Source organism: Carassius carassius, chromosome 36 (genome assembly GCF_963082965.1).
Source record: "Carassius carassius chromosome 36, fCarCar2.1, whole genome shotgun sequence".
Taxonomy (NCBI): Eukaryota; Metazoa; Chordata; class Actinopteri; order Cypriniformes; family Cyprinidae; genus Carassius; species Carassius carassius.
The window spans coordinates 27,401,897-27,690,254 of NC_081790.1; the positions used below are offsets into that span (position 1 = coordinate 27,401,897).

Consider the following 288,358-nt stretch of genomic DNA (forward strand, 5'->3'; position numbering starts at 1 on the left):
TATTTGTCTGTTTCTCTCTTGTTCCGAGGTCACCGTAGCCACCAGATCCAGTCTGTGTCCAGATCAGAGTGTCACTGCAGTCACCCGGATCCAGTACGTATCCAGACCAGATGGTGGATCAGCACCTAGAAAGGACCTCTACTGCCCTGAAAGACAGCGGAGACCAGGACAACTAGAGCCCCAGATACAGATCCCCTGTAAAGACCTTGTCTCAGAGGAGCACCAGGACAAGACCACAGGAAACAGATGATTCTTCTGCACAATCTGGCTTTGCTGCAGCCTGGAATTGAACTACTGGTTGCATCTGGTCAGAGGAGAACTGGCCCCCCAACTGAGCCTGGTTTCTCCCAAGGTTTTTTTCTCCATTCTGTCACCGATGGAGTTTCGGTTCCTTGCCACTGTCGCCTCTGGCTTGCTTAGTTGGGGACACTTCATCTACAGCGATATCGTTGACTTGATTGCAAATAAATGCACAGACACTATTTAACTGAACAGAGATGACATAACTGAATCCAATGATGAACTGCCTTTAACTATCATTTTGCATTATTGACACACTGTTTTCCTAATGAATGTTGTTCAGTTGCTTTGACGCAATATATTTAGTTTAAAGCGCTATATAAATAAAGGTGACTTTGACTTATTGCAAATACAACATTTAAAAACTGTATAAATCACAAATTTGTCCAACACTTTCCAACAGCGATCCCAGTGGTTAATGTTACAGTGGGAGGCAGCATCTCTGTTGCCACCCAAGCCATTTGGTTATCAACAGGCCCCTATGTGCAATGACCTAGGATACTCTCTAGAAATGGCAGCACTTCATTGTCTTCATTGTCAGTTAGGAATCTGAGTGTGCTCTTTGATAGCAAACTTTCATTTGATAGCCACATCGCTAGCATTTGTAAATATTACTAAATTACAAAATGGTGTCAGTGTGAGATGCAGAAAAGTTAATTGCTGCGTTCATGACCTCAAGGCTAGATTGTTGTAATGGTTTATTGGGTAGTTGCCTTGCGTTTTATAAACAAACTCCAGCTGGTCCAAATGCAGCAGCTAGAGATCTCCAGGTCTCCAACATCTGTACGTTTTTTCCAGGTCTACATGAGTACCCTGTTTTGACATAACATGACCTAGAAACTTAATGCATTTCTTGAGGAGAGAGCGTGTCTATCGTCAAATGTCCAATGTCCAGCTCCATTAGGGAATGAAAGGTTGCAGAGGCATTGCATAATTCATATGGCCTGCAGGTCCACTCAAATAACCCAAAGAGATTAGTCACTGCTGACTTTACTTGATCATGGCATTTCCTAGGGCATCAAATGATTACTCCAATTATGTGAGAGCATACTTAATTTTTACAGGTTACATGATTCAGCCTTCTGCAATCACAGAAAATCCTTCTCAACAACAATTGTAGGGAAAACCCATGGACTGCAACACTACTTGTGGATGCTCTGATGAACAAGGTCCTGTGCATGTTTATTTCTTGAAAGACTAGTGGTGGGATATGACTGTGGTGTCATTTTAAGGGCTGGGCATCACCAGTAGAGATACAATGAGTAAAGGTAATGGTTTGGCCAATAGTCCCTCTTTGGCTTAAAAACACTTTGCCCTCAATTTAAACTCATGTTCGGCCAGCAAAATTTCCAGATTGACCTCTATTGGGATTTGTAAATGGTCAGATAATCCATCATGAAAATGGACACAGGCATCCTTTCCAGACACTCTATGGTGGTTAAGCTTGGTCAACTCTCCCACCTGTGGCATTTCATCATGCCTGTAATGTCTGATAAAGCAGCATTTGTGAGCACAGCACTGCTTTGTGTAAAGCATTACCAGGAAACTGCTATTTTACTGCTCCAAAAGCGGTACCTAGTGGCCAAGAATGTATTTGCATTTCCAATCAGAACAACACGAAAATAGCAACAAGTTGGCAGGCAATATGCTAATGTCTCATGTTGAAGTCAACATGAAATGTCTTGGGGTTCGTTTTAAAAATGACTTGTTTTAATGATTCAGACTTGACTCTTTCTTTTCAGACACAATAACTTTATACAAGGTGCACATTCAGATTTAAAATTTTGCAGGATGTTTTCATTCACTTTTCATTCAGAGATGTGTTACACACTGCATGAAAGGTCATTTCAAAAGTCCATAATAGGAGAGTTTAAAAATGTGTTTAGTTGTCTGGGATCTGACCTACTAGAGGTAAATTCCTAACTTAATTTCTGGCATTTTGGCAAATGAGTTTTTAGTCATCTCCTAAAGAACAACAACGTGGATATTTGTTTTGAACTGTAGACTTATCACAAATATACGGTGGCCGAGAGAGATCAACACCCTGCAACTTAAGAAAACACATGCAAATTGAAAAAAACACCAGCAAATGAAGAAAACATCTTCATCAGTTTGACAACACAAGTGTTGCATCACATGCATATAACGAAACGCGCTGCAAATCATCACAACACATGCATATAAGGAAACGCGCTGCAAATCATCACAACACATGCATATAACGAAACGCGCTGCAAATCATCACAACACGTGAATATAACGAAACGCGCTGCAAATCATCACAACACATGAATATAACGAAACGCACTGCAAATCATCACAACACATGCATATAACGAAACGCGCTGCAAATCATCACAACACGCATATAACGAAACGCTGCAAATCATCACAACACATGAATATAACGAAACGCGCTGCAAATCATCACAACACGCATATAACGAAACGCACTGCAAATCATCACAACACATGCATATAACGAAACGCGCTGTAAATCATCACAACACGCATATAACGAAACGCGCTGCAAATCATCACAACACATGCATATAACGAAACGCGCTGCAAATCATCACAACACATGAATATAACGAAACGCGCTGCAAATCATCACAACACGCATATAACGAAACGCGCTGCAAATCATCACAACACATGCATATAACGAAACGCGCTGCAAATCCTTCACAACACATGCATATAAGGAAACGCGCTGCAAATCCTCACAACACGCATATAACGAAACGCGCTGCAAATCATCACAACACATGCATATAACGAAACTCGCTGCAAATCATCACAACACGCATATAACGAAACGCGCTGCAAATCATCACAACACATGCATATAACGAAACGCGCTGCAAATCATCACAACACGCATATAACGAAACGCGCTGCAAATCATCACAACACATGTATATAACGAAACGCGCTGCAAATCATCACAACACATGCATATAACGAAACGCGCTGCAAATCATCACAACACATGAATATAACAAAACGCGCTGCAAATCATCACAACACGCATATAACGAAACGCGCTGCAAATCATCACAACACATGCATATAACGAAACGCGCTGCAAATCCTTCACAACACATGCATATAAGGAAACGCGCTGCAAATCCTCACAACACATGAATATAACGAAACGCGCTGCAAATCATCACAACACGCATATAACGAAACGCGCTGCAAATCATCACAACACATCAATATAACGAAACGCGCTGCAAATCATCACAACACGCATATAACGAAACGCGCTGCAAATCATCACAACACATGAATATAACGAAACGCGCTGCAAATCATCACAACACGCATATAACGAAACGCGCTGCAAATCATCACAACACGCATATAACGAAACGCGCTGCAAATCATCACAACACATGAATATAACGAAACGGGCTGCAAATCATCACAACACATGCATATAACGAAACGCGCTGCAAATCATCACAACACGCATATAACGAAACGCTCTGCAAATCATCACAACACGCATATAACGAAACGCGCTGCAAATCATCACAACACATGCATATAACGAAACGCGCTGCAAATCATCACAACACGCATATAACGAAACGCGCTGCAAATCATCACAACACGCATATAACGAAACGCGCTGCAAATCATCAAAACACATGAATATAACGAAACGCGCTGCAAATCATCACAACAACACATATAACGAAACGCGCTGCAAATCATCACAACACGCATATAACGAAACGCGCTGCAAATCATCACAACACATGAATATAATGAAACGGGCTGCAAATCATCACAACACACATATAACGAACCGCGCTGCAAATCATCACAACACATGCATATAACGAAACGCGCTGCAAATCATCACAACACGCATATAACGAAACGCGCTGCAAATCATCACAACACATGAATATAACGAAACGCGCTGCAAATCATCACAACACATGAATATAACGAAACGCACTGCAAATCATCACAACACATGAATATAACGAAACGCGCTGCAAATCATCACAACACATGAATATAACGAAACGCGCTGCAAATCATCACAACACATGAATATAACGAAACGCGCTGCAAATCATCACAACACGCATATAACGAAACGCGCTGCAAATCATCACAACACATGCATATAACGAAACGCGCTGCAAATCATCACAACACGCATATAACGAAACGCGCTGCAAATCATCACAACACATGCATATAACGAAACGCGCTGCAAATCATCACAACACATGCATATAAGGAAACGCGCTGCAAATCATCACAACACATGCATATAACGAAACGCGCTGCAAATCATCACAACACATGAATATAACGAAACGCGCTGCAAATCATCACAACACATGAATATAACGAAACGCACTGCAAATCATCACAACACATGCATATAACGAAACGCGCTGCAAATCATCACAACACGCATATAACGAAACGCTGCAAATCATCACAACACATGAATATAACGAAACGCGCTGCAAATCATCACAACACGCATATAACGAAACGCGCTGCAAATCATCACAACACATGCATATAACGAAACGCGCTGTAAATCATCACAACACGCATATAACGAAACGCGCTGCAAATCATCACAACACATGCATATAACGAAACGCGCTGCAAATCATCACAACACATGAATATAACGAAACGCGCTGCAAATCATCACAACACGCATATAACGAAACGCGCTGCAAATCATCACAACACATGCATATAACGAAACGCGCTGCAAATCCTTCACAACACATGCATATAAGGAAACGCGCTGCAAATCCTCACAACACGCATATAACGAAACGCGCTGCAAATCATCACAACACATGCATATAACGAAACGCGCTGCAAATCATCACAACACGCATATAACGAAACGCGCTGCAAATCATCACAACACATGCATATAACGAAACGCGCTGCAAATCATCACAACACGCATATAACGAAACGCGCTGCAAATCATCACAACACATGAATATAACGAAACGCGCTGCAAATCATCACAACACATGCATATAACGAAACGCGCTGCGAATCATCACAACACATGAATATAACAAAACGCGCTGCAAATCATCACAACACGCATATAACGAAACGCGCTGCAAATCATCACAACACATGCATATAACGAAACGCGCTGCAAATCCTTCACAACACATGCATATAAGGAAACGCGCTGCAAATCCTCACAACACATGCATATAACGAGACGCACTGCAAATCATCACAACACATGCATATAAGGAAACGCGCTGCAATTCATTACAACACCTGCACATTAAGAAACAATTAATGTAGCATTGCAAATTTATTTTCATTAACCTTTAAATTATATTAATAGCTGAGGATATTATTTAGACATCTTAAGTAACATTTTACATTTAATCGTAATTATTCAGCTTATTTGGGCTAACAATATCCAAAAGATAAAGGAATCATGCAATCAGGGTGTTTAAAAAAACTCACCTTTCAGTTCACCAACAACTCCACTGACCAGTAGCCACTGCATGAAACATCTCAACAATCTCCTTGAAACATTTTCATGCTTTTTGCAGCGCTTTTGTTAATTTGCATGTGTTGTGAGGATTTGCAGCGTTTCTTAATTTGCATGTGTTGTGAAGGATCTGCAGCGTGTTTCGCTATATGCATGTGTTGTGAAGGATTTGTAGCACGTTTCGCTATATGCATGTGTTGTGATGATTTGCAGTGCGTTTCGCTATATGCATGTGTTGTGAGGATTTGCAGTGCGTTTCTCTATATGCATGTGTTGTGAGGATTTGCAGTGCGTTTCTCTATATGCATGTGTTGTGAGGATTTGCAGTGCGTTTCTCTATATGCATGTGTTGTGATGATTTGCAGTGCGTTTCGCTATATGCATGTGTTGTGATGATTTGCAGTGCGTTTTGCTATATGCATGTGTTGTGATGATTTGCAGTGCGTTTTGCTATATGCATGTGTTGTGATGATTTGCAGTGCGTTTCGCTATATGCATGTGTTGTGAGGATTTGCAGCGCGTTTCGTTATATTCATGTGTTGTGATGATTTGCAGTGCATTTCGTTATATGCGTGTTGTGATGATTTGCAGAGCGTTTCGTTATATGCATGTGTTGTGATAATTTGCAGCGCGTTTCGTTATATGCGTTTTGTGATGATTTGCAGCGCGTTTCGCTATATGCATGTGTTGTGAGGATTTGCAACACTTGTGTTGTCAAACTAATGAAGATGTTTTTTTTATTTGCTGGTGTTTTTTCAATTTGCATGTGTTTTCTTAAATTGCAGCGCTTTGAGCTCTCTAGGCCACCATACAAATACCCCCTTAATTGGCAAGGTAATAGAGAAGGTTGCTTTTGATCCATCTGTATTTGATACTGTTGAGAACGTACTCCTCAACAGGCTGGAAAAAGTGGATAGGGCTGTAAAGATTATATTTAATCAAGGCGGAGACTACTTTGTGAGCATAGGGAATTATGAATTTACCTGGACTGCCACAAAACATGGAGCTTCACCAGGCTCAATCCTTGCGCCTCTACTGTTTAATTTGTATATGCTCCCACTAGGCTACATAATTCGAAACAACATTGCTTATCACAGCTATGCAGCTGACACTCAAATCTACCTTTCTCTATCACCAAATGACTTCAGTCCCATTGACTGCCTGTGCCAGTGCCTAAATGAAATAAACAGCTAGATGTGCCGAAACTTTCTTCAGTTAAATAAAGACAAAACAGCACACCAGCACACTTTTTGACAGCACACCAAATATTCTCTGAATATTGATCTACAATAGGAGATTTTATTTTAACATACATTATGCACAGCAGCTTTAAAAAAAGGAGCAAAAGGTCCTCATATGTCTAGACCACAAGATCCAAACCACCAGCCTTTTTTTGGTGGGCTGGTGAAACAGTATGAGCTCTGTCCTGCCTATTTTGGAGGTGTTAATTAAACACAGTCAGCCTCTGGGACGTCATTGTTCACTACCTCATTGGCCCTTCTGCCATAAATATATCCAGGGGCCAAGGTCCCTTAGGCATCTCATCAAACACAATGCCCTCCAAACACACTCATAAACTCAGTTCCTACACACACACACTGACAGAACCCCTTTCCCCAGCCACCATTTCAGATTTATAGAGGCTTCAGGTTCACAGTCAACTTGGTTTCACACTAAATAAATGACAGTGTTCTGCCAGGAGTGATAACCAGTATGTTGATGCACAAGGAGGGAGAGACGTCTTTGCTCCCTCCATCAGTCTCAGAGCACATTTTTAATATTATCTGCTTGCTTCCAATCCCAGGATAAGTGCTTTCACACACAAACACACACACACACAAGCCATTCTATTTTAGTGGAGTGTTAGACCTCTCCTTGATACAAAATTGTATTACTTTAAGGTCCACTGTATGTAGCAATATTGGATAAAATAAAGGATATTTGCTCTATATGAGAATTTGCACTTCCATATGTTGGACAATATCTAGAGACCTGGTTCAGTGCATGAGATTCCATTTCTCGAGGACAGAAGTGCTGTAAAAAATGTTGTCGGAGTATGTGAGCTGACACTGCATTGGGCCATTTCCATAAACCACTGTCACCACAAGAGCAATGTGAGATCACTTTAGTCTGATCCCATCAAAACACAGCTCGCTTTCCAACAATAAATATCATGACACTCAACTGCACTCATTTTGGTAAATGATGTAGTGCAGATTTGAGTGACTTACTGCTTTTATACAACAAATATTAAAGATCATTATTCATTATGTATAATTATATGTTATATACCTCTAGGTAAGCGTATTCAGTCTGCTCTGCTTACCCAGTTTCACATCTAGAGATTAAGGACTGTCTGTTCAATAAAACTGTCTGGAGCTCAACAAGGACACCTGCGCCACCTAGTGACAACAAATAAAACAACATGTGACTACTGGCTTTTCAGTTGGATTCATATTTTTTTGCAACACATAGTGATGCTATGCAATTAGTTTTACATTAATACAGTAAGGCAAGATTAGTCAGCACCAGTGTGGCTTAACTTGTATAAAATCTTCTAAATACAGTTGAGTATTGGAAATGACTACAGTTAAAACAACCCTCAACCCAGTTTCAGTACTTCCAAACTACCAACTAAAATATTCATATTTGTATTTAATCTGGAAAAGCTCATCAGGGAGCTACCTGACATTCACAGAAACAAGTCTAGAGTGAAAATCTGCAATTATGCAACGTGTTACCGGGTTTAAGATGTTAGAGCTTTGATTTCTAAACACATTCCAAACTGAATTTAGTTAAGGAGAGAAAAGTGAGAAAAGAAACGTTCTGTAATCATTACGTGACTTTTTATTTCACACTGTCATATTAAATTGGCATGTATGTACATGCAGAGATTTACAGCTTATTAAAAAAATAGCACCAGTAAAATGTCTGTCAGTCACATTTACAGAACCATCAAAGTCATATCCATAAGAGAAAACAACAACAACAACCTTTTTAAGAATATGCAGTGAGTATACATATTACTACTACAAAGATACCAACTTGTAATACACATATATATATATATATATATATATAAGCACTAAGACAAAGCATTACAAATGTGCTCATGTTTCAAAATGTAAAATTACAGACATCCTCTTTTTGCCCTTCCAGTAATTCCTGATCAAAATGTGTCAGTAGGGCAGAAAAAACTGGGCTTTCAGTGCAAAATCTAAGAAATCCAAAAAATGATTCTCCTTATAATGAAGCCAGTTCTTGTGTCAGTAGCTCTTTCTCCTTCTGGAGTTTGATGATACTTTGTTTGTTCTGTTCCAGTCGGTCTTCCAGCCACTGCAGCAGCGGGCCGCTAATGGCCGACATCTGACTGCACAGGTTTTTAGTGAACACTGAGAAGCACACATAAATGCAAATTACAAAAGAACAACTGTAAAAATTGTTCTGTTACACACTTCACATTTGTGAAATGGACTAGGGAAGTCCCATACTATACACAAAAAAATATAAATAACTGATGAATTATTTATTTGAAAACAAATCTTTTTGCATTATTAATTTAATAATTGATCTTCTATGCATTTTCACATGGAATGTGATTGAATGATCTTATTTATAGAGCCCGGCCGATATATAGATTTGGCGATATTATCGGCCGATATGAGTCTGTCGCAGATATATCGGTATCTGCGAATATGCTGAAGATATGAAACTTTTTTTTTACATGATTTCTAATGCAGATAAAATGCTTGAAATAGTGTAATTATTTAGTTTGTCCAGCAGAGCACGCTCCATTGTTTTCTACTGGCGTCTTAGATGAAACGCTTTAAAGTCTATGGAAAACCATTGAAATTTGAACGGCAATATTTCCATAACGGCACGATGAATCCACACCAACTTCGGTCTTGTCGGTCAAAATTTTTAAAAGTCTTTCCCTTCAGTAAGGAGGTCTCTTGTTCAGACTGCAGCGTTCAAGCGTTGTCTTATTCAACCGTAAGTGCTCTGCGAAGTGGACTTTAAATGAAATTCCACCAAGGTACGTCACATTCAAAGGGCTTTAAAGTGCGCTTGATTCAAATTTATTTTGTATTTATTTACAGAAGTATATTATACCACACTTCACACTTGTGAAGACAAACGAGTGCAGATCAGTGAATTAATGTTACGAAGTGAAATAAACTTCAATGGAATAAAGTTTAAAAATAACTGAATTGAATTAAAGATGAATAAACTTCAACTTTACTGTTCAGAGCACGGATGTTAGACTCATTCTGGGTAATAAAGTTTATTGTTAAATGTCATGCCTCCATTGCACATCTGTCACGTTATTATAAGTTTTAGATCACCACATTTGAGTGATCATTGCAAAACAAAACAAAAAATTTTGTGTTTATGTATATATTTTCTGTATATGTATATACTGTATTCTATATATAGTACCGGTCAAATGTTTGAACACACGAATGGGAAAGTGTCCAAACCTTTGACTGGTATTGAACTATTATATAGGCTACTAGTGGTAAAACAGATCGTAGTTGATCCATATCTATATTTGATTTATACAGTAAACACGATGCAGTGTTATTTACCCTAATTATTACATTTCTGTATTTGCATTCTACCACCTTATTTTATTTGTAACATATTGTGTTGTATTTATCTATGCTTGTAATTTGTGTATTTGTTCTTATTTTTACTGGCAGTTCTCTTGTCTCTTTAATCATGTTTAAACTTTCTTAGTTAATCTAGTTGTATTTGCTGTGGTATCAAAGAAGTAGTTCACTTTAACAGTAATACAGTAATCACAGTAATAAATGGAAAGCAAGTAAAATTGCAATATTTTTCTTTTCTTGCTCATCTGAAAAATTATTTGATCCGTGGGTCAAAAACTGTAATGTGATTCGAACCATGAGATTTGTGATCTGTTGAACAAGTATAATATACACAAATAATATATATATATGCCTTTTTACACCATAATGTTGGTATCAGCCCCAAAAACCCCATATCAGTCAGGCTCTACTTATTTATTCAATCTACAGCTGCTTCACACTGAAAAGATGCTGTAAAACATTCAAAATAAAATCAGCTGATTTTATTCACCCACTAGTTCCTTCAGGAAATACAAAGTAGATTTAATAATTACCTGATCCATTATGTATCTTTGTGATTGGATCCAGATGAGATAAACTAAAATATTGGTGCAAAAAAATGTTGCATGAGGTCCTGATTAACCATTGACAAAGTTAAACAATCTGAAACATAATCCACAAGGAATACCTGTGAATCCTTCTGTATGTATCCTGTTCTTCTTGACAGAGGATTCTGGGTAGCTCCACAGCAGACTCCAGACACACTTTCCCGATGGCTTCATGTGGGATTACATGGATGGGGATCTCAATCCGCTCATACCTTGTCATAAGAGAGGAATGCAATTTCCATATTTATGAGCAAAAACACTACATAAAATCCTTTTTTATCATCAAATACTGAGAGATCAGATAAACAGAACATACGATACCAGTCAGGTGTGGACACACATCAATTTATCTTTTTGTTTATGGGACTATAATCTAATGTTTTAGATTATGTGCGATGCATGGATCTGAGTTGCAAATCTAAAAATGTAAAGCAGATTATTTACTCTGAGCCTTTTTGGGCTTGTACTGACTGGAAACAGGTGTACAGGACTCTACCAGTCTGCAAGAGAAATAAAAGAAAAGTAATTGTAAAAACGTGACAATCAAATAAGTCGACATCAAGACGATGATCTTAATATACCTTTGTGTTTTTATCTTCTATAAAGCATGAGAAGATGAGTCCAACAAAACCCTGATCCATCATCTGATACATTGCTTGAGTCCTAACATCTGTATAATGCAAGAAGAATTGGAATTTCATTCAAATAAAGGGAAGATAAAAATGCATAATTCCATGCATTCATTAAAAAAAGAACTAACCAACATGTGATGGCCACACAGTGATGTGTGGATGAGAGTGGTACCAGCCCACAACCCTCATGGGACGTCCTGTCATCTCAGCCAACCTGTGCCTCGTATTAAGAAAACTAGCTAAATAATATCAGGATTTCACTGAATGATACATTTCATTAAGAATCATTTTAAACATTATGTTAAGGCTTTATGAATCAGAAAATGATGTCCACTGATATATAAACATAAATGGGTCCAAATGTCTGAAACAAGTAGTGCATTTTTCCCTTTACATCATTATTTCATTATGAGCATTTTGAATTGAGTGAAAGGTTTCATTGAAACATGTATTTTGGAAGGTATTAGAATGCATTTAGTATGTCCTCCACTTAATTCAATTCATGTTTACATGTGGTTTAGCACATGTAAAAATAATATGACATTTTGCTTTAATAACAGTGGCACCCAAGTTTATCCAAAACTTCATGGTCTTCACTCACCAACTTAATTGCATTTTGCAAATATAAACAAATTTAGATTTAAATGTCTGCGAAAATGTTGGTACAGAAGCATGATTTTTAAGTATTAAATGTTTGGTATTTAAAGCTATCATAGAAACAGTTACCCAAAGCATTATACATTTCAAAACAAATCAGTGGGAGTGTTTGATGCATGCCATGGTGTTGAAAGATCACTGTAGTTACATGGTTTTTCTTCAACTTAAGAAATACCGTGGTATTACCTTGGTGCTTGTCCTGCTAGAGAACCAGGTTTTTAAGACGAGGTTTGTGTGGCAGAATGAAGAAAAACAAGATAATAAAAAAACGGGCCCATAAATGACCACTAAAAAGGTTATATAAATAAGAATGCACATATTAAATGTAAGAGAGCGTATGTGAGAGGATATCTCTGCCTCGGTGGACGCTGCTGACAGCTGCTCTGGGGAAATCTCCACTCGGTCTTTCCTCTTGTCTGATCGACGCAGAATTATGACAGAATGGATGTGCACGATGCGGTTTGTGTCCACCTGTTGGTCATTAACAGAGCTGTTGTCGTTCACGCGCATCTATACAGAACAACACAAACACAAACAAACACAAGAACTTCAAACCTCGCCGATGCAGAGCCCCATTACTTCCTCCTTCTCCGTGCTCAGAGCGTGATTCATACAGACTAGAAATGCGTCTGACTCTAAATGTACAGCGCTCACTGCCATTATGTGAAGTATAATCTAACAGTATACGTTTTCTCTGATTTGTTTGTTTGTTTATCACTGTACCGCACTTCCACTTCAGCAAAGCGCATGCGCTACATTGAATTCCTTCCGACAGGAAACAGAAGAGGGACTTTTTTTACGGTGACCGGGAAGGAATATGTTTTGTTGTACATGGCAAGCCGATTTGAAAAAATGATAATTCTGGATTTCAGGAATGAAATCTTTACTTGTTAAATAATGGTAATTCTTGATATCAAAAATGGAATCACTCACGGATAGGTCTGTGAAGCTTTGGGAAGGCAGCGATTCGATTTGATTCACGATTCATAGGTTTTCGATTCGATTCAAAAACGATTTTTGCAGATTTAGAACGATTCAGTTCGATCCGATTCACAATTAAATTCGATTCGATTATTACGATTCGATTCTGCATTCTTTAAGTGCATTCACAGGATTATTTAAATGCTTAGTCAGGAGGCAAATTACACAGCAGCCTTTATGGTTAGAGAACCATAGGTTAGAAAAAAATAAACAAAATTGTCCATTGTTAGATGCTATTATATAAATATATAAACTGCTGGACAACATTTGTAATCTATATTTTTTTTCCTAATGGCAATTTTATGATTGTTTTATATATATGTACAATAAACAATTATTTAAATTTTCTGCACAGAATAAGGTAGAAAATATACTTTATAGATTCTGTACTGTAATAAATAATATGTAAATTAGCACTACATCATTCATAAATTGTATTTTGTTTTGTTTTTTAGCATTTCATCAGTTCATTCTGCTTTTATTCAGTTTAGCTGCAGATAAAGCCTGGCACGTCTATGAGAGCGAGATCGCTTCTCTTTCAGTGTGAAAACTTCTTTATCTCATTTTCATAAAATAACATTTTATGCGTCAGATTATCAGATAAACCTCGCGCTCTTATTTCAAGGTTGTTGGTAATGCAGTGGTTATTTTAACAGTTTCCTTCGTACATTCAGTTCATCAGCATTGTTAAAACACATTTATCATTCAATGTGCGTGTGATTTAGACCCTTAAATTTCTGCTCTGTCCATGTAATATGCAGCTTTTGACTACTCAGTTAACGCTGTCGGGACTCGGTAAGATGCAGAGAGCAATTAAACTTCACTTCACTTTAGTATTACTGGCCATGAGTCCTGAGGAGAGATCACACATCCCTGTGTCAGAGACGAACGGAGCGCGAGCACAATCCTGTGACAGTATTAGTGGAGTGCGTGCATGAAGAAGAGAAGCGAGGCGAACACTGATCAAGGTCTCCATTAGTTCGTGCTTGTAGTAATTTAATGTGTATATATTTTGAAAGCATTGAATCGCTATAGAAAGATTCATTTGATTCTTAGCGTTTTAAATCGATTACTGTCCAAGATCGGCGATTCACGATTCAAAAATCAAGTTTTAAGATCAATGCATATGCAACGTCAGAGTTTGTAATCGATGCATGGAGAAAACGAGAGAATCGTTACACCCCACAAATTTTTTATTTTGGCTAGTAAAAAGTGCAAGTCTTAATTCACTATTAAAATATCACAATAGCTTGAAATTCAGATGCAATTACAGATAAATAGCTATTCCATTCTGACATACCAAGAAGGTCCTGTCACTTTTATTTGTATAGAATACAGTTTTGTTAGATATAAGACCCTTCTTCCTCGGCTGAGCCCTTTGAAGTTGCACTGAAACTGTATTTTGGAAGTTCAAACTCGCGGGCACCATAGAAGTCCACTATAAGGAGAAAATTCCTGAAATGTTTTCCTCAAAACAACATAATTTCTTTACGACTGAAGAAAGAAAGACATGAATATCTTGGATTGGTCAAGGGGGTGAGAACATTATCTGTAATGTTTTGTTCTGGAGGTGAACTGCTCCTTTAACACTGTTGTGTGTTCATGATGCTGTGGTGTATCTCCTGAAGTTGTGATATGTTGTTCTGAGCCATATAAAGAGACTCTCTACGGCTCTGATATTGTTCTGTTTTTTTATGACAATAAAGCATAATAGCTTAAAAAGCCACAAAAAGCAATGTCGTTCCCTCAACGTAAATCGAGATCACTGTTTGACATCATGTTTCGGAGATTGTCTTATTACTGGGAAATAGCAACTTTTGCATCTCTAATCCTGAATCCTTTCTTTCGCAAAACTGTCCCTGACTTCTCTTATGAAACCATTGTTGTTGTTTTTTGTTGTTTTGAACCCTAAAAACATATAAATCTAAAAAGATTGGCTAATGTCAGGCATGTTGAAGTCTTTAAAATCAATTCTCGAAAATAAGGACTATGAAACAACAAAGACTGTTATAAGTTTTTTCTCCACACAGGTCTTTATTTGAGGTTGTAATATATGAGATAGAGTTCTTCAGATGAACTTAGGAGGGCAGCAATACGCCATTGAAGCGTCTAAGCTGCCGCAAATCACAAAAGAAGAAGATATGTTGAAGATTAGGGTGTTTTCTAACCGGAACAAATTTGGAGTTGCACAGTCAGGTCCACTACAAAGAATGACAAATTTTTCCTCGAAGCTGCAGCTTGGCTGTACATATCTTAAAATAAGATGCCACAGAAAGAGCCTTGTCAAAAACAGGCATGTGCCATACAGAGATGTTTACAAGGTTTATGATCTCAGTGTTAGTTTAACCTTGCTTTGCATAAAGACTACAGACTGTTTATTAGAAGCAGTTTAACCATTTTGTGACTTTTTAACAGCCAACAAATACACTGAAAGCCTTTGTGAGGATGTGATTCAAACCATGAGGAAGTGCTGTGAAAACCCTCGTATATTGCTCTGGATTTATCAAGGAACACAAATCTACAGACACAAAGACAATCCTTTAACAGAAAGCCAAGCAGTACACATGTATTATTTACTGCAAGAGACTTCCATGGACATATGAAATAGATATTCTTTAAAGATTATATAACAGTGTGGACTGATCGCAGTCATCCTCCACTTACAATCAAACTTTCATTAAATCATCAAACTCTCTCTGGCTCTCACTCTTTATTCAACCTAGTAATACAGTTCAGTGAGATTATTATGAATTTGACATCTGGAATACTAACTGGACTTAATATTGTGTGTATTATTTTAACATTATAAATATTATGTGCTGAGCATTAGCTGAAATTTAGGAAAAAAGATCAAACATATTTATGAATATCAAAAAACAACAACTAAAAAAAGACAAACCAGAATTGTTTAAAACCTGACTGTCTATTTACTTTAAACATTTCTGTCATTATTAATTAAAATTACAACTTTTATTGACTCCCCTGTCTTTGAAGTAATGTCCAGATTCACAAAACATTTAAACAATAAAATGCATTTAGTTTAGTCACAGTGTTTTTAAAGGGCCAATTTCAAATGTTTTAACTATTTACATGTTTAAGCAAGCTGACTTATCAAGTCTGGTGTCAAAAATTGTTTGTACCAAAATAATACAGCAAAATGTTCAAATAAACCAAATTTAACCGGGGCTTTAAGTACAAACTAAAGCAATGCACAATCAAAAAAACTGAAAGCATGAAAACTGAAAGCATACATTCTTAATGTTTCCTTATGAACACATCCTAACAATCTAATGTTGCTCTACGTTAAATACAAGCTGCAATAATCTGATGTTTGATGACATCCTCAGCGTGTAAGACAATGATAAGAGATCCTATGAAGCCAGACCCAGCAGGAATCCCCCAGCGAAACCTCCCGTGAGAACAATGTTGTTCTTGACAAATACTTGCACCTACGTGGAGAGAAAACATTTCAATGAATGGTCCCTGCTTAAAATCAATGACACACTTTTCATTCCAGTGATAGTGCTTTACAATGAGTTTGTGAATATTACATAAAGGCAAATACAAATCCCAACAGCATTTCCTTACCTCATTCAATTTCGTTCTCACTTCTTTAGGAGGCTTGTCTGAATTCAACTTCAGCTGCTTCTTTGCCTTGTTCACGTCTTGCTCGACTCTTTTCCAGTCTATCTGAATGTATCCTGTGTGATGAGCGATCTGAAAGTGAATTGGAGATTGCTTATATCTTGAAACAATCATAAAGCATATACACTCTCAACATGACGGTTACGATAAGCACTTGGTCTTTACACTTTACCTGGAGCAAAAAGAAACCGCCGCCGACAGCCGACGCTGCCAGCTTCCCAACTTTCTGAAACAAGTACCCTGCACACCTGAGAGAAACACAAGAGCAAGCGGTTCACATCTACTCTTCTCACTGTGTTACTACGCAGGCATCAATGTTCATAATGACCCACCATCCGCTCACTCCTCCAATGGCCAGCTGTTTTGCAACAGCGTACTTCTCAGCAGCGGGTCCGGAGTTATTTTTACCAAACATCTTGTTCCACCACCCTTGTTTCTTAAGATGCTCTGCCAGTTCTATCACATCTAAGGTTTCAGTGTCTGTTGGAAGAAACACAGTAATATTCTTTTTTTAATAATATATTTCAATGAATCCAGACTTACTTACAAACCACAAGTTAAAATATTCATGCTACAGAAAAGAAAAGCTACATTTCTTCTTGCCTCTCTTTGATTTTGAGCACAAATATTTTTTAAATAAATAACATTCATTGTATTTTTTTTTTTTTTTTTTTTTTAGAAATTATATTATTTATTCATTCAAATAAAAAAATGCTACTTCTTTGTACTTTATGCCTAAATAAAAATATACAAATTTTAAAAACAGAAATTAAAAACAAATTCAAGTTTTCATATTGCATGCGTGTCGCTGTTTCTGGTATGTTGAGTCATACCTGAAGGCATAGAAGTGTGTTTAAAGTAAGCATTAAGTCTACTTGGATATACTGTTGTGGGTAGAAACGCTGGCTGATACAGTACAAGGTCAAGGATAAAAACAGTCTGATAATAAATGAGAAGATGAAAGTGAAAGTGACGTGACATTCAGCCAAGTATGGTGACCCACACTTGCTCTGCATTTACTTGCTCAGCAATTAACCGATCCAAAGTGCACACACACACACACAGCAGTGAACACACACACACACACACACACACTGTGAACACACACCGAGCAGTGGGCAGCCATTTATGCCATTTATCACCGAAGTCGTGGTATTGTTAGCCCGAGATTCGAACCCACAACCCTAGGGTTAGGAGTCAAACTCTCTAACCACTAGGCCACTACTTCCCACTAGATTAATTGCAAAGCCACTGTTCTCCATCCAGGTGGGATACAGGAGCACCCGGAGAGAACGATCACTGTCTGAGAGCTCTCAGCATCTTTACATGATAACCCTGTCCCTGACTAATGACGAAAGCTTGCTGGATTCCAGACATAAGCCAGACACAGAAATAGAAATAGCCCACTGCTGCAGCCAACAGACAGCACAGTATCACTTTCTTTCACACGCATCTGAAGTAAAGAGAGATGAGACTGACATGCCAATGCCAGGAGTATGACTTGGCACACTCACACAGTGTCTAACTCTTCTTCTTAGGGTGAATCTTAATAATGGTTTTGTAGATTTTCTTTGCATGCCGAGTGAACTGATGTTTCTCTGTCCTTGATAGGATAACTCCAACAGCTGGGTATTTCAGCCGTTCTAGTAAACACACCCAAGGTTTCTCACATGTGAAGGACGAGGGGTGTGTGGGTAACTTGACTCAAGCCACACACATTCATTGGTTTTGCATGAGACTTTGTGCTTTTCTAGTGTGTGAATATGCGTGTCACAACGTTTTAAATGCTGTATAATTAAAATAATCTCTCTCCGTCGTTTGAAATGCTTCCATACGCGGTTGAAATTAGTATTTTAATGTGAATTGCACTACGTATCTTACTGAAGGACGTGTGTTTACACGTGTGTAATCGTAAATCAGCAACTCTCAAGGTCCTTTGGTGACGAGGAGGCTTGTTATAACGTCAAACAGAGAAATGTGGTAATATGCAGTCTTATTTAAATGTGTATTAAGTGATAGAGATAGAAAAGTGTGGCGCTTACCCTTCTCGGACATTTCCCTGCGTGATTTCTATCCGGTGTTACAATATATTCAGTTCCTGAAATATTTGGTCCCACTGGGTGGCGCTTACATGAATATTCATCAGCATACGCCATCGTGGGCGGGGCCTACAGGCACATGCGCGTGACCGCGTTTTCTCTTATGGATTATTTCAAGCAGGTAATAAAGTTGAACGAGGTTTCTTAAACTACTCATGTGACTGTTCACATTTTGGGTAACACTTTAGAAAACTGTTTCTTACATACTGCATAACTAATAAGGAATTATTGAAGAACTAAAACAGGTGATTATTCATTAACACTTTAACTCACTACTGTTCACTGCTAAGGAAGATGTGTTAATTAATCAGTATGTAATAATATAATTTTATGATTGTGTTAAGTAGCGGCTAGCTAATCTATAACTAATGTATTCTGTCATACCTCCTGAAGAACTACTGTTAATTATCTACTAGTTAAGGTTCAAGGAAAATAACTATGAAGGAACTACTAATGAACAGTTTTACACAATTACATTGAATTGTGACCCTTTCATATAAATGTTATTAGCAGTAGTAGTAGTAGTATGAAAATGCTATATAAATAAATGCAATACATTTTATAGAGGTTTTGCCTGTGTTGTGTTGTGAGTGTGTTTGTAAGAAATCAGCTTCCGATAGGAACCCCACCACCACTCAAGTGCCTTGTGATAACTTACCTTAGTTTTTATATTTTATATACAGTACTATGTGTGCCTCCTCATCATATACCACATTACCATTAGTTCAATTTCTGTATGTAAGGCAAAGCCTGAGGAAAAGTGAAAATATAGGTATCCAATTAGTAATTAATAAAGAATTATCAAATAATTCTGCAGGTGAAAATTCTATTCTAAAGTGAAAATATTGGGAACCCATTAATAATTAATAAAGAATTATTAGATAATTCCTCAAGAATTACTTAGAATCTTAAACAGTATTCTAAAGTGAAAATATTGGGAACCCATTAGTACTTATTAATTAATTATAAAATAATTCTGCATGACTTATTTTGAACCTGATACACAGGGCCGTAGCTGGGGTCAGCGGGGCCCCAGTGAAGGTTGTACCAATGGGCCCTGTTTGAAATGGTTTAATTTGTATGTTCGTTCGTTTTTATTTATTTTTACTATTTACACAATGTTTAAGTTTTTTTCAAGTTTGTAGGTGTCAGGGTACAAAAACTGAATAATTAAATGTAAAATAGCACTGGATAGTCTTCAATGTAAAAATGAAATATACAATCAAACCTACATTTATTCAGACACCTTCAACATTTCTCACATTATTACAGTTTATTTGCTATCGCTTGTAAAATGGTTATAAAATATGACAAGAACTTAGAGTTAAACCGTATCAGGACAAATTCATCTTGATAATGTCATAACTTTGAAAGAAATGTATACAATCAACCAAAACTACAGACAACTGTCATGACAATATATACACAACTATCAATATTTTGTTGACCAATTAAGACAATTTTTTAATTTGTAGCCTATTAATGTCTGACCTCTAAACAAATTACAGCTCATCCATTAACATTGTCCTTTTCATAAATGAACACACAAATGCATTGGTGTCAACTAAAGCAAGGTTAACCTTAGTTTAAGTAATGTTATGATTAGTCCAATAAGTCGTTTTAATACTAGTTATTATTTGTTATTTATTAGTTATTGTTTTTTGCTGTAATAGCCTATTTTCTTTTTTTGACTTTATTTGTTTACATCTCATTGTTGTGCCGAAATGTTTATGGTTAGGATTCGCTGTAATTTCAAACAGAGCTGTTCATATATACTTGTGAAAATGCTTTCCAGAAGTCTGTGAGAGATGTTCCTTCATGGCATAATCTGTGCATTGAACAAAAATCAGAATTACCAGTTTATTGGATGTTAAATGCTTCACAAATTGAATGTTTCACATACAATGAACCAATTATTTATTAGCCACAGCAAATGCACATTGCCAGGTGTGGTGGGTCAAGAACATTAATAAAAATAGTGTCATTTAAAAAGAAGTATATAAAGCCATGGAAATAATATAATGTGATATACCCTAGTTATCTAACTATCATAAATACTATTTAGACTGTTTAAATTTGATAAACAAAATCATCTCTCTCCATAAATTTCTGTGTAGAATGTATTGAGGTTCATCAATGCATTCATTAAGTGGAAATGTATTTTATAGTAAGAAAAGGGTTTTAAAAATAAACGTTTTATTCATATTTATAGGTAAAAACCAGAATGTTGGTCAAGAAAAATCATTGGATCAATGGCCAAATTACTACAGCATGTCTAATGAAATATTTATTCAAATATGTATCTATACATTTCCTTCATTTTTGTGAGCTATACCTTTTCCTGTACATTGTAGACCAGTGTCTTGATGAAGATGTTTATTGCAGCCTAGCAGTGACACGTTACACCTTGGGTTCAACAGTCAGAATGAACCCAGAACATCCTAAACTGAAACTGAATGATACATTCTTACTAAAACTGATAAGAGGTAGCAGGCCTGTTTTGTAGATTAATGGTTAGTATCACTTAATTTGACCAACATTTTAATGCACTGAATACAACAGCTAATGCAACGGAAGCTTAACATTTATGATAATCTTTGATAAAGAAAGTATGAGGGTTGTGTATCAAAATGATGTTCAGTTGAGTGTAGAGCAACATTCAAGCACACAAGGATGCAATTCCAAGTTCTTGTGTGGATTTGAGCTATCAGCTTATAATTTAAAGGCTATTTTTATAATACAGACAACACAGGTAGATACAGAATAAAACCACAAGAATATATTAGTAAATATGTATTTAAACAGGAAATCATACACATACACTGTCATGGAATGTCAACATGTAACATCTAAGAGAAATTAAAGGATCAGTTCTGTAACAGTTCAAGGATAAGCAGAGTACTGAGAAACACATGTAACAGAAACGAAAATGTGAACATTCATAAGAGTAGGCTAGTTTAAGCTTAACTTCGTTCAACTTTATTACTGATCTGAGGCGCTCATGCTAATCATTTCTGTTCCACGCGCCTGTGCTCGAAGGCCCCGCCCACGATGGGGTATGCTGATGAATATTCACGTGAGCGCCACCCAGTGGAACCAAATATTTCAGGAACTGAAAATATTGTAACATCGGACGATCAATCAAAGAGTATAGAAGTAACAAGAGGCGAAACTCCGTTGCAGTTTTGATAACAATCGCTAGATGGCGCTGCTATCGCGCTGCCGCCATTTTGGACTGAACCAACGGCTTTACCGTTGGCAGAACTACAGTATACACTGCAGCATTATGTCTGTAAGGCAAGGCAAGGCAAGTGGTAATTCAAAGTGCTTTACATAAAAGAAAGTAAAATAATAATGAAGAAAAATAATAACAAAAATAAAACAAGCAATTTTAAAACTTTTAAAATGATTAAAACATTTTAAAAACAGTTAAAAAATGATTTTACATAAAAAAATAAAATAAAATAAAAAAACAGTGAAATATAGTGCAATCAATTCGGACATTGCACAGTGCTCATTCAATAAAAGCACAGCTAAACAGATGGGTTTTGAGTCTAGATTTAAATGTGACTAGTGTTTTAGCACATCTGATGTGATATGCTCAGATCTGGTCTAGTCAGAATCCTGGCAGCAGTGTTCTGGATGAGCTGCAGCTGTCTAATGGTCTTTTTGTGAAGGCCGGTGAGGAGCCCATTACAATAGTCCACCCTGTAAATTGGAAACAAAGAAAACAGTGTTCTGCCATCAACTGTAATAACTATCAGTGTACAACTAAGCAACTAGCATTTCATAGGCTAGATTCCCCAAAGATTCAGAGAGGTAAAATAGAAAATTGTTTTATCAACGTTAAAGTGAGCTAACGTCAACCATAACAGGTGCTGTAACGTTAATGTAAGCTATCCCATGACCGCAGTAACAGTTTGCTAACGTTATGTATTTGGTCAAAATTGGGTCAAGACTCGATATGGGCTTTTCAAATCGCATATTTTCAGAGATATATGAACACCTGACCTGGCAAATGACCGCTTTATTAATGGTTGTAATTCAAGAATGCTTTGGAATATAGACTTACTGTATGGTTGGTCTTGTTTTAGAAGACATTTGCTAGGTTATTGTTGAAGTTAAATAAATTATGAAAGTGAAACAGAAAAAAAGTTATATAAGTTTGAGTTTATTAAAATGTACAAATTAAAAAATATAATTATTTATATTCTATATAAAAAATACATATATATATATATATATATATTACAAAATATATTTTACTCTATAACTGCAAGAAAATGAAAGCAAAAAATCTGAACAAGTTGTGTTTCACATTTTAGAGACATGGGATGTCTGCTATAGCGATATTAAAAACTAGAAACTACTATTTAATTCCCTCAACCGCTTTTGAATTGGAACCGGTATCATTCAATTCTATGACAGCTGTGTTGCATTCAGTCCAAGATGGCGGAGCTGCAGCTCTGCGCATGGGTGAGTTTGTTGCTATGGAACGTTCTATTGAGTTTCGCCTCTTGTTACTTCTATACTCTTTGGATCAATGTCGTGCGCATTCTCTCCGTCACGTGACAGAAGGCGTGTTCTGCTTGAAGCGGCGATCGGAGTGACATCAAAATACCGCGAGAGCGAGATTGATTCGAAAGCATAAGCCGCATGCTCTCGCGGTACTTTGATGTCATACACCGATCGGTCTGCGCTGTTAAAAGTAATGTTTTATAGTGGGCTATACTATATTGAAAACAGATGCAACAGAAAATATTCAATTTAGGGCATTACTTCATTCATTTTCTATGGTATTCCCAAGTAGACTGTCTTGAAACATTAGAAAGTTATATATTATTTAATTCATTCATTCATTCATTCATTCATTTGTTTTATCTCATTGGAATAGCAGGATCAAGTTTTTCCCAGGTTTTGAGTCAAAGCACAAATGCTACCAACAAAAAAGGCTAATAATAATAAAACATAAAAAAAAAACTTTCCAAACTACATGTTCTTTTTCATAATTGTCATGTGGGCAAATTGTCATGTGTATTAAATGTTATATGCATAAAATGTATTATTTACAATGATTTGTTGGTAGAAATGTAAAAATATGATCAGATGTGTCTGTTATATATTATGTATACATTTATTTATTTATTGGTGCAGTTTTCACAGGCAAGATGTAAGTTTGCTGCAACTGACTTCAGTTGTTGCTTCTTTGTGTGGCCTTTAGTTTTGTCTAATGCATGCTCCGTATGGTTAAAATCAGGAGACTGACTTGGCCATTGCAGAATAAATCACTTTTTTACTTTCAAAAACTCTTGGGTTGCTTTTGCTGCATGTTTTGGGTCATCGTCCATTGGTACTATAAAGCACCACCCAATCAACCCTTACGAAAGGAAAATATATTTACCAATATATTTCTTCAAATATATTGTGATATATTGTAATATATTAATATCCCTTTTTATTTTCTAAAATATTATATATTTGAATACATTTAATAATATATTGATGATACATATATTACATAATATATTGCAAAATATACAAATGATTGCCACTTTCAATATATTGCAATATATTGGAAAAAATAAATATATATAAGAATATATGCCTAATATATTACATGATATTTTCCAATATACTGCAATATATTTTTGTTTCATAAGGGAAGTTTGCTCCATTTGACTGAATCTGGGCAGATAGTATATCTCATACACTTCAGAATTCATCTGACTGCTTCTGTCCTCTGTCAGTCATCACTAAACTCCAGTAACCCGGTGGCACTGGAAGCCATGCATGCTCACGCCATCACACTGCTCCATGTTTCACAGATGATGTTGTGTGCTTTGGATCATGAACTGTTTCAAGCCTTCTCCAGACTTTTTTCTTCCAGTCATTCTGGTACAGGTTGAGCTTAATTTCAGCTGTCCAAAGAATGCTTTCCAAAAAGTGCTCTAGCTTTTTTAGATGTTTTTTATTTGGCCTTGTTTGCACCCTCTTTCACAAGGTTCTGAAAGAGTGACTAGCACAGAAAAAAAAAATGATTTCATTAACCTAACTTCATTTAATTGAAGATTTACACACCGTTTAATTTAGTTCATTCAGAATAAATCTGTTTAGCTGGGTCAACATGATTTAGTTGGTTTAGGCCAAACATGTTGAGAAATCACTTAATAGGTAACACTTTATTTTAAGGTGTCCTTGTTTCACATGTACTTACTATAATAACAATAAATTATGCATAATTATGCAAGTTCCTTAAACCAAACCCTAACCATAAATTTCTAAGTACTTAAATGTATAATTAACAAGGACACCTTTAAATAAAGTGTAAACATCGGAGGGCTTACTTCTTCATGATGTGGGACTCCTTCTTTGATCACCAGCGTCATGTTGCTTCAGCCAAATGTATTTTAACGTTTAAAGAAATAGTGTCCATTTAATGAAAGACTATTGTTATACTCTGAAAGTGCAAAGCCATTGAGCACAGCACAATCAAGTTTAAATGGTCCATAACATAAATTCACCAAAAGTATAATAGCTTTGCATTTTAAGAGATTTAAGAGTAATGTTATTTAAGGAATATATTTTGTCTTGATTGTATGTGTTATTTATTTATTTATCTATTTATTTGTTTGTTTTTTATTGATATATTTGTCGCAATCTCTCGAACCCCTATTATGAACCTGTTGGGGTTGTGGGAATTCCCTGTTCTACATTCATGTCCACAATTTCCCTAATTTTACATCATGACACTGTTACAACTGGTTAACAGAATGTACATTCACCATGTCTATAATAATGTCACCATATTCTCTGGGTTCAAAGATTTAATCACAAAGTCAAACCCCAAACACCAAAAGGAGGTTTCAAGCATCGAAGCAATAAAGGTTTAGTACAGCTTTAAACAATTACAATGTGTCTTGTTTCATTTTATCTTTCCTGTGCAAAAATCTATCACACATTTTTACCATCATTTACAAAAGACAAAGACTATGGCAAAAACTCATGAATCAGAATACATCAAAAGTTTATTTCAGGATCACAGTTCAGCCCCTAAAAACGAATTCATTGTCAGTCTTTACAACTGTCTAGGTTTTACCCATCAGAAAGTGGATTTTAATCATTTAAAATACAATAACATTTAGTACGATCACTTGTTGTATATATTTTAGTAAGTGCAGGTCAGAATGAGTATGTTGTTTAATATTTACACAAATATATCAGTTACACTGACGATGGAACATTAGCCATTTCTCCCATATTTTGACATATTATTTTCACTAAAGTTACTTGAAACATTAAAGTAGACAGACACGGTACTGGAATTTAATATGCATTCTGTGGATATAAAAAATGGGGCACTTCATCTTTGATCCCTCATGATCGTTTTTTGTTTTTTGTTTTTTTAGAGAGGCCATATCTGTCACACGATGAGAGAATGAAACACTTGCTGTTATAATTTTTTTTTTTCATCTGCAATTAACAGAGCAGTTTAAAATTGTCTTAAGATCATCTGGCTTGTCAATTTTAATCAATATCTTTTATCAGCTATTACTTTAACAAAACAATATAGAACAATTTTCTTGTATTCTCAATGCTTGGTTTGATTTAACTAAGTTTACTTTTTTCTTTCATAAACTGAAAATGTGTTGTTAAATGTAGCTTACAAAAGAGAAATGAGTATGCCTCTAAAACCATTCTAAAAAATGTCTGTTTAATTTAAATTAGAATCTACATTTGAGTCTATAGAAATGACTGTATAAAACTCATTTTGGCAGAATACAAAAGCAGTCCTGGTCACTTTATTCATGTTGAAATATGTTTAGAAAGAAAGAAAGAAAGAAAGAAAGAAAGAAAGAAAGAAAGAAAGAAAGAAAGAAAGAAAGAGAAATTCATAAATGCAAAGTATAGTTACTAGTTTTCTTGAAGAACTCTTGATTGAAGCGTGTGAAATCTTTACTGACCCAGTAATCAGATGTAGCTGCATTTCGATATCAGACAGACTCTACACTGAGTACTGAGTAAGCAAATGACATCAGTGCGGTCCTTGATCACATCCAGCTCATATTCACTGCTCCATTAGATAATAGTAGCTGTAGTCCACGAAACACCCTTTAATCATGCAACAAATGCATTCGCAAATAATGAACAGGTCCGCTAATGATAGTAATCCACCTCCACAGCATATTCTTCTGTGGCTGTTCTGTTTTCTTTTCTTTTCTCTTTTTGAAAGAGCTGTTCAGAAAAAGTGAAACTGATGGTGTCTGTAAGGGGGAATACCATGTCCTTATTATGCATGCATATTAGGTTATTTCCCAAAAGCATCCATGCTTACTTAATACAAACTGAACAGAAAAAGTATTCTTCAATATTTGTGCGATGGAGAGTTTCTGCAGAGGAAGCATTGCTTATATGATTCTTCTTGGGGAAAACTCTTTTCTTTGTTCATGAACGAACCGTGTGTGTTTTCAGAAATGGTTGTGTAGGAAGTTAACAAAGACATAGTTACAATTGCAGGTAGTTTGTGCAGCTATAATCAACAGAGCTCTCAAAAAGGCAAAACAGCAATTTGATGACTAGCCCCTAAATTTGATTTAATTTCTAAATTGCATTTAGTAGTTAATTTCCAGGTCTTTTAAGTCCATCTAGAAATGACTTACTTCATCTCAGTGAGCCCATCCAGTGCTGCGACGTCTTGTTCCTCTAGCGCTTCACATGTCTGAGCTCTGACTGCTTGTTCAAGTGCTAACAAAGACATTTGTTGGCTCAGAACCATACCTTTTTACCAGCATACTGATTTCCACTGAACTCCTCACTTGACGTCTCACGCAAACTGTCTATTGCTCCACATCCTTCCTCTGCTGTAGTCTACTCCGAATTCTCAGAATACGGAAAAAGCGACTTCCTTGGTTGAAGAAGAGCTTGACAGTGTGTGGTGTGTGCACATGGCAGAGCCGTGTGCTTGTCTGTTCGTCTTATGAGAGTGTGTCGTGTGTGCGGGTGGCCAGAGTTTATCTGCCCTCTATAAATTTCCCCTGGGTCTCTCCCTTCACCTGGCTGGGAATCGCGTGTGTTAGTCACCTTACAAGGGACAGTCCCTTTTGATAGCAACACTTTCAATAAGCATCGCAGACAATACCTTGGACAGGGACTCTTGCAAACGTCTGAGATGAATGGACCGAGAGGTACCTCTGGCAAGAGTTCAACAAAAGTGTCACAGAGTTTTAGCAAAACATTGCTATTCTAAAAAGAATTCCACCTATTTTTTTGGAGGTCGAAGAACGAAGAGTATTTATTTTGTTTTTATATGCATGTATGTATTTGCTTATATATTAATTTGGATGAAGAAACAAACTCATTCAAATGAAAGACATTCCCTTTTTAAATACAATCAACTTTTTTCATATGATAGTTTACCGAAAGAAGACAAGCATTGTATCATATTTAATAAAATGGAAATGTGCAAAAAATTATTATGAATAAACAAACGAAGTGAAATGAAGGATATTCTCATTTTAAATACAATAAACTATTTTCATGTCATTATTTTAACGAAAGAAGACAAGAATTGTATGATATTAAATAAATAAAAATGAATGTACAAAAATAATTCAACATAAATAAATGAATTAAAATGAAAGACATTCTCTTTTTAAATACAATGAACTACTGTATTTTCATATATGATAATTTTATCGAATGCAGACAAGAATTGTATCATATCAAATAAATAAAAATAAATGAACAAAAATAGGAGAATTATGAATAAACAAACAAACTGAAATAAAATAGTCTCTTTATAAATACAATAAACTATTTTCATATGATAATTTCCTCAAAAGAAGACAAGAACTGTATCACATTAAATAAATGAAAAAAAACATACAAAACTGTTGGTATGAAAGTAATGAATATTTCATTGTTTCTTTTACTTATTTTTTATTTTCTTCTTATTGTTAATTGAGACAACAGAACAAAAAAAGAACCCATTCTTAAAACAATTTTGTTATGTAATGCATTGATGAAAAACACTTTCGATATTGTCTCATACCCAAGGTAATGAAAAGCATGAGAAACAATTATATCTACTCTCAACTGTACATGTCTTGTGTGAGATTACATCATTCTGTATCTCATCATTCTGTACTTATTTGACCTTCTGTGGGTGCTGCACTGATGTCATCATTCTGCTTAAAAAATTTAAACTTAGCTGTCCCCAAAAAGGCTTCTATTTGCATAAACATTTTGGTGAATCATAAAGTTCCTTGCCATCTAAAAGAGGGAGTGTGGCATACAGGAAGTCAGAGCAAAGTTTGTGAGTATGATGTACAGGAAATCAACGTAATGTTCATCACCACCCGTCATCATAACTTGCAGGCGGGGCCGTTTTTTGTTGTTGTTTGTTTATTTCTTTGATGATGCCTGGACAGATTTCAACTCAGATTTATTTAGATAATGCAATTCACAATAAACATAGTTTTAAAGCAGATTTACAGATTGGATTTCTATAGTGTAATACTATATGCATAATTACCATAATCTTATGACCAGCTTTCTGTCAAAAAAGTGACATTGCAGTAATTATCCCATTGACTTCAACACTCTGTAGATTGGGATAATATGTACTCTGATGAGAGTTGATTTAATTTTGTTGTGTATTCTGTTAGAAAAAATAAGCCAAGAAGTAATACTTCGGTATACTGACTTCAGTGTGTTTAAATACTATTAGGAAATAACATCGTATACAAGCTGTTTCATAAAAAAGTCTCCGAATTTTTATATTTTTATGTCATTAGAAAAGAATGACTGACTATAGTAAAGCTGAAAGTGATTCGGAATAAGATTTAATAATAAAATCTTTATCTGGTCAAATCTGGTCAAGATCCTTGACAGAATTTTTAGATTAAGCATATATGTCTTTTCTTTAGCGTATGTACATCAGTGGTCTTCATTGACAGTATAGGCTAAAACCAACCTAATCAAGAAGGTTCAGCAGTGCAGTGGGCAACACTCTCCCCCCAGACTTTCCCAGCTCAAAAATAGGGGCAGGTTTGTGGTTTCAATGAATCTACAAGAAGATAATAACACAGTATTCTCCCCACCCAAGAGGAGCCAATGCCAGTAAACTCAATGCTAGTCATATTTACTGTTGAAGAAACTGAACTCCCACAATTTACAATGTACTCGCTTGCTGTTTAATTAATGGATTTTTAAAAGTACTGGACTGTTCTCATTAGCCTACATATTGCATATATATATATATATATATATATATATAAGATTTTATGTGGATTGAAATATACATAACTTTAATGAAAGCATAATAGTTTTGAAGATTGAATAGCAGTGTGATCAGTTCAGGTTTTTTGTTGCAAATAGCTTTGAAAATATAGCTACACCTTTCATGGTAAAGTTGCACCAAATTGAAGTTAGTAAGTAAGTAACAAATAAAAAAAACATTAAATTCTGCTTTTGACATTTATTACAAACACATTAAAGACCTACAAGAAATTAGAGAGAGCTTTGGTGATAACTAAATTAATATTTATTTACTTCAATACTAAATTGTTGCTAGAAATGAGCTTGATTTCACCAAGGAAAACATGTTCCTGGAACAACATTCCAATCAACCAATCAGAAATGAGATATAACTTTTCAGGAAATATCTGTTTTACGCTTACAATCAGAGTTAGGTGCTTCTACGCTCTTGTTAATCAGCTAACATTTCCCACTGATATTAGGAATAAATTATGGGTAATGTTAAGTTTAGGGGTAGGGATTGGAAGTCTATATTTTTAGACAATAATGTTGACCCAGGATTATCAAAAGATGTTGATCCAAGAACATGTCTTGGCAAAATCACAGTGACCTACTTGGGGGATGGTTGGTCAAAAACCCACATTTACGCACAAACTGACCACCAACCCCAAAATGCCATTTTTTTAAATGCTTTTTTGTCACGAAATTGAGGGAATGCACAAGATTGTAGGAAATCATAGGCAGTGAGGAATACATCTATGCTGCCTTCATTAAAAATGTATCTTTTTATTCCATTAATGCAAGCAGAAACTGAATCAGTTTGAGTAGATAGGGCAGATCTACAGGGAGTACAAATCTAAATGTTATTTGCATAACAGTGGTATTTGAAACAGCGGCAATGGGTTAGTATATAGATAAAAATATTAACGGCCTGAGAACAGATCCCTGAGGAACACCTTGCTTCAGAGAGACAGTACGCAACTAAAAAGTATGCACTGAGATGTAGAACTCTCTTTCAGCGAGACAGGTGGAAAACAAAGAAAGAGCAACATCTGTGACATCTACAGCTGAGAAGCGGGAGAGAAGTAAATAATGACAAATGGCTTCAAAGCCAAACTGAGGTCCAGTAATATAAGAATATCAATCTTGAAAACCCCATTTTATCAAAAATAAAATTACAATGAAAAAAAAAACTCATTAGACAAAATATTGGACTGAAGTGTCGTTACTACATTTACCACAAGGGGTCACTTTTGAATCAATGTATCATGAATCTTTTAGGATCGAACTTTGTTTAACGCCCCAAACACGTAAATGGTCTTCTCTAATAACAGTCAGCGTTTATGCAAATAGACTACTTAAGGACCAATGTGTGATGCGTGTTTTAATTCATGATTCAATATGTTAAATACCAAAGCTTATCATCAATAATGATGATGAATAAGAAATGAATAAGATAGCTGGTTTAAACAGGTTTTAGCTAGTTTAGAAAGGATGTCACAGTCTGGTCAAATCCCTTCTATAACAAGGCTGGCATGACAAGGCAGGGAGACCATCTTTTAGTATCAGTCTAGTTTAGGCTAGTTTAAGATGTTCTTGGCCAGAATGTTAACATGTACGTGCACAACTTTCTTTAAATGTTTGTTTCTCTTTGGGTCTTTTTTTATTTCAATTAATTTTTTCATGTATTGATTTAATTTAAGGGTTGCACATATTTCAGAATGGAATTAAAAATGTCTTTTGAATTCCAGCCTAGTTCCAGTTCTAGTTCCGTTCAAGTAAATTTAAATTTGATGCTCAGTTTAATTTTAGATGTAAAATATATTATGTTGTGCTTTACAAATGAATGTAAGTCATCTGGGTTTCTGAAAACATTAGGATGAGTGAAAGATGACAGGTTTACAGGCAGTGCAAATTTGAATGTTATCTGCATAACAGTGGTAGCTGAAACAGGTTGATGTATAAACTGATCTAGGGCTTGTGTATAGGTAAAAACTGTAATGGTCCAAGAACAGATCCTTGAGGAACACCTTGCTTAGAGACAGTAGGCAGCTGAAAAGTATGCATTGAGATGTAGACAATCTTTTAGAGAGACAGGTGGAAAACCAAGAAAGAGAAACACCTGTGACACCAACATCTGAGTAGCCTGAGATAAGTTAACAATGACAAATGGTTTCGAAGGTGAATAGAGGTCTAGTAATATGAGATTATTACATAATAAAATTATATTATATATTCATATTTATGGATTAACTATCCCCGCAAGAAGGATAGAAATTATTCCATCAAGTGGAGAGAAACGTGTATGTAGTTAGTCAGTTAGGCTCCTCCGGCAGTCTAATTTATTAGCCTATAAAGTAAGGTTTTACTAATCTAAATCTCTTTTCTAGACTGGGCGGTGGGCTTTTATTCTGGACTAAATACTTTATTTCTTTTTATTACTCTCTTGTCAGATAGTTTACCTTCCACTCTTTTTTATTCGTGAGGTATCCTTTACGAAAACGTAACCATCACGTGTACAGCTACACATGCAGTGAGGGAGTTAACAAGTACATACTTGAGCAGAGAAGGCGGGGCCTCGCGCTCTGGTTCTTTTCCGGGAAATGAACTCCATGGAAATGAACGGGCAGAATAACAATCCTGCTGATGGTTTTCGCGAGAAGTTGAACGCGCAGGCGTGTTGCGGTGTGGGTGGATTTGGGTGCCCGCTTGAACAGGGCGGCGTTTCTATGGTGAGGAGGTCTTTAATACGCCACATGGACCCGGACACATCGCACCATCTGCGTCTGCTTTAATCGCATTTTTTCGGATGATACATTGTAACAGCCATCTACATCACTCGCTTATCGGTCGTAGTTGTGTTTTTAGTTGTGTTTATAAATGTAAGGCCTCTCAGGCGCTTATCAAGGGTCTCTCTGAAGCATTCATGTTATTATCCTCTCTAGCAAGGAATATTCTGGACTCTTTTTAGCTGAGAATCGGTTTCCAATCAAAACGTTACGTTTGGAAATGCGTCGTCTTCCCTGAATAGCCACAACTTGACCATCTGTGAATAATACATTGTATATGGTCTCTAGATCTTTCCCACAGGTGTCTTTCACATAAAGGATGTGGATCTGATTAAACAGCCGAGGCTGCTCACCTCCTCGTTCATTTCATCATATTCGTTCACCGAAGACAGATTTGACGTTAATGTTTCGCCAGGAGGTCGGTGTCCTGTCTTTTATTCCGTCTTGTTCGTACCTTTTCCAATACGAGCAGAGGAACATGTCTCGGTATAACCTCTACAGTCTGCTGGACTGGATGTATGGAGGGGTGGACCCCATGTTTGAGGGCAATGGAGGCCCTGAGTGCGCAGCCTTCCTCTCTCCACGTCAGAGATTATTTGAGACTCTGATCATTGTGTTATTTTCTATCCTGGAAGTGGTGGTGGCTATCAAAAAGCTAAATGTTCCTAAAGAGGTCAGAGATGTGGGGAAAGATGGCAGGAGGAGTAAGGAAGACACTTGGGGCAAGAACCTATTGCTTGTGGCTCTGTGCATGAGTTTTGGAGTTGAGGTTGGGTTTAAATTTGCCACGAAGACTGTCATCTACCTCCTCAATCCATGTCATGTTGTCACAATGGTGCAAGTAAGTATATTATGTCTGGTAAAATCCTTAAAAATATTGTGCAGATGTGGTCCTGACAAGATAAGGGCTATATAGTTTCAAAATCCCTTGAACAAAGCATTCAATTTCAGATTACTTCATTGAGCATCTGGATTTAGTGAGTAGTAAATTGCTTTTATTGTTTATTTTCCAAGCACTGAATGTCAATGTATGCCTTGCTAATTTAAGAAACATGTTCCTGCACAGCACATACCTAGGTGCAAATCTGAACTTGTTATCATTTGTGGTTCCTCTCTACAGTTAGCTGGCTCTCAAACATCGGAAGGAAATGTGAGCTGTCACCGCATTTAAAAAATAGATCAGTTCTGAAAAGGAGGAAGTATTGAAAATTGTCTTTTCCCCTTTTGCAGCTTTTTAAACCGATGTATAGTTTTGATGCACCAGGTGAATTAAGAGTAAACCATTTCACATTCATTCATATAGTGTTGACTTGAAAACTTATTCAGTTGAATCTTCCAAAACATGCCTAGGTCATATTACATCCCCAAAATCAAAGAAAGAAATATACTGGTGTGCTTCACCCAAAAAGGAAAATCCTGTAATCACTTACCCACAGTATGAACATCTGCACATTATGAAGCGTTATGTAAACGCGCTGTGAATGTGTTTTGTATTTGTGCATCACTTCTAACGGGCATCTGGAATGGAGGGTGAGTAAAATGAATTTTAATTTTTGGGTGGAGTATCACTTTCAATATATTTAAAGCATGCATAAAATTGGGAGCTTTGGAAATTAAGGTCTTAAAGAAAGATGTAAATTAAATATTTAAGAGTCAGCAACCAAACATCGGATCTGATGTGAGCCATACATTTGAAAGAGGCTCATTTAAAAGCCAGTTGTGATTGACAATGATTTATTTCACTTGCTTTAACTTGCTATATTTTCATTTATTTTTATGATTGAAGTTGAAGGGTACAGTGAGTGTAGTACAAAGGGAGAAGATAAAAAGCATTTACTTGTTAATAGATTTAACAGTTACAAATGCAAATAAAAACACACATTCTTTGAACGCTTTCTGCATCAGGTAAGGCCATCGTGAGGAATATTTACAAATTGTACACGAAGGCCAGAAAGGGCTGCAGTCAAAATATTGTATTGTGCAGGAACTGGGAGCCTATAAATATAACTTAAGATGGAAAATTGTCTTGGTATATTTGTCCATTGTCCCCTCAGGGCATTTGCACAAGAAAATCCAAATATATATATATATTTTTTTTTTTTGTCAAAATTAATTACAGAGGTTGTTTGGGTATTTGACAAATAACATGAACATTAACTTTTATTTCACCATAAAGATTTTAGATTTAAAAAAATCTAAGTAAATTGTATTATTTCAGTAAGAAGGAACGAGAGGCAGTGTTGTATGATGAATGTAGTCACAGTGAAAGCCATGCTTAAGCACAGTGTGCAGCTGAGTGACATATATTTAGGTCTTCAGTACTTCATTGATTTTTAAATGTGGTTATTACATGGTAAAATGTTGAAGACAATTTTTCATTAAAGCTTACTTCAAGCAAATGCATTAAAGGGACACTTCACCCAAAAATGAGAATTCTATCATTTACTCATCCTCAAGTTGATCCAAACCCAAATGATTTGAACACAAAAGAAGATACTTTGAAGAATGTTGGTAACTAAATTGTTGATGGTTATATGGTTACTATGGAAGCCAGTGCCTACAGTGTGGTAACCAATATTCTGCTAAATATCTGTAACTGCATTTGTGAAGACTGAAGTATGAATATCCTTTCCATTAGCAGTAGAGTCTTTGCACTTTGTGTTTGGATGTCTCATCACAGCACTGTCAAGGATTTTCATAAGAATTAAAAGTAATATCACAGTTCAAATCTAGGTGTATGCCTGCGATTTAACTTAATTACATAATATTATTATATATAATAATACATATCTGAAAATTGCAGCTTGTAAACCTTTGGAACATCTCTCTGTCTTGATGTTATCATACTCGATACTCGAACGTGCAGTTCATGGCCATTCATAAGCCAGCGGTTCGTTACTAGTTAAATGATCTTCATGTTTCAACCTATTGTTGTTTTAGAGCTGGCTTGACCGCAGAATTTAGATTTGTCACATATTTGATAAAGTTTGCATCATTGCTTCTTTTGCTTCCCTGTTTACTGTACACACTGCTTGGAAACAATCTCTATTGTATAAAGCACTGTACAAATAAGGTAAAGAGAAGCACAGATATTGAATCTAGCAGGGGTTAGGAAAGTTAATGGTCAAATAAGAAGCAGCATGAAATCGTCGGTGTTGCTTAATTTTATATCACCTTCTAAATCAGGTGTTAATCTTTGATATATTGCCCAACTCAAGCGTAAGCATTTTTTATTTTTCATTTTAACATGCCCGGTTTCTAATAATGTTCCTGTTCTCAAGGTGAGCCTTTCCCATATTAAGCAACTAGATAGATCCTTGCTTCATTTGAGTCCAGCCCGAGATTGCCCGTCTTTTATGGCACACTATGATGTCACTCTACCAGTCTTCAGATATGCAAACTCAGCATGTGTTCTCAAGTGTAGTAACTCTGTGGTTCCTCTTATGTCAATGAACTTATTTGTACAAGTCTTACAGTATTTGAACAAGGTCACAGGCTTATCAGTTGGTCAATATTAAAGCCGGAATAGTTGGGAATTGTAAATGGCCTTTCAAACAGTGCAAAACCAATTATAATAGTTATACACAGGGAGATGTGTGGAAGGTAACATGCTTTTGCTTTATAAATCCTTCAGTGCATACAGAATATAATGAAATGGAAATAACTAGGTAGCATGTTTTTAATGAATGTACATCTTTCCTGCAAACCTTATTGTTGCAATATGTTCTCCTCTGCCTTGTGAAAAACAACTTTATTTGACAGGACACATTAGGCCGAATTACTTTAGCCTCAATAAATGCCAGTAGGAAGAAGACACTGATGTGCAGCAGGAGATACAAGGACTCAGTAATAAAGATAATTGCTATGTGTTGTTTTGTAGGATGAGATCAATATAATGCTCAGCAGAGATCATCCAGCTGTTCAGTAAAACGAATAAATAAATAAAACGAATATAAAACTGGTTGGATGCCCAGATGTTTTGAAATGTGTTTTGAATGTCAATGCCATGATCAGTTAGGAGACATGAGATGGCACACCAAAGATGTTTGCGTTTATTAGATTATGTGCGAATAGGGTTTGATGAAGGAGAAGATTAAAAGCTAAAACAAATCTCTTCGTTGTATAAAGCAGACATAGCATAGACAAACACAACTCACATATTCTTCATAAAAAATGTCCAAATCTAGTTGAGACTGTCATTGAATTAAATAAGCACTTAAATTCATGGCATTACATGGAATTCATCACTCAATGGTTCGTATTTAAATTGCTGTAACCGTATTATCTTAATTGTTAGCTCTGCCTCGGAGTGAATGTGTTCTCATCCTCTTACACAATGTCAGATTCTTCTCTAGTTTGACTCACCTAGGCTGGGATGTGGATATCTGCTGACAAGGTTCAGCTTCCTTCCTTCTTTCTTTCCTGCTCCCAGACTGCTCTTTCTATCCAAAGAGGGAAATCCTGGCTACCCTCCCAACAGATACTAAATTATGTGATCTCATTAACTGGTTGCCTTTCTCCATTCTCACTAGTGATCGAAACACAAACTTGTTTTATCATAAGCAAACATCTCTGTAATTGGAAGTTGTTTGCAATAATTATATGCAACACAAAGATTATTACAGCAAATGCTCAGTTTTGATGATTTAGTTGATTTCTAATGAGTCCGTTGATTTTGGGAGTAGTTCTCATTACAGCACTGAACTGGTTCAAATATGGATATCTTGTTATCTCCAGGTCTCCATTTTTCAGTTTGATTGATACTGGGACACTGAAAATGTGATAAACTTGTTCTGATAAGATATGCATGGCTTGGTGCTTGCTCAAAAGATTGCATTTATATACCACCATTACCTAAGGTACACAGTACGTGACAAAGAACAGAGCCCTCATTTACAGCAGTCACAATGGCTTGAATGAGCAGCCCTCTCTTTGCAGCAATGGTTGTTCTGTTCTAGTTTAAGAGTCGTATTTCAGCATTTATTTGGAATCGCTGTGCTCTTGTTGACTTAGTCAAATTTCTGTTATCATTTACTCCCTCTCATGTCTAGTAGTTTGCATTACTAGTTTCACTGCTTGTTGTAATGTCTGCGTTGTCCAAAGAAGTCATTGTTATTGAGCTTTATCACTTTATCTTTTGCAGATCTTCCTGCTTGCATGTCCCCCTTGTAAAACTGCTATGGTTATCTTTAGGTAAGTACTCAGTAAGAGGTTGCACTGCAGCTAGCTCTTCACTCTTGGTCATGTGCAATTTAAGTCTAGTGACAGTTATTACTGTAGTGTATGGCCTCTTCAGCATATGAGGAATGCAAACCTGTGCATATCACCAGTCTCTTCCTAAAATAGCCTTTCAACACCCTTTTCTGTGAATGCTTAGGGTACTCCTGACTGAGCAGTGTTGGGGGAAATGCATTGCAAGTAACATAATCAGATGACTAGCACATTAACACATTACTTTTTGATTTACAGGGAAACATCCAAGTTACTTTTTCAAATAAGTAATGCCTGTTACATGTTTTCCCCATTTCTGTCTCCATGTTGAGAGAAGTCGGGAGTGAGTGCAGAGGCGTCTGGTTCGCTGAGTAAATATAAGGGTTACTGTAGATCTATGCGTTTAGTCATCTCTTCTGCACAAAAACACATACAGTATTTTTTAAATTGAAATAAAAGGTGTTTGAAATGCAACCTCAGAATTTGATGCAAACCTGCAATAATTAGGCCTGATGCTTATTCTTTTTCACTTTTGGTTTGAAAGGGTTTTTTACATTTGCCAAAAACTCTACGTTTTTATATTAAAAACAAATAACCAAGCCCAGACCATATGAGGAAAAGGTAAAGCAAAAATAACATAATATATTACTTTCCATAATAATTAACTAAGTAACAATTAGTTTCTTATATACATATAAGAAACAGATGTTACCTGGATTGTGTGTGTGTGTGTGTGTGTGTGTGTGTGTGTGTGTGTGTGTGTGTGTGTGTGTGTGTATGTATGTATGTATGTGTATATATATATACACACACACATTAAAAGTTTGGGATGAGAACAATTAAATAAAAAATACAGGAAAAAAATATAATATTGTGAAATTATTATGATGTAAAATAGCATTTTTCTATTTTATACACATTAAAATGTAATTTATTCCTGTTATGCAAAGCTGAATTTTCAGCATCATTACTCTTCAGTGTCTCATGATCCTTCAGAAATCCTTGTAACTGATTTATTATCATTGTTGGAAACCGTTGTGCTGTTTCATATTTTTGTGGGAACCTGTGATACTTTTTTAAGGATTCTTTGATGAATAAAAAGTTAAAAAGAAGAGCATTTATTTAAAATAGAGATATTTTCTAACAATATACAGTACTGTTCAAAAGTTTGGGGTCAGCAAATCTTTATTCTTTCTTTTTTTTTAAATAAATTCAAACTTTTATTCAGTAAAGATGTGTTAAATTGATAAGAATTGATTGTTTTATATTGTTAGAAAATATTTATATTTTGAATAGATGCTGTTCTATTAAACTTTTTATTAATCAAAGAATCCTGAAAAAAGTATTGCAGTTCCCCCAACATTGATAATTCTAATAATAAATCTGCATATTCAAATGATTTCTGAAGTATCATGTGACACTTTATGCTGGACTAATGGCTGATGGAAATTCAGCTTTGCATCACAGAAATAAATAATATTTGAAAGAATATTAAAATAGAAACCATTATTTTATATTCCAATAACATTTTGCAAGATTACTGGGGTTTTTTCTTCTTCTGTATTTTTGATCAAGTAAATGCAGCCTTGATGAGCAGAAGAGACTTCTTTAAGAAACAGTACAAGTCTTGCATTACATGATCCCCAACTTTTGACCAGTAGTGTATGTTTGTATGCATGTATATAGTTGAAGTATATAGTAAGTAGTTGTTAGCTGACCAATCTGAAGGATTTGTGACATATCATTAACTCATAGAGCCTATTACTCTATAATCAACACAAGGAAGACACAAGTGTAATAAAAGGGATCTCACTAACAAAAGGATAGACGAGAGTAACTAACAACTACTAGATGGGGTAACCATCTAGGTGTTGAGTTTAGGTTTGGAGTAGGATTTGGGATTTACAATAAGGTCATGTAGAATAAGGCATTAATATGTGTTTAATTAGTACTAATATATGGCAAATAATATGCATGCTAATATAAGCAACTAGTTAAGAGACCCTAAAACAAAATTTACCCTAGATGGATATCATATGAATGGATAAAGTGCAGAAGATTAAAAATACAGGTGACTGAGTTGGATGACATTATAGCAGTTACATATTTTCTTATTGATAAGATAAAGTGTAGTTTCTCTGGAAGTAATAAACCTTATTCTGGATTAATGTTTCATCTGAAAGCAAGAGGCATCTGTTTGTTTTTCACAAATGCCTGATCGCATAAAAATGAAACGTAATGAAACAATTCTTGAGAGACAGGAATCATTTTGACACGACTAACTGGGCGCTAGATCTACATTATTAAAGTGTACGTGTGAGATCTAAATGTTGCTCGTCATTGGGATTTTAGCACATGCATTAGGACATCTAATTATAACCATCAGTATTGGATAAAGCGATATATAAATTAACATGACTTCACTTGATAATTAACATTATACCACATAAGTAGTGAATAATTGCTCTGATGCATGCTCACTAATATGAAATCCTAAACATAAGCCCTTTTGTAAACCCTTTGTAATTTTAACAGAGCTGTGCTAATGTCCCTATTTTGACGAAGTGACGGGGTGAGGCTAAATTCCTCACCGGAGCTGTTCATGTGCAGAATGTGAGACATGCTGTCACCAGATGGCAATAAATTATAAACAACCCCAGAGATGACCTGGATTTGATGTTCATCTCATTATAAATTGATTTCTTTCAAAATGAGTCACGTGAGCTTTGGTTCCTTGCTTCTACATTTTAATGTAAAAAGCTACTACGAAATGTTAGGTTTTTTTTACTTGCTACTTTAGTGTCTGCTTTTCAGAACAGATTGTGACTCAACTCTTAGATGAGTGTTGTGTAACTCACCATCCACTCATCAAAACACCATCCTATAGATCACAGATTAACATGTTACGGTGTAAACTAGTGGCCGTGACATCAGATGCCTGTTTCCAATGAGTGCTGAAGAGCACAGTCTCTCATTGATGGCAGTTAGCAGATTCACCATGTTTTATAACATTAATCACCGCTTAAAATGAGGGAAGTTATCAGCATAACTGATATTCAGAATGGTTAGCGCTGCTGCTTTGTTTATGTTTTGTATATTTTGGTCATATCTTGTATATCTCGTATATCCTTGTTTCGGTTTTTCCTTTTGAATGTCCGCCATAATGAAAGCTCAGTGGTTTAATGTTTGAATGCAAAGACTTTAAGACAGTCATTCATGTTAGTATTGTAAGTTTACTGTTGTTCTGTAAAATTATAATACTAATAATATAGCTGCAAGCTGTAATCATCAGGGTCCAAATTTCTTTATATTTGCAGAAACTTTCCATGGCAAGTTAAACTGGGGAAATTTTGAAATATTCCACGTTTTGGAATTTGCTGGAATTAAAGTGAATTAATTGGATTGGTGGGGTAAATTGTATCAAACACAAACGTATATATAAAAAGGTCCCATTTAAAAATGTTGGCACATTTGGCTGTCAAATAAGATTAGGAAAAAAGCTGGTAAGAACACTTATGCAATGCCGTGCACAGATATATGAATAGCTAAACAATTGGAAGATTCTGAAATGGTACAAATATTTTACAAATAAGCCAGAGTTCTTTCTCAATGCATCAACATTGCACAGGCCGCCTGGACATGCACTGACAGAAGACAATGCATTTTATTTGGCCTGGCAATCACCTGGTTGCAATATATACATCTTAACTGTGTCTAATATTAACACGGTGAACCAAACAACCCAAAGGTATGAATCTAGCCACATTTAGCAGCCAAGACCTAAATCAGAATGAGTGTCTACCTACATACACCGTTGCCTTTAAAAGCAGCATCTTAACTGTAACAGAATCTGATCAGTTATCGGATGCTCTACATGGGCAGCAGCAAGTCATACAAATAGCACTCCTCATGCAATCTCCATGGACATTTCTATTCACTTTATTTTTAACCAGAGCGAGCATGAGCATTTTTAAAATTAGTGTGCAAGATTTCCAGTGTCAGCCACTTCCACATATTTTAGCTGTGGAGAAAGAGTTAACTGGTCCAGATTGCAACCTCAAGCAGCAGAGCAGTTTAACCGGTATCTGTTATCAGGCCCGGAGTGGCCATCGGGAGAATCAGGGAGTTCCCAGCGGGCCACTCATGAATTTGAGCCAGTGTGTAGAAGCTGTTGAACTCGTTGAAGCCGCTAAACAATTTTTCTAATCAGTAACCTGACCATGCTCGGGAATGAAGAGAGTCGTTATGTGGCAGGCAGTTATTTTTCCAGCATTTTCAGTGCTGACTAATCTAAACGCCTCTGATTAGCCATTGCATTCATAAGCTCAACAGAAATGTTGATGTTAGTGATTATAATGCGCAACGGTACATACATAATGCATAAAAAGCAATCTGATGCAACAGGCAGATCTCCATGTGACATCATTGTTTCTGCCCATTTGTGCCACTTTTTTTTTCATTTTGGTGACATTTTTTGCTACAAGCCACCATTAATTTCTGACCCTGCTCTGCATCATCGGCTATCATGACCAAACAGTCAAGTCACCTTTAAGCACTTTATATGAAACCGCTTGTGTCAAAGCAGCTTTACAGTGATGAACAGGAAAACAGTGTGTCGATAATACAAGACAATAGCACACAGAATCAGTTCCCCTTCCAAATAATGACTTTAATGTATTTTTCAGCTGTGCCTATTCAAAAGTTAGATTGCAGAATGTTTGCTTGAGAAGTTTACTATGTCGTTTGTTATTTATGTGTATATTCTTTAAAAAAAAAAGAGGTTATTAAACTCTTGGATTGAAAATGAGCCCCACTCCGGCCCTGTTTGTTTATCATATTATGTTAATTCATTATTGTAATGATAAACACGCGTAGTTCATAGTGCATGCCATTACAGCACTTATCAATGTGAAGTCTATCAGTAAAACCATTTATCTATCTATACAGGTTTGTTTTTGATAGAAGTATCTTTTACAGTTAGCCTATAATAGCTTCATGTTTTGAGTGATATCTCAGTTTAATGTCAGTTTAATAGACAATGTCACTGTTTTCTCTTGTTCAGTTGATATTTAGATCCTGTACTGATGTTTTAGATATATTGTTTCTGTGAGCTTTCTGTCTTCTTTCTTTCGAAGGCTTCAGGTCCACATGCTGAACGGAGCCCTTCTAGCTCTTCTCTTCCCAGTAGTCAACACTCGACTGGCGAGTATATTCTCATCTCTAGTATTTATACTTCAGCTAAGCGCTCTGACTCCAAATAAGGCTGGAACATGTATGTTTTGTCTTCTAAACAAATATTTCTCCCATCCCAGCTTCCATTTGAGAAGGAGATCTATTATATTCAGCACTCCATGTTGTATCTTGTGCCAGTCTACCTCTTCAGAAAAGGAGGTGAGTTTCTGAAGTTTGGGCAAACAGTCATAGTGCCGGAGCTTTTACCACACATCATCAAATCTGCCTCCATCCACGTGCACAATATCATTTCAGCTTCCATGTTGACACGTTTCAGTTGAAAAGCCAGCAATAGTAGTGTTGAAATCATTGGAGTTATTTATAGAGCTCAGTTGTGAAATAACAGTTATGACACTTCTCATGCCCCGAGAAAAGTATATGTCAAAACAGCAATGATGCTTAGAGAGAAAAGATGAGCCCATAGTGTCATCTAATGTTCAGAAAGGATTACTACAGCTCCTCATTTGCCTAAATACACTTGATGAGAACAATTTATAGCATGTCTAGTAATTATAAGAATGTGCCCTTAAGTAAAGTACAAGGAAAAACAAAATGTGTTTCAACACAGGGACAAGGTTTGTGTATTACAGCGAAAAAATAAATAAATATTGATTTTCATATTTAAAATTTTCGCCTTGTTTTCCTGGACAAATATCTAAGCATTCTTGAATCTAGATATATATATTTACTTGGGAAGCAAAATTATTTAAAATATTAAGCAGTGTTTCCTGAAAAATGTATCCAGATTTTGTTCGTTTTTGTTTAAACCATGATAAATGTCTGCCAGTGGGGTAAGAAAAATAATTTTGACTCAGAAAGGAAAAACAAGATTATTTTTTACACCCCATTGGCAGACTCAAGAATGTTAAGATATTTATACGGGGGGGGGGGGGGGGGACAAGGCAAAAATACTGAATATTTTAATTTATTTTTTTCTAGTGAAACTAATGTCTAGTCAACCTTTTCAGCTAATTCTAGCCAAGGACTGACCAAAACTGGGCTGAAATGATTTATGTAATGGTATAAAGCAGATTATCCGCAAAAATAATACAGGCATTCATTATGCTCGACACCCTTAAATTTAAAGGGTTTAATGCTTGCAAGTAAAGAAATGAACAGAAGCGTTGTAATTTGGTCTTTTGTCATGTTATAAAATTTGTAATATTATTGAATATTTATTTTAATGTTACAGTGCAGTTGTATCACTATGGAATTGTTTTACTATAGAAGTCCCCTTGAAGTGTGCATTCACTGCTGAATTGTATCTTTTTATATATAGTTTATCATATGCCAAATAATGATTCGTCATTTAAATTATTATTAATTAAAATAAATAGAAACATTTGCAAATTTATTTATGGCTTTTTTTTTTTAAATCACAAAAAGGTGTAAACTGTCAGTTGGTTTTTTGGTAAATATGAATGTAAATCATTCATTTGTAAATATAAAAAGGTATTATTAATAAAATATTACATAAAATATTTAGCTGAATAGTAGAATCAGTCCGGAAAATACAGGCCTATATTTTATTTGAAAGGATATCAGATTGAACAATTCTCCTCTGTCTTCAACAGGTTATGATTAATAATGTATACGTTTAAGATGCACATATAATTTGTGGGAATAATATATCATTTCCTGATTTTTAATCTTTACTCTTATCCCATCTTACCCTATAATGCTCAAGTCTTGTGGTGATTATTTCTGAAACACTAATGTTTATCCAGGTGCATTGTCTCACCCCCATTGTAAGTGCTTTCCTGTAATAACCTTTTAGTTTGTTTGTTTGAAGGGCGAGCTGAAATTCTGTGTGGTAACGGATGCAGCTTTACCTCTGCTGAACCCAGCGTATTCCTTTAAAACAAATGCTCAAGCATCCAGATAAACATACTTCCCTGACTCCACATGCATCTTTAAAGACTGTGTCATGTGTCTTGTTTGTTAGGTGTGTATAAGCCAGAGCCGCTCGGAGACATGTGGTGGGCGCTTCTGTCCACGGGCGTCCTCTTCCTCTACCACTTTGTGTTCCTCCAGGGCCTTGGAATGGTATGAAAATCAAACACTATTGTGAAAATCTGAGTAGCATACTAGTATTCTGCGTTGTATTTCTGCCATGCAAATATGGGAGAAATAGAAAGAGTTGGTAGCTTGTGACTGTGTTAGAAATGAAATGCTTGCTTACTATTTACTGAATAGGATACACTGCATGCTTCTCTTTGTTTTTAAGTGAAACGGTAGACATCGTTCTACAACATTCCACTGCTTTGTCACATGACCTCATAGCATTGTGTTACATTAAGTTGTACAGTAAGCAGTACATTACGCAGCGCAAATTCGGTGGCATTTTTTCTAGAGCTTTCATAGGAGTTAAGTTTATATATTGAAGCCCATTCCTGTCACTGAATAAATAAAAAATTTTTTAAAAGTCATTGCAACTTTCTCTCATCATTCAGACTTTTTATTCTCACAATTGAAAAAAATGTAAACTCTCAATTGCGAGAAAAAAAAATCAGAATAGCGAGATGTAAACTCGCAATTGCGAGAGAAAAAAAAATCAGAATAGCGAGATGTAAACTCTCAATTGCGAGAAAAAAAAAGAATAGCGAGATGTAAACTCGCAATTGCGAGAAAAAAAAAACCAGAATAGCGAGATGTAAACTCTCAATTGCGAGAAAAAAAAATCAGAATAGCGAGATGTAAACTCTCAATTGCGAGGAAAAAAAAACCCAGAATAGCGAGATGTAAACTCGCAATTGCGAGAAAAAAAAAAACAGAATAGCGAGATGTAAACTCGCAATTGCGAGAAAAAAAAAAACAGAATAGCGAGATGTAAACTCTCAATTGCAAGAAAAAAAAATCTGAATAGCGAGATGTAAACTCTCAATTGCGAGAAAAAAAACCCAGAATAGCAAGATGTAAACTCGCAATTGTGAAAAAAAAACAGAATAACGAGATGTAAACTCGCAATTGCAAGAAAAAAAAACAGAATAGCGAGATGTAAACTCGCAATTGCAAGAAAAAAAAAGTCAGAGTAGCGAGATAAAAAAAGTGAGAATTGAGATATAAATTCGAAATAGTGAGTTACAAAGTCAAAACTGCATGATATAAATGCAGTTCGGAGAAACAAAGTCAGAATTAGATAAACTGTATAAACTAAAATTTTTTGTCCTCAGAATTGAAATTTTGTAATGGTGAGGAAAAAAAAATCTGAATTGCGAGAACATTTTCAAGAACGAAACCGTGAACTCTGAAAGTATAAACTCTTGCAATTGTATATAATCTTGCAATTCTGACTATTTCTCACAATTCTGAGTTTTCGAAAAAAGTCTGAGAAAAGACTTGTTAGTTATTTTTTATCATTAAAAACATACAATTTCCAAATAATTCAATAGAATGTATGGTAATGCTAGAGAATAGCAATATGACTATAGAGAAAGAGGGAGAGAGCGACATACAGTATTATTAAATGTGTAGAGTTTTACCTGAATAATATTCTTGTTACTAAAATTGCATCTTTTTATTGAATTTTTCTGTCTTTTATTTCATACGTCAGGCATTTCAGGGTTATGGGTGTGTTTATTGAGGGTTTTTTAGACTCCTGTTCCTCTGTGACAGTATTACAACCTCAAGATAAAACACAGTAAAAGTTGACAGCTTTGCTAAAAGACCTTTATCACATCAGATTCCTTTCAATAGTGTAATCAAATTAATCAATGCATAGTCGCCAGTTTTAACAAGAAAATTCAACTTGTTGGAACTTAATGTCTATATTTCAAATGGTTTGGTTACCCTACAGTGTGTAGTTTTTAATTTAATTTATGTTATCAAAGACGTTTACGGCATGTTTGTTCTGACTAATCTTCAGTTTTTGGCTGCAATATACAATCATCGTCATTAAAACCAATGGAAGGTCAACACTGATTGACTTTAAGAAAGGCCAAATAGTGATGACTGGGTCGGAGCGTCTGCAGATTGGCAGGTCTTGTGGGGTGTATTCTGCAGTCACAAACTGATGGTGATCATGATGACCCCGTCCATCGATGAAAACATCTATAGGGCCAGATTTACTAAACAGGGCATTTTATGCATATGCATGTTTTGCTTTAGTTATTGTGAACCTATGCTAACTCAGTCTCGTATTTGGCTTCTCACCAGCTGACGGAAGTGAATCTGAATAACATGCTGTGTCCTGCTGTCTCGGACCCCTTCTATGGACCATGGTACCGAGTTTGGGCGACTGGTCACCAGACTGCCCTCACGTTATTGCACGGCAAGGCTCTGACCATCCTCTCGCAGCACACCGCTCCTATGTGCCGCTATTTACTGGATATAGCATGTCTACGCAACAAAAAGTTGGACTAGTGTTTTTATCAGTGGTCTTACATGGACAAAACCTCAACTGGAACTTGTCCAGCATCCCTAGACAAAAGTATAGTACATAGAGATAAACTTTTTTTTTCTTCTGTTAGATGGTTTGTCCAAACTTGGTTTCTTAAAGTTGGATAAAAAGACTGTTTTTAACACCATAGGAGCAGGACTCGAGTGACATTAACCTTGCCTTGTTTTTTTTTTTTTAGCTTTAGTGTTTGGCAAAATGAACACTCACTGAACTCAGAACACACGTAACCTTTCTTCTCAAGTTGCCTTCTTTAGTTACACTCAACGGGGCCAACCCAGTTCCTTTTACTCGTTAGCTGAATAGCTGATGTGTGGTTATAAATGCTGCATTTCCTTGCTCTAGACTCACAAAATTACATTTTGTTAATATCATAGACCTGTTGTGGAAAGTGTAAACGTAGTGGTACTGTATGTCTAGGAGATTCTCCAGTGTTTCCAGCCCATGGCAGTCTCTTTCTTTCGTCTGTAAATAGAACTAAAGTTTTAGCTGAAGGTATAAGCTGTGGTCACATCTGCAAAATATTTTGTTGGCTTAAAGTGTCCGTTTGATTCCATTTGCTATTTGATCGAGTACACACACACACACACACTCCACTGATGAAGAATGACCATTTTAAAGGTTATTTTTTTGTTTTTTGTTCAACTGAGATACTCTTTAGATGTTTTTTATTGGGGGAAGTTAAAAATGTTATTTTCTCTTTTTTTTTTCTTTTACAATCTTAATACTAAGCTGAACACAATTATCTAGAAATGGGTGAATAACCACACACACAAACAATTCCAATATGTAGTCAAATGAAGGAAAAATAAACTGTTACCAGCTACACAAGGGCTGCATCTCTTGTTCAGACCCAGAAACTGCTCAGTTTCTTCTAGTGTAGTGTTCGCATGTCAAGCCCAGAAACTAAGATTTGCTGAATCCTTTTGTGGCTGTTACAGTCATGTAAGAAATACCAATTTAAGCATTCTAGTGAATTATGGGATCACTCTCATTTCAATGTAACTTGACTGAACGGGAAACCTGTCTGTCTTGGTGTCATTTTTGTACATGTTTTATGGTCTATATTAAAGGTCTTCTCCAACATGTGACATTGATGATGATTGTCTTTATACAAAAAAAATAATAAAAGTTCATTGGTGAAGCATAAAAAGACACCAAATGCTTCTTTCAGAATTTATTTTTATTGGATAAATGATTTAAAAGGTAATAACAATAATGTTTTAAAACTACATTATCATTGCCACAGCCATAGCTCACATACCCACATATAACCCATCTGTTTGCCAACCCACCCACCCCCACCCAACACATTTTTTTGTGTACATTTTGTCTTTTTTTGTTTTTTTGGAGCCATACTACCATATTCATAATAAATGCCCATTTCAAGTCTCATCACACTAACAGCAATTCAGTGGGGTACAGGATCTAGTTCTACATGGGAGTTGTTTTTCTTTTTTTTTTTTTTCTTTTTTTTTTGCCAGGTCGTTACTTTAAAGTTCTGAAAGAATCAAAACTGAAAAACAAACAAAAAGTGGTGGGTATTACGGGGCTACACCAGGTGACCCCGACGCCCGCAATGACAACACCGCAAGCTGTCAGTCATCGAAGGGCGCATTTTCTCAAAGTTCCAGAACATTGAAAACCACTAAAATAATTTAGAAACTAGGTCCAAAATATTTTTTTGAAAAGAATTAACTCGATATACAAAAACAGTCATTGTGTTTACTTTTTTTTACATTTTTTTTTTTTTTACAAAAAGAGTTTTCAAACAAATTTATTGTAGTTCTTACATTTTTTTTTTATCATCATCATCATCATCATTATTATTAGTTATACTTTTTCCCCATATCTATCAGTGTGATTGTATGCCAGTGTAGCTACTGGGTCCAGAATAAAGAAACGAGGCATTATTATAATTTCTTTTCTTTTCTTTAAATGGCATTTAAAAATAAGAATGAACTCATCTTTTGTATAAAGTATAACTGCTGGTCTTTGGAAAAAAACATTACGAAACCCATAAATCTAAGAGGCACGCTATGGGGTTTTCTTCCTTTACAAAAAATATAATAATAACAACAACGATGATGAAAACAAAATAAAATAAAAAAGTGCAACCTAGTATTACGTTCATTGACACCGTGCAAGGTCTCAAAGACAGCTACAATGACAATTCAGTGAACTTAGGTAGCTAAAATCCTAAAACAACATTAGAAATTGTACAAAAGAAAATAAAAAAAAAACAACAGAAACAAAGACATTTCTCTTGCAGGGAAGGTTTTTGGAAGGACAGGAAGGCAGGTCTGTAGAGCAGCATTTGGACATGGCTGGAGGCATCTTTGGTTCGGTTGAACACACAAAGGTAACATGAGCCAAACGACGATGGGTTCGACAGCGAGCGCGAAGCTCGTCTGCAAGTGTTACAACCCAACATTTATGCCTAAATGAACATTTGCTATACATACCAAACACTAATCCCAGTTGTGGTGTTAGAAATGACTCCAAGACGAGATGACATAGCGTGAAACTGGTTTTTGAACTCATCTTTAAGCAATGTAAATGCAGGTCAGGTACTGAGAGTTTCAACAGTGTTCAAATGTGCCTGGGATTGCAAATGTCTTCAAAGTGCATGTTCAAACCACTCTATGAATCATGAAAAAACTTCAATCCATTTGCAATCTTTAAAAAAAAAAAACGACTTTGCAAAATGTAAAGTGTACAGACGTTTCTGATAGAACCAAAAAAAAAACAACAACGTGTCTTTCAGCACAACGTGTCGCTCGCAGTCGAATGAACCGATGACATTTGAACGAATGTTGTTAGCAAAGTAAACTCAGCACATCATTATCGCTGTAGTTTTGGCCATATTTAGGCGACGGCGTTCAGCTAGTTAAGCCAGCCATCGTTCAAAATGGCTATGTAGATGAACATCCACAGCATTTAACGATGGAAACAAAGTGTGAGACTCCAGGTTATTGCGTAAATGTGCACATCTAGAACAGATGAGATGTTAAGCATATGCCCGAATCCCCCAGGCCATGAGGGAAAGATGGGGTTAGACTTGTCACTACTTGTCCTTTCAAACCTGCAGGAGAGTTTGTTACACTGGTAGGAAAAAAAACACCTGTAAAACAGATCTGCATATATTGAGGATAATAATAAAGTCTGATATGATCAATGAGTCCGCATGACCAGTCACATTTACTGCGACCACCCCCGACATGAGGTCCGATAGCACCATTTTATATAGTCTTTTTTTTCTTCTCATATCTATATAGCAGTGAAACAAGCATGCATGCCATGTTTAATAGGAGGCCTCCTATTCATGCAAAAAATGTATTGCAAATGTCAATACATCCGATTTCAAATGCAGAGAGTTGGTTTTGCAGCAGAAAAAAATTTAAGTTTGTGCTGTTTTAATGAACCAACAAACGACGCCCTGAACGTCCAACTAAAACAAAAAAAAAACAGGCTTAAAACTGAGGTTAACAAAAAAAGATATTTAAACGGTTGTTTAGGACCAAGAGACAACAAATGTGTCACTTTTCATAACTGTGACCTGCTTCCTGGTAGGTGGGGTTTAGAATATAGATTAAACAGACTGAAAACGGCTGGGATGTAATAAACACTTGACTTAACAGGCGAAAAAATAATAATTCACTCAAAACCTTCACATTGTGAAATGATCAGTCTTTAGGTAGTTGAGCACTCAGAGCGATGTTTGCTGGTCTACATAACCATTTTAAGGCAAACAACTGAAATCAGGTTATTTTTTTTAGGTTTTAGTGAACTGGATAACGACTGTGGATGGAACCCCAAAAGCCCTTAACATTTTGCATATGAAAATAAAAGACAGAAATCGTTTTTCCTTTCAGAAGTGGTCAAAAGCGAGCCCACTGCTTCTACAGACAATATGACACGTGATATTCCATCTACATCCTGGTCTTTGAAAAAAATAACACTGACACCTTTCAGAGCAAGAGTTTAAAATGGGCTTAATTAATTGTCTGTGAGTAAACTATGAAAACACCTACAACCGTAGTTTAAAAACTCCCTGGTGTGACAAGCTTCACTGCGAGTTATGGAGGGGTTCAGATGCCACCAGAGCAGCTTGACTCGAGGATCCAGAAGTTATCTTCTCAATTACAGCCACTGTAAAGTTCACGCGTTTCTATGGAGGTGTAAACACTGCTGCCATGCAAGACAGAACTGAATATATTCATCCATAAGACCAGATCATTAAAAACAAGAGTGAAGATTCCTGTGCCAAGTAAACAGACCAGGAGAGAAATTAATTAAAAACAGCCATTTAGAGCAACCACCCTGCCACAGCATGCATTAAAAAGAATATGGCTTTTTTTTAGCTTGTCCCTGTCATTTGACCTTGGTCTCTCACAAAGGTTTTCCTCTCTGTGTGACAAAATAGGAGCGAGACGAATTTCAGTTGTGAGCAAAAACAGACTAGAAAAGCCTTCATCCAATTACACCCTTAGTAAAGACCTATAGTTTCAACCTCACACACGACACTAGCACAACACATCAAGAAAAGAAGAGACGTGGATTAATACACGTGTAGAAACACTACACAAAAAAAGGGCCCAACTGTTCATCTAAGTAAATTCAGTTCAAATCAACTCTGGTAATGCTAGTAGCAACAGGCTTTTGCATTAAGGGAAAAATATTCTGTGGTACCCAAAAACTAATTTAAGATAGTGGTTTCAATAATCTGAGAACTAGAGGAAAACAAAAACAACACTTGACTATGCCACACTGCACATCCCTACAACCCACAACAATGCTCACGATAAAACGAGAAAGGAAAGCAAAAATCACCACTCACAAATGAAAATGATTGCACAGAGAGGAAAGAGAATCCCTTAAACCCTGTGGTTGCCTATATGATAAAGTCAAACTAAAATGAAACAAAAGAAAAATTGCCACAAAAGTAACTAAAGCTGAGCGTACATAAGAAGCATCTTCAAAACTTGCCCATCATTTAATATGACTTATTTCCATCCACAGACTGAGAAACCTGATTTTAGGAAATTTGTTATAACAACAACAAAAAAAACTTGTTTATTTGCTTAAAAAGGAAAGGGGTTGGTATATTTATTTATATATATATATATATATATATGCTGCAAAAACTAAATTAATATAAAGAATAAAAATGACAAAATAAATGAATTGTATTTTTTCGCTTTATAATCACCTAATGCTTATTTGCCACCCGCTGCCATGCCTCCAACGGACTGAGGACATGGCAACGGAAACTATCATCATAAAATGGTACAGTAGTACAGATAGCTAGACCATGAGGGGGCGGGCTCTCCCGGAAAGATGTCCGCCGAGAGGTCCAGTGGCTGGTCATGCGGCTCGCTGTCAGGAATAATGGTTGTACGGAGGGAGAGGGTGCCCGATGCCATTCTGGTAGTGATGATGCTGGCGGTGGGCGATGTATTCTGCGTAGCTCATGGTCATCTTTTCACTACGGTACCTAAATCAACGGTGAAAAAAGGGGGTAAGCATCAGAACAGACTCCATGTAAAGATTCAAAACTGATGCACTGACAAAGACGTGTAATCGATTGCATCGTTCCAATTTCAATATGCTGCAATAAATTTTATATGAAAGTAGTTAAATGTAAATGTGTCTTCAAAAACTAAATGTGTCATTAATTAATCATTTGCATGTCATGAGTGATCGAATATGCTGAAGGGCTATGACAGAGTGGATGGATTATCAGTCAACAGCAACTTAAATATGGAGAAGCCTCGCACAAAGTCTTCAGAAGATTTACATTATTATTAGGGGTGTAACGGTACACTTATTTGCATCAAAAATGTTTGGTACAGATCTACAGGTTCATGTGCCAAACAAATCAAACATTTTTCAGGAAATTCAGACAATAAATGCTGTTTTGGGTGCCTGTGATGTGGTGAGAGATTGCTGAACAGAAGTCTCAGCTCTAATGGCAGCACTGAGTGCAATCATCCATTCATCTTTACTACTAGTTTTAATGCAAAATAAACATGAATGAACATCTCATGTAATCACTCAATGTTTTAATTGCGGAAAGACATCATTAAATCAGCTTGTAAACATATTATATTTTGCCTGTTAATGATGTCTTAATTATTTAATGCATGTTTAAAGCTGTAGTCTGTAGGTTTTGCCTCTTTGTCGGCATCTATGTTTGGAAAAACCTGGAATTGCAGTTCCTTGCGGAATTATATTCCATGCGTGGGTTGTGATCCAGTGCGGATGAATCTGTTTTGAGGTGAATGTGTAGCAGTCAGTCTCTGCACCGGTGTAGATATTCACTGTACTTAGTAATCACAGATTCTAGCCCACGTCTTGGAAAATATACCCAAATAAGAATTTCACCATATATTGTAATCTGAACAAATAAGTTACAAGTCTGCCATGCTTTGTTCTGACCAACAGAGGAAAAAAGCATTAAAATAAATTGCGGTACCAATGGTGATTTAATCTAATGATCGATTAGCTAATATCACATCAGACCCTGCAAATTATTATTGTTAACCCTTTTGCGTAGTTGGGGACGTTTTCGTCCACTAGGGGGTAAAGTTGAGTCTTATTTTGGCCACAACTTTCTCTGTGTTTGAGCTAATGGAATGATTTTTGGTGACGAATCTTATTTTGACCCATATTTTGGGAAAATGCTTTGAAATTTTTCAAAAACTCAATGGTACACTCTGGAAAAATTCACTACCCTTTCGTTATGTTCGTGGATGAAAACATCCACTAAATTAAACTGCTGTAAAAATGTATCTGATAAATATTTTTTGCATAAATCTATTAATCAACCTCAGTCCTGATCAAAACTACCAAATGTTTAAAAAAAATCCAAGATTGTAACTCTTTAATTACCAAGTTCATAAATGATGTCACTGATTTGGGAAAAAAAAACACACAAAATGACATATTTTCAATATAAAAAGTGATTGTGGACTGGATTTTTTTTCCCTTTTATCACAGTCTTGGGCATGTCAAAGATAACAAAATTGGCTTTGATGCATTGTTAGTTTTTGTGCAGCATTAGATTTGAATTTTTTCTCCCTCATTTGTTGTTGGTGGCTGTTTTTGCCCCATTGACTACCATTATAACGACATTTTTTGATTGCAAAGTCATGACACCATATAATCATGCATTCTTGATTGTTTGTGGTTTTACCTTTTGGGAAGAGGTAAAATTTGTTATTTTTACAGTTGATCACTAGGTGGGCCATTAACCCTTTAGATAGGCATGTGCAATAAAAGGCTTAGTTTCTGGCTTGTATATGGAGTTATATGGAGTATAACAGCAAATTATAGTGTGTGTGTGTGTGTGTGTGTGTGTGTGTGTGTGTGTGTGTGTGAGTGTGAGAGAGAGAGAGAGAGAGAGAGAGAGAGAGAGAGGGTTTGAGAGAGACCTTTGTGCACTTACCTTGATGTATCTGAAAAAATCCAAATATGCACATCATGCTCTCAGAACTACATAGAGTAAACAATAAAAAAAAGAAGTGTTTATGCACCTGCTGCCTTTTGATGGTGAAAAGTATGGACGGTCTATCTGTGAAATGCTCGTCTTTTCTTGATGGTACAGCCAGTTTAAAACCTTAAAATCCTGTAAAAAAATCTACTTTGCATCAAATTTATGAACAATGTTTTATGAACCAAAATGCAATACCAACTTCAAATAAGCTGCAGCTCGCTGGAGGGGTCAAGCTACATAATCATTTCTAAAACTAGTCAGTACAAGTCAAGCCCTTTCTCGTGTTGCTTGCTGCTCTTCTCACCATTAGATGACCAGCACGATGGCATGCAAGTGTTTAAATCCACGTACTTTGCTTTTGTTTAGTCTATACTTATCACCACCATCAAAAGGCAGCAGGTGCATAAATACACTTTTGTTTACTCCATGTAGTTCTGAGCTCTGACACCTAGTGATCAACTGTAAAAATAACAAATTTTACCTCTTCCCAAAAGGGAAAACCACAATCAATCAAGAATGCATGATTATATGGTGTCATGGCTTTGCAATCAAAAAATGTCGTTATAATGGAAGTCAATGGGGCAAAAACAGCCACCAACAACAAATTAGGGAGAACATTTTTTAAATCTAATGCTGCACAAAAACTAAAAATGCATCAAAGCCAATGTTGCTACTAATCTTTGACATGCCCAAGACTGTTATAAAAAGTAAAAAAAAAATCCAGCCACAATTACTTTATATTGAAAATAAGTCATTTTGTGTGTTTTTCCCCCAAATCAGTGACATCATTTATGAACTTGGCAATTAAAGAGTTAAAATCTTGGATTTTTAAAAAACATTTGGTAGTTTTGATCAGGACTGACGTTGATTAACAGATTTATGCAAAAAAAATTGAGAAAAAATATGAATCTGACACATTTTTACAGCAGTTTAATTGAGTGGATGTTTTCATCCCGAACATAATGAAAGGGTAGTGAATTTGAACAATGCACAAGGGTTAAACTTTATTCTCAAATTATTAATATGTTACCAACATCAGCATTGTGTGACTGAGTATAGTGCATATTAGCATGTAGATTAAAATTTCTGTAGTCTAATCTCTAATTGTCAAATCATTTGAATTTTTATATTCAATTATTTTAATCCATTAAGCTAACTATGCTCTCTTCTTACTGGTTGTCTTTAAAATAGACGTCTTGTGTAAATCCAGGCTATCTGTAATCAAAAGCACATTTAAAACTGGAATATCATTTAACTTAATTCACATTCGTTTCATATAATCTTTCTTGATTACAACTCGCCATTTAATTATTCCAGCTGCAGTGGGAATAGGCTATAATTAAACGATCCACCACCTGCAGGATCCTCACATGCAATAGCCTAGTAGCCGGGACAACTTCTTAATGTTTACAGACGTGATGTAAAGAATGCCATGCTCGACGCGAAAACCTACCCATATCACACAAATTAGAAAACATGATTATAAATTAACCGCTGTGAAAAGGGCTAAGGTAATGCGATAGTTTCGAACACTGGCTGGTTTTGTACTTGCTCAAATATTGATTTTGGATCATTTTTACCCAAAAAAGTTATGGACTGCAGCTTTAAATAAATCTTTAATGAAACAAGTTATGACATAGCCTGGGAAAACCCAGACTACTTCCGGCGAATTTCAATTCTCTCTACAGAATAGTCTGGCAAAGAGGACTATCTAGCTCGTTTACACGATGACGACAGCGCAGCGACGGTAAAGCAGATTTTGTACATTACAAAGATGGATGCTGCAGAGGAACATTCGTTCGAAACTGCTATCGCGTCTATTTTAAGTGATTTAAACTTTAACTTTGCGTTAAAACCCGAGCAAAGAACAACACTTGAAGCCTTCATATCTAAAAAAGATGTTATCGCTGTCTTACCGACTGGATTGGCTCTGCATACGTCATCTCCTTCATCGCTCTGATTGGTTTTAGGTCTATCCAATTGCGCCCAGAGGCATTTGAACGAGGTCCGTCGGTGACGCCCCTTTAGAAACGAGACGTCTAATAGGCTTTGCCAGACCCTAACTCAGTTTCAACTGAAAAGGGTCTGGTTTTAACCAGGCTAGTTATGACAGCCACTGTGTAAATTATTTTATTTTTCAACAACAAAAAGAAATTGTATAATTTAGAAGTTAATTTTGCAAATAAATTTGAATGTTGATTTTTGTAGTTGAATTTAAGTTTGGGCCCTGCTGTCACTTGTAGCCTTATAGCAATGTAAAAGGGCTCCCTATAGTTTAGGTAACTCATTAAATCAATAGAACCGGCCATCCCCTTCAGAGCGGAGGAACCGAGTTGGAAAGAGAATAACACTTTTCTCAGGAAGCCCAAAGCAAAATCAGCACCAGGACCAAATGGCATTCTGTACAAGGTGCATAAATATTGCGAAAGGCTCATAACTAGACTTTGGAAGCTACTGAGGAGTGGCATGGAAGAAGGACTTCCTCGCAGATAGTTGGCTGGTCACTGAGGGATGCTTCATCCTTAAGGAGGAAAATTTTACAAGGATCAAGCAATTCCATACCATCTCACTCCTCAGCATCGAGGGGCAAGATTTTTCTTGGGATTTTGGAGGTACATGGATACGCCCGTCTAAAAGGGGGGAGTTCCAGGGGTAGTGGGCTGTCTTGAGCACACCAGCATAATCACGAAAACCATCGAAGATGCAAAGAATAACCATGGTGACCTGGCAGTTCTGTGAATAGATTTAACAAATGCGTATGGGACAATACCCCATAAATTGGATTTGACGTTGAAAACCTACCATGTCCCAGAGGGTTTCCAGAAGTTCTTGCAGTGCTACTATGACAACTTCTACATACGCTTCAGCTGTGGAGATTTCACCACTGAATGGAAGAGGCTAGAGGTGGGCATTGTCACTAATTCAGCAGAGAAGTTGCGACGGGGTGCAGTGTTGGCCAATAGCATCCAGCAGTTACCTATAAAAGCATTTATGGATGACCTCAGACTTATGGCAAAATCAGTCCCTGAAGGGAGATGGATTTTGGAGGATCTGGTGGAACTCATCCTATTGGCGAAAGGGCACATTCAGGACCAGTTTCGCTTCACGATAAAAGACAAAAATCCCAGCGGTCCTAGAAAGACCAATGAAGAGCACTGGGAACTGGTATAGGGCAGACCTTAATGATAAGCAGAGTGTGAGGGAGATGATTATCCAAGAAGACACCTGGATAATATCCTTAGAGAAGAGTGGCCTACCTGGCAAATACAAGGCCTGGGGTTACCAACATAGGGTACTTCCAAGACTACTCTGGCTTCTGCTTATTTCTGAGGTACCTGTATCTACCATTGAGGGATTGGAGAGGAAGATTAGCAGCTATTTAAGGAGGTGGCTGGGTGTCCCAAAAAGCTTCTGCTCCATTGGCCTGTTAAGTGCAGGCAGCAAGCTGTAGCTGCCAGTGACATCAGTGCTCGAGGAGTATAAAGCAACCAAGACACACCAGGCTATGATGCTCTTAGACAGCAAGGAAAAAAAAAAGAGTACGCAAGTCAGGCATTGTGGTCAGGATAGGTCATAAGAGGTCAGCCAGCAGAACATGGAGGCTGAGGATCGGCTGCAGCATGCCGACATCATTGGGACAGTAGCTCAGGGCAGGCTTGGACTGAACATGATGGAACATGCTGGAAAATGCTCTATTTCTATTTCTGACTGAACATGCTGGAACACCAGAACATGCTGGAATAAAGCTGACCCAAAGGAATGCCACAGCATGATAAAATAACTTAAGGCAGAGTAGGAAACTCAGCATATCAAGGCTGTTCCCATGAAAAAACAGGGCAGCTGGACAAGATGGGAGGGCATATAAAAAAGGGCCCTGACATGGCAGAATATTTGGACCATGGAAGGACGCCGGATAAAGTTCTTGATGTGTTCAATCTACGATGTTCTGTCTACTTCATCAAACCTCCATATTTGGGGGATGGCAAAGAGCCACAGCGGTACATTATGTGGAAAGCAAGCCAACCTTGAAAATTTCCTATCAGCATGCCAGTCAAGTTTGACAGATGGGAAATTCCGGTGACTTCATTATAAGATCCTGTCTCAATTGGCAGATGGTGTGGAACAGGCAAGGAAGAAGATTAAACAACTTCCTGACAGGCACCATTTTATGTAGTTCGTCAGGACAGGAGAGAACACTGCAGCAGGACAGAGGAGTAGAGGGGTCCTGGCCTCAGCAAATGATTGGGAGATGAGGGCAGATCTGAAGAAGCAGCTCAAATTTCCAGAGCAGATCGCACACACTAGCCTCTGACCGGATATTGTCCTGTGGTCTAGAGGCACCAAGCTGGTGAGTGAACAGTACCCTGGGAAGAAAGGATAGAGGCGGCCCATGAGCGCAAGCTCAAGATATATCAAGGTCTTATCCCTCAGGAGCCAGCAAAATGGATGGAAGGCCGGGAATTTTACAACAGAGATCAGATTCCTGGGCAGTCACTCTGAAGAACCATTGGGCAGGCAAGGTCACCGAACAGGCAGAAACAGAATCACATTGGATTTGGATACATCGGGAGGTACGGTGGCAGCGCCAACCTGTTGAAGGACAGAGTTAGGTGGTGGTCAGCAGGTGTAGATCCAGGACACTGGATCTGCTGTCAAGCCCTCCCAAGGTGTCACAGGCTTAAATCAGTGAAACACCAAGGAAGGGGGGTGCCCATCTGATGACCAGCTGTAACCACAAACAATTGTACAGTTGAGAGATGTAGCCAATCCTTGACCTGGTGCTTGAAAGGAGGGGAGAAGGTGAGGAAAAACGATGCCACTGGCTCACAGTTGGTGCAAGGCCTTGTACCTGTAAAGGGAAAGGACGTGACGTGTGGCCAAGTATGGTGTCTCATACTTGGAATTTGTGCTCTGCATTTAACCCATCCAAGTGCACACACAGCAGTGAGTAGTGAACAAACACACACACACACACACACACACCGTAAACACACACCTGCGACCTTTGGATTACAAGTCCGACTATCTATCCATTAGGTTATGAATGCCCCTAAAGGTGGGCCAGTTGCGAGGGTCCCATCATATTTTGCTTGTAAGTGTAATTTTATCCCAAAGTAAATTTGAAATTGAAATTAAATTTAATTTAAAAACAATATTAAAAACAAGCGAGCACAGACCAGATGAGAAAAAGCAATGCAAAGGTATCATAGTGTATTACTTTCCATAAGAAGTAACTAAGTAAAGCATTTAGTTATTTTCTAAGGAAGTAACACAATATTGTAATGCATTCATTAAAAAATAAAATAAAAAAAATTCCCCAACATTGTCTTGTGGCACTGGACCCAAGTACTAAAATAGTTATCTACATATAAATAGCCTGAGAATTAAAAAATAAGTTTAGAAAAGGCAATTGTCTCACCTGGTCAATTTAATAGTCTTCCTGAAGTCATTTGTGATGGGAGCTTTGTAACCTCCCTTTCGAAGTAAGGAATCTATAGTCTGAATGTGGTCCCATCCTATATAGACAGAAATTCAATTATGTTCTTTCATACTGATTGTTACTTTTTGGTCTGCATCTTATTTCTGCTTTTACAGTGTAACTGAAGACATCACGGACAGAAATTAGGCAAGTGTATTTTATTCTCACCTTGCTCCTTCGCAACCTCTGGCAGGTAGGTGGCGGTGCGCTTTGATCCTTTTTCATTAAAAAATTCTATCCTAATGCCATGAACACCCACCTAGAAAACAAAGACATTTTGAATAATCATATTTATTCCTTTCCATACCTGACCTACATGTAATTGACAAACTGTTACATTGGTGCTAATAATGACATTAAAATTGTGAGAATGGCTTGTTGAGAGAGGGAAGATTTAATGTTTACTGCGATAAGTTCCGCTCACGCTCTCTTTCAGAGGCACATGGAAGACACAGACATTGAAAAATGAAATATGAAACCAAATAAACAATTATAATGATCTAATATTTTTCTTCAAGCAAGCTTAGGTATTTTTATAGTGATGTGTATTTACTGTGTTATGTAGAGATGCACCGATCGACCGGCCAGGGACCGGATTAGCAGATTTTCCAGTCTGTTTTGACATCACACCTATGCTCACATCCGCATGTAAACACATCGTTGAGATGGAAGTTCTTCACTGTGAGTGAAGAAGAAACAAAATTCGCAATTTGTAATACGTGTAGGGCCAAAGTATACCACGGGGAACCAAAGGGCTCTGTTAACGCCAAGTAGACTTTTTTTTAAAGGGGCAAGTGAGAGAGAATTTTTCTTGCCCGACTAGACAAGAAACCTTATGAAAATGCCAATAACAATAATAACTAAGGAAGCACTGAAATTTGGTAACCAATAATTTTTGCGCAAGAATGATTCTGATTCTATTACATTCAGTATAAACAGAGACTGATAATAGTATTTATGTTGTGCCATGAGGCTCGCGCAGCCTGAGAGAGAGAGAGATTTGGGGAGAAATAAAACAAAAAAAATTAGTGTAATAGTACACACAAAGTTATAGATGCATACTGCGGTAGAAAAAAAAATCTATTTATAATGTTTGATTTACACAACCAAGATGTTTCCCCAAATATCAAAAAGATTGCAATTTGACACTGATTTTATACAATCATAAGTCAATATTTAAAAAAAAAAAGTTACAATTAAGTGACATCATTTGTGACCAGTGAGCAATATTGTCAGTTTTCGCTTAATTTCACTGAGGAAACAAGCAAATTTCACTGTCTCCAAGCAACATACAGCAGTTTTGTTTCTGAATGAATCGAGTGAGTCATTGATTTATAAAGACAGTCAGATGCCTCGATTCTGAATGAATCAGCCATTTGAACAATTAGGTTGAAGGAATGACTAAATGACTGACTTATTAAAACCACTTACTGGTGGTTTGATTTCATATACAATTGTGGCCAAAATGATTAAATAATTAATATTTTTACCAGCTAAAACATGGTTGCTGTAGTGTGTCAGAGGGAAATATCAGTTTACATTTCCAAACATTAATTTTGCCATTAATTGTAATAATCCAGTGATATTTTTGTCTGAAAACAGCCAGTGCTCCACAGAGAGATCTGATCATCATCCAGTCTGTCTGGAGTGACATGAAGAAAACAAACTGATACAGACTCAATCCAGAAGAACTGTGGCAATGTCTCAAAGACGCTTCAAGAAACCGTCCTGCAAAGCTAGAGTACTGTTTAAAGTTTTAGACTCTTGTGTAAAAATGCTGTAAAATGAGGATGCTGTCAAAAATAATGCTTTTTGGAGCATTGGCTGTTGTCAGACTTCTTGAAAAATGGCTAAATGAATGTTTGGAAATATAAACTGATATTTTCTACTGACACACTACAGCAAATTACAGAAATAAATAACTGACTTGAAATAATTTTTAGCTGATGAATATACTAGTGTTCTGATCAATCTGGCCACCACTGTATAAAAGTATTGTATTTTTTCAACCTTATATGTATTTTCTTTTTTAAATATAATAACATTGATCTTGTAAAATTATTTATGCATTTGCAATTTTGCAGTTTAAATGCATTTATGGTACCTCAGCTTATTCAAAGAGTCGGTGTAAATTACATAGATGCAGCTTCTGCGTTTCCTGCAGTGGAAAGATGGGAGTTTTTTTTAAGCTGATTTCATCTTAATGGTACCAGTTTCTTATTTTAACTGAATTAATTGAAACGATGTAAGATTTGGTGTGAAAGATGACATTTGATAAGGTTAGGGAGGAAAATGATCATTTATAAACAAAGTAGGAAATAACACCTGTTTTGTCATATACAACAGTTGTTCAATTGAGAGATCATCTGTAATTTTGTCCAAATTGGGGGAATTGTAATATTTAATAATTAAATTTTGCATTGAAAAAATAAAAAATCGGTATCCCCAGGTCACACTTACAAAAAAGATTAAAATCTGATTCGGCCAAGAAAATTGCAATCGGTGCATCTCTAGTATGGCAATGGTTAGCATACATAACATTTAGCACTGCATAAATATCTCCCAAGCTGATCAGAATGCAAGTCATTTCAAACACTCATTGTCTGTTTTTAGCAGAAAATGGTTTTAAATATATTAAATGTTGATATTAGCTAGTAATTGTATACGAAAAAATGAGAAATGAGCAGCAGCACCAACCCTCTCCTTCGTAATCTTTCCCTCGGGCCATGATCTCACCTTAAGCTCTACTCTGGACAGACTTTAAAAGCCCAGAGGAGGCACAATCAGGAACCAGGAATCAAAGCAGAATGACCCATTTGCATATAGATTGTGTTAAAAAAAAAAAAAAGTTTAGAAAAGACAGCTCTCACCTGGACAATTTATTAGTCTTTAATAGTTATTTGTGATGGAAGCTTTGTACCCTTACTTTTGATGTATGGCAGAGGTACTCAATTAAAAGATCCAAGAGGTACGATCTCTATATGTAGCTATGGGTTGTGTCCTGCTTCAGGCTTCAAACTGGCATTCTGAAACCACAAGCTTCATGCTTTCTAACCTTATCTCCACTTTTTCTTTTCTTCTTGCAATTATTCTGCCTATTTTACATAGAAAACACAAGTAGTTTATATCAATAGTCCCATATTTATAGGTGTGCCAACACAGTCTGTTTACAGTGTCTACCATTGTAACAGATGTTTACATCTACCAGAGTCTTCATTCAGTATATACGTCCAAATTATTATACATGCATACAGACACTAGTGTTGTCTTATGCACTGGCCGCAAAACCATTTGGTTCTGAAATTATAAATCCCACTAAGATTTAAGCACTGTTGAGCAGATTCTTAAACCGCGCTGATTGGTCACTGTGTTTCACATGCTCAAAAGAACACCTGTGATTGGTTTCAATGATCAATGCTTCAGTTATCTTAGCAGGAAATGGATGTTTTTACATTTTCAGTACCAAATGGTACCGCAGTTGGTACCTTTGACAACACTAATAGACGTGTGTGTATGTATATATAACATTGTCCTAAAAATATAAAGCTGCTGTCTTATTCCGATCGAAACTGGAATATTGGATTAATCTGGATATGTGAATCAGGTAAATGCTTTTACATGATGACATAATCAGATCAATGAAAAGTTAAAATAATTCTATTGTGCAAGAATAAGCAGACAGGCATTTCGATTTAATTTTTCGTCTGTTTCATCACTTAAAGAAATCAGACTGTTTAAATCCCTAACCCTAGGTATGAGCAATAGTGATGCTTGCAGTGACGAACCACTAGATAAAGGTTCCTAAAGCAGAGATACACTTCCGGTTTACTGTGTAAACACAGTCTAACTCTGAACTGGGTCACTGCTGACAAAAGGGATGAATACACATAGAATATCAGCAGAACTACATAATGTGAAGACCTGCTATCTGATCTCCATGATCTGAAGATGACTGGTTGGTTGTGTGAACAGACAGGAAAAGAATGCAGAATAGATGTGGCAAGAGGATTAGTGACTGCTATCTGAATGACACGCATCCTATCAAACTATTTTAAGGAGGAAGACGCAGCGTAAGCCAGATTAGTTTTACTGAACTCAAGTGTGACCCTAAGGTGGGACTGTCTATTATCTGGATGTGGCTGTTAAATGCCTGCAGGCCAAGTACAGCACAGCACTCAGCATAAGAGTCTCAGTCAGCTAACAGGAAGGAAAAACACTGCAAACACTACAAAAAAAAAAAAAAAGACACACACACACACAATACATCATCGTCACTCCTCACCCCGGGCTCATTTCTGTCTGCACTGTTGTAGGTCACCAAGGACAGTATGTGCCTATGTGTATGTTTGCACGGCCTGAATCATCAAGCTTTCACAGTATAAAGCCAGACCAAGTCTGTGAGCTGGTGCTTCATTTGAAAGAGAGTATGCCATTTTTCGACTTGTAGGCTGAGGGCTGTGCTTGTGTGCAGATCTTGATAGAGTCAGAATAAACTAAAACTGTCACTTCAGAGAGTCTCACCTCTGAAGTTCTTTTGAGCTCCAGACTGAGCTGCATTACACTCTGTGCTGAACACTTGCTTTCCTGATTTGCTTATGTTTAAACATATGTTTATACATTTCTTTTCATTTCCTATTGGGGTTATGTTAGATTGATGAGAATACAGGTATGGCTTTTTAAGATCAATTAGCCTTTTCCCAAGTGTGACTAAAATCATGAAGCATCATGCAGTCGGATTATTAGAAAAATGTACACAAAATGACACTGCTCAAAAAAATTAAAAGAACACTTTGAAAACACATCAGATCTCATTGGGAAAAAAACATCATGCTGTATATCTATACTGATAGGGACTGGTTAATGTGTTAGGAATGAAAGGACTCCGCATCGTTTGATGGAAATTAAAATGGTCAACCTACAAAGAGGCTGAGTTCAAAGACACCCCGAAAATCAAAATGAAATAATTATGCAGCAGGCTAGTCATTTCACTGCAGCAACTCAAAATGGTACTCAGTAGTTTGGCCCCCACATGCTTATATGCATGCCTGACTGACAACATCTCTACATTTACATTTATGCATTTAGCAGACACTTTTATCCAAAGTGACTTACAATGCATTCAGGCTACACATTTTTTTTTATCAGTAGGTGTGCTCCCTGGGAATTGAACCCACGGCCTTTTGCACTGCTAACGCAATGCTCTACCACTGAGCCACAGGAACGTCTCTATTGAGACAACAGATGGTGTCCTGGGGTATTTCCTCCCAGATCTGGACCAGGGCATCACTGAGCTCCTGGATAGTCTGAGGTGCAACATTACGGACTGAAACAATGTCCCAGAAGTGTTTTATTGTATTTAGGTCAGGTGAGCGTGGAGGCCATTCAATGGTATCAATTCCTTCATCCTCCAGGAACTGCGTGCATGCTCTCCCCACATGAGGCGGGCATCGTCATGCACCAGGAGGAACCCACTGCACCAGAGTAGGGTCAGAAAATGGGTCCAAGGATTTCATCCCAATACCTAATGGCAGTCACGGTGCCATTGTCTAGCCTGTAGAGGTCCGTGCATCCCTTCATGTATATGCCTCATCAATGTCGGTGGCCTCCTTCTGTAAAACCATTCCTGTTTTGGGGGCCGTCTAACTGTTGCCCATCTAGTGCACCTGTTGCTAATTTACTCTGATTAAAAAGTGTTCCTTTAATTTTTTTGAGCATTGTATGTTTTTTCATCACCAACAACCAAAGACTACCAGAGGGTTAAATGCATGTGCCCACTGTGCATTGTTTTCCTAAATCCATGCCTGTGCCCATCATTGCTGCTTGCAGTTATATTTTCATTTATGACTCATTAAATCAGCATAACATTTGTAAGTGTCAATTGTTCAACTAAGCAGCCTTTGTTTAATTAAATAGTACTTTTTATTGATTAAAAAAATTAAATAAAAACTATCCGTTATTGGTATAAGGCCTGAAACTCTTGGGCTGGGTGATATGGCAAAAAAGCAATCATCTCCATTTATTTACTTTTCAGAACATTTGAAAGATTCTTGATTTCAATTTGGGTTTTTTTATTTGTTTTTTTTTTACATTTATCTAGTCAACTTAATGCAATTACAATATTATTTAAATAGACTATTATTAAATGTTTTATATAAAAGTAACAGCAGCCCGTTACCATCATGCAAACATGAAATATCAGACATACAGTTGTAGTTATTGTTTTATTATTATTATTATTCCACTGTGCTGCTTTCCATAGTTTTTCTTGTTTTTCCATGTAAAACTGTGCCTGATGGAAGCGTTTGACCTCTCGTGCACCATCATGAGTTTGGATCATTCTTTCCCTATTGACTGTTATCATTAACGTGTCTAATTCTACTGTTTGGTAATAGTTCTTTTCAAAAACACGATTCCTTGCTTTACAAAAAATAAAATAATAACAAAACATTAAATTCAAATGAATCGATAATATTGAAAAAATCACCCAGCCCTGTGAAATTCCATGTTAGGGTTAACACTAAATATTTTTTCTAGTGGCCTGGTCAGATTAGTGGTTCAGACTTCTCATGTTTAAACTGACAACGCCTAAAAACTCATGCAAATAATTCAGTGAACAGACACTTATTTACCTCTTCAGGGAACAGTGATTTAGTGTTAAGTGGCTTTTATAACTAAAATGTGTACAGCAAAAAAAAAAAAACTTAAGTGTACAGAGAGTTTGTTTAATCTTGTGGATATAAGGTGGTAACATCTTCTGCGCTCTTACCTCCCAGTCTAGATAATCACCAACATCCTCGAAGTTTGTGAGCAGAGACACTGAGCAGAAGAGGCGCGGCAGCTCGTCCCTCGTCATGGGGGGAAAGCGACTGTCTTTAAGGGCACTGTGAAGACGACATGAAGGCACAAGGTTTGGGACACAGCCATACCATGGGTACAATGTGAAACCATTATCAACATTCAATGAAAAAAAAAAAAAAAAAAACAAGGAATAAATCTAACAGCCTGATACAATAAAAAGACAAATTGCAATGAACAAGTATTTATGATTATGGTAAGAATGACTAGTTGTCCAACAACCTAGTGAAGCTGACTAGTGAGTTGATCTAGATTCGCAGACACAAAAGACGAGGTGATGACGTCTCAAAAAGAGAAAACCCATCACCAAAGAAGGATCAACAGTGAGAGAAGGAAGGAGGAAGTAGGGTTTGTAAGTCAGGTAGCCTGCATGCATCTCTGAGTCGGCTGCCAAGCACGTTCTATAAATAGCCTGAATTAGCGCTGACCGATAAACAATGTCATATCAAGATCAAGATAAAAAATGTGGATAATGATAATAAGCTCTGGACATTTTTACTCAATAACTGTATGGATTAATCTAACATCCTATCACACACGACCGAAGCCAGTCAGAGCTTGCAGGTAATAAGTTCACATGTTCTGTGTGTGTATGAATGGTGCAGTTCCGACTGACACACACGTGACACTTCATCTCCAGAGCTGCTCGGAGTCATTTTACCAGCTTTACACCATTTTATTTTAGAAACAATACCTTCAAAAACACGCTAAAATGTAAAGTAAAACTGAAAGACTATTACTACAATCAAGTTTTTGTTTATTATTATTATTATTATTATTAATGTATACGGTTCTGTTCTGTTTTCAATCGTATTTCCTTTATACGATTGATAATTCATTTCATTAGACACCATTAGTCATGTTTACCTTCATAAGTTCTAACCAACATGTGGAAAGCATTAATGATGAATTCATATTTTAAATATCAATATTGTATGATATGGGAAAAATTGTGACAGCATATTTTATAAATTTTTCTGGAATATATTCCTGGATTGACTGTTGAAGAAATTCAATTTAAAACTAAAAAATGAAATACTTGTGAGTAATCATTAATTTATTATTATTAATATTACTACTATTCCTATTATACACATTACATTTATTATAATTATTCTTACTACAAATATATTTATTAACATTTAAATTTACAACAATAACTATTGCGATATAAAATATTATCATAAATTATTCATATCGCAATACAAGATTCAGCTTTTTGGTTGCCAGATCTGATGTGATCTTTCATGTCTGTGGTTGATTGTCAATATTGGAATGGCCCTCCATAAATGACTGAAGGTTAATATCATTAATAATGACAAGTCTGATTCAACACTTCGATTTTTCAAGATTAGTGACCGATTTTGGGAACAAAACGCATTTGTATATAAGCACCCGCAGGGCATTCTTTAAGCATCCATGGGATCAGTACCTATGGTAAGACAATGGGTAATGAAGGCAAATTCCCAAATACACAGTGAAGATCTGTGACAAAACACACCTACTTTCAAATCAAATGCTCCGTACTCCATGAAGCTTTCCTGATGCTGACAGATCCCATGAGAACATTTCCCAGATGTCAACTGTTGCTCGTGTTTTGTATACCACTACTTCATTGCCCACGAGAAGCAATTAAGCTGATTAAAGCTTCACTATTCCTCCATCAGTGTGTGCACAGAACATGAAATAAAGGTATAAATGTAAAACGATCCCCAGCAGAGTTCTTCTGTATTTGGAGACTGTTTGGTAAGCACTTGGCACATTTCGGCAGATTCAGGAAACTGGCATGCAGGATATAAAAACAAAACATTCCCTTCATGAATGACTGACAAAAAAAATATTCAACAGGGCTTGGAGAAATATGGGAAAACAATTCTAAGAATTTGAAAACTGAACATGGAATTGCACTTATTGGCCTCATTCGTAACTGTAATTTTCATGCATTTTTGTGATAAGATCCAATAAGACCACATTAAAGTCATCCTAAATAGAAATATCTAAATATCATCTGGATGTTAATTCTAGGTGACAAAAACATGCATGAGTTTGTGCAGGATTTGTTACATTACTATACTCATTACTTTACTCATAACCACCTCTGACACCAGACTGATTCACAGACCGAATGTGGAAGCCTGGAGGTTAACTACATTGATTTTGGTTATATAAGCTGGTTCAAAGTTAACCAGAGAATGGAGAAGTGGGAATTCGGCAGCGAAGCATCTGTCCTGGTGTCTCCGTTCCTGCTGAGGGAAGAATGTGGCTGTTCTAGAGATGGATGACTAGATTGGAAGCAAGGTCAAGCAACTGCTTGAGAAAGAGAAGTCTAAGATGTTCTTTACAAGCAATGCATGTACAAGTGTTAAAGTGCACAGGCAACTTCAAGAAGGGCTGACTTCTTCCTGAAAAGTGAAAACTGGTGGCAGTCCAGTACAGACTGCAATTTAGCTGAAAATACAAAAAGCAAAAAAAAAAACAAAAAAAAAATAAAATGGCATTCTGGATGCGAGACTCAATAGTTTTAAATAGATTTTACGATCAAAACATTGTCAAGATTAAGATCTTGACTTAAAAACTTTAAAGACTCAAACCTCTTTTTAACCTCTGGCTCAGTCCACAATAAAAAACTAATTCATTGTTGTTAATATTACTCCTGTCAGTAGAGAGGGACTGCGATTAATGTTGAGCACAGAAAGAAAAAACATTTTTTTGTATATCTTGCAATTCCATTTGGTGTAAAACAAAAAATTACTTTTAAAGATTTTTTCAAGAAAAGTGAAATCAAGATATCATATTTTGGTAATAAATATCAAAAATAATATCACATTAGAAGACACAGAGAGAGAAAAGCAGAATTTCAAAGAGGGATGTGGCTTACCTGGTAAGCGTGTACTCCCTGAGTCCTGAGTGCAGGTTCATGGCAGAAAATGTACCTATACAACCCCTTAACCGCTTGTCCCGGCCGATTTTCCAAGTGACAAACAGTGGGCTGTTGGGAAAGCAAAGAACATCTATCAGAAAGCAGTTAGAATGCACACGTTATTCAAGTTATGAAAGCAAAAATATCACTATTTTTTAAGGTTTCGCAGGGCTCCAGACTAACTATTTTTACTAGGAGCACTGTAGCCCGACTAAAAATTTAATTGTATACTGACCAATGTTTTTTGATTATTTTCATTTCAGAGAGATACCACAAATATATATGATAAAATTACTACTGTTTTGCATATTAACAAGTAAGTGCAGATACTACTACTACTAATAATAATAATACGTTCATTTCTTGTTTATTTCTAGTTTATACACATTTGAGAGTAAAGCACTAAGATTGAGCTGGGAAGATTACAAAATTATGTATTTTATTTACAACAGTAACGTGCAAAATCTTTTTTATGTAGAAAATATATTGTACTTTTATTAAATGTACCATTATTTATTTATAGTCTCATATGAAACGGACCAAGAACTTCAGTGATTGTGTTTGATTTCGTGGCAAATTTAAGTAAAAAGTTTGTTTTCCAATGCACACAGTTTTTAACTTCATAAAACAAAAAAAAAACATCTAAACTGAAAAAATCTGATTTCTTGATTTGATATTTTATAATAGTGACTTTATTACTGTTATTTTGTATTTTTAAAATATAAAGGGAAAAGTATGAATGAATGATTAATGAGCCAATAACTTCTCTGCTTCCATCTACAGGTTATAGTGGTAAATGATGTATTTTTTTCTTATTTTACATAATTGTTTGTTCACAACAGTATATTTTGGTCATCCCATTTAAAATAACATTCTAACTGGATCATTTAAGAGCTTTGAAGTCCTGCTAAGAGTTGTGTGAAATGCTTAAGTAATTGAAAACTGCTTCAATTTCTCTCTTAAAATGGTGTACAAACCCTGAAATAACCCAGTTAACGTTACCGCTTCTGGTTTTCCATTTCAACGCTGTTTAATCTGTTTATAACAGAACTCTGTGCAGAATTGGAAAACATCTCACTAGAATTCCCAGCAGCCTTTATTCACTCTGCGACTAATTTAACCGTTTCTCACTGGATCTCACAACACTGTTGCATCTGTGCAGTAACAGTGGTTTTCGAGAAAAGCTGTCCTGACTAGTTTGTTTGCGTCATGGTCCGAGTTCAAGCTGATAAACAGTCTGCGCTGCACAGCTCAAATGAGTAGAGGGATGGCTGTGCGGGTTGAACAACGTGGTGGTCGCGCCAGAGCGCTTGAGCACAAAATTAACTTGCACTGACAGAAAAAATTATCCTAAAATGCAACCATTTGGTCACAGTCTGGAGCCATTTTTATATTTATTAGATAAAATTAAGAAGTCACGTAGTCACACAAACAAGAGTGAAGTTTTCCCAAGTATAAGCATGTGAGGGCATTCACAAATGTGACATTGATTTTATACAACAGTTTACCAAACATGTAGTTAATATTGATTGAGTTAGCCTACAGTTAAGGCACACTATTGTGTGTGTTTTGATTTCGCCAACGGAAATTGTTTCAAACAAAACGAAGCAGAGCATTCGTGCATCTCAGGGAAACACTTTGCCATTCTGTTTCTAAAAGAAAATGTTTTTGGACTAATTGAGGCAATGATTCAGTGATCCATTCATAAAGACAGGGGTTGCATCCAAAAACAAATAATTGTTTCATCCATTTCTAATCCTATTTAGAAATACACCATATTTGATCATGATTTAAATAAAATTAGGGAACAAATTCTTAATCCGTGGCCACTTTACCTTTTTTTTAATGCTGGACAGTATTTATAGTAGGGATGGGACGATAAGCGGTTTTTATCGATAACCGTGATAAAATGTGCTGAAGGTTAGTAATATCGTTTAAAAATGAATTATCATTAAAACCGTGTTTGATTATCGCGGTTTTAATAACTCGCTATTAAATCATGTCCAGCCAGCAACAGTCTGACGCAAGCGCAGCGCACAATGTTTTTTTGTTTTTTTTTAGAGAAGGAATGGCGAGTCAGTGACTTTTCTATGCTTTTCTATGCTTCTACACTTTTCATTGTAAGGAAGGAAATGCCACAGAATTTAATCTTTCTATAAATTAAGTGCATAGAGTTGCTTGTTTTATTAGTTGTTTGTTGATTATTAAATATAAAACTTGCTGAAATTTTTTCAGTGTGAACATGCATTCATCTCGTTTCAACAAAACCGTGATAATATTGATAATCGTGATAATTTTAGTCACTATAATCGTGATATTAAATTTTCATACCATCCTATCCCTAATTTATAGTGAGTTTTTCAAATCGTAATCTAAAATAGTTTTAATGATAATTGATAAATTGATAAATGATAAAACTAACCGTGGGGAATTTTATCATGATTTATCATCAACCCAGTAATCGTTACATCCCTAGATGATCATGTTGTATCGCAGGCTATCTGTGGTCGCAACAGCAGTCTCTGAACCTCTCTCACCGAACGACTCAAGAGCATCGATTAGGAGCCACGATCACAGAAAACACGATTATTTCACGATGCCAATATTTTGTCTGAGACTGGAGAAAATCGCGCAGTGTTTCAGACTTAAGCACAAACTATGAATGTCTCAAGAGATACAATCTTAAACCAATGAGAAGATATTTCTATAAAAATTCCTGTGCACAGAGTGAACAACAAAGCCTGAATAGTCTGAAAGTTAGTTTGGCTAAAAAAAATAAAAAAAACAGTTTGGCTAATGTAGTTTATGGCTTAATTTAAATGTATATGCTCACATACCACATGGCAAATATCGGTCGCTGTCAATATTTAACTACTCCCATGACAGAAAATTTAGGCCACTGTTAAAAACTTGATCATGTTTGACAGAAACAAACTGGCAAAAGTCTTTAAATGTGCTGGAAAAATCAGATTAAAGACTTAACTCAGTGAGCACATTTACATGCACAGAAATACGCAAACTACTACTAAAATTAGTTTTTATCTATTTAGCATATAAAAAAGAAACCACTAGCAGCATGAATCCCTAAAATGATTCCCTTGGAAAGAGTAGTTATGTTGCATAAACACAATCCCACCTAACCATCTGCCATCCACACTTGGATTTTCAGTCACATTTGCCAGCATCAGGCATTTTCTCCTGACCTTTAAATCCAGTTGTGACGAGTGGGGCGGGGCCGAGAGATGTGGGAACACGAGCGAGGCCGGTGGAGTGATTGGGAAATCAGCGACACCTGCGACCCACCACCGGCATCGAGTCCCACGGAGGAGATGGAAGGATATAAAACTGGAGCGACGACAGTGAAGGACGAGAGAGGACCAGGCCTGGGCTTTATTTTTAATGTTTTGGTTTTATTTTGTGCGCATCAGTCGTCCGTGAGGGACTGGTGCGCTGTTTTGTGTTTATTTTGGAATTATTAAAGTTTCAGTTGATTGTCCGCCGGTTCCCGCCTCCTCCTTCCCGAAGATTATGGAGGTTTTGTTATTACAGTGGTGCCGAAACCCGGAAGGAGGAGGCGGGAACCGGCGGACAATCAAAATGACATTTTAATAATTCCAAAATAAACACAAAACAGCGCACCAGTCCCTCACGGACGACTGATGCGCACAAAATAAAACCAAAACATAAAATAAAGCCCAGGCCTGGTCCTCTCTCGTCCTTCACTGTCATCGCTCCAGTTTTATATCCTTCCATCTCCTCTGTGGGACTCAAGACCGGTGGTGGGTCGCAGGTGTCGCTGATTTCCCAATCACTCCACCGGCCTCGCTCGTGTTCCCACATCCCTCGGCCCCGCCCCACTCGTCACACCAGGGACAGTTACACATCACACGGATAAAAAGATATGGTTGTATCAAAGCGTCTCTGAGCAACACTTTTTCCTGGACATCCAAATCATCTATTCTGAATCAGTAGACATAACTGAGGAAATTGTGCTATGCAAACAAGAATAAAATCAAGATTAATTTTTGTTTAAAGACTAAGATTTAATTTTTTTTAAGTTTGCCATCTATAAGTGTGTTTTATCACAGATATAAAGGGTTATATTTGTACAAGTGGGAAATGACAATAAAAAAGTCCAGTGCTTTCTACAAATGTAATTGCAGAATTGGTGCTTGTGCACTCACTGTACAAAATGCTGCTGCAATTTGTTACAACAACTTAAAATTATACACAAATTATAACTTAACTAAGAAAACTAATAATTAAGTCAAGCATGAACACCAAGTTAAAATCACATTTACAGGTGCATCTCAATAAGTGTTGTCACAGTACCAAAATTTAAGTATTCTGTACTAATACCAGTGAAAATCCATGGTTCTCTGTACCAATTTCGGTACCAAAGCACAAAAACCTGACTTAAAAACCTGAATTAAAAATTCTGACAACACTTTCATTAATCCAAACGGTGTACATATTTAATTTTTTTAAAGGTTGAAACAACAACTGCAATATTATTGCAGGATTCGCAGAACACATCGCACACCACTATAGTTTTTTTTTTTTTTTTTTATAATGTCGTCTTATTGATCCACCAGTTCACATTTCAAGCTTTGCGTGTTTGCAGGGTAAAAACATGGGTTGATTTTCGCATTGTCTGAACTCTTAACAAAACAACAGTTTTATTGAAAATGCTAAATTCTGCCAGCAGGTGGAGCGTTTGGTAGAATATAACCGTTTCCATGGTAACACTAGAACACAAAGCAGCACAGCACTGGACTTCGAACGTGGCGTGCATGTTTATTGAATTAAATCGTAATGTTGGCCTTTTGAAGTTTAATAGTCACATTCAGCCATATAGCAATTCTGGTCTTTCCGTCCCCAAATTCATGAAATCACAATTAAGACTTTCTTGTATAATTTAAGACTTTAAGGCTTTAAATTTGATACTACTAAATATAAGACTTTTTTTAAGACCCGTGGAAACCCTGAAACACAATCATGGGGAAGACTGCTGATCTGACAGTTGTCCACAAGACAATCATTGACACCCTTCACAAGGAGGGTAAGACACAAACATTCATTGCCAAAGAAGCTGGCTGTTCACGGAGTGCTGTATCGAAGAATGTTACCAGAAAGTTGAGTGGAAGAAAAATAAATGGACTCTTTTCAGTTCAGAGTTTTGTATTTCATTTGGAAACCAAGATCCTAGAGTCTGGAGGAAGGGTGGGGAAGCTCATAGCCCAAGTTGCTTGAAGTCCAGTGTTAAGTTTCCACAGTCTGTGATGATTTGGGGTGCAATGTCATCTGCTGGTGTTGGTCCATTGTGTTTTTTGGAAACCAAAGTCACTGCACCAGTTTACCAAAAAATGTTTGAGCACTTCATGCTTCCTTATGCTGACCAGCTTTTTGAAGATGCTGATTTCATTTTCCAGCAGGATTTGGGACCTGCCCACACTGCCAAAAGCACCAAAAGTTGGTTAAATGACCATAGTGTTGGTGTGCTTGACTGGTCAGCAAACTCACCAGACCTGAACCCCAGAGAGAATCTATGGGCTATTGTCAAGAGGAAAATGAGAAACAAGAGACCAAACAATCCAGATAAGCTGAAGACCACTGTCAAAGAAACCTGGGCTTCCAGACCGTCTCAGCAGTGCCACAAACTGATCACCTCCATGCCACGCCGAATTGAGGCAGTAATTAAAGCAAAAGGAGCCTGTACCAAGTATTGAGTACAGGTAAATGAACATACTTTCCAGAAGGCCAACAATTCACTAAAAATGTTTTTATTGGTCTTATGAAGTATTCTAATTTGTTGAGATAGTGATTTTTTTTTTTAATGTTAGCCAAAATCATCACAACTAAAAGAACCAAAGACTTAAACTACTTCAGTCTGTGTGCACTCACTGAATTTATTTAATACACAAGTTTCACAATTTGAGTTGAATTACTGAAATAAATTAACTTTCCCATGACATTGTAATTTATTGAGATGCACCTGTATATTGCAAACTTTTCTCTGACTGTTTAGTGTAACATACTACCATAATTTGTGCAAAGTACCACGGAGCATAGAGACAAAAGGTTGATAGCAGTTGAATTGCTATAGTAAACATTTCCAAAGCTCTCACCCTGACCATTGCAGAGTGTCAAATAACACTGTCTGACCTTTGACCACAAGTAAGGGGCCAAGTACTGAAGATGCGAATTAGAGCTGCAACTAACGATTATTTCTGTCGACTAATCTAACGATTATTTTTTCGATTAGTCGACTACTCTAACAATTATTTTTATTACAATAAATAATTAATCTAATGTTCTTTTTTTGATTAGCTAATGAATCCTTTGGATAACTTTACAAAAAAATATAAGTACAACTTCTAATATAAGATTTCAACCTTTATTCATTTTCAACCAATGTGGTTGAAGTTTTTACAGTATACAAAAATAAAGAGGCAAAGAAAATTATTTTACTATGGTAAATATGAGTTTACGATAGCGCTTATTAAACCACAGTAACCACAAATTTACAGTTGTCTGAGACGTCATGAAATGTTCTTTAGCATCACAAACCATAAAATGTAGTCAGGGTTCTGCTATGGTTTAGCATGGTTTCCAGAGATCTGGAGCTGATTCGGGGTAGCTCGGTGGTTTTTGTGTCTTTTAAGGGGCCGTTCACATCGCGTCTTTTGCGCGCTCAAGTTCGTTATTTCCAATGTAGGCACGTGGTATGCACGCTCATAATGGAAGCGACGCACACGTGAAAAAAGAATATCAGAATCATTCAATGAGCAAGTCTGCATTTATTAGACACTTAATAATATCACATCAGTTTGTGCTTTTAGAATCGCCGAATCTGCTGCGGTCGTTCCATCACATCTGCAGCAGAGACCTGAAGCAGGAAGTTGGTCGCCAGATCACACAGTAACCAGTTAAACCGTAACACCGGAGAGCACCAGGATGTTTTCCTCTGAGGTGCTCGTGCATCGCAGTTGTGCTGCCATGGTACACCATATCGGTTTTTCAAAGGGAACAAATGGCCATTTTATTTGGCCTCTGTTTGAAGTATTCCCATACTTTTGATAACAGTGGTCTTTGTTTTTGTGATAGAATGCAACTTTCTCCATTCACAGTATGCCATTACGCTAGATGTAAACAGTGTGACGCTTCGACGCATTTCACGCACGTCGACGTATTTTTGTAGTCGACGTAATCGATGACGTCTACGCATCGGGCATCGTTGCAGCACTAATGCAAAGCAAAGACTACAGAAATACAAAGACGGTTCACTCCTATACTTGCAGTAATACACATACTTAAGCATGTGGTGTTTTCAGCATCAGCCGTCTCATCGTCCCATCAGATCTTCATCTTCAGAGCTGATCTGAGAGCATTTTAACATTTCATTTAAAATAATCTGAAAAAGAAACTCTGACATGGTCAATCTAACTCTAGTCTCGTGTAGCCGGACCTTCAGGCTGAAGGTCTGGAATTCATGGCAGCTTTCATTGGCCAAGACCCGCCCATGAGGCCGTTTGACCGACATGTTTAACAACCAATCACGGTTTGTTTCGTTCATAGTCACGTTTCAAGAGGTGGAAATGTCGCCACAATAATAGGGCTGCAACTAACGACTATTTTAATAGAATTAAATCAGAATTAAAGCAATCTCATGCTAAATTTTAGAATTTTTTTTATAATTATTCGATTAGTCGACTAGTCGTTTCAATAGTCGGTGACTAGTCGACTAATCGAATAATTATAAAAAAAATTCTAAAATTTAGCATGAGATTGCTTTAATTCTGTGGAAAATTATAGTAAACACAAGAAGGGGGTACTTCAATGAAAAATGCATATTTTATTGAACTTTGCTGCTGATAGGCCGATTCATACTAAAAGTAAATAAAAATGCCCTGTCTAAAACCAATTAGGCACAGCGCTCGGTCAGTATAGACATAAATGCATAAATAAAGAAACTATCATTTTTATAAAGGACAGGCACATTTGTTTTATAAGAAAAAATAAATTAAAATCAAGTAAACATTTTTTTCCTGTAAACCAGGGGCAGGCACATTAGCAGCAATAAAACAGTAAACAAAAATATTAAGTGCATTTTGTGAGATACATTCAGTGGTCATTCTGTTGCAAAAGAACTTTACAACTCGTCTCAACATTATGAAATCTAACGGTTTTAATATAAGCTTTCAGAGTCGTCTGAATTTAAGTTGTAAACATGGACTGTGTGATACTACCTGGACCTGGACCTGGATACTATTAAGGAAAGTCAGCATATCCACATGGTCTCGTGTGAGACTTGCTCTCTTCTGGGAGCAGATATTTCCTGCTGCTGAAAAGATTCGCTCTGCAGGGGTGGATGTTGCAGGAATGCACAGAAGAGATCTTGCTAGGTTTGACAGTGTGGGAAAACGCTTATAAAATGTGACCCTGGATCACAAAACCAGTCTTATGTTGCACGGGTATATTTGTGGCAATAGCCAACAAAACATTGTATGGGTCAAAATTATAGATTTTTCTTTTGTCAAAAATCATTAGGATAATGATATCAAGTAAAGATCATGTTCCATGAAGATATTTTGTAAATTTCCCACCTTAAATATATAAAACATTTATTTGTGTGAATGGATGCAGCACTATCGTCAATAGAAATTGACAACTTTGAAGGCTATTTTCTCAATATTTTCGATTTTTTTGCACCCTACGATTCCAGATTTTCAAATAGTTGTATCTCGGCCAAATATTATCCTATCATAACAAACAATATATCAATGGAAAGATTATGTATTCAGCTTTCAGATGATGTATAAATCTCAATTTTAAAAAAATTACACATAAGACTGGTTTTGTGATCCAGGGTCACAAATGTACAAATGTACATCCAAAACAAAACGTATTGGCTTCCATGTTATTTAAATCTTACCGAGGCGAGTCAAACTCATTCAACTGTCCGACGTGCTTTCTCTTTAAATGTTCATGCATCACCGAGGTGCTGCCGTGAGACGCAAGGACTGCTTTGCAAACCATGCAGGTAATCTTTTTATTCGCCGTATCCAGGCTAAAATGCTCCCAAACTTTAGATGTTTTGGTACACGCAGCTGCTGCGTTGGACGCCGCCATTTCTGTATGTTATCGCTCAGCAGAGAAGCTAATGCGCATGTGCGACTCTCGGCAGAGATTGTAATGAAGAGAGATGCCTCACTCGGTCGGAAAAAACATGTCTGGCGACAACTTCGACAATGAAATTCATTGTCGACTATTTCCATTATCGATTTTTGTTGACAACGTCGACGAATCGTTGCAGCCCTACACAATAACAAACCGGTGTGTAAAACTCTTGGACGTATTTTAAAGATTCTATTCTAAATCTTTTTTTTTTTTCCATATCGCTCTCTCTCACCTCTCTCTATATATATATATATATATATATATATATATATATATATATATATATATATACACATACACACATTTTTAAAAATATCAGAATGTGAGTTTTTTTTTCCATTATCTTGCAGCCCTATTGGACACTAAAACGTGTGAACTAAGAGTGAGAGTTTATAATTTAAACTTTATAATCCCTTGAATCTAGCTTGCGCTCGCGGTTGACGTATGAAGTCAGCGCTGCGCATGTGCCACGAGATCAAAACAAAACAACTGTCACTAGTAAGAAGTGAAAAGCGACATTTGAAGAATGTCGGAGGATTTCGATAAGCCAAGAGGACACTTTGCTTCCTTTGCTCCTGTTAACTAACGTTGGTTTTCACGAGACTCACCGGCGCATGCGCAGCACCGACCTCAAACATCATCCACCCCAGAACAGCTTCAGTGTGCAACAGTGAGCGCAAGCTACATTAAAGTGATCACTAAGTTGTTTTTTAATGGATCCACTTTTTATTAAACTGCTTGTGGACTGATGCAGTGCAACACCCGCTGAGTGGCATCAAACAGCTTGAAAGATCAAAGAATTTTTTAAATACCTCTGACTGGATTCATCTGAAAGAAGAAAGTCATGCACACCTAGGATGACTTAAGGGTGAGTAATTTATGGCCTAATTTTCATTTTTGGGTGAACTAACCCTTTAAGAATGCATTTTGAGAAAATAGGTTTACTTTAATCATTAACAGGTTATATATTCATTCATATTTAAGATAAACTAACAACCATTTCAACTAAAAGATGGAGGCTGACCTCAATATAAGACAAATAAAGTTTTGATCTGCAAATTCTAACAAATTTTAAATTCTGATTTAAAATTTTCCTATGACAAAATGTATTTAAATTTAGTCCATATATAATTATCTTACCTGTATGTGGGACTTTTTGAGGGATTTTAGGGCTTCAGAACAACTTATTTAAACATCATTAACAAAAATCATATAATGCATAACAGATCATTAATTAGTATGTATTCAATTAGCTACAAATAATTTACCGAGCATAACAATGATTAATAGATGATATGTTGAATTCAAATGCATACAAATGTTAAGTTTTCAACTGATTTATGATCATACACTTTATGAAGAATATTTTAAGTGATGTTTTAACTGATTAACAGCTTACTAAAGTACATTTAAATGCATCACAAATTGCATTAAACTGGTTGTTTAAATGGATTAAAATGATTTATAGCCTATATTACGTAATGTGCTTTTTTATTATTATTGTTATATGCATACAAGTATTTTCTTTCTCTTTTTTTATATTGCTGTATGATGAAAAGAATATCCTCTGTTTACAGTATACTGAAAGTGTTGAGGCAATAAAGCGACATTGGCACCCAAATTATCATTGTGCGCTTGGTGTCATTTTAACAAGACTATAAACAATCATCCTTTACCTAAACTTAGTTTACAGTAACTAAAAGTCTTATTATTTAGGTTTACAAACTATTTCATATTTATATTGTATATTATTAACTAGTGATCAGTAAGCCATTATATAATGTTAATGAAAACTATAGGTGTTAATTGTGTAATGTTCAATAAGCATATTATCTCATACTTGTAGCAATCTGAATATATATGTATGTATATGTATATATACACATATTTACACACACATATATATATATATATAAAACTATAAAATATAAAACTAAATTTCTGTTAAACATTATTTTTTATGAATTACAAATAAAGTGATTATAAAGAGCAACTTTCTTATATGCAGTACCTCTCTTTTAATTGAGAGTGATATTGTTTGCAAATCGGAAAGCATACCTTTGGCTCTTATGACAATTTTTAACAAATATGACTTTTTATATGATTTAGAAAACATGCTGAATAAAAGTGTGCTAAATTAAAAGATCAGAAACTATTAATGTTTTTGGCATTTGTGAAAAACAAAAAAGGCATATTACAGAACATGGCGTGATCCATAAATGGACTGTGTTAACAAATCAACTTCATATTTATGTGTTCATATTTTATTCTTCATATTCATATTTATGTCACACACATATGTATGTGTGTACAGTCCAAACAGGGGAAGTGTTACTATAAGCAGAGATAGAAACTCCAGTTTAGACATTCATTCAGATTAAAGATCCCTTTAACGCTCTTATAACCCAGCACTCAAACTGTGGCCCGAGTAAACCGCTTTGTTTGTCCGTACAAATACATAATCATTCACAACACACCAGCTGTCATTGAGAAGGCTTACCTGAAATATGTCCTAAATAACAAAGATTCGGTGTTAAGCGAGCGACAAAAAAGCAGAATATAAAACCGTTGTAATTTTAACACTTAACATGAAACTATTCTTGTGTGTCCCGATATCACCTTCACATGAGCTTGTGGCTGCAAATCAAATGAACAATTCTGTAAGAGTTTTCGGATAAAATGAAGTAACGTTAACGTAAACAACTCTTGGGCTTTGTTAGCTTACTAGCTCACTTCAGCTAACCATTGAAAGCGGCTTCAAATTCAATAAAAAATAAAAATCACTCGGGTGTTTTGGGAAAAATCTAACGTTAATTAAATGGGAAAAGAAAGAGAACTGGGAGCTAAATCGAAAAGAGGCAAATATTCGGCGAATGAGAATCGTGTTTGTTGGCTAGCGTTGGTTAGCATGTTAGCTTGCAGAGAAGCTTGAATAAAGAAGAGCAGGCTAACACCCATTTAATCTCTTTCAGAGAAAAAAAACAAAGCACCGCAGCTTTAACTTAACCAATTAACGAGCGCATTAATGATGGATTAATTGCACTCTCAAGTCTTCGAAATTTTACATTTAAAAAACTTTTAAGCCTACATGATATATATATTTTTTTTTTATCAAATATGTAACGTTATACCGAATCGATACACGATTATATTTGAGAGTAACGTTATGTATTGATTAACAACATTTACTTAGAACACATTACAAATATTGAGTTTGGAAACATGACATTAGCTCATATATATATATATGTGTGTGTGTGTGTGTGTGTGTGTGTGTGTGTTTATATATATATATATATATATTTTTTTTTTTTATTTTTTTTTTATCGCGATGGCTTGGATTAGCTAGGTTAGGAGTCAACTATTAATAACTGCATTCGGTACGAACACAAAAACAAAGTCATTATCACACAGTCACGAGGACCAAACTTCACGGTTCGAGCACAGCGAGTAGGAAACACACCGTCTGTTGTTGTAGCAAAGCGGGTCAAAATAGCCATATTGCTACTTACTAGGGGTCGTTTGTAAACCTGGGTGTTCGAGGAGGCTGGTATCCGTAGAGATGGCAATAAAGCACGTCGAAGCAAAAGCAACACATCTCCGCCGAAACGACCATTTTCCTGGCTCCGGAGCCGGGGCTGAGGGTCGGGGAGAGGCCGGTGGAGGTGTATCCTCCTGGAGTTGGGGATAGAGCATTGGTGCTGCTGCTGCTCCCCGGACCCCCCAGGCCGTTCATCCGAGTCACGTTCCCGGCCACAACACTCGACGACGATCCGATCCCCAATTCCGATCCACAATGTCCGGTCCCGGCTACTCCGCTCCCCGCACCGGGGGATCCCGACAACTTCTGCTTCTTCACCCCGCAGCACCCTGCCGCCATCTTCGAACAATCTGCACCGACACACCGCTTCCGACCCATCACCGTCACCGCGGGAAGGGCGGGCCGAAACGCAGACCACGCGTAGAAATCCCACTGCGTCAGCACGTACGACGGACAGTGCTCCACCTTCCCTTGTTAATAACCGAGCGAGGCTTACGTTATATCTCTCCGAGGGGAGAGACTGCAATGTCATCCGATATTTTTTCTCCTTCGAAAAGACGTAGCGTACGCTGCAAGCCCTACGTAATGTTCTTAGGGACTCAAATTAAAGGCTTCGACGGAGCCAATGTGTGTTTGTTAGAGTAACAGCCCCTCCTTGGGATGCGCTGTGCCGACTGCAACGATGCACGCAGGATACTGTCAAAACATGCACGCGTCCATCCATACATGAAACGACAGTCGTAGGCAAATATATGGCCTGTAGAGTCAGGTCTCCCTCTGCGGGAGCGGGGACCTCGAGTACACAGAACCCATACACACCTCGCCCGAGAAGCGACGCAGTCTGAGCGGCGTTCAGTCGATGCGGTTCGGCTGCGTGCGTGATAGCACCATGGCCTCACGACCTGCTTTAATGCAAGCCCGCCGCGTAAACCGAGCCCAAAAGTTTTCCTTCGACGGATCCGAGCGCTGTCATCCGATTATTTAGGTGCATTTTCGCACGGCATAATAGCATGGCCTCCGTCAGATGCCGAGTGTTCCGCTCGCAGCTGCTAACATTAGCTCGGTTGCGGTAGAGAAGATATCCTATGCGATCATCTGAAGCGCTCAGAATAGTATTCTCTACTTTCACGCCGGAATACAGAGCCCAGGACGTAGTTTACGACAGATTCCTGCGTGTCAAACGCATTTCTCCCTATTCACGAACTACGCTATCACGGCGACGCAGACATCCCTCATTTGTTATGGACTCTTCCTCTTTGGTTCAAGTCTTCGACCTGATGGAGAAAGAATGGAGCTGTTAGAGAGCACCGTGACCCAGCATCCCGTCTGTGACCGAACAGCGTTCGGCGCTCACCAGACAATAGGAATGTGCTCACCCTTGTTAAACACGTACACACCACACACACAGCAATGGAATCCCTAGAAATATTAAGGGATTTTAAAATGAGGGAGGGCTATTTTTTCCAGAAAAATTGGAATTTAATAGCACTTCAAAATGTCTTTATAGTTTCTACAACATTTTGTGACACTGAATCACAAGACCAGTCATAAGTGTTCTTTTTTTTTTTTTTTAAAGCATATCACTAATCAGAAGTTAAGTTTTGGTGTGTTTATGCTTGGAAATGTACAAAATATCTTCATGGAACATGATCTTTACTTATCCTAATGATTATTGGCATAAAAAAAATTGATAATTTTGACCCATACAATGCATTGTTGGCTATTGCACAAACTGTGCTACATGAAATGGTTTTGTGCTCCAGGGTCACATTTGTTTTTAGTGTGTGGCCATCAGAGACCTGGCAGAAAATATAATAAAGAAAATCAGAATAAACACAAAAAGGTTTTCTGCACCTTCTGTGCTTGGACACCTATAGATAGCCATATTAAAATCATTTGGCACACTGCTATTTAATAGTTTTTTTATGCCAAAAATGTATCACTGTTTATTACATTGATTATATTATGATAGTGACATTGAAAAAGGGAGGATGTGGTGTTTCTTGGTGATCACAAGGGTCTATAGACCACTTCTGGATAAATGCATAATTACTGCTACAAAAAGAAAAAAAGGTAAGATGGAAAAAAAAAAGTATTTAAGGTTATGTAGGCCATTCAATGATTTTTGTTGTATAAAAGCATCAACAAACATGGCTACTAACGAAACTGAACTATGAATTTTTTTTTAAATGCTGACAAGGTTACAAAAGTTACATTTAAAGCACTAAGAAAGCCTTATACAGATGTCCTGTCATCGTAGGAGTCATTTCTTGATGAGAGCGTTGTTTTGTCAAGCTGAGTTGCACAAACTGTAAAATCAGAGAACACAGACAGCAATAAAAGATCCAGAAACCCGTGATCTTGTTTTCTTAAATAAACAATAATAATACAAATAAAGAAATAAAATAAGCCAATACTTGATATGAAAAAAGTTTATTTTCTCACAAAATATGGTATTATTCAAATAATTCTAATACTTAGCTATTACTAAAGTGTGAAAAATAAAGAAAGCATTGGATAATATATATTTCTTATGTAAATTACAGTTTATAACTTAGTAACACATTATGCGTTATATTAAAGTTCATAAACATCCAAAAGGAATAGCCATGAAATTATGAATACTGAAATCTTGAACTATTTTAACGTATAAAACTAATAATAAAGTATTATAGTGTATATTTAGAAATCATGTAAATTGTTGGTGGATAAATATAACTAGAAACAACAATCTTACAATAATTAAATTTTTTATTAAAAAAATTTAATATGTAACTACAACAATTATGTTATTTATTATTACTCATATTTAATCAAATAAGTAACAAGCAGTTGCCTTTTAATGAAATACATAAACAGTTTTGACAGTAGCATACATAGATTGTGTTGCTAAGGGAGTTGTACAGTGATAAACAGATGTGTTCAGTGAAGCTTTTATAATTGTATTTAAAATTATTAAAATATATTTCAAAATCTTTTAATGCATAATGTATTAATGCAAAACATGCTAAATTTACAACGCAAGAGGCAGAATTTGTGCCATCTGGTGGGGAAAAATTATAAGTCAAACGTAATGTCATTGTTTAACCACTAGAAGGCTCTAGGTCCCTTATAGATACAGGTGCATCTCAATCAATCAGAATGTCATGGAAAAGTTCATTTATTTCAGTAATTCAACTCAAATTGTGAAACTCGTGTATTAAATAAATTCAATGCACACAGACTGAAGTGGTTTAAGTCTTTGGTTCTTTTAATTGTGATGATTTTGGTTCAAATTTAACAAAAACCCACCAATTCACGATCTCAACAAATTAAAATACTTTATAAAACCAATAAATAAATTTAAAAAAACATTTAGTGAACTGTTGGCCTTCTGGAAAGTATGTTCATTTACTGTACATGTACTCAATACTTGGTAGTGTCTCCTTTTGCTTTAATTACTGCCTCAATCCGGCGGGGCATGGAGGTGATCAGTTTGTGGCACTGCTGAGACGGTCTGGAAGCCCAGGTTTCTTTGACAGTGGTCTTCAGCTTATCTGCATTGTTTGGTCTCTTGTTTCTCATTTTCCTTTTGACAATAGCCCATAGATTCTCTCTGGGGTTCAGGTCTGGTGAGTTTGCTGACCAGTCAAGCACACCAACACTATGGTCATTTAGCCAACTTTTGGTGATTTTGGCAGTGTGGTCAGGTGCCAAATCCTGCTGGAAAATGAAATCAGCATCTTCAAAAAGCTGGTCAGCAGAAGGAAGCATGAAGTGCTCCAAAATTTCTTGGTAAACGGGTTAAGTGACTTTGGTTTTCAAAAAACACAATGGACCAACACCAGCAGATGACATTGCATCCCAAATCATCACAGACTGTGAAAACTTAACACTGGACTTCAAGCAACTTGGGCCATGAGCTTCTCCAGCCTTCCTCCAGACTCTAGGACGTTGGTTTCCAAATTCCAAATGGTTTGCAAATTCCTTGACACGTCTGTGTGTGGTGTCTCTTGATGCCTTGACACCAGCCTCGGTCCATTCCTTCTGAAGTTCTATCACTTCTTGACAATCCTCATAAGGCTGTGGTTCTATCGGTTGGTTGTGCATCTTTATCTTCCACACTTTTTCCTTCCACTCAACTTTCTGTTAACATGCTTGGATACAGCACTCTGTGAACAGACAGCTTCTTTGGCAGTGAATGTTTGTGGCTTACCCTACTTGTGAAGGGTGTCAATGATTGTCTTCTGGACAACTGTCAGATCAGTCTTCCCCATGACTGTGTAGCCTAGTGAACCAAACTGAGAGACCAGGCTCAGGAAACCTTTGCAGGTGTTATAAGTTGATTGGCTGATTGGCATGTCACCATATTCTAATTTGTTGAGATCGTAAATTAGTGGGTTTTTGTTAAATGTGAGCCAAAATTATCACAATTAAAATTTAAAACAGACTTAAAACTACTTCAGTCTTTGTGCATTTATTTAATACACGAGTTTCACAATTTGAGTTGAATTACTGAGATAACTGAACTTCTCCGTGACATTCTAATTAATTGAGAAGCAACTGTGCACAAATATATATAAATGTAATATATACAGTGTGTGTGTGTGTGTGTAGTTATAAAAAAAAATGAATGCATTTTCCGGTGAAAGCAGTAGGCTAAGCACACGTGACTCGTCATTCCCGCATGCTTATCAAAAGCATGCTTGCGGCTGACTGATGACACAGTCTATGGATGGACAACACAACACATCCGGGAAAACACGTCAGAAGTTGGACGCAGAGAAATGAAAAGAAAAAAAGCCCAAGATGAAGCCCCTGCATCACTTTCAGTTTCAGGTACGTTCATAATCCTGTGAAACCGTTTTGGTTGTTGACGTTAATAACGTGTTTAATGTCGGTAATAATTTCACCACCACCAACACGTCTAATATTCTCTCGGGAGTTTTTTTTTTACTACGAATAAAATGCAAAAACCATAGTTCTTGTAGCCATGGTGAGCAAAAATTAACAAAGGTTTTGTTATTTCAAATAATAATTTACAAAGACGTATTCAGGTAACGTTAACATTTTTTGTGGTAATAAAAACAGACCCAAGCGAACAACAGCTTTTAAAACGACTTAAAAATTCACACAAAAAAAAACAATGAGGCAACGACGATTTGTTAATTAATGATAATCATATGGTTTTATTTAATGACACTGTTAAAAATACATAATGTAATCCAAAACAAACAAATTATGTACATTACATATTACTACTAACGCCTGCAAAGGGCGCCAAAGGCCTGTCAAAATCCAAACATTCAATTCAAACATCAACTTCAACTAATTTCATTTTTGGCCACTTTTTTCGCGATAGAAATTCTACAGCCTCTCATTTCAAAAATGAACCATGGTTTTACCATAGTAAAAACTGCATTATTTTCTCTGAATGCTTGAGACTATAAAATCAATCAGACAACTGTATTAATAAAATCATAGTTTTTTTTTTAACTAACAATAACGGTTTATTTAAAAGTGCACTCAGTAATTCTTCAGTGACTAATATATTCTGCTTCATTTAATGCAGGGTCAATGCTGAAATTATTTACAAAAGAGGATGAAGCGGTACCCTCAAGCACTGGGGGGGGCACTACAATATAATTCTGCATTGGGCACCCATTTGGCCAGCAGCGGCCCTGTTATGTTACCACAGAGCGCAGCTGAATGGTTTAGGTGTGGTGAGATGTTGGTGAGCGCGGTATAGACGTGAAATTCCATGAAACATTTTGTGGGTTTGCAGTAACATTATTGGTCTAAAACTAGAGTTGTTAACGGTTTTCAGAGTTATTTCTCGAATTATTCCAGTGGATGATGGCGAGGTGTACAATCAATCACCATCATAGTATACCCCCAACATCCAGCACCGACACGGCGGAGCAACATCTTCATTCCCAAGATGAACCTCCTGTTAGTGTGGGATACGACCAGAGGAGTGTGGAGGAGGAAAAAGAGCTTCTGGAGGCTGCCCTCTTTCTTTAGAGCTGCCAGAAAACACTTCAAGATGATCCGCCCTGGTCAGACTGAGGTGCAGCTCATTGAGTCACTCCTGGACATCAAGGCACCCAGAATGCCAGGGGTTATAAAGCTGCTGGACTGGCAGGACTCTGGACAACTGTCATGGTCCCCGAGTGTCCGTCAACCTGCGAGAACTTAGTTCATTTCTTGGAGGGCCACGGAAGCAGACTCAATAAAGGTTTAGTTCGGCACATCATGTGGCAGGCAATGCACGTGTTGTCTCTGTGGCATTTTCCATAGTGACATAAAGTTGGGAAACTTCATCATTAGTAAGGACACACTGCGGGTCAGATTGATTGACTTAGGGTGTGGAGATTTCCTGAGAAAGTCTGCCTACACAACACTGTATGGTATGTATTATTCCTCAAAGCTGACAGAAAAAAATTGTTTGGTAATGCAAACTTGCATTCGAGATGAAATCTCTTTTCAAGGGCAAGGGCAAGTACCATGCAAAAGTCTGCAGTGACGTGGTCTCTTGGGGCCATCTTGTTCACAATGCCGTGTGGCCGTTTTCCAACTGGTGAGGATCTACACAAGACCAAACTAAAGGTGAGCTCTTCATCACAAAAAAACTAAATCTGAATCATATCATACAAATGATCTTCCAGATCAGATCTAGCAACTGAATAGTGCAGATAGAAAGGCTTTAGGTCATAATCAAATAATGCTTCTGTTTTTCTGCAGCCGTTTGATCTATAGCCTCCTGCAGCATAAACCTAAGCAGCGGCTCGGCCTGGTTTCACCCAGTGTTGTAGTCGAGACCAGCTCATTCGAGTCCGAGTCCAGAGAGGGTTGAGACCGAGTTAAGTCCGAGTCAAGACCGAGTTCAGAAAGGGTCGAGTCCGTGTCAAGACCGACACCAGAGAGATTGGGTCTGAGACAAGACCTAAAGAAATCTTCAAGAGTATGTAAAATGTTTGGTGGAAATAAGGGTAAAATGGCCACATAGTATGTGGTGTAAAGGTAATTTTATTAGAATTATGAATTGTTACTTGTCAGTATTAAGTGCTCGTTTTGTGACCATTTTGTCCTACTTTGTAAAAAATAACACAGTTGAGAGAAATAATGTAGCAATGTGGCTTTCTGGAAAGCGGGATCACTACAGGCGGATGGCAGGAGGGTAACTTAGCGTAAAATAGAAGCGAGCGGGCAGGTCAAGGTGTGGGAGAGAAACTGGCGGGAGCCGGACTAAAAAGTAGACTTCTGCGCTGCGGCCGAACTAAGCATTAGCTGATGTGTAAAATGTATGCATATACAAGAAATTATGAGTTCTTAATCTTAATCTTTCGCTCCACATGTCGATGAAAATTGGAAGTTGTTCCCTTTGCTTCTGTGATTGATGTACCACAGAATTTACATATCCCAGAATGTTTCTTTTTTAAAGTCTTACTGCATACGAACTCTTTGTGGTTCTTATATGCAAACTGAATAATGCTTGGTGTAACAGACATTTAAAAAAAAAATCCAGCTGCCTCTGCACTAACATTACGCTAACGTCTCACGCTGTTTTTATACAGTCTATGGTCTCACGTCACAAGAAAATCACCAGTCATTGGATGTGTCAATCATACATCAATTTAAAGAAACATTAACATACAGTAATAATCATGAAATATTTTAATTGGGACTCGAGTGCACTCGGGCATAAGTCAGATTCCTAATATGTTCGAGTCAATACAGAGTCAAAATGCACACGAGTCCATGACAAGACCGAGACCATTAAAATACGGTCTCGAGACCGAGTCCGAGTACTCAACACTGGTTTCAGCCACATTTGCTTTTGTAATGTAATGTTTTTAGGCTAATGTTTTGTTTGGTGTGTTGTCTCAGGTCTCCATAAATGTTGTGAAGAAAAGGAGCTCCAACCCCAGACATTTCCCAAACGGAAATGAAAAAATTCACCATGAATGGTTTCGGCTGCCGAGCCTAAGATCAGCACGTTTTTTTTTTCATCTGACAGTACTGCTCGCTTGAGGACGTGTATGTCACTGTCCCATTACTGCCTCCACAACATGATGTCATCACTCCAAGAGGTCCCTGTCTCATCTCATCTCAAGAGCCCAGATAGCTCAGTAGGTAGAGCATCAGACTTTTAATCTGAGGGTCCAGAGTTCAAGGTTTTGAGGGTCCAGAGTTCAAGGTTTTGAGTCTCGGCCCAGCAATACCACGACTGAGGAGCCCTTGAGCAAGGCACTGAACCCCCAACTGCTCCCCGGATGCTGCAGCATAAATGATGCCCACTGCTCGGTGTGTGTGTGTCCACTGCTGTTTGGTGCATTTGGATGGGTTAAATGCAGAGCACGAATTCTGAGTATGGGTCACCATACTTGGCTGTATGTCACGTCACTTTCATTTTTTTTAACTTTCACATCTGCACTGCTCACAAGAGGTTTCTGTTATGGCTGCATCTCATGGCTGTCCCAAACTCAGTGCTCTATGTGATGTTTTCTGAGTATCAGTAGTGCCTGAAAAGACCACCCAGTACTCTCGGCTGCACCAATACAAGAGGTCCCAAAAAGTTCCTGCCGTGAACAACCCAAAACGCCTGCCCAGAGTTTGAGCTCCTAGTGATGTGTTGTCATGCCTGTCCCAGTGCTCTCTGTGCCAGAGCTCCTTGTGTTGGCTGCCTTATTACCAGAAATCCCTTTTGTGTTCCAATCATGAAAGGGATGCAAATAAAAAAAAATGTTAAAACATTATGAAAATTATCTGACTATGTTCTGACTAAAAAGTTTCCTTTTTTTTTTGCATTGTTTTTTTTTTGTGTGTGTTGTTTATTTTTGATAGAATTTACAGTATTTACTTTTTCTTCCTGCAGGTCACCACATAAGATGTTGTTCCAGTGCTCCTGTATCAGCTGCCCTGGGACCAGAGCACCCTGTCCTGTCCCTGGAAGTGCTTCTTTCTTACTCACCCTAAAGAACAGGAGGGAACATCATTACAGGTAACAAAGTTACTTTTCATTCAACTCTATCCATTACATGAAACCTTTCATATATATATATATATATATATATGTCAAGACATTTTTTTTATATATTATTAAAATTGTATCATACTTTATGATAATTAGGTAAACGTGTTTGGGTTATTTATTTATCTATTTATTCACTTATTTTTATACTACTGTTACTGTTATACAATATCAGTTAATCTCTGTTAAATACTTGTCTCATGTCAAAAAGGAAGAAAAACTGCTTGCATTTTAAACTGGGGAAAGATTAAAAGATGAGTATTTTTATTATGACCGCATCTGTGTCCCTGTTTTACAGACTGGAAATGTTCATGTGATCCAGAAGGTGGCTAAAGAGAAAGATCTCTGTGCATCTCCACCAGACCTGTAAAAAACTTTTATTAGCCTTTATCAAAACATTAATGACAGGCACGGGATATAAGCTTAAAATACCATCTCCATCATTTCTTTCAGATGTTTTCTTCTTATCCTCACATTTGATCCTAATAGAGATTATATGACTAAATCTTTCTTTCATCAAGACTGGGCAGATTAGAAGATTCCCTTTATATTTATTTTGTTATTCTTCTGTAGCTTTTTCCGTTTGTATATTTTATATTTTCACATAATAAATTGCAACTGTATTGCATTTTACTGTGTTGTTATCCTGCAGTAATGTCCTGTTGCAAATTAATTAACCCTTTACTGCAGCATTTCTGTCTCTCTTGTTTTTTCATAATCTGTACGTTCTATAAAGGTACTCTGAGATGGGTCATTCATTTTTGGTTTTAAAGTTTCTGCAGCAAAAAAACAATGCATGTATTTACTAAATCCAACAAAACAAAAATGTAGAGAGAAAGCTTCAGTGCAAAACAATACAATATCAATTCAATCTAGAAAATGCTTGTCTTCTCTAATAGTTGTTTTATATTTTGGTTTCAATCATCAAAGTCGTTGAAATTATAATAACATTTGTGATCCAAACATAAGTTCCTCAATATCTTAACTGCCAGGAATGTTATTTAAATGAACTTATTGGGCGCCAATTGCCAAAAGAAAAGGATCTTTATTCTGTGTAAGAATAAAAAAAGATAAGGAAGTGTATGGTTTTTGATACTCTCAATAAAGACATTTAAATACAGAAAAGAGTCAAAAATGTCTGGAGATTGCTTGGAGATTTCTACTGTAGAGCCATCACTGCCAGGTGATTTATTGCACTTGAGATGTTTTATAGCCTGAACTAACCAATAGGCCTACTTTTTGACATTTGTAGGGCTTGAACAAGGTTTTTAACGTTACCTGAACTTCATATGTAAAAGTACACCCTTTATGTAAAAAAGAAACAACTAAACAATTATTCAACCATCCTGCAGTAACATTTTCAGAAGGCACATAATTGCTCAAAATAATGAGCCTAATTAGGAATAGTAAAGATCCATCTCCAAAGACAATCATAAAATTGCATTTAAAAATATGCTGGAAACAGTATTCTCAGTTTGTGAAAATAAACATATTGAATATAATTAGGACTAATAAATACAGGTTTACTTTTCATATATTCTCCTATTTATTTTATTTGTGTAATGTAGTTTTAGTTCTATTTGTAATAAAATAATAATTTGATCTGTTTTCTATTTGCAGTGGTTACGATTTTTTATTGTGTGACTTTTGGTGAACTGCACTGAATCAATTAGCTCTTTAATAAAGGCATCATAATAATTACCAAATACAATAATGGTATAATAATTAATAATAAATGTATAGTCCCTGTTTGGCGTATAAATATGAACATACATGAACATGATAAAGTTGCATAGAATTACAGCCTTGTTTTCAAGTCCTAGAAACACCCCTGGTTACAGATCAAGCTAATGCACAATTACAATTTCTGACATCATCTGACAAAGTTTATACAACTAATTTTATAATTTGATCAGGTCAGGTGATCTCAGTAATAATGCATTCAGATCAGTCCTTTAACTCACTTATCTCAGTCTTTTTACAGGGTTGCAAGATATTGTGAAGATATATGAAAGATATTGACTCTCTTACCTGTTAGTTTACAGCAAACAATTGAAATCAATGCTTCCCACATACTGATGTAGAGCAGGAAACACGCTAAACACGCTCATCATACTCGCATAAACACAAGCTCTCCGTTGACAGCATTTCCTGTTTGGAGAGCCATGAAAGATACACATGTTTAACCATCTCAATGAAGGAGCCAGCTGAAGAAAAACAGCATTTCTGGAACTGAATCAACTTTTTTTTGTTCTTTAGATGAACTATTTTTATTATGTATAAAAAGACAGAAATATCAGGTTTAACTAGAGGAGAACAAAAACAGAACTACTTTTGATCATTTCCAACAGATGATTTTAATCTCATTAATTTATACTGAACAAATAGAACGGATTGTTTTTATTTCAAACACAAATTCAATCAGATCAACACATTTTTCAAAATCCCATATAGAATGCCACTTGAAAGTTTGTTATCCACTTGCAGAATCTGTGAAAATGTGAGTGATTTTAACAAAATAAGAGAGATCATAAAAAATGTGTTATTTTTTTAATAGAGTAAGATATTCTTCATAAAATATGTTTACATTTAGTCCACAAGACAAAAAAAAATAGCAAGAATTATAAAAATAACAAAATATAAAAGTTTGTGAACCCTTGGTTGTTAATACTGTGTGCTGTTACCTGATGATCCACGACTGTCTTTCAGTTTTGGGATAGTTGTTCATGAGTCCCTTGTTTGTTCTGAACAGTTAAACTGAGAACTGTTCTTCAGAAAAATCTTTCAGGTCCTGCAGATTCTTCAGTTTTACAGCATCTTTGCATATTTGAACCCTTTCCAGCAGTGACTGTATGATTTTGAGACCCATTTGTTTTTACACTGAGGACAATTGAAGCACTCAAACACAACTATTAAAAAAGGTTCAAACGTTTACTGATGCTTCAGAAGGAAACATGATGCATTAAGAGCTGGGGGGGGGTTCTGAATTTGAAGATCAAGGTAAATTTTAATTAATTTGTTTTCCAGGAAACATGTAGGTATCTTCTGTTGCTTCTGAAGGGCAGAACTAAATGGAAAATATAAATATATTTCTACAAAAGAAAAAATTCTTCATCCAGTTCAAAAGTTTTCACCCCCTGGTTCTTAATGCATCATGTTTCCTTCTGGAGCATCAGTTCAAACAAATAGTTGTGTTTGAGTTCCTCAGTTGTCTTCAGTGTGAAAAGATGGATCTCAAAATCATACAGTCACTGCTGGAAAGGGTTCAAATATGCAAAGATGCTGGAAAACTGAAGAATCTGCAGGACCTGAAAGATTTTTCTGAAGAACAGTTCTCAGTTTAACTGTTCAGAACAAACAAGGGACTCATGAACAACTATCCCTAAACAGAAAAAAAAAAAAACAGTTATCGATCATCCAGGTAACCACACACAGTATTAAAGACCAAGGGTTCACAAATTTTTTAATAGGTTCATTTTAATAATTTCGGCTATATTTTGTCTTGTGGACTAAATTTAAACATATTTTATGTAAAATATCTTACACAGGACAGAACTAAATAAAAAATAACATGCATTTTGTACGATCTCACTTATTTTGTTAAAATTACTCACATTTTCACAGATTCTGCAAGAGTTTCCCAAACTTTCAAGTGGCATTGTTTACTAAACAAGAATATATAGACATACATATACTATATTATAATGGAGATAAAGAACATAAACACTCACATGCTATATTATAATTGAGAGAAAGAATATATTCCACATATATACTATATTGTGAATATACTACATGAGACCATCTTCTCAATGGCTGTCCTCTAGTTCATCCTCATCTGCTTCCTTTCTACGGTAAAAAGAAGGTCCCTAAACACAAAAAAATGACTAGTTTTCTGGATGATTTCTTCATAGTACTATTGCATTTGTGTAGAGTAACAGTATTAAATCAAATGCAAGTGTCCCTAAAATAGAAATACTGAACCATTGTGACCATTTTGGTTAATTTTATCTGCTAAACTCAATTTTTAACCAACACACTCTGCATGCTCAATATTGAACTTAAATATTTTTTATAATAACTTTCAATAAAGGTGTTGCATGTTCTTATAACTATCCCAAAAGACACGTGTTTTCAAACATATAATTGCTTGTAAAAATTTCATAAAAAGCTGAGACTGACCATTTCAGTGCTGTCAACCAGCCTGTAAAGGTAATTGGTTTGTTTCCGAAACAACTGCTGATTCTTCTCCAGAGCTTCCAGGATCCTCAAACAGTGTTCCATCCGAATGTTCTTCCTATAAACAACATCCCAATAAGTATAATAACTTCAATATGATGCTTTTGCTGCACTTGAATAATGCAATAAAACATGCTCTTTGTAGTCATTTATTTTTTAAGTTAATTTATTTAGTAGACACTAACATTCATAAGGCAAGCCGGAATATCGAATAGCTGCATACGACAAGGTGATGCTTGACTGCAATAAATTATCCGTGTGAACTGATGTTCATTTAAGAAAAATCCATGATAGGGTCTCTTTAAGTTGTAAGCGATGCTGAAATCACTCAAATCAGTGCTGGGTTGCCTGACCATATTGGAACTGGATATCTATGTTAATGTCCACTGAATAAAGAGGAACCTGTAGCAACATGTACTTCCATTTCTTACCCTTCAATAAAATAGTTTTCTGAGAAAGCAACCTTGGTTGTCTGGTCGTCAGTCGGCTCACTCTTGATTTGCTCTAAAAAAAATAATGACTAACATTACAAATGGAACATAATATATAGATAGATACAATACATAAACTCCCAACAACAGTGCTTTAGACAAAACCCCTTAGTCCAAAGTTACTGCATGATTCATTAGTGACAGAAGAAGCAAAGTTTTTGTGACTTTCAGTCAACTAAACCAATTGCTTTGTGAAATTATTCACTTTTTGGAAGCACTGGAAACACCACATGCTGGTCAGAATGGAGTAACTACAATGAAAACTCTCTCAAATGTGCATAGAAACCTTTTTTACAGTCTATGATAGAAATACCTTTTTATCAGAATCGGAAAGAGCTTTATTTCAAACACAAGGAATTTATCTTTATACTACTTCAAACCATTGAAATTTGGAAACAGTGTCAATGTAAATAAGCCTTGTTTACTTAAATCTCATGAACATGGCAGTTTAATACGTAATAACTGGTTCAAAACAAGGTTTTCAATCTTCACGTGGCAGTGTTTTTAAAGCGCCCCTCACTACTAGGCATGGACTTATTCTACATACATTGATATTTATGCATTTAGCAAATGCTTATATCCAAGCAATTCACAATACATTCAAGATACAGAATCTCTTTGATCAAATCACGCATGTGAAGTTATCCAGTGAAAGACAAAGCTCTCACCTGTCGTCTGGATCGGCGATGGCTGTTCCTCAACCATGTTCTGAATGTGAACATGTTCAGTAAGTGTGAACGGTGTCAATGAAAACCTTCATGTAGGATTAGAACTGTGTTTGATAATTGTTTTTATTGATGCTCTCTGACCTTTCTGTTGCTGAGGATGGTGTCCACCGTCACTGCATAGATCAGACTTACACCAATGGTTTGTTTTTATAGAGAAAATGGATAATGCAATTTGTGAGCACATTGTCTTACAAAATACTAATGATGCATAAAAACTGTGGATGTTCTGGAACCAGAGGGTTTCAGGACACTTAAAGGGACTGTCACTCACCCAATCTGCCATATGTTGAAAATTATTCAAAGATTATATCAAATGTATATCATTATTAGCTTTATTTTTTTATTAGTCATTTAATTTATTGTTGCGAGGCCAATTAAAATGTTAGCATGGTAATTTTCATTTCCGACCCACTGGCCCACGCCACAGATAAACCCTTACTACTGATGGTTGAAGGGAATGTGTGACTGCTTTTCTTGACTTACCTTAAAAGGATGTAGTATTCAGTCAAGATGTACAAGACGATGAAGATGATAACATCAGGTGCACCTGTTAACATACATAAGAAGATTAATGAGAAAAATAAGAAAATTTATAAGAAAAATTAATGAGTCTTTAACTAGAAGAGTAAACTTTGAGATTGGCTGACAAAGCCTAGCCTGAAAGTTTGAAGCAGCTGTAAAAGCTTGAAGTTTGGAAAGGTGAAAGTTTAGATAGATAGATACTAGCAAGATTTAACATGTTCATGTTGCTAATATGTTAGCATTTTTAACATGTTGTTGACATGCTGCTAACATGTTTCTAGCAAGATTACCGTATTTTACATTTTTCTAGCATGATTACCATGTTTTAGCATGTACATAGCATGTATCCAGCATGACAGCACATTGTTAATGCTTTTAACTTGATTAACATGATTTAACATGTTTTAGCATGTTTTAACATGTTGCTGCTAGCATGTTAACATGTTTCTAGGATGAGTAGCACATTGCTAGCATGAATTAGTATGTTGCTAGCATGCTTTAACATTTTGTCCTAGGATATTCATTCAACTTTGCTAGTGATAGACAGCTTACTGTACAAAAACTTTGATCCCCTCAATAAAAGTCTATGGGACATTTCATAGTTTTTATTTATCCGTTTAAAGAAAATCATAAGTCCAATCAGATAGAGAAGATATAGCAACCCGAGTCAGGTGTGACCTGAGTGTGGTGTTTGTAGCTTTAAAACTGGAGGTTAGGAAGTTAGTCTTGGAGGTCTTGGAATTTAGTCTTAGAATAAGAAGAGGACAAAGAAGAAGAAGAAGAAGAAGAAGAAGCAGCAGCTTAAATAGTAGACCAGTAGGCTGGCTTTCTCTTATGAAAAAATAAAGAGTGTGAATGTGTTTCTGTAGCAAACCATTGTCTCGACTGGTGTAATAGACGTTAATCCAGTCATCAAGTGTCAACAGCTGGAGGAGTGTAGACATGGTATTGAGCATGGAACCAAATCGCTTTGGGTCGGACTTGCTTAAGTTTTGTCGGAAAAGAATGGAAAACATGACAAAGATGCAAAACATGAGCACGAAGATGATTCCATTCATCTTCAAAGACTTTCCTATTACTTTCATGATGACCTTGGGACCACTGAAAAACCTGAGATGAAGACACTGTTCTTAGATCCTGTTTCCTTTTGGACAACTCTTCCACCTTAGGATTGTTCAAACTTCAACTTGTGCATTTGGTGTTAAAGACTCAAACACTCACCGCAGTGTGCGTAAGATCCTGAATGCTCGACACACTTTGAACATTTTAAGGAGGTGGAAAAAAGTGGTGAAACGCTCACTATCATACTGTTTGCTGTCCAGAAAAAGGTCTAGCAACCCTACCAAAGTGACCGAGAAATCTGGAGAAATAAACAATAAAACATCACGTTATGTTAGTTCCTATACACTGCAAAAAAATCATTTGCATCATCATATATTTTACTAGAAAAAGAGGACAAAACACTATTTAAATAAAACAAACCATCAAATATTAAGACTTGTTCTCAAAAAGGTATCTTGAGTTATGTATTTTCTTACCCCAGTTATATATAGTTTTCGCTTGCATCAACCATGATATTAAATTCACGAGAATTTTGCTTTAAATAAGAATAGGAAATGAAAAACAACAGATTTGCCAGCTCACCCAGAATATTCCACATGCTTTTGAAGTATTTTAAGCCAAAACTTATGAGCTTTAACACGCACTCCATCGTATAAAAAGCCAAGAAGACTGCCTCCAGTGCTTCATAAACACAAGCTAAGAAACAAACAGGAAATACAATATGTTAGTACTGATGAGAACAACTCGACATTTGTGAAAATATTGTACAAAGGAGCTGTTACTTCTAATGGAAAGTTAATGAATGCAGTGGAGATATTAAACATGCACATAGTCATTTTTACGTATATTGTGTTTAGGTTGTCGCCTAACGGCATGAATTCTGCATTAAAAAAAAAAATTAAATAAAAATAACCACAACTTTTTATCTCAAAATTAAGACCTTTTTTTTGTTTATTTCTCAACATTTTGAGAAAACAAAACTAGCAAATAAAAAGTCTTGTTTTCTTTTGTGTGTGTGTGTGTGACATAAACAAGCTTTCATTGTAGAAATGCTCGTTTCACCATCAGCCAATTTATTAAAAAATAAAAACCACTATTTCACTGATTTAAATCAATGTAATTGTACATGCTTTTAAACACGAAACGGTTTGAATGATTGCAACTTTGCGTGTTTTCTATTCTCGTGGGCTGCTGCTGTGATCTTTACCTGGTGCGAGACCTTGAAATGTCATTGCCACTTGTGTTGTAGTGTTCATCAAGAGCACAAACAGCATGATTTGATCATAGAGCTTAGTGAAGTGATGGAGGTCCTGCTGCAGACGGACAGCCCTGTCCAGCAATGCTTTCCACATCTTCTCAAAGGAAAACACAACTTACATTATGAGTTCATTATGGGTTCTGCGTTTCCCAAAAGCATGGTAAGCCCAAGTTTGATCGTAGCTCTATTGGTTTACAATGTACTTTTCAAAGACCAGATTCAAAGATTGCTTTTCAAGTCCATTAAGTACATTTTCCCCAACTTTACTGCTGTGTGTGATATTATATAGCGTTATATACGTTACATTTCTGACATAATGGCGAGACAAGTATTTTTAGTAAGGATATTTTGTACATATTTTCTACAAATTTTATGTAGAATATAATTCATCCTTCGTCCATGTTCTTAACAGTGTTTGTTTACAGTCTAACTTACGCGAGGCAGCCGCGGGAAAATGCCTCGTTCAATTTTACGATGTAAAATTAGTTTTATCGCGTCGTGTCGATTGTTTCATTTCTGTTGCTGTTACTTGCGGTTTAAGCAAATAAAAAATAATAGTAAAATGTACGATACCTTAACAAATAGTTGTCTAGCAGATCTCAGAGAAACATTCGCGTCGGTGTGTCTTCCGGTGGAGTTCATTCAACAGTGGTTAACGGTTATTTCGGTTACCATAGTTACCAAACCAACTGTTAAATATATCGAAAATATTAAAGATACAAAATAAAAGTTAATAAACCGAATACATGAACGAGCGTGTATATACAATTTAAAAAATCTATTTCTCCACGTTTTATAAATCCAGTCACTGATTTGTTTGCTATTGTTTGCTATTAACAGCAAACAACTGTAAATCAGTGTTCTATTTACAGCGTACACATAAATGCAAGGTAAGACAAGGTAGACTACACTAAAGAAACGCAAGTCGGAAAGAAATTTATTTTTTTACCTAAAAGAATAAATTAAAAAAATAAACATATGGCTGTAAATTTGTCTTTTTAACGCGTGGAAGCATTTAGACTACGTCATTTGTTTACTGTAAACAGTAAACAAATGACGTAGTCTAAATGCTTTCATGCTTGTAAACTGGCTAGTCAAGGTGCAGATTTGGCACCTTGTTTTGATATTGAGCGATTGTACGTTCGGATGTGTTCGCAATATTGGAATGCATTAGCAAATAGGTGCATCCCAAATCGCATACTTATGCACTATCCTATGACACTTTGTAGTATAAACAGTGTGAGTAGTGCGTTAACACCGAGCAGCAACCCCCCGCTCTCTCTCGTGAAGCCAACAAGGAAGTGACTAAATCTGTAATTCATCGACTGGCCGCTTGAGGCTGGCTGCAAAAGGGAGTCAATCCCATACTCCCCATGTTAAAATGCCCAATTTTACAGCAGAAAAAAACATGTTTACAGCCTGGTGCAAATAGTGATTTTGGTTTATATAGCTAATTGATTCTAATTGAACTAGTTCTTTTGTTGATTGATTCTGAACTGATTCTGTGCTAATGTTATGAGCGCGGGTAAACCGAAGGCTGAATCAAGGGCAATCATGACGTCATCACGTCGAGCGCAAAAGAACCGGTGAACCATTTTCTTCAACCGATTTATTGAATCTTACTTTCCAAAAGAACCAGTGCGTGGAAAAGAACTGAACTTCCCATCACTACTGGTGATCTGAAAACCGATGCAACCGGTTCTTGACTCGAGGACGAGTCAATCGTTCGTTCGTTATCTAGCTCGGCTCAGTGTTCATCTTCAGTTCCCTTTCATAGGTCACTTCGATGCTGCGGTGACGTCACCACGTATGGGAACACCTTCGGTGTGACGAATGTCTGAAGCCCTATACCATCCCGCCAATCCTATTGGCCAAATAGCGCGTGGCACCGCCCAGTCATGCGTAGGCATATATATACCTGGTGCCGCGCGCCATTTACCTCAGATTTCATTCCTTCAGTACGAAGCGAATCTTCTGTGCCCTATTGTCTCGCGTTCTCAGCGAATCATCACGAGCAGTATACTCCTCTCCGCGGACGCGATGAGTTTTAAGAAGTGCAAGGACCCGTGTACCAGGTACATCGTTCAGGGGGACACTCATGACAGGTGCGTAGTCTGCCTAGGCTTACACCACGCACAGGAGGCGCTTAGCGGCCTTTCTTCATGCCCCCATTGCGATGGCCTGCGACTCAGGGTCCTTCGCTCGAGGGTAGATGTATTCTCCGATGTCGCCGTGTCTAACCCCCGCCACACCACTTCTGCGACTGCCGAGGCACCGCACGAGGTGATAGCTTGGGGTGACACGTGTGACATGGAGCTCGAGGACAGTTCAGCGATGGAAAATTACTCTCCACATCGCTCGCTCTCCCCTACCCTAATACACAGGAAAACTTTTGAACCTGTCGTTTTCTCCTGTGAGGATTTACGGCCCACACCGGGGGCATGTAGTGCCATCTCCTTCGGTTGTGACCGTCATGATGACGACGTTCTTTCCACTGCGGCCTCGGGGTCTGAGGACTTCGCGGCCGACACGAGCCCTCTCCCTCCTAGTGGACAGGAGAGGCGTGTTTCCCCCTCCTACAGTGAGCTGTTGGATGTGGTTTCCCGTGCAGTGGTTACATTGGGGCTGGAATGGGAGGTTGAGAAGGCCGAGGCCCAACCTTCTTCGAAGCTGGACGACCGTTTTCTAACTAGTCGGACACCTGCGCAGCCCCGGAGGCCTTTACCCTTTTTCCCGGACCTCCACCAGGAGGTTTCGAGGTCCTGGAAACAGCCGTTTGCGGCGCGCATCACGAACGCTGCAGCCGCGGATTTCGCCACCATTTCGAGCATGGCGAGTCACGGCTATACAGCGATACCGCCGATAGAAGAGACTCTCGCCGAACATCTTGCGCCTAATTCGGCCGCGGCGTGGAAGTCCCGCCCCCTCCTCCCCTCGAAGGCGTGTCGAGTCACGTCTAGCTTAGTGGGAAAATCCTATATGGCCGCTGGTCAAGCGGCTGCTTCGCTTCATTCCATGGCGATCCTTCAGGCCTACCAAGCGGAGCTGTTAAAAGGATTGGACGAGGGGGACGGCATTACACCTGAGGCGGTCAAGGAACTACGGCGAGCTACTGATTTGGCGCTTCGTGCTACCAAACATACTGCTCGAGCAGTGGGCCGTTCCATGGCTGGATTAATTACGGTTGAGCGCCACCTCTGGCTTAATCTCACCGATATAAAGGAAAAAGATAAATCTTTCCTCATGGATGCCCCTGTGTCTAAGGACGGTTTATTTGGAGAGGCGGTCACTTCAGTGGTGGAGAAGTTCACAGCAGCGAAACAACAATCAGCCGCTTTCCGCCAGCTGATTCCCCGCAGACCCAGAGAGGTTGAACGCCGTCAGGCGCCCGCGCGTTCTCGCTCAACCTCCTCTCACCGCCAGCAAGTGCCCTCTCGGGAAGAGCCTTCACCTATGGCGCCCCCTCGCAAGGACTGGGGCCCTAGGGTTGTTCCACCGGCTCAACAACGCCAGCGAAAAAGATTGAACCTGAGTTCGACGGCCAAGGCCTCTCGCCCTCGGGCACATAACAGCAGCTCCTGATTTTTTCGCTGCCTGCCAGGGACTGTGCCCTCCGCTAGAGAGCGCTGTTGGACCGCTTTCGCGCATCCAACACTCTCATTGCAGTCCCCACGCTCAAACCCTGACTGTTTCGCCGCAAACAGCGCCTCGAACAGCATTGGAGCCAACTGTAACACCAATCGCTTCCTCAGACACTATGCACGATCCAGTTTTCAGAGCTCGAGGAGCGCTTCAAAGGGTCTTCATCGAACGGCCCGTCATGACGGCTCGCTCAGCCGCCGCTGTTTCGCTAGCGGCAGAGCCCGATGCTCAATCTGTTGGCCTAATTCCTGCCGTGGACATGTTTCAGGATTACGTACAACGAGATACAACGCCTGCTCTGCATATACTTCCCCTGTGCACGAACACCATGAGTCTTTCGTGCCCGGACATTTCTATGTGTGCAACAGCGCTGCAGGAAACGAACATGTTGAAACCGCTAATATTGTTTCGGGCCGCGTGGGAACGCTTGCCCGGCATTTCTCAATGGGTGTTACGCACAATTTGTCACGGATACACCATTCAGTTTCGGAAAGGCCCGCCCCCTTTCCGCGGAATTCTCTCCACGGTGATAAAACCGATGGACATGGCGGTGCTGAGACAGGAAATGTTAGCTCTACTGAGCAAAGGGGCTATAGAAGAAGTACACCCCTCTCAGATGGAGTCAGGGTTTTACAGCCGTTATTTTGTGGTACCAAAAAAGGACGGCGGATTACGACCCATTCTGGATTTACGCCGTCTAAATCTTACACTCAGGTCGAGCAAATTCAAGATGTTGACGGTAAAATCTATTTTGTCTCAGATTCAACCAAACGACTGGTTTGTCACGATCGATCTGAAGGATGCTTACTTTCATATTCAGATCATCGAGAGACACCGGAAGTTCCTCAGATTCGCTTTGGAGGGCAAAGCGTATCAGTACCGCGTTCTTCCCTTTGGCTTAGCGCTAGCTCCCCGTACATTCTCAAAATGCATGGACGCAGCTCTGGCCCCGTTGCGGCTCCGGGGCGTCCGTGTGTTAAACTATCTGGACGACTGGCTGGTGTTAGCGCACTCTCAGACTCAAGCACACTCTCATCGAGATATTGTGCTAAATCATTTACACAGCCTGGGTTTACGCGCAAACTTCCAGAAGAGTGTATTAATCCCCTCTCAACGGATTACCTTTCTGGGAGTAGATTTGGACTCTCGCGCGATGACAGCGAAGCTTTCTGCCCCGCGCGCTCAGTCGATTATGTCATGCGTTCAGCACTTCAGGGCGGGTCACACAGTGACAGTGAGACTGTGCCTCAGACTACTAGGTCTAATGGCGGCGGCGCTTCCCGTGATTCACCTGGGTTTGCTTTACATGCGCCCGTTTCAGTGGTGGACGAAACGACAGAATATTTCACCCCGTTGTTCTCCGCATCGAACGATCTCGGTGACGCGGAGGTGTGTGATGTCGTTAAAGCAATGGACATCAGCCGAATTTCTCCTCACCGGGGTTCGGCTGGGAATTTGTGCTTCCCGAGAGACTGTCACGACAGACGCGTCTTTGACCGGGTGGGGAGCTGTTTGTCAGGGGCGCCCAGCCCACGGAGTGTGGACAGCGGCACAACGCAGCTGGCACATAAACAAATTGGAATTACTGGCGGTTTTTCTGGCTCTCCAGTATTTTTCGAGTCTACTGACCGACCGTCATGTGCTTCTCAGAACGGACAACACTGCGGTCGTGGCTTATCTGAACCATCAGGGAGGATTACGTTCTCGCCCTCTGTGCAGACTGGCGAGGCGGATTCTTCTTTGGTCTCACGACAAATTTCTGTCGATCCGGGCTGTTCACATCCCCGGACGACTGAACTTCGGAGCGGATTTATTATCCAGGCAGACTCTGGAACAAGGGGAATGGAGATTACACCCCCAAACGGTGAATCACCTATGGCATATTTTCGGGGAAGCGGAAGTGGATTTATTCGCGTCGAGCACGACTACGCATTGCCCGCTATGGTTCTCCCTGAGCCCTCCATCACCCCTGGGTCTGGATGCGCTAGCTCACAGCTGGCCCAGGACCAGCTTGTATGCGTTTCCTCCGATTCGGCTAGTCCCAGCGGTATTATGCAGAATACGGCGGGACAGAGTGGGACAGCTGTTGCTGGTGGCTCCGCGATGGCACACACAGCCATGGTTTGCGGATCTCATCAATCTGTTAGCGGGCTCTCCGGTGGAGATTCCCCTCAGACGGGATTTATTATCGCAAGCACAGGGACGGATCTGGCATCCCAGACCAGATCTGTGGAACCTGTGGGCGTGGCCTCTGAGCGGAGTGAGTTGATATGTCCCGGTCTTTCTGCTGAAACTACCGAGACTATATTGAACTCTAGAGCAGTTTCTACGAGACGCTTATATGCTTTCAAGTGGAAACTGTTTATGACATGGTGTGAAACTCATGATGTGGATCCAGTTTACTGCCCTGTGGCTTCAGTACTGGAATTTCTTCAAGACCGTTTTTCGGAGGGATTGACACCAGCCACCTTGAAGGTTTATGTGGCAGCTATCTCAGCTCACCATGAGCATATAGGTGGTGTTTCAGTGGGTCGTCACCCACTGGTTTCTCGCTTTATACAGGGTGCGCGACGGTTGAGGCCTTTCCGCCCTGTGCGAGTTCCTTCATGGGATTTATCCATTGTGTTACTGGGTTTGTCAGGGCATCCGTTTGAGCCCCTGGAAACTGTATCGGATAAGCTCCTGTCTCTTAAGACACTTCTTCTCATGGCTTTATCCTCCCTTAAAAGAGTTGGGGATTTACAGGCTCTCTCTGTCTCACCCTCGTGCATGGAGTTTGCACCAGGCTCTGTGAAAGTGTTGTTGCGACCTAGGCCTAATTATGTTCCTAAGGTCGCGTCTAATCCTTTTCATTTTCAGCAGGTGGTCCTGGAGGCCTTTTCTCCTGCTGCGACAGAGTCTGGAGATCTAAGTCTTTGCCCTGTGAGGGCGTTGAAGACTTATGTGGATCGCACTGCCCCATGGCGTGAGTCTGACCAGCTGTTTGTCTGTTTTGGACATAAGAATAAGGGCCATGCAGTTACGAAACAGCGCATGTCCCATTGGCTGGTGGAGGCTATTTCCTTGGCCTATGAGGCGCGCGGGCTCGCTTCGCCCTTAGGAGTAAAAGGTCATTCCACAAGAGCAGTGGCTTCTTCTCAAGCCTTTCTCAGTGGATCTTCTATGGATGATATCTGTGCTGCGGCAGGTTGGTCCTCACCGAGCACTTTTATCAGGTCTTACAGTCTGGATGTGAGGATGGCCCCTGGCTCCCGGGTTCTCTCCGCTTGAGCAGATGCTTCCTTGGATCCAAGCTATCAGGTACGTCAGGCGTGATGGTATAGCGTTCCCATACGTGGTGACGTCACCGCAGCATCGAAGTGACCTATGAAAGGGAACATCTCGGTTACGTATGTAACCTTGGTTCCCTGAATAGGGAACGAGATGCTGCGGTTCTGGCCGTGCCGTACCTTGATAGTTTTCTTCCCTTCTCGTCATGAAATCTGAGGTAAATGGCGCGCGGCACCAGGTATATATATGCCTACGCATGACTGGGCGGTGCCACGCGCTATTTGGCCAATAGGATTGGCGGGATGGTATAGGGCTTCAGACATTCGTCACACCGAAGGTGTTCCCATACGTGGTGACGTCACCGCAGCATCTCGTTCCCTATTCAGGGAACCAAGGTTACATACGTAACCGAGATGTTCTCTCTTCACAGCAGTTCAGTCAGTGTACTGTTTGAGTAAATGAATTACTCCTGGATATTGGTTTATTTTAACTCAGAGGGAGTGTCAGCCACGTTAAAAAAGTTAACAGCTTAAGTAATTTGTGGATTAATGCGTATTAGAGACGCGAACCGTTTAAAACGATTCAGTTCGATTTGGTGAACTGGTTCAAGAAGAACCGGTTAAATCGAATGATTCGTTCGCGAACCGGATATCACTACACTGCAGTGAACGCGATCACAACAGACACGGAAGAGAAGACAATGCTGAATAAAGTCGTAGTTTTTGCTATTTTTGGACCAAAATGGATTTTCGTTGCTTCAAAAAATTCTAACTGACCCTCTGATGTCACATGGACTACTTTGAAGATGTTTTATTACCTTTCTGCACATGGACAGTATACCATTCACACAGCTTCAATGGAGGGACAGAAAGCTCTCAGACTAAATGTAAAATATCTTAAACTATGCTCCAAAGATGAACGGAGGTCTCACGGGTTTGGAACGACATGAGGGTGAGTCATTAATGACATAATTTTCATTTTTGGGTGAACTAACTCTTTAATCTTTAAAAGCGCACTTTAGGAGTCTACAGGTGACATCACGGATACTACGTCCATGTTCACAGTCTATGGTTCACACTGAAAATTCCAAAAAGAAAAAGTGCACTTTAAACACTCGGATGATGCACTTAAATAACTGAAAAAGTGTGGAGTGTTGGACACTTCATGCACTCAACTGTGCAGTTTTAATTATGTAATAAAGGGGAAGGGGCTATCAGAATCAGATTATGAATGACAAAATAACCTTATATAATTCACACACTACATGATTGAGTACATATGAGTGCATAGTGTACAGTGCATCATTTGGGACGCAGCTAGTAACTTTCCTCAACACTGGCGACTATTGATTAGATGAGCTTGTTTAGTGTGGTGTCCCATTTAGCTACTTTTTATTAACTGCCTTTTTCAAGACTATTTAAAGATCATTTTCTGAAAGAGAGTAACTAATACCATCCAGTCAGTAGGTGGCGGTAATGTAGATGAAACCTGTTTGCAGGCGACGGGTAAACATCAACAGAAGAAGAACACTTCCGTTCGTGAAGGTGACAGTGATGGCGGCGGCTGTGGTTCGCGGAATCGGCTCAAATCTGTCCAAAAATCTGCGTGAGGTCCGTCTGCACTTGTGCCAGATATCAGCTGCCAGTCAGGGAACCAGGTGCAGTACTGGCGCTGTTTACTGTGGGACAGGACGAGAGTAACTGTTCTCTTCAGAGGTTGTGTCTGTCACTCGCAGTAATGTTTATGTAACGTTACGTTTTAATAATAACGTTACCGCTGTCTTTCATTTCTCCATAATTTTATTTCTTTATCGTTACTGCTCGTAGGTTAATTCAGAGTAATCTTTAATAAATAAATGTTTTTGTTTAGTTGTTGTTGCCTTGTAATATATATTTTTGTTTTAAAGGGATCTTATGCTTTCCAAGACTGCATTTATTTCGTCAAATATCGAGTAAAACCATTAATGTCGTGAAATATTACAATTTAAAATAAATTTATTTGAATATATTTTTTTTCCTTCAGAAATAACTTTAATATACTGCTCTGTTATTATTTATTAATGGTTCTTGTTATTATTAAAACCTTTTTACTTTAATTATATATTCATTTTTTTTCGTGGACACCGTGATACTTTTTTTTAGCATTCTGTGATGAATAGAAGGATTAATGCATTTATTTGATATAGGAATGTTTTGTAGCATTGTAAATGCCTTTGCTCTCTCTTTTAATCCGTTTAAGGCATTGCTAGAAAAAGTATTAATTTATTTTATGTTAAACAACGGCTTATAATTGTAACGTGTCACTATTTCCCCAAAAATATTTTCAACATTGATAATAATAAATGTTTTTGAGCACCAAATCAGCATATTAGAAATTATTAAAATTGATAAATGGGTTGTGTGGCCTGACGAATATTGTAATTTTTATTTTTTAGTTCAGAGTGGAACTAGATCCCAGTCTTAAGGTCTGAAAGTCTGAAATTCTCTTCCGAAATATTTGCATGTAAAAAAAATAAATAAATACGACCTGACATTGTGTCAGTCACTTTTACACACTGCCTCCGAAACTTTTGTCCATCATAAAAAATAAAATAAAATCAAAAATCAGTTCAAGGTTTAATTTGATGCATTTTCGCATCTGTAGCAAGCATTTTGCGAATTTGAGAAAGAAATAAAAACAAGGAGCTTTATTCTTATGTCTCACTATTTCTTATTTGTTGTTCTTATTTTAGGGATTTTATTGAGCAACATTATGTGACATTAAAGAAGGCAAACCCGGAGTTCCCCATCCTGATCCGAGAGTGCTCTGGAGTTCAGCCCGTGCTGTGGGCACAATATGGTGGGAACTTACTCCAGAAAACTAAAGCATATTCATACAAATGACCACATAAGCATAACGATGCATCTCTCTGTCTCAGGTTTTGGCAAAGAACACAACGTTTCACTGGACAACATGAACGCTGACCAAGTGGCTAAAGCACTTGAATCAGTAGTAAATGCAAAGCCCTGAGTAAACACCCTGATGTAAAATAATGTAAATGTTATTTGTGTCCAAAATTAAAAATAAATGTCTATTCTAAAGATCTTGATTTTTTTTTTGTATGCATTTCTATCAGGAATGAGTGTTCGTTGTTCATTGCTTATGCTAGCCTGGCATCAGGCGTACTTCATCACCACAAAATGCATATTTAGGGTCCCAGACACAACTTAATAGAACCAAATCGCAAAAACATTCATAACCTGTACTGTAAAAGGCTTAATGTGACTCCGTTCCCAAATACAAAGTACCTATTTTAACCTGTCATACACAGCATGAATTTTCATTAATATATTTGTATATATGTGTTCCTTTAGCTCAAGTGGTAGAGCATTGCATTATCAATCGCAAGGTTGGGGGTTCGATTCCCCGAGAACACATGATAGGTAAAACTTGATAGCCTGAATGCACTGTAAGTCGATTTGGATAAAAGCATAAATATTTCAGTCTAATGTAGTATTTACTGCACCTGTATCTACTGTTATTTTTCCAGAATCAGTTTTGTTTACCTTTATCTGTAAAATTTGTAAATTTTCAGGATAACTGTTTCCAGAAGTGTTAAGGCTGTTCACACAAGGACGATGACTGTAACATTAGCAATAAAGATATAGTTTTAAGTTGGAATCGCTTTCAGAGCAATGTTTTCAGCAGATGAATGATAAAAACATTGACAGCCGTTCAGAATCCAGCCTGCTTTGACAAGGTGAAGCATTTCATAGAATAGAATATTAGCATGCATAATACGCTAATATTGTAATATTTATCTTTCCAGTGCCCGTCCTTGGTGTGAACAGAAGGTTTCTGAAAATCTAATGACAGGACATTATACAACTCAGGTGAAAAGAAAGGTTTTGGAAGAAAAACATGCTCACCAAAGACTATTTTCAACAGTCCTTCAAAATACACAACCTCAATGCAATAAAGGCCGAAAAAAATAAATTATATACTTTTAACTACAAATTGGTCAAGTTCGGTTTAGTTCATTACCTCGTCTCCAGATGTCTTTATTTACACAAGACACAGCTCAAAAGAAGGATTTACTTTAAAGCTGACATCTATAATTTAAGTAATCTAACAAGTCTAAAAATACAACTATCTCTCAATTTATGTGAGCTCATTAAACCTGCTTGCATAAGAATAATACTACAGTTGTACTGACTAAGGTTACTGCTTTTCTAATTGTACAGTTTTAAAAGGTCAAGTTAATACACTGTTGCAGCATTTGGTGAAATTAACTACATGTCATACCAAGTTACACAACAAAAAATTATAACCAAATGCATTTGTTTGTTAGTCAACACATAAAAACAAGTGTACTTGAAGCACAATAAATGATGATTACGATATAATGATTTAGAGTACATGTTTTTTTTATGTGATTACAAAGTGCACTGTTAGTACACTACAAGTGCACATTCAGTACTACTAAATGCACTTTGATTAAGATTAAGATTACTTTGTTTCTTCATCGGAACAGATTTTGAAAAATGTAGCAGGAGTTTCTTAAAGGGACAGCGCGCCAAAAAAAAAAAAGAATATGTTTTGAAGAATGTCAGTGTCCAAACAATTTCATGGTTCCTATTGACTTCCGCATTATTTCCATAACATCATGTGGAAGTCAATGGCAGAAGCTGTTTGTGACAACATTCATCCATGTAAGTGTTTGTGTGTGTGTGTAAATGAGTGCAAATAGGGATATATTATGTACCCAAACACAAACTAAATAAAAATCAGTGAAGTTTGATTTATTTTGGTAAAATTTATTCATCTTTAATTTATTTTGCCGCTAAATTATTATTTATAACAATACATGTAATAAGTATTTATTAAATTATTTGATGCATTTATTATGTGCTGTTATGAACTACAAAATGGACTTCAGTTGATAAATGCAGACTGCATCAGGATGAGGTTCAGGTGTGATTTCGCGGTTGTCCTGCAGGTGACTGTCTGTCTGGCACTAAATCTGAAAAGACTTTCAACCACTACCGTCTTTTTTGAAACAATCCATGAATCTAAAATTATTCATTATGATCGTTTCTATAGTACGACTTAAGCCAACGATATTATACAAACACATCCTTGCTTAGTATTGTTTAGCCGAAAATAAAATACAATTGCAACCATCTCCTTAATACATTAGCACATTTAAATTAAATTAAATTACTACATATATTTTAAATATAATTTCACGACATGCAACATTTGTTTGGTTATAAAAACAAGTTACTGCAATTATTATCTGCTACTGTATTTGTATCATGCTTATTTTAAACAAGTGCTTCCACAGCTGTAAATATAGCTACATGTTACAGTGTATACATTTTTTTATTCAGCATTTTAATCAACATTAAAATACATTGGGGCTATTTATTAATAGATTTTTATTTATATTAATAAAAATTTGGTTTGTATATTAACAATCACCTCAGAGTTGATGAAGATCTCTCTCTCTCTCTCTCTCTCTCTCTCTCTCTTTCCCGAAAGCTCTTCCCATTTCAATCACAAGGAAGTCGCACTTTGATGTGAAATGTGACCCCACACATCTAAATCCTCTCAGATCGCTTTGAAACCCTTTTCTCCTTCTGAACTGACCGAGATCGTTTGCATTATTTTGTTTCCTCGAAGTCTTTTACATTGGATCGGAGAAACCTGTTTATTTATTGGTGTGTCTAATGGACTTTAAAGTGTTTGCACGTTTTCAGATGGCGACATTAACCTGTAACATATATCTCATTGAGGGTAATATTTCAAGTGAAGAGGAAAAGCATGAGTCAAACTATAAACTAATATATGTCCTCAATGAGAGAAACGACTGAATCCTTAATTAGACCAGTAAAGGTTGAATACAATTAAAATAAGATGTAAACCAATTAAAATGTAAGAAAGTATATTCCACGTCGTTATCTTATCAATAGGCAACCGTTTTCTAGCCGAACAGTGAAATAAAAGCTACTACGGTTATAAATGTATTAGCCCACAAACACACTTGTTAGTCTTTACAACATGAACACAATCATTGAGCAGCAACACATAAAGTCTGAATTAGCCCGAGACGCATCATGATTTCAGTTTTTCTCACATGATTCACATCGCTTTTGTCAAATGGTTTCATTCTAGACCACCTTTTCTTTTCCTTTTTTCTTATTTTTTTTTCTTGTTTTTATATCATAAACGCTGATAGGAGACATCCTGAAATGATTTGGTAAGCTTTGCTAAATTCGTTTTATCTCCGTCTAATTTCTTCTTGAAAAATAAATTAAATGCTTTGAAAGTCCAGGTGAAATTGTGGTCCTGGTCTTCGGGACCAGGGATAGGCTACTTGAAATGAAGCAAAGGTCGTAATTTACGTAATTTAACAACACATTTTTATTTTTATTTTTATTTACGTAATTTAACAACACATCTTTTATTTTTATTTTTTTAATAACATTATATATTTTTTAATTTGATTGTGTGTGTGTGTATGTGGCCTATAGCCTATATATACATACATACATATATACATACATATAGTGTTTAATGCATTATAATTTTATTATTTAATGTCCTACTATAAAATAATCATGTCTAATCTAATGCCTATAGATTGCGATAATATATTTTTGTTAAATTTATTCTAAAAACTGGTAGTTTTGTCTGCCATCATATCATAGAAATACAGTGACACAGAATTACGGCACGTTATTTCACTGTATATTTTACAGTTCATGTCATTAAATCATAAATAGGCTATACAAAAGCTGTTGGACTATTATTTCAAATGTAAAAGGAAATTAAAACTTGGTAAAATGGAAGGTCGCATAATAATTAAAGTTCATGATAATTAGCTCCTGATATGTTTCCAATAAAAAAAATAATAAAGACAAATGCAAAAATAGCACTAAACAACATGAATGTAATTAACAACACCAATCTTAGGAAAACGAAAATAAGAATAACTTGAACTTGAATTGAATCAAACACGATGGTGCGCACAAGGAATTCCCGGAGAAATCCCGTTTCCTGCTGGCATTTGTATCTCTGAAGAAAATAATAATAATTATAATAATATATAGTAACACAATTTACCTTTAAAATAGCTATTTTGTTAAATAAAACAGGCTAATTTGTATTTCATCCGCAAGTAATGATATAAATCATATTTTACTGTCTTTACAGCATTTCTTACAACAGTAAATGTATGTGTTGTCTTTTGAAATTGCATGGCATTTTTACACTTTCCTAGTAACGTATTTATAGGCCTATACTCATAGGTTTACATTCATTCGTGGGGAACTGGAACATCACCCAGATTCGATTCCGTGGCGTGGGAGGGTGAGCATCATGATCATAAACGTGACGTCAGCATCGCACCCATTAGCAGCCACCGAGGCTGAGGGTTCAGAGAACCTGGCCAGGTAGAGGAACCGTCAGGTTGGTTATAGGGAAACCTGGGTCTAAGGAGCCAAGATCAATTGTTTGGGTGCATATTATGCACTGGAGTCATCAGGCGGAAACATGTACGTGAGTTATCTCTTGGAGAAGGACACCAGTATGTACCCGAATTCCGTAAGACACCCAACCCTAAACCTGAACCCTCAGAATTTTGTCCCCACACCTCCTCAGTATCCAGACTTCACAGGATACCATCACGTCCCTGGAATTAGCAGCGACCCTCACCACAGCCAGACAGGAGCCTGGAATCCCGCGTATCCTCCTCCGCGAGAGGAATGGACACCTTACGGGCCGGGAACCGGACCTTCGACCTCGAGCACAGGTCAGCTGGGCTTCAGTCCTCCAGAGTTTTCGTCTGTTCAAGCGCCTGGCCTTCTACCATCCTCCATAAACACATCAGTCGGTCAGCTGTCGCCCAACTCTCAGAGACGGAACCCCTACGACTGGATGCGTCGGAGCGCGCCGCCGCCAAACTCAGGTGCGCTTCTGAAACCTACACATTAAATTATTGTATTTTGAAAAATACAATTTAATAATTATTATAGAGAATATTAACTATCGTGATCGCAAAAGATTATATATAAAAAGGTAATACATTAATAAATTCAATTAAATTAAAAAAAGACCTGCTATGAAAACTAACGGGAAAACTAGTGCTAAACTCAATCCGCAAGGGTTCAGAAGCAAGCTCTTCTGTATTCACTTGTTTGTCATGCTAATATAGTGATTTGTGTGAATTTCTCTGCTTTGAAGTCACTCTTTGTTCTTTTTTGCCCGGATGCCGTGAAGCTGTTGAATACACGGATGCGCGTGTGTAGCCTAATTAACATTTAATAGCTACTGAAATAGCAGAAAGAATGAATAAACTGGAAAAAGTTTAAAAATTAAAATTAAAAGATTGATTATTCATAATGGTATGCCTTTTTAGAAAACAACATAATATGCAACAGAAAATAAAATCAATAAGGCAATTCACAGGACTGGAGGAAATGTCACCAAAAGCCTGCTCTTAAAGCTTAAATACTGTGGATCCTACTGACTGACCTACTGAAAACTTGAGAAAAATATGAAAAGAACATGTATTGTTAATATACAGTTGGAGCTAATTTTTCCGCCCAATTTTAAACGATGAGATTTGGAATAGCCTACTACTGCAAGTTCTATTTAATACTTAATAAATAAACTTCATATATTTCACAAGGTATTTGTCTGAGCACGTTTACATGCACACCAATGAGCTGAGAACTCACAAATATCAGCTTATTAAAATAACCAGGTTTCGCCGTTTACGCAGTATCCTGACAAAGCAAGTAAGCTGCGTTTACAACACTTTATTAATAAAGCAGGTTATTTCCCTTTAGTGACGTCAAAATATAGCTAATCATTTTCATATCTGACTCCACGTATTCCATATGTTTGTCAGCTGTGATGTTTTTACTAGTTGCGCTTAAACCTGCACTAACGATGCGTTCCTGTCACGTATCACACACGCGCACAAGCCGCGCGAAATCAGGGTAAGAGGCAAGAAAAACCTTCCTGTGTCGACCGGTTTCTGCTTACGCCATTTATGACCTTACTCCTACATGACCACGTGCGTTTTCGGTTTGTTAAGAATAATCTTGCATGTAAACGCGCTCTCTTCTGTCAGTTCAGGGTCCTGTCTCTTATGAATATACGCAAACAGGGAGCAACAATAGGCTAACTCTCAATTCCTCCTCAAATGTATGCCATACCTGACATCACAGGCAAGCTGAAGAAAAATCATATATTCAGTGTGACCTGCTTCTGAGCAAACACGTTTAGTTTAGTTTTTATAGGCCTAATGCATGTGAAAAATTAATATGCCATAAATCTTGAGGCAATTGCTCAAAACAGTAGTTTTGTACAGTAGTGCCACACATACAACTCAGTAGCAAGATAGTCTTTTTAAGACGTCTGGAGCCAGGCCCAAATTATGTGTTTCATTTAACACAATTAAATACCTAGATTTTTTTTTTTAACGGGGGATTGTGAGAGTTGCTTGGCTGGGTTAATGATACCAAGAGATTATGGCCTTTAGAGAGATTCTCGGTGAAGATGCTATGGTTGAGAAGCCTGATTATCTCTGTGGCTGTTGCTCTAGACAGGCGCTGTCCTTCCCTGTGCGCTCATGTTTTAATATTTAACCAGCTAGCCACTTAAGTCCCCTCTTGCCACTGACAGGGTAAACTAAGCTTGAAATATAGAGACACGATTCCAAAGACCTTTATAACATGGACATCTTGGTGTTTTATATATGTGTGCTCTTAACGATTGGCTTGATTAAGGGAGCAAACACTGTGTTCTCATAGTTACTTTTTAATAGAAATGATAAACACAATGACATTAACTAAATAATTACTCTTTATTTCTATCACATTATAATTAATTACAGTCTGTGCGTTTAGTGAGTAAAAAACTACTTAAAATACAAATGCAGAAATGCCTTGGGTTTACATCAAATACATTCACATTTATGCCAAACAATCTGTTACTAAATAAATAAAGTAAACTAAAATGAGTTTTCTATCGTGTGATAAAATACTCTTCAGAAAAGGACAGAGTCATGTAGAAAATATTTCTCAAAAGGACTGATTCACAATTATTTGTTTAAAACTGACTAATGCCGTTTGTCGTTTAGGAGGGAAGACCAGAACGAAAGACAAATACCGGGTGGTGTACACGGATCATCAGCGTCTGGAGCTGGAGAAAGAGTTTCATTACAGCCGTTACATCACAATAAGAAGAAAGGCAGAGCTGGCGACAGCCCTCGGTCTGTCAGAGAGACAGGTCAGCTGCTCATACAGTCTTCACATACACCCCCAAAAATACATATTCCAACAGGAGCCACAGATAAATCACTTTTGGTTCCCTAAAGAGCATTTCAATCAGCAGTTCTTAAAATGACCTTTTTTTCTCTCTCTTAGTGTAAGAACATTTACACTTTATAGAATATAGAATCCTAGAATTATAGAATCCTATGTTGAATTGAAAGGTAATTCCATGGATGTTAAAGGTTCTTCATGCACTGTTAAAAATAAAGGTTTGTTGTTCCATGAAGAATCTTTAAAATCCATGGAGCCTTTTTAATGTACAAACATTTCTTCATCTTTGGTTCCATGAAGAACCTGTAATATCAATGGTATAATTTTAAAAATAACGATTCAAAAAAGGGGTTTTGGGTTCCCTGAAGGACCTTTCAAAGAACAATTCTTAGAAGAAGCATTTCATTCTTGAATGTGGGGAACATTTAAATAAACTTTTATTAAAAAGAACCTTGTGTTGAATGGAAAGGTTCCATGGATGTTAAAGGTTCTTCATGTACTCTTAACAATAAAGGTTCTTTTTTGGAATTTATTGTACCTTTAACATCCATGGAAACTTTTTAATGTACAAATGGTCCTTTATACTGTAAAAAAGTTCTTTATGGCATCTCTGGTTCCCTGTGCCTTTAATATCCATGGTACACTTTTAAAAATAAAGGTTTCAAAAGGCTTTAAAACCCCAAAATGTTCTCTAAAGTAACTTTCAGTGAAGCATTTACTTCTTAAATGTCAAGAACATTTTAATCATCTTAAGTGGAAATTTTTGTGGAATGGAAAGGTGCCATGGATGTTAAAGGTTCTTGACAGAAGCATAGATGCCAATAAAGTGTCTTTCTGTACATTTGTATTCCACAAAAGTTTATTTTAAGTAACTGAAAGTTTCTTCTGAGAACCAAAAATGTTTCTTCCACCATGGCATCGCTGTGAAACCCTCCCATTGGGAACCTTTATTCTTAAGCGTGTAGAAGCTGATTGGGGTGTAATGCAGCATAGATGAAACATAAAATGTAGCTTTTACCAGGAACAATGTTTTTTCAGTACGACTTCTGGCGTGTTGTTGACAGGTGAAGATCTGGTTCCAGAACCGGCGTGCAAAAGAGAGGAAAGTCAATAAAAAGAAGATGCAACAGCCTCAGCCGGCATCCACGACCACACCGACCCCCCCTGGTTCAGCGCTGCCTGGCAGTGTCCCCATGGTGTCCAGCAGCAGCAGTGGCCTGGTGTCACCATCTATACCAATGACTATCAAAGAAGAGTACTGAAGACGGGCAGACTATGACTGTTAGCTGTTTTTATAGAGAGCCCTTTCACACTTTTACACACAGAGTACTTTCAAATCAACCCATCAATGAAAACACAACACGAATGTGACAACCGTGACAAAGACTGTGAAAAAATAGGAATAAAAAGTAGTCAAGAAGCATTGAAAAGTAATGCAGCAACATTTGAAGTACACATGAATCTGAAAGGTTGCATGTGTAATATAACTCCGGTCATGTCGGTTTCTTTATTCCTGCTGTTGTTTCGCTCATCGCTGTAAACTTTAATACGTTTTGAGATTGTAAAAGTGAATTCAAATAACTGTATATTTCTAAAGTAGTTTGCATTAATAAAATATATGTTTTATTGTGGCAAAGTGATTCATTTCAGACTTCAGCTGAGGACAGCCATCCATTTTCATATCTGTCAACTCGTGTCTTCCCACAGATATCAGAAACCGAGCTGTTCGTGTCCAGAACTGATTTGTCAGTTTTCATATTCACTTGAGGGAGACTTTGAGGGAAATGTCAGATGTGTTTTATCAGCACTTCATCGAGATCGGAGAAGAGCGGCTAGCGTGCGAGTGAATAGACGGCACTCGAGCAGGAGCTGGTGCTGTTTGCACAGTGTAACGGCATCGCTGGATAAGAGACGAGTGCACACTGAGGAACTGTGAGCTATTTCATTATCAAGCACACTCTGGACTCTCTTATCATCGGTGTGACAGAGAAGCTCAGCTTGACGGGCAGTACATATCTCCTCTATGGCGTCGCCGCAACAGGACCTGTTTTATGACCACGTTAACAAAGCCAGGGTGTGGCGTCCAAAGGCCGAGGCGAAGGACTGTTGAGCAAACAATATGCATCTGTCTGCATACATGTCCATTCACAGAGAGTGTCCATATGTCCATACTGAACCTTCATCTTCATCTCTGCGAACGGTGTATTTAGTTCAGAGGCCACACCACATGTTCATGCTGCAGAAATAGAAATCATATTCTGATTGAATTGCTATATCTTGGCACATTTTAGCTATTTAATTAATGTGTTGATGCTTATAACTCGGTTTTGTAGTGAATATCATGTATGTACACGACAAATTTTATTACATTTTTAATATCAAAAATTCAATAATGTCATAACACCCATTCATGAACTTGAACTTTTGTTGTCTAATCCTAAATTATATTGACATATTGATGAGTTTAAATGGTTCAAGATACAAAACCGGTATACTATGAGTTCTCATAAGTGAAAATGTAATCTCCTGATTATGAATAGCCCTATGAGACAAACATAGTGGCATGCCATGTTTCTACAAAAAGCATTTTAATAATTCAACTAATAAAGAGGCGTTAATGATTCTTAAGCTCTGTCTTGTTACATTGTATTGTTCCATGTTTCTTTATCATTGCTCTATTTCTGGTAGGAGGAGAATTGTATAAACAAGCTTGCTGATAGCTGCCTCCGAGGCCATAAAGTTTATTGGGGGGGCATGTTGTAAAAATATTCTCATCACAGTAACAAGAACATGTTGGTAATGCTCTTCATATGTAACTCTATATGAAGTACAATGAGAACTTTATATTAGGAAGCCCAAATAATAATGATGATTTCTTGATGCATTTAAAGCTGTTTGTGTCTAAATTATTCAGATTCCGAAGAAGAACCCTCTGGTAAATTAAGAAAATTGGTTAACAAAGTATTACTGATTACTAGTGATTTTCTTGAAATTTATGTTTGAAGATAAATATATTTTCCACCCAATCTTAAAAATACTTTTTTTTTGAGTCTGCTATTAAAAATAAATAAATAAATAAATAAATAATCAATAGAATTTTAATTAGGGTAAATAGTGTAAAACAAGGTATATCCAATTGTCCATCTTCATTTAAATCACTAAGCAAACTCATCATCCGTCTAGTCTATATATTACTTATACAGCTGCTTGTTTACGAGGCTATTGTATCATAAACTTTCAATTACAATAGTTATACCCACTAATAATCTCTATAATGGCGAGAATAATTCTACATAAACACTGGAGCTGTAAAGCAATGATTCTAGTTACTCTCTATAAATAGCAGATATGGTTAAGTGCCCATGACACCTTTTCATTGAACCCAGAGGAATTTACTCACGTACTCAATGAAATACCTGTGCTGGCCATGATTTTACCAATTCTTATTATTATCAAACAAAAACATATACAAACGTGTGTAACAGAGTTCATTTTATTGGTAACATTTATGCTTTTTTTTAAATAATGTAATATCATATTTTAAGATGAACAACAATTTGTTGGAAAAACTCTTTGAGAAATTTTTTTTTTTTGAACAAATGGAAATGCAATAGATCGGGTCATTGTTCTTGCACAATAGCTGGCAGCAGTGATGAGCGGCTCAGAGGGAGCATGAAATACATTATTAAATTGCATCATTGTTGCATATGCTGATATCAAATACCAGACGCTTGATAGCGTGAGTTCATTTTCTTGGTTCTCTTTGAAGGCCTCATCCTTCACCCTCATAATCCACCTTTGCCTTTGTTGATAATTTAGAGCATTTCAACATGGCAGTGTATTGATGTCAATACAAGTTCATGTTTGGCAATCCAAGATAGACGTGCAAGAAACAAACCTCAGTTCCTGAGATGTGAAGTGTGAATGATTAACCCACACTGAATGCTCAGTAAACTTTAGCATCCATATAATAGCAGTATGATTTCAACTGTCATTCTGAGCATCATTTTCACAGGACTACTGTAAAAAAAATGTATTAAAGGTACAATCTTTAAATCACTTCTTTTTTTTTTTATGTAGCAACTGCAATACCACAAACTCAAATTAGAAATTTAGTTAAAGGGTTGCAGGTAGTGCAATGTATCCTAAGAAAAGACAATAACTGCTCTATATTCATCTTCAGGTGCCGTATGTTAAATTGACTAATGTTTCCTGTGTCAAAGTTGAAATGTCAACATGCTGAACATCCAAAACCTGGGCCCCATTCTTCATTATGGCATTATCTAGATTTAATTTGATTTAGACTGGATCCTTCCTCCTTCAAAACTAATCTCAGAGCTGTTGTAACAACAGTCCAGGTCTGTACAGAATGAGATCAGACTACAGCCTTTTAAAGCAGATTTCTGGAAGTCAGCTGCTGGGATAATAATAATAATTATTATTATTTAAATTATTTTATTAGCATTATTTTAATAAAGTTACATCGTGTATGAATTATATATATAATATATATATATATATAAATTAATATTGTCAATCTATTGGCAACTTGGATTGCCATATATATATATATATATATATATACATATATATATATATATATATATATATATATACATATATATATATATATATATATATATATATATATATACATATATATATATACATATATATATATATATATATATATATATATATATATATATATATATATATATATATATATATATATATATATAAATTATCTTTTGGATTCTAATATATTAAAAATAAATAAAACACAGATGATACAAACAATAACCATATTCACCCAACGACTGAACACACACAAACGCACAAAGTAGGCTACTTATTAGAGTAGCTGTCCATTTAGTCATTCATTTGCTTTATAGCTACATCACATGAGACAGAAAGAACAAAGTAAAGAGTGCTGTGATGCGCCGTTAGAAAAGTGTTCCTGATCCTGACTAAATTGAATTGATGTTCGCTGTTTCCAAGCGATAGAAGCGCGTGTCCTATGACCTCACGACGCAGGTAAATCTGAACAATTTACTCGTTACGTTTCAATCTCTTGTCGATAAAATACAAATCTAAAGACTGTAAAAAAAAAAAAAAAAAAACTAGGCCTACATGTTTATAAGGCTATGTCTTCTTATCCTTATGTATTAGAGATGAATTATGACGATCAGATGATGTCATCAGATGGACTAAGTAATAAAAAGAACATGGAACAGCTGCACCAATGAATAGCCTACAATTATAAATACATTTCTTAAAAAAAAAAAAAACAGATATAATATTATGATTGTCGTTCGCTCGCGAAGTGGGATGCCCCGTTGTTCTCATGTAGCCTGTGTTTATTAATGCACTAATACCTAATTACAATCCTAATTAGGATGTAAGAATGATCAAAAAACACACGCAGCACTAAAGCGGAATGGTTTCAGTCATTGTGCACGCAAAAACCAAAGTGTGATCGCAGATTTCCGTTTAAACACATCAAGATATAAAGCTTGTTGAACTGAACTCTGACCTGCACAATGCTAAATGTCATGTGACCGAAAAAGACTACAGTGTCACATAATTAACGCACATTTCAAAGATAGCGCAGGTAGATGGGAACTATGTAGTCACATTTTAATTAAAATATAAGTGGGTTCGCGCTAAAGGGTCTCTGTTATTGATATTTGAGGCAGAGACCTTTTGGTTTAGTGCATATAGACACCTTTTTTCTTAGCTTTTTTTTTCGGAAATCTGAATTGGAGTCAATAGCAAGTGTTTCATGTAGCGAATCGACAAATTTGTATTATCACAAGATTTTTTTGTCATCATCACCATCGTTTGCCGAGGTAGGCTACCTGAGCATTTCTGATCTGCAGAATGCATCATAGCGACATTATTCACGAGGAAAGTTTGGGAACGGCGCCCCCTGGTGGTCAAACATTACAACCCAATGCGAATCGACATTGCCTTTATTACAGTAAAGAATACATCATCTGCCTCGTTCTGAGTCACACACCGCACATCAGCTCACAAAATGAAGTTACTCCAAGCACTCGAACGATGTTGTGGAGTAAAACCATGTTATTCAATATCCTCTATTTCTGTATAATGTTATCAGTTATAGGAGTAGGAGGAAGAAAAAAAAGTTCAGTGGCTAACAGCAACTGTTTGGTTATCAACATTCTTCAAAATATCTTCTGAACTCAACATCACAAGGATGAACAATTTCCTTTTGTAATAAGCGTGCAATTTTGTAAGCGTCATTAAACTTTAACTGGGGAGTAAAACATATATGTAAAATAAAGACAACTATATGTCACCTATTGCTGTTGGTGCTCCTTGTGTTTGGACCCTGATAATTGACACTTGTTGCTATATTTATTTATTATTGTATATTTGATCATTATCATCCAGATCACAGAGGTCCCAAAATTGGAGGCAAGGCTATAATCAAAAATGCTAGCTGTAATATTAATGTAATTCACTAGAGGGAGCCACAGGATACCAAGAGACAAAGTTGAAATTTAACACAAGCACCCACAGCATGGATTCTTTCAAATTTTGTCTAATTGGTCATGCTTATGTTTCCATACAGTATAGCCTATTAAAATGTTATCTCTGCTTGTTATTTGTATATTTATTACTGAGTCTGAAGAGTGCATTACAAGGCAGCACAGTGATGTGAGAAATCAGGTATAAATGAATCAGATAAATGGCATTCATTCATGCAAAAAAACAATTATATATATATATATATATATATATATATATATATATATATATATATATATATGTATATTTAATTGCCTAACGTGTATGATAATAAAGAAAATGGACACTTAATAAACTGTTCAAAAGTTTATAATAAGATGTTCAAAAGTATAAACTAAGTTATCAGGCCAACCAGGTCTGTATGCTATGCTTGAACATAAGCTAACTAAAACAGACATTTATTGTTGTTATTTATAATATAGTGCAAACTACATATTTCCTACAGTGATTGCGAGGAAGTAATCAGGCGCTAAAGATCACTTGGGGTCCTAATGGAAACCAATTTTGAAGGACAAGAATCCTTGTTGAGAATTTTTGTGTCAGTGAAGAGGATTTCTATCTATGCTCTATATCCTGCAAAAGCTAGGCAAGCTCGGCACATAAATGTGGTATGAATCGTCTGTGTCTGGGGTTGCACAAGGTTGACTTTCATGGATGGACATGCAGCTGAATGTGTCTCTGTGATTGTGTGTGCTCACTGTAGTGCAGCGAAATTTCTATACAGATCCTATTACAGAAACTTTGATATGAATCAAGCTTCGTGTATGCATGCACATGAAATTATCTGGGTTTTCTTGTAAATGCTCTCTGATGATGTCTAGTCAGAAATTATGATCATCCTACATATGCACACAACATTATAAATGTGCATTATAAATGCACCAAAAATACATGCAATGTCTCCACACATGCTTAATTAACAAATCTATGCACCAGATGAATGCATGATTTTGCTCACAACAGTACAGTAATCCATTACATTACACATTTGAAGTAAGTAATCAGACTACTTTAGATTACATTTGTCCTTTTTTCAGTTTTGGAATATATACCGCTAGATTTGTAAACTGTTTTATCACACACTTTCATTTGGTGACCAGTTCTCACTATTAACTAACCATTAACTTTGACTTTTGCCTCAGTGAACTCTTAATTTGTGGCTAATTAACAGTTAGTGAGGTATAAATTAAGTTTAGGTATGGGATAGAGATCTAAAGTATGTAGAATAAGCCATAAATATGAGCTTTATAAGTATTAATAAACAGTTCTACAAGTACTAATAAACTGCAACTAGTTAATAGTGAGAATTAACTAAAGAGTTACCATGTTTTAATAGATTTGTTGCTCTGTTTCTAAATGTAAAAGATCTCTGTCCACTGATTAATTTACAATAGTGTTAATCATTTGCTAAAATATTCTAAAAGGAGTCATTCATTATATCTATAATATTATATGCGATTACTAAAACTTCTTCTTGATAAAATGTGGATTTAATCAATCTTTAACCCATTGTGCATCAAAGAAAGTATGAGGTTTAGCAACTGTTGTGCAAACAAAAAATACTTTAGTGACGGCTTCAATAACATATTTAAACAATACAGTTCATATACAGATCTTTATCTGAAGTGGATGGCTAATGTAATCCCCAAAGAATACACAGAGATAAAGTACAAATGCAGAAGAACTACACAAAATAAAACATTAATCATAAAATGAATGCAACCTGGCAACTTAGAATTTCAGTGCAGTGACCGTTTTTGTGTAAAGGGATTTTTAGAGTAGCTCTAGAGATGAAGTTCATATGTTCATGTCTCATAAATTGAGACGCAGATCCTGGAATCACTTTGCGGGTCACGTGTGTTTGAGTTTATGCATTAGACATAACTATACCATTCATTTACACAGAGAAACGCAGAACATGCAGAGTTATCAGAGACATGCACTGACTGGCTGTTATTGCATTTATGTCTGCTGTCAGATTAATCCATAGAGTAAAAATGTCCATAGCTGATAATCATTATCAACATAAATGTTATCTGATCTCAATAGATCATCTATCACCAGCCCTATTCTCAGATCAGTGGACCCCTGGTCCCTAACCTGTCCCTAATGAGCCACTTTGGGCAAATTGTGCATTGATTCTTTTCTATTATTTCCTCTACAGATGGAGAAAAAGACAGACATCATTAAATCCACATGCAAGGGAATTTCTACTAATAGCAATAGGGAATAGCAGATCATCCAAATGTGTAAAAATCTATGATGCAATGCTTGCGTTTGAATGAAAGGACTTTGACTGAATGCGAATATAAAAAAGTACTGTATGCTTCGCTTTATCCGAGAGCATTTAAAATAGCACCTCTTCATACAGTGTATGCAGACCGCAGTGTGATGCACACTGAAGGTGTGTGGGTGTGTTTTACTGTCTGCATGGTTCATGTGTGTGAGCATGTGAGGAGAGGAGGAGGATGCGGCTGCCATGGTAACGAGGGCTGTGTATGGAGGACAGCAGCCAGTCGCAGACAACCACATTTTTTCTTCATTCCACTTCCACTTTTCCGATATAGAAAACGATCTGTAGACCAGACGTTTGATCTGTTCCTCCTGCCTGACGCTCCAAACGCTTCACCTCACAACACTCTCATCAGACGCGGGAAACGCACACATCGCCAGGATGGCAACCATCACCTGCACGCGCTTCACAGAGGAATACCAGCTGTTTGAGGAACTGGGGAAGTAAGTCCTAATCGCTGCATTTCTTTAAACTGATGTGAAGGTATGCTTGAGCTGCACAATGACCCGAGATGTTCTTTTCATTCCAATGCAATGCTTTTGTACCATATCAGCGTACGTTAAGAGCATTAGAACTGTCAGACAGCTTATGTATTAAAGAATAAGGACAACGTAGCTGGAAAATATCCCAGATAGATAGAATTGCAAATCCACTTTGAGTTTCATCTGAAAGTGGTTGTGAGGCAAATCTGGTAGGGTTTGGTTTGAATGAAGCATACTATGAAATCACTGGAATCAGATGGTGTAGAAATGATCAGTATGTACTAACTTGAGAAGGCACATAGTGCAACTTGCATTACATAACAAGCAGACACTGGGTGGAGGAGATCCACAGAGGAAATCACTTCAAAGTTCAGCGGCGACATCTGAAGAGTGTTTCCAACATTATGCCATTAACGGTGCATTAAAACAATCTCATGCTTTCAGAGAGAGAAAGAGAGCAAGAGTAATCACAATGTGTAGTATTAGCACAATCATACAGTTTATTTAAATATAGTCATAGTCGCAGTAACAACCCAAATCTGTAAGAAGATACATTATGCATGTATGTACAGTACACACACACACACACACACACACACACACACACACGTAGTGTGTATATCTCAAGACACCTTACAGTACGTTACAATGAAATGAGCCAGCTTATAATTATGAATAATTAAATTCATAAATGTTACATACTAAAATTCAGATACCTGTACGTTGATGCATATAGGGCCAGTAACAATGCTGTGAAATATTGAGGTGGAAGTACAAGAAAATCAGTTTGATTCCCTCTTTCCATCCACCCACTCTGTACTACAGCATTTTTTTTATCCTGAGCGAGTGCACTGTATACTTGTTTTCTTGATTTGAGAGCATGTAACACCTCTACAGAGATGGGTCTTCAACTCCATCTGGCCTTGTGCCCACTGCTCCACTCCCACACACACCCTCATACTGAACACACACACGTCTTTTCCTGTGGGCAGTCGAACCGCTTACATAATTGCTTTTGTGGGTGGCAATTCAGTTCAGACATTGAAATATTGCATAATTCAATATATTACTGCTTGCCTAGCAGGTAAACCTGCGTCTTCTTTTTGAAGTTTACAATAAAAGTGCACTAAATGTTCAACATACAGACCTTGCTTCCATGTTCTTCTGGTTTTTAGGGGGGCCTTTTCTGTGGTGCGGAGATGTGTGAAAGTTCTCTCAGGCCAAGAGTATGCTGCAAAGATCATCAACACGAAGAAGCTGTCTACTCGGGGTAGGTGCACAGATCAGTCCAACAAACTGTCCAAATGATTTAATAACGTCATCAAGGTTGGGAATTATAAGCAATTAGGTACTACAGAACATCAGCAGTGGAGTCAATCTATAGTTGATTTATTGCCGGTCTATCTTCCTAAGCCCTTATTTACAAAACCGGTTACTTTTATTTGTTTGTAGGCTCATAGCTATGCATTTTATGTGAGACGTGAATTACATCATTAATTAGTCATTAATAAGTCTGTAAAGAACAAAAATGTTACTTTTTAGGACCAAGTCACACATCACTTTACCTTTTAATGATCACTCTTTTTCATTTGTGACAAATACGTGGGCACTTTTAGAAATAACTTTCACTAATGGTGACTAGTGAATGCTAGGTTAAAAGCAAATTAAGTGTAAAAAAAACCCCCCAAGTGTCCAAATACAGCGTTTGTGTCGTTATAAACATCTAATAGATTATATAAGTAGAAATAGATTTTTTTTATCTGCTTAGTCATAATGAATGTTAAAAATTGGTTGTTTTGCAATGTTGGTCTAAATGCTGTTTCATTTCTCATTGTGATTGGAAAATAAGCTGAAAATGACTGAATTGGAGGGTTCGTATGACAAAAAAAACAAAAAAACATTTGTGCTATTTATGCATTTGCCTTTAAGAAATTTCCTTACAAATGGTGATTGTTGTATGATTGTCATAGCTGAGAAAGGAAGGTTTTTGTTCCCTGGAAGCTGATATTGTAAAAGCTGAAAGTCAAGTAGAGCAGTAGGAGGCAGTGATATACCCTGAAGGCAGCCGCACACCTCCCACACCGTGTTGCCAGGCACACATCATGTTATATGCTTCAAATAGTAGCTACTGTACTTGCATTGTTGTTTTAATGGGCTTTTAAACAATGCAGTGTGTAAGCGATCCATCATCACAGCTAACAGTTTTTCTGTCAGTCTGTTAACAGCTGACCAATTCAATCACATTATGTGTTTCTATAACTTCATAATAGTGATGCGTATTCTGAGAATAGACACTTCTATTCTATTCTATTCTATTCAAATCGATTCTATTATATTATATTCTATTTTAATAGACTAGTTGTATGTGAAAAAATATGTGTTTGGTGAGAAAATAATGTGAGATTTCCAGAAGAAATTACAAACCATTCTTTCAGGTTTTTCTGTTCATTACACAGCCAAACATGCTGGCATCATTGTACAATTTCTTCCAAAAAACTGTTGAAATTAAAACATTTGTTATCCGTATATGTAAGTGTGCAGCTGAAAAAAAAGTGTGCAGTTGAACAAAAGAAACCAAAAAAAAAAAGAGCAAATTCCACAGAAAATCATAAAGTAGCCGGGTCAATATTACTGACATCTTCTAGAGGTAGTTAAAAATAATTAGATTCCTTTTTTTTACTTTGCAACTGAACTTTCCTGTGGCAAGATGAAAGTGTGTTCTGTATAATAATCATGTATTTAACCAGTCTGAATAGAGAAAATGAGTCATTCTTCTGTTTGTGTTACTGTGTACCGCAATGAGCATGAACAAAAGAAAGAAAACCAGAGAACTATCTAAGGTCATGCACAAGATTATAGCCAACCACAGACAAGCTCAGCTCCAGAGATCTCGATATTCCTCTTTTTCCACCATACTTCATGTTAGCAAGATGTTTAGGGCTCATGGCATTGTAGCCAACAGCACAGACGTGATAGAAGATCGCAGTGAGGGACTATTCGAATGGTGAAGGAAGCACTTCTGTCAGCTTCCAACAGATTGAAGATGACCCAGTTTCTTGCATCAGCGCAGTCACCCAGCAACTTGCATCATCTGTCCAAAACTCAAAGAAAGGGAGTTATTTGGAAAAAGAAATCCACCAGGACCCCACCGACTGATATAAGAAAGCCCGACTGCAATTTGCCAGAACATACTTATGAAAGAATGTCCTGAGGGCAGATGGGTAAACCATCCCATCTCTATATTTATAGAAAACAAAATGAATCCTTCTAACAAAAGAACACCTTCCCTGTGGTCAAACATGGAGGTGGTTCACTGATGTTTTGTGGATGCTTTGTTGCCTTTGCCACTACGTGCCTTTAATGTGTGCAGGGCTAGAATTTCTGTGCGGGATTTTTGCAGGAATATCTACACATCCCTGCAGGTTCTGCACTCATATCACGGGAAATTCCCACAAGCCTTTTAGCTTGAAAGACTATCTGTCTTTTTTTTGTTTTGTTAAAATCAATTCACTTCAGAGTTTCTAATCAAAGTTTCTCATGCTGTCTGTTAAGATATTGTCAGAAAGGGTGTCAGAAAGTTAGATCTCTATCAAAAGTTGCAAATCTTCCAGTATTTTTTAGTTGATCCTAAATGCACGTCAAAAAGCACTCAGTCAGAAAAAATTCTGGACTGTTTTGCAGTGGCCAACAATAAATCAAATGAATCCAAATCACGTTGAAAGCTTGTGGAGAGGCCCAAAAACTGCAATTAAGGGAAGGCATCAGTTTAATACGGAAGAACTTGATTTGCACAAGAAGAGTGGGCCAAACCTACAGCACAGAGGTGCAGAAAGCTCGTTGATGGTTTTAGGAAGGGCTTGATTATATGTATATTGCTGTTCTATCAAATATTATGTCTAAGGTGTCAAGAATTTTCAATGCCAACTTCTTCTGAATCAAAAACAAATGACCTGTAATACTGACAGTGAAATAAAAAGCTTGAAAGCAAATATTTTGTCAAATTTGTTTTTAATTATTATTTTTGGATAAAAATGTGGGTTATTGGGGAAAAGTGTAAGGGTGCCAATATTTTTGGACACAACAGGATGAGTAAAATTTTAAATCTGACAGCATGTTATAATATTGTGCAAGGAATTATGCAAAAATGATTCTTTCTTAAAGGGGTCATGAACTGAGAAATCCAAATTCCCTTTAACTTTTGACATTTAGGAGGTCATTATACTATATAAAAAAAAACATCCTGGGGCGGGTTTCCCGATAACAATTGATCTTAGAGCTTACGGTCGTTCGTTATTGTTTCACATGCGTTTCCCAACAATGCATGCATGTAAAGCAATAGCACGTAGCTGTGCTTTAAGTGCTACTTAGGAGTCGCTGTCCATTTGCCAAGTGCTGAAATTTCGCCTTATAGAATGGCTCTTAATTGTAGTAAAAAATCATTTATTGATATTAACCTAATGCTGCGTTCCAGACGGACAACTTGGATATAATAACTATAATACAATACAATATTATATTATATTAGTGTACAATATAATACTTTACATAACATTTTTTCATATACTTTATATACTTATGTATTATGTTAAGTAAAAAATGTTAGCCTGGATGCACTGTAAGTCACTTTGGATAAACGCGTCTGCTAAATGCATACATTTATTTAAATTTATTTATTTATATACAGCATAGAAAGAGAGAGAGAGAGAGAGAGAGACGTTATTTCTAGGTCCAATACATAGCTGGTTTTCGTGCACTTAAGTAAGTCATTGACATTTTTTTTCCCCCGTCTTTGAAGCATTTCCTACATTACGCTACTTCTTTTATTCGCTTTATTCAGTCATTTCATTTAAATGTGTATTTCTATTTTTTCTGCCCTTTTTAATTATTTCATTAAAAAATTAATTAAAAAAAAGAAAAGAAAACGAGTCATAAAGTGTACAATAAAGCAAGTTAAAGGTGTAATCTGCCGATTGTCCTTCAGGTGGCCGCATAAATCTGTTTTCTTACGATGCACTTAGGGCTTTACGATTATTCCAGAGCATCTACAATGATTTTCAAGTGCTACTTGAGTTACGATGCTTTTGGGAAACAGACCGTAATATTAAGATCAGTTGTACGATCGTTTTTACGAACATCTTAGGCTTACGAAGCTTTTGGGAAACCTGGCCCTGTATGTTTCAGAACTTAAAACTTTTTTGTTAGTCTAAAAACAGTTTATATTGAAGCCAGTTTAAAAAAAATGGAATGTGCCCCTCTATGATGTAATAGTGTGGATAAGCACCGCCTTCTACATCACTGCCGGTTTAACCCCGCCCACTGATTGGTGCATGTAGTGTTTACAAGAGAGGCAAACGCGCAGGTCTATGCAGAAACCAAACGATGAAGATGCTCTGAATACAAGACGCTGTGGGAAAAACAGTCTTTGCATTGCCTTCTTTCTGATCCCAACATTAGGAAAGAGTGGATTAACTTTATTTTTAATGAAGAACCAGGCCACGTCAGTAAGAACCTGGTCCTTCGTTCACATAAAGTTGATTCGTTTACAAACACGGCACAATTTGATTCTGGATTTTCAAAAAGATTGAAACTAAAACACAATGCTGTGCCGACAGTAATGTTGCAACACAAGTGTGAGTAACTCTTTTCATTTCGCTGTCACTCTTGCGTTGTCTCTTCTTATAGATCGCTTGTTATGTATTGAGTTATTTATGTTTTTCACCTAAATCACAGCAGCATGTGTCTATGAAGAATGGTGATAACATAATAAGTGGACCCCAGAGAACAGTACAAAATAAAAAACAAAGGCAGTTCATGACCTCTTTAATCGAAACTCTGGGCGAGTAAACCTTACTTAAAAGCTGTCTGACTTTTACTGTCTCAAGTGTTCATTCCAACTGGAAACTGCTGCGATTTCAAACATATAGGTACGTTTTTTTGCCATTAAAGCCATTAAAATTTGATTTATCTAATATAGATCCCAATCCTCAAATAGAAATCTACAGAGAGTATGTATGTAATCAAATAAGATTAGGCTCAATGATTTATAGACATTGGACACAGTCTCTAATATATTGCCGGGGACCCTGCATCGTGGTCTTGAGTTGTTCTTCTACTTTTGTGAGGTATTCGGTTGGAAGGAATGCTAAGGATCTTGTTCCTCTTACAGTAGATATTAACCAGCTTTGGGCATGTCCAAGGAGAACAACATCGTGCATTGCCACAAGCTCTGTGTCTGACAGTTGCCAGCGATGTTCACATTTCTCAATGAACATCAATTGTCTCCCTAGCAGAGCCAAAACTATGAAATTCTAGGTTAATGGGGGTCCAATATTGGAAGCAACTGGCATATTTGACAGTGTCCCTTCATTCTCTGAAGAGGTTGCTACAAATGGAAAATGGATCACTGGGGTGCTGGTTTTCCTGAGATGAGCCACTTCCTATTTCCAATGTTTTTACAACTCCTTGCTCTAATTTGGCCAGTGATCTGTGCTTAAACGTTTTATATCTTTTTAAACTGCTGACTTTGCCCATTGGGGTTCGAATCCCAGCTGAGACAGGAAGCCCCCGGGTAGGTGTGAGTGTGTTTGTTATCCCTGTGATGGACTGATCATCCATTCAGGGTGTTTTTACATTTGGCACAAGATAGCAACATCCCCACAACCCTGCAAGCAGCTCAGAAAATGGACGGATTTAAGACAGCCTATTGTAATGGTATGATGAGACTGTACAATATTTGGCAAACAAGTCTTAGGAGTAACACTTTATTTTGGTAACATTGCCACTCCATGTCAACTAGCTGTCATTAGAATATCAGTAGAGTGATGTCTAAAATTGACTTGAAGTTGGGTGTAACTATTTTTTGTACTCGTAGGTTATTCTGTCATTTGTTTACATACTGTATGTTAACTCCCTGTCTGACCAAGGAACATTGAAAATGTAAATGTTGCATTTATCTGATCACATAATGTTGAGAGGTTATATATAAATTGCTGCTTTATTTTCAGATGACTGAGAACTATTTAAAAAGTGGCAACTCTATTATAGGCAACAGAATGGAGTTGAGTCAAAAGTATATGCTGGCATGGATTCTAACTATTATAATGCTCTGTCTACTGTCACATCATGTCAAAATCAAATAGAGCCCATTGTTATCAATAGACACCGTCTGCACTGAATATATATCGCATCAAGTTGTTGACAGTAAACGGATACCCTCATTATATTTACGACATATACTACACACTTATTCTACTTTCAACAACAGGACAGAAAAGGTGATATTTTTGTCCAGTGAAAGGGGGCATTTTTACTTGCTCCAGTCACTTTACACTTAACTGTGCATTTAAGACAAGACATTATCTAAAAAGTCTTTCTTATATTCTTTTAGTCAAGTTTCTTTAATGTGTGCATGCCTTTAAGAAAACATAGATATGCTCATAACGCTCCATAATGGCGAGAGTTTGCAGTTTCTGTAAATACAAAAGTTACTTTGTTGCTCTCTTTTAATCAAGTGTTATTCGTTGAAAACCATTACATTGTGTCAGAGGCGCTTGACGAACACACCGCCTCAAAAGGATAGCTAAATTGAATCCTTCAGAGAGTTTTTCATTTGTGCATCATCCAAATGAGTGGGCCGACTGAAAGCTGGGATTTCATCGCTCTCAGAGTGCATCATATTGAGAGGAAATGACCTTAACTAGCCCACCCAAATCAAAGATTTCAGAATAGTCTTCTAAAAAGTTGGTATTATTAAATCGAAGATGAAACTAAACACTCATAAACTGACATGTTTGAAAGGTACTTAAAACCACATTCAGCAAATTCAAACATTTGATCAACTTCGAATAAAAGTAAAATAACTGTAACAAACATGAATGCACACGTCAAACATATACATTTTTATGTTTTCTGTCTTTTTTGTATTTCAAATTAAAAGAACAAGTGGACATCTATTGTATTATAGTATATCATACTGCCTGCGTATTAACTTCTTGTTTCCCCAGTCTTATTAACTCCTTATTAACTTACACTTATTTCCCTGCCAGCATTTTTGAACATTTGTGCAAATCTTTCACAGACCCCAGAATATTTTATCATAAAAATATCTAAACACATGATAACAGAGCCTCTGCTTTTAAACAAAACAAACCCTTTTAGCTTTATGCATTCTTTTTTTAAATCAAAATTTTAAAGTGGGTAAGTTTTGTTTAAAAAAATAAAAATAAAATCAATGTTCACATATTTTTTTTTTTCAATGACCACATCAGATTCAGGATGATGATCAAAACATATACAGAGTAGATCGATTCCATCAACGCTCCCAAAGCTTCACAATACTATACTACTTCCTGGATCAATGTTTTATTCGATAATGTTAGGCCGTTTTGATTTATGTTATTTAATGTTTGATTTTCACGGTAGCTGACATATGCACAATCAGTGCTTTTATTAATGTTTTTGGATCCAGAGATTCTTTACTATTTCAGAAGATGTGTGATAGTGCCCCCTACAGTATAACAGTGGAAACACGGCTTGTCGGAAAATTCTGTCAGTGCCAGGGAAGTTCACCTGGTCCAGGGTTAATATCCCATCTCATATTCACCCAGACTATTCAGGGATGTGTTTCCCAAAAGTGTTAGCCAAATATGTTTTGTTATTAGCAACATACAATGATTCAGTGCTTTCTGAAACCATCATTCCAACGAGCCTTCACAAATAGTCTGCCAATGGGAGAGAAAGTGTCGATAAACAATGGACTGTAGAATTTTATATTGATGTCATTTAGATTGCTTGGCCAAATTAAAGTGAACACAACATACAAAGGACGTTTGTACACTTTCCCAGTTTATGTAATCTGGTGTACAAAGTGGGAACAACTTATTAAGCTGAGACACAGCATTCACAATGGAGCTTGTTAAATGCAATTTGGTAGGCACAGAGCTCTTAAAACAGAGCCAGTTAAAGGAGAACACACAGCCATATGTGCAGCACAGACTCCCTACAGGCTGGCACACACCAGTGATACCACAGCCAAAACCCTGCAGATTTCAAGTTAAATAAAATATTACAGTAAGTCCTTCCCACCACAGAGAAAAGAAAAGAAAAGCACTGTTCTGATGCTGCCTCTGGCATTTGGCACATTCCTGTACTAGCACTATATTAATGACAGTGTTGGGGAACGTTACTTTAAAAGTAATGCATTGCAATACTGTGTTACCATTTGGCTTTTGTAAGTACATAGCTGTTTGCTTAGAGGTCATACATTAATTTTGGGATTCTGGGATTCTAAGAATAGGCTGATATTAGTAGTGATTCAGATGCCAAGGAAGGAAAGATATGACATGACGAGTACTATAGTAAGTTTTGTCCTTCAACTGCACTTTTGTGAATCATTACATGGACAGATTAGATAGGCAAATGTCATGCAATTGCACAAATCGCTGTGAAAATTGACAGTGAAAACTATTTTAAAAAAGAAACATGGAAAAAATCTGTATTCATAAATATAATAACTTATCATTAATTGGTGAGCTTTCATTTGTTTAAATAAATATCTGTTTTTGTACCTGCCCCTTAAATACCTTCAATACCTACAGCCCCAAACCAGATATGATAGATAGATAGATAGATAGATAGATAGATAGATAGATAGATAGATAGATAGATAGATAGATAGATAGATAGATAGATAGATAGATAGAAAGATGATAGATAGATAGATAGATAGATAGATAGATAGATAGATAGATAGATAGATAGATAGATAGATAGATAGATAGATAGATAGATAGATAGATAGAAAGATGATAGATAGATAGAAAGATGATAGATAGATAGATATATAGATAGATAGATAGATTTGTAATAAAGCAACATTACCTCCTAAGCACATACTTTCAAGAAAAAATGCATAAATTTAGACAGGTTATGTAACCTGCCTCCAAGCTGTAAACAAGCAAGCACATAAATCATAATGAGAAACATATGTTTTTTGAAAGGTTAAGTTTATAGCCTAAAAAGATTCTCATTATTCTTACAACTTCAGACAGAAGATGATGGATCAGGGAAATAGTATAAAAGGCATGAAGAAACATTGTACTCCATGTGCATACTGTTTATTCCCTTAAATAGACTTTGACATTCTGAGTACAGAAGCTCTATGGCTACAGTGAATAGCAAAGGGACTCCGGGACATCATCCATGTGACGCCCCGGACCAAAGGAAATACTTTGAACATGTTTTATTTGTGGCTGCAGATGTGGGAAAATATAGTGGGCATGTCCAGTGATTAAAATTTGGGCCAAATCAAAATAAAATTTTATTAAATATTGTGATTTTTTTTATAATATTTTTTTTTTACATTAAATTGAGAAATTTAGGTTTTAGGAGCTACAATCTAGTTCATCTTTGCCTGGCTTTAGGAAAACTGTAATGAGGGCATCTGTGAGGCTTGATTGTAATTCTGATCGTTCATAAAAATAATTAAAAATGCTAATAAGCAGTGAGGTCAATTGTGAGAAGAACGTTTTGTAGAACTTGACATAGAAACCATCTGACCCTGGGGCCTTATTATACTGCATATAGCTTTAATTGATTCCACCCTTTCTGGAGATTGGGGAGGTTTTTCTAGGTTCCTCCTTTTGTCTTGCTTAATGCTGATCATATTAACCTTTAGCCAGTGTTGGGGAGTAACTAGTTACATGTAACGGCGTTACGTAATTTAATTACAAAATAAATGTAACAGTAATCAGTTACAGTTACTAAGAAAAAATGAGTAATTAAATTACAGTTACTTATGAAAATTGTAACGATTACAAAGAGGATTACATTTGAATATTTACACACATCCACATACAGCTTATTTCTTTCCCAAATTGCACTAAGACATATGGCCCATAATCTCCGCGACGCGGAAAACACATTCGTAGAATCCAGAATGGACTGATGTCTGTGAATATTAAGCCGCAAAAAGACTGAAAATGAATCCTGCACGTTCTGCGTGTCTGTGGAAATCAGGCGCTGACTGGATATACAATACAATACAATACAATTTTATTTGTTAAGCACATTTAAAACATAAATGGATATCGGGAGAACCGGGACTATTCCCGGTGGCCTGGCAGACGATTTGGCCTTCTACTTTAATATTGTTATTGTATAATTGCAGGCCGAATATACTAAAGCGATTATTTCCGAATCCGCCATTCGATAATTAAATTTCTAATAAATCATGAATCGGTTAGTCGTGACTGGCAATGGTTGGGCTCGCGCGCTCTCCGCGCCTCCGCCGAACGGTTTGGATCAGACTCCGAGTAATCAATGCGAGAGAGAGAGACCGGAGTGAACTGTGTACGCGCACAGCTGGAGCAGAGAAGCGACACTTCTGTTCAGGGTTTCAGGTGCAGGTCAGTTTCATCTGTAAAGATGCTAATGTAGTTTTGTCTTTGTTTACTTAGTCAAGCAGCAGCAGCACATTGCTCGCAATCACTCAAAATACTGTATAAACGACGTCATTATTATCTTTTGTAATGTTACAGTAGTAAGTTAGCAGACAAATCATCATATTTTATCATAGGTTTAGGGGGAGCTAGTGGATACAAAAACACAACCCTTAGGAAAATTAATGTAGCCTATGGTATGGCACTAACCGTGGTTTAATTATGGAATTTGTAGTAAAAATAAATACAAGTGGTAATTAATTTGCCAAAAAAACAAAATTGCACTTACAAAACATGGTAAAAGTCAAATAAAAATCTTCAGTATTAAAGTCATGAGGGAGATGGATGGATAATGGAAGTGAAGGTGCAGTTCAGGAGAGAACTCTTAATTACGTTGCAAGTCCCCCAACCTAAGGATTCAAATCTTTTTCATGTCAGGTCCAAAAAAAAATAGGGTTGTCCATGTTTCAGAATGGGTTGTGGGTGTATGAGTGTGAGATTTCCCAGTCCACCCCTCATGGAAATTAATCTCTAGAACAGTCACTTCATGAGCATTTTTTACTTATTTTGAGAAACTATCATCATATCATATACAAAGAGACAGCAGTGTTTCAAAAAGACACCAATGTTTCAGGAGTTTAGTACACAAAATAGGACACATGCTTATTAGATAACCGTATTTGAGTTGATGTATATGCTTTTATTTTTTTATTAACTGTTTTTCCCCAAACCATTGTTAGATGCAGTTAGATGCCTGTAGTTATGCAAAGATTTGGTTTCAAAAACAGTATCTATAAACTATTTCTTTTGATTTTAAATCTGCTTTGAACTTCAGATCAATCTCTAAGTCTAAAGTCTGATTGTGTGGTGGATGTGTTCAAATGTGATCATCTTAATTCAGGTGATGAAGGATGGTGAAAGTCTGACAGTATTGAGCACTACTGTAAGGTTAAACCTGCATGGTGTAAAATGGTTGAAGATGATTTACAGTTGCAAATTAACATTCATTAGAAATTTATAAAAGTAATCAAAATGTACTCAAAAGTAATTAGTTACATTACTTTATTAAAGTAATTAAAAAAGTTACACTACTATTACATTTTAAATAGGGTAACTTGTAATCTGTAACCTATTACATTTCCAAAGTAATCTTCCCAACACTGCCTTTAGGATACATTTCTGCACAGGTAAAACATCTTGAAGGAATTACAATGTGTATCAATCTGAGCAGTATTTGTGAAAAGCACAGTTAATTTCACGGGAATCCACTGTTATCTCTCGGGGTGGTTTCCAAATATTGGGTTTATGCTGAGAAGCTGCTGTTGGCCTATTTTACAAATATTTAAAATCTGTTGGTGAAAGTTACTATTAAAAGTAACAAATTACAATATTGCTTTACCCCATAAAAAAGTAACCAATTGTGTTACTTAGTTACTTTTTATGGAAAGTAATCCATTACGTTATTTTTTTTCCATTACTTTTTCTCACCTGTGCTGGGCTTTATTATTTATTTTTTAATAACAATATATAAATTATTTTATTATTTATTTAAAAATAAAATAAGATGAGCTGTCAGTCAATAAATGGGAAAACAAAGTGAAATACTTATTTGAAAAAAAAAAAAAATCCCAGAAATTTTCCTGTAAATGTATAATTTATGTGTTGCTTTACTAGTTACTTGGGGAAAAAGTTTGATGTGTTACATCTGATGATATAACACGTTACTTGTAATGCGTTACCTCCACTTTTACACTTAGTTGATCTTAAGTTTATCGTACGAAGTACTAAAAATCATTTTTAGTACACGCTCAGAAAATAAAGTACATAATTGTACCTTTAGGGGTACAATGGCTTGTCACTGGGGCTGTACCCTCAAGGGTACAGCTTTTGTACCCTTGGCATTGCTTGGGAACATTCATGTACCTTGAGGTCCAATAATATGTTAGTGTAGATTGTACCTTGGGGGACAGAAATGGCTCCTACTTTACCCCTATTTCTGAAAGCGTATATTAAGTACAAAATTAGTTCGCGAAAATAGAGCACTTTAAGTATATTATGAAAGTGCACTTTTTTCCGACCTGTGTTATGGTACACAATAATACCATTCAAGGAAATGTTGCCACTAATGTAGAAACCTGTGCTGCATTTAAGATGTTAAGATGTTGTTCATTGGTGTTGGAATAGCAAACGTCTTATATACTGTGGAATGGATTTTAAAGCTTTTAATGCAAGTGGCTTTGAATTTTAGCTTTTGAAGTAGCCTATGTTGAAGTGATGTCACCCAGTGAAATTATTAAAATAAATACTGCACTTGGTGATTTTGGACAATAATTTCTGATCATTTAATCTGAGATCATTACAAAATGGACATTTCAACTGTCATCTGTTAAATCATCGAGCCTTTTTTATCTTTTGACATTGGTAATGGCCATAGCCGGGGGGTCAGTGCATCGAAAAATGTAACTTTTCAACTTTCAAAAATGTTAAAAACATTCAAAAACATATGTGAAAAATCTGTTATTATATATTTTAGATCACCAGAAGCTGGACAGGGAGGCTAGGATCTGCAGACTGCTGAAGCATTCCAATATTGGTAAGTTCACCACACACACACACACACACACACACACACACACACACACACACACACACACACACACACACACACACACACACACACACACACACACACACACACACACACACACACACATACACACACACACACACACACAAATGTTTACTTAGCTATCTAAATGAGGTGAACTTGTTTTTTATATAAAGCTAATTATAAATACACACTCTAAAAATGCTGGGTTGTTTTATCCCAACTTTTTGTAAAAAAATGTAATTAAAAACCATTGGGTTAGTCCATATTTGACCCAAAGTTGGGTTAAAACAACGCAGCATTTTTTAGAGTGAAGCTGCAATTGTGATTAGCCTTATTATTTTAGACCTAACTTTTAGCCATTTTTCTGGTTTCATTTCACTAGCCCCAAATGTACCCTCCCAGCATGACCAAGTTTTAATATACCAAAGTCTTCCCAAAATATAGCTTCATGTAGGCCTACTGTTTAGTGTGCTCATTATCTGGTTATTGAGGTGATACACACACATCAGCGATATGTTTGAATGTAACTCGCTAATGATAGATGCATCGCTGAAGAAACTAACCAACTAGTCACCGCTGTTTTAGTCTGACGCTTGTTAATGACCTCACAGGCAGATGTAGTAACAACTTCTAAACTGTGAGAGAATAATAACAAGATAAATTGCTTGTAATGCTTGCTGTTACAGTAGCCTACTTTCTTCCACAATGTCACATTTGTATGAGTCTCAGGCAAAATTGCTTTACGTTAAACGAAACCAGCCCCATGTCTCTTTGATGTTCAGTTGCAGAGATAAGACTGGGTCATGTTGTTATGCGGTTGCTAGTCTGCTCTGAATGGTTGCTAGAGCGTAGCTATGCAGTTGCCATGGTAATAATGGCTACTTGCTGACTTGAGTGAAATCGATTCCCTATGATCTGAACAGTGTTATCTGAAGAAATCACTCTGATCCATTTACAGTGTATGTCTGTAGGGAAATGGTTGCAATGGATGTAGCAGCCATGCTGGATGTGGGGAACCCCTCCGATGTTCCTCAGACTCTTAAAAAACATACACTATTTTCATCCCATATCTACTGAAGCCCATTTCCCCAACATGAAAAAAAATTATAATAATAAAGGTACTTGTGACTTGTTTATATCTTACCATTCAGACGTCTTTTTTCACAATTGTGAGGTTATTTATTGCAATTCTGGCTTTTTTTCTCAGAATTGCATGATATAACCATGATATTGCATGAGAAAAGAAATCAGAATAGTGAGATATAAACTCAGAATTGTGAATCGCATGAAATAAAATTACAATTACAAATTATAGTCAGAATAAAAGTCTGATAAAAAAAAAGAAAATCAGGTTTTCCCTTTTTTAACAATTGCAGGTTTATATCTCACAGTTGCAAATAAAAAGTCAGAATTGCAAAATGAAAAAAAAATTGCTAGATAAAGATAAAAGATGAAAGATAAAAAGTTGGATTTAACTTTTTTTTTCATTTAGCTGTGGAAATGGGCTTCCATACATATTAAATTAGATTAAATTAATACATTTTCTTTTGCTAAATTTGTGCCAGAAGCCTGCTGAGAATCAGCCAAATGACTTCAAGCTTCAAGCTCTGTTCTCATTGATCTATTTTGAAATGTCTGTAGCAAATCTGTTGGCACACACATTTCCAGAAATATTTAAAGTCTAAAGACTTGCAAGGCAGTGCATGGTATATGTAAAAAAAAAAAACAGTAATGATACAAAAATGACTTCGTAATCATGTTATCTCTCTTTTTTTATTCTCCATCCTAACCACAACCGGCAATCCTTCATCAGTGCGGCTGCATGACAGCATCTCAGAGGAAGGTCACCATTACCTCATCTTTGACTTGTAAGTTTCTCTGACCAACCATCCCAGATAAAAGGATTTTATACTATAATATAGTACAAAACATAAACTCAAATGCTGCTGTAGGTTAACAAAGGCCCAAGAGAGTGAAAAACATGATTTGTTTTCAGAAATGGAGAAATACGTTTCCTCTGCTAATGTCAGGTTTTGTGGGGGAAATGGTAATAAAGGCTCATTTTTTGCTATAGCGCAGGGGGAATACAATAGATATCTTTCTTCATATTGAAATAATTATAGTACCTACTGTACTGTATGACACCAAACCATTGTCTTCTTAAAATTGCTTGAGGTTAAAAAGAAGTATAAGGGTGTTTCTTCAACTTAAAGCATTTCAGTCTCTCAGGGAGTTTATTCAGAAGTAACAGATTTCAGCTTTTATTTTATTTTATTTTATTTTAATGCATCCTTGTTACGGTTTAATTGCATATAAGTACTGAGTAATATAAATATTAATTAACAAGGAAACAGTCAAATAAAATCTTAATCACAATCACATTAAAACCGCTTTGAAAGTTACTGTGGTTAGGGCATCATTGAACTCTATTTACTTTCATTGTATGGGTTTAAAAAATACAATAAGACATTAATGCATTAAGAAATGTAAAAAATTTAGTGAAAATGTCACTTATTAGTCAAAAGTAGCAATAATTATTGTATGTAATTTTGGACCAATAATATTTAAGATCTGTAATGTTGTTGTTGTTGTTTTTTTTGTGAAGTCTCTTAATCTCATCAAGAGTGCATTATTTGACCAAAAATACAGAAGAAAAAAACAGTAATATTGTGAAATAGTATTACAATTTAAAATAACATTTTTCTATTTGAATACATTTTAAAATATACTTTATTTCTGTGATACAAAACTAAATCTTCGTCAGCCATTACTCCAGTGAAATCTTTCCTAGCATTATAAGCATTTACTATCACTTTTCTATCAATCTGACCTTTAACTCAAACAGCTGTGTATATCATTAGAAAATAATTATATTTTGAATAAATGCAAACTTTTTATTCATTAATAGATCCTGAAAAAAACCTGAATCACAGGTTCCAAAAAATAAGCAGCACAACAGTTTCCGACGTTGATAATAAATCAGCATACAGTGATTTTTGAAGGACATGCACACTGAAGACTGGGGCAATGAAGCTGAAAATTCAGCTTTGCATCACAAGAATAAATTACATTTTAAAGTATACTAAAATAGAAAACCATTATTTTTAAATTGTAATAATATTTCACAATAGACAAATTGCACAATTATTTTTATCAAAGAAAAGCAGCCTTTATTACTATTAAAATTATATACTATATGTAAAAATTATGCAATCTCATTTTATCCTCTGGTGTGCTTGGTCCAATAATTGCTACATTTTATGATTTATTTATTACTGTACTGTGCAGTTGTTTCTCTTCCAAAGTTTTGGAAAGGCACTGCCTCCTCACAGAAAACATCCCTGGTATACACTGCTGGAAATTGTTAGGAGACAAATTAAGCCAACTTTTCAAAAGGGAAAAAGGGAAAAGTTCACAGAGCCAGAAGTACCTACATTTGAATAAACACCCATAAAACAACTGTCTGAAGTCAAATGATACTTTAACTAGAGCCATTACTTGCTCATTCTTGCTCATTCGTGTGGTTCAGAGTAACGGGTGGTGAGCTGTTTGAAGACATTGTTGCCAGGGAATATTACAGCGAAGCAGATGCCAGGTGGGTGAGCTATCAGCACAACACAAATGGACTATATGTATAAAAGCATTAAATGAGTAATGGACAATAAAAGTTAAGTCTCCTTGCCTTGACAAGAGCCAGGTATCTCACAAAACTAGCCAAAACTGTCATTTTATTTTAATCAGACTACATAACATTAATTTAGTGATGCAGAATATAGCTTTTTATTATTCCACAACAAGCAAAATAAATTAAATTGACTGTGTACAATTGACATATCACAATATATATACATCACATAGTCATGTATTGTGTGTCCAGTATATTCCAATGTACTGCTTTTGATTAAAACCTCTCTATCTCTCTCTCTCTCTCTCTCTCTCTCTCTCTCTCTCTCTGAAGCCATTGCATCCAGCAGATTTTGGAGGCGGTACTTCATTGCCATCAGATGGGTGTTGTGCACAGAGACTTAAAGGTATTTCATTATAATTCATGTTAAACCTCTGTCATTAGCACTGTCATCTCTTTGTGGCACCCAGACAGAACACTTGCTTCAAAACAATCTCAAACTCTCAGTTATAATTACAGCATAAACTTATCATGAAAAAAATATTATGCAAGTGATATATTATGCAGTGGTTAAAAAGAAAAACTGTTACTTATATTTAATACAATGCAGTACAATATGATTGAAGTGTTCAGTCTCTGAACATTGACATTCAAAAAATTAACAAATTTGCAGAATCTTGTAAAGAGCAAATGGATTCTCGATTGTTCGTACAGTATGTAAATCACCTGCATGTTCTCTAGTCAAATTAACCTTTATTTAAGTGTTTTCAAAAACACACGAGGTTATCTGTATCTGTAAGTGTAAAAAAGGTCAGCACAGGTGATTTTGTGGTATTTGTTAACAGCCTCACAGAAACATTTCTCATATGCTGCTCAATTACAGAGCATTTCAGTAGTTCAGATAGGATGACATGAAAGCATCCAAATCATTAACAGCGACGACAGATTTCAGTTTTGGGACATTTGAAAATGAAAAAAAAATTAGAAACCCAAATCAAAAATGGCATCCATATTTTTAGCATTGGAGTGCTTATTACCACTGCAGAGACTCAAAACAGACGAAAGTTATTAGCTAACCAACATTTAGCATCAGTAAAAATGAAGGGATCTCAGTGCTTGCTAGAAGGCTGACCACCTACATGATGCAGAACAATTTCATCAGTACTTCCATTCAGAAAGGTGGTATCCCAGGCTTTTCAGACTGTCTGGGAAACACATCAATGATCAACCAGTTGATCCGAGAGTCCAAACAGAAGAAAGGCAATTTAACAGTGGTCTGGTTGGATTTAGTGAACACATATCGATTCTGCATGACCTCATCAAACTCAGACTTGACCATTATCACATTATCACAGCTGCTATTCAAGAACTGATCATTAGCTATCTTGGGGGGATTAAACTGAGGTTTACGTCAGCCCAGTGAACAACCAACTGGCAGGAACTCCAGAAGGGAATCCCAATGGGATGTACCATGTCCCCTGCCCTCTTTATCATGGGCATGAATCTTCTAATAATAGCAGCAGAAGGCAAAACCCGTGACCCGTTCTGGAGTCAAGTATTGTTCAGCCAGTGCTGCAGGGATTTATGGATGATCTAACAATAACCACTGCGACACATGTTCAAGTGAGATTGACCCTTGATGATATAGCCACTTGGGCAAGGTTGTTATTTAAGGCCAGGAAGTCCAGAAGGTTGGTCATCAGGAAGGGCAGAGTCACAAGTAAGCTTGGCCTCCAAGTTCAATGCCAGTTCATTCCATCCATTGAGGACAGCCCTATAAAGTGCTTAGGAAGTTGTTCAATGCATCACTGAAAGATGGTGCCAATGTTGCAGACGCTGTGAAGCAAACAGATGAGTGGTTAAAGAAGATCGATAGGTCCAGACTCCCTGGGAAATTTAAATCCTGGCTGTACCAGCATGGCCTTCTGCCCACACTTATTTGGCTCATTAAATTCTATGAGTTCCCTATAACAGTTGTGGAAGGCACGTAGAGGAAAATTAAAAAGCACCTGCGGAGGTGGTTGGGGATTCCCCCAAGCTTTTCTTCAATGGGCCTCTACATTCAATCAGGGCAGCTGCAACTCCCTCTGTCATCTGTTGTAGAGGAGTTGTAGGTGGCAAAATGTAGAGTCACAATGAGTCTGAGAGATTCTAAAGATGCACTGGTAAAGCAAGCAGGCATCCCAACAAGATCAGGCCGTAAATGGGCAGCCAATTCAGCCATTGAACAGGCAGAAAGCTCACTGAAGTTGCGCAACATCATTGACAACACATGCACAGGACGTAAAGGCCTGGGGTCAACACATTTCCAACAGTTTGGGAATGATAGTACTACAAGCAGGTGAGGTATGGTTCAGGCAGAAATCCGAGCACAAGAGAAGCAGAGGCATATGTCTAGAGCAGTGGAACAAGCATCCCAGGGAGTGCAAGAGAAGTGCAAGAAGAGGCCAGGTGGCACAGGCAAGGAAACCATCACATTCATCAAGGAGGGAGCCAGGCCCTTTACAACTAGGGCATTAGCAAAACCAATCTTGATGCGACCATGGGCTCTTGGGAGATGAGAGCGGATGCTGGAAGGAAGCTGCAGTTCCCAGAAGTGGTCAACAAAGCTCTTCGCTCAGATTACGTTTTTTGGTCAGCCAAAGATCATATAATAATTCTAATGAAGATGACTGTGCCGTGGGAGGAGGGTTGTGAAGAGGCTCATGAGAGGAAGGCCTTAAAGTATCAGCCTTTAATTCAGAAGTGTAAAGCAAAAGGACACCATGCATTGCTGTTTGCAGTGTAAATAGGGTGTAGAGGCTTCCCTGTCAAATCAGTAAGGAGGCTGATGTCAGCTTTAGGCATGGACGAAAAGAACAAGAAACATGCAGTTCGTAGGATTACAGAGGAGGCTGAGCGAGCTTGATGCTGAATATGGAACAAGTGAGAGGAGGAAAGCTGGAAGCCATGAGCACCACTGCCGATCCACCAACCGGAGAGTGTTGTGGTAAGGGTTGAAACACTCGAGGAAGGTTGAGAACCACTTGATGACATCTGTATATGGCTGAAAGCTATGGTAACATAATGGGATAACTGAAGAAATGGCCTAATAGGTGTATTTCACAATATAACAAAAAGTAATTAATTTTTTTAATTGTCTGAAATGAAACATATATAAAGAGAATACAATAGTTCCTAAGACCGAGCCTTGGGGCACCCCACATCTGATGTAAACAGGTGATGATAAGCCATTCTTAATTCTAAGTGAAAATGTTCTATGCTGTAAATAATAGGGGAAACACTTAGGACCAAGCTCTGAATGCCAATACACTTAATCACATAATTAATAGTATTGAAAAAGCTGCCTCTACTAATATCTAATAACATTGAGGCAACACAATTTACAGAATTAACCCCAAGAGAATATAAAGGCATGGCACTACCATACTTCTAATTGAACTGAATTGAATTCAATTTTATTTGTTTAGCACTTTTCACAATACAAAACATTGCAAAGCAGCTTTACAGAAAATTTAGTTTCTATAATATATTTAGTATAGCTTTTCAGTGGTGACTGTCAGTTAATGTACACATGGCAGATATGTATGGAAAATCAATTAAAAACGTAATCAAACAGACAATGAACACTGTTAAGAGCAATTATTATATGTTGCAATCAAACTTACAGCAAAATTTGGTAGTTCTGTATGTTGTTACAGGGTTGATATCATCTGAGGTCCTCTGAGGGGTGGGTATCATCTATTTTCAGGTGTTCTGGATCCACACTGAAGCTTGTGTAAATCATAGTCCCGTGGCAAAAACAGGGAAACAAATAGAGACATAATTAGCATAGCTGCTGTTCCAACCAAGCAAAATTGATTTGTTTAATCCAAGCTAAAGAATAAAATGTGCAGTCCAGTTTGCATATGTTAAGATCTGGTTTGTATAATGTTTAAAATATGTGATGAGTACAAATGATTTCAAGATGTACATTCGAATTGGATTTTTAACAAATAACTTTAGTGTAATACCACTCCAATATTTGTATGTTCTTATATGTTGGAGGACAAAACAACTACATGTTCATTTGCACTTTATCAATGAATCTTTTTCCCCTTTTGTTGCATTTGTTTTCATGTTTCCTAGCCAGAGAACTTGCTTCTGGCTTCCAAATCCAAAGGTGCAGCTGTGAAGTTAGCAGACTTCGGCCTTGCCATTGAGGTTGAAGGGGACCAACAGGCTTGGTTTGGTAAAGACCTATTTATTATACCACCAATCAGCATTCATATAGAATTGCACAAAACATAGATTAAAACTCCAAAGATATATTTATATAATATTAACGGTCACACTTAAATTTGGGGACCAGTTCTCAATATTAACTAGCTATTAACTATGACTTTTGCCTCAATAGACTCCTAATTTGCTGCTTATTAATAGTTGTTAAGTTAGGTATGGGGTTTAATTATATAAAATATGCTCATGCAGAATAAGGCATTAATTTGTGCTTTATAAGTACTAATAATCAGCCAATATGCTAGTGAAAGTGAGAACTGGTTCCTAAAGTTTTATCGTATTAAGAATATGAAATGCAGTGCCATTCTTTTCACTTTTAAATGATTTTTAATAGCTGCACCTGTTTTGGTTCTTATTTTAATCTTTATGTGTTTTACACGCACACAAACACACACACACAAAACAATATGAATTTATGTTCTCGTTCATATGAGTCACTTAAGTGCTGCGTCATTAGCTGGTGGTATGTGAACTTAAGCTCTGCCCCTCTGGATGCATGTTTAGATGTGCAAATCATTGCACCTTACCACCATGTTGTTCAGATTTCAGTGGATTTTAACACGCCTCACACTCTTTCACACATAATGGAGACAAAACATCCCTTATGTAATGTATCCTTAATTGACGTCACCTTCATTACATCGCATGTTCTGAATCAGATCTACAGAACTAGTCAAGTAGTCTTCATTCTATACTTTTTACTGTTACTCAAGTAATTACTATCATCATCTTTTTTTCTTCTACTTGAGTAATTATTTCTAATAAGTAGTTGTACTTTCATTTGAGTCCAGTATTTGGTTACTGTACCCACCTCTGTGCACAACAAGACCCCTAATTTTATGTGGCTCAGAAACATTTGCCTGAAAGTGAAGCATTACATTACATAATTCAGGGACAGGGAGTTTTTTTTATATCGAAAGGAGGTTTCCTTGTTGATAGGCTGAGTGGCCTGTGTGAAAGTTGTTTGTGTATGTTTCCTGGCTGGAAGAGTGCATATATGCAATATATATTCAATTCTCAATTATTTAAATAAAATGACAGTCATGTCAGATGTTATAGCAAAACCTTGTTATTACTGGGTGGTACACTCTTTTATCTTCAGAACTAGCATACAGTAGATTCAACATGTTTCTGGAAACATTCCTCAGAGATTTTGATCCATATTGACATAACGCAGTTGCTGCAGATTTGTCAGTTGCTCATCCATGATGTGAATCTCATGTTCAACCACATCCCAGAGGTGCTCTGTTGGATTGAGATCTGGTGACTCTGGAGGCCATTTGAATTTACTGAGCTCACTGTCAAGTTTGAGATGATTTGTGCTTTGTGACATGGTAGGTTATCCTGCTGGATGTAACTATTACAAGATGTTTATACTGTGGTCATAAAGCAATGTACATGGTCAGAAGTAATACTCAGGTAGGCTATGACATTTAAACAATGCTCATCTGGTATGAAGTAGGGATGCACCTGTAGCAGGGTAAGGTATTAGCCCAGATATGATTAGTTGACGTCATGCCAGCCTGGGAACCTATCAGCGTTCCTACTCCTTCATCATTGGTTAAAATGGTTTAAATCCAATGAACCTATCAGTGTTGGGATTGATCCTATTGAAAAGGGAATGGTTTGATTACTCAAGATGCATCATCCTGGGTACTAGATCACTGTGGAAAGGTCATTTTTCTCCTCCTGGTCATTTTGTAACTGGTAGACTTGTGTATTAGGCATGTTTTATATTGTATCCAAAAAAAAACAATGTTTGAACCATTACAGTTGTATATAAATAAATTGCAAATGTTTTATACTATCTCTGTCTCCATGCTCACCCTGGCTGTTGGCCACGAACCTGTGTGCCCTTTCGTAGGGCTGTTATGTCCCGGTATATTCCGGGTGGCGTAGTCGATGTATATCCACTTTTGGTGGGTCTCCTCCCCTACCTGACCACTTCTTGCCACATTTGGCGTAGTCGGCAGGGTGTGCCATAGTTCAGGGTGAGGTTGTGTAAAGCTGGTGTGCAGTTAATTTTTTTAAGGTAACCCTCCTTGGTTTGACTTCCCTTACAGTTGGTAAGTAGTAGTGATGAAAAGATTCCCTAAAGTGTCATAGACCTTGAGCCCTCGGGATTAAACCATACAGTACGTTTTTATCTCAAATGTGGAAACCCCTGGAGGTGGTTAGTTTGGACTGGAGGTAGGTAGTTTTTGCGTGAAGAGCTGAAACCGGGCATCATTGGCATTTGCCAGTTTGTTGAAAGTCCATACTGGGGCCCTGATGAGAGTGGAATGGAAATCTGGGGGTGGGTAGCATCAAAATGGTTCCCTTAAATTACTGTCAGGTAGTGTGGAGACCATTGTTAGAAGCCTGTGTTGCCCTTTTTGAGCATGAGTAAAGGGACCTGTTGAAATCCCAGTAAGCCCAATTGGATCAGCTCTTTGGAAATCATGACCAGGTTAGATGGTTTTAAGTGTACATTAAGCCCCAGGTTTCATGGTTATTTGCCATAGTTGCAAAAGTAACCTTCCTGTGGGTAATCCCTTAACTGTAGTGGGTGACAACCTGGCTATTTTGGTTGGAAGAAAGTTTGGGAACATGTTCTACTTTGCCCTCAATTTGAAAGGTCCCTCCTGTGGTTGGGAGTAGGCAGCCTTTTACACCATAGTTATAGAAAGAAAAAAAACTGTGCGCCCCCCCCCCCCCCCCCCCCCCAAACAAGGGAGTTATAGCTTTGTGGTGAATAGTGATTCTAGTAGTTTTGGGCGTTCCAGCATGGCTTTGTCATTACTGTCAATGTACTCTCCACTGTTGAGTGAGCCTCTTTATTGTGGCTGTGGAATTCTGTAACCCAGGTGCCCCTAATACTACCCGGAAGTATGCGTCCAGCCTTGTTCCATCTGCAAGGTTCCGTCAAGGTGTGCAGTTGTAGGATATGGTGGATTGTAGGTGGCATATTCAATTAGTAATTGTAACTTGGTCAGAGTGAGTTTTGCATGACCTTATGCTTTTTGAGCCTCCTAAATCTAGCCTTTTAGTGAGGTTGGTGGCCCCATCATCATTGGGGTAGGTAAGTTGGGGTACTTTTAATGCCAGTCAATGTGGGTATTAATGTGGGGCAGAATTTACTTTTATCCAGGTAATTTAATTGGCATCCCTGCAAGTTCCCTTCTAGAGGTTCAGGCAGCTAGTGTGTAGCCTGAGGTTTTAGATGGATATTACCTTTACTGTAATCTGGAAGGTTTTCCCCCAGGCCTTGGGATGATCCTTAAGATTTGAAATTCATCTTTGGGGCGACGATGCCTGATGTGGGGGTGGAATGTAGCAGGGTAAGGTATTAGCCCAGATATGATTAGTTGACGTCATGCCAGCCTGGGTACCTATCAGTGTCAAGATGCATCATCCTTGGTACTAGATCATTGTGGAAAGTCATGGACAAAGGATAGGGTTTGTTGCATCTCCATGTTGGTGTCGCAAGTAGGCCTTTTTCAGCATGCTAGCAGCTGTAGTCTTGTGTGGTAAGCTACATTTTGCTACATTGGAATTCTCTCTCGCAGGTGTAACTACACCTCCAGGGGTTTCCAGTACCTTGGTTGAAGACGAATGTACATCAGTATGACTGCACTGCTGCTTTGTTTTTAGTGTTTGTTGTGTAACCGTTTAACTGTTATGATATGAATGTCTTAGTTTATACCAGTTAATTATGTGATTTATGAGTAGGAACTTTTAAAGTGGGGGTTTTATACTTTCAGTGTGTCCACTTGGGGTAGTGTGGTGTGTGGCCAATTGTATTGCTTTCACAATTGAGTGGTTTGTGGTATGGTGTGAGGTGAAAATCCAAAAGGCCCCTGCTGGTCATTTTTCTCCTCCTGGTCATTTTGTAACTGGTAGACTGTTATGTCCCGGTATATTCCGGGTGGCATAGTCGATGTATATCCACTTTTGGTGGGTCCCCTCCCCTACCTGACCACTTCTTGCCACACACCGATACCACATTTTTCAGAACGAGTCCGATACCAATGCTTTCATTTTTGTTATTCGCCGATACTGATAGATGTATTTGTCTTTTTTATTTTTATTTTTTATTTCAGCAACAACAATCATGTTAGTTGGCTTCAGTTAGCAAACAGATATTTCCCTCAATTATTTCCACACTTAATTATACCTGTTAAAATGTATTGTATAAGCTTTTGTTACTTTCACTGTTCATTTAAATGGCGCATTGCAGCATTGCAGCAGCTCAATAATGTAATGCAGGGAACCACTCCTTATTTTAACATTATACTATTTTGGTGATCTAATTTGCGAGCACTGTATGCGGACCATAATTTTAGAGCAATTTTAGAGTAGAGCGCAGATGTTTGCATTGGTGCAGAAGACACTTCCAGTCTAGTGCATTTCACACAATCTGCTAGTTTCACTTTTTCTGTAATCGTGTATGCTTAACGATTAATTAATTAATTACTTACATGTACTTCATAGACATGAATTCTACTCTCTGTTGTTCTGTAGTCAGTGTTTCTCTTTCTGGACACTGTTCTGTTCACACGCTATGTGGTATCGGGTTTTGGTACCGGGGCATTTTTACGAGTAAGAGTACAGGAGGGCAGTATCGGCCCGAAACCAATGGTGCATCCCTAGTATGAAGGAGCCAAAAGCATTCCGAGAAAATATCCCTCACACCAATACTCCATCACAAGCAGCCTGAACTGTTAATACAAGGCAAGATGGATCCATGCTTTCATGTTGTTTATGATCAGTTCTGACCCATCTGGCTCATTAGACATGGCAACCAGGTCTTTTCTGGTCTTCTATAGTGCAGTTTTGGTGAGCTCATGTGAATTGTAGCTTGAGTTTTCTGTTCTTAGCTGACAGAAGCAGCACCCGTTGTGTTCTTCTGCTGCTGAAGCCCATCTGCTTCAAGGTTTGACGTGTTTTGTGTTCAGAGATGCTCTTCTTTATACCTCGGTTGAAACAAGTTACTGTTGTCTTTCTATCAGCTCAAACCAGTCTGGCCATTCTCCTCTGACCTCTGGCATCAACAAGGCATTTTCGCCCACAGTACTGCCGCTTACTGGATATTTTCTGTTTTTCAGAGCATTCTCTGTAGATTCTAGAAATGGTTTATTTGTCAAAATCCCAGTAGATCAGCAGTCTCTGAAATACTCGGACCAGCCTGTCTGGCACCAAAAATCATACCATGTTCAAAGTCACTTAAATGAACTTTCTTTCTCATTCTGCTGAAGTTCAGTTTGAACTTCAGCTGGTTGTTTCTCCATGTCTACACACCTAGGGCCCTTTTTTAATGATCTAAACACAAAGTGTAAAGCGGAAAACAGTCCGTGCACCGGGGCGCATTTTTGGAATGGGTTGTCCCTATTCTCTTAATGAGTAATGGGTGTAACGTTCAATAAACCAATCAGAGTGTCATCTCCCATTCCCTTTAAGAGTGAGATGTGCTCGCGCCATATACCAGCCTTTGTCAGCCAGTGGAATTTGTTGGCGGAAAAACTGCTCGCTTCTCAAGGAATCCACCAAAGCTCCGCTCGATGAGCCAGTTTATAAATATGTGTGTGTATTGGCATTATTGTTCAATTAATTAGCCAATTTCATTCTTCATTATAAGTAGTAATAGGCTGAATTTCAAATAGGTAGCCTAATTCTAATACACTATGACTATCCATCATTACATTTTTATATTTATGTAGCCTACACAATAATATTCTTTTACACTGTAATATTTTTGGTTTTTAATATTTGCCATGTTAGTGTAATGCATCCCTGTGAGTAATAAGCAAAGTCAACGCGCACTGTAGACCCGCCCAGAGGCGCATTTTCTACCAAAGCGCTCTTTAATTAACAACAAAAAAGTGTGTGAGATTTTATTTGCCATTAATTTATTTGCTATATTATTAGAGTAAAATCTTGTACAGTAGTGATCATACAGTATGTATTATATGTAGCTAGTGTTATGCTGCAGTGTTCACTATTTTTAATATGTTATTTCAAGATGAATTTTCTAAATATTATTGTCAATCATTTGAATCCTTAGGAATCTTAATTCTTATTTATACGATGTGCATATTCTTTCATTTCTTCAGAGTAGGTTTAGAGCTGACAAAACCAAACCAATATAGTCTGGTTCAACTCGCTTTAAAAAGCTTTAAATATAAATTCTAGACCTTACTGTGAATATTCATTTAAATTAAAGGCTTGTAATTAAAATCTTTCCTATATAATATAAAAACAATAAATAATCATCACCAAAAGCCAGGTAAAAAAAAATATATATATATATATATATATTTTTTTTTTAACTAAACCTCTTTAACATCATAAAGTCACTCCCCCCAGTGAAAGATAAATTTACTCAAAGCTGATTGATCAGATAATTTCAGTCAGTTCAGTCTGTGATCTCTAACCCTGATCAAAACCATCTCCAGACCATTTATTGATTACATGGTTTTTTCTTCACATCAGGGTTTGCTGGAACTCCTGGTTACCTCTCTCCAGAAGTCTTACGGAAGGACCCGTATGGAAAAGCTGTAGACCTGTGGGCATGTGGTTAGTGTATTTTATATTTTTGCATCAAACATTGATACAATGTTAATGTCATGTGTGTTTTATGGTAGAATTACTTCACAAATGTGATCACTAATGAAAATCAGATCAAAGGATTTTCCCAATTTGTGACGACAGTTTGAGGAGGTCCTTTTCTGTTCTGGGAGAGAAACATTAATTGAGATCCATTAAGGATTGATGCCAAGCCACATCAACCCAACATCAGTGCCTTGATGCTCCTGTGTTTAAATGGGAGCAAATCTCTGCAGTCATATATACAGTATTTAGAAGAGCAGAATGGAAACACCAGCACTTGTTAAATGCAGGGTTGTCAGATCCCAGAAAAGCTTTCCAGCCCAAAACTCACCCAAAAGGAATCAGAGCTTGCCCAGTTTTTTCCTCTTTGTCCAATCATTGTTGACAGCTGTGGGATTCCTCTAAAGGGCTGTGAAATAAATGTTTTATTCTATGTTCTGTATTTTGAAGAATCAGTCCAATTCTGTAAAACAATATATTTTTTTATATATGTATACAGGTAAATGTTTGAGCAGCCGTGGTACATTATAAAAGTAGGCCAAAATCACAACCTCCAGCTCTAATCTTTCCTGCAAATGCATTTTAAAAATACCCCTGTTGTACAAAAAAAGAAAACACAACTGCACATTTGAGACACATAAATGCATAAAAAAACAGTTATTACACTCCTAGGTCTTCCTTAGCTTGCCCAGTTGCATCAGTATTAAATATCAGTATAGATCAAAGCTGTGCATTTGTTAACAGAGTATTGCGAAATCACTTCTCCTAACTTAATTTCCTTTAGGTGTGATTCTCTACATCCTGCTGGTTGGATACCCACCCTTCTGGGATGAAGACCAGCATAGACTCTATCAGCAAATCAAAGCTGGCGCCTATGATGTCAGTTTATGCATCCTTCATATAATATTGATGACAATCATGCCAGAAGTGCTAATGGTTGTCTGATTCACTCTTGGATCACGTTGTTACACCCACAGTTTCCTTCACCTGAGTGGGACACAGTCACCCCTGAGGCGAAAGATCTTATTAATAAGATGCTGACCATCAACCCATCTAAACGCATCAGTGCTGCGGAATCACTCAAGCACCCGTGGATCTCAGTGAGTTCACTACTGAAACATCACTACGTGTTTTATCTTTGGGCCTAGTTAATATATCATTGCTTTGGATCACTTATATGTACATTTGAATTCAGTTAATTTAGTAAGCAAATTAATTAACCCGAATAATATTTGCACTGTAAAAAAAAACTGTAACATTTACGGTAAAAAAACTGGAAGCTGTGGTTTCCTCATTTCTACTGTAGACCGTACCGTAACAACTTTTTAGGTTTTGTCGATTTTACCTTAAATTTATAGTTAAATACCGTAATTTCATTAACTGATATTATGTTAGTATACCAATCATTTGAAGTACTGAACATACAACCCCATAATAAACATAACAGATAAGAAAAAAATAAGAAGAAACATAGTTTTTCAAAGAAAAAACATCAAATTCAAACCAATTTTGAAATGCAATGCAGAGAATTCTGGGAACGTCAGTTTACAGTTTTCCCCTGTAACTTTTACAGGAACCATTAACCATTTAACAGATTTGCACTGTTGTATTTTCACAGTTTTTTACCGTTAAAATCACATCATATTTTATTTAATGTTCTCCAAATAACGTCTCGTTTCACCTCTTTTAGCATCGCTCCACTGTTGCATCTTGCATGCACAGACAGGAGACTGTTGAATGCTTGAAGAAGTTCAACGCTAGAAGAAAGCTCAAGGTAAGTTCTCGTAAGGCTGAGAGAAACTCTTCTGTGAGTTGCATTTAAAGTTCTGGGCTGGTAACTGAAAGGTTGCAGGTTTAAACCCCACAAGAGTTGTTCCATGAATAATAATAATAATAATAATAATCATACCCAGAGTCACACACTTCACTTTAATAAATTATGGGGGGAAATCAGGCTATTTGGGTTCTTACCAATCACAGGTGTACACCGTTCTGAATCAAGAATGCCTTTTGAATTCTAATTCAGTTCCAAAATTTGAACAGACGTAGCAAACTAGATGCAGAATTGCAATTTGAATTTGAACGTTTGGAGTAAAAATAGACATTTATTCATGAATTAATTTGTAATTAGAAAAGACAAGCTTTGAATGTTATTTTGACAAAATATTTGTTTGTGAAAGATAAATGAAAAACGGTCAAATAAAGTTTAAATACATGAAGGACAGATAGAAATTTAATCTAAAGAATTTGAACATTCACTGTATTTATTAGTGAAATTAAAAAACATTTATGTACCAAGGTGGAAGAACACATACTTTTCCTGTCATTCCATTTAAATTTCCTGTGGTGTAGATTCAATTCAAAATCTAGCTAATGAACTAAAAGGGAGCCAGTTCATCAATTCTGAATTTTGCATAGCAATACACCATTATCACTAAGAAACATTTGCTAAAAGATCTTCTGTTTGTGTTTTTTTAAGGGTGCTATTCTCACTACTATGCTGGCCACCAGAAACTTCTCAGGTAACTCTAATAATCTATCTCATCTAATCTTCTTAAAAACAATATGTCTTGATCAGAAACCACAGATTATTTTACACTGGAACAACGGTGCACTAAAGGTCTTTACAGAGACTTGGCCTGGCCAGAGTGTGAACCTTCTTCAACATCTCTGTAGAAAATGACAGATTAACTGATAGATTACATTCATTGGAGAAAGTTGTGAATCAGATCTGGTGGGTAAAAAGCTGTATTTAGGTGGCACAACATTTCCCTTTTTCCTAGGCATTCGCATTATTTTGTCCAACCCCTGTACTAAAGATAGAAACTGATAAATGAATGAGAAACCCTATAAGATGCAAAAGTCCCAAGTTCTCAATATACAGGGGACCTCTGGTGGTGAGATGACAGTACAACTGTTATAACTCATAACATATCCTAGTTTTATTATATAAGCACCTCACAGTCTAAACTCTTATTCCTCTAGAGAGAGATCAGTCTACCTTAATGTGAGTTTATTTCAATTCAAATGGTCACAGCAGTTCCACAGTGTGTATGGGACACCAGGTCCATTGAAAGTTCAGAGCTACCCCATGATTATAAGCATGTGTATTTCTCTCACCATTCAGAACGCAAAGATGATATATGGCCCAAACCAAGGACAGATTGCATTTGCAAGATGAAGATGATGCAGTTGTGCTTTGGGTACATTTTGAGTTTTTCAGGTGTAAGTGTGCGGTCACATTAGTGAAGCTTCGTTGAAATTCCTTCCATTGCCCATTGGGTCTATATTGGTAAATGCAGGGATTTGAATGTTCGAAGCGTGTACGAAGTGTTTTGCCCTTGTTATTTCGCCATTACAAATGGAAGTACACTCAAAAATTTACATTTACTTGACTTTAAGATACAGGTGACTTTTTCTTCAGTAAAACTAGAAAAATAATATTTTTTGCCAAATAATGTTATGTGTCCTGTAAAGGCAGATCGTTTCACTTCATAAGGCCACACTGTTGAAATGAAGTTGCATTTGCTAGATATACAATCTTTTATTTTTATGTAGGCACCATGCATGTTCGTAAAAATGTTTTCAAATAGCAGGAGATCACGGACCCCCGATTCCTTAATCCGATCCTATTTTCTTTTTTAAGAATTCTGTTCCTCGTCTGAGGGTCTATAAAAGGTCAGCAATGTCTGATCTAAAATAGATTGCTCCACCTGTTCAAGTGTAGCAGCCGTAGCGTTTTCACAGGCCATTCTATCACTCCCAAACACTCTTGATCATTCATCACATCCTGTCTATTTTTACCCAGAGTGGTCATTCTCCACTAACTGCTTTAAGATAATGTCCAGCGGAAACATCCCGGCTGTAGTCAGCAGTGCACTTTTAGGTTTTAGTTACTCTCTCTCTCCATTAAATTGTGATACAGGTTTTTAATAAAAAAATAATGAAAAGTAAGGAAATATAGTTTATTTTCATGCATCTTCTATTTTTGGACTAATTAGTGTATGCATTTTTTATGCATCTACATGTATTCTTTTTTTTTATATATAAAGTTTTTTTTTTAACATTTGGTATTTGCTCAGTATTCCTGATTGTTTGTTCAGAGCAGCTTTTAATAGTGAAGCCTTTCCTGGAGTGTGGGAGCATGTGATTATGCATGCTGGAAACTCCCAGGACCTATTTTAAAAAGTCAACAGATCCTCCAGAGCCAGCTGCAGCTGGAGAGACGAGCAGTGCTATGCCCCTCACTATGCTTTTCTGGGCTTTTGTGCCCTTTCTTATAGCAATTTCGCTCTTTTTCTTTGTCTTTCATTCAGGAGGGAAAAGTGGGATCAGCAAGAAGACAGATGGTGTGAAGGTAGGGTGGAAATCCAATAATTGAGTGATTTTAATTGATACTCCTTTGATTTAAGTCTATTATTTGCACACTAAAAATAACATTTTGTACATTATGTATTATATTTAGGGCTAACAAGTAATTACGTTTTTTAAGCTAATTGCACATCAATTTTCGCTGAGAATTTACTCTCCGAAAGATAGTCATTATTGTTTTAGGTGAATAAATCATTGAATAGACATTAAAAAAAGTAGCTGTAGAAAGAAACTTTGCATAAATTATCATAATTAATAAAAAATATTAAATTATTGATTATTATTATACTCTGATTAAACTTAAATTACTTAAACTACCACTAGGTGGTGGTAAGTCACAATCTTAATTAAGCGAGTCATTCATTCAGCCAATTAGTTCAGAATGTAGACTCATTCGGAAAAGAAGCAAGTTATGTCTTTTCAGCTGTGAATGTCAATTCTTTTGTGACTTCTTCAACTTCTTCATCAAACTAAAACAGAACTACTTAGCTGCTATCTATAACAGGCAATATGCATCACGTTTGACAGCAACTGCATTTAGTACTGTAACAACTGTACTGCTGTAATGGATGTCAGGAAAAAACTGGATGCTGTGTTAATTGGTTTTAAATATTTTTAACGTGTCAACTAAAAAAAATTATTGCACAATTAATGCATTTTTCATTAATCCCTAATTATATATTATATTATATTATATTATATTATATTATATTATATTATATTATATTATATTATATTATATTATATTATATTATATTATATTATATTATATTATATTATATTATAAACCCGATTCCAGAAAAGTTGGGACACTGTACAAATTGTGAATAAAAACAGAATGAAATGATGTGGAAGTTTTAAATTTTAATATTTTATTCAGAATACAACATAGATGACATATCAAATGTTTAAACTGAGAAAATGTATAATTTAAAGGGGAAAATAAGTTGATTTTAAATTTCATGACATCAACACATCTCAGAAAAGTTGGGACAAGGCCATGTTTATCACTGTGTGGCATCCCCTCTTCTTTTTATAACAGTCTGCAAACGTCTGGGGACTGAGGAGACAAGCTGCTCAAGTTTAGGAATAGGAATGTTGTCCCATTCTTGTCTAATCCAGGCTTCTAGTTGCTCAACTGTCTTTGGTCTTCTTTGTCGCATCTTCCTCTTTATGATGCACCAAATGTTTTCTATGGGTGAAAGATCTGGACTGCAGGCGGGCCATTTCAGTACCCGGATCCTTCTTCTACACAGCCATGATGTTGTAATTGATGCAGTATGTGGTCTGGCATTGTCATGTTGGAAAATGCAAGGTCTTCCCTGAAATAGACGATGTCTGGATGGGAGCATATGTTGTTCTAGAACTTGGATATACCTTTCAGCATTGATGGTGTCTTTCCAGATGTGTAAGCTGCCCATGCCACACGCACTCATGCGACCCCATACCATCAGAGATGCAGGCTTCTGAACTGAGCGCTGATAACAACTTGGGTTGTCCTTCTCCTCTTTAGTCCGGATGACATGGCGTCCCAGTTTTCCAAAAAGAACTTGAAATTTTGATTCGTCTGACCACAGGACAGTTTTCCACTTTGCCACAGTCCATTTTAAATGAGCCTTGGCCCTGAGAAAATGCCTGCGCTTCTGGATCATGTTTAGATATGGCTTCTTTTTTGACCTATAGAGTTTTAGCCAGCAACAGCGAATGGCACGGTGGATTGTGTTCACCGACATTGTTTTCTGGAGGTATTCCTGAGCCCATGTTGTGATTTACATTACAGTATCATTCCTGTATGTGATGCAGTGCCGTCTAAGGGCCCGAAGATCACGGCATCCAGTATTGTTTTCTGGCCTTGACCCTTACGCACAGAGATTGTTCCAGATTCTCTGAATCTTTGGATTATATTATGCACTGTAGATGATGATAACTTCAAACTCTTTACAATTTTTTCTCGGAGAAACTCCTTTCTGACATTGCTCCACTATTTTTCGCCGAAGCATTGGGAGAATTGGTGATCCTCTGCCCATCTTGACTTCTGAGAGACACTGCCACTCTGAGAGGCTCTTTTTATACCAATCATGTTGCCAATTGACCTAATAAGTTGCAAATTGGTCCTCCATCGGCAGTGTTGTGCCAGTTCATACTTAAAAAGAACTAGCTCAAAGTTCAGATCACACAGATAATAATGAACTAGTTCATGTTCATAGTTCTTTTTTTTTTTTAAATGAACTAAGTTCACATATCTAAAAACGAACTAGTTCACGTTCATTTGTTAAATTCTCTTTAAGATAGGCCACTATCTTACTCAATAGAACCTCTTTACCATCCATTACCAGCTGCAAATCACTGCCACTCCAAAACTAATCAAAATTATTGTACCAATAAACAATTATTATAGCCAGGAGAAAAATAATGTTGAGATAGAGAATATATTTACCCCTTAAATAATGTGTAATCATGATATGTAGAAATTGGAAAATACAAGGTGCAGTCAAGGTATACTGTATGTTCAGTGAAACTTTTATTTAGCCAGCATGAACCAAATTACCCAGGACTTAAAAAAAAGTATATTCAGGTTAATAGGGAAAAGATCAGTCTACTGACAAAAATCCAGCATATTCTGAACGGCAGTAGCTATGTAAACCAGACCAAAGTAGTCATGTACTGTAATGTCAAATTAGCTTGGGCTTACCCTGCTCAATGTGCAATAATCAACCAACACATTTTCACACCTTCAAAAGGAAGTAAACAGTGAGTAAACAATGAAAATGCCATTTACATTCATTTATAATAAAACAACCTTCCTGATTATATTTGTCTAAAGAAAATGAACAGCTAGCAGCTGAACAACTTAACTTAAGATGACCTTACCCTGCTCAATGTGAAATACTGGACCAACACATTCTAGCATCCTCATAATATGAATGGTTAAGCGTTTTCCTCCCATAGAAAACCATTATAAGAACGCTTAATGTGGCTTAATGCAGATTAGAATGTCCCCTTATTATGTCGAAATAACAAGATATCGATACTAGGCTACTGTGTCCACCGTGGTCTCCTTTTAGATCAGCGGAAACGATTTTTGCTTGTTTGGGATCTGACTGTCCAGCGTATTTGAAAAAGTTAAGCAAACTTTCCTGTCTTTTTGACATTTTTCCCCTGCGTGAAACGATCGAGGCTAACAGCAATCTCAACTAGTACAACAAGCACGCAAGTCATGTTTCACAAACATTGAACACTACACAAACAGTATTTTTTTTTTTCATTTAGGCAATTCATTTTAGTGGCACAGGAGGTGCCGGATCCAATGTCGAAGGTGACGAACATGTTCCGGCTCAAATTAAGCCCTGGTAAAACCTGACTTTTCAAATGAGCGTGAACGTGAACTGCGCGTGCTGTTCATTCCTGCCAGAGTGAGCGCCGCTCTCGTTCACGTTCATTGTATGAAAAGTGATTCGTTCAGTTCAGCGTTCGGCGAAAATATGAACGCGTTCATGCACAACACTGTCCATCGGTTCCTTATGTACATTTAACTTTTCCGGCCTCTTATTGCTACCTGATATGTTATCCATATTCTACTGTGAATAAAATATAAGTTTATGAGATTTGTAAATTATTCCATTCCTTTTTTACTCACAATTTGTACAGTGTCCCAACTTTTTTGGAATCGGGTTTGTATATTATATTATATTATATTATATTATATTATATTATATTATATTATATTATATTATATTATATTATATTATATTATATTATATTATATTATATTATATTATATTATATTATATTATATTATATTATATTATATTCAACAGTTCACCAGTTCAGTCTTTTTGTGTATCTGTGAGTGAGTCTTTGAATCATTCAATCAACCGACTACTCATAGTATATCTGCCATATCATAAGCTAGTCCTGTCCTCACTGGGCCTGTCTGTTGTCTCACAGCACCATGCATCCACTTTGGACCTCCTCACATTCTGTTGCGCAGGTAAACTGGCATGTTAAACGATTTCTGCCCTTAACTGCGATTGTGGCAGCTCTTATCTGCTGATAGCGATTTCACTTGCTACTCAGTGCTTGAGGACTCATGTGGATCAGTCAGTCGGTGGCACTACAGTATAGTAATATTAAATACTGAAATGTTACGTCTGCCAGATATAATTTTAACTAAATCTTTAATTATTACTAGAAATGAAATATTTAACCAGTTTTCTATATCATTGGGATAACTGTGTAAAATCTAGGGTCTTTGTTTTAGAGAAAGGTTGCTCAGCTTAAAAAACATGGCTGCCATTTGCCAGTCAAACCTCAGCTGCTATTACACAGATTAAGGCCCATCAGAATAAAATGTGGTGGATGTGTTTGATTCTTGACATGCAGAAAAACAAAAAACAAAAAAAACAATATACTGTATGTCATATTTACCTGTGCCCTTCAGCAGAAATTCTAAATGAAATATAGATCAATCCTTAAATCTATAAAAGTTTTTTTTTCTTCTTTTTTTCTTTGTACTTCGATTAATAGACATCACAGCAGCTGGTTATTCTTTTTTTTTTCTTTTTTTTGCTGCTATTACTTTAAGAGCTGCCACTGCTGAACGTAATGCGTATCTGACATGCATCATATTTTCTCTCAACTCTTTTGACCTTTTCTGACCCACTTCAGGTCAGAATGAACCCAAGTCTCTATTAATGAGTTGAATCGGGTGTGTTAGATGAGTGAGACAGTGCTGGGCCACAGAATTCAGAATCACAGCTGTTCGCCCTCACATCGCCCTCTTTCCATCTCATAATGTTTGTTTCTGTCTAACCTCTTCTCATTTCTCTTCCAGAAAAGGAAGTCCAGTTCCAGCACCCAGCTGATGGTGAGTGTGAAACAGGCTCTGTCCTGTTGACAATCTGCCACAAACTGGCATCCTTTAAAGACCGCAACCCAACAAAGTGCAAAACATGGATGCCATGGAGCTGGACTTTCTTTTTTCCTTCTGTTATTGATGTTACATCACATTTGTAAAGCTGAGGAAGATCTGACTCATTTATTGTTGCAGGACCGAAGCTGCTCACTTGAAATCCTTTGATTTTCACTAATTCTTTCTTTCTCGAAGGCACAGCCGGTCAACTCTGATTATGTTTAATGTGATCTTGGCCAATAAAAATACTGAATCTTAATGTGCCATTAATAGGAATCGTCAGAGAGTACCAGCACCACAATTGAGGATGAGGATACTAGAGGTGAGACTGTCTGTCTGTTGGTCTTTTTCTGGTTTTAGGGACTCAGAGCATTACACTTTTCCTCCAGTTTCTCACACACCATACCAGGAGCTTCCTGTCAACGAGGTTCATTTGAATTAAAGGGAGAGTTCAGCCAAAAATGAAAAGTTGCAGTTAATTTACTCACCTTCAGGACATCCAGGATGTACAGAGTAGGTGACTTTTATCTTCAGTAAAACAGTTTTAGCTATAACTGTGGTCCTTGGTGATTTGTAAAATGCAAGTCAACAGCTACCGGTTTTTGAGAATCAAGGAACACAAAATTAATACCCATGGCTCCAGACAATATGTTAAGGCCTTATGAAAGAACATGATTGGTCTGTGTGAGAAACTGAACAATATTTTAAACAGTAATACCTGTAACCCAGAGCTTCAGTCAGATGGTTTGGATGGATATCTGGTGGAATACGAATGAATCAATCTAGTGAACAGTTCACTAAATCAGACTGAATCATCCTCTTGCACAGACAGATTGTTTCACTTCATAAGACCTCCATATATTGTCAGGAGCCACAGATATTAATTGTGTCTTGCCTGTATTTGCTTTTTTGACTCTCAAAGTGAATTGCAGTAATATTCTTTACTGTTCTGCTGAAGAAAAAAAGTCACCTATACAGTATATTGGATGGCCTGAGGGTAAAATAACAGCAAATTTTAATTTTTTAAGATTCAAGGTTCAACGTTTATTATAAGCCCAGAGTGATTTTTTTTTTAGCATTTTTGGATTAACTGTCCATTGAATTAAGCACATGATTGTTCATTCTGATGTTACATTTATTTACCATTATTGGTTACGGAATTATTTATTTTGCAGGTACTTTTGTCAAACTTCACTACCATTATAAGTTAATTAAACAATAAAAAGTGACACAAACATTTACCATATTCTAAACCTCTGAAACAACTTCTAAATCGCTATCTCTGCAGCGAGGAAGCAAGAAATCATCAAAGTAACTGAGCAACTCATTGAAGCCATCAGTAATGGAGATTTTGAGAGTTACACGTGAGTTTGGGACCGTTCATTTTTCATCTGGTCTTTCACCATCCACATTTGCTAATTTATAAATATGATTGTACTGTAAGTGGAGACTGGCAACAGTGATAACACTTTTTTTCTTTATCATCTGTAAAGTCCTTATCACATCACTATAACTATGATGTTTTACTAATCGTTCTTATTATATGAGAATAGCGTCCACACCACAACTATAAGGATAATGACAGAGTGGAATGAAATCATTGTAATCATTTAAAGCAGCAGACAATATAACTACAGTGCATTCTTATAGACCAATAAGATAATGTCAAGACTACCTTCAGCATGATATACTGTCAATATATTATTATGATATATTATATTATGTGTGCAGGAAGATGTGTGATCCCAGTGTTACAGCGTTTGAGCCTGAGGCCCTGGGAAACCTGGTGGAGGGGCTGGATTTCCATCGCTTCTACTTTGAAAACTGTAAGATGCCATGTGTACCTGTTTTCTGATTTCTAAAAATTAAAAGCAAAATTCCAATTAACTTCTGCCTAATGCTATTTTACCCCAAGCCTTTTTAATGCTGATTGAATATTAGTATGAAATCTAATTTCAGCAACTGAATTAAAAAATAAAACAAGGTAATTGCATTTTTTTTCAGACTTTATATCCCAGAATTGCGTGTTTACATCTCGCAACTCTGCCCTTATTACTCACAATTGTGAGTTTTACTTTATTTCTCAGATTTATGAATATATATATATATCACAATTCAGATTTTCTTTCTCAGAATTGTGAGATATAAACTTACAATTGTTAGAAAGACTCTAAATTGTGAGAAACATTTATTTAAGACCAGGCATGGTTTTTATACAGAAAATATGCAAATAGTTGATACTGTCTGATCCCAAATATGTGACGTTTTCTGTGAAGTTGTTAAAGCAGAATGTGATGTGGTGTTTAATTGTGACATCCAGAAAATGATTTGGGATTCATTTGTTCAAAACAATACAGAAAAATAAGAAAATGTCCAGTAAAGACTCCTTTCTGCTGCCTGTTCATCTTTTGAATAATTTAAATACTGTAGCACCATTTGTCCAAACAGATTCAATAGCTGAAATAATTGTTTAATGCAACATTTGTTTTAAGGATATATTTATTGTAACTTACAGAAATGAACGAGTTATGCACTTTAAGAAAAGTAAAATAACTTAATGAATATAAATACATTTAAAAATCAGCTCAGTTTATATAAAGTAATTTTTACTTTTTGATTGGTCACAGGTGTTTTATTTTTAATTAATTTTATTAAATTATACATTGCATTGTGTTTTAGCAATGTAGTACCAATCGTATTCAAAGGTAAACTACAGTCACCGACAGATTGTGTGCATTACGAGCCATGTTTTTTGTTTTGTCAAGTTTCTATTGGCATGTGTCATTTGTTCTTTAAAAAAAAAAAAAAAAGTTTTGAGAGGTAGCACATTGTAGCACTATCCCAACAAACAAAATAGTATTTTAAGAATGTTTTGCTAATGTTTAAATTAAGTTCTCTGAACACTCCAAACATTTTTTTTCATGCATTACAAACAATCTGAATGTCAGAGAAAATTAATGGAATGTTCAGTTTTTTTTCCCCCAAACATGGGAACATTAATTCGGAATCTTCTCAAAACAAGTTGTAATGGTAACATTTAGAAAACATTAGATAAATGACCAACTAAATGGGTTCAGAAAAAAAGAAAAGTTTGAACAAAGGTTCTATTAACGTTACTTAAAGAAATGTTGCTCATTAATTTGATTGTGGCACCTCTATAGCAACCTAGAGATATATTTATGAAAAGCTGATTTTTAAAATGATATTTTTTAACAGTGTGGTCGAAGAACAGCAAGCCGGTTCATACCACCATCCTGAACCCTCATATCCACTTGATCGGCGAGGACGCCGCCTGCATCACCTACATTCGTATCACACAGTATCTGGACACCAACGGAATGCCATGCACTGCCCAGTCAGAGGAGACACGGATCTGGCATCGTAAAGACGGCAAGTGGCAGATAGTCCACTTCCATCGCTCAGGCTCCCCGTCTGCCATCACTAAATAAGAGAGTCAGGTAACCAATCTAAAACTGAATTGTTGTTGTTTATTATTATACGTGAATTTGATGATTGCAGAGGCAGATTCAATAAATGTAACCATATTTCTTAAAATGTTATACTATCTTACATTAAAAAGGTAAACATTAAGACTAGAGCTTTTTGCAATTGTTGGGACCAGTTTTTATTTTTATATTGTAGTCACTTTTTTTCTAAACTCTTCACACAGTGTTGGCTTAACTGTGGATTATTTTTCATGTAGTACAAAAGCCATTCAATGACTACATCGGTACATGTTCGTTGCATTCATTGTTTTTTAAATTTTTTATATGGAAAACAGAAACATGAGAGAACATAAGCTTTTTACTAAAAAAAAAAACACACATGGGTAGAAATGATAAATAGCTTGAATTTTTATTTCCATGTGTGGGCGGGAATGGAACTTTCCACTGATTGGTCAAGCAAAGATCAAATGGTGCCATTGTCATTTCTCCTTCAATTCCACACTACAGAAGTAAAACTTTTTAAAATATCTGTACTATGTCATAGTAAAAATGCTTAAAAAGAAAAATCCAATGAATAGGTTATTTGAACAGATTCACACAAAAAAAATAAGCAGATTAAAAATAAACAAATCAGATTTTTAGGCCTGCTTTTCTATTTGCAATACACATTAACAATGCATGAGTAATGTAAAGTGTGCCAGAGTTCCTGCCAAATAGACAAGTTGATATTTAAAGAATAGTAATAATAAAAAAAAAATAGTACTTACAAGAATTTGTAACACTAAAATCCCTATACATGTTTTAGGGAAACCATAATGCCTTTTAATATGTTTTCCAGTCATCTAAAGGCAAAGGATAACTTCAGGAAACGTGTTTGATAAGTCATCATATATTGAATATCTGGTGAAGAAATTACATTTAAATTTTGACTAAATAATATTTGTGAACACGCTGGACAATCCCAGTCCTGGACATCCTGCAGATTTCCATTTTAAATCAAACAAACTGAAAAAATCAAGAGTTCCCTTTCAATACTTCACTCGTACAAAAACTCCTTTTTTATCCTGAACTGAAGCCTTATTCAATCACGCAGTGAATTGGTTCGTGCAGTGTTATTAAAACAAACCAATGGCTCGGCAGTGGTGCTGCATGAACCTATGGTAGCGAAGCCCACCAAAATGGGCGGGGAATCTGGCTATATGTTGGCCGCTTCGCCACAGGAATTCAGATTTCTTCTCCTTCAGCGGCGATGTCACATCGCTTCGCTGATCTCCGCTGAACTGCTCGCCGTTGACACGCCTCGCACCGGAACGCGACTGCCGGTCCCTGCTGCAGATACATCGCTTCCCTGCGGCCATCCGGCGAGAGAGAGATTGAAAGAGCAAATTTCTCTAGAAGAGCCTTTTCTACGGCGTTGTTTCAAATGCCGTCTCATCATCGCAGCGCGTGCAGAGCCCCTCGTGCTTGGGGAAACCCCACGCTAACGTAGCACTCGCGGGGAATTCCTGTTCTCATTGCGAGAATATGAATATCGCCTTTCTGCGCTCGCGAATCGCTTTCTTTTCAGAGAGCGATCTCGCTCCTCGCGCCCTCCCGTTTTCTTCCTCCCGCGAGCCGGCAAGGAAGAAAAGGCGGGGCAGAGGATTAGAGCAACAGGATGAAAGCAAGCTCACGCCAGCTCTGTCCCCGCGTGCCTCGTTTTCTCCGTCCAGAGGGGATTCCCCAGTCCTCTTTATTCAGCCAGACCAATGTCCCTCTACTGCCGCGAGTGATCTGGTCTTGTTTGGAGGGACTGAGGAAGAACTGCTAGAGGACAGCATGTCTCTAGCTGCTTCAGATGCTAAGGAGCTGTCGGGCTCGCCGGAACCCACCCCCTCGATGTTATCTGAAACCAGCCGCCCGAAACTCGGTATGGACGCCGAACTTATCCGCATTCTCTCCAGGGCAGTGGATGAGCTGGGTCTGGAATGGTCTCCTCCAGAGGAACCAGCCCGTAGCCGTCTGGATGAATGGTTTCTGATGAATGATGAATGGTGGACCCGTTCTTCCCGGAGGTCCACGACGAGCTTACAAAATCGTGGCGCGCCCCCTACTCGGCGCACTTGCGTACTTCATCTTCATCCGCCCTTACCTCAGTTGACGGCACTGAAGAGAGAGGATACGAGCGATTACCGCCGCTGGACGAGTCTGTGGCCGTGCATCTCTGCCCGCCCACAGCTATTGGATGCAAAGCCAAGGCCAAACATCCGTCCAAACCCTGCTGTACGACATCGGTGCTCGCCGGGCGTGCTTACTCATCGGCAGGGCAAGCAGCCGCGGCGCTCCACTCCATGGCAGTGCTAAAAGTCTTCCAGGCCAAACTTCTCGCCCCTACTGATGAGTCTGGCCCGGATGTCGCCACGCTCAGGGAGCTGAGAAGTGCAACAGACTTAGCCAAGAGCACTGCCCAGGCCATAGGGCGCTCAATGGCTAACCTGGTCGTCCTGGAGTGCCACTTGTGGCTTAACCTCACGGAGATCAAGGATGCTGACAGAGCCCAGTTCCTGGATGCGCCGATCTCCCCCAGCGGCCTCTTTGGTCCAGTGGTTGAAGGGTTCGCTGAATGCTTCGCAGAGGCACAGAAGTCGTCCCAGGTGATGCGACACTTCCTGCCAAAACGCGCTTCATCTTCTGCTGCCAGTTGCCCCAGACAGCAGCCTCCCAAGCAAGCGCCCGCTGCTACCACCGCTGCCCAGCCTGTGAAACCCGAGCCTCGACACCGTTCTCGCTTGGCCACCAGATGGTTTCAGTTCCCTAAACGCATGGGACCCCAGCCCAAGGTAGTGCTGGACCCTGCGCCGCCGCCATCATCCTGATCTACAGGAAAGAAAGAGGAGGGGGCTAAGTCTCGCTGTGGCCGGACCACCCCCCAAACTGCCCCGTGTGTTTTGCTGTCCATCTCCAGGTGTCAACGAAGTTGTTTTTGCTGCAAACAATGGGCCCTTTTTAGCGCCCAGACAGCAAAGCGCTGTTATAGCACACAAAATAAAAAACACACTCCTTCACAAAAAAAGAAGTTTTCCTCGCATAACACTCACGAGTGCTATGTCCCCCTGCGGCAGACAAACAATCGAGTTAATCCAACCTCTGTCCATCCGGGCCTCACAATGGCAAGCCATTCCCGGGGTATCAGATTGGGTCATGGGAATAATAAAACACGGTTATTCCCTTCAGTTCGCACGACGACCACCACGCTTTCGCGGGGTGGTCACCACTTCGGTGCACAACGAGAACGCTCATGTTCTTCGTGCGGAAGTGGAAAGTCTGCTGGGGAAGGGAGCTATAGAAATCATTCCCCCAGCACACCGCGAATCAGGGTTTTACAGCCGTTACTTTCTAGTTCCGAAGAAGGATGGCGGGCTGCGCCCCATCCTCGATTTAAGACATCTGAACCGTGCCCTCATGAGACGGCGCTTCAGAATGATCACATTGAAACAAATCCTCTCACAAATACGCTAAGGGGATTGGTTCTTTTCGCTGGATCTGAAAGACGCTTACTTTCACATCCAGATAGCCCCCCGTCACAGGCCCTTATTGAGATTTGCCTTCGAGGCTGTGGCTTACCAATACAAGGTCCTCCCCTTTGGGCTGTCTCTGGCGCCTCGCACGTTTACAAAGTGCATGGATGCGGCTCTCTCCCCTCTCAGGCAGAAGGGAATCCGCATTCTCAATAACCTCTACGACTGGCTAGTTCTAGCTCAGTCAGAGGGGGAGGCAGTGGGTTACAGGACTTTGCTCCTCAGCCATCTGGAATGCCTGGGGCTCAGGGTGAATTTTGCCAAGAGTTCGCTGTCCCCCAGCCAACGGATATCGTTTCTGGGAACAGTGTTAGACTCAGTTACGATGAGGGCAACAATGGTGAAGGAGCGCGCCACGGCTCTACAGCGACTCACAGCCTCTTTCAAAATAGGTGCTTCTCGACCCCTAAAAACATTCCAGACGTTGCTGGGTCTTATGGCAGCAACATCGCCGGTGCTGGAGCTCGGGCTGCTACGTATGCGCCCCCTCCAATATTGGCTGAAACCACGTGTTCCACCTCATGCGTGGTGTCACAGACGCCTGAATATCAAGGTGAGTCAGGACTGCATTTCGGCCCTGACCCCTTGGAGGAACATGCAATGGATGGAACGGGGTGCTCTGCTTGGTATGGTTTGCAGAAGGAAAGTGATCTCCACAGACGCATCCAACAAAGGTTGGGACGCGCTGTGCGAAGGGAAACCCGCTTTCGGCCGATGGTCGAAATAGTAGAGCAGGCTTCACATCAACTGCCTCAAGATGATTGCAGTTCAACGAGCCTGCCAGAGCTTCCTGTCAGACCTAAGGAGCCACCACGTGCTGGTCAGATCAGACAGCATGACAGTGGTCTCTTACATAAATCACCAAGGTGGGCTGTCATCGGCGCGTCTCTTCAGACTAACGTCGCGACTACTGGAATGGACCCAGAGCAGCGTGGGGTCCCTGAGAGCAGTGCATCTACCAGGCAAACTGAACAAGGGCGCGGATATGCTGTCAAGTAGCGGAGTCTCCTCAGAAGAGTGGAGGCTCCACCCGCAGACAGTTCAGAAGATATGGGACGTCTTTGGCAAAGCGGAAATAGACCTCTTTGCCTCAAAATACAACTCTCATTGCCCAACATATTTTTCCAAGATCGAGGACGCGTTTTCCCAGGACTGGCCCAGCCGTCCTCTTTACGCTTTTCCTCCGGTTCCTCTGATTCCCCAAGTAATCAAGCAGGTCAGGGACCAGAGATGCAGGGTTCTTCTTGTAGCCCCACTCTGGGAAAATCAGCACTGGATAGCCGACCTGTCACAGATGCTGACTGCAGCCCCATGGCCCGTTCCTCTGAGACGGGACCTCCTTTCTCAGGCGGACGGAATGATTTGGCATCCGCACCCAGAGGTGTGGTCTCTGCACCTTTGGTCGCTCGACGGGAACCCACGGGACTCCCTGAGCGTGTGCTAGACACAATTTCACAGGCTAGAGTTCCGTCTACACGACGCCTCTATGCCTCCAAATGGTCTGTGTTCTCCACATGGTGCTCAGACCATGGTGCAAACCCGACCTCCTGTGACGTATCAGTGATACTGTCATTTTTACAAGAGCTCTTGGAGAATGGACGATCCTCCTCCATGCTCAAGGTCTACATAGCGACTATAGCGGCGTCACGATTTGCAAGCACTCTCGATAAGCCCTAATTGCCTAGAATTCGGGCCTAATGACTCGAAGGTCGTCCTGAAACCAAGGCATGGCTATGTACCAAAGGTGCTCTCCACACCTTTCAGAGCACAAGTGGTCACTCTCTCTGCAATACAAAACACAGAGGATGATCGAGAGCTGAATCTGCTTTGCCCAGTGAGGGCTCTAAAAGTCTACATAGAGCGTTCTGCGCCAATAAGGCGATCAGAGCAGCTCTTCATATGCTTTGGAAACCGCGCCATAGGGTTACCGGTCTCAAAGCAAAGGCTTTCAAAGTGGATTGTGGATGCAGTCCAGCTAGCCTACTCTTCTTTGGGCCTGCAAAGCCCAATTGGAGTAAGAGCCCATTCGACGAGAGCAGTGTCTTCGTCCTGGGCATGCACTAGTGGTGTGAAATTTGTGCGGCGGCTGGTTGGAAACCGCCGTCCACATTTGTTAGATTTTATAATCTAGACGTCCCGGCACTTCATGCTAGGGTACTTTCTGTGTAAAGATCACCTTTTTGTTCCTCATTTGCATGCTCTTGGCCATTCTTTGCCCAAGACTCAAACTCTGCTCGTATGCACTCGGTCCCTTTGGTACTGAGGCGATACGAACACGGGATGATCAGGCTAGGCCAGACGTAACCTCATTGAGCTTATTCTGCTCCTAGTTGCTATTGTCATATCTTGGTATCAAAGATCAAGTATGATTGCGTTGGTCGTCCCCCCTTCTTAGCATGGCGTGATTGAACTGGGTTCCCATAAGCGTCTTCGACGCAGTACGAGTGAAGTATTGAAAGGGAACGTACTCAGTTACTAACGTAACCTCGGTTCCCTGAAATACGGGAATGAGTACTGCATTCCTTGCCAAGGCTGCACGACTCAGTCGTCGCTTCAGTCAAAGTAACCTGAATTCCTGTGGCGAAGCGGCCAATATATAGCCAGATTCCCCGCCCATTTTGGCGGGCTTTGGCGGGCTTCACTGCCATAGGTTCGTGCAGCACCACTGCCGAGCCATTGGTTTATTTTAATAACACTGCACGAACCAATGGCCATGCAGTTTCACTGCGTGATTGAATAAGGCTTCAGTTCAGGAGAAATTTTTTTTTTTTTTTTGAGTTTTTCCCATAAGCGTCTTCAACGCAGTACTTGTTCCCGTATTTCAGTGAACCGAGGTTACATTAGTAACTGAGTACATTTTCAGGATTTCTTGAAGCTTAACTCCTCCAGGACCGGAATTTTCTAACATGCTCATAAAAATATTCTTCTTTAGACCTGCTCTGTAACATCTTGCACACTGACCTTACTTTCTTTTTCCATCCTAGTTGAAAATCCCAGAGTTGCAGGATCACTGTTTTGAGGATGTACAAGCTCCCAGCTTCTCATCTCATTCCTTGAACTTCATTGGCCCTCTGCTTTACGGTGTCATCACATTCACATTAGCATTTATTCTCATTGCTCAGAACACTTCTTAACTGATAAACTATGATGCTGTTGCAACCCCGCTGCATGGTATCAATGTTTTGCAATCTTGGTTATGTATACAAGATTAGCCACCATGTTTTCGACCATAAGTGCTACATTTGCAGATATTTGACACAAATGAGATATTTGGGAAGACGACTACATTCCAAAAGAGATCCTGTTTCCTGTTTCCTAAAAATGACACAGATACCTAGTTTCTTTTTTTCTCCATTACTAGTCTTTTAATCTCTCTTATACACCTGTAATAAATGCGAATGTAATCTGATTGTTTATATATCTGAAATAAAGTAGAACTGCTAGGTAAGATATCAACTGGACGGATATCAACACAGCTTGTTCTCCACTGCCCGATTTCCAAACAATCGCCATTGGACATTTTCTACCGAGTTTAGCGAAGCACATTGAACAGCAGTGAATTTCAGTATACATTTAGCCCTTGAAATCAAAGCTGCATCTATGGCACAAAACACACACACAATCTAATGAACCCACATGATCCGCACTGCAAGAACAGATGGATCCTAGCTGAGCAACCACTCAACGAACTGTTGCTTAAAGTTAAAGTGGATGCTGATGGAGGCAGTCTTTCTTTCTGTCATACAGGGTTTGAGATCCGGGTCTGGTGTGGTGTGCTCAGAGCACTTTGATAAAGTTCTTCCAGTAGAGCTGGTGTATTTGTTCTTCCTTTTGTATTTAGGATTCAGGGATTTGTTCTTTTTATCGCAAAAGGAAGTCTCTTGAAAAAGCTCTGTTTGATGCTTGTGCTTAACTTCTATTCAAACTCAATGGAAGCGTGTTGCTGGAGAGAGAGCGTTCAATAATCAGTGTTGACGTGTTTATCTACTGATGTCTTTTTAAGATGCTCTGTTTGCTTGATCAGTCTCACTGCGACGGTCAACCAATGCACATTCATATTAACGCGAACAATCAAAGTTATTTAAAAACGAGAAAGCGGACATTGCTGCTAACTCTATATAGTGATGCTCAAAAAGATTTGAACTTGTTGATATTGTATTCAGACTATTGCTGGTGAATATCTGTTATCTGCAGAGTGACTGCTATTCAGATCGATCTCTTGTCTTATCTAAACATGTAAGGTATATTGTTGTAAGGTATATTAAAACGTGTTTTGCATCTTATATGCACAGATTAATAATGCGTGTTCAGATTTAGGCTACTAAACCAGTTACATTTCTATTAGTAAAACTGTATAAGCTTAGTCAGATTTGTCAAATATATTGCTTCTTGTTTTATTTTGTAAAGCAAGAATGTTAACGTGATGATTGTATGCATGTTTTTTTTTTGTTGTACGATTAATTTTATCAAACTTTTTGCCTTGGCTGTATAAAAGCTGCTCGTCATCTGGTTGACTCGTGTGATCACTGCCGTCAACAGACAACCAACTGTAAACTTTACCATTCTTTTTATGGTTCTATTTCAACACTTTCAGGCTACTTGTGGCACATTTGACAAAGATCCGTTCTTAATATTGAATTTATATTCAATCTTCATTACAGAACCAAAGTTTTCCTCATTATTGACCTCATTAGGAAGACATTTAGACTTGAAAGAAATAAAATGCATGGGAAAATTTTCTATGTCTTCTAGTAATGTGGTTCATTGTAAACGGCTACTGAAAGAGAGTTGCTTTGTGGCCTGTTTTTGTCTTCTTTATTGTTTCAGCACAGTTTATGAAAGGCCTAACAGCATCTTTTGATAGTTTTTGACGTATGTGTTTCTGTTGAGGCATGCTGTTTTTATTGTCAAAAAGTGGGTGGGTATGATATCGTTTTCGGAGTAAAATGTACTTTTTGCAGTTTGGCTCTAATGCAACCGGGCTTATAAATAAAAGTGCTTTACGAAGTGTTGTAGTTGTCATTGTGTATTTGTTGCCAATGATCTTAGAAGCTCTGTTGGTGACCAGTTTTGAGAAGTGCATGTTATTATTGAAGTCAATGGGAAATGGGGTTTTGCTAGTAATTTTCTAAACTTTGAACCAATTGCTTCACAAAACGATTAACTTTTTCAAAGTATTCTAAATGCCACATGCTGGTGAGGTCTGCTGGTAAATGATGTAAAAGCAATGAAAAGTAAGCTCAAACATGCATAAAAACACTTTTTACATCAGGCAAATGTTTTGTGTAAATCTATTCATTGCAATTAAATAAGTACTCTCTGGTACTGGTGAGAGGTAGTCGAAAATGACCAATCTCTAAATGAATGTACTACATTTTAGTTTAATAATGTCTTTTAATTAATATTTTCTATTTTTGGAATAGTTATAATGCATGCATTATCTTTTAATCACTTTTTGAGCATTGACCCAAGAATGAAACTTCCAAATTTTAATTCTTGCATGCTATTTAGTACAGACTTAAGTTTGGTCACTTTTTAAAGAAGCCACTTCACAGATTATTGCTAAAATAAAATAGAAAATACCAAAAATGAATAAATAAATAAATAAAGGATAATAAATATGAAGAATGCACTAAAATACTATTAAATTTTAAATGTTTTAATGTTAAATATATTTTCCTAAACATGTTTTAGTCTAAAATCACGTGACAATCAAAGCCATAATTTAAGTTAGTTGTGTTTCAAATTTAGGGTTGATATCATGAAAAGTTAGCTTTCAGTAAGATTTTGTTTGGGTGCAGTACACAATATTTCCTCTAGATGAAATTTGTTTCCTGTTGTTGAAAAACATTATTATAAATAAATTAATAAACATGCAGTATACAATGATGTGGGGTGCCTAATATTTTCAAAAGACTGTAACACCTGTAACACAAAACATCATATATACTGTAGGTTTAAGGTGCGAGTCTGAGGAGGCAAGAAAATTGTGTTTCCAAACCAAGGAAAAGTGGAAAGTAATGGGAGTTATGAGATCAGGGTGTTTTTAGACCATGATACCTGATTGGCTGACGTCATAGTGACAGTAGGTTAAGGGGAGGGGCTATATCTCCAGTCCATTGCCTACTGCCCTGAAAGTAGCATGCATTGTCTCATACTGGTGCATACTGTCGGTATAATGCTTAATGTGTTGCAAAATGTACCCAATTGTGCTCAAGCCCCAACAATTTCTGCCAATAGCTACATTTCATCTTCTTTCCCCCCCCGGACTGAAGTCTGACAGCCTATGGAACCCAATGGAGGATAGTTATGAAATGAAGCACATAATTAATTTGGAGCGTCTCTATAACTCAAACTCAACAAATTAAATTTGTTGATAGTAGTAGTCAGATTGAGATCTATGTGACAAACCTCCACTTTCCTAAGTGCTATGGGTTCTTTGGTGTCTCAAGGAAGACACGTGTTAGGAAACGTATCTTTGCTTATCTTAATTACTTGGTCTAAAATCTCTTTTTAATAGAACTGTATTAGTGTTCATATATATATATATACACACACACCAATAATTAAACATTTTAACTGTGGTGGCTTAAATGTTATTACACATGTCAGGAACGCATTTACATCAAAAAGGCTTTTACTTTTGTTGTTTTGAGCTATGGATAATGTATGCATGTGATACTGGCTACAACAGTTGGATGTTAGATTTTTTTTTGCCTATTTTATTGCACATCACAATGGAAAGCTTTTTCAAGATAACATGCCAGGACAGCCAATTAGATATATAATACCAGATTATATATATTTATAATCTGTGCAACTGGCTAAAATAATTCATAATCACCCCTTTTAAAAGCAGAATTTTATATACAGTAGTAACACCTCATACCTACATTTTTTTTACATTTTTGATGAATTAAGGAAGATTTTTTCCCAGCACTGATCTACAAAAAAAGTAATATTAGATGATGTAGATGGGAATGAGAACATTTTTAAAGAAGGATAATACAAAACTCTACACAAGTAAACTCAAATCACTTTGGCAACTTCTATAATGCAGCGTGGGTTTTCAAAGGAATGGACATCGTAGATCCTCATGAGCCTGGATCAGTGCAGGTGTTTTGTTCTGGGTTCAGGCTCCGAGCTTCAGCGATGAGACGCTTGACTCCAACCATCCACTGACTGACTTCAGCAACATGGTCCACCATCAGGCCTCTGTGGATCTCATCCGCTGCATCCCAATTTTTTCTTTTCAGGTCTGAAACAAAGCACATCTGGCTTATTTTTCTCTCCCCATTGGCCTAGGTATCTGGATTATAGGTAATAATGTAGTAAATAATGTTCAGTTTCTTGCACAGATTGTTTCGCTTCATAAGACCACAAAAAATATCATCAGGAGCCATGTGTATTGTTTCTTTCGTGCCTGCATAGACTTCTTTTCAAAAAGCATAATATAAAGCAGTTTCAGCTAAACATCTTCTAACTGTTTTTCTGAACAACAACAACAAAAATCACCTACATCTTGAATGACAACTATATAAATGGCACATTTTTACTTTTGGTTGACCTCTCCGTTCAAGAGCCTTCTAGGATCTGACAAACAGTCAGGCAGGACAGATCGCTGAGAGTAACATGACTCTAAAATGCTTCTCATGTGACCTGTTCTTGAGAGGCTCAGATTTCCTGATAGCATACATCAGTCACGTCACTGTCACGTTGTGTTTTTAAAACAAAAAGATGTGCTTCACATGATGTGTGTCACTTGCATGTTGATATCAAGCAAACTGAAGAAGTTCCATAAAGTTTTGTGCATGCATGCATTTATGTGCTGATTAAAAATCATATGGTTATTTTCCTTTCATGCTGAACATAACTGGCTAAACCTTAAGGGGTCAGGAAATGCAGAATCAGATTAAAGTTGTGTAAAAATGATCATTTTCACCGTCAGTTTAAAGGGGCTTTTCCTCTTGCCGATACTCAAGATGGCAAACGCTGTGACTTTCATGCTTAGTGGCAACACTTATATTCTGCTCTGATGTATAGTTTTGACATACAATCTCCTTTAGACAGAACCAGTGCGTGTGAAAGTGAACAACACTCTGAAAACTGAAAACGACTCACCTTGGGACAATCTATGCATCCTACGTTTAACCAAAGGAGAAAGTTTTCCACCTTTCCACATGTCCTCAAAAAGCTTCAGACGTCTTTCCACATCATCACAAATCTGTTTCTGAAAAACGATGACACACAAGGTGACAACAGGAACATAAATGTCCATTTCTCCACTCTGACAAGTAAAAATAAATAGAATGGCAAGAAAAAAAAGCTCTAAAAACTACATTTTTATAAAGTTTGGCCCTATTATAAGGTGTGAGAATTATTTGCATGTTTTTTATGTTATGTGGTTGAATCCATTAGCTCTATTTAGTGTTACATATTATCTATTACAGTTTTTGTTAATGTTTTGATTTACATTAATTTTTTTGTTTTCTGCTTCTGTTAAATATAGTTAAAATCTTATAAAATCTATTGTGTGATTTTATTTATTTTTGAGTTGTTTTTTTTTTATGGAAGCCCGTTTCCGCCACTGAATAAAGAATAAAAAAAGGTGATTGCGACTTTATTTCACAATTCTGACTTTTTTTTTCTCATAACTGTGTGACATAAACTCACAATTCTAAGAATATATCAGTCTTTTTCTCCTCTTCAAAATTACACTTTAACTCGCAGTTCTGACTCTATTTCTCAAAACTGCGAGTTTATATCTCACAATTCTGTGAAAAAAAGTCTGAATTGTGAGAAAAATTACCTTTTTTTTTATCCAGTTGTGGAAACGGGCTTCAATAGTTTTTAAATAAATCTTATTTTATATCTATTTTTTTTTCAGTACATCAACTTAAATTAAATAAAAGTGAAAAATGTTGCATTGTCAACTTGTTTTTTTTTTGTTTGTTTGTTTTATTTTACTTCAATTAACATTTATTTTATTTCAAGTGAAAAGTTTTTTAAGGTTTCAGGTTTAGTAAAATTATAACAACCCTGGTTCCATTTATTCTCAATAAAATCCTAAAATTGGTAGTTTTCTCCTTATTTTGAAACTATGCTAACCATAAATCTTTCCTGCTTGTTTCATGTCATTATGTCTGTTTCCCACTGGCTGAACCTTACAGGCTCTTGAACTATTTTCAACATTGACCTTACCTTTACAGTATGTCTGCATGCGTTCAGCGCTCCATAAAGTGGTTCTTGCACATCCTCAATGGACAGCTCTGTCTCCAGCTCTGCCTCAATCTTCCCATCGGAGGGAGTTTTGGGACATACGGAGGGCGGGGTGCTGCTGTCCATTGGAGGAGGGTTCATTCCCCGGGGCGGCGTTGGCATCGCCACTGCTGGGGATGGCACCTCTGATCCAGAACCTACAGCGGGAAAATCAACCATTTAGAATTCATTTTGTGTTCGTATCAATTTGTGTTAAAGTGCTGTTACGTCACAGATGCAATACACATAAATTTTATATTTCTTTGCATGATTTAATATTTAATATGCATTTTCTTTACAGATGCTAAAAAAAATTCAAATTCAAAATACAACCATAAGGAGGTCAGATTATATGCTCCGACTTCTCCAGAGCTTAAATGGTCATACGCTTAAACATTTCAGAAGAAAAATTTCCTAGGATGTCAATTATACAATAACAACACTTAGTAAAGCAGGGAAAATTTAAAACCTGGTGGTTCTGCAATACAAATGAATAGAGGTAATCTTAAAAAAAAAAAAAAAACCTTTATGATGAATTAGATTAATTTCTCAATCAATTCAAAGGCTTTGAAAATACGTTCCGTACAGTCTGCCAAAAATGCATGTACTGTAAAGAGATGAATCAAGATAGACGTTGATAACATTGAACAGTGGGATGAGCTTGACCTGTGAACTGGGGCGCGTGCACCCTCTTATTGAGAATATTTCGCTTCGGTCCCCCTGAATCCTTCTGCGAGCCGTATGAAAACTGCGGCGGGTCGTTCCACCCGTGCTCCTGATTACCTGTGCAGAAAATAACATCATGAGTGAACGCGGATCTGTGCGTACAGTACCTAGCAATCTACGTCTTTTAAAGGTGTGCAAGGTGATTATAAGGTGTTGCATCCATTGGTTATTTCTCTTCATTTTTCACATAAAGACAAAGCCAAAGCCCAAACACAGTGACACAAAGGTTTGACTGTAGACAATTGTAGACAACAGAGTGAAAATGTGATACTGGTCCTAAACACATTTATGCTTCCAACTGGTAAGCAGCGGCTAGCCCATAGAGGGCGCTGACCTCTCTGTCAGATTTTATTTTTATTTAATTTTTTATTTAATAATAATAAGCTTTTAATAATCTCTCATTTTGAAAAATAATCTGTGTTAATGACATGCTATTAATGGTTTTACTTTAGAATGTGTTTAGAACTCTCCAGAATGATATTTGCATTCCCTTCATGTTGGTTTAGTAGTAGCCAATAGGCTGTCTTCCCTGGGCTCCAGTTCGCTCAGCCCTACAGTGCTGGAATTTAAGCCAATGGTTCCCCTGTTGCTACGCAAAAAAGTTTATATTTTGCCAATCATCATCGTCGAATTTTATGGTTTGGGGGCTCTGAAAATTTCGCCCGTAGTACCAAGATTAGAGCAGTGCACCTGCTGCAGCACGGGATATTTACCTCAGAGGAGTGCGAGTGCAGTATGGAGGCGCCGACGACGTCGAGTAGCATTAATTTAGTCGTGGGAGTTGAGCTAGCCCCAAATTCAGTTAAATCTCTACACCTGTATCCCTTTGAAAGAACAACATTAGCGGAAAAACTAATTGTAAAAGAACTCGTACCAGACAAGCCAGAAGTGAACATAACCCAACAGGCGCGAGAAAAGGAGAAAACCTACAAGAGATCCTTTTCCCGAGGTTGGTTCAATCGAAAGCTTTGGCTTACTAGCTGTGGTTACGCCAATGCAATCTTTTGCTTCCCTTGCTTACTGTTTAAAACAAGTGCTTGTGATAGCTCGTGGACACAGACAGGGGTAACAGACCTGAAACATATGTCAGAACGCATTAAGAAACATGAACGGGCAAGAGTGCATATGGACAACTCTGTGAAGCTAGCCATGCTAGGCCGAATTAGCATAGCCACACAGCTACATGAGGGACACCACATTGCCATAAGAAGGCACAACGAGGAGGTGGACAGGAATCGGCATATTTTGTCAAAGATCATTGATGCCGTGAAATTTTGTGGTGCCTTTGAACTTGCTTTGCGTGGTCACGATGAGAGTGACGCATCAGAAAACCCTGGCATTTTCCTGGGTCTAATTGATCTCATGGCCTCGATCGACCATGAGTTAGAGGTGCACCTGGAGAACGCCGCTGTTTTTAAAGGCACTTCGAAGACCGTGCAAAATGAGCTGTTAGACTGCATGTTGTCAGTTCTCAGAGACATACTACGTTCCCTGTTATGCGCATCAGTTGAACCTCATTATGCAGCAGCCAACATCCCACATCCCAAAGATCGGCCAGTTTTTTTTCAGACGTAGGGGGGTTTTCGACATTTTTTTTCCAAGTCATTCAAACGAACGGCATTGCTGGATGAAGTGGTGGCACACAGACTTCTAGGTAGGGCTGGGCGATATATCGAATATTAGCGATAATATCGGAATAATTTTGACGACGATGTACAATTTGAATATATCGGGAAAATCGAATATTTCAAATTCAAGCATACTTTCCCAAAAGAACGCGCCGAATGTCCAAAAAAGGAACCTGTAACTGCTGACTGCTCTACGCCCCTCTACTACGAGAGCTGTAATGATAGCGGTTGCCAGATAACAAGAGTTTAAATCTCCGAATCAGAGCTCCACTGTTACAAGGATACATTTTCTGCCCGGTGTTTGCTTATTTTAAGCAATCTGGCAACCATGCGCACGTGCTCACTCCTCATTACGGAAGAGCCGCTGACGATGATCTGAAAACACTAACAAGCTGGAATGGAGCGATCTAATGAAAGCGTCGTTCAGCCGGTCTGTGTTCTGTCGTGAGATCTCAACTGTATTGTTTGCATTTGTGATCGCAAAATAAATGCACTTACTCGACCGCTGATGTTTGAATAGAGAAACATAGGCTATGGCCATTTGGAATTACTATTGGGGAATTTCACTGATATGTTTACCAGTTTCCATAATATAGACAGAGAGAATGCAAAAGTCTTTGGTATTCATTTATATATATTTATATATAAGAAATAGCTATGTGCTTCAGCAACTAGCTCCCCATCTAAGAGGGTTTTTAGTGTCAGTAGGAACATAGTTTCATGCCACAGAGCTTCTCTTAAAACCACAGACAGTTGACAGACTTGTGTTCTTAGCTTAAAAACTTGTTAAAAAAATTAAAATAAAATACTTATCCCAGTTGCATAGTTTAAATTGTGAATTGCATGCACTAAAAAGTTGACAGAATGCACTTTCTGTAACTGTTACTTAATTTGCACTGCTTCAGTTACATATAGGCCTACATGTATTCATTTAATAAAAAGCAGTGATCTCTTGGTCTAGATTTTTTTAACTGCTTAAATTAGCTGTTTAATCTAAATGTTTTTTTTTGTTGTTTTTATTTTAATGGGCAAAACAAATCATGTTTTTATTTTTTATTATTTAAATGCAAATGCAAACATATCGAGATATATATTGAATACAAAATTTTGACAATATCGAGATATAATTTTTTTTTGTATATCGCCCAGCCCTACTTCCAGGTGCTTCAACAACGCGATGGAACTTCCACAGTCGAGCTGTTAACACAGTTTACGAGCACAAAGACGAACTGGTTAAGAGCGAGGCCGGGGGTTGTATGAGAATGTTGGAAGATGAGGTTTTCTGTTTCATCCTGGCGTTATTCCACAAAATCATGCCACATGTAGACATGCTGTTTAACCATCTGCAGAAGAGGAACATAGACTCTGTCTTCATCGCAGGGATCACCCAGAGGTTCACTCACAGCATACAGGCCATCAGGTAGGCTATGATTTTGCATATTGGCTGAAAACATGCTTATGTAGCCTAAACAATAAAAACATAAATCCACATGGCTGAGTACAATAGAACCTATCATAAATATCACAATTTCGCCAACATGTTAGACTAGTGAATTTATTTGTGATGAATCTAGATAACATTGACTAGGCCCAACACAACAATAGCACATATTTAAATACAGTTTTATTAAAATTATTTTTATATCTCCAGCAAGTTGGTTTCTAATACATTAATTTCAGGGTGGACAGTGACTTGTGAAACTTATTTTGGATCAGGGACTCCGTTCCTTCTCTAGTTGAGGATGAGGAGTATAGGGGACCTGTACAGGAACCACCCCTAAAGAAATGGAGGGCAATGGGAGAAGAAACGCAACAGCATCTGGCAATAGAGGTAAGCAGTAACAGAAATTCTATTTCTCTATTCTATTAGCTTATATGTATCAGCTAGTGTGTGTATTATAATTATAATTAATAAAACTTACTTGTTCATAACAAAATTGTCACTGCTGTGAATATACTGATTTTATTGTATTGTTGAACTGAGAAATGTGAAAACTTAATGTTTTGTGCTTACTTTTCTACAATTATGTATCGTTGCACAGGTATGTGATACCATTATGAGCCATGCCAAGGAGAGGTTTTCTTTCACCAATCATCTCATCAGTGCCACTCTGTTGCAAGGAGACTTGTTTCCACAACACAACAGAAAGTTCCCGGATTCAGCACTAGGAACCACGGTGGATGCCTATCCCATGTTGGACAAAGCCAGACTTAAAACAGAACTGTCCCTGATCTATGAAAATGAGGACTTCCAGGGTTGCAGTGGTGCACTGGCTCTCTTTCAGGTTGTAATGGAAAATAACCTTCAAGACACATTCACCGAAACTGTAAGTCTTCTCAAGATCCTCATCACCACACCAATGACAACAGCAGAATAAGAGAGGTGCTTCTCTTCTTTAAGAAGTATAAAAACTTTCCTTAGGAACACGATGGCACAAGATCTCCTCAACGCTCTGGCTATGCTCTCTATAGAGAAAAAACTGACACGGGACATTCCAGATTTCAACACAAGAGCCACTCAGAAAGATAGACAAGCAAAGTTCCTGTACAAATAAGAGTTCTCCATCCCCTTCACTCTCACTCCCCCCCGCATTCACTCCATCTACCTCTCTCATACACAAATCTAACTGTCACAGACACCATATGTTAGTCTCTCTCTCTCTCTCACCCTTCCATCTATCTCTCCAACAGATTACAAGCAATATTATTGATTAAATAAAAAAAAAATAGAATTTAGTAATTAAATGAATTCCTTAAAAGTTAACCATTTAAAATGAGTAAAATGTAAAAAAAAAATTTAAACAAAAATATCTGACAAGCACTGGCCTTGTACGGCATAATATTTGTAACTTTCACAATGTAATCCGTTTTACAATGTTAGAAAGCATGTTGCAGCAACATGCTTTATAATTGTCACCATTGTTGAGATTCACAGGCTAATTCTTGATGTCTGTGTCTCTCTTTTTTGTATAAGAGAAACTTTTTAGAAACTATTTGGATTACATTGTAAATATAGCGTATTCATTTTTATGCTGTCATTCTCTTACTCACTCAGTCTCTCTCTCACTCACAGTCACACACATCATATTTCACACACATTTGCCATTAAAATAGTGATCTCAATAGGAATGTAACAGTATGTTTGCTTTGCTTTTTTTGTTTTGAAGTTCTGAGCTGGATTACTGTGTTTCCATACTAGTTAAAATGTTAAAATCATCTTTCTTCTCATACTTGGTGTTCTTCAAGGATGTTGTCCCACCCTTTCTTTGAGAGCCTTCTCTCTTTCTCTAGTATCAACACAGACTGTTATCCATTATCCAATGTGTCTACAGTGAACTTTTAAAGATATGTAGTCTACAGCTGGGGATTGATTAAAGAACTAGATTGTTGCATTCCCTAACATAATTTAATGTTATGCGTTTGCACTTTTTCTATCTGGACACGGAGCATAATAAACTTGCAACTTGTTCAATATCATAACCTGTGAAACTGTTGATTTCTACATGGCAGTTCAATTAATATTGTCTTTTTAGACCATTGGTATTGACTGGTTTGAGTTATAAGCAAGGGACATGGGTGGCCTAAAATGCACCAGAATGCAGGAAATCACAACTAAGAAATAAAAAAATTTCTGGGGGAGGAGATATATATATCCTTAATTTCTAATTAATAATATGCATGGCTGGTGACTTCATTTGGACAACTCTAAAGTCGATTTTTTTTTCAATATTAAGATTTTTTTTATTTATTTTATTTTGTTTGCACCTTCAGATTCCAGATTTTAAAATAGTTGTATCTCACTCAGATATTGTCCTTACATCACTAAAATCAATCAAAAGTGTATTTCAGGGTCAAGAAAATAAACTTCCAATTTTACATTAGCCTACATTCAGGCAAACCGGCAAACACGGATAAAATTGTCTACTAGAAGTCAAAATGATTTAATTTAGATACAATTTTAAATTAGCGTTAGCTGCCACGTCTCAGAGCATGAGCTGTCAGACACTAATGGTCAGTTAGTGTTGGGTTGATTATTGTTCTGTCGTCGTTTAAATGTCATGAAAACTTCCGAATGAATGAAACCGACGAGCCATGAGCTTCAGCAGCTGTTTACTCACACGAGAATCACACGGAAGATTTACATGACACGTTTTATAAACATGTGATATTATATCTATTCACTCTTACCTGGTTTTACAAATCGATCGCTCATCGCAGACTAGACTCAAACATCAACTCTGAGGAAAAGTCTCTTCGTTCTGCTAGTTCTTCTTCTTCGGATTTTAAAAGCAGCTCGCATCCGTGATGCAGCGCTACTGCCATCTACTGGAGCTCGTTAACTCCTACACAAACAGCGTGTCATTTTCGCTATTAATGCTGTTTTTATTAGGAAAAGTTCAGCGTTTTCCTGCCTTGTTTACCCACAGCATTTCAGTATGTTCTTTAAGCCATGTCCTGTTATTCCTATGCTTCCCATTTCTTTCCTCATGTCCTCTCTCCATTTCATCTCTATTCTTAATCTGGGCACAACTGTCTCCTCTTTCCTGATAGAGTGCCATAAACAGTGCCATAGAGAATAAGAATAACTGAACTCTTGTTTCCTAATCCTTAGCCATGCAACCATTTTTTTCTAATACAATCTTTTTCCCTTTCATAAATGTGTTTTACACAAGGTAAATATATAAATAAATCAAAATCTAAGATCAGAAATGTCCACACTGACACCCATTGAAACTGCGATATTTAATACCAATGCCATTTAATCATAAAACCATGCATTCTTTGTTAAAGTCTTTCATTTGGTTTTCATCAAGGCTTCAAAATTCATATGTATGTAATGTATTAATTCATTCATTCCTATTATCCACCTTCTGATAGCACCATATTCTCAGGTTTGGTCTGAAGTATGTACAGTACATCAGAGTGTGGTTGTGTGTGTGTGTTTTTTAAGAAATTTGTGCATGTGTGAATGGTAGTTTAAAAACAATTGACACGGCATAAAAAAAATATATAAGCTACAGTAGTGGCCAAAAGTTTTGACAATTACATAAATATTGGAAATTGGAAAAGTTGGTGCTTAAGTTTTTATAATTGCAATTTGCATATACTCCAGAATGTTATGAAGAGTGGTCAGATGAATTGCATAGTCCTTATTTGCCATGAAAATTAACTTAATCCCAAAAAAAAAAACCTTTCCACTGCATTTCATTGCTGTCATTAAAGGACCTGCGGAGATCATTTCAGTAATCGTCTCGTTAACTCAGGTGAGAATGTTGACGAGCACAAGGCTGGAGATCATTATGTCAGGCTGATTGGGTTAGAATGGCAAACTTGACATGTTAAAAGTAGGGTGATGCTTGAAATCATTGTTCTTCCATTGTTAACCATGGTGACCTGCAAAGAAATGCGTGCAGCCATCATTGCGTTGTATAAAAATGGCTACACAGGCAAGGATATTGTGGCTACTAAGATTGCACCTAAATCAACAATTTATAGGATCATAAAGAACTTCAAGGAAAGAGGTTCAATTCTTGTAAAGAAGGCTTCATGCCATCCAAGAAAGTCCAGCAAGCACCAGGATCGTCTCCTAACGAGGATTGAGCTGCGGGATCGGAGTGCCACCAGTGCAGAGCTTGCTCAGGAATGGCAGCAGGCAGGTGTGAGCGCATCTGCTCGCACAGTGAGGCCAAGACTTCTGGAAGATGGCCTGGTGTCAAGAAGGGCAGCAAAGAAGCCACTTCTCTCCAAAAAAAACATCAGGGACAGATTGATCTTCTGCAGAAAGTATAGTGAATGGACTGCTGAGGACTGGGGCAAAGTCATATTCTCTGATGAAGCCCCTTTCCGATTGTTTGGGGCATCTGGAAAAAGCCTTGTCCGGAGAAGAAAAGGTGAGCGCTACCATCAGTCCTGTGTCATGCCAACAGTAAAGCATCCTGACACCATTCATGTGTGGGGTTGCTTCTCATCCAAGGGAGTGGGCTCACTCACAATTCTACCCAAAAACGCACCATGAATAAAGAATGGTACCAAACACCCTCCAACAACAGTTTGGTGAAGAACAATGCATTTTCCAGCACGATGGAGCACCGTGCCATAAGGCAAAAGTGATAACTAAGTGGCTCGGGGACCAGAATGTTGAAATTTTGGGTCCATGGCCTGGAAACTCCCCAGATCTTAATCCCATTGAGAACTTGTGGTCAATCCTCAAGAGGCGGGTGGACAAACAAAAACCCACTAATTCTGACAAACTCCAAGAAGTGATTATGAAAGAATGGGTTGCTATCAGTCAGGATTTGGCCCAGAAGTTGATTGAGAGCATGCCCAGTCGAATTGCAGAGTTCCTGAAAAAGAAGGGCCAACACTGCAAATACTGACTCTTTGCATAAATGTCATGGAATTGTCGATAAAAGCCTTTGAAACGTATGAAGTGCTTGTAATTATATTTCAGTACATCACAGAAACAAAGTTTAGCAGCAAACTTTTTGAAAACTAATATTCATGTAATTCTCAAAACCTTTGGCCACGACTGTATATAATATATATATATATATATATATATATATATATATATATATATATATATATATATAAAATGCATTAATGAAAACATTAATTCATCAAAATTAATGTTGTGACTAATCATAGATCTATCCAAGACTGTAATAATCCCTAATAAACTAATATTTAAATGGTTAATGTGAAAGTGGAAAAACATAATATGTATTCTTATATATATATATATATATATATATATATATATATATATATATATATATTATGGCTGTTTTTTTCTTCTGGTGCACTTTTTTTAATCTGACACATAAATCTAAAGAGGCTTGAACTGAATAACAATGTTGAAAAGTGCCATCTAGTGGCCGTATTGTTATTTCTCTTTATTAAATATGATTGCAGCCAACAACCCTCATGGCATGTACAGCACTGCGTACATTAAACAAAATGGCACAATATAAAACACAAGGCAGTCTCCAGCGTTTTTCAGGTTTATTCTGTATCTGAGGACACCGCTTCAGTGGTAGCTCTGGAGACTAAGTCAGCTCGGCTGGAGCGCATGCGTTTGTCTGCAGCTGTGGTGAGCGATCTTTGGCCAGTGACGGAGGTCTTGATGAGTACTCGTGGGTCAGCGCTCACCACTTCGCTGTTACTACCCTCGTCTTCCTCGTTCTCAGTCTCCTCTTCACTCGGGCCTTCCTGAGGCTTCAGTGTCTCGGGGCTGAACTGGCTCAAAGGCCTTCCAAGGATTCCAAAGCTAAAGGCAAATCAATGTAGATACAATCAGACACCGGAGACGAAACCATCACATACTATAAAACCATAGCATGATCAAGTATTACCTCAGAGACCTCAGCTGCTCTTTAAGCTGCTCTTTGAGCTCCTCCATCACCGCCTCTGAATCACAGTCTTCTGTCGAGGGCACTTGAGGACCTCTGAAGCGCTCAAACAGGTGAGGGGCCTTTTCTTGTGGAGTCGGCAGCAGAGAGACCATCAGCGGGGAACGCTGGGTTATGATTTTGTTCAGGGGAGGAAGACGGTTTGACTTCCTGGGTTAAATGTCAGGAGACAGAGAGAGAAGACTAAATCTTAACTTAAAGTTGCTTGCACACAAAATTCGAATCAAATTACTTGCACCACTTCACAAAGGCAAGAAAGAACCTCTAAAATCTCTTCATTATTGTATGCATACATAACATAAGGTGCATTTTTCAAGTAAATTAAGTGTTACTTTTATTCTATTAATTATTATTAATATAAAAAAAAGATTTTCTACACATAATTAAAAATTTTACAAAATTAAAACAATACAATTAAAAATGTAATATTTGCAAAAAATCTGAAATTATAAATGAGGACTAACATTTTAAATATCATATTGTTTGATAAAAATTTAATATTTTAATTACACAATTCAGTATTCTAAATATAATATTATTTAATAGTAAAATATTTATATTTATCAATCAAAATAATATGAAATCATAATTTAGTTTAATCAGATAAACATTATTAGACTGCATTATAATTTCACCCAGTTTTCCTGTGTTTGTCAGACTATGCCACTTCCCTCCTCACCAGTTATTCAGTGATGTTTGTCGGGAGTTCAGAACCTTAGACGGACTCTTCTGGGAACTCTCCTGGTCTTTCCATTCTTTTTTTGATTCATTTGGTGCGGGGTTAAACACATTTGAGCCAAACAAGCGTCCGATTTCCATCCGAATGCCCTTTAGGCCCCGCCTCTCGAAGGTCACCCATGAAGCATAGCTGTAAAATCTGAGGAGACACTGAGGAAGAGGAAACACACACTAATGGAATCATGGGAAAGATACTCTTCGAACTGAGATAGATATTGAAATACATGATATTCAAAGATCTCTATTTAACTTTTGCATCTTCATGAATCACATATGGTGTCAGTGCACAAACCTCATTTAGTTGCATGTCACGGTCAATGGATGCGTTTAAGGACATCCTGATTCTGTTGACATAAATCACGCATGCTCTCATCCATCACATCGGTCATTAAAGGAATATTTCACCCAAAAATGAAAACCTCACCCTCAGGTCAAAGCTGTAGGTGACTTTTTTTTAATTAAATCAAACAGTAAAGAAGATTTTAGATTTTAAGCGGCTGTTTTCAAGAATAAATAAAAAAGGAACACAAAATGAATACCCCTGGCTCTTGGTGATATATTGAGGCCTAATGAAGTCAAAATGATCATTGTGTGCAAGAAACTGAACATTATTGTATTACCTGTAATCCAGAGCTTAAGGTAAAAGATCAATAGTGGAAAAGCAAAATGAATATCGTTATATGGATGCTTTTCCGCATCGCGTTCAGTGTGGAAAGGCCTTCAGTGTGGAAAAACATCCATGTTTCACATTCACGATTTCACATCATTTTTTGGTGCTTTAATTGAACCAGTTAATTGAAAAAAGCCTTTCCAAAAGAACCAGTTTGCAGAAAACAATAGAATTTCCCTGTTCCCTGAAGCCCTGGATTACAGGTAATAAAGTTGTAAATAATCTTTTAATTTTTTGCACAGACCGATGGTTTAACTTCATAAGACCTTAAAGGTACAATAGGAGATCTTGGAAAAGGCTAACATTAGCCTGATAGCACTGAAAGTGAATGTCACAACCTCCCTGCAATCGCGATCCGGGTGAGCAGAGGTATGCAGATACATACGTTGACAGGCAGGTAGGAAAGCCAATTAAAACACTCAGACCGAGCGTTTTGATTGGACGTAGATTTCTTGCTCCTACGCCTTCCACAGAATATATAAATACAGATAAATACATTTAAACCACTCAACTTAATGATTGCTATCGGGATGTGAAGAGACTTTCAACCAGTATAACCAGATAATCACCTATTGCACCTTTAATATATCATTACGGGTTTTACATTTGTGTTCCTTGATATGCTTTTTTTTATTCAAAAACTGCAACCGATAGCTTGAATGGCTTGGGGGTAAATAAAAACAGCACATTTTTGGATGAACACTCCTTTTAGGACAGCAAAAACACACATATTTTATATGGCAGATATGCTATCAGAATATGTTCAGACCTGTCAGAAATTTGGTGCTGATGCGGGAGCAGCTTCAGCTGCAGACTGAAGTAACAGACGGCAAACTGCCTTTGTGCCAGCTCCAGTTTAGCATTCATCTGCATCTCAGAGTCACTGAGTAATGATGGCCCGCTGGGAAAGCAAACGTCACAGATGAATGAGATTAAAAGGGCTGTGATAGGTTGCTGAATAGGTTTCAGTAATGAAGCACTGTTCCTTTAATAATCTCATGCTTTTTCACATGGCTTCCAAACCAACTCCAAATCCAAACTCACGCTATGACAAAAGTCGGTTTCTCCTCCAGAGCTTTCTTCTCAAAGTAGCAAGAAAAGTAGAGCAGGAGTTTGCCGAGAAGCTCATCAAGCTCTTTGCTCCTGTGAATATTTTGGACAAAAATACTTGGAATCAATGAGCGGCACTAATATAACTACAACTAAAGGAGTAAAAAAAAGAAGTAAAAAATTATGTATAAACATGAAAAAGCCATCCTCAAACAGTACTAAAACAAAATACACAGTACAATAAAAATGGAATAAATATAAAACTCACTTTAGCAGGGACAGAAAACGTGAAGGAATGGGAAACCTGTCGTTCTTGTGTAGCAAACAGACTGCTGCCACTGTAACACATTAAATATACATTACATTTATGAGGAAAGACCATTTTTAATGGCTCATGTTGTTTTCATCATGTAGAAAAGTGCATGGACCTACATTTAACATCCTGAATTGTGACACATTCCATTTGTGAGTGTTTTATTGAGGTCTTAAAGGCTTCCAGTTGAGCGGGACGCACCGTATTCCTTTGAAAAATACATCAGAGTAAATCAACTGCTCAGAAAAAGACCTCGTGCATAATGACCATCTCGAAAAAGACAGAGTACGTTTGCCACTTCTCCAGAGGCTTTCTGGACTGCTCTTGGGATTTAGACGTATTTGTTTTCTTCTTCTCTTTCACCTCTTCTTTGGGTTCGAAACTGCAAACAAAAGAAAACTGAAGTAGTGATTGATAAAAATGGGGGGAAAAAAGGCGAAACCACACCAAACACTGACAGATTGTTAAAAACATCATAGCAAAACACTAGTTAATAAGACCATGGTCAGTTTTTACCGTATGAACTCCAGGGTTTTTGTTTCATCGTTCCAGTCCCAGCGTCCATAGGAAGGCATTGTTATCTGTTATGCAATAATCGGTACATTAATTTTCTCTCTTGACCATATTAGACTATGGTCTCCTTTTAACTTTTAATTTGATTTAACATTTAACATTTTAACAATAACAAAAAGAATGCTTTACTTTAACAAGGTGATTTTTTTTAGAGTGAGGGATTTGTCTGTCCTTATTACTGTTACAAATATTACTAATTAAATTTTCATAATATACAGTATAACTTTACATAATTATTTGGTTCTGTATTTTACACTAATGAGACCATTTAAAAGTAATTAGCTAAACAAACAAATACATCCATACATACTGTACAAATAATTACATTTATTTTCTCTAATAATATGTTAAATGATGTACCATCGCCATGTGCATGGTAAACTCATAACTAAATGTTACAAATGATCCAAAAGCGCACATCTCTGTGATCTTTACTCAACAATTAAGTTAAACAAATCAAGTAAAGTTAATCAAACCGGGAAAAACAGTAATTAGCGTGCAAACGGCTGCTTATTCTAACACACACTCGGTCTGTTCATATTCATATCGCTGAAATAGTTTACTAGAACAGTGATGAATACATAAGTATGAGTTCCTACCGGTTCAGAAGGCGATTTTGCCATAACTCACTCAAAATAGATTCACCGTAAAGTTGTAGCTTTAAACTCCGGAACTGAAGGCATCTGCGGTATCCTAGCGACAGCCGGTGACTGGCGGCAGACGGGACTACGTGTGACGTTTCTGCGGCAAGCCACGCCCACCACGCACAAATACTTCTTGCTCTGAACCCGACGCGTTTACGAAGCTGTCACCAAACTGGAAAATTTATCAGATATTACAGTGTGTGTGTGTGTGTGTGTGTGTGTGTGTGTGTGTGTGTGTGTGTGTGTGTGTGTGTGTCATTTTGTATGCTACAATGCCACAAAAGTGACATCAAGATCTAGTTTCTAAAGATACGTTTAACCTTAGCGTTTTATTGTATTGTTTTATGAGTCAGAAAAATATAGTAATAATGTGACACTTTTAGCATGAACAAATTTTTTGGTTATGCAGGTTGACTAGGTGCTTCTGCACTGAAAAAACAAAACAAAATCAGACCAGTCACCATAAGTATGCATATTATAAGTCTCTAGGTGATTTAAACTTAGTATTGACCTAATAGTGGAAATGAAGGGTTTCAACATCAGCCAAGTTGAAGCCATTTTCCTGATTTGTGCAGCTCAACAGTCTATACTCGGGTCTTTCCATAAGATGATTATAAGACCATGATGATTAGCCTGTTTTTCACCTCCTATTTATATCAAACAGAAAAACATGTTTTTCCACTTGTTTTCTTAATCACTAAGGTGAATTTGATGTACAATATGAGAAGAAATATACTCAGATTTTTTACTCTTCATGGGGCTACCAAAATTGTTGCTGCATCTACAAAGCCAAGACAAAAAAATAAAAGTCACAAAGGAGGAATACACATGTTTGCAAACATATAAGTTATAAAGTGTTAGCTGCCATAGTTAAAAAAAAGGGGTAAAAAAGTAAAAAACTAAATGATCTGCAACAAAAGAATCACAAAATGATATACAGTACCATTATTTTACAAAGTCATCATTGTAAATACAGAATGCATAGCAGTATAAAGAAATTTTAAAGTCTAATTACAGACGTTTTGAATTTCAGGTTTATATGTTAGGCCAAACTGCTCCATCAGCTGCCTCTGAAACTCTGGATGCAGGTCTTCATTGTTCAGCTGAAAAGAAGCTTTTACTTCCTACGTAAATACAACAGTTATGTCATGTAGCTGTTCATATGCATTGACAAGGCATTGCTCTATGGTTGCATACAATGATGTGGGAAGATAATTTTGAGTCGTTGTTAGTAAAATTGTGTATGTACTGTTAAATTGTGTATGTACTGTCAGTGTAAACACACCACTCAGTACTTTTACTAAACAAAATTAAATTGAATAGTACATAAGAATGCCAATTGGGACACGCCTATACAAAATGTGCGCATTTTACTTAATTCCTTTACACCTTGACAGCCAGTCAAAACAAAAGGCCCGCCCATTTGTGATGCTCTCTGCCCTGTTAGCATAAACACAACCCTGAGTGAGAAGCAGCAGTCTGCCATTACTGTTTTCTTACTGTAACATTAGCTGCTGGAGATATACACTGTCAACGCTAAAGAGGTATTACAAGTGTTGTGTTTAGGGATGTACCAAGGAACATAGGAGTCTCCATAGACTATTGCCGAAGATTGAGCTCTTGAAGCTTCGCCCTCTTCTGAAAGGGAACCAGGGAGCACCAGCTCATTTGCATTAAAAGGGACAAGTAGTGATGTGTCGTTCGTGAACGAATCGTTCTTTTTGAACAAATCTTTAAGGTGAACGAATCGTTCTCGTTCACGCAATCCACTGACTCATATTTCTCGTTCACTGGAGTTCCTCCCTCCACAACAGCGCGGCGCTATTAGCAGCACATGTGCAGCTTGGTGAACCGAGTATCTGTGAACGGTTTCATCCTGTCAAAGAGTTACTCAACCTCGAGCCAATAGCCTTCAAGTATGAAATGTGACAGAGCATGTGATTTGTTGACTGTAGTGAACGAATACGCCCTTCAATGAACGAGTTTCATATGAGTCTGAACGAGATCTAGAGATCTTATCGTTCGTGAATGAAATGACTGAACTGATACCCATGTCGTTCGTAAACGAGTTGAATGATTTAGTACATCTCGTTCGTGAATGAAATGACTGAACTGGCACACACGTCGTTCGTGAATGAGTTGAATGAATGGATACATGTTGTTCGTAAATGAAATGAACTGGTACATAGCTTATCTTGTTCATGAACGAAATGAATGAGAGTAAACCCGGGTTAGCCATTTAACATGTCAATCTCGCAAAATGCAAAGCGCAGTTACAGGTACTGTGCACATATGCTTGTTTTGATATTTAGCAACTCCACGTTTAATCCCCGATTTATGAATGTGAATATATAATATACAACCTATCTGACCAAACAATTAAAATGCTAATTAGGCAAGAAAACCAGTGCTTTTGTTCATCTAAACAAGTTAATTAGACTTTATATATTGAATGCGATTATGCACATTTTAATAAAGCCAGATCAGTTTTTGTAACAAGTGAATATGTTCGTTGACTTAAGACATAACACATAATACACTCTTTTTTGCCACCTGCTGGCATATTTTGTGTAATACAAAGAAATGAGAACTGAACGAATCAATGAACGATTCTGAACGAATCATTTTGGTGAAGAACTGAAAATGAACGAATCTCTAGAAAGAATCATAATTTCCACCACTAGGGACAAGCACAAAAAAGGTAGCCATATTAAAGGGGTCATGTGACGTTACTAAAAAGAGCATTATTTTGTGTATTTGGTGTAATCCAATTTGTTTATATGGTATAAAGTAAAAAAACAAACAAACAAAAAAACATTATTTTCCATATAATGTACATTATTGTTTCTCCTCTCTGCCCCACCTTTCTGTAACGGGTAAATTTTTACAAAGCTCATCGGACTGAAAAGTGATGTGTGCTCTGATTGGCCAGCTATCCAGTGCATTGTGATTGGCCGAATACCTCAAGCGTGTGATGGAAATTTGTTATGCCCCTAAACATATTACTGTGATGCCATCTCCCAGCTGCTCTGCTCGTGCACATCCCATCATCGCTTCTCTTTTAGTAGTTCAGTCTATGTACTGTTAGGAATAACTGAATTACTCGGGATACTGGTTTATTTTGCTTATTTATTGGTGTGGGAAGCTCTGCTCAGACACACAGAAGAGCAGAGAAACTCAAGAAAAGTGAAAAAGCATGCATAGATATATGGTGTGCATAGATAAACAATGAAACGGATTGACTGATTCATGATGTCAATGATTCTTGAAGCCAAACAAAGGTGTCATCAGTAGCTTGTTTATTGACATTTCTTCATGCAACAGGTTAGATGAAACATAACACACAACAGTACAAAAAAAATCATTCCAGAATGCAGGACTTTCAAGTGTGAGGTTATATACGAGAGAGTAGCACTAAACAACAACTTCATTTCATTTATTAATTTCTTTTTTTAACTATTATTGAGTGACTTTGTTAGTACAAGTATAATATGCCCTCGAAATGCTTCATATGGTCGTTTTGCCCTTGCATTTATTGGCTCTGTCTCTTAGCCGAATCCTGCAGTGTGGTAGCAATGCGAGACACTTGCAGCAGCAACGCCTGGTGGTTCTCCACGAGGAGGCTCTGAAGGCGAGCCAAGCTCTGGAGATGGTTAAGCTGTTGCTCGCCTTGGTCGCTCGTGGTTCGCAGGACCTTCAGGATCTCAGCCTGAACGCTGGCCACCTCCTTGTTTTCTTGCACCATCTGATTTAGGATCTTCACCATTTCGCCGTACCAGCCCCTGCTCTCCTGCTCTTCCTGGATTAGCTGGGCGAGCGAATGCTTTAGCTCATCTAGTCCACAGCATGGTGAAGACGGTGACACCTCTGGGGTTTTCTTGCTGGTGTCAGGGGCCGAGTTCTTATCCAAATGACTCATTGTCATATCATATGGGCTGTTAAGTTCTTCGTTTGCTAAAGGGAGCACACATATAGCAGGCTTCAAAATTTCCCCTTAAACAAGTTATATGAATGTATGTCAGTCAGGGTTCCTCAAAACCAAGCATGGATAGCCACTGCCGCCTGAGTTTAACTCCAGTACTGTAATCAAAGACACCTGAGGGACATAATCATGATTTGAGCCAAACTCTGAAAGCAGTGGCCCTCCAGGACGGGATTTGAGGAGCCCTGAATTTTATGAAATTATATGGTAGTTGACATTAAATACTTTTGGGAACACGTTTTTGTTTGACATTGTGACATTGTAAAAAGCAAAAAGCCTCATTAGCTAACTATGGTCGTTAGTTAAATTCAGTGTTGTGCCTGAACGCATTCATTCATATTTTGGGCGAACGTGAACTGAACGTGCTGTATTAATGCCTGATGAACGTTCCTGTGAACTCGTTCATTCTGGTGTCTGTGAACGGCACGCTCTCTCACGTTAACTTCGTTCAATAGGGTGCCAGATTACTATAGAGCCTTCCAGGCGAAAACCCGGCTAAAACACACCGTAAACGGGTATTAATATGTAGCGGAAAAACACCCAATCTGGCAACACCCGCCACCAGTGTCGCACCGCCGTCCGCCGCATGCGTGACGCGTCATCAAAAAAAAAAACAGCTTACGACAGCAGCATGTAGTTGCGAGGTAGTAGTGAACCTTTTAGGCAATCATTGTTTAAAAAACAGGTTTTGCTAAATGGTATTGATATTAAAGATAGGAAATGTAATAATACATTTTTCAGATGCCTAATTCATTGCCCTGCAACACCTCGAAATAAATACTTTTGGAATGACCATTTTGAAAATATTAATTGGAGATTGATTTGGACTTATAATAACAAATATTGTATCAATAATAAAGTTTATGAAATATACTTTAAAATTATACATAAAATATATCCAACAAACCAGTTCCTAAAAAGATATAAAAATGACCTTCCTGAATCTTGTGCATTTTGCAAAAAGGATACTGAAACTATTTTGCATCTTTTCTTTGAATGTATCTATGTTAAATTATTTTGGATTGATGTGGAATTTTTATTTAATAGGTTAAGTGGATTTAAAATTCACATAGAGAAAAGATGTTATTTTTTATTATGACAAAAAGGATATAGAAAAGAGTTACATTTTTATGTTAAATCTTTTTATATTACTTGGTAAGTTCTATATACACAAATGTAAATGGTCTGAAAGGATACCCAACATCTTCCATTTTAAGGCTGACATGAAGATTTACTTTGAAACATTGCAAGGACTTTTCAACCGAAAAGCAACCAGAACTATGGACATCTACAAAGATTTAAACTCCTCCTCTGTATTTTGATTATACAAGTAGGCTATACCTCTTTCTGTTTCTATTTTGTTTTATTTTTTTTCCCTTCCTTTTAAGTAATACATAATGAGTATTATATGTGAGTGTGAAATATTTGTTTATATTGTATTATTACATGTACAATGTTGGAAATAATAAAAAAATAAAATAAAAAATAAAAGACAGCAGCATATGATGTTTATGACAAGGTCGGTGAGAATGGGAGACAAAGCATTAAAGCAACAATGGGGAAATGCTGTCCCCTCAATGCTAATGTAAACCCTGGTTGGATAAGGATTCAAAATTGGATATGAAGATGAAATCTGACGCATAGCTTCATTGTTAAAACTGATAAAATAATTGCTGTCTGTGATTCTATATCGGCTGTGGCAATAATTTTGAAAAATAATAGCTCGCTGCAACTTATGGAAAAAAAGAACTATGAACTAATTCATTTTTGGAACTGTGAACTTTAGTTCAAAATTTTGTAGTTTGAACTATGAACTGAACTAGTTCATTTTAAAATTTGTGAATTGAACTTTGAACTAGTTCATGTAGAAAGTGAACTTTCCCAACACTGGTTAAATTGAACTCGGAAACGACGGAACTTGCAACCATAGTTCCTTTTGGGAAACGAACCCCTGAACAGCATTTTACATGTTTTTTGTTTGTTTGTTTTGTTTGCATGAGTTTTTATGACCTCATATTTAAGAAGCAGTTCAACCAAAAATTCCATTCAAGGTATCAATGAGTTTGTCTCTTAATGAGGACAAAAAGAATGTAGATGGAGAAAAGTAGCATTGCATCACTTGCTCACCAATGGATCCTCTGCAGTGAATGGGTGCCGTCAGAATGTGAATCCAAACAGCTGATAAAAACCTCACCCATTCACTGCAGAGGACCAAGTGATGTAATGCAAAAAAAATCTAATAAAAAAAAAAAAAATTCTTTAAATCTGATAAAGACACAAAGTCATCTACTCTGCATTTTAAGTAAATTTTCATGTTAAGAGTGAACTATTCCTTAGAGAGACTACATGGAATGTGTGTGCCTTAACATATTTACACTGCTGGACCATTTAAATAATTCAGTGATGACAAAAAGAAGTTTAAAATAATGCAAAATATAAGTCTGGCAATATAACATATTATATATTGTATATGTAGACATATGTATCTTTAAAAGGATATCTTTTTCCCTGAAAAACTTGATAAAAAGATAAAAGTAAAGGTAAAAGGCATAGTTCACTTGATAGTGAAAATTTGGTCATCATTTACTCACCCCCATGTTGTTCCAAACCTGTTTGAGTTTCTTTCCTCGGAGGAACACAAATGGAGCGGCTGCACTTTCATTTGATCTTTTTCCATTATAATGGAAGTTAATGCTGATTGAGACAGCTTAACATAGCTCATTTTCTGCTCCACAAATGGAGGAACGTTCTGTGGTTTTGGATTAACAAGATGATGATAGAATTGTTTTATATTTTGGTGAGCGATCTCTTTTAGAAGATATCAGGGACTACAATGTATGCATTCCCTATACAGGCATACACTTTTTATTAGAGTCTTGACGTTTATGGATATTATGCATCAACAACATATACTAATAGTGTGTACATCACTAAAAGTGTAAGGTATGGATGGGGTATGTGCAAAATGTAAGGCTGTTTCCAGCATGAAGTGTGAAAAAGCAGATATTGCGAGAGCTTATATAAACAGAGTCTTGTCATTTTTTTGAAGAAGGGGCCCAAACATTATTTTTAACTTTAGAAAGGGGAAACGAGAGAAAGCCATGAAATGGCTTTATATGAAGGGGGGGGGGGATGTCTGAAACATTGTAGAAGCAGCCCCTTTGATTGGGTCCCTCAGGAAACACATTGCACCGGGGACTCATTGCACAGCCACATCCCAGGGGTCTGTTTCCCATTCCCACTTTCACTTCTGCTTTGAGTCGTACAGGACACAACAAAGCTATACAGGACTGGTACAAAGTCAGCCATCAAAGCCACAAATATAACACACCTGTCTTAAAAACCTTTAATTTCCCATTCATACCATTGGGTTTGTGCTCTTATGACATGATGTGGTGCAACAGTTAATTAATGCACTGGATTATTGTTGCAGAATAAGCACTTGAAGACTACTTGACATGTACTTGCTAAATTATTTATAGTAAGTTGAATGTGTGTTAGGGAACCATCAAACTAAAGTTTACTACAAGACTTAAAATCAAGAGAATGTCTAAAGGAGACTGTCAAAATAAAGTGTTACCAAATTATATGTTATATTGCTATGAGAAGGAGGTTGTTAAATTAGAATCAAAATTTAAATTAGATTTTACATTTTAAAACCTTTTTATGGACATTTGAATTAAATAATTAAATTTAAAAGACCTATGTTGATCTCTGCCACACACACCAAAAAAAGTCACACTTTATGGTGACTTTTATGTACTTGCATGGAAAATAAGTACAATGTAAAAACATGTATGTACACAATAAGTGCTTTGCATTAAATTATTAATTCCAATGTAAGTAGATAGAAGGCAATCTAATATAAAGTGCGACCAAAAAACAAAGAAAACTGAAGTGCTTGGAATTATTGAAACAATAATAGATGTAGCCTATATATAAAACTACCACATATATAGAATCAATTCTGCTAGTTATATGAGAGAGATATATTAGACTTGAGTTAAGTCGATTTTAAAATGAATAAATAATGATACAAGGCACATATAAAAAATATAAAAGTTAAAAATACTTATTTATTTTATTTGTTTTTTTGGGCCTTTCACAACTAGACATTAAAAATATATTCCCTGTAGGCAAATGCCTTTTGGCAGTTAAGTGTATCTGAGTGATTCCTTGGCTATGATTTGATTTCTTGATGAAGATGTAACGCGCAGTTGGGAACAGGAGGACTAATAGTACACATCTATATAAAGTTAGCATAGAGGTAAGAATGGACTTACCTTCGGCCATACAGGGCAGAATAGCAATGAGGAGAGCGATACAGAGCATCCTTCTGTTCATCTTTGTGACTTATGGCTGGTAAAAACTTTGGTCTGCTAATCTGAAACACTAAAGGAAAACTGGCTTAGGTGTGATGACACCATTTACTAAAACCTCATGCATTTTAACTTCCTCTCCAGACTTCTGAAACTTGTGCCCACTGAGAGAGCAACATCACTTTTCTAAATTATTTCTTTCCACACATCGAATGGTAGATCGATTTCAATCAAGAATTATTTGCATTTGTTTAAATTAGCTTTCACATTTTATGTAATTAAATAAATTCCCCAAATAATTAATCTTTGCTGTCATAAAAAAATATATATATATTTATATATAAAAAATAAGGACTCTAATCTTTGTATGTTTACATGATGATTTTTAGCACTGCATTTAGCCAGAAACAAACTGGAATTTTTCTTTTTTCCAGGTTTTTAAGCAGGTTTAAGTGGTCACCACAAGATAAATTTAAAGTCAAATTGTAATTTAATCTTAAATCACAATAAACTGACTTAAAAATTTAAATAAATCTAAAGTAAATGAGCTAAAGTAATGAAAAACCCTTTGTTGAACCATTTGTTTGTTGTCTGATGATTCTCTATTATTGTATAATTACATAATTATATTTTATTTTAATTCCCAGAAAATAAAAAAATGGGTAAGTAAGTATTGGTGGGGTGATTTCAAAGCACATATTACATTATTGAACAATAAGCATTACTAATCAGAATGAAAACACAAAAGAAATGTTAGCCTGGAATGATTTTGGGTGCCTTTAGAGCTACAAAATGGTTTAAATCTCAAAGGCATTATTCTGACAATGTTTATAGTGATCATTTCCCCATTAATGTAATTTTAAATTGGCTTAATTAAAAAAGTTAAGGCAAGACGCCCAAGGGGAATCGGGTAAAACTGAGCTGGATTTCATTTTATATGTTTTTATATTTTTGTATTACATTCACCTGATTTTGTACAACATACTATTCCTAAAATATAGTGATCATTTGATCTGACCTCCTGACCTCCCAATATGATTTGTGGTGGTTGTGTTGAATTTTTTGCAAAACATATCCTTATTTCGACAGAAGAGCATATTGTTATTTCGTGCCCAACTTTCCAAAGCAAGTGCCTCCATTTCCATCTTTTTGTCTGTTTCTATGTCTTTTAACTTTACAGCTCGTGATATATCAATATCATCTGCGTAAACTGTGTCCAATGTACTGAAAAAGCCTTGCATGTTCGATGTCTGCCAGTAACACATGGACCATAGTTGGTTATTGAGAGTCTGTCTCCCTTAGCCATGTATGTATGTATGTTCTTAACAGAAGCATTTGTTGTGCTGTGTTTAGTCAGATAAGCATACTGAACTCTTTCAGAACTGTTGCCAAGTTTCTTCAACACAAACCTCTCTTGTATTTTACTAATGCAAGAAGTTAAGGAAATTGGTCTCCAGATTTTTCAAATGCACAGAATTTGAGATCTGAGACTTTTATCATATCAAAAGTAACAAAACACAAAGCATATTTTGATTTATTGGATGGGTGATGCACTTAAGGTCTGTTCATTAAAGGGATGATTCACTCAAAATGTAAAATCCTTTCATTAATTACTCACCCTCATGTTGTTCCAAACCAGTAAGACCTCGGTTCATCTTCAGAACACAAATTACGATATTATTGATGAAATCCAAGAGCTCTCTGACCCTCCATAGACAGCAAGGGTACTATTACAGTCCAGGCACAGAAAAGTGTTTTTATAAGTAAAAGTTTCCTTATAGTGGACTTTCCTATGGGGGGGAAAACGCGTAATTTTTATTCACTCTATCTGTGGAGTAAGGGCTCGTTCTTTTGACTGTAGTTAGTGTTTATTACAAGTAATGTTTGACAAACATTTGGGTTTCCCTGGTCCTTGTTTACATATGTTAAGCCACGTTAAGCGTTTTAGAATTTTCCCGCCAAGTGCTGTGTTTTTCTGCTTGCAAATTCTGGTAAATCAAGCTTACATTTCGTTCTGTAGACGGAAGAGCCAGAACATTTTCTTTTTCTTTAGACAATGTTGATTGGAGGTAGTTCTTTACTATAGATTAACCTTACTGAAGTCCTCTCTCTTCGCTTGCAATGATCACAAGCAAAGTGCAAAATATACACTGAAGCTGTGTCCTTTAGACTTGAACTCAAAAATGCCCAATATTCTGTGCGAGCTGAAATCATCATGCTGGATTTACTGCAGAAGTAGCACATTCTGCTCTGTGTAGAAAACGTCTGGAGTTGCATCACAGGGAATTATGAAATATCTTGTGACTTCCCCTTCCTTCAGGATTGTCTCAGAAATGAATTCATTCCTTTTGGTTTTCATGAAACCATTTGGGTTTCAATGAATAATGAGTGGCTGTATTTTGTAATTTTTGTTGTTATTCTGCTCCAAAGTGTACATTTAAATGCTTTTGATTTGTTTATTTGTTCATAAAAAAGTGCCCAAACGGTTTTAGTGTGGTGGTTAATTGTCATTGTATTTTAACATATGCAGTCAAATTGCTGAATGATTTGAACCTTAATGTATTCTAGATTAATTACACATACAGAAAAACGTTTCAAAAGTATTTTGTTGTTGTTGTTGTTTGTTTGTTTTAATTTTGATGACTAGAGCTTACAGCTCACAAAAGTGAAAAATCCAGTATCTCAAAATATTAGAGTATTGATATTTGAGTTTCATTAAATTACCATCCTTACAGTATAAATTCTGGGTATCTCTTGTTCTTTGCAACCACATTAATGGGGAAGACTGCTGACTTGGCAACGGTCCAGAAGATGATCATTGACACCCTCCACAAAGAGTGGAAGTCACAGAAGGTCATTACTGAAAGGGCTTGCTGTTCACAGAGTGCTGTATCAAAGCATATTAAATGCAAAGTTGACTGGAAGGAAGGAAGAAAATGGGTAGGAAAAGGTGCTAAAGCCACAGGGATGACCGCAAGCTTGAGAATACTGTCATGGCCAAAAGTTTTGTGTTTGTGTTCTGTCAAACAAAGCCGATTCAAAGACGTGGAAGAGCTTCATAAGGAGTAGAATGAGCTAGATAGTCAGTACATGAAGAGTCACCAGGCTCAGACATCTTCAGGAAAAGGGCTACTAAGCCACTTCTGAAATGGAAACAACATCAGAAGAATCTTCCCTGGGATAAGGAGAAAAAGAACTGGACTTCTCCAAATTCCCCTTTTCAGATAAAAGTAAATTTTGCATGTCATTTGTAAATCAAGGTCTGGAGTCTGGAGGAAGACTGGAGAGGAACAGAATCCAAGCTGCTTGAAGTCCAGTGTGATGTTTCCAAAGTCAGTAAAGATTTGGGCTGCTGTGATGTCTGCTGGTTCTGGTCCATTGTGTTTTATCAAGTCCAAAGTCCCCAAAATTCTGTAATTAATTACACACCCTTGTGTCGTTCCAAACCCGTATAAGACCTTCGTTCCTCTTCGGAACACAAATGAAGAAATTTTTTTTCATCAAATCCGAGAGCTCTCTGACCCTCCATAGACAGGAACAGTACTACCCAAATCAAGGCACAGAAAGGTACAAAGAACATCAACAAAATAGTCCATGTGACATCAGTGGTTCAACTGTACAAACCCGATTCCAGAAAAGTTGGGACACTGTACAAATTGTGAATAAAAACAGAATGGAATGATGTGGAAGTTTCAAATTTCAATATTTTATTCAGAATACAACATAGATGCCATATAAAAAATTTAAACTGAGAAGATTTATAATTTTAAGGGAAAAATAAGTTGATTTTAAATTTCATGACATCAACATCTCAAAATGTTTACCACTGTGTGGCATCCTCTCTTCTTTTTATAACAGTCTGCAAACGTCTGGGGACTGAGGAGACAAGTTGCTTAAGTTTAGGAATAGGAATGTTGTCCCATTCTTGTCTAATACAGGCTTCTAGTTGCTCAACTGTCTTTGGTCTTCTTTGTCGCATCTTCCTCTTTATGATGCACCAAATGTTTTCTATGGGTGAAAGATCTGGACTGCAGGCGGGCCATTTCAGGACCCGGATCCTTCTTCTACACAGCCATGATGTTGTAATTGATGCAGTATGTGGTCTGGCATTGTCATGTTGGAAAATGCAAGATCTTCCCTGAAAGAGACGACGTCTGGATGGGAGCATATGTTGTTCTAGAACTTGGATATAGGTTTCAGCACTGATGTGTAAGCTGCCCATGCCACATGCACTCATGCAACCCCATACCATCAGAGATGCAGGCTTCTGAACTGAGCGCTGATAACAACTTGGGTTGACCTTGTCCTCTTTAGTCCGGATGACATGGCGTCCCAGTTTTCCAAAAAGAACTTCAAATTTTGATTCGTCTGACCACAGGACAGTTTTCCACTTTGCCACAGTCCATTTTAAATGAGCCTTGGCCCAGAGAAAAGCTACTGTGAGAATACTTTTCGTGTGCCATGGTTGTTTGGTTTTATTTGTAGTAAAACAAATATGTTTTCAGCCCAATGAGTATTTTTAAATAAAAAAGCCACAGCTATCAGACAGATACTGCACCGTTTTGTTACTGAAGCACTTTTCTTCCTATGCACAACAGCATTTTTATCATTGCCAGCGAATCTTGCATGCTTGCCCATTGAGGCTAAGCAGGGTTGACTGCTGGTTGAGAAGATTTACACGATCAATGTAAAGTGCTTTGAGTGTTGAAGGATGGATGTCGCATGAACTGTTTTACCGATGAATTTACTAGATTTCTGGACCTGGGAACATTTCAGTTGCATTGTTGTCTATGGAGGGTCAGATAACTCTCAGATTTCATAAAAATATCTTAATTTGTGTTCTGAAGATGAACGAAACTCTTAAGGGTTTGGAATAACACGAGGGTGAGTAATAAATGACATCATTTTCATTTTGGGGTGAACTAACCCTTTAAAAAGGGCCTGTTTGGGTCACATAACTAGATGTCCACTAGATGTCAGACTGCACTCAGCCCATCCACAAGATCTAAAAGTCAATTATAATTACTGTTTGCAGATAGCACAGAAATGATAGAGTGACATTAACTGAATCCTACAGTTCCTGTCGCAAAATTGATTATAAGTTTCCTATAAAACAGGTATTTTTTCAGTATAAACTCCAAAAATGGATCAATACAAAACTAATGTTGAAAATAGGCTGTTCGATTCAGTAACTGATCAGCTGTTTTCTGACTAAAGCAGTTTGTTTGATTATATTTATATTGTGGAAAAACGTGCTTGATAAAAATGGATGACATTTTTCTCTAGAGGAGTTTGTGTTATAAGTACTCCAAAGATAAAAATAAAAAAAAAACCCTAAGAAGTAATAGAATACTTCTGTAATCTAATGAAATACATTACAAATTACTTTTTAAAGCATGTATTTTGTAATCTGAACATACGTTTTTAAAAGTAACCTTCCCAACCCTGCTGTTTTAGAATTTCTATGAAAGTTCCATAAAGGTCTAAATGTTTATTATTGTCGTCATTTTGTAATAATTTTTTTATCTTGTTTTTATTGGATATTTTTAGAACATGAGAAGTCGTGGAATCAAAAACCAATTCTAGGTCATATTATAAGAGAATTTGTTTAACACTGAGAGAGGACACATTTCAACATTACATATTAAAATTTAGATTTTAAATGATCTACAAAATGTTGGGTTTGGGTTATCACAATCATGCACAGTATAGAATATGCTGTGTCTGAGTTTCTGTGAGAGACACACATTATGGTGAACTGCTGGACAATCACCATCCTGTCTGTGCATTCATTTGTCCAGAGTAAAGTTTTTCCAGATGTACAATTGCTTCCAGATGAATGCGATACTCTGGGGTTTATGGCTTGTTAGTCGTGCACAAGCGAAGGGCCGTAAGGTCACGGACTGTTGAACAGACAAAATGACTGATAAAGAACTCCGAGATCTGTTTCTTTGTTTCCTTCAGTCTGGCCACAGTCAGCCAAAAGCCTAAGATTTCTAGAGACATTTTATATACATTATTTGGATCCTAATTTATTTAATAATAAATATAATAATCCATTTCATTAACCTAGCAATTCATATACATGCATCACAGGTGAAAATCTGTTATTGCTGACATTATTTTCAGAGCCTATCATCTTAATGAAACCCAAAAATGAAAGTTCTGTTATCATTTACACAACCTGTGAACACAGAAGAAGATATATTGAAGAATCTTGGTAACCCCTGAATTGCTGGTAGCCATTCACTATCATAGAAGATATTTTGAAAAATGTTGACAGTAGCCATTGAATTCTATAGTAAGAAAGAAAATACTATGTAAGTCAATGGCTACCGTCATCTGTTTGGTTACCATCATTCTTCAGAATATCTTATTTTCTGTTGACGGTAGCCATTGACTTCCATAGTTTTTTTCATACTATGGAAGTCAATGACTACAAAATATCTTCTTTTGTGTTCAGAATGTTTTATTTTTGGTTGACTGTCCCTCTACGTAATGAAATCTGTGTGGAGGAAATTTCAAACTCCTTTGTTTTGCGAAGGATTACTGCAGGACTGTAGCATTGGATGCATCCTAAATGCACAAAGCCTTATTATATTTTCACAATGATAATCAAACATGCTTCCTTGGTGTTTAATAAGAAACCAGAAGACGAATTTACTAATTCAAGTCTCTGTGCACTCTTTTATGTCAATTTACATCAAAATGTTTTGATTAATGCAGTTGTTCATCACTTTGTTTTGGCCCAATTATGCATTTTTCGTGCTGTCAGCATAAGTAGAGAATAATGCTATCTAGGTTCAGAGGAAAAGCCGAGTTGAACAATAGATTCGTGACCTGCACCATGTGAGAAAAACTTCCTGCATGTGTTCAAGTCATCAGGAGTCAGCACTGCTGACGTTTAAGTTCTTCAAAGGGCAGCTAGAATGAAACGCAGAGCACTCATCCTCTATGCATTTATTCTTATACAAAGTTGTTCATTTAAGCCCAAACTCCATGTGCTGTATATGTCTGTACAGATATATAGCAGGCTATAAAAACAATAAACATTATTATTCCTGTCTGACATGGAACTGTTTCAAACACATAAGTGGAGCGGAATATCTAATCCTCTTTGCATGCAAAAGCACAAGGAATGATGAGCACAAAGGAAACTCAAGTGATTATAATTAGTTATCAATGGTGTTTTTGAAATGACAAAAAACTTGAACTCGGGACATGTGAGCTGCAGAAGTGTGAGGAAAAGTGACTGGAGATTCAGACATCATCTGGAAGACATTAGAAAGGACATTCTGTTATTTCTTATGCTACTTTTTTTTTTTAAACACTGTAGGAATTTATCATTGTTATATTCCTAAAGTTCAATGGATTAAAAAATGCCAATGTTTAACCATTTGGCATTCGGTTATTTCTTTGGCTATACACAAAATCTTTGTTTTTAGTTGATTGAAATGTAGGAACTGCTCATTGTTGTATTCAAAATGTTTCATGGAATTAAACAATGCAAATGTTTGAACAACCTAAAACTGATACTAAAATATATTTGGAAATAACATCCAAAAGTAAAAACGTAAAAGCAAGAACTTTGTAGCTGTTAAAAACATGTTTCGTAATTATGTATAAGTCTATGTTCATATTTAAAGATATATATATTACTGACATGTTTGATTATATGTACTGTTGCATGCAAAATATGTTTTGTTCCCAATAATAATAATAACTTCATAGCTTCTGCAGCAGCCCTCTTATATCCTGTGGATTTCCTAGAAAAAGCCAATGACTTAGAGTAGCAAACATTAAGAGTATTAAACAAAAGAACATTTAATATGAAGAATCCTTTTCAATTTTGACTACATGGCCCATATTGGCCTTGAATGTTAGTGTTGGTTTTTACATTGCCAGATTTCAGCATTAAGTCAGGTCTGGTTTGCAACTTATCCTGGCCAAAAAGAAAAAAAAAAACACCCACTTGGACTGGAAAAATCTCTGTGCAGGACTGAAGGCATTCATGTGGTACTACGTTAGTAAAACTTTAACTTAAAACAAGATGTGATGTTTGCGTTTCTCTTAACTCTTAAAGTAGCACAGGGGATTGTCCTAACAAGATGCCTCAAGCTTATCCTGGCCAAACAAACCAAAGAATAGCCCAATGAACACAACATACATGCCAGAAAACAAACAAAACCCTGATTAGGGCCACACAATGGCATTGGTAAGGAAGATGGATCACTTTATAGTCTCTGTACAGCAGTATACGAATCTAAGGGCTCTTTTCTTGCACATTTTATGACCTTCATCTGTTGAATTGTTGAGATGTTTGAATAGCACCACAAAACAACCCTCAAGAGTGAGATTGGGATGGAGTTTATCTGTCCTGCTACTTGACAAATGAGTAAACATGAAACATTCATTTGAGTTTCAATGACTTTTATTAGTGTGATACTGTATAACTGTATATCAGTTATATGGCTTAACCATTGTGAGGCTGTGCGATTCAGTAACACTTCAGGATAAGGACCAGTTCTCACTATTAACTACAGTAGTTGCTTATTAGCATGCCTCTTAGCTGTTTATTAGTACTTATAAGGCACATATTCTGCATGACCATATTCTACTATACCTATACAATATACAATACCAATAACGTAACAAATACTTTACTAACTATTAATAAGCAGTGAAATAAGCAGAAGTCATGGTTTGTTAATAGCAACAACTGGACCTTAAAATAAAGTGTAACCTGTGATTCATTGTATTTTAGCTTCAGCTATTTTTGCTTCCAACAATAAAGCACGATAATTAAGATAAAACTTGATTCATGTGCTGCACTGCATCTAAATCAGTCAAATTATGTAATGTGACGGTAAAAAAAATGGCAGTGTAGTGTGTGATGTGTTTTATTTAAAAAGAGTTAAATATATTTAGGTTAAATTAGATTAATTATATTTATTTCGTTTTAAAGGGACAGCAGCTTAATATACTCACTGCAAAAGAACAAGAAAAAAACACTCACTGCTCATGACTGAACAACTTTAGTAGCTTTAATAAGACTAAATATATATATATATATATATATATAATATATACATTTAATTCATATACTGAAAACTATGGAGTGTTGTACTTTTACATTTAGTAGGGTTTTAACTGAATAGTGTACTGTTAATAAAAAAAGGCTAATAATTTTTTCTTTTTATCTTGTATTTGTTCTATACATTATACATGCATTAGTTAGCCTAGCATTAGTCTCTGCTATGATTACTGTGTGTGTGTGTGTGTGTGTGTGTGTGTGTGTGTGTGTGTGTGTGTGTGTGTGTGTGTGTGTGTGCTCTTGTTTTTGTGTCATATCAGGACACAACTCTGTATAATGTCATGGGTATGACACAGGTATTACAAGGAGAGGGAGACTTATGAGGACATAACCCATGTCCCCATTCTTCAAAACTCTTATAAATCATACAGAATGAGTTTTTTTGAGAAAGTAAAAATGCACAAAGTTTCCTGTGAGGGTTAGGGTTGGGTGTAGGGTTGGTGTAGGGCCATAGAATATACAGTTTGTACAGTATAAAAACCATTACACCTATGGGATGAACCCACTTTTCACAAAAAACAAACGTGTGTGTGTGTGTGTATAAGATGCACATAACAGGTGTGTGTGTGTGACCAAAATAAAAATATGAACTGTAATACTGTATAAGACTTCCATTTGAACTGTATGTATAAATCTAGGCTACTGCATGCTCTGCTGTTTTGCTCATAGCAAAATGCATGTGACATTTCATTTCATTGACTGACATGCAACCCGCCAAAATAAAAGCTTGAAAACATAAAAACTATAAATAATAACATTTATTATTATGAACAAATAAATAAAATTATGGACTCACATAAGCATGTAAAAAATGCAACTTTTTTTTGTGGGGTGTGTGAAAAAGCTATTGTTAATTTGAAGGAACTCTAGGTAATTTTGTTGCAATACAGTAGATAAAAACAGGATGCAAAAATTCACCAAGTACTGTATGTATTAACAGTCTTGGCCTTGTGTTGCCTCGACTTTGCCCTCGGTCAGATCACTTATAAACTCTCTGTTGTGAAGCTGAATGTCTGTGTAAAGTCACATCCATTTAACAGGGAGTGGAATAATAACAGACATGACATTATTTCTGTGGTAATGATTAATACAATGATGTTTAGGTAAGAAGCTACACATTTGATACGTTCTCGAAGTATATCTGATGTTGACCTTTTTTAAAGAGCAGTCAAAAATCTATGATAAAAGATAATGTTATTTCAAAGGAGAGGATGCAGAATTATACTATCATCAAACTGGCCAAAACATGACTTCTGCAGAAATCTGCAAAAGCGTCCTGAGCAGATACAGACCTTGTTCTGTCAGGTGACCTGACAAAGGAGTCACGGTTTGTAAGCATTTATGACTGTTCTGGTTAATCTTAAAGCTTTGATCCAATACCCTCTTTTCCCTTGCCAGGTTCTTCTCTTCTCCATGTGTCTGTATGCTTTTGTCTATGATCCAAAGGAAATTTACATGTCATCTTGCAGACCATCAGCTCCACAAGTTTTTTTTATCATAATTTTTTTATTAACTATAATACACTTTCATTTAATTGTAAATAACATGCAATTAAGAGTCCAGAAATGTTCTGTTCACACTCAAGAATCGTAACAGTTTAGTTTTGGGCCCAATTCTCACTATTAACTAACTATTAACTAGACTTTTTCCACAATAAACTCCTAATTCGTTGCTTATAATATAATAGTTGAGGTAGTTGTTAACTGTGTGTAGGGTAGGTTTAAGGGATCTAACATATGTTCAGGCAGAATAAGGCATTAATACATGCTTTATGAGTACTAGTAAACAGCCAATATGCTAGCAATATGCATGTTAATAAACAACCAGTTAATAGAGAGAATGGCTCTCTAAACTAAAATGTTACCATATTTTTTAAGTTTATTAAGGATTTGCTTTAATAGTATGCTAAAGTGTACTTCTTCTTCACAATGGTTCCCATGCCAGAAAGCACACTGTATCAACTTTCCTCTGTTCTGAGGGCTTGTGTAAGTCAAAACAGAGACAAGATTCAGTCAAAGAAAGTTTCACATGCAGTGAGCACGGTGCAGAAATAAGGTAGGATGAATCAACCAATGAAAAGCCCATCATAGAGTATTATTCACTTGCTCTGCATGTGACATACATCAACTCCTTTTTTTAACACCCAACACTATTAAGTATTAAACAGGACCATGGATTTGCTATTAAGTAAAGTCAAAAAAACATAAAAAGTCCAAATGCTTTACTTAACTTTGAGGAATAGATACATATTTTATCATGTTTGTATGTGAGGCCTTTGAATAGTCCCTACATTTGATCTTTCCCTATTCCACACAGTGTGATGAAGCACATATAGTCCTACTGTACTCAGAAGCTGGACATGATTGCATATCACGTCATCTACAAATACATCTGCTACTAATATTCCATATAGCATTATGCTAACAACATGAATAAAACAGTCCAGTTTTCTTCAATATGTTCAATGCCTTCAGGAATTGGTTAGGAGATCTACATTGCCATTCCAAATCTCATACTGTAAAGCAAATAATTAATTTGGAGTTTCTGCCATTTGGATAGCTCTTTGGGAAAACAATGTGCAATGAGTTGGGGTCAAGGAAAAATGGATATGAATAGTGTCGACTTTATCTTTATGTTTTGAATGATGTTTGCAATGTTGAGAAAGATTTAGGATTATGGATGTGGGGTTTGACTGCTTTACCAAACTAATGGTTTGGTTTTTATCTCATTTTTATCTCAAGTTAGATTGCTCATGTTGGTTAAATGTGCCCCGTGATTCATTCATGAGCACTGCTGAGCATTTTGTTTGTCTGATTTGTTGTCTGGAGTACAAGTCAAAATGTATATAATGCCACACAAAATGGAGAAAACAAAGGCACATAAAATGACCTTATGCATCAGAGAAACAAGTGTGAAGCCGTCTTTTGTCTTTGAACTTCCTTTTTTGTGGTTAGCTCAATTGGTTAAGAGTAGCATAATAAGCTAGTGAAGTGGATTTACGCTGGCCTGTTGAAGAGTTAACGAAAGTTATCATCATGAGCATTGTATTGTTCAAAGCAGATGTCATCACAATGTCATTCATACATTCGTACGAGCTTACCTTCATGCTGCGCTGAAAAGGGGGCGGAGCTACACTTCTAAATAATTCAAAAGTTTTTTTTTATGTGAAGATAATTTTTAAAAAAAAATCTTTAAACAAATTAAAAGAGAAACAAAGAAATCTAAAACTGATGTTTTGATATCATATGTAAAAGAACCTCTATTTTTAAGAGCGTCACTAAAAAGCATTTGAGCGGTTTTGTTATGAGATAAAAAGTTTTCATTGCGTATGATGTTGTGTTAATTTGCATGTGCACTGAACGAATTGTGTGTTCTGTTGCACTGAAGCCTTTATTGAAGAAAATCTGTTTTGCACTTAATTTGTTTACTATGTTTGGGAAATACCACATTCATAAATGTCGATGGGCCAAAAGTACACTTAGTTTTGTGCAATTTAATTTGAGCTTTGTCAAATGCTAATGCAAAAAATACTAAAGATTGTTGTAAAGCCTTGAAATTGTATCCCTTTTAAGGATTCTCAAATTTATGGTTGTGTAGGCCTATATAGTTCTTCATTTTTGTGTTGTTTATTAAGCAGCTTTTTTAAATATTATTATTATTATTATTTTGTATATTTGTATTGATTTCTCGCTGGTTTTATTTTAACACAGTTAAAATAAATTACTAAAATAAATTACTAAAATGTTTTTGTTTTTGTAAGTGTTGTGTTGTAGTGGGTGGGATGTGAAGCTGTGTATGTCGGCGCTGTTCCTGAAGCTCCGCCTCTCTCGTCAGCGCGAGCGCTAGTTTTCTGTAAAGAGTGAATGAGGAGAGCGAGTTCTTCTGCTGTGGTCGGGATGCTGTCTGGATCAAATATGTCTCACACTGTGACTCTCGCCGGTCCCTCGCCGTGGGGGTTTCGTCTGGTGGGCGGACGGGACTTCAGCACACCGCTCATCATTTCAAGAGTACGTCTTTTCTTATTCTTCTCTTTAATTCTGAACTTTTTTTACAATGCAGTGGAGGCGAGTGTCTCTTTAAACCCGGCGTGCTATTTGACTGTAAAGATGTAACATGAAATGTTTTATTTACGTCTCTAAAAATAGATTAACTACTTCACAACTCTTTGTGTTGTTGTTTTGCGTTGTATTCTGTGTTGTGTCAGTTCTGTTACAGTAGCAAAAGAGTGACTGTATTTGCATTTGCGTCCCACTTTGTAACGACAATTAGGCGAGACCCTGCATGTGAATAAATAACCTTCAGTATATAGAGAGGAATACAAATGTAAAGTTTGTTGTGTAAGTGCTACTGAAGTGGCTATTAATGGCTCAGAGAAAGAAAAAAAAAACTCATTTTGAGCAAATATCCTTTAAAAATTTGTAGGTGTAACTGAAATCTGTTGACACGAATAGATAAAAGTGCTATAAAAGAAACACTTAACAGTGTCTTTTGAATGCTTTCTTTCCGCTAGTCTGAAAAACCCCCAAAAAGCCATAAATCTCAAACTTGACAGGTGCATGAAGAACAGTGTTTTTACTTTCAGTGTCTCCCCTTAAACTTCTCATGATTTTGTTGTTCACACTGTTTTATAAAACATTAAACTTTTGTCCTTAGTTCAGTTCTGTTGAAATCTCAACAACGTCACCTTCAAAAATCTCTTCAGAGAAGTAACAGGAGAAAAAGATTTGAGTTGATTTACAGTTTGAGCATATAGCTGTAAAATTAATTGCATCGGTCAGATAATTTGATCTTGGAAGAATCTATGCACAGAAATATTTTTAGTTCATATTAAGACCTCTTACAATTTTAGGCCCAGTCGAGAGATTTAGAAGTTGAGAGATTTGGGAGAAAAATGTGAAAAGCAAGAGGTTTAAAGGGAAAGTATACACAAAAATGATATTGATGACAGCATCATTTACTCACTGTAAAGCTGTTCCAAACCTGTACCAGTTTCTTTCTTCTGCTGAACACTTAAAGGGGTCATCAAGTTGTTTGTTGTAATTTTGCATTTTACCCACTTTCTTCAAGATATCTACTTTTGTGTTCAACTTTTTTTTGGGAACAACTTGAGTAAATACTGACAGAATTTAGATTTTTGGGAAATCTGCCACTTTATGAAGAGGTCTATGAGAAAAATTTAAGATATATCTTCTTTGCGATTTTCACATTTCTTTGGGCACTGACTTTGATGCTTCTCAAATGAATGAAAAGCTGAATCATGCTCGACAAACCCTATCATTCACTGCACATTTGTGGTCAGTAAATGCCTATGCCAGAAGAAATCTTATTCAGCTGCCTTCCACTTACCGTGCTTAAGAAAAGCGGGTGATGGTTTTCACCAATTAATATTTACAGCCAGCTGGGGCTTTATCTGTGGTATGAAGTGGCCGTGGATGTTTAGTCTACTCCAACCATCCATCAGTCTAGTGGATGAATGGAGTGGATGCAGGTACAGTTTGTTTGTTATAGCTAATAAAAATCCAGATCATATACAAATAAAATAAGCTCTAGCCAGAGTAAAAACCTTGTGTTGAATGCTTTTGATGTTGTGCAGGCCAAAGAAACATCTGCAACTTGTAAAGATCGGAGCTTGATCGTACTGAGCGCTGGTGAAAGGCTCATCAGCACCACGGGTTTGAGCACAAAACTTGGAAAGTGGAGGCTCAGCTTTGGATATTTTGCATTCACGTGCTATGAAGGTTTCCATCTGGCACTCTGGATAGATTTCCCAGTAAAGGCTGAGATTAATAGGTCGGCCACAGGTTTTGTTACGGAAAGTGTCTGTTAGGAAGCCAGATGTTAAGTTGTACGTTGGCAAATCAGAATGGAAAACCTCCAAATGGCAATGAGGTAACCAAGATGCATTTTTAGTAAAATGAGTGTGGACAGCTGATTTGAATGCATTGGTAATGCATTGGTTACAACAGTCATAGGGTCTCTCCACAACCTTGTTGTAAAATGCTTTCGCTTCTGGGCTAATGGATTGAACATTTGGTGTTTTCCTGGGGAATGTGAGAGCTGTGAGGTAAAAGCTGACTGAATCACTGCCAAACGCTATACATAACAAATTGTCAGCACTTGTCCAGACTGACAAATGTGGTCATCCATTCACAGGAATTCACAGCCCCGTGTCATACAGAAGGCAGAATTGAGCAATGCTTTCTCTGCTCTTCAATACAAAATAACTGAAAAGATCTGAATCTCATTTCATTTCTATGATAAACCCAAAATTGTCAGAACAGGTTAAGCATGCACCATCTTATAAACATATTTACTCAGTTTATCAGTGTCTGGCAGGCTCCCTTGTGGATTTCACAAGTCTAATGTATTGCATCCAGGGCCTTGCTCTTGTTATTGCTCTTTAAGGGCATGCAGTAATGCTGGCCCGCTGCAGCTCATTGTCATGCAGATCTGCATTCGTAGCACAGCCACATTCCAGGAAGCCATGTGACATCATTCAAAATGAGGTTAAGTAGCAAATAGGCGATTTTCAAGCACAGGACAAATCAAAGTTCACATTTGTTCAGCGTCATGGGCGAGCATTGCCAAGCAACACTGTTAAAGTTGAGTGTCTATTCAAATGCTCTTTAAAACTGGTCGGTTGCAACTAAAAACAAAATTGGTTGCTGCTCTATTCTGACAGGGTCATGGACGGTAGGGAAAAAACAATGCTTAAATGCTAAGGATTGTCTAATCAAACAATGCTTGCCCAAAACAACTCAATGTGAATTCTTCTGATGGTAGGTGCTAGACAGATGCCAGCACTGACAGGTTTCGTGACGTGCACCAATCCTTGAAAAACAATACAAAATAACAAACGTTCAAGAAAATATGTTCCGGTTTATGATAAACATGGGATCAGTTGTAACAAAGATAAACATATTTTGTGCTGACCACAATGAAAGCATGATTCACTGTTGCATGGTAAGCATATTTGGTAATCAATGTAAAATCTGGATCCTAAACAGGTTTAGAACAGTGGCTCTAAACTAAACTAAATCGTTTTTTGGATCCTTGTTTCATAAGAATTTGAGAGTAATCGTTGATGTTTTTTCTACTGTGTTTATCACAAATGTAAAGCGTTTTGTATGGAAGGATAAAAAATAAATAGTTATACAGTGAAGGCTTGTGAAACATTCAGAATAGGTTGTTGTAAACCGCTCTTTATATCCAATTTTCAGTGAGTGTTCAGTGTATTTTCAGCAACCAAGTATACATGGTTTTTTAAATTCCCATTATAATCATTAAACATTTTAAGGGATATAAAACACATATTTCTTATTTTGACAACTATCCCATCCTTTCACCTCATCATTCTCTCTACATTGTCAAGCTCTGATAATGTACAGTATTTCCAATGATTTTCTTTCTTGTAAAGCTTAGCTTTTTTGACCAAAACAAACTAGATTTTTCTTAGATCAATGTGAAAAAGAATTTCTTCACACTCTCAGAAAAAACAAAAGCTCTAACTCTGTGGTTGTACTTCTTCAATAGATACACATTTATACCTTAGGTACTAATATTTATCTTTAAGGTTCCAATAAGGATCGTTTAGGTCTATATTTGTACCTTTTGAAAAGCTGACATCTTTTGTATCTTTTTTTCTGAGAGTGCACAAACTCTCCAGTGAGGTCACATGCCATAAGTTATTCTTTGTAACTAGTCGTTTTCTGAGCAGGGTAAACCAAGATGTTTTAAAGGGGTCATAGGATGCGATTTAAATTTTTCATTTCTCTTTGGAGTGTTACAAGCTCTTGGTGCATAAAGAAGATCTGTATTTATATGGTGTATTTATAAAATAAATGTATTTATGTATTTAATTCCCAACACCCCCGCCCTTTACACGTACTGCACAAAAATTGGTTCAATAATGTTGAATGTTACAGGGACTGATTATTGCAAATGCAGATTCCACTGTGTTCTGGTTAAACAACGTTTACTTACTTGTTGCTAATTTTTGCATATGGTGGTGTGTTCTTACAACATATAGAACTACCAAATTTTGCTATAAGTTTGATTGCATCATATAATATAATTGCTGTTAATAGTGTTCATCGTCTGTTTGATTACGTCTTTAATTGATTTTTCTAACTAAATATAGTAGAAACGTAATTTTCTGTAAAGTTGCTTTGCAACGATTTGTATTGTAAAAAGTGCAATATAAACTTGAATTGAATTGTGTTCTTAGTGACAGCTTTCCTAAAAATATATCCTATTCCTAAAATAAGAAATGTCCCAATATATCGCCTTGCTGACAGTATCGCAATGTATCGCAACATATCGTATCGCAACCCCAGATTCTTGGTAATACATAGCCCTATTTCAAACCTTAAACCGCATAAACATATTTCATTACACCAAATAGGCAAAATAATGTTCTTTTTAGCAGCATCATATGAGCCCTTAAATATAAAACACCATGTGTCTTAGTGTGACTCAGGACAGTCACACATGGAAGTGAAGCTTGTTAAATGGGATGAATTAGTCTTATTAGTAGGTCAAGAGCTTCTGTTTGCTAAATATTTAGGGTTGTGTAAATGTGATTGGCTTATTATAGGCAGTTGGCTGATATAGTCATTAGGGATGCACCGAAATGAAAATTCTTGGCCAAAACCGAAAAAGAGAAAACCAAGGCCGAAAACCGAAAGAAATTATGCCAATTATTAGTACCATTGCATTTATTGCTATGACCGTGTACTAACTTTACTAAAATTAAGACATTGCAATTGCATAAATTAATATTAAAGTTTCAAAGATAATTACAATTACATAAATTATTTAAAAAAAAAACATAAAAATACATAATTACAAATTATGCAAATATTTATTAAGCACATTGCAACAATGCACAGTATTAATTAAAAATGTATCCCACTCATGTTTATATTAAATAATAATGTACAGGCCTACTGGCCTGCAGACAGGTTTTAAAATGAACTGTTCTCTCATAAAAACAATGTGCATTTAGGTGAAGTGCATTTGAAATTGTTCTCTGTAGGACTAGAAATTGCATTACTTCTCCAGTAGGCAAGACTGTTATCACTTCTGGGGATGGGGACTTCAGACAGATAACCATCTAGCTGTTGAGCAGTTGAGCTTGTCATCTGCATGACATTTGAGAAATATTTGAGAGAGTGTATTTAAATAGGGCCAGGGCATAAATAAACATTTATCAAATTAAAGCAGAAATCTAGCAGAAAATCTTGCAGAAAAATGGCTACAATCTGATATTGTGTGTGTGTGTGTGTGTGTGTGTGTATAAATATATATAATGTCACATATATAGTAGCCTAAGAACAAAATAGCCAACGTATTATTATTAATTGAGGCACTTTCTTGCAGAATTCCACTGAACACATCAGACAGCGAGGGTGAATGCCGCTCATCTGGTGCATACACGAGTCTTTTTTTCTGCGCTCTGATCTGTCTCCTGCGCTTGGCGCTTCTCCGTCTCCACGCGGGTTCTCTGCATCCAGCGCGGCCTGGATCATTTCTCGTGTGCGCTGCCTTATTTCCGCATCTAAGTAATGGTCTTTATAACGCGGATCAAGCACATTCGCGATGAAGTGCAGAGGATCCGAAAAGATCTCAGTGAGACGTGTGCTAACAGACTCTACTTTTCTTTTTCACTTCATGATCCGTCTTAATCTCTTTGTTAGGAGACGCTTTAGTGCTGCGAATAAAGGAATAAGAAGAGAGAGAATGTTCTCACTGGTGTGAAGTGAATGTCGAGGTGAGCTCGTGGTCTGCGCTATGCAGGTGCACGTGCAGGTCGCGGTTTCTGTTTGTGTCATCACAACATTTCGGTCGTGTTGTTTCGATGATAAAAGTCTATCGGCCGAAAATCGAAAATGCCATTTTCGCCCGAAAATTTTCGGTGGCCGAATATTCGGTGCATCCCTAATAGTCATGTAGTTAATGAATTTTAGGTATAGGCTAAATCCCACTGTAATAACAACAGCCCTCGTGCTTGAGTCAAGTGTTCTGTACTTAGGAACAATTTCAGACACTTTCCTGGCTAAACCTCCAAAGTGGTCTGTTGTGCATTCGGAGGTCTTTGAATACTTCAACTTTATAGTATCTACAGTGTGTATTTATAATGGATCTCTAATAATAGTGACTGTCTCAAATATCAAATAAGCATCAAATTATCTTGTTTTGTGTTTTTCCATTTTATTTATTTTTTCCCAGATTCTTTGTTTTATGAATTAATATAAATGTATCATAAAAACAATGGTGTCTAATTAAACAAATTTTAAAATGTAATGAAATGAAGGCATAATTTACAACAAAACATTGCATCATTTTTTAATGAAATAATATGCTTTACTGTATAATTGTGTAAATCAAAAATACATTAGTTGTATGATATTCCTAAAAATTATTATTATTATTATTATTATTATTACTTGAAAAAACAATTTTTAGTATAGAATAGTAATATATTTCTGTCATAAATTATTCATGTTAAACTGGGCTTTTATTTTGAAAGATTGTTGTGATGGTCTTTCAGTTTTACTTTCAGTGTGGTAGTTTTTCCCTAATAAAAGTATGAACTTATTAGTGAGAAGCACTGATTGGCTCAGACTCAGTATGATATCGTTTATCACCCAGCTGTAATTTTTACTATACCAGGTTACAAAAGCAATTTACATTTTGCTGTAGATCATGCATTCTACTTGCATCCATTTTTTAAACCATCCATTCATCATCCATTTGATTTCTACATGTACTAATGCTTTATAAAGGAGTTTTATTGTGAAACACTTCTTTTAACAGAGTATAGATGTATAATATCTACCTTATATGACAGTTCCTTACTTACATAAAATGTCCATCTAATGGTTAAAATAGCTATTTGCATTCCATCGATATTTAGTATATTTTGATCCAGAGACCAAAAAATGGTGGCTGCTGTAAAACCTAATGACCAGTTTTATTCCCCCAAACTGAACAGATAACTGATTTAAGTTTGTGAGATCTCAAAGCCAGTGACTGCTGGCACGATGTGTGATAGGGGTGAGTGAGATGATATAATTACTTAAAACTGTTGTCATGTCTAGAGAACACGAGAAGCTGAAGTCTAACATATAAATGCTTTTTGAAAATATTCAGCTTTTGTTTAATGAAACTGTTTAAAATACTTTTTTTTTTTTTTAAGTATATTCGGTTCTTGTTTCTCATGAAAACTGCTTGTAATTAAAACCATATCTAGATAAATATTTATCCGTAAAATCAAAAGAAAAAACAAGTAACTTTGTTTGACATACAGCAGTTTCAATTATATGCCTTTTTTAGTTTTTATAATTTTTATTTTTGGCGTTGTGATGTTTCTTTTATGACTTCATTATTTCCTTTTCTATTGTCAGAAAAATAAAAAAGTTTCTCATTACTGTAAGTAAAAAAAAAGAAAAGAAATCCAACACATGCTCATTGGAAAACTTACCCACAATTCACTGCAGTTTTCAGATGAAATGGCAGTAAAACATTAAAACATCTTTTTAACACAACTTTTAATCCTTTCCATACAAATTAATGTGAATTGATTAATAAAGACTTTTTCCTTGCATAGTACCCTTTATTTATTTTGTCAGCAGATCCCCTTATAAGTAAAATATTTACTTGATATAGCCTCTGGGATTTTAGTTTAAAATTCTAATAATTTAATGACACATTGAGTTGTCACATTATGTGTTTTAAAAATGTGTTTAACAAGATGTTTGAGTTGTAGTAATGAAAATGAGTGTTATTTTCACATTGCAATAATAATGTTGTGAATTATTGATGTATTTATTGATTGATTGATTGATGTTGGCATAATACTTTTTCCCTCACATTATAGTAATGAGAATTTAAGGGGAAATTTGGATCATTGTGCAATTTTTGGGATGAAATTAATAATTTCTTTGCGAGATTTACACTAAGCATAATGAATTGAATATTGATAGGCAAAGTCTTGCAACCTCAAAAAACCAAACTAATCCGAGCTACAGTAACTATGGAGCTCCCTGATAAGCGTGGATGCTTCACATTGAATAGTCATTATATTTCACATTAGTGATGGGTATATTTGTGTGCTTTGTGTCACTGATAGTTTCCAGTCAGTCAGTAACAGTGCCTTGCAGATGTTTGTCTTGGGTGTGGTGCTTCCTTAACCTTTCTTTTCTTTGTCTTTTGTTAGATAACACCTGCGAGTAAAGCAGCACTGGGTGATTTGTGCCCTGGAGACACCATCCTAGCCATCAATGGAGAAAGTACGGAGACCATGACACACATGGAGGCTCAGAACCACATTAAAGCCTGCACAGATCAGCTTGTGTTGGCCATCAGCAGGTAATCTGCCTTACTGTCCATCCATTCACATGCAGGTTCAAGAGCTATCACTGGGGTGATGTCTTTTTAAAAGGTACACTTATGTGCTTTATTAACCCCTGAATAGTGTATATTAGTACCTAAAGTCTACATTTTAGCACCTTGATGGAATATATTAATAGGGTATATGTGAAAGGGTAGTGCCATAGTGAAAGCTTTTGTATTACTCACCCTCATGTTGTTCCAAACCTGTAAGACCTTCGTTCATCTTCAGAACAAAAATCTGAGAGTTTTCTGACGCTCCATAGACAACAAGGTTACCACCACGGTCACATGAAAATAGCTACTTTTTGTGTGCAAAGAAAACAAATTAACGACTTTATTCAGCAATTTCTTCTCTTACGCGTTTCGATGCATGCGTGTGATGCAGTTCTGATGTGGAGCACACATGCAAATGCCTGACCCGGAACAGAAGAAATGGTTGAATAAAGTTGTTATTTTTGTATAAGACTACTGGTATAAACGTCTAGTATTTACAATAAGCAAATTAATTGCAACATAAAGAGGGAAAAAGTGGAAATAAGGTTAGAAAGCATGAAGCTTGTGAATGCCAGTCTGTCGGTCAAGTCCAAAGCAAAAAGCAATCCATATCAACACATTATGACAACTACATCTAAGATAGTCTGAGGGCAGATGAAAGTAAATGGTTAATAATTAACTTTTGAGTGATTCGTTACTAAAGTGTGCATCAAATATGCTAAACGTGAGCTAGAACAGATTTCATTGGTTCTTACGCGTCATGCATGGCGTTTGGCAAAGCTACTGGAAGGTGCATGCTGTCACCTACTGCAAGACCCAGGCACGACAGCTGATGTAAAACATCAATCTTAGGACTTAGGAGTACTGATCCAAGATGTAGGTGACTTTGTTTCTTTAGTAGAACACAAACAGAGTTTTTGAACTCAAATCGTTGCAGTCTGTCAGTCGTATAATGGAAGTGTATGGGAATCACAGCTTTGAGAGTCATAAAACATACACAAACAAAATCAAATTAAACCCTGCGGCTTGTGACGATACACTGATGTGTAAAGACACAAAATGATCGTCTCTGCAAGAAACTGAACAGTATTTACATCATTTTTTCCCCTCTATCTCTCAAATGGACCATTGACACTCCTAATTGAGATTATATAGATATAGTGTCAATGATCCATTTGAGAGATAGGTAGCAGTAATGCACTTATAAGTCCGTGATACACCATAAAGCAGAAGAGGAATAAAGAGACCTCACACGCCGGCTGAAGAAAAAGATGGGAACATGTTCAGGACAGCTCAGACATTACGGTGACAATCAGAGGTAAAATACGATAAAAATTCTGTTAAGTTTCTAGCACAGACCGATCGCTTTGTGTCTTTACACATCAGTGTATCGTCACGAGGTGCAGGGCTTAATTTGGTTTTGTTTCTGCATGTTTTATGACTCTCAAAGCCATGATTCCCAAAGTAACCTACATCTTGGATGCCCTGGGGGTAAGCAGATAAACATCAAATTTCCATTTTTGGGGAACTATCCCTTTAAGAATTTTTTTAACTGATCGGTATCGTCTCTACTAACTGTGCATTCACACCAGATGCGATTTGCGCGAATAAATCGTGCTATTCGCGCGTAGTTGGTGGCTTGAACATTTTGAGTTTATCCGCTTCATTTGCACATGAAATTAACTTCACAACAGACGCCTATTCGCATCATGGGAGGGGCTTCTGCCAGTTGAGTTCACGCAGCATTGTGATTTCAACCACCATTTATTCGGATAATTTTCAAAATATTACTGTTATCCTGTCATGCAATGTAGTTTTAAAAGTATTTCAGGCAGGAATATAGTTGTTTTAAACTCAAAAATGCGATTTATTTATAAAGACAGCGCCTATTTAAAAATGTGTTTTGCCGATTTCGGAGACGGTCAGCTGCACGCGATCAGCGGCGGCTCAGTGCTCTTGTATCAGCCGAGAGCAGTCTCACCTCAGCTAGTCCTTCTGACATTTACCGCTGGCTCTGATGTCTCTTTAGTGGTTAAACATAAAATATAATTTTGGGTAAATCTAACAGGTAATCTTCACTGTAAATATAAACTGTTGAGAATACTTCAAAAAGTAAGGCTACTTGATGCAGTAAGATACTTTGTTGGCCAGTGTAAATTAGTTTGTTCATGCAATGCTCATTTTCGTATTTTACTAATAGAAACATTTTTGTCGCAGCAGGTGAAACAACAAATACTGTCATTGAGGTAATAAATTTTTTTCTGTTTCCTGAATGGATGTTTAAAACATCACCACATTATCAAATTAATGTTTGTTTACAAATATCAAACATAAAAGGCTAAGTAAGTCTAATAGCAGACAACAGTGTCTTTGTTCGTAAGACAATTTACAAGACTAAGATATCCAGGAAATGGACATTAGAGATTGAATATACCCTAGGCCTCAAAACCAGACACACAAACCTCAAGAACAGTGACAACCAACACATAAAAAGATGAGCGCTTTACATCACAGTACAACAAATAACTAACAATAATGATAAAACAAAAACAATTAAAGTTGAAATGAAGTCAGCAAACAGCAAAACAATAATTCTATAACGGTAACTGCATAATTTATTCATGCTGCAATGCATGCTAGGAACTCACAAAGCCTTAACATTTCAACAGTATGAAATGCTATGTTCAGACAACTTGTCGACTATGTTCAGTCTTTGACTAGTTGGGGCAACATTTGGGGTAATTTTGTTGGTCTGACAAGGATTTTTATGTAGTTTCAAGAAAAGAGCATTTTTTTAGTATTTGAGACTCAAAAGGCTTCGCAAACTGGAAAATGAGCAGTTTCATTTTTTACGGTGTTTGGTCTTTATTCAATTAATCTATTTCATCCAAGAAATCTTCCAATCCTTTATTCCTGTTTCTGTAAAAGTATGAAGAAGTATCATACAGCTCTGGGTATCCACACACAGCGACGATGACTTTGTCCTCCGTTGTTGTTTTGGATTTCCCCTCCGCTCGCTTCGTCGTAATCACGTCACTACTAGAGCAAGCTCCTGATTGGTTAACGTGGCGTGAAATTTCGGCAAAGTTCAGATTTTTCAACTTGTGCGATTCGCGCGAATCGTGCCGCAGGATGTCTATTCGCGTCTTTGCATTGACTTAACATGTAAATCACTCGCGCTTAACGCTTCATTCGCGTCTGGTGTGAACGCACCATAAGTCTGATTGAACAAGAACAATGAGCATGTGCTGCTTCTGCACTGTTTCCGCTCTGCTTACACAGTATTAAACGGCATCTCATTGTAATCATGACAGTAATAAATTATGTTTAACAGTTCAGCGCTGTTATTTTGAACTCGAGAGGAAATTTTATTTATTTCGGTGCATTTATGCCCCAAGCCCATGTACAATTCTGACCCTGCTCTATAGTCAATTCTGTTGATTTTTGTGTCCATTTCTTGAAATGACAGTGTGATAAAAGACAATCCTTCTCACACCAACAGAATTTTTGTGTGCGATTGTGAGATTAACCCGGAGGCATCATATGCTTCATCATGCCATATTTGGTGTGTGTTCTCAGAGCGAGCTGCTCTTGTTATTTGGAAAAGCCCTGAACTCTTGGTAGACCTGCTCATATATCATCTTTTGACATTAAGTGGTACATTCACATAGGAGTAGTAAATTTATTTAAGGATACTCTGGGTTGTTTATACTCAGCATTCGACTGGGAACTTTAGAGACTCCTTTAGTTTTCCTCCACCACTGATCACATTTCAAATCCTTCAGCCTAGCTTTTTTCACACCAGTAAATCTACATGACTAGAGTAACAACAGAATTCTACATCGTGTCAACATCTGATCTCTGCTGTCTTTAAAGGTGTTTTTTATGGCCTGCATAGATGGCCCTGTGAAGGTCACATGACAGCATTGTAAATGCAAAAACATTGCCCCCTCTATCTGTTGGTATGTGACCTTTAGCATATGCCAATGAGTCATTTGTATTAGTCTTTGCTTTTGAAATAAGTTGTGCGCTGGCACGATAAGCAGCGTTTCATTCCAGTGTGCATGGATGTACTGGAGCAGGGCGGGGAAACTGATTACAGACTGCAGATTCTGTTTCCCATGTGTTTGGATGGAAATACTTAAAACATGCCACCCAGAATCATATTGAATCATATTCTTCTTGAGACTTCGACAATAAAGCAATAGAGTTATACAACCCGAATTCCGGAAAAGTTGGGACGTTTTTTAAATTTTAATAAAATGAAAACTAAAACACTTTCAAATCACATGAGCCAATATTTTATTCACAATAGAACATAGATAACATAGCAAATGTTTAAACTGAGAAAGTTTACAATTTTATGCACAAAATGAGCTCATTTCAATTTTGATTTCTGCTACAGGTCTCAAAATAGTTGGGACGGGGCATGTTTACCATGGTGTAGCATCTCCTTTTCTTTTCAAAACAGTTTGAAGACGTCTGGGCATTGAGGCTATGAGTTGCTGGAGTTTTGCTGTTGGAATTTGGTCCCATTCTTGCCTTATATAGATTTCCAGCTGCTGAAGAGTTCGTGGTCGTCTTTGACGTATTTTTCGTTTAATGATGCGCCAAATGTTCTCTATAGGTGAAAGATCTGGACTGCAGGCAGGCCAGGTTAGCACCCGGACTCTTCTATGACGAAGCCATGCTTTTGTTATAGCTGCAGTATGTGATTTTGCATTGTCCTGCTGAAATAAACAAGGCCTTCCCTGAAATAGACGTTGTTTGGAGGGAAGCATATGTTGCTCTAAAACCTTTATATACCTTTCAGCATTCACAGAGCCTTCCAAAACATGCAAGCTGCCCATACCGTATGCACTTATGCACCCCCATACCATCAGAGATGCTGGCTTTTGAACTGAACGCTGATAACATGCTGGAAGGTCTCCCTTCTCCTTAGCCCGGAGGACACGGCGTCCGTGATTTCCAACAAGAATGTCAAATTTGGACTCGTCTGACCATAAAACACTATTCCACTTTGAAATAGTCCATTTTAAATGAGCCTTGGCCCACGGTGGATTGTGTTTACCGACAGTGGTTTCTGAAAGTATTCCTGGGCCCATTTAGTAATGTCATTGACACAATCATGCCGATGAGTGATGCAGTGTCGTCTGAGAGCCCGAAGACCACGGGCATCCAATAAAGGTCTCCGGCCTTGTCCCTTACGCACAGAGATTTCTCCAGTTTCTCTGAATCTTTTGATGATGTTATGCACTGTAGATGATGAGATTTGCAAAGCCTTTGCAATTTGACGTTGAGGAACATTGTTTTTAAAGTTTTCCACAATTTTTTTACGCAGTCTTTCACAGATTGGAGAGCCTCTGCCCATCTTTACTTCTGAGAGACTCTGCTTCTCTAAGACAAAGCTTTTATAGCTAATCATGTTACAGACCTGATATCAATTAACTTAATTAATCACTAGATGTTCTCCCAGCTGAATCTTTTCAAAACTGCTTGCTTTTTTAGCCATTTGTTGCCCCCGTGCCAACTTTTTTGAGACCTGTAGCAGGCATTAAATTTTAAATGAGCTAATTAAGTGGATAAAAGTGTAAAATTTCTCAGTTTAAACATTTGCTACGTTATCTATGTTCTATTGTGAATAAAATATTGGCTCATGTGATTTGAAATTCCTTTAGTTTTCATTTTATTAAAATTTAAAAAACGTCCCAACTTTTCCGGAATTCGGGTTGTAAGCAAGTCATATATTAGTTGTTGTTTCAGTTGAGAGATGCATAGATGAAGAATTGAAAAAATTGAGTGACACATTATAAATAAGCCAATTCAGGTGTAACCAAAGAATCCACTGCCTTTTCAAAAAAAACTAAACTTCTGCTTTATAACCCATGTAAAAAAGCAGGTTCTTCCAGTTAAACCAAATGTCCATGTCACTTTAGATTCAATAACAAGATTTAAGATTCAGGAGAAATCATTACTGGATTATTCTCAGTAAACTGTGTTATTTGTGCCAAAGGGAAGTATTTATTTTTACTTTCAAGAAATCATATTTTCCCACCAGGGTTACAGCTGCCACATACCACCAAATACAGTAAATGTGCCCCCCCATAACATTTAGAGTACAAGTCAGCAAATATGAGTTCTTCAGGTTGGTTCTTAAACTACTACCTACAATGCTAAAATGTGTTTATTACCTTGTCAAGTATCAACGTTTTTTATAATAACTAGCCCCTATGTTATTTTAGCACTGTAACAGCAAGACATACAATCAGTGTTGGGGGTAACACAAGTTACGTAATCAGATTACTTTTTCAAGTAACTAGTAAAGTAACACCTTAATTTTAGAGTTACTTTTTCAACTGAGCAATGCAACTTTTCACATTTATTTACTGACAACTCTTCTATTGAGAGAACTGGGAGTGAGGTGCAGAGACAGAAAGTCTTCAATCCACTTTTGTTGTGAAAGGGCATTTACAGTCACCAAAAAATATATCTTTTGGGTCTTTTTTGTTATTAAAACACAAATAAGCAAACCCCGCCCAGGTGCCAAATAGTAATGCAAAATGTATGTAATGCATTTCTTTCTAACTAAGTATTATGATTAGTTACTTTTATGGAGTAAAGTTATCTGTTAATAGATTGCTTTTAAAATTAACTTTCCCCAACACTGATTAAGTTTTGGTGTGTCTTGTAATAAATCAAAGGTTATCATTCAATATGAATATGGTTGAGCATTATGGGGATAAACTTCTGCGTAAAATAGCTGGTAAAATTCTGAACTAGTATCTTCACATTATCTACAGTCATGCAGTCTTCTTGCTTTTTATTTCTATTGGTGGTGATGAACATTTCAGATGAAATAAAATATATAAATCTTATCTTATATAAAAAAAAAGTTAACAGTCACATATTTGAAATATTGTGATTAAATTTAATCAGTGCGACATACAGTACACCACATGCACATGGCTCTGTTTATAATTCCTACCATAATAAGTTCATTTTTTAAAGTAATTGATTTATGCCACTTGATCTATGCTTTAGTGTATTTGTTCAGCCATAAATTCTTAAACAGATGAATTTGTTATCCAAACATGTCAGTGTTTGAGAAATGAGGTTGGATAAAACACACAAATGCTGACAGTGTGAAATTAGAGCATCACATTACAGCCCAAATGACCAGGAAAGCATGGGATTCTGAGGTAGAAGAGCATCCAGTACTTGCATAAACATATTTGGTCGCTGACTAAAGCAATTCCAGAAACCAATGTCTGGTTGAGGTCATATATTGAGCGCTTTCGTTTCCAGGGGTTGATTGATCTCTCAGTGATGCAGGTTAGTAAAGGTCATGACACACCAAGCTTATGGCCTGCATCTGGGCCGAAAATGTGAGGACTCCATGTGCAAGATAACTCTCCATACCTCCAGGTGACAGAAGTCTGTATTCAGCATTCAAAAAGAGAAACTAAAGCTAGAACTGCAGATATACCATTCTGAATACCAAACAGTGGTTGGTCTTCACTTTCTGACGTTCTGTCATCATTTACTCAACCTCAGGTTGTTCCAAACCTGTATGACTTTCTTTCTTCTACTAAACACATAGAAAGAAGATATATTAAAGAATGTTGGTAGCCAAACAGTTGATGGTGTCCATTGACTTCAGTGGCTTCCATCAGCTGTTTGACTACCAACATTCTTCAAACCAGCTTGGAACTGTTACAATGTCAGTGGCAGTTTTGGGGAAAGTTACTATTAAAAGGAATGCATTACAATGTTGCATTACTCAAATTAAAAAGCCTCCCAATTTCTCTCAGCATGTGAAGTGGAGAGCTGTCAGTCAATAAATGGGAAAACAAAATAACTGGTGTTACTTATTTGAAAAAGAAAAACATATTTTCTTGCAAATTTAAAAGTAACATGCTACTTTAATAGTTACTTGGAAAAAGTAATCAGATTATGTAATTTGCGTTACTTGTAACACAGTATCCCCTAATATTGATATACTAGAATACAGTGTGATGAACAGTAAATAAACATTTCATCCCCCAGATAGTCTAGAAAAACTACAGATTGCACATTCAGATTTTTGGCTCCGCATTCACGGACATTTGGATCGAGCCAAGCGCATTATGGGCATTGAAGTTTTCCTACCTTTTAGTCAAATAGAAACAGCCTGTTTTCTCAGATTTCTCATGTCATTATATTGTTTAATTGTATAGACAGCCAATGTATTGTAAAAGCCAGTGTTGCCAGTGGTGAATTTGCCCTCATTCATCTCTTTCTGGCTGCAACATCTCTGGTTATGTACCGGATGTGTTCCCGCTTGATCTTTGAGTCAGCGCTGGACAAAAGGTTGAACGTGTCATACAGACGCACCCTGGCGTATCCTTGAGCCACTGTGAAGGCAGAGAACAGCTGCTGGGAATCTCTCCGGATCTCCAGATCTTCCTCTTTAAGGAAAGTTGCAGTCTAGAAAAGGCGGAGAGTGCGGATGACAAAGATTTGTTTCCACAAGTCATGAAGCTGTCGGAAAGAGCCTGCTGGGCCAGCTACTTGAACCCGAGTGAGTCATAAGACATGGGTCATGAAAGTGCAGGGGAGCAGAGAATATAAAAAAGAGGAATTAAGGCACAGAGAAAACAGGGCAGGACTTAGTGCTTAGTGGACAATGACGCACGAATGAAGAAATGTGTGTGGATTTAAAAGCTTAGAGGAGGAAACAAAGAGAGGGAAAGAGCTATGTTTGCCATTCCTTGACAGGGATTTCTAAGGACGGGTGATGTCATCGAAGAGAAGCCCTCGTTAGTGTTTGAAATTAAAAAATATATATAGTTTAGAAATTCAAACAGGTTTTGATATTGGTTCAACAAACAGGACCTCCCAAAGACCAAAGACACACTAGTGGTTGAGCCAAATGTTGACATGCTAGGACATCCTGCTTCTTTCTTGGAGCAGCCTATTATTATGATACTTTTCTTCTAAGAAACACAATTTTTTATTAATGTGATACTAGAGCAGGAATGCACACACACTGTCCTGCAGATTTGATCTCCATCCCTTATTAAACATGCCCAGTCCCATGAAGCAAGGTATTAGTTGGGTTCTAGAGTTATATTATGAGTAAGAGATTGCAAACCAAAACTGGAACAGTTTTCAACAAAAGAGCTTTTCGAGACAAAATTGATGCTTTAGGCCTTTAGCGATGCTTATTTATTATGCCATCAGTCCATTACACATGAGCAATTACAGTAAAGCAATTAATACTAGGCGTTTAGTTACAGAAACTTACATTTAAATCAGACATTATGTTAGAACATAATTACCTCAATATGTAAATCTGTATATATATATATATATATTTGAAGAGTTTATTTGCAAAAACAAATGCATACACAATACAAATGTAAATAAGCATCTGTTTTGTATTACTGGGATACAGCAAAGTACAAATGCTCACTGATCATACGGCGAGGGTCTTATGAAAAATGACATGACAGATTGGAAACAGTTATTTGAACAGTTCATCGCTGTGTTTTCTGGAAACATCTGTGCATTAGTCATCTTCCTGAAAATGGAAAAGAAACAAAGCAGCAAAGCCAAAGCAAACCCTCTACTATTGCAACTCAGTTACTCATTCAAGGAATCCCAAACAGAAGGAAAATATGATAGACAGGAACTTTTTATTTCAGCAACAGGGCTGAGACACCCACTTATAACATGAGCTAATGGGATGACATTTTTTATTATTATTATTATTATTATTATTATATCTACTGTATATAGTACTTTTGAGCTGCTAATCTTACTCTAAACCAAACCCTAGCACTATTTCTTAGAAGTATATACAATATAAAAACAAATGCATACAAATCATGGTGATTACAGCTGTGTTTATTGCTAAAATGTCAAAAGGCAGTGCCAAAGAAGTCCAAATAACAATGAGAAAAAAGTAATGGTTAAACAGTTACATAAATGTTATTCCTTTTAAGGTTTTGAAGTGTCGTCTGGTTTAACATTATGCAGTAACATTTCATTCTGTTCTGCCAATTTGTAATAGTTTTAGATTAAGTAAATGTGTTAAATAAATGCAAACGAAAACATAAATGCAATAGAAAAAAAATAATTCACAATTATTTATAAAGTTGTACATTTTAGACAGCGTCAATCATTTTATTGTCTATGGAAGCATAAGTAAATTTATGCATGATAGAGCCACACGTTTAAGTAAAATACATACAAATACTCATGAAATCCCATCTGTCCTCATGAGGAGGTCAGTCTCTTACAGTCAGATTCGTGCTGATAGAAAACAGATTTTGATGCATAATTATGTGCCACATTCTGAAATGACTTGATAGATTATAATGGAGAAAGAGTGGAAACAAAATGGTACATTGTGTGTGTCATTACTGCCCACTGCATCTGCCTCTCTCATTTTCCTCTCATTCCCAAACACACAATACTTCACGTTGTTGATGTACTAAGAGAATGACTATTTATTTGACAGCAGGCCAGAAATTGCTAGTAAATTTCACAAAATATGAAGAAATTGCAGTTTTCAATTTCAACAAATTAGGCAAGCAAGGCATTAAATTAAATGATCAAATTAAATACAATTTATTGTAAAACGTACTCCAATTATCTTGAAAATGCAATATAAAAATATGTTTGACACATATACACTATGATTTTCTAGATCCAATAAAATACTTTTACAATAAAAAATGTGCTTGATTATATTTATAGTTTTATGTTGTTGTTGTTGTTATTTTGGAATCTGATGGACACAAACCAAAAGGTATTCATCAGTAACCGATCTGTATCAGCACAAAAATCATTAAAAAAGACTCAAAACGTCAAATGAACATTAAAAACAGATGGCTCCGAGTTTCAAACTTATATTCAAAAACATATGTTCAAAGTTAAAAAAAAACAAAATATAGCCACACATGTGACAGCATGTCAGTTCAGTTTCATATTCATTTGGAAAGCTGTGACATTACTTTGCAACCCAAAATGTTATATTTGGACTCACTTAAGAAAAGCAACCATTAGACTGCAAAGAAAGAAAAAATAACCATATTTCATACCTCATAAAGAGCAAAGGTCCATTGTATTATGCTTACTTTTCTTAAATAGGACATCCTTGATGATGTATACACAGCCTAACAAATGCAACTTCTGGAGGATGCTTTTGTCTTGAGTTTTCCTGCTCTGTGTACAGCACGAGTAAATAATATGAAGCTTTCTGGCACAATATATCTTTCCTGGTAAATAGAGTACAACAACTTCTCTGCTGGTTTCTGTACTCTCATAACACCCAGCCATAAATACGCAAAAAAAAGTACGACCATTTGAAAGCGTCTTTTTTTTTTCGAGTGGGTTTCATATGGAAAACATCCTTTAATCTGTCACATCCACATGACCCCAAGTCACTTTGACATTCATTTCTAAGCCATTGCCTCACCCTGCCACATCCAAGCCAACTCAGACGGGGGTGCATTCATGCTCCAGTGATGAAGTTTCCATCATGAGAGCGATGGAGGGACCACAGAGGTTTCTTTGTTGCTCAGATCGGCGTATGGCTGTGTGCATGTAGGTGTAAGAGGAGGAAAACCGCCGTCTTTGTTCGGTCTAAAGATGCTCAATATCCCTTTAGTTTTACCATTATGCTGTTTGAGATTTTCAAGACAAGCAAGCACATTGATCATTGATATCAGTCAGGATTGTTCTCAGTTGCAGATAAACTGAATGCAGCTAGTGTATATGCCTTCACTCACCTCACTGCTTTTGTCTTTTAGATCTGGAAAGGTTTGGTCTCCGACTGGAATAGAAGAAAACAAGACAAGTCCATACACAGGCACACTGGAGTCTGACTCGCAGGTATAAAGCCCGGTGGCATAGATCTAGTGTATAATGGGATGCTTTCAAACCCTCACAGCTTCAGTTACGTTTTAATTGAAGGCATTCAGCAGAATTCTTGTAGCTTCACATGTGAGCGTGTTGTGATCAACAGATGACTGTTCCTTCACCAGTTTTGACAGTTCGACAAAATGCTGAATTTAGTCTTTAAATCTTCAAAAAGTTGCATTACAAGAGCGCCTTCAGAATCTGAGGACCAGCTGATGTCAGATATATTTATGTTTTGCCTTCTGATCTGTTTTGTATGAAAGCTTGTTTAAAAAAAAAAGTCTGAATTGTGAGATAAACACTATTATTATTTTTAATTTTTTTCAGTGGCGAAAACAGGTTTTCTTGCAATTCGTTCTCTTTTGTCTCTAATAAAGACCGAACCAAAGTGTCATAATGTCACTCGCTTAATAACTGGAAGTTTTTAAAGGGGGTCACATTATAAAAGGTATTTTGGTGTGACTTCATTTGAGTATTTTTCCTCCAATTCATCCAACCTAAAACACATTTTCAACATGATGCTAAAGCTTTCTTTTTATTCAGTAATGTCATGAAAATAGCGTATGTTTTGTGGTAAACGAGGCAGATGGTCTGAAATGGTTTTTGGCCCTGACACAGGAATCGCTCGGGCATTACACAAATCTTCAGTTAAATCACATTCACATTTGGCGACTGTATTTCATAACGTCTATAAAGTGTGTTTCAGTGATCTCCAGAGCAGATGTGTGCCTCATGCTGAGATGTAAGTCATTGTGGCTTCTGCCATGGCCACTGGAAAGTATGAATGTTGAGAGTCTGTAAGAATAGTGAAAGAACAAGTCACGTCATTTCCAATGGAGGCATGTGGCAGAGCCAAAGAATGGTTCAGAGGCTGTTTTAACCCAGACTGTGTGCTTCAGAGCATAACGGAGGTATTGTTCCATTGCTCTGATCTTGTTACCTCAGAGTTGTAATATGAGACGGAATTTATTTTATGAATGGAATGGATGGATGATTCGCCAGACTTTTAAGGCCCTCTTTTATAGACCCCCCCCCCCTCCCCTTTTTTTTTTTTTTTACTAAATACGTTAACATTATTATTTTTGAGTCAGAAATGGTGCTTAACTTTCCTGTTTGTACTTTTCCTTATCAAGCCAGTATCAAATGTGACCCTGAAGCACAAAAGCAGTCATAAGTAGCACAGTTATGTCTTTAATGCCAAAAATCATTAGGATATTGAGGAAAGATCATTTTCCATTAAGAGTAGTGAATTTCCTACCATAAATATATCAAAACTTATTTTTTGATCAGTAATATGCATTGCTAAGAACTTCATTTGAACCACTTTAAAGATGATTTTCTCAATATTTAGATTTTGTTTTTGCACCCTCGGATTCCAGATTTTCAAATAGATGTATCTCAGACAAATATTGTCCTCCTAACAAACCATACATCAATGAAAGCTTATTTATTAATAAAAAAAACTGGCTATTATGACTGGTTCTGTAATCCAGGGTAACCAATATTTATCAGTCACTCAAGTTACACTTAGAATCAGTCTGGAATTAATTCGATTTTTAATGTTTAAATATAGTCCCTTCTGATCATCAAGGATGCATGATTTGATCAAAAACACAGTAAAAACAAAAACGTTGTAAAGTGTTATTACAGTTTGATCATTCTAATACTGTATATTATTTTGGTGCTCAGTTATAATCAGTTATCATTGGTTCTCAGTTATTAATAATGGTTTTTTATTACAAAATAGTTGGGACGGGGCATGTTTACCCTGGTGTAGCATCTCCTTTTCTTTTCAAAACAGTTTGAAGACGTCTGGGCATTGAGGCTATGAGTTGCTGGAGTTTTGCTGTTGGAATTTGGTCCCATTCTTGCCTTATATAGATTTCCAGCTGCTGAAGAGTTCGTGGTCGTCTTTGACGTATTTTTCGTTTAATGATGCGCCAAATGTTCTCTATAGGTGAAAGATCTGGACTGCAGGCAGGCCAGGTTAGCACCCGGACTCTTCTATGACGAAGCCATGCTGTTGTTATAGCTGCAGTATGTGGTTTTGCATTGTCCTGCTGAAATAAACAAGGCCTTCCCTGAAATAGACGTTGTTTGGAGGGAAGCATATGTTGCTCTAAAACCTTTATATACCTTTCAGCATTCACAGAGCCTTCCAAAACATGCAAGCTGCCCATACCGTATGCACTTATGCACCCCCATACCATCAGAGATGCTGGCTTTTGAACTGAACGCTGATAACATGCTGGAAGGTCTCCCTCCTCTTTAGCCCGGAGGACACGGCGTCCGTGATTTCCAACAAGAATGTCAAATTTGGACTCGTCTGACCATAAAACACTATTCCACTTTGAAATAGTCCATTTTAAATGAGCCTTGGCCCACGGTGGATTGTGTTTACCGACAGTGGTTTCTGAAAGTATTCCTGGGCCCATTTAGTAATGTCATTGACACAATCATGCCGATGAGTGATGCAGTGTCGTCTGAGAGCCCGAAGACCACGGGCATCCAATAAAGGTCTCCGGCCTTGTCCCTTACGCACAGAGATTTCTCCAGTTTCTCTGAATCTTTTGATGATGTTATGCACTGTAGATGATGAGATTTGCAAAGCCTTTGCAATTTGACGTTGAGGAACATTGTTTTTAAAGTTTTCCACAATTTTTTTACGCAGTCTTTCACAGATTGGAGAGCCTCTGCCCATCTTTACTTCTGAGAGACTCTGCTTCTCTAAGACAAAGCTTTTATAGCTAATCATGTTACAGACCTGATATCAATTAACTTAATTAATCACTAGATGTTCTCCCAGCTGAATCTTTTCAAAACTGCTTGCTTTTTTAGCCATTTGTTGCCCCCGTGCCAACTTTTTTGAGACCTGTAGCAGGCATTAAATTTTAAATGAGCTAATTAAGTGGATAAAAGTGTAAAATTTCTCAGTTTTAACATTTGCTACGTTATCTATGTTCTATTGTGAATAAAATATTGGCTCATGTGATTTGAAATTCCTTTAGTTTTCATTTTATTAAAATTTAAAAAACGTCCCAACTTTTCTGGAATTCGGGTTGTATTATCAGTGATGGAAACAGATTTTTGATACTTTTTAAAGTATTATTTAGAAATATAAATTTCAAATGAACAGCATTTATTTGAAACAGAAATCTTTTTGTAACTTTATAAATGTCTTTACTGTCAGTTTTGATTCATTTACTTCATCCTTAAATAAAAGTATTCATTAATTTCGTCTTTTTTAAACGTACTTATCTTAAATCTTTAATTGGTAATTTACACAGTTTCCACAAAAAAATATTAAGCAGATCTGTTCATTGATAATAATAAGAACCATAATTGATCACCAGTGATCATTTATAATAATTGATATTTATAATATTAATATTAAAATTATGAATATTAACCAGCTCCGATATTTTCAACATTAATCACTGATAATATTCAGAAATGTTTCTTGAGCTGCAAATCAGCATATTCTAATTATTTCTGAAGATCATTAATGAACTCTAATGTGTGTGTGTGTGTGTGTGTGTGTGTGTGTGTGTGTGTGTGTGTGTGTGTGTGTGTGTGTGTGTGTGTGTGTGTGTGTGTGTGTGTGTAAACTAAATATATTTCAAATATCTCGCAATGTTTGGTGCATTTAGTTTCTTATATCTTAAATGTCAATTTCTGAATGTATCTGCAGTTGTTTGCTCTGTGTTATGTGTTGGTGAGGTGGTGAGGTTTTGTAATGCTGGCAGTGTTTTCTTAGTCTGTCAACAGAAGCCATATGGTTTCCATCAGGTCCTCCCTTTAACTTCTGTATTTCTCTTGCAGTGCTCAGGTCGATATCAGTCTCCATAAATCAGGGGTCATTTCCCCACAGCAAGCCTTAATTAATAAAAGTAGGCTTGGGGTTGGTTTCAGATTTATTCAGTTCACTGCTAGCGGTTTGTGGCGGTAGCAGAGCGCTTTATATGGTTCTGAATGTTCTGGCTCTGTGGGCAGTCACCCAGAACCAAAGGGCATGCTGGGATAGCATTGTAAAACAGGTCAGTGAAACCTGATGATGGTCAGGATTTATGGCCAGAAACAAAAACTCCCCATAAATAATTCCCCGGTCTTTCTGTGTTTCTGCTGGGCCTTCACTGACGATTATGAGGAAACCCTGCGAAGTTTCCTTTAGGAAAGTCATTGCTGTCCGTTTGAATCTCACAGAAATATATCCAGGTCACATTTCTTTCAATAAGAAAAACGAGCATTTAAATTTGGCTTTTTTTTGTTATAGTGCATATATTTCGCTCCATGTTAGAATATGTAATAGATATGTAATAGTTGCATTAATAAATTAAATGCAATACCACAAATACTGCTCATGGTTAGTAACCCTTTACAAAAGGTTTCATTTGTTAACACTTAACTGCATTAGTTAACACAAACTAACAATGAAAAATACTTCTAAATCATTTATTAATCTCAGTCAATGCTTATTTTCAACATTTCTTAATACATTATTCAAATGAAAAGTTATTTTTATGAACAAAAATCAACAAGGCTAATAAATATTTTAGCAAATATTATTCTCTGACTATAAGGCTCTAATAATAATAACTAATGTTAAATAATGGGACCTTATTGTATTTTATTAATTTTTTTGCATTGTATTTTAGTAATTTAAATGAAAGTAAAAATAAATTGCATTAATATATATATATATTTTTTTTTTTTTACATTTTTGTTTCGATGGTTGCTATTTCATTGCTCCTCTACATTCACTGTACTGCAGAATAGATTAAATAAATCAATTTAATGAGACAAAAGCCTTATCCAGGTTTATTAAATAACAAAAAATGTAAGCTTATATAGTGGAAATTTATAGTTAAAAAGGTACAGAGGTACAAATGAATGGTTTTCAGTGTTAGACTAGAAAGCTGGCACTTTTATAAGCTATACACCAGATGTGTAGACTAGTAAATCTGACATTTTTATTGCAGTTACACCCTTTTGTGGCAGACGTGAAGTAAAGGAGCGTGCATCAACACAGAGGCCCTTAACAGCTAGATTTTAGCAACAAGATGATTTCTGCCAAACTTTTCTCTGTAGAAATGCCTCTGGATGCTGCGTCCTCCACTGGGCTGTAAACAGTATCTGTAGCAGGACTAGCAGTCTGTGTGTTGCTCTAGTTCAATTTATGTTCCCTGAGGTTTTCAGTCTCTGTGTTTGCTTCGTTTTATATGCTTTAGATAACCATAATGTTTCTGTTCACTTCAGTGTTCATCAGCTTGTGGCAGAATCATTGTCCAAACAGTGTTTATAATTATAAAATAACAAATGTTTATGTATGATGATAAATGATCTGCTGTTAGGGTCTAACCAATCTTACCACAGTCTGTAAATTTGTGGTGTCTGATCTCATTTGAGCTTTGTTTTTTGTGAGGTTTTGCCTTCATGCTTTTCCAAGATTTTTAAAGGTTCAGTATATCTTCTAAAATATACTTTCTACCAATATATTTTTGTTTTATAGTCTAAAAATATTATTATATATTTTTAAAACCATTTAAAAGTATTGTTTGCCCTCTAAATAATTACCAAAATATATATTTAAAAGTATTTCCGTATTTGTTTTCTTTTAATATATATATATATATTAGTGCTGCCAAACGATTAATTAAAAGTTTCAGTTTACATAATATATGGTGTGTGTACTGTGTATATTTATTATGTGTGTATATAAATACACACACATGCATGTATATATGTCAGAAAAATAACCTGTGTTGATATATTAAATATATTTATATATAATATAAATATATGCATGTAAATGCATGTAAATATTTTCTATATTTATACTGTATGTGTGTGTATTTATATAAACATAATAAATATACACAGTACACACACCATATATTATGTAAACTGAAACTTTTATTTTGGATGCGATTAATCACAATTAATCGTTTGACAGTATATATATATGTGTGTATATATATATATTGTTTTGAGAACATGCCATGCATTTTTGCACAGAAGCTGGATTGAGATGTTGGAGCTTAAACTGCACTTACTCATGTATTCTATCCTATTCATATTCATATTCAGTGAGGCTATTTAAAAAGATAAGATGGCAAAGAATTCTGTTTTTCACGTAATAAGTGGCCCTCAAGGGAACAGATAACATGATAAAAAGCATATGAACCTATTAAAGCATTCATACGCATAGAAAAAGTCTTGTTCAATGTTTTAAATGAGCAGCTAAGAAGAGCTGGCTTCTGTCCACTCAAGAAGAGAAATATAATTTTCATACTGACTTGTTGCCCTAGGAACATTTTGTACCATAAAACAGAGGGATGTACTGTAAGATCTTTTCATTGTCAACAGAAAACTGAGCCTCTTCCTGAAAGAGATGAAAATGTGGTTTGCAGATGAATCTTTCTGCCTCCTGCTGTGGAGATGAAAGACAGAGCACTGCTTAGATGCCACAGTTTGACTCTTGTGAACATTTATTCACCCAAAAAAGAGAATTCTGTCGTTATTTATTCACCTTCATGTCGTTCCAAACCCATAAAATGTCATTTTTTGGTAAAACACAGTCGGCTAAGTCATGCATTTTGAAGTTGACTCTAAAGAGTTGATTCCTGATTCATTTTCTTGATTCAGTCTGGTCCAGTAATTGATTTGTACCAATCACTAAACAACAGGCTACAAATACATAATTTAAAAAAAGATACACTACCAGACAAATGTTTGGAATAACAGTTTTTAATTTTATTAGTCTTTTCTGCTCACCAAAAATACAGTAAAACAGTACTATTGTGAAATATTGCAACAATATCGTTACAATTTAAAATAACTGTTTTCAATGTTTTATTTAACAAGACATGTTAATTAAAAACAAGATAATGACAGCCTGGCAGGAGAATTTATATCTCCTGAGAAACATATATTACAATACATAAATCACATAAAAAACATAAAATCAATCTCAGTTAAAATATGAATAGTATTACATATGCTAGTACATATGGTACATTAATATTTATATGATGATTTTTTTACATGGTATTATATGCAGCAATTATGTATGGCAACAATATTTTATGCATGCCGTTGTTAAATGCATCTGCTAAATGAATAAATGTAAATGTATACAAAAATGTGTATGTTTTTGTAATATTATAAATCCATGTCCATCTAAAGTGCTTTACATGTACCTACAGGTTTTAGGAAGAATGTGTATACACGTCATATGCATCTCTTAAAATCTATTACAGATATTGTAAAAATACATATTTATATAGGTTAGAGATATATGTAAAAAAAAAAATGTATAGTAAAAATAGAAATAGATTTCATATGTGTTTACTTCATGTGACAATGTGTACATATTACATTCTTTAAATATGCTACTTCAGACAAGCTGTTTACCAAAAAACAAAAAAGCATCTCTACTCCGTCTGCAAACAATAAACACAAATATGTTTCTTTAAATGATTAATGTCATAAAATGTATGCTATAGATTGTGTGTAAGCATTGAGGGTAATATGTATGATGGGAAATTGTGTTCAACTGTCAATATTTACATATTTGTAAGTAAGTTGTTTATAAGTGCATTTCAGACTTGTCAAAGGCTGTTTTAATCTTCCAGTCATGGATCGTGCTGGACTCAACTCACAATGAGATACGATTCACAATACTGGTTTCACAATACGATTTTATCATGATTTTTTAACAAAATCGAAATTTAAGACAAATTAAAAATCAAAATGATGTCAAAATGCTGCACGTTTCTTTGTGAAATAACAAAAACAAATCATTAATTAAATAAATATATAAATGAATAGTAAAAATAAAAGAAACGTTTTCATATAAATCAAAAATACAATCAAATAAAAGCTTGGATTTATTTATTTAAGAAATTTCAGCATGTCCACATTTTACATCAGAAAATGGGCCTATAGAGAAAAAAAGCATTTAAAGCAAAAACAGAACAGTACAACTTTAGCTTTATGAGATTATGCTAAATACACACAGGCTTAATGAGACGCAGATTCACTCTCTGCCAGCAGGTGGCGCTTATGGACCAGCAGAGATACAACGTTTCTTTGGCTACGACTGTAAACAAACCAGCGCTGAACTACTTTAATATGCATTATACAGAGACGAATTTAAAGAAAATACCATGTAAACTCTTCTGAAGAGTCTTCTAAATTCATATTCATATATATTCACATCGCGATTCGTTTAACATCTCAACCGACTTGAATCATCACATTTTCATTGATTTTCAACCGGCTCGGGGTGCATCATTACGTACCTACAATTCAGACAGGATTTGCTTTTTTAGCAAAACAGTTAATAATTTGCTTTGGTATTTTAGCATTTTTGGAATTAAAATCATTTTTTTTTTTTTCACAGACCTTTCGACCAATCAGCAGCGGCTATAGCCCCACTCCCAAGAGTCCGTCCCCCAAGAGTCCCATCACAGGTGCTGTGCCCTACAACAACGGCACCTCCAGACCTGCCTACAACAATCCAGCAGGCCTGTATTCACACAATAATGGAAATGGTGCCCTACCAAAGCAGATGGCAGGCCTCAGCCTGGGCTCCACTCACAGGTGAGCCACTTCACAGCTCTTCACACATGCTTTTTTCTTTGGAATAACAATTAGACAAAGCACGTGAGCTAAATGAGGTCATTTCTGATTTCACTTTAACTGTACACTGCTAACTTCTAGCCAGCACAAACCACACTGCTCTTGCAACAGCCAGAAACTGATATTTATGATCCTCTCAAGGCTGTGATTTATCAAGGAGGCAATTCTGAGCTTCTACAGCACAGGTCCTGTCCTCACTCAGAGCACAACACAACAATAAACACTTCAGACTGAAAGATATTACAGCTCTTCGTGCCTATTGTTATGAAAACTATAGTTCATGTTAGAACGGGATAGTGAGTGAAGTCTTCAGGGAACATCTGCTGCACTCCTATTTAGCAAATATCCCACTGTTTACTCTGAAGATGACAAATCCAGTGTTTATGAATTCCTCCTGTACACTGATCACTCTCATGGAAACTTCCAACAGGAAAATCCTGCTGTGTACTTGGAAAAACCCTCAGTACCTTCAAAGGTCTTAATGCATACTCATTCTTTATCATTAGGGTCATTCTTGTTAAACTTGTCAAATTAATATGAGTTTCAGAAATATGATGTGCTCAAGATCAAGCACTTTTCTGTAACTATTCATTAAGACAAACTTAAATTCATCAGATCTGTTGATTAATAGAGTAATTGATAATTGATTGTGCTGTTATTTTCAAATTATAAAGCGTCTAATTTCTGGGAGTAACATAAGGGAAAAGACTTATTTCAAAAGTCCTAAAAGGTGGATACCAGAAATATTTCCTCATGCCAGAAATAACTCCTCGAACCCAAAAGTAGTAAAACTATTTCTAAGTCACATAATTGTAATAAATATTATTTCCAAATTTTAGAATTGCAAGTTTAGTACAGTATGCAGCTTTACTGTGTTTAAACGTTTGACTGGTAGATTTTGACACTGGCTTCCATTCCTTCAGCTTTTATGAATAGCGTGATGCATTGAGAAAGTGTTTGAGGATGGCAGATGTTTCTGGAAAAGAAAGAGATCTGCATGTGTTTTCCTCTCCGTTTCAGCCCTGATCTGCCAGTAAATTCATCAGGCAACCGCAACGGCTTCGACACACAGTCAGACGTCTACAGGATGCTCCAGGACTATGTGGAACCTGTGTCAGCTCCCAAACAATCTGGCTCCTTCAAATACCTGCAGGGAATCCTGGAAGCTGAGGACGGGGGTCAGTGTTACCTTGGTTTATTTCTCTCTCCTAATGTATGTTCAAATTGTTATTTACTATATAGTCTTTTTTTCTGAGAATGTGATTTTAAAAATGGATATATTGTATTTCTTTTTTTTTCAGTAGTTTTATCAGTTGTATATGTTGAAGTCTTAATAATTAGCATTTTTCTACTCGTGTGAAATAAACTAATATTTCCACTTCCAAATATTCAAGCATTAATAACCGTTCTGCTAGAACGAATGTCACGCATGTTTAGAACAACATGAGGGTAAAATAGTGATATAATTATTTATTCATTATTTAATTATCATTTAATTCCTTTGAAGAATTTCGAATTACAAGGATTTTAGCTTTTTGCTTTTTTTTTTTTTTTTGGACTGAACATATTGTCATGCTCCTTTAAAATGCATTCAGTAAATGCATATTTTTCTTTTGGGCCAGATCACTCTGTAGTATCCTACAGGCTAAAAAGCTCCCAAAATGCTGTTCTTTATGTCATATGAGCCCATAAATGTGTTTTGTCTAAGCCTGATCCCGCAGAGAGACTCCTAGACTGCGCTTTACTCACACTTCACATTCTCTCGCACACTGAATTAAAGCCCCGTGGAGCCTCAGGGCTCAGAGATCAAGTGTGTAAGTGTGTAATTAGTGGTATTCGTTGACAGGTTTGGAGTTGTAACCTGTCCCATCAGTGGTTGGGAATAACACAGAGTTAATGACCTCACTTTGGCACAGCAACAGTCAGATGATGGAGCATGCACCACTGTACCATTTATACGGTAGATTTTTCTCAGATGTTTCCTCATCCAGCAGCCGGGTGGTTTTGAGCTCATGCATTCTGGGCTTGAAACGGAGAAGACAGGAGGAGGCCTTGGTATCTGTATGACCCCAGCCGTGCCCTGAATCTAACACACACCCGCGATTTTCAGCTACGCCTGCGTGGAGAACAGCTTCTGATCTGGGACTGAAATGTGAAGGACATTCATTTCTGGCCATCTCTTGTTCCAGGGACAGCTGCTGAGCGCACATTTTGAGTTATTTCAGTTTTTAAAACAAAAGAATGTTATCAAGAGCGAATTTGTGAATCAATGGAACAGCATAGTAGGAGACAATGTTGGGAAAAGTTACTTTTAAAAGTAATGCCTTACAATATTGCGTTACTTGCTAAAAAAAAGTAACTAATTGCATTACTTAGCTTCTTTTTATGGGAAGTAATTAATACAGTATGTTGCATTTGCATGTCTTTTTCTCTTATGGCCTGGACTTGCTTGTTTGTTTTTAATATAAAAAAAAAGTTTTACATTTTGGCAAATGTCAAAAACTCTTTCACACAAAAAGTGAAAGGAATAAGCCTCAGGCTGAAGGAATTAAATACATTAAGGATTTTTGTGTTAGCATCTAAATATTGCAGTCTTGTTTCATATTCTGAGTTTGCATCTCACTGTTTTTATTCATTTTGTTAGAATACTGAATGTGCTTTGTGCGAGTGAGATGAGTGAAATGCATGTTCATATTTAGTCTAGAACGACAGTAACATGTTCACACAGAGCACACAACTCTGTGATCATCAGCGCTTTATCAGTTGAGCGTTCAGATATATTAAATCATGACAGAGTTGATTATGAAAATGAAATACTAAAGACAGTTATGCTGCCCCATTATGAAGAAACAAAATTTAATTTGAGTGTTTGAATTATCATTTGAATTTTGCTCTAATATTTTGAATTCATACATCTGCGACTTTTTTAAAGTGATCCTATCATGCTTTTTCACTTTTTTAACCTCCCTGGTCTTAGTAGAATAGTTGATTACTCACTGTATATGAGCGTATCGTATTCTGTGCACCTGACTTGAGCTTATTTTCCTTGCAGGGGTCTCACCGGTGGACAGACACGGGGTCAGAGGCCTGCGTTCCCCTGTCAGATCCCCCGTGCCAAAGCTGGGCAGCCCCATTGCAGCTCCTCTGGCACCCATCCACGGCTTACAGAAGCTGCCGCAGTGCACACGCTGTGCAAACGGCATTGTGTAAGTGTGGCGTTGTGCTTCTTATCTATTTGTTTAAATGCATAGAGAAAGCCCCTGAATGAACATTTAGGAAGATGCACAAAATAGTATTGCATAGACATAGCAAATGACTTTGATAGCCAATGTGTTTGTTTCCATATCTTTGAACACAAGCCTACAAGCTTTAACTTCGACTTTAACAATAGTGGCACATTCACTGAGTATGTAACTGTTAATGAAGCACGTGTTCCTCCCGCTGCACAGGTGATCCAGATATTACTGTAAGTCACTCTAGCGCTGTTGGCACTTTCCCACAGTTTCCACTAAAACTGAGTAAACAGTGAGGTCATATGATAAGGAAGTTCCACAGAAGAGTGAAACAGTGTGTTTATTGTACTGTAAATGCTGTTGACTGATATTATAGCTTTCGAATACGGGACTGTTCATAGAGATTAATTAAAGGAAGTGGATTCCCAGCTGATAATAAAAAACAAATATTCTGAAAACATTTTCTTTAACTCTTTAAGTGCCACCCCCATTTTTGAATATGGATGTGAAAGTGCACTATTCAAATTAAAATTTGTATGATTCATGAACGCTTCATCATTTAAAAATAAATAAAAATATTAAAGCATCAAAAAGTTAAAGGAGTTTAAAATTACAGTAAAGAAAATGCACTGTGCCATTTTTATTTCATTTTATCTAAAATAAATATTTGTCCAAATTTTTTTAATCCAAAATTGCTATAAAATGAATGCCTTATGTCTAAATAAGTTATGTTCCAAACTTGAAGTTGATATAAAAAAAAAAAAAATTGTTCGATTTTATTTAGGGCGTTATACCACAAACAGCCACTGGGTGCCATCAAAACTTCATAGAATTTTTTTTATGTATTTTTCTGTTACAACTGTATAAAAATCTGTCAAAATTAAAGATACCACCAAATATCGAATCTTGGGACTCAGATTTTTCCGACCATATGTATTTTGTCAAGATTATAAAACGTTTTGATTCTAAAAGACCATTATTTGTAACATGTAACCTGACTCCACCCACTAAGGGGGAGGAGCCCTCCAAAAGATTTTTAAATACCATTTCCAAGGTAACGCAATGTCCAATTTAAAAATGACTTTCACAAGATTAATTTTAAGTGTCTTTCACAGGGGAACCATCGTGAAGGCCAGAGACAAGCTCTATCACCCCGACTGCTTCATGTGTGACGACTGCGGGCTGAATCTAAAGCAGAGAGGATACTTCTTCATCGATGAGAATCTGTATTGCGAGACGCACGCCAAAGCCCGAGTGCAGCCTCCGGAGGGGTACGACGTGGTGGCCGTGTATCCCAACTCCAAAGTGGAACTGGTCTAAGCACACACACACACTTTAACCCAAACACACACACACAGGTTTTCCATGAGGATTCATCTCGGCCAAGTGGAAATGAGAATAACAAACTGAAATGTCTTCTTCAGACCCTGCTCAACTTTAACCTGGACTCTGTAGATTGTTAACCTGCAGTTAACCTTATTCCTAGGTTAGACAGTCTCCCTAACATTCATACAGAGCAGTTTGGTGTTGCTTTATTAAGAGGAAAGTTTGAAACGCAAGATAACTGAATAAACAAAACAATATCTGTCCACCTAAATTCCAGTGGCACACCAGCGATTTATTTTCCTGAAAGCTGTGGTGAACTGAGGTGCTCGAAAAGACCACGAAGAATGTCCCGAGCCATGTGGAAAATGGAAATGGTAGTCATTTATTCAGAAAGTTTGGGACAGTGTGTTTATTCTTTGGCTGAGAAGCCAAGACGTGTTTTTTTCTCTCTTGCTTCCATCACCAAATCGAACTTATCTTTGCTGTAAACCGAAGAAAAAGGAGACAGCATTACGAAAACTGCATTTGATTGGCTCTGAGCAAATTTATGCTACATGCATGTTGTGTGTGAATATGTTTTGACACCTAATGATAATTTTCTGTCAATTTCTGTGGCAAATATGCAATGCATTCTCAGGAGAAATGTCTACGGATGGTTTCTCATCAGCTATCATCATGGTGAAGAGAATATTGCTAAATCAGGCCACACATACCAGCATCTTTGATCTATTTAGGTATTTCTTGACGTTTTCTGTCATAAAGCAAGCTACCTGAGAACATTTGGTTTAGTGGCACAGATGTTTCTTGATAACTCACCGCGTTTGCATATTTGCGTACAGTACGTGATTTAAACTAGATTTATTGTAATGGTTTGGATGACTTCATGTAAAACAAAACCAGAATGGTAAAGTAGATATGCTTCTATTTGCTTTTCGTAAACTGGTGAGGCTTTTGTAAATTATGTAAAATGTTTGTTTTAAGTGATATATATGTGTGGGTTTTAAAAATGTGTAACTCATAACTCGACTTCTTTTGTACTAAGGACCTTCTGTAAATAATTTGAATGCTAACAGATCTTCTAGAGAACAGAAAACAGTTGCTTATAGTCGTATTAATGGAATAATTTGTCTTCTGACTTTCTTCTGTTGAACACACATGAATAATCCTCATGGTGTACAAGCTACTAAAAAAGCAGCATGAAAGTATTATAAAAGTACTCTGTATGACTTGCGTTGCAAGTCGCATGATAAAATTGTGTGCAGAAAAGACCAATATTGTAGTCATTATTGTGTTGCTGGTTAGTTTTCAAAACTGGTTTAAACTCTTTATCTCTTCTTGAAATTTTGTGACTGTTTCTCATTTACAGTCATAAATATGTATGCAAAGTTTCGATGCACAGAAGTGGTAAGGTATAAATTGAACCCTGTTGGTTTTCATAAAATTTGCCAAAATTCAACCATTTGGAAAACAGCAAACAGTCAGTGTAAAAAAAAAAAAAGACTAACATTTTTAGTCTAAAATCTTTCACTGCAGTTGGCTTGTTTCTTCAAAGCATGTCATGCAGACATAAGTTTCCATGGTTGAACTGAGCACGTTCTCTCCCAGCTGAGAGGTTTGAATGTAAAATGAGAAGGGTTTGTGTTTTCAGCTGTCAAGGTCAAGCTGCACTTCTGATGCATGGCTCTCGCTCAGTGGCCTCTTCATAATCAGAAGCAGAACTAGTTCTGCACTTCAGTTGCTTTTCACATTCCTGTTCTACTTTCCCTCGACCCCTCACCATCTTGAGGGCTGCTGTAGTTCCTACATGTGTAATAAAATGACCCGGTCTCAAATGCGCAGTGGTTAATATTGCGGCGAACCCTCAGACTCTCCATCGCTTTTGCCAAGCTTGACTCAGTGAATGTTTCAGGTCGGGTCATGCTAAAAATATCGTACTAAATACTAAGGCTTTTCTTCTCAAATCTTTGCCGTTAAGGGTGTAACCAAAAATGAAATGACCGAGGATTGTAGGTTTCTGCTAATGAGATTTCTCCCACCGTGTCGATGTAGGACCCCTGTGTATAGCTTGTATAGTTTTTAACACTTTTATTACCCTCACATTTGACGAAAAAATATAAAACTGTTAAAAATAATAAAGCATTGGGTCATAATTCATATTAATGTAATCTTATCCCTCTGGAATTCGTCATTTGTGGGCCACATCTGATATGTTTTTTGCTTTCAGGAAAATGAATCTAATATATTTTATTATTTAGAATGGGGGGGGGGGGTGTTTTATGATACTATGCAATATTAAAATATTATAAAATTTTATTCATTATTATTATTATTCTTTCACATTTCCCATTAATTTTCTATGTCGGTTATTTTTTACCAAATGCATCCCATGCTGATGATTTTTTTTTATTTTTTATTATTATTCTCATAGCTAATCCAGCAAATGTTAGCAAGTATCATTTCATTCCGATGAAGCTAAAATAATTTAAATGTTAATTTTTTTCGGTCAAAAGTGGCTAAAATCTCCAATTGTTAGTCAATAGGCATGTGTTGAAACTGTAGAAGTTCAGTGGTTGCTTAGCTAGATAAACAAAAAATATCTGAGAACATCTTAGGAATTTCTCTTCAGATAATTTCTTCCTCAATAAAATGTCCATAAATCCATCCCCTGACTTCTAAAGCACCAGGAAAACAAGGTATGATCACGCTGCACCTTCTATAGAAACCAGCATGGAATTGTATGGTCATTTCAGTTTTGAAGCATCGTAAAATGCTCGCTGGGGGATCCAGAGGCATGCACACAGAAGCAGATCTCTCTTGTGCTGAATCAGAGAGTGCTGGCAGACACTTCTCAAGACCAAGTTTGGACAAAACTGTGGAAGGCAGATGTGGAGAGGGCTGGGATGGCGTACGGTTTTGATTAAGAGCAGAAAAATAGAAGCAGACATCTGAAGATCATTCTGTGCAACATGACTAAAAATAAACCAAAAGCCTTGTGTATTGTAAAAACCATCAGAAGCAGTCTCCAAAAACTCCTGAAGGCAAGCTCCAAGTTACTCCATATCTGCATACAACAAATAGTCAGGAAGATAGTGAATTATGAGCATATACCGGAAAATTTCATAGGACAGAGATATGCTTAATAATGTGTTCTGGCATGTAATACAATAGTACCTGCAATAGTAGAATGTATCACACAGGAAATAGAAAGTGAGAAAGGAGTATTTCCTTGCTTTAATGTAGTGTCATGTAAAAGTTAAAAGGCTTTTAATTGTTTCATTATTCATTTTAATATCTGGTACCTGACATAGAACTAGAAATCCAGCACAGTGATGTCGATTTGATCATTTTTACACAATCTTTTCCACCACCAGTGACTGGAAATCACTGAAATATGTTGGTGAAAAGAAAGGGTTCTTCTAAAGCGGCCAAAGCCACAATCATCGAGTTTTTCTCTTTCTTTACTGTATTTGTGTGTGACAAAAGGGCAAACCTATAGCAGAGCAAACCGCTGTAGCTATTATTAGTGGTTTCACAGAATCCAGCGGCTTCTCAAAACACTTCGTGATGTCATGGTCTTCCTAAACAAAGTTCCCTGAGTGTGCTAACTGAGGTCATTAGAGGCAATGGGAAACCCCTGCTCTCCAAGCTTTAATAAAAACAATAAATGTTCTTTCATGAATAGCCAGAAGAACCAGCCAGACACACGGGTTGCCAAGTGCAGAACTTTTAAACTCAAGTTTTTCTTTCACAGATTGCATCGAAATGTTTGCATGAACATGCACGCTTCCCAGAGTACGGTTTTGCAAATACGGGGACTGTGTGTGTGTGTGTGTGTGCTTTTAGAAAGTGTAGGGTTTTGTTCTGTTTGGGCTTCAAATAGTAGCTAAATGAAGGGCCATATAGTGAAGTCTATATAGTGCACAAGACACATAATTCATAAACATGTTTTGTTAGAGCAGGTACAGCTGCATTATTTAAAACTAATCCTTTAAGTGTTATCATTGGTGGAATATAATAGTTGAATATGATGTAGTAAAATATAGTAGCTATAGTCATGCTATATGTTAAACCATTAGTCCAAGGCCTGCGGCCTCCGAGCGCCACCGTGTGCTCCACAGAAGACATTACACTGTTTACAAGCTCACCTCTGAAGTCACTGTCCCATAATCAACTCCACAGAACACTATAAACACACACAACTATAGGGGCTCAAACAGAGGTTATATGATTGTTAACATGATTCTTTTCACACTAAGTAGGTGTTGAAAAGTAACTGCAAGCGCAGAGAAGTGTTGTTACTTGTTAGAAAAGCTCTAGCATCAAAAGTCTGCAGATGCAACATGGTTGAAATATATATACACATATTATATATATATATATATTTTTTTTTGCAAAACTGCACAAGTTTAATTTAAACACTCTTTGGCCAGTGTAAACAAAATTATCTTAAAGGGACAATAAGTAACTTTTTAGGTATTTTATTATCTAAAATCAATATTTTTATTCATAAATATGCCCTCAATGGTATACAAATACCTATGCCAATGTTTAAACTAATCCTCGTAAATGAAGAATTTATTATCTTTATATACATGGGACGGGTAGGTCGACGGAGGCTTCCATTTAGTTCCGCCATCTTGCAAAACTATAATAGCAAGAGAGGGACAAAAAGTACTAAGCCAACGCGTTTCCACAACGCGTTTTCGGTCAGAGCCAGAAACGCAGGTGCAGAGCAGTGAGAGGTGCTTGAAACTGCACCGGCAAGTTTAAAAGTCTGGATTGCATTCTTATTATGGACCATACATATGGCGCGCCACAGGAGAAGAAAACAGCCAAAACGAAGTGCTATTAGAAGACATCCTGTCAAAGCTTTTTGGTACATATTGCCTACCGTAGATGCAACGCGCATTTGAAAAAGCGAGGCGCTGGAGAGCAAAATTAGTTTGAATGCAAAATACAATTTCACCACTAGATGGGAGTAATTCCTACTTCTAGTCCCTTTAAATATATGAGAACTACTTTAAACAATTTAGTTTTTATGGATATTTTCATATATTTGTCCCAAAACATAGCAAGGATTCTATATCCCTACGGTCTCTGTGTTAAATATGGTGTCACGTGCATGGAAATGATTTGCAGATGAGGTTATGCATAGTAAAACAAGGCATTGTAAGCTCCATATATGATGATGTCGGGGAGGAGTCGAGGTGGAGACGCGCACACGCACAATCTTCCCGACTGGAATTGATAAATACTTGCGCAGGTTCTGGTGTATGAATGGTTTTATAAATCTGAAAACTTTTGGACGTACGCAAAATCTAGCTTTTGTGCCTACGTAAAATTTTAGGATGACATCTAGTTTTGTAAATGAGACCACAGCTCTTCTCCTTACCCCAGGTGAGATGCTTCTGATGTTTTTTTCTGGTTCAGGAGTGGCTTGGTTCTAGGAATGTGAAACCTGTAGCCCTTTTCCTGAAGATATCGGAGTGTGGTGACTCTTGATGTGCTGACCCCGGCTTCAGTCAGCCCCTTGTGAAGCTCTCCCAAGTTCTTGAATCAGCTTTTCCTGACAATCTTCCCAAGGCTGTGGTCATCCCTGTTGCTTGTGCACCTTTTCCTATGCTTTTTTTTCCCCCCTTTCAGTCAACTTTCTCTGAATATATTTTGATACAGCACTCTGTGAACAGCCAGCCCTTTCAGCAACAAGCTTCTGTGGCTTCCCCTCCTTGTGGACGGTATTGATGATCGTCTTCTGGACAACTGTGAAGCCCGTAGTCTTCCCCATAATTGTAGTTCTGAACTAGAACTGTTCTGAACTAGACCGAGGGGTACTCAGTAATTTGGCTTGGTTCAATACAATTAACAGTCTTATGTTGTAGGCCTATGGTTCGGGGAGAAAGAACCCACTGATTATCAGTGACAATATTAAACTGACTAGATTAAATGCATGAAGACCTGACTGATTTACAAGCCAGTAGAAATTAATCTTTCTTCTCAACCATATAAACTTCACAGCTGTGTTTTTCTTTTTCCTCCTCAACCATGATCGTTATATTCTGCTGTATGAGAATGTATTTATATATTTGGGGGGGGGCTATCAATTCTTTATTACTGAAATGGAGATCAAGTGAGTTAACTAAACAGATTTTCAATAAAACAAGTTACGCGTATAAATGAATGGGTGCCAGCAACCACTGAATGGACACTGAAGGAAATAAGGCTCTTTTTTTTTGTAAAAAGTCAGATAGGTTTCATTTCATTACAATTTCTGTATTTACAATAAAAATAAAAAAATCCATTCAAATACATGAATGAAACCCAGGCAATATGGGTTTCATTTGGACATATACATACATAACCTGAAACACAACCATTTTCAGGCAGACTCGTGAACGGACCGAGCCGGTGTCCACTATGACACTGAACACTGAGAAGAACAGGTTTCCATTGGACAAGTCTGCTGTTAAATTCACTGTTGCAATGAGTCTCTGTTCACTCTGAGCCAGCCTCGGCATCTTTAGACTTTTTCTTCTTTTTCTTCTTCTTTGCGCTCTCTGTAACCTGTGTGTGAAGGAGTATGCTCCGAATTAGTGCAGTCGATCGAACAAAAAAAAAAACATTTCTATTCACCATCAATTGCCTATTAAAGTCTAACAATCATTTTTAACATTTAACAGGCTCTTTAGAAACATCACTCACCTCAGTTTCTTCCTCTGCTGGTGCTTCAGCCGCTGCCTCTTCTGCCAGCTTCAGTTTCTTTTCTTTCTTCTTTTTCTTCTTCTCCTTCTTGATTTCCTCTTCAGTCTGTGTCTCCTGAGCTGCCGCCGCTTCACTCTCGCTTCCGCTCTCATCTCGTTTCCTCTAGGACAGCACAGACACGTTGTTAGTTCAATACCAGACCAATGTGAAAGCATGCAAATGTACCCATGCGCTCCAGAGATCATACCTTTGACGCCGTCTGCTCGGCCTCTGCACTCTTTTTCACCTTGGGTGTGCTAGGAGAGGAGAAATAAACTTCATTTAGTCCTGAACACATGCAGCTGACGAGTGAGTGTGCAGGAAGTGAGGGTTTGTCCACCGAGCTCAGAGGCTGTCCGGCACACTGCAGATAGCACGGTCCTGGGCTCAGGGTTTGGCTTTAGCAGACAGACTCCCTCTAGGGTCACCGCAGACCAAAGAGGGATAACAGTCTGCAGAATCAATATCATGGGAATTTTCCACTCAAGTTAGATTTTTTTTTAGACTTGTGCAGAAGACGTGATTGAGGCGAATCTCACATTAAAATGAATGCATCCACCTCAACCCAGACCTGTACATCATCATACATCGACACAGATGCTGCCAAACATCATACAGGACAACCAACTTAATGCAGTTACATGCCATAAAACTCAAGATATGCCAGCAAAAATGCTGTAATTATATCATGCCATCACAAGATTTTTTTTTGATGCAACAGAAGGAAATTCTTAAATGTGATCAAAACAATGACACATGGAAATCAATTAGACTTCCTTAAGTTCTCCATTTGAAAATGCATTATTTATTTAGAAGTAAAGCATTGAAAACGGTCTCAGATGTAAGAGTACCTGTAGTCTACATAGCCCTCTTTCCAGTCTGCAGGGGTGCTGCCGTTGGGTTTGCCATGTTTGTCTAGAAGTCCTTTTTGGATCATCATTTTCTTCTGACTGGCCTGAAATGCATGATTTTTTAGAACGCATGTAAACAGATTTCACCAATCAGCAACTGGTTACTCTGAAGGTTTCTCACCTTCGGTCCAAGGCCCCATTTGCGTGGATACGTGTCTCGCTCCATAATGACCCTCTTGATTTTAGCGACAACACCGTGGTCACATGTGGATATGACGGCTGTCGTCATCAGAGCAACCGCTGAGAAACAAATAAAACCGAATAACTCAAATCTGCAAGACGACACACGACGGCTGTTCCTCTGAACAGAGGTTTCTCACACTGCCATCAGTCTTGGGTGATAGATAGACGGTCATCTTTGCAGTAATGCTCATGCAATCTAGATCACATCATGTGGCTTCAAACGGTGCATGCTGGGGCGTAGAGATGTTTTAACATTCACCTGTACAAATGGCTTCTCCCTTCGTGGTTATAACGACTATGTCTTGATTCACTTCAATCCCATCTTCATACCGCAGGACGCCTGGTAGCATGATCTTAGCGCCGTAACATATAGCGTTCACCTGTTACACAAAAAACCTCATTAGACCGGACCAAAGAAAACTAGTCTGGTAAACTGAACTCCATAAACGAGTTTCATACAGCGCTGTCCTTCATGACGATCCTCTTGTGGGAGATGAGGAGTTTTTCCAGAGGGTAGATCACTCTCCTCAGGTAAGTCTCGTCTTTGTTGTGGTCAAACTGCCACTGGGCGTCCAACACGTCATGCATGGTCACCAGGTTATCCTTGGAGAAACAAACACCGCTATCAGCCAATGAATAAGCTTTTAATGTGGCCTTCAAACGTCTTGCAACAGATGAATTAAGAGTTTCGGATGTAAACCTTTGCATTCTATGCAAGTAAATATTGTATTTGTTCATGCAATTTAATACTAAGCCATAGTCTACTGTAGTTTAATTAGGGGTGTCTGATATGTAATTGCCGTTTTAACAATGGGCGATTTGACATTGGAGTATTTTGCAAAAACCTTTCACAACACACCTAGAGAGTGCACACATACTGTACATTAGTCTGCAAGTGAGCATTGAATCATGCAGTGAAAGTCTTTTAAAATGCATTTAGAATGAAACAAAATTCAATATACGGGGACAGAAAACTTGTACATTACTACTTCATATAGCCTAGTTAAAAGATTCCACACAAGGGAGCCGTTTTTCTCCAAAAATTACCATTATTACAAGGTTTTTTCTGTTTTTTTCGGTTAAATCGCAATGACTCACTTATTTACAGTGACTTGCTGCCACCTACTGGTGGTTTTAATTTCACATTCAAAAAAATATTTTATTTAAATAATTTCAAACATCAGTATTCAATGTTTCACATTTAATACATCAATACGTTATTTATGCATTTGTAACTGCAGGTTAAATGCATTTATGTCCTGCATTAAACAGCGTGTAAAAACATCTAAACGCCACTTAAGACACAGCTTCTGTGGTGCAAAGATGAAATTGTTAATACTGATTTAATTTGCTTGGTAAAAGGCCAAATATCTTATTAATCTAATTACCTGATTAAACAAGAATTTGACTCAAAGAAAACAATAACACACTCAGCAATCATCATCTCATGATCAAGATTTTTTTGTGAATATCCCACACCCCTAGGTTTAATGTAGGCTGAAGTTTGATGAAGGTGGTCAAAGCACAAACACTTCATGTTTCTGATGTCATTCAGCCGTTTCTGTACCAAAGATAAATTACCAGAACTGGGGAGAAAGCCCAGAACTGAACTCAACACTTTGGTTCTGCAGACTTCGGAGAGCGAGTGAGTTCTCGATGTACCTTTTCTCCCATCACACCAGAGCGGACGCGCCGCAGCTCCTGCATCTGTCCACCAACTCCCAGCAGCAGTCCCAGATGAACACAAAGAGTCCGGATGTATGTGCCCGCTTCACAGCTCACCCAGAAAATACCTGCACGCCACGAGAGCACACAATCACTCCCAATCTCATACTTTTCAAACAAAGTCATCGCAGTGCATGAAAGCCATCAGCCATGGGTGATAGATAGCAGGTCATCTTTGCACGGAGTGCTAATGCAATCTACATCTCATCATGTGGCTTCAGAATAAGAGTCAACATCCATCTGCATTCACAATAGAACTGGGTGACAATATTTTCCAAATCAAATGCTAGTGATATTTAAATCACGATATTTACTTATGAAGTGTTGGGGAAAGTTACTGTTAAAAGTAATGCATTACAATGTTGCCTTACCTTTAAAAAAAAAAAAACAATCACGTTACTTATATTTTATGCATTGTTACTTTTGCATTACTTGTCACCTTGGCAGGTCTTGCTGATTTGTTTTTAATAAAAAAATAAGATAAAATTTTGGTAACTGTAAAGACCCTTATTTCAGGACGTAACTCATGCAATTAAATAATGAGTTGCTTTACTAGTTACTTGAAAAAAGTAATCTGATTATGTAACTTTCTAATAGAGATGTTCCGATACCGATACCTGGGCTCAGGGTATCGGCCGATACAGAGTACTGATCCGATACCTGGGTGTGTATCTATATATACAGCTGTATATAGCCCTGTGTAAATTGCTAGAATTATTTTATGGTGTGCTTCAGACTTATCCCTTAATAAAACATGAACAAATACACGGTGAACTACTGTATTTCAGTATTTTTATTATCTAACATGAATTTGACAGTAATATTATTTTAAGCGATAAAGAACTTCAAATGCAGCCAAAAATCTAACACTGCAAACTAAAAAAGGTATTTTAGTTTTACAATATAACTATAAAAAACTGCAACAAATAAGTCTAGGAATATAAAAAAATTATATATCAGATAATCTCTTTACAAACAAGTAAAAAACAAGCAACCGTCTAGGCATAATTAATAGAGACGTATTATTACTACTACATAGAGACATACCTAAATCTACTGTAGGCTACAACAGTAGCTTAATATATAGTCAATTTACTCACGTTAAACCGAACATTTATTTTGATGGGTTGCCATGAAGATCTTTGAGTGTCTGCGTTTATGATATGACAGTTTTCTCAAATGAAACGGTAAATTCTCATGAAGTGACGGTTTATGCGTTCGTGTCCTCATATAGTGACACATGGCAGAGACTATAAAACAACGAGCTCCCACGCATCTGCACCCGTCACCCACAGAGATGTAGAATCTGCAGGAGTAATATTTAAATAGTATTTAGCAGTTTAATATTCACAGACACTAGTGTATATATATATATATATATTCGGCTACAGTATGGAGCCCTGCACTTAGACTAACACAGAAGCGACTGAACGCAGCTGAGGGGACCGAATATACTCGGGAGTCGGTAACTTGATACCAGTGTCTCTGTAGTACCGGTAGTATCACGTTTTTACATTTACAGCACCGTCTTGGTAGTGAAGTGCCAGTACTTGTGGCATCCCTAGTCGCCGTTTTACTGTCTGGTTGGTCCAGTCTGAAATACTGCTAAACAGAAGACATACTGATAACCAATGATCTATAATATAGAAGCGGCTTCACTGTAGAGGTCTTCACAGTGCACCCGAGACCCGTCGACCCGGGACCCGACCTGGGACCCATACGGGTTCGGGTCTATATTTTAAATGATCAGCCGGGTCCGGGTCGGGTCCAAATCTATTACTTCGGGTCCCGGGTCTGTTTAACATTGTGTGTAATACCCGTGCGATCGGAGTAATCGGACTCGAAGAACACCTGGCCGTGATCAGACACTGCATGTGTCTTTTGTAACTTGCAAAATTAGGAAAAGAACAGAGTGAGCAAAAAAAAAAAAAAAAAACACCGCGATCTCTCTCTCTCTCTGCCGCAGAATGCAAGTGCATGCACGGTAATAATTGCAGACTTGACACACTCATATTTAATATATTTCAAATCAACAACAAAATCGGAGGTGAACCGTCACATGAATGTTTTCTATGACGCTCAAATTGCGTTAAATCATATTTTAGGATGATCCAGCTAACACGCATGTGCAGTCTCGAGCGCGTGTCATGTTTCTATGGCAACCAGTGAGGGACAAACCGCGCTTTACATTTTCTCCTATTTTTATACTAATATAAATAAACCGTTTAATCTTAAAGTTTTAGTGGTCAGACTCAGACTCGACGCAGAGCAGAGAGCACAGAGATGATAGCTCAAACGGCCATGACACTGAAGGAGCGTCCGTTATTATAGTTCAAAAGGGCAAACAGTCAAAGTTATTATGCGAGTTAACTTGAGTCAGAATGTTCATGTGCACAGTAGCATTTGTCATCCGTCACCGTGACATCAAGTGGAACTTTGAAGCTGAAATAATGAGTGGATTAAGCTTGGACTTGGAATAACGAGCGGAATAACATGGATAACTTTCTTGTCTGTGGATCATAATGCATCACAGGCAGTCAGGTACTCCTTAATGTGATTATAATGCATCACAAACTACGGCTCCTTAAATTAAGATATAGGTTTTTTTTTCGCAACATGTTTATTGACTTGTAATAGCAATTTAAAGTGGAATATGTGCAATCGGGTCAAGTCGGGTCTGTGTCTTCCCGACGGGTTCGGGTCCAGCTTTCAAATAATAGACGGGTCTGGGTCGGGTCCGGGTAGGCATTTCTCGGATCTACACGGGTCCGGGTCCAGCTTTTGAAATATTAGACGGGTCCGGGTTGGTTCGGTGTAGTACATTACGGGTCTCTTTCGGGTTCGGGCACGGGTTTTGGACCCGTGAAGACCTCTACTTCACTGTCTGTTGGCAGTTTAGAAAGCGATGAGCGATCCAGTCATATATAGATCAGTGCTGCTAACGCGTTTTCATTTCTTCTTCGCTGCTCTAAACAGGGGTTGCTTGTGGCAACACAGCACAACTTCCTGTGTTTGCAATGCATTCTGAGCAGCGAAGAAGAACCGTGCAGCGGTTAGGCAAAGCTAGCGTTCATAACTAGGTCGTTTAAGAAAATAGTATCGGATCGGTATATGGGTTCATGTACTAGCCGATGCCAGAATTTGTTGTGGTATCGGTGATATTTCTGATACTAGTATCGGAACAACTCTACTTTCTAATGCATTATTAATGGAGAAGGAAATGCTTTCCACTTATTAGACCATGAGAATAAATGGTAGATTAGATTATCGTTATCAAATTATCACCCAGCCTTATTTTTTTTTATAAAAAGTAAATCGAAACAGGGTAAAGATTTCATGCAGACTTCAATAAAACCTTCTGCAAGTTTCTACCTAATCGTCTCTCCGGATCATATTCAATGAGCTTGCTCTCGTAGATGGTTCGCACTCGTAGCTGGCGCTTCACAGCGGCGATGAGCGGAGGCCTCTGGAACAGAGCTCCTGTCAGACACTCCAGAGCCTGCAGAGAGAAGCACACACACTCAGACTCACTGTCTGACTTCCTGTCCCATCTACAGTCAGGCGGTCCGTGTGTACGTGATCAGATGTGTCAGCTCTTCTTTGGTGAAACCGGGGCCTCCAAACCTGCATGAGGCTCCAGACCAGCGGCTGCAGAAGAACACTGCAGCTGAGAGCCGGAGACCAGAGAGAGAGAGGAGCCCGGAGACACTCAGAGAATGGATAAAACACGTTCATCATCTCACACACAACAGAGAACCGCCGCGCAGGACACCTACATTAATGTGCTGAATTAAGAAACCTTATTCAAGACATCAGGATCTCAAAGTCTGAAGGAAAAAGTATTTGGGGACACAATATTGACTAAATTAGACTCAAACAGCGTTTGCAGCATATTGTTAATTACCACAAACAAGATCTTCTCACTGGTTAATCTTTTTTTTGCCACACTAAAGGCCTGTTAGACATCGTGTGTGATTGACTTTTTAATTTGAACACTTGCATGCCATCAATGCAACAATTTCTTTGCAGGGTGAGAAAGAAACTATTTGGTACAAAAAAAAAAAGTGCTCAAACCCTTCATATTTCTTCTCTTATTTTAATATTAATCTGATTAAATAGTGTCTTGCATGCATTTTAACGGTTGTGTTGGACTTGTCCCGCCTTTCCAGACGCATTTTTTGGTATTTTTTAAATTAAGGTGAGAACAGATTTGTATTTTTAACCTAAAACCTTTTAAGGCCACTAAATGACCAACAATCAAAACTTTGCTGATAATCCTTTTTACATGTTACTTTTTTTTTTTTTATCAAGAAAAAGGTCTTTGTATAAATGGACAAATGTCCACGCTCGCTTGTTATATGGCATATGTTTTGCTGTGAAGTATTTACAGATTTTTTTTTAGCTTTACTTGACTGCCCAGACATGCAAAATGCGCTGTATTAGGTTTAATCTTTCTGCCCATACAAATAACAGCACATGCACCAAACTTTATCATTTTGAGCCTCTGAATAAAACGATGCGACATATAGGGCTCCATATTCTCACTTAATCATATTTCAGGCTTTACAGGGTTAAAGGACCAGTCAAAATTAATTGTGGTAACCAACATCATGCTACAAGTGCTGTTGACTGAGCATAGAATATCCCCGTGTCACAATTCTACACATCAGCTTGCTATAACATTTTTATTAAATCAATCAAGTTTTAAACTTTTTTGGACAAATTTCTTAACAGACAATAATTACCTTTCTTTAGAATTAAAATATATAACAATTCTAACACCAGTGTATATAAAGTCATTCTGCCCATCTTAACTAGTTTAAAGCCGAACACAGTCCTACTTACCCTGGCTAGCTGGTGTTCGTTCTCTAGTGCATTGTGCAGCCGTACTATGCCCACATACTCTTTGCCTAAAAGCAACGGCACAAGAGTAGTAAGGAGAGGCCACTAGTTTTACTGTGTATAAACAAATCACATAACTCTTGAAGTGTTAGCGTAACGGAGGACCCACCGGCGCTCTGCTGAGACTTGACCAGTCGAGTTGCTCGCTCCACACACACGATCAGGCAGCCCGTGACTTTGGGGTCAAGAGTGCCGCTGTGGCCCGTTTTCTCCACACGAAGAATTCTCTTGATCCAAGCGACGACTTCATGGGAAGAGGGGTTTGCAGGTTTGTCCAGATTAATGAAACCAGTCCTGGACAGATGGATTTAAAAAAAATAATTCTATAAACTTGCAGGAACTAATGGTTCAACTCAAAATGCTTGCATTTTTGTAGAAGCCATCAGTCAAGGGTGATAGATAGCAGGTCATCTTTGCACTGAGTGCTAATGCAATCTACATCACATCATGTGGCTTCGTGTCATGACTAATACTTTAGGGATGTAACTATTCACTCAACTCCCCATGCAATATGATACACAATCTTTATTTCAAGATGATTCTCACGATTTTAACAATTATATTTAGGGCAAATTATCAATTAAAATGTTTCTCAGATATGCAAATTCACTTTCTGCCAGCAGGTGGTGCTTATGAAACAGCAGAGACGCACTGTTTCCATGGTTATCACTGGCTTAAACCACTGCTTTAAAAGGGACACGCCACTATTTTTGAAAATAGGATCATTTTCCATCTCCCCTAGAGTTAAACAGTTGAGTTATACCGTTTTTGAATCCATTCAGCCGATCTCCGGGTTTGGCAGTAGCACTTTTAGCTTAGCGTAGATCACTGTAGGGCTGAAACGATTCCTCGAGTACAAAAAATGATCGAGGCAAATTCCTCTGCCTCGAAGCCTCTTTTAATTTATTTTAAATCTCACGTCAGGTTCTTTCGCAATTATTTTTTTTTAATGGTTACAAGCGGAAGGAGACAAGCGCTGCGTCTGAGATCTCATACTGCAAGGAATCAGCAGTGTTTTGATTTGAGGGCGCGGACAAAAGTGAAGAGAACGTCGTGGTGTGTGTCTATTGCAAGATAGAGCTGGCATACCACAACTATGATTTCCGCGATGCAGAAAACACAGAGGGAATCGTGGAATCCAGTCATAAAAACGGAATTTACAGTTTAATGGCACGGAATTTGCTAAATTTTGAATGAATTAATCAAGAATAGGTCATTGCACTTCCATCAAATCACGAGATGGACTAATATCTGTATATATTAAGCCGGAACAGTTTATTTAAATATTAATCCTGCATGTTCTGAGTGTCTGTGTTAATGAATGGAGCAGAAGCGCGTCTTCATTCATTAAACACACAGAAGCACGCGTGATGCTGCTGTAATTTCAGCGTCTGCTGTCTCCCTAAATAAGACATGAACACATGAACAACATCTCCAGAACTTCATGAGCATTTGACCGTTTGATTTGAGTAAAACTAGCGTCACATCACATACACAGAACTGTAAAGGTACATCAACCCGTCAAAATAAAAGTCCGGTTAAAGACTATTGTTCAGCAGAATGTAACTTACATAGCCTACTACTAAAAAAAATAAATCATTTTTTATTTTAGTTTAATCTCACAACATTTCTTCCATATTTTATTTTTAATAGTAAATCCCCTTTGTTTACCAAAATGTTAAGTTAATTTTCAATAATTAAAAGAAATTAAATTAATATTTTATGCGTTTAATGTTTAATGTGCATCTCAGAAAATGCTTTATTTAAAACCCCAACTGAATGGCACTTAAATGCACTTAATTAATCTTTTAAACTTTATTGTCATTGTTCACAGTACAAGTACAGACAGAGAAACAATGGGTAATAATTAAATGTTTATTTTTGATGTATGCATTGCATTCTATGCATTTAAAAAATAAAAATCTTCTACAAAAGGAAACTTAGCTGTTCATTTTAAGAGACCCAGGAGTCTTATTTTCTCTTGCATAATTAATATTACACTTTAAGCAAAAACTAATTTTATCCGATTACTCGATGGAATTTTTGGTAGAATACTCGATTACTAAAATATTCGATAGCTACAGCCCTAGATCATTGTATCTGATTAGCCCATTAACTTAGCATCTCACTCAAATGAGCGAAGAGTTTCTATATTTTTCCCAATTTAAAACTAGCCTCTTCTGTAGTTACAGTGTACTAAGCATAAGAGCGCCCTCTGGCCTTCGGATGGAGATTTACTACTGATCACAGAACCATGCATCACTGAAAGATGTGCAAATAGCAGCTTCAGTCTTGTCGTGATTGCAATTTCATTTTGATTTATCATGCAGCCCTATTTTAAACTCTTCTGAAGACCCCACACCCAACAGTATCACGAACCATTTAACATCCTCACCAACTTTTTATCAATTTTCAACCAGCTTCGTTACATCCCTAGAACTTATGGATCCAGGATTTCCTACCTGACATAGTCATGTATGTTCCTCTTGAGTGGATTGGAGCCATGTGGCAGCGGAGTGTAATGAGCCGTCCTGATGTTGAGCTTATCGAAGTGCTGTAGAGAAGCAGGTTTATAGGTCACAATAACACAAAGCAGAAGCACTATAGAACAACCCCAAGATTGTACATGTGATCAGACACGTCTATTCGTCTTTGTCAGAGCCGGCCTGACCCTCGCACCAGTGTCAGATCCCGCCGCGGTCGACCCAATAGAACATTGGAGCAGCCGAGCAGAACCAGACCACTGTAACCCCGCGGCCCAGAACGGACCGCACGGCCGCCGAGGGACAGACCCAGCAGCGCTCAGCGAATGGATAAACACGTTCATCACGCCACACGTGCGCTTGGTGAAAGGATCTGTGGGTAAACAGACACCGACCTTCAGCAGTAACGGCCATTGAGACGTGTCCAAGCGTGCGACCTTAGATTCAGGTTTGATGAGGAAGTCTCCGCTTTCTTGAATCTCCTGATGGCAAAAAAATAAAAATAAAAAATTGTATTACCAAAATTCAGTTCATCAATTCTTGACACCAAGACAAAAACTAATACATCTATCACACAAGTCTTAGAAACAAGTAACTAATATCGGTCTATTCAAGTGGATCATAGAGGGTTTCTTCAGCTTTTAGGACGATAAAACTTGTTTTTATCAGCATAGGTTCTTAAATTAAGACACTTTAAAATAATCTTATTTTCTATTAAACTAATCTGAAATAAGGGATTTTTTTTTGTGTGTTACATTTCACATTTTGTTCTGCATCTCAAAAGATTTCATAATCTTCATTTTGTACTAAGGAAATAAAGTACCTTAAGATAAGGTCATCTGTTAACTTGTATTAAAACTGAGGAAACCCTGCAAATATTTCATTAGAACCACAAGCAAATTAAATGTCTTCATCTTGAACAGAGAAAAAAAAGATTTCTTGTAAACATTTTCTTGTTGCATACCTAGTGATCACATTATCGAAATAACGTTAGTGTCAGCCGAGATTTATACTGATGGTACATCTATACATGCAAGTTAAAGGCTATGTAACCTAAAAAATACAATAAATTAATAAACGTGCATGCATATTTTAAAAAGCATTACCCCAATTTCTCCTTCTGAGACCGTTTTTGTCTTCTTTTTCTTCTTAGCTGATCCAACTGAGGAAGAAATAAATAACCGTCACAAATCATTTTGTCATGATTATTAATTTAGTGAAAAGCACAGCGAGTTAAACCGCACACAAAGCTTTAGTTGTAATGTTAGTTAGCAGTAGCTGCGGGTCCACGTGGCGCGCGCGGACAGCACGTGGCTCTCGGGCTCTGACCTACGAATACTTTACATTAAAGCACCGTTACTACAGACTACATTCCGCTATTTGTTCGTTTTTTACATTAATTATATATATATATATATATTCATGTTAATTTTTAAAAGGGCAAGATATCAGGCGTCCACGTGAGCAGAAATACATTTATTTTCCATAATACTAGCCAACTAACGACAGGTTAGGAAACGTACTTAGAATCCCTACTACTCCTAAATAAGCAATAATAGTTATGTCAGTAAAATACAGTTCTAAAATTAGATGCATACACATAAATATTGCATTTCTAAATTCATTCTCTTAACCGTGCGTAGGTTGAAGTTGAGAACTCATCTTTTGATCGATTTACAGTTACACTTCTTAAGCGCATCATACTTGTGAGTAAGAACACAAAGTAAAATATTTTAAGCAACATCACAGAAATCCTAACGTTGATTAAAATAACGCAAACGTGTGAAACATGGTCTTACTTTCTGTGTCCGCCATCTTCACTGCTGCTGCGCGCTTCAGAGGACCGAGGCACGTGTGAGACTGTAAGTGATCGCGCATGCGTACTTCAATGCACAGATCTCACATCTCGGGATAAGAAGCATCGCGATATCACAGCGCGTTATCGACGAGAACTGTAGAGGCTCCTCCCAGGAGACAAGAAAATCTTTTCACATCAAAATGAAAACATTTTTACGCCGCAAATCCAAAACATTGACGTTTCCACTTTAATATTCAACATAATTCAATGTCACAGATCACAGGTTTTATTATACGTCTATAAAATATTTCAATGCGTTCAAAAATGATGTTTACATTTACATTGACTCGCTGTATTCATATATAAGAAGGCTTTCATTAAAATCAACTTTAAAATGACGAATTTCACAAGCAATTTGTGGTTCAAGTGAACTAGAGTAGTAGGCTAGTCTAGATAGAAAACATGTTCTGGAAGGGTGGAGGTAATATGAATAAAAATCAATAACGAAACGAAAACATACCTTGGTTAAAACTACACCTTTACATTTTAAAATGTGATTTTTTTCCTCTACCTCCTGCACTCGTGTATATTTATTGTATTTTATTATGTGCATTGTGTAGTGTTAACCAAACAGTAAGTTCCTTGTGTAAACTAAAATTAAATAATCAAAAAGTAGTAAGAATAAAGTCAACAAGACAAACAATGCAAGGAGATGAAATTATTTTCTAGAGGTAATATTGGTATTTTTGTGCATACATTCATTTGAGATCATTTTATATAGGAAACAGGATGTTAGAATACTACAGATAAAATTTAAAAAAGAAATAAACGCTCGCAAAGATTAATGCAATACAGCATGTGCATTTAAACATTATCTCAACCATGCATTCCCATATCACTAGTTAAGGCACAAACCCAAAGAAATAACCAGCTTTGACAACCATTTAAAGGAACAGTTCACAGTATCAATTTAATTTGAGACAACTGTTATTGTGAAAATTAAACAGGCACAAAATCAACAACTTTTTGCCTTTGTCATGCATGATCCTCACAACATGCAAGTGTGACACAAGCTGGACCAATGCCAACATTTGTAGTTAAAGAGTATATCATTCTTGATTTTTTTCTCAAATTATCTGATCACTTCACTGGAGAGGACTTGTGTTGGTCAGCTAGGGTCATGCGGATTAGTTTGAATCTGCCTAGATACAGATTGTGGTCCGTTGAAAATGGTTTACAATGAGCACCATTCACTTACATTAGATGATAAAAAATCTATTTCACGTTTTATTTCTCTTCCGCTGAAGTAAGAAAGAACAATACACCATGGATCGCCTCGGGGTGAGTAAATAATCAGGACATTATCATGCTGGTGTGAACCATTTCCACGATTCAGACATCATTCTGCGAAACAAAGGATCTTCTGATTTAATCTTTCAGTCTGTCTGTGTGAACAAAACCTTAAAAACAGACATTATAGCATAACCCTTTTTGAAATAAGTGCCTTTTCACCTCATATTCTCTTGAGGTAATGCATGTCCTGACCATTTCTAAAACATATATATATATATATCATTTAAATTAAAGTACTACCATCTGTTTTTTTGTGGAAAGAAATCATTATGGATCAAAAGATGCATCCTCTACAACAAACTTATTTAATTAAGATCATAAAATCCTTCAAACAAAGAGCTAGCTGGGATGATTGGTAATACTAAAGTAATACTGTTGTGATCCTCTGCTGTCCTAACGCTTGAGAAATCAAGGTGTTTTTTGGTAAATGATGGTTGGGTAGTTTAGCATTAAGCGCTCAGGCCTGGAGACCCAGAGAGCGAGCGGTGTTCAGCACATCGTCACGCGTCAGATAGCATCCACACAGCTGCCGCAGGCCGGTGAACGACTCTCTGCCGTGAAGAACACGCCAGTTATCGATGAACAGGACCTTGGAGAAAACAACAGTAGATATGTTTACATGCACTGATTTTAAGCAACAAATCCAATCTTATACTGAAAGTTCGGTTTAGATGCGGCATAAACTATCCAATCTGATTCACATACATGTGGTGGATGTTCGTGTATCAAATGTGACACAGTTCAGGGTTTCCGTTTCAATCTACTTCAGGCATGTACTTTGCAATGTCTTTATCTCTCATGATGTCAAATGCAAAAAGCTTGTTATGCTTTTTTTAAATGATAAAACAGGACCCAGTCATGTTTGTAGTGGAGATGTGCAGCATACCTTCCCTGGTTTGAGTTTGACCCACAGCTCATTGTCTGGTCTCCTGAGTTCAGCGGTGAGCTGTCTGTGAGCCGTGTACCAGCGACGCACCACATCATGAGGGACTGTGTTAATAACAGAACGGTCATAGTTATTATACCTGCAAAACAAGAAAACACACCTCAAACAAAACTGGACGAAATGCAGCAGAACCTTTAAGTTTATTAATAACATTAGGAAATTAATTTCCTTTAATAACTTAATAACCTCATTGCATTCAGTTCAGTTCTGACCTTCCAATACAGGAAATGACTTTGCAAATGGATTAAAACTTATTTTTCTTTTTTTTATAAAGAAGAGATATAACCATTTAAACTAAATTCTTACACCTTTTGTGTTCGGGTCAGTTTTGACCCGGATAAAATACATTTAGCCTCTTTCTCTTATCTCACACACACTTTTAGGAATAAATGTTGTTGGTACATCTAAATATGCAACCACAGAGGCACTATAAACACATAAAATATGTAACTGACATAACAAACTACATCTAATGAATTATAGCTCAAAGGGTGCATGGCAGAAGTAAACAAATAATAATAAAATGTGAGCGTGGAACACAAAACCAGTCATAAGGGTAAATTTTTCAAAATTGACATTTATACATCACATAAAAGCTGAATAAATAATATTTCCATTGATGTATTGTTTGTTATGATATGACAATATTTGTCTGAGATACAACTATTTGAAAATCTGGAATCTGAGCGTGCAAAAAAATCGAAATATTGAGAAAATCATCTTTAAATTTGTTCCAAGTGAAGTTCTTAGCAATACATATTACTAATAAAAAAATTATGTTTTGAAATATAATTTTTACAGTAGGAAATTTACAAAATATCTTCATGGAACATGATCTTTACTTAATATCTTAATGATTTTTGGCATAAAAGAAAAATCTATAATTTTTACCCATATATAGCTACAAATATAACCAAGAGACTTAAGATTGCTTTTGTGCTGCAGGTTCACAAATAAAATGGTGCAAAAAACATTATATTATAAGGGAAGATGAATGACACGATAGTTTTCAGCTGCAGGTTTCATACCGAATCATGTACACCTCGTTGTTCCACGGATAGACGTTGATCACGGGGCCGATGCCGATCATGTGGTTGCGATGCTCACTCAGGTTCTCCACATACTCGTGTTTGATGGGCACGTGTGAAAGCAGCTCAAAGTTGTCGGGCGTTCGCTGGAGAACCGCGTCAGCAGCGTGGAAAGCGTCCACGAGCAGAGTTCTGCCCCCTGTTCCTTCATGTCTCAGACAGTGAAACACCTGGATGCTTACGGAGCAAAACAAGGTATTAAAAGCAGCATGTGAGCAGGACGTGGACCATAGTCACCATTAAAAAATAATAAAAATAATTATTTGTTTTATTTACAGTACAGACCAAAAGTTTGGAGACATTACTGTTTTTAATGTTTTTGAAAGAAGTTTCTTCTGCTCATCAAGCCTGCATTTATTTGATCAAAAATACAGAAAAAAATGTAATATTGTGATATATTATTACAATTTAAAATAATTGTTTTTAAATTTATTATACTTTAAATGATCATTTATTTCTGTGATGCAAAGCTGAATCAAATAGAAAACTATTACTTTAAGTTGTAATAATATTTCACAATATTACAGTTTTTTCGGTATTTTTGATCAAATAAATGCAGGCTTGATGCGCAGAAGAAACTTCTTTCAAAAACATTAAAAATAGTAATGTTTCCAAACTTTTGGTCTGTACTGTATGTCCAGTACATAAACAATAAATGACAAGAAACAATGCAAAATAATACACAAGACTATATCAATCAGAATAAGCTAAAAAAATAATTTTTAAGACAAATTAGAAATATTACATATATCAAGAGGTAAAGTATACCAAAGACTCAGAGCCCTCAAACCATAAAGCTCTTCATCCCATGATGGTACAACTAAAGTCACAAAAGATCTGAGAGATCGGGAAGGTGAGTACACATAAAGAAGTCCACGCCAGTTTGTGGCCATGTTTGCAGTCATGTATTAATGTTGCTAATGGCACAGAAATAACATGCTTTTTTTATTCGACAGAATGATGCATCCCAAATGTCATGCTATACACCACTTTGCAAGTTTCCCAGTTGAGGACAAATTATGTCTAAACAAACATTAGCTTTAGCGAAGCAGAACAGAATTTCATAAATGTCTCCACGGGCATATTTTGCTTGCACAATATAAAATCACACTTGATTGTTTGAATTTTTTTTTGTTAAGTATCTTCTAACCATTATGCAAATGGCATTTTTCAGTTTATTTTTATTTCTACTTCTTGACATAATAACTAAATCATAGATACCAACAATAAATGTGAGCCTGAACCACGAAACCAGTCATAAGGGTCAATTTGTCACCTGAAAGCTGAATAAATAAGCTTTCCATTGATGTATGGTTTGTTAGGATCGAACAATATTTGTCTGAGATACAACTATTAGAAAATCTGAAATCTGAAGTTTTCTAAGCAATGCATATTACAAATCAAAAATTAAGTTTTGATATATTTACTCTAGAAAATGTACAAAATATATTAATGGAACTTGATCTTTACTTAATATCCTAATGATTTTTGGCAAAGAATAATCTATAATTTTGACACATAGCCTACAATGTTTTTTTGGCTATTGCTACAAATATACCCCAGAGACTTCAGACTGCTTTTGTGCTGCAGAGTCACAAATAATTGTGTCTTTACAATCATAACAATATTTGTTATGTGCTGCAAGTCTAATATTTCCTGCAACATTTCACAGAGTAGCTGTTAAAAGTTTAACAATTTGTGGAAAACAAAACATTAAGATAACATTAAGCTAATAATAAGTACTATAGTGTTTGGTTTCCGTTTATAGTGAATGGTATTGACTTACAAATGAGTAGAAAAATGTAAAAGTAAACGCAAATCTGTCAAACGGGTTATCTTAGGTTCCTTGTGTGGTCATTAGTTGATTAAAGCTCTTGTAACAGAACAGAGAGGATGTGAATGTGACTCCCTGCCGACTGACTAAGCATGCACTACGGAAACCTGATCTGACAGACACACATTTGGCCTTTCGTGGCTAATTGAAGCCTAACTTCGATTTTCCGGTTTACCCGCAGGGTTCTTGGAAGTATGAGGTGTCGGTGTGGCGGTCCAGTGCCAGCTTTGTGTAGGCTGTATCTCCACGAGAGAAATCTGAAGTGAAGTTCCACATCCGCCCATACATGGTCTCCCTGGAAACAAAGAGTTGCTTCATCTTAATGAGGAAAAACTATTATTATAACCTTCTAAATTAATCATCAAAAAAGGAATGACATGGTTCTCCTTCCTGGAGACAAGGGCTGCACGATATGCATGTCACTCAGTGATTATAATAATTATTAAAGTTTATGGTGAAGCAGATGGCAGACAATAAACTGTGTGCAAGGCATACGTGTGCGCGCAAAAGTATGAATGCATCAATGTTTTCATTTTAACTTCATTTATCATATCACATTCATTTTTCTTGACTATCAAGCAGCCCATGTGGACACAATGGACACAGAGAGACTGAAGTGCCCACATTATGCTCATTTGAGCTCATAATTTAATTTTAGGGGTTGTCCTAGAGTAAATGTATATGATGTAAAATGAAAAAAACACATAATTCTTCTCATATTTGACATTGCTGGAGCACCTTTATTCACTCACTACCTTAAAACACTCTTAGTTCCTGTCTCTTCCCAAAAAGCCCAGTCTGCTCTGATTGGTCAACTGCTTAGCGTATGCATGTAACGCCTCTTGAGAGGCTTCATAAGCAGCTGTAAACAGTATTAAATGTTTGGTAACTCTGGCATTACTATTATAAATCCATTCATGTTTTCTGTTGTAATTTACTCCATCTCAAGTCATGCCAAAACCTGTATGACTATATCTCTTCTGTGGACTGCAGCTCCACTGAAGTTATCTTTCTACATGTCCCAGCTGTGTCAGAATTAGGTTTGTACATTGTGTCCAGGTTAGCTTAGGTTAGGTTTGGTTCCCATGCCATGTGTTCCCTGACCTATTTTCCTAGTGTGTGAGATTTTAACCCTAACCCTAAAACACACTAAAACACAAATGCATCATAAAACCAGCATATGTGGCTTGTGTACAACATTCTTAGCTGTTTTTGGTTTTCACAAAAGTAAAAAAAAATGGATGATGTGAAGCTGGTGACAACAATCTATAACATTCAAGTCTGAATGATTTAATTGACTTATTTCAGAGGCGTCACACACTGGCCCTGACCTGATGAGGCTCACTCTTTGGGTCACCGTTTCAGTAGCTTCTAGTGTTGGTGGGACGCCTTCCACGAAGGCAATTCCGTAAAGCAGGAAGTTGTTGAGGAAGTTCTTCAGCTCCTCGTCGCAGCTCATGAACTTGTCCCAACTAGCAGAAGGCACCCGAGCGCTGGAGTAGATATCAGCGCTCCACAGGATACGAGGTTGCACTGCGCTTCTCTTCTGGCCCTCGTAGCTGTTCTGGGCCAGCCATGTGAGAGTGTACCGTGTGACGTGTCCATCTGGCCCTGGAGGAAATTACTCCATTAGGAGATACAGTATACTATATGAAACCCTAAAGCTGATAAAAATACTGATTTAAACCGCTTTAGCGGACCTAGCATACTCTTGATCTTGTTTGCTGCTCTGGTATAACATCGTTTAATTGTACTGTTTCGGATCTATCCATATCAGATCACTTTCTGGTGTCATTTTGTACCGACTGGCTATTTTTAAGGTAAAACTGTGTCCCCCGATTACATTTTGGAATATTAAGAACATTGATTTGCCTACTTTCGCTGATGAACTTGCCAAATTCTCCAGTAAATCAGATTTCTCTACTGTTGATGAACTGGTAAAATAATATGATGAGGGACTGAACATGATTTTAGATTTGCACCTGTGAAAACTCGAACTGTTTCTATTGTACATTCAGCTCCTTGGTTTACACCTGAACTGTGTGAACTTAAAACTAAAGGCCATAGGTTAGAGTGGCTGTACATCAGGTCTGGCCTTACTGTTCATAAAGAAATGTATGCTAAACATATTCAAAAATATAAAAATGCACTGACTAAAGCTAAATCCGATTACTACTCCAACGTAATTGGAGTTAGCAATGGGAACTCTAGGTCTCTTTTCTTGGTGGTAAACAACCACTGATATGTATTCCACTGACTTATGTGATCGCTTTTTGACTTTTTTTTACATCTAAGGTTAAAAATTTACATCGGCAATTACTGGTACTCTTCACAATGACTCCTGTCAGTCTATCACTGTCACACCTCCCCACTCTGTTTTCTCTAACTTTACACTACCAACTATTTCAGATATAGTGGGTCTGATAGGTAAATCGAAATCTTCGACAGTCAGTTAGACCCTCTACCAGCTCCTTTAGTAAAAGCTTGTTTACCAGCCCTTTTGCAGTTGATTACTAAAATTGTTCATGCTTCACTTGGTCCTGGTTGTTTATCTCTTTCTCTTAAATCTGCTATTATTACACCCATACTTAAGAAACTAGGGGGTGATCCATTTAATTTTGAAAATATTTGTCCAATTTAAAATTTACCATTTGTCTCTGAAGTAGTTGAAAAGTGTATTGCAATTCAAATTCATGAACATCTGTCCAATAATAACTTGTATGAACAATTCCAATCTGGTTTTCGTCCCCACCATAGCACTGAGACTGCTCTTGTCAGAATAACCAATGATCTACTGTTGGCAGCTGACTCTGGGCTTTTAACTATACTTGTCCTTCTTGACTTGAGCGCTGCCTTTGATACTGTCTCAAATAACTTACTTCTTGACAGATTAGCTTCCATTGGTATTACTGGCACTGCTCTGTCTTCGTTTAGGTCATATCTATCTAATCGCAGTCAGCATTTTGGTTCAAGAATATCTACAGTCACCACTGGTGTTCCTCAGGGTTCTGTTTTGGGCCCGTTTCTTTTCACTATATATAGGCTCCCTCTTGGTTATATTTTAAGGAAATATGGTATTAATTTTCACTGTTATGCGGATGACACCCAACTTTACCTGTCTGCCAAACCCACCGGTTCTTTTCCTCCGCCATTTTTGTTGAGCTGTTTTGCTGAAATTAAAGATTGGCTTTCAGTGAACTTCTTGAAGGTACATTGCAATAAAACTAAGACCCTGCTTGTTGGCACTACATGTGTTGTGTCTAAATCTAATTGTTTCTCTTTACACATTGACAATACCGCAATCTGTCCTTCCTCTCCGGTTAAAAGTTTGGGTGTCATCATGGTTAGCACATTATCTTTTAAAGCTCAAATTAATAATATCACACGGATTGCATACTTCCATGACTTTCTTTCTTCTACAGAACACCAGTGAAGAAACAGAATATTGAAGAACCAGAGACATATCTCAATATTTCTTACACAACAACATTTGGATCATTTTTGGGCGAACTATCCCTTGGTGGAACAGCAGAGGTGGGAGTGTGCTTTTATAGATATCTTTAAGTCTACAATTTTTACATCATTTCAAGTTATTAAAAAAAAATTGTAAAAACACATTGCAAGTGGCAGCTTATAATAAACCCACATAAATAAGTAGAGAAATCTAGGCATATGATATCTTCCCTGATGCTGATATTAAAAGGGTCAGTCTTTAAACTCCTGTGATTTGGCTCTCGAATATTTAAATATATTTACATTTTATACTATTTATATAAATATAAATATTTATTATATTTACAACAGAAACCGTAAGTCTTTTGCTCTGATTTTTTTTACAGAGGTTAGATGAGAAAAACACAGACTTGGCAGAGTCAGACTGGATTAAAATCTCACAGTACACAAAAGTCCTGTCCAAACAGGGCTTTAGAATTTAAAATCTGATTTTCTGAAAAGCTGCTTTTTAAAAACTATTTGTTAAAAGTGCTATACAAATAAATACGGTAATACTTTAGGGAGCAATTCTTACTATTAACTAGTTGTTTATTTGGATCCATATTACTAGCATATTGGCTGATTATTAGTACTTATAAAGTTTTATTCTGCATGATCATATTTTAGATCTCTTAATCTATTCCATAGCTAAACTTAACAACAACCTTTCTCACTAATAAACAGCAAATTAAGAGTTTATTAAGGCAAAAGTCATAGTAATAATTAGTTAATAGTGAGAATTGGTCCCTAAACTAAAGTGTGACCACAAAAATATTTTTGACAAGAATTAAAATGTTTAATGCAACAGCTGTTGTATTGAATGCAGCCCAAGTTTTTCTTTGGTATAATCCTAAATGAATTGAGCACAGTAATATTAGAAGGTTTTAAGAAAGTAACCTGGGCCCATTTTGATTTTATATCAACTTAAAAAAGGGAAATATATTGAAAAATATTGATAAAAAGCTAATGTCAGGACAGTTAACACCACTTAACACCAAATATTTCACCAGTCGACGGACACAATCAATCGAGGGCCAAAGTAACACAGACACAAGAGTCACTAGAAAGGGTGGAATTCTGTTACTATGTAACTTAGTGTTATAATAAAGTTACGCTGCCTGAAAAGTGAATCTCACCAGTGTCTGCTGAGTTTCGTAAGAGTCAAAGGTTTCTCACAGAGTTGTATCTTTACTTAGGAAAGAGATATCCATCTTTGTTTGGGAAGAGCGTTAAACTTATCTTAGCACACTGGGACCAGGACTGAAACATGAAGAAGTCGACTTATCTTCCAAAGCCAACATTAAGCGATCTTGCAGAAAACCGTGAACGCTATGTAAAGGTGACACGTTCAGTGATTCTGAATCAATTCTGAAAGGATGTTTACCAGGAAATGAGGAATAAATAAATGGAAGCCAACCAATCAGACGAGTCAGACAAGAAAAGAATTATAAATCACATGGATCTCGATCTCATCTAAAAAGAGCATATCAGCCTCATATGATCATTGCAAAAAAAAATATACATTGCATTTAAAAAAAAAAAAAGAAATACAGTCACTGATTCATTGTATAATGGTTACTTTACTATTTTTTACTATTACTTTACTACTTTTTTAAGTTAACATACCTATCAAGCTGCAAAATCAACAACAACAAAAATGGCACTAATCCATATCTGTCAGTAAAGACATACATGGCATCACATCAGACCTGGAGAAAATTAATCAGAATTTTGGCATTAGATTAGGTTCATCAGTGCATAATAACTAAATACTGAGCTTTTCCTGTAGAAAGCTATGCACACGAGTCATATGAGCTGCTGTTATAAATATATAGTCATGGAAAAAGGAGACAAAATGACTAAATAATGACTTCAGCCTACTTTTATGGTGGTATTCAGTTCTTTTTATGTTTTGAGAAATAACTTTGCTTTGGTGAACTAGTTTCCATATTCAGTGGTACTCTTGAATGAGTTGCAGTTTAACTGATCAAGCCTTGTTCTGCACTTACATGTGAGGAAGAGGCTGTTCTCATCTGCTCTGCTCTTCGAAGGCCTGATGTTCAGATCAATGCTGGCAGTGTCCAGGTTACGCTGGTTCGTTTTTGCGTTGTAGCATGAAGCCGAGCGGCAGTGATCTCTCAGCCACACGTAGTCAAAGTGCATCACAAGACCCCCATAGCTGAGCTCTGCAGAAATACATGCATTCGGTAGACTTCTTTACAAGCATTCACTTTAATTATGCATGCATGCATTTTAATATAATTGTGCAATGATGCACATATATCAAAGTGTAAATTAAAATAATCAAGCTATCATGAATTGCATTACATAAATGGACGTTGTAGTTCTCAAAATATATTCATCAGCCAGTTTTTGATCTAAAACTCCTTGTTTGATCCAGTGTTGTTTAAGCACCATCAAATCATTTTTGTTAATATTTTGAATTAGATTTTATTTTTATATTTTCTGTTTTCATTTATATTTTAGTTGTTTTTCTGTCAATTTTTATTTGCTTCCGTTGTTTTTAAATGTTTACATAGTTTTTATTCATTTTGATTTCAGTTTTAGTTATTTTAGTGCATCAAGTGAAACTTAACGAAAATAAGAAATGTTTATTAGCTATAATAAAACTAGTTTAAGTGTTTTATATGTATATTTTATTCTATTTCGGTTCACAATCATTTTATTGCAAATGCAATAAATTGCAAATTCAAATTTTAGTTAACTAGAATAACCCTGGTTTGATCATTGTCTCTATCTTTAATTATATGGTTGAGAATGAGATACATGTTAAAACTCTGGTATATGCAGCTGTCTGGGAATGCATGTCTCTCACCCAGGCAGTCAGGCAGCAGCTGATAGTTGCATGAAGATGAATGGGCTGCAGTGTGCTGTTGTAATCTCTTGCTCTGACAACTGGCTCCCAGACACTCCAAACCTTGTTTCAAGTTCACATATTCACTCAGTCTGGTCAACAATCTTATCAAAGCCATGGTGACCTGCAAAGAGAGAAGCACCCGTGCACATGATGCATTAATCACCAACACATGCAGCCAGAAAGCCTCATACTGGATAACACTACAGATAATAACAATGTAATATAGTGTAACAATGTAATATAGTGATCAGTGTCTGCATGCGCGTTACTTGATGCGCTCGACTCTCACGCGAGATGGATCCGGGACTTCAAGCTCGCGCGTGCGGTGCTCACAATCATGGAGCCTCGGTGAACTTCAATTTAAGACCTTTTAGGTTTCTTATGTACTTGTTAGCATTAACCATTAAACTTGAACTTCATCCCCGCCCTTCTGTCCATGAGGCGTCCACGCAGGCGCTCAAATCCGCCGATTCTACTATGGTGAAGACTTGCTACTTAATATTCATGAACCAGAGCTTCGCCATTGGAGGTTACCGAGCAACGTTTGCATCACGTTATTAATATTAACAAGTCGTCAGCAAAGCCTTCACCAGAAGATTACCACTCAACATCACATCGGATTTATTCATATTAATATGCAAAGCCAAGCCTTTACCATAGTAGGATTTTCCGATTTTTTTTTATAGAAAATATCTGCATATTCTTACAAATATTTTCCGGGTTAAAGGCTTATTGAACGTTATTTACTTTACACTATCGACATTAAAACTATATTTATTTTATAACATTAACATTTTATACATATTCTTAGCACTTAATTGTACATTAATAATCATCCGTAAATAAAAGCCGCTTTCACATTTCTTCCTTACAACTTAGTATGTTACTACTTATTTTATTTTCCAACTTGTTAAGCATAAGCCTATTTGTTCATTAAATACTAGTACTTTTAATTTTTTTTTGGGAGACAGTGGATTAGCAAGCACAAGGCATTTTCTTAATGACAAATAAAATGTGAAGAAAACATCCCGAATATTTCCAGAAAACTTTAATACCATGTAATACACCTTAAAAATACAAATAAAAAACTCTCTCACCCTCCCTCCCTCTCTCTTTCTTAAAGAAGAAGTATCATTTTATCAGCCTGCGTGGCTACTGACATCTAGTGGTATAAATTTAACATTGCAGAATGAACAAGCATGCTGTTTTTGTATAGATATGCTATAAAAAGTGCACTTTAACAAGATTTTCTTTTGTCTTGAAGGTCTATAAAAGTACAGTTTACTTTAAATGTAATTATCACAAAAAATAGTTATGCCTCCAAGAACATATGGACCTAATAAAGAGAAAAAAGTCAGATGTTTGACAAAATAAGCTTATAAAATTCCCATAGAGTCTACTGGATGGCAGAGTAGGCTACATATAGTGTACTTCATTTGGGACACAACTACTGAGATGCACTCTAAAAATAATTCAGGGGACCTGGCTGTCACCACAACTTGGATGTAAGTTAAAAATAAAATAATAATTTATTCACATATTAAACCTTTTGAGTTGCCAACATTTTCATGATGTCCCCTTTCGTCCATATATTAATTGTGATTGTCTCAAAATTAAAACACATTCAAAATAAACAAATAATAGTGTCAGGATCTCTAGCTGAAGTGCCCGTGAGCTTCACTAGAGGGCACTCAACTCCAGACTCTTGCCACTTTACACAGGACTCTATTTCCCATAATCCTTTGCACAGACTCATCAAATGCATCACCTGACTCTCATCAAATCTCATCATCAGTTCACAGCTGTCCCACATGGTTTTTAAAAGAAACATACACACTCTTTGTCTTCACTGGTGATTAAATGTTTAGCCTCCCTTTGTCTTGCCTTCCATGTTTCTGTGTTATTGTGTTTTGATCCTGGACTATTTCCTTGTTTTTGCAGCCTGCCCTGACAATTGCCTGTTTATCTGGATTACTCTTTTGCCTTGTCTCTGCTGTTACTGTTTGCTGTTTTTCTGTACCCTGTCAGTTTTGACCACATTCTCTTTTAATAAAGCCTGAAAATGGATCCCGCCTCCTTCTTTACAGAATCACAAGCCCCACCTGGATCCAGCAGCTTCTAGAACATTCCAGGCAAATCATGCATACTGTTTTGGCAAAAGAACTTGTCTTTTGAGGATCATGTTCATCTATTTTCTGAGTTTTCCTATCAAAAGGTTCTGGGTTCAAGTCTCGTACTGGCTGGGATTTTCGGTGGGGGGAGTGTTTTTATTTTTTTTAAGGGACATTTGTTATGTGAATCTCCTTTCTCTGGGGGAAAGGCAGAGGACTTTAAAGCCCTAGTGACTTTTCTTAAAATGGCCACCAGCCCAGAGACCGTTTGTAACACAGTTCGTAGATCGGGAAGAAGACGGGCGAACATACTCTAAAAATAATTCAGGGGACCTGGCTGTCACCACAACTTGGATGTAAGTTAAAAATAAAATAATAATTTATTCACATATTAAACCTTTTGAGTTGCCAACATTTTCATGATGTCCCCTTTCGTCCATATATTAATTGTGATTGTCTCAAAATTAAAACACATTCAAAATAAACAAATAATAGTGTCATGGTCCTGTATGTAAGTTTTTGATTCAACTAAAGCATAAACATACCATTAAATGTTTGCATATATTTAAGAAACAAGTTAACATGTTTGTTTATCTGAAAAACAATGCTACAGTCAATTATTCTCCTTTGAAATGTGCATTCTGGGCTCTAATGTCGGTCTCTATTTTTGGTTTGTGAAACCCGCCCACTGGTAGTTTGCTTAATTGTATTTCGGCAGCCAGGGTTACCAGTTGGCGGGAAAAACATTGTATTTAGAGTCTCGTCAAGTCACAGCTGATCTCCCTGAGTCAAGTCACAGATGATCTCCCTGAGTCTATTCAAGTCACAGATGATCTCCCTGAGACTAGTCAAGTCACAGATGATCTCCCTGAGACTAGTCAAGTCACAGCTGATCTCCCTGAGTCAAGTCAAGTCACAGCTGAACTCCCTGAGACTAGTCAAGTCACAGATGATCTCCCTGAGACTAGTCAAGTCACAACTGATTTCCCTGAGTCTAGTCAAGTCACAGCTGATCTCCGAGTCAAGTCACAGCTGATCTCCCTGAGTCTAGTCAAGTCACTGCTGATCTCCCTGAGACTGGTCAAGTCACAGCTGATCTCCCTGAGTCTAGTCAAGTCACAGCTGATCTCCGAGTCAAGTCACAGCTGATCTCCCTGAGTCTAGTCAAGTCACTGCTGATCTCCCTGAGACTGGTCAAGTCACAGCTGATCTCCCTGAGTCTAGTCAAGTCACAGCTGATCTCCCTGAGTCTAGTCAGGCCACAGCTGATCTCCGAGTCAAGTCACAGCTGATCTCCCTGAGTCTAGTCAAGTCACTGCTGATCTCCCTGAGACTGGTCAAGTCACAGCTGATCTCCCTGAGTCTAGTCAAGTCACAGCTGATCTCCCAGAGTCTAGTCAAGTCACAGCTGATCTCCCAGAGTCCAGTCAAGTCACAGCTGATCTCCGAGTCAAGTCACAGCTGATCTCCCTGAGTCTAGTCAAGTCACTGCTGATCTCCCTGAGACTGGTCAAGTCACAGCTGATCTCCCTGAGTCTAGTCAAGTCACAGCTGATCTCCCTGAGTCTAGTCAGGCCACAGCTGATCTCCGAGTCAAGTCACAGCTGATCTCCCTGAGTCTAGTCAAGTCACTGCTGATCTCCCTGAGACTGGTCAAGTCACAGCTGATCTCCCTGAGTCTAGTCAAGTCACAGCTGATCTCCCAGAGTCTAGTCAAGTCACAGCTGATCTCCCTGAGTCTAGTCAAGTCACAGCTGATCTCCGAGTCAAGTCACAGCTGATCTCCCTGAGTCTAGTCAAGTCACTGCTGATCTCCCTGAGACTGGTCAAGTCACAGCTGATCTCCCTGAGTCTAGTCAAGTCACAGCTGATCTCCCAGAGTCTAGTCAAGTCACAGCTGATCTCCCAGAGTCCAGTCAAGTCACAGCTGATCTCCCTGAGTCTAGTCAAGTCACAGCTGATCTCCCTGAGTCTAGTCAGGCCACAGCTGATCTCCCTGAGACTAGTCAAGTCACAGATGATCTCCCTGAGACTAGTCAAGTCACAGATGATCTCCCTGAGACTAGTCAAGTCACAGATGATCTCCCAGAATCAAGTCACAGCTGATCTCCCAGAGTCAAGCCACAGCTGATCTCCCTGAGTCAAGTCAAGTCACAGATGATCTCCCTGAGACTAATCAAGTCACAGATGATCTCCCTGAGACTAATCAAGTCACAGCTGATCTCCCTGAGTCTAGTCAAGTCACAGCTGATCTCCCAGGGTCTAGTCAAGTCACAGCTGATCTCCCTGAGTCTAGTCAAGTCACTGCTGATCTCCCTGAGACTGGTCAAGTCACAGCTGATCTCCCTGAGTCTAGTCAAGTCACTGCTGATCGCCCTGAGACTGGTCAAGTCACAGCTGATTTCCCTGAGTCTAGTCAAGTCACAGTTGATCCCCCTGAGTCTAGTCAAGTCACAGCTGATCTCCCAGAGTCTAGTCAAGTCACAGCTGATCTCCCTGAGTCTGGTCAAGTCACAGCGAATCTCCCTGAGTCTAGTCAAGTCACAGCTGATCTCCCAGAGTCTAGTCAAGTCACAGATGATCTCCCTGAGTCTAGTCAAGTCACAGATGATCTCCCTGAGTCAAGTCAAGTCACAGCTGATCTCCCTGAGGCTAGTCAAGTCACAGCTGATCTCCCAGAGTCTAGTCAAGTCACAGATGATCTCCCTGAGTCTAGTCAAGTCACAGATGATCTCCCTGAGTCTAGTCAAGTCACAGATGATCTCCCTGAGGCTATTCAAGTCACAGCTGATCTCTCTGAGTCTAGTCAAGTCACAGATGATCTCCCTGAGTCAAGTCAAGTCACAGATGATCTCCCTGAGTCAAGTCAAGTCACAGCTGATCTCCCTGAGTCTAGTCAAGTCACAGATGATCTCCCTGAGGCTAGTCAAGTCACAGCTGATCTCCCTGAGTCTAGTCAAGTCACAGATGATCTCCCTGAGGCTAGTCAAGTCACAGCTGATCTCCCTGATTCTAGTCAAGTCACAGATGATCTCCCTGAGTCAAGTCAAGTCACAGATGATCTACCAGAGTCTAGTCAAGTCACAGCTGATCTCCCTGAGGCTAGTCAAGTCACAGCTGATCTCCCTGAGTCTAGTCAAGTCACAGATGATCTCCCTGAGTCAAGTCAAGTCACAGATGATCTCCCAGAGTCTAGTCAAGTCACAGCTGATCTCCCTGAGTCTAGTCAAGTCACAGATAATCTCCCTGAGACTAGTCAAGTCACAGCTGATCTCCCTGAGTCTAGTCAAGTCACAGCTGATCTCCCTGAGTCTAGTCAGGTCACAGCTGATCTCCCTGAGACTAGTCAAGTCACAGATGATCTCCCTGAGACTAGTCAAGTCACAGACGATCTCCCAGAGTCAAGTCACAGCTGATCTCCCTGAGTCTAGTCAAGTCACAGCTGATCTCAAAGAGTCTAGTCAAGTTACAGCTGATCTCCCTGAGTCAAGTCAAGTCACATATGATCTCCCTGAGACTAAATTAAGTCACAGATGATCTCCCTGAGACTAGTCAAGTCACAGCTGATCTCCCAGAGTCAAGTCAAGTCACAGCTGATCTCCCTGAGTCTAGTCAAGTCACAGCTGATCTCCCAGAGTCAAATCAAGTCACAGCTGATCTCCCTGAGTCTAGTCAAGTCACAGATGATCTCCCTGAGTCTAGTCAAGTCACAGCTGAACTCCCTGAGACTAGTCAAGTCACAGATGATCTCCCTGAGACTAGTCAAGTCACAGATGATCTCCCTGAGTCAAGTCAAGTCACAGCTGATCTCTCTGAGTCTAGTCACGTCACAGCTGATCTCCCAGAGTCTAGTCAAGTCACAGCTGATCTCCCTGAGTCAAATCAAGTCACAGCTGATCTCCGAGTCAAGTCACAGCTGATCTCGCTGAGTCTAGTCAATTGACAGCTGATCTCCCTGAGTCTAGTCAAGTCACAGATGATCTCCCTGAGTCTAGTCAAGTCACAGATGATCTCCTGAGACTAGTCAAGTCACAGCTGAACTCCCTGAGACTAGTCAAGTCACAGATGATCTCCCTGAGACTAATCAAGTCACAGATGATCTCCCTGAGACTAGTCAAGTCACAGCTGAACTCCCTGAGTCTAGTCAAGTCACAGATGATCTCCTTGAGACTAGTCAAGTCACAGCTGATCTCCCTGAGTCAAGTCACAGCTGATCTCCCTGAGTCTAACCAAGTCACAGCTGATCTCCGAGTCAAGTCAAGTCACAGATGATCTCCCTGAGACTAGTCAAGTCACAGATGATCTCCCTGAGACTAGTCAAGTCACAGATGATCTCCCTGAGTCTAGTCAAGTCACATATGATCTCCCTGAGTCTAGTCAAGTCAAAGCTGAACTCCCTGAGACTAGTCAAGTCACAGATGATCTCCCTGAGACTAGTCAAGTCACAGCTGATCTCCCTGAGTCAAGTCAAGTCACAGAGGATCTCCCTGAGACTAGTCAAGTCACAGCTGAACTCCCTGAGACTAGTCAAGTCACAGATGATCTCCCTGAGACTAGTCAAGTCACAGCTGAACTCCCTGAGACTAGTCAAGTCACAGATGATCTCCCTGAGACTAGTCAAGTCACAGATGATCTCCCTGAGTCATGTCAAGTCACAGATGATCTCCCTGAGACTAGTCAAGTCACAGATGATCTCCCTGAGACTAGTCAAGTCACAGATGATCTCCCTGAGACTAGTCAAGTCACAGATGATCTCCCTGAGACTAGTCAAGTCACAGCTGATCTCCCTGAATCAAGTCAAGTCACAGCTGATCTCCTTGAGACTACTCATGTCACAGATGATCTCCCTGAGACTACTCATGTCACAGATGATCTCCCTGAGACTACTCAAGTCACAGACGATCTCCCTGAGTCAAGTCACAGATGATCTCCCTGAGACTAGTCAAGTCACAGATGATCTCCCTGAGTCAAGTCAAATCATGTTTTTATGCTAGCAAATAAAACGAAACAATCCACCCGCTTGCCTCTGCTCATGACAGTACCTGAATCAGTGAGCTGCATCTGCGTCTCGGTCTGATTACATCACTTCCAGGGAGGTGTGCCCAGGCCTATTGTACAAGCCCCTTTCCATTGACTCTACCCCCATGTCAAAACAGTGTCAGAAAGTGAGATGCGCAGAAACATGAAGCGCGAAGAGAAAAACAGTATCGTAAGCACCAACTTGACTGAAACGCAAAATAAAAGCAGCGTTGCAAATAAATTAATATATGTGGCAATGGAAAATATGTATTGCAAAATCATTGCTTTTAAGCTATTTCATTTAAATTTAGCAATTGCTTATTTTTGTTTGCAAAACGTCTTCTTGCAATACTTCATTTTCTTTTGCAATTCTTTATATTTGTTTGCATAAAGCACATTTATTTTTCTCAATACTTTAATTTTTGTTTGCAAAACTGAGTGTGTTTTCACAGAAAATTCCAAAAAGAAAAAGTGCACTTTAAATACCTGGATGATGTACTCAATTAACTGAAAAAGTGTGGAATGTTGGACACTTCATGCACTCAACTATCGCAGCTTTAATTACATAGCAGAGGGGGAGTGGCTATCAGACTCCGACAAAATATCCTTGTTTAATTCATACGCAATACGGTTGAGTGCATAGTGAATGTATAAGTATACTGCAGTCAGTGCACAGTGCGTCATTTAGGACATGGCTGGTATTTATGCAGCCAGGCCTAAGGCTTTGTTCAGACTGCCTACAAAAATCAGATTTTTTGCACATTCATATGTTTTCCAAAAAAGTAAAATAAATAAATACATAAATAAATAATTAATATGGAATGATCATATTAAATTGTTTTATTATTATTATTATTATTATTATTATTATTATTATTATTATTATTATT

General features: G+C 37.1%; 14 protein-coding genes, 2 long non-coding RNA genes and 5 other non-coding genes across 31 annotated transcripts; 8 read left to right on the forward strand and 13 right to left on the reverse strand.

Annotated features, from left to right (window-relative positions):
* Positions 1-8,668: 8,668 nt before the first annotated feature.
* On the reverse strand, positions 8,669-13,096 carry LOC132116807 (lys-63-specific deubiquitinase). Its single transcript, XM_059525668.1, has 8 exons — positions 12,875-13,096; positions 12,670-12,790; positions 11,791-11,877; positions 11,612-11,700; positions 11,475-11,530; positions 11,111-11,242; positions 10,977-11,020; positions 8,669-9,222 (listed from the first exon to the last, which is right to left on the reverse strand). Exons 1-8 carry the CDS (start codon positions 12,977-12,979, stop codon positions 9,074-9,076), a joined length of 783 nt encoding a protein of 260 aa, XP_059381651.1. The 5' UTR covers positions 12,980-13,096; the 3' UTR covers positions 8,669-9,073.
* A 2,899-nt stretch (positions 13,097-15,995) lies between these two features.
* Positions 15,996-19,124, reverse strand: LOC132116808 (FUN14 domain-containing protein 1-like). Its single transcript, XM_059525669.1, has 5 exons — positions 18,988-19,124; positions 17,278-17,425; positions 17,118-17,193; positions 16,889-17,017; positions 15,996-16,749 (listed from the first exon to the last, which is right to left on the reverse strand). Exons 1-5 carry the CDS (start codon positions 18,998-19,000, stop codon positions 16,672-16,674), a joined length of 444 nt encoding a protein of 147 aa, XP_059381652.1. The 5' UTR covers positions 19,001-19,124; the 3' UTR covers positions 15,996-16,671.
* Positions 19,125-32,888: 13,764 nt separating this feature from the next.
* LOC132117504 (transmembrane protein 164-like) lies at positions 32,889-48,165 on the forward strand. Of its 3 annotated transcripts, XM_059526831.1 has the most exons (7): positions 32,903-33,507; positions 33,591-33,930; positions 38,233-38,282; positions 43,436-43,502; positions 43,613-43,691; positions 45,478-45,578; positions 47,688-48,165. In XM_059526831.1, exons 2-7 carry the CDS (start codon positions 33,604-33,606, stop codon positions 47,892-47,894), a joined length of 831 nt encoding a protein of 276 aa, XP_059382814.1. In that variant the 5' UTR covers positions 32,903-33,507; positions 33,591-33,603; the 3' UTR covers positions 47,895-48,165. The 3 variants fall into 3 exon arrangements, with proteins under 3 accessions (XP_059382815.1, XP_059382814.1, XP_059382813.1); XM_059526832.1 differs by lacking the exon at positions 33,591-33,930 and having other exon boundaries at positions 32,889-33,032; XM_059526830.1 differs by having other exon boundaries at positions 32,903-33,930.
* Positions 48,166-52,817: 4,652 nt separating this feature from the next.
* On the reverse strand, positions 52,818-84,592 carry LOC132117505 (nuclear protein AMMECR1-like). Its single transcript, XM_059526833.1, has 6 exons — positions 83,373-84,592; positions 70,639-70,749; positions 67,672-67,786; positions 61,074-61,164; positions 60,846-60,942; positions 52,818-53,425 (listed from the first exon to the last, which is right to left on the reverse strand). Exons 1-6 carry the CDS (start codon positions 83,777-83,779, stop codon positions 53,311-53,313), a joined length of 936 nt encoding a protein of 311 aa, XP_059382816.1. The 5' UTR covers positions 83,780-84,592; the 3' UTR covers positions 52,818-53,310.
* A 6,814-nt stretch (positions 84,593-91,406) lies between these two features.
* Positions 91,407-93,445, forward strand: LOC132117509 (uncharacterized). The gene is made up of 3 exons (XR_009425764.1): positions 91,407-91,516; positions 92,259-92,384; positions 92,713-93,445. It is a non-coding gene; the product is annotated as an uncharacterized LOC132117509 (long non-coding RNA).
* Positions 91,832-101,375, reverse strand: LOC132117506 (cation channel sperm-associated protein 1-like). 5 transcript variants are annotated; one of them, XM_059526838.1, is made up of 14 exons: positions 101,288-101,375; positions 100,664-100,808; positions 100,039-100,152; positions 99,616-99,754; positions 99,269-99,378; positions 98,356-98,419; positions 97,954-97,999; positions 97,813-97,852; positions 97,085-97,157; positions 96,597-96,711; positions 96,146-96,283; positions 94,446-94,547; positions 92,244-92,355; positions 91,832-92,084 (listed from the first exon to the last, which is right to left on the reverse strand). In XM_059526838.1, exons 1-11 carry the CDS (start codon positions 101,354-101,356, stop codon positions 96,224-96,226), a joined length of 975 nt encoding a protein of 324 aa, XP_059382821.1. In that variant the 5' UTR covers positions 101,357-101,375; the 3' UTR covers positions 91,832-92,084; positions 92,244-92,355; positions 94,446-94,547; positions 96,146-96,223. The 5 variants fall into 5 exon arrangements, with proteins under 5 accessions (XP_059382821.1, XP_059382817.1, XP_059382820.1 ...); XM_059526834.1 differs by having other exon boundaries at positions 99,269-99,504; XM_059526837.1 differs by having other exon boundaries at positions 99,269-99,504; positions 101,283-101,369.
* LOC132117508 (NADH dehydrogenase [ubiquinone] 1 alpha subcomplex subunit 2-like) lies at positions 100,822-110,708 on the forward strand. The gene is made up of 4 exons (XM_059526839.1): positions 100,822-100,874; positions 109,125-109,283; positions 110,358-110,464; positions 110,544-110,708. The coding sequence occupies exons 1-4, from the start codon at positions 100,837-100,839 to the stop codon at positions 110,633-110,635; spliced, it is 396 nt and encodes a 131-aa protein (XP_059382822.1). The 5' UTR covers positions 100,822-100,836; the 3' UTR covers positions 110,636-110,708.
* A 4,198-nt stretch (positions 110,709-114,906) lies between these two features.
* On the forward strand, positions 114,907-120,153 carry LOC132116809 (homeobox protein CDX-1-like). The gene is made up of 3 exons (XM_059525670.1): positions 114,907-115,577; positions 117,759-117,907; positions 119,007-120,153. Exons 1-3 carry the CDS (start codon positions 115,163-115,165, stop codon positions 119,202-119,204), a joined length of 762 nt encoding a protein of 253 aa, XP_059381653.1. The 5' UTR covers positions 114,907-115,162; the 3' UTR covers positions 119,205-120,153.
* Positions 120,154-126,944: 6,791 nt separating this feature from the next.
* LOC132117510 (calcium/calmodulin-dependent protein kinase type II subunit alpha) lies at positions 126,945-168,580 on the forward strand. Of its 2 annotated transcripts, XM_059526841.1 has the most exons (18): positions 126,945-127,236; positions 128,451-128,545; positions 141,247-141,306; positions 143,138-143,192; positions 144,854-144,919; positions 145,283-145,355; positions 149,078-149,180; positions 155,699-155,782; positions 156,600-156,694; positions 156,793-156,915; positions 157,506-157,589; positions 158,295-158,337; positions 160,132-160,172; positions 165,021-165,053; positions 165,372-165,420; positions 166,387-166,462; positions 166,830-166,924; positions 168,315-168,580. In XM_059526841.1, exons 1-18 carry the CDS (start codon positions 127,175-127,177, stop codon positions 168,545-168,547), a joined length of 1,470 nt encoding a protein of 489 aa, XP_059382824.1. In that variant the 5' UTR covers positions 126,945-127,174; the 3' UTR covers positions 168,548-168,580. The 2 variants fall into 2 exon arrangements, with proteins under 2 accessions (XP_059382824.1, XP_059382825.1); XM_059526842.1 differs by lacking the exon at positions 165,021-165,053 and having other exon boundaries at positions 126,948-127,236.
* Positions 168,581-169,105: 525 nt separating this feature from the next.
* On the forward strand, positions 169,106-175,411 carry LOC132117512 (uncharacterized). The gene is made up of 2 exons (XR_009425765.1): positions 169,106-169,564; positions 174,965-175,411. It is a non-coding gene; the product is annotated as an uncharacterized LOC132117512 (long non-coding RNA).
* A 3,391-nt stretch (positions 175,412-178,802) lies between these two features.
* On the reverse strand, positions 178,803-188,048 carry LOC132117511 (steroid receptor RNA activator 1-like). The gene is made up of 5 exons (XM_059526843.1): positions 187,902-188,048; positions 182,026-182,142; positions 181,303-181,517; positions 180,223-180,331; positions 178,803-179,359 (listed from the first exon to the last, which is right to left on the reverse strand). The coding sequence occupies exons 1-5, from the start codon at positions 187,924-187,926 to the stop codon at positions 179,196-179,198; spliced, it is 630 nt and encodes a 209-aa protein (XP_059382826.1). The 5' UTR covers positions 187,927-188,048; the 3' UTR covers positions 178,803-179,195.
* LOC132116810 (uncharacterized) lies at positions 184,957-186,366 on the forward strand. Its single transcript, XM_059525671.1, has 3 exons — positions 184,957-185,133; positions 185,430-185,544; positions 185,756-186,366. The coding sequence occupies exons 1-3, from the start codon at positions 184,970-184,972 to the stop codon at positions 186,089-186,091; spliced, it is 615 nt and encodes a 204-aa protein (XP_059381654.1). The 5' UTR covers positions 184,957-184,969; the 3' UTR covers positions 186,092-186,366.
* A 2,636-nt stretch (positions 188,049-190,684) lies between the features above and the next one.
* Positions 190,685-195,268, reverse strand: LOC132116811 (protein phosphatase 1 regulatory subunit 36). Of its 3 annotated transcripts, none has more exons than XM_059525673.1 (11): positions 195,069-195,268; positions 194,413-194,477; positions 194,186-194,278; positions 194,016-194,104; positions 193,852-193,921; positions 193,578-193,676; positions 193,303-193,434; positions 192,156-192,207; positions 191,805-192,013; positions 191,078-191,275; positions 190,685-190,983 (listed from the first exon to the last, which is right to left on the reverse strand). In XM_059525673.1, exons 1-11 carry the CDS (start codon positions 195,090-195,092, stop codon positions 190,719-190,721), a joined length of 1,296 nt encoding a protein of 431 aa, XP_059381656.1. In that variant the 5' UTR covers positions 195,093-195,268; the 3' UTR covers positions 190,685-190,718. The 3 variants fall into 3 exon arrangements, with proteins under 3 accessions (XP_059381656.1, XP_059381655.1, XP_059381657.1); XM_059525672.1 differs by having other exon boundaries at positions 191,069-191,275; positions 195,069-195,266; XM_059525674.1 differs by having other exon boundaries at positions 191,069-191,275; positions 195,100-195,265.
* Positions 195,269-216,360: 21,092 nt separating this feature from the next.
* On the forward strand, positions 216,361-250,784 carry LOC132117513 (PDZ and LIM domain protein 4-like). The gene is made up of 7 exons (XM_059526844.1): positions 216,361-216,515; positions 224,729-224,880; positions 236,697-236,778; positions 245,210-245,409; positions 246,469-246,626; positions 248,501-248,654; positions 249,797-250,784. Exons 1-7 carry the CDS (start codon positions 216,372-216,374, stop codon positions 249,999-250,001), a joined length of 1,095 nt encoding a protein of 364 aa, XP_059382827.1. The 5' UTR covers positions 216,361-216,371; the 3' UTR covers positions 250,002-250,784.
* Positions 250,785-256,437: 5,653 nt separating this feature from the next.
* Positions 256,438-268,849, reverse strand: LOC132117514 (H/ACA ribonucleoprotein complex subunit DKC1-like). The gene is made up of 15 exons (XM_059526845.1): positions 268,749-268,849; positions 268,056-268,111; positions 267,345-267,431; positions 266,929-267,020; positions 264,576-264,760; positions 264,410-264,474; positions 262,937-263,063; positions 259,502-259,632; positions 258,299-258,442; positions 258,099-258,219; positions 257,778-257,896; positions 257,597-257,700; positions 256,954-257,002; positions 256,707-256,868; positions 256,438-256,568 (listed from the first exon to the last, which is right to left on the reverse strand). Exons 1-15 carry the CDS (start codon positions 268,825-268,827, stop codon positions 256,500-256,502), a joined length of 1,590 nt encoding a protein of 529 aa, XP_059382828.1. The 5' UTR covers positions 268,828-268,849; the 3' UTR covers positions 256,438-256,499.
* LOC132117582 (small nucleolar RNA SNORD83) lies at positions 257,979-258,054 on the reverse strand. The gene has a single exon (XR_009425774.1). It is a non-coding gene; the product is annotated as a small nucleolar RNA SNORD83 (small nucleolar RNA).
* On the reverse strand, positions 259,328-259,464 carry LOC132117586 (small nucleolar RNA SNORA36 family). Its single transcript, XR_009425778.1, has one exon. It is a non-coding gene; the product is annotated as a small nucleolar RNA SNORA36 family (small nucleolar RNA).
* Positions 259,704-259,780, reverse strand: LOC132117581 (small nucleolar RNA SNORD83). Its single transcript, XR_009425773.1, has one exon. It is a non-coding gene; the product is annotated as a small nucleolar RNA SNORD83 (small nucleolar RNA).
* Positions 264,844-264,920, reverse strand: LOC132117580 (small nucleolar RNA SNORD83). The gene has a single exon (XR_009425772.1). It is a non-coding gene; the product is annotated as a small nucleolar RNA SNORD83 (small nucleolar RNA).
* On the reverse strand, positions 267,095-267,301 carry LOC132117590 (small nucleolar RNA SNORD17). The gene has a single exon (XR_009425781.1). It is a non-coding gene; the product is annotated as a small nucleolar RNA SNORD17 (small nucleolar RNA).
* Positions 268,850-269,445: 596 nt separating the features above from the next.
* On the reverse strand, positions 269,446-280,776 carry LOC132117515 (trimethyllysine dioxygenase, mitochondrial-like). 2 transcript variants are annotated; one of them, XM_059526846.1, is made up of 8 exons: positions 280,608-280,776; positions 280,297-280,459; positions 279,470-279,646; positions 275,300-275,579; positions 274,144-274,263; positions 272,075-272,311; positions 270,987-271,125; positions 269,446-270,689 (listed from the first exon to the last, which is right to left on the reverse strand). In XM_059526846.1, exons 2-8 carry the CDS (start codon positions 280,451-280,453, stop codon positions 270,558-270,560), a joined length of 1,242 nt encoding a protein of 413 aa, XP_059382829.1. In that variant the 5' UTR covers positions 280,454-280,459; positions 280,608-280,776; the 3' UTR covers positions 269,446-270,557. The 2 variants fall into 2 exon arrangements, with proteins under 2 accessions (XP_059382829.1, XP_059382830.1); XM_059526847.1 differs by having other exon boundaries at positions 280,628-280,774.
* Between the last annotated feature and the right edge of the window lie 7,582 nt (positions 280,777-288,358).

Bases quoted from the DNA above. Each gene is read 5' to 3' on its own strand.
- LOC132116807 (XM_059525668.1), bottom strand. From the start codon at position 12,979: ATGGCAGTGAGCGCTGTACATTTAGAGTCAGACGCATTTCTAGTCTGT. The intron at 11,701-11,790 runs GTTAGTTCTTTT...TGCATTATACAG, and splicing joins TGTGTGGCCATCACATGTTG to ATGTTAGGACTCAAGCAATG. The intron at 11,243-11,474 runs GTAAATAATCTG...TCTTATGACAAG, and splicing joins CAAGCCCAAAAAGGCTCAGA to GTATGAGCGGATTGAGATCC.
- LOC132116808 (XM_059525669.1), bottom strand. The intron at 17,194-17,277 runs GTGGGTCATTAT...TGTTTCTCTCAG, and splicing joins ATTGGAGGAGTGAGCGGATG to GTGTGCAGGGTACTTGTTTC. The intron at 17,018-17,117 runs GTAAAGTGTAAA...ATTCACTTTCAG, and splicing joins GCGGTTTCTTTTTGCTCCAG to ATCGCTCATCACACAGGATA.
- LOC132117504 (XM_059526830.1), top strand. From the start codon at position 33,493: ATGTTTCGCCAGGAGGTCGGTGTCCTGTCTTTTATTCCGTCTTGTTCG. The intron at 38,283-43,435 runs GTAAGTACTCAG...TTTCTTTCGAAG, and splicing joins ACTGCTATGGTTATCTTTAG to GCTTCAGGTCCACATGCTGA. The intron at 43,692-45,477 runs GTGAGTTTCTGA...CTTGTTTGTTAG, and splicing joins CTACCTCTTCAGAAAAGGAG to GTGTGTATAAGCCAGAGCCG.
- LOC132117505 (XM_059526833.1), bottom strand. From the start codon at position 83,779: ATGGGTCGGAAGCGGTGTGTCGGTGCAGATTGTTCGAAGATGGCGGCA. The intron at 70,750-83,372 runs GTAAGTAGCAAT...CTTTCCCAACAG, and splicing joins AGGTTTACAAACGACCCCTA to CCCACTGTTTGTCACTTGGA. The intron at 60,943-61,073 runs GTGAGAATAAAA...CTGTCTATATAG, and splicing joins AGAGGTTGCGAAGGAGCAAG to GATGGGACCACATTCAGACT.
- LOC132117508 (XM_059526839.1), top strand. From the start codon at position 100,837: ATGAGTTCATTATGGGTTCTGCGTTTCCCAAAAGCATG. The intron at 100,875-109,124 runs GTAAGCCCAAGT...ACCTGTTTGCAG, and splicing joins CTGCGTTTCCCAAAAGCATG to GCGACGGGTAAACATCAACA. The intron at 110,465-110,543 runs GTGGGAACTTAC...TCTCTGTCTCAG, and splicing joins CGTGCTGTGGGCACAATATG to GTTTTGGCAAAGAACACAAC.
- LOC132117506 (XM_059526836.1), bottom strand. From the start codon at position 101,356: ATGAACTCCACCGGAAGACACACCGACGCGAATGTTTCTCTGAGATCT. The intron at 99,755-100,038 runs GTGAGCTGGCAA...TTATTTCTCCAG, and splicing joins AAGCATGTGGAATATTCTGG to ATTTCTCGGTCACTTTGGTA. The intron at 96,712-97,084 runs GTAAGAAATGGA...TGTTGTTTATAG, and splicing joins GAAAACTATTTTATTGAAGG to GAAGAACATTCGGATGGAAC.
- LOC132116809 (XM_059525670.1), top strand. From the start codon at position 115,163: ATGTACGTGAGTTATCTCTTGGAGAAGGACACCAGTATGTACCCGAAT. The intron at 115,578-117,758 runs GTGCGCTTCTGA...TTTGTCGTTTAG, and splicing joins CGCGCCGCCGCCAAACTCAG to GAGGGAAGACCAGAACGAAA. The intron at 117,908-119,006 runs GTCAGCTGCTCA...TGTTGTTGACAG, and splicing joins TCGGTCTGTCAGAGAGACAG to GTGAAGATCTGGTTCCAGAA.
- LOC132117510 (XM_059526841.1), top strand. From the start codon at position 127,175: ATGGCAACCATCACCTGCACGCGCTTCACAGAGGAATACCAGCTGTTT. The intron at 145,356-149,077 runs GTATTTCATTAT...CATGTTTCCTAG, and splicing joins TTGTGCACAGAGACTTAAAG to CCAGAGAACTTGCTTCTGGC. The intron at 166,463-166,829 runs GTGAGTTTGGGA...TTATGTGTGCAG, and splicing joins GGAGATTTTGAGAGTTACAC to GAAGATGTGTGATCCCAGTG.
- LOC132116810 (XM_059525671.1), top strand. From the start codon at position 184,970: ATGAGAATGTTGGAAGATGAGGTTTTCTGTTTCATCCTGGCGTTATTC. The intron at 185,134-185,429 runs GTAGGCTATGAT...ATTTTGGATCAG, and splicing joins CACAGCATACAGGCCATCAG to GGACTCCGTTCCTTCTCTAG. The intron at 185,545-185,755 runs GTAAGCAGTAAC...ATCGTTGCACAG, and splicing joins AACAGCATCTGGCAATAGAG to GTATGTGATACCATTATGAG.
- LOC132117511 (XM_059526843.1), bottom strand. From the start codon at position 187,926: ATGAGCGATCGATTTGTAAAACCAG. The intron at 181,518-182,025 runs GTCAAGCTCATC...TTCCCGCTGTAG, and splicing joins GCACGCGCCCCAGTTCACAG to GTTCTGGATCAGAGGTGCCA. The intron at 180,332-181,302 runs GTAAGGTCAATG...ATCGTTTTTCAG, and splicing joins CATGCAGACATACTGTAAAG to AAACAGATTTGTGATGATGT.
- LOC132116811 (XM_059525672.1), bottom strand. From the start codon at position 195,092: ATGGCAAAATCGCCTTCTGAACCG. The intron at 193,677-193,851 runs GTGAGTTTTATA...AAATATTCACAG, and splicing joins CGTTTTCTGTCCCTGCTAAA to GAGCAAAGAGCTTGATGAGC. The intron at 190,984-191,068 runs GTAATACTTGAT...ATTTGCCTTTAG, and splicing joins GAGCAGCTGAGGTCTCTGAG to CTTTGGAATCCTTGGAAGGC.
- LOC132117513 (XM_059526844.1), top strand. From the start codon at position 216,372: ATGAGGAGAGCGAGTTCTTCTGCTGTGGTCGGGATGCTGTCTGGATCA. The intron at 216,516-224,728 runs GTACGTCTTTTC...GTCTTTTGTTAG, and splicing joins CACCGCTCATCATTTCAAGA to ATAACACCTGCGAGTAAAGC. The intron at 246,627-248,500 runs GTCAGTGTTACC...TTTTCCTTGCAG, and splicing joins CCTGGAAGCTGAGGACGGGG to GGGTCTCACCGGTGGACAGA.
- LOC132117514 (XM_059526845.1), bottom strand. From the start codon at position 268,827: ATGCGCGATCACTTACAGTCTCACACGTGCCTCGGTCCTCTGAAGCGC. The intron at 264,761-266,928 runs GTAGGAAATCCT...CCATCTGTCCAG, and splicing joins AACATACATGACTATGTCAG to GACTGGTTTCATTAATCTGG. The intron at 258,443-259,501 runs GTACATCGAGAA...TGTTTCTCCAAG, and splicing joins CTGGTGTGATGGGAGAAAAG to GATAACCTGGTGACCATGCA.
- LOC132117515 (XM_059526846.1), bottom strand. From the start codon at position 280,453: ATGGCTTTGATAAGATTGTTGACCAGACTGAGTGAATATGTGAACTTG. The intron at 279,647-280,296 runs GTGAGAGACATG...GTATTTCTGCAG, and splicing joins GCTGCTGCCTGACTGCCTGG to AGCTCAGCTATGGGGGTCTT. The intron at 271,126-272,074 runs GTATGAAACCTG...CTTGTTTTGCAG, and splicing joins AACGAGGTGTACATGATTCG to GTATAATAACTATGACCGTT.